This window comes from Neolamprologus brichardi, chromosome 6 (genome assembly GCF_056152115.1).
Source record: "Neolamprologus brichardi isolate AB-2024 chromosome 6, ASM5615211v1, whole genome shotgun sequence".
Taxonomy (NCBI): Eukaryota; Metazoa; Chordata; class Actinopteri; order Cichliformes; family Cichlidae; genus Neolamprologus; species Neolamprologus brichardi.
The window spans coordinates 19,031,734-19,320,091 of record NC_142109.1 but is presented as its reverse complement, the minus strand read 5'-3'; the positions used below and the strand labels follow the sequence as shown (position 1 = coordinate 19,320,091).

At 39.6% G+C, this 288,358-nt stretch overlaps 10 protein-coding genes, 1 long non-coding RNA gene and 1 pseudogene across 24 annotated transcripts; 7 read left to right on the top strand and 5 right to left on the bottom strand.

Moving 5' to 3' along the window:
- Positions 1-16,877: 16,877 nt before the first annotated feature.
- On the top strand, positions 16,878-57,150 carry pcdh7a (protocadherin 7a). The gene is made up of 6 exons (XM_006787293.3): positions 16,878-17,245; positions 17,404-19,355; positions 21,544-22,720; positions 27,752-28,531; positions 51,419-51,620; positions 53,162-57,150. The coding sequence occupies exons 2-6, from the start codon at positions 17,932-17,934 to the stop codon at positions 53,698-53,700; spliced, it is 4,122 nt and encodes a 1,373-aa protein (XP_006787356.1). The 5' UTR covers positions 16,878-17,245; positions 17,404-17,931; the 3' UTR covers positions 53,701-57,150.
- Positions 57,151-68,897: 11,747 nt separating this feature from the next.
- On the bottom strand, positions 68,898-79,228 carry crmp1 (collapsin response mediator protein 1). Of its 3 annotated transcripts, none has more exons than XM_006787290.3 (14): positions 78,629-79,228; positions 76,811-76,899; positions 76,392-76,576; positions 76,086-76,250; positions 75,576-75,637; positions 75,390-75,470; positions 74,526-74,594; positions 74,316-74,436; positions 74,085-74,241; positions 72,460-72,601; positions 72,198-72,368; positions 70,970-71,149; positions 70,313-70,478; positions 68,898-70,199 (listed from the first exon to the last, which is right to left on the bottom strand). In XM_006787290.3, exons 1-14 carry the CDS (start codon positions 78,977-78,979, stop codon positions 70,108-70,110), a joined length of 2,031 nt encoding a protein of 676 aa, XP_006787353.2. In that variant the 5' UTR covers positions 78,980-79,228; the 3' UTR covers positions 68,898-70,107. The 3 variants fall into 3 exon arrangements, with proteins under 3 accessions (XP_006787353.2, XP_006787354.1, XP_087697920.1); XM_006787291.3 differs by lacking the exon at positions 78,629-79,228 and adding an exon at positions 77,789-78,156; XM_087841794.1 differs by lacking the exon at positions 78,629-79,228 and adding an exon at positions 77,817-77,839 and having other exon boundaries at positions 76,811-76,897.
- Positions 79,229-80,176: 948 nt separating this feature from the next.
- wfs1a (Wolfram syndrome 1a (wolframin)) lies at positions 80,177-93,855 on the top strand. 2 transcript variants are annotated; one of them, XM_035906211.2, is made up of 13 exons: positions 80,178-80,646; positions 81,065-81,184; positions 81,491-81,625; positions 83,250-83,329; positions 84,930-85,074; positions 85,150-85,323; positions 85,592-85,672; positions 85,756-85,895; positions 86,025-86,162; positions 86,258-86,503; positions 87,173-87,451; positions 90,343-90,506; positions 90,686-93,855. In XM_035906211.2, the coding sequence occupies exons 2-13, from the start codon at positions 81,070-81,072 to the stop codon at positions 91,869-91,871; spliced, it is 2,883 nt and encodes a 960-aa protein (XP_035762104.1). In that variant the 5' UTR covers positions 80,178-80,646; positions 81,065-81,069; the 3' UTR covers positions 91,872-93,855. The 2 variants fall into 2 exon arrangements, with proteins under 2 accessions (XP_035762103.1, XP_035762104.1); XM_035906210.2 differs by having other exon boundaries at positions 80,177-80,646; positions 81,065-81,625.
- A 130-nt stretch (positions 93,856-93,985) lies between these two features.
- ppp2r2ca (protein phosphatase 2, regulatory subunit B, gamma a) lies at positions 93,986-104,114 on the bottom strand. Of its 2 annotated transcripts, none has more exons than XM_035906359.2 (10): positions 103,863-104,114; positions 103,023-103,393; positions 102,533-102,630; positions 102,227-102,410; positions 99,303-99,415; positions 98,868-99,045; positions 97,581-97,745; positions 97,320-97,489; positions 96,821-96,912; positions 93,986-96,541 (listed from the first exon to the last, which is right to left on the bottom strand). In XM_035906359.2, exons 2-10 carry the CDS (start codon positions 103,084-103,086, stop codon positions 96,244-96,246), a joined length of 1,362 nt encoding a protein of 453 aa, XP_035762252.1. In that variant the 5' UTR covers positions 103,087-103,393; positions 103,863-104,114; the 3' UTR covers positions 93,986-96,243. The 2 variants fall into 2 exon arrangements, with proteins under 2 accessions (XP_035762252.1, XP_035762253.1); XM_035906360.2 differs by having other exon boundaries at positions 103,023-103,267.
- LOC148102525 (uncharacterized) lies at positions 100,068-104,984 on the top strand. The gene is made up of 3 exons (XR_015719130.1): positions 100,068-100,317; positions 102,315-102,460; positions 102,552-104,984. It is a non-coding gene; the product is annotated as an uncharacterized LOC148102525 (long non-coding RNA).
- Positions 104,985-105,435: 451 nt separating this feature from the next.
- pde5aa (phosphodiesterase 5A, cGMP-specific, a) lies at positions 105,436-114,894 on the top strand. Its single transcript, XM_006787289.3, has 20 exons — positions 105,436-105,785; positions 106,058-106,724; positions 107,431-107,514; positions 107,660-107,740; positions 107,860-107,949; positions 108,055-108,207; positions 108,352-108,419; positions 108,520-108,668; positions 109,194-109,369; positions 109,487-109,537; positions 110,027-110,173; positions 110,946-111,074; positions 112,001-112,095; positions 112,263-112,350; positions 112,554-112,654; positions 112,757-112,834; positions 112,934-112,997; positions 113,100-113,174; positions 113,852-113,935; positions 114,115-114,894. Exons 1-20 carry the CDS (start codon positions 105,508-105,510, stop codon positions 114,283-114,285), a joined length of 2,829 nt encoding a protein of 942 aa, XP_006787352.3. The 5' UTR covers positions 105,436-105,507; the 3' UTR covers positions 114,286-114,894.
- A 499-nt stretch (positions 114,895-115,393) lies between these two features.
- On the top strand, positions 115,394-122,932 carry hpf1 (histone PARylation factor 1). The gene is made up of 8 exons (XM_006787287.3): positions 115,394-115,506; positions 116,372-116,555; positions 117,493-117,679; positions 117,891-117,989; positions 119,632-119,785; positions 120,140-120,227; positions 122,060-122,232; positions 122,602-122,932. The coding sequence occupies exons 1-8, from the start codon at positions 115,468-115,470 to the stop codon at positions 122,734-122,736; spliced, it is 1,059 nt and encodes a 352-aa protein (XP_006787350.2). The 5' UTR covers positions 115,394-115,467; the 3' UTR covers positions 122,737-122,932.
- A 4,958-nt stretch (positions 122,933-127,890) lies between these two features.
- ank2a (ankyrin 2a, neuronal) lies at positions 127,891-210,153 on the top strand. Of its 2 annotated transcripts, XM_087841787.1 has the most exons (48): positions 127,891-128,300; positions 147,956-148,057; positions 152,850-152,948; positions 154,422-154,520; positions 154,617-154,715; positions 154,852-155,037; positions 156,306-156,404; positions 156,632-156,730; positions 156,866-156,964; positions 157,087-157,284; positions 157,835-157,933; positions 158,062-158,160; positions 159,532-159,630; positions 159,843-160,040; positions 160,131-160,229; positions 160,454-160,552; positions 160,660-160,857; positions 161,100-161,198; positions 161,533-161,631; positions 161,791-161,889; positions 161,989-162,087; positions 162,207-162,279; positions 162,674-162,800; positions 162,964-163,039; positions 163,177-163,280; positions 164,441-164,476; positions 164,952-165,176; positions 165,344-165,442; positions 165,933-166,087; positions 166,309-166,520; positions 166,618-166,816; positions 167,222-167,318; positions 167,403-167,631; positions 167,916-168,041; positions 168,154-168,276; positions 168,378-168,410; positions 168,509-168,530; positions 170,097-179,603; positions 180,298-180,375; positions 180,590-180,721; positions 180,890-181,030; positions 181,135-181,345; positions 181,628-181,703; positions 205,912-205,995; positions 206,081-206,245; positions 206,412-206,585; positions 206,800-206,891; positions 208,182-210,153. In XM_087841787.1, exons 1-48 carry the CDS (start codon positions 128,169-128,171, stop codon positions 208,384-208,386), a joined length of 15,300 nt encoding a protein of 5,099 aa, XP_087697913.1. In that variant the 5' UTR covers positions 127,891-128,168; the 3' UTR covers positions 208,387-210,153. The 2 variants fall into 2 exon arrangements, with proteins under 2 accessions (XP_087697913.1, XP_087697912.1); XM_087841786.1 differs by lacking the exons at positions 127,891-128,300; positions 147,956-148,057; positions 152,850-152,948; ... (37 more) ...; positions 206,800-206,891; positions 208,182-210,153 and having other exon boundaries at positions 169,755-179,603; positions 181,628-198,747.
- A 1,925-nt stretch (positions 210,154-212,078) lies between these two features.
- camk2d2 (calcium/calmodulin-dependent protein kinase (CaM kinase) II delta 2) lies at positions 212,079-258,262 on the bottom strand. Of its 8 annotated transcripts, none has more exons than XM_087841790.1 (21): positions 257,829-258,261; positions 254,759-254,853; positions 237,903-237,962; positions 232,416-232,470; positions 231,363-231,428; positions 229,139-229,211; positions 227,421-227,523; positions 226,743-226,826; positions 226,425-226,519; positions 225,933-226,055; positions 225,706-225,789; positions 225,391-225,433; positions 223,142-223,182; positions 221,684-221,743; positions 220,205-220,249; positions 219,879-219,927; positions 219,308-219,406; positions 218,497-218,572; positions 217,956-218,050; positions 215,918-216,143; positions 212,079-213,684 (listed from the first exon to the last, which is right to left on the bottom strand). In XM_087841790.1, the coding sequence occupies exons 1-21, from the start codon at positions 257,888-257,890 to the stop codon at positions 213,681-213,683; spliced, it is 1,638 nt and encodes a 545-aa protein (XP_087697916.1). In that variant the 5' UTR covers positions 257,891-258,261; the 3' UTR covers positions 212,079-213,680. The 8 variants fall into 8 exon arrangements, with proteins under 8 accessions (XP_087697916.1, XP_006787344.1, XP_006787345.1 ...); XM_006787281.3 differs by lacking the exon at positions 219,308-219,406 and adding an exon at positions 218,952-218,972; XM_087841789.1 differs by lacking the exon at positions 212,079-213,684 and adding an exon at positions 218,952-218,972 and having other exon boundaries at positions 215,914-216,143; positions 257,829-258,262.
- LOC148102524 (interleukin-8-like) lies at positions 258,014-273,396 on the top strand. The gene is made up of 5 exons (XM_087842413.1): positions 258,014-258,020; positions 258,115-258,177; positions 271,538-271,655; positions 271,742-271,828; positions 272,382-273,396. Exons 1-5 carry the CDS (start codon positions 258,014-258,016, stop codon positions 272,392-272,394), a joined length of 288 nt encoding a protein of 95 aa, XP_087698539.1. The 3' UTR covers positions 272,395-273,396.
- On the bottom strand, positions 264,064-265,287 carry cxcl8a (chemokine (C-X-C motif) ligand 8a). 2 transcript variants are annotated; one of them, XM_006787280.3, is made up of 4 exons: positions 265,059-265,287; positions 264,795-264,912; positions 264,579-264,665; positions 264,064-264,439 (listed from the first exon to the last, which is right to left on the bottom strand). In XM_006787280.3, the coding sequence occupies exons 1-4, from the start codon at positions 265,123-265,125 to the stop codon at positions 264,430-264,432; spliced, it is 282 nt and encodes a 93-aa protein (XP_006787343.1). In that variant the 5' UTR covers positions 265,126-265,287; the 3' UTR covers positions 264,064-264,429. The 2 variants fall into 2 exon arrangements, with proteins under 2 accessions (XP_006787343.1, XP_087697918.1); XM_087841792.1 differs by lacking the exon at positions 264,064-264,439 and having other exon boundaries at positions 264,478-264,665.
- Positions 273,397-285,978: 12,582 nt separating the features above from the next.
- On the bottom strand, positions 285,979-287,664 carry LOC148102523 (uncharacterized; annotated as a pseudogene).
- Between the last annotated feature and the right edge of the window lie 694 nt (positions 287,665-288,358).

Genomic DNA, 288,358 nt, shown 5'->3' with positions numbered 1-288,358 from the left:
GATTATAAGAGTGCAAAGAATGCTGCCTATAGACAAAGATCCTTATAGAGCACTCAGAGCACTTTTTACACTGAAGGCCAAGCTCTTTATCTGTTACTGAGACACTGGGGAATACATTCAGGAAAATTTGGGATTCAGTATATTGTCTAAGTGGACATTAACATGCAGACTGGAATAGCCAGGGATCAAACAATTCACCCTCTGATTAGTGGTTGACCCGCTTTTGAGGCAGGCCTGTTTTTGAATGCATCTTGTGCGCATTTACTTGATCTCTGTGCTATACGTAGCAGAGACAGATGAGTAAGAAAGAGGAAAAACCTCTTTAAAATATAAGAATTCAGAAGCTATTGATTATCATTTGTAGATTAACATGTCCAGAGGGTCCAAAGAATGAGCCTTGATAAGGCTGCACTCCACACGCTGTGATAAACAAGCCCACACAACTGAAAATAATTTTAACACGTTTTAATGAATAATTTGTTCATTTGTTTATAATATTAGTAGTTGAATAAAAAGCAGGAATAGATACAATCAAAAAATATTAAAGGTTTGTTGGATTTTTTGTAACACTGATTTTTCAGTCTTTTTCTGAAAAATGTTTTCTCTATATTTTATTTGACTAGGTCGCAATCTTTATGACACACACAGCCATGCATTCATGCAGACATACACACATGAATACAAAAACATTAAAACACAGGTAGAAATCCATGTGTACACCCCACCCATCACACACACACACACACACACACACACACACAAAATCACAAGTGTCCACAAGAAATAGCATGCACTTGCCACCAATAGCTATCAAACCTAATCTAACACACACACACGCCCACCCACATACAGAGTTAATGCTCTGCCACCCACACTTAGGTTGTTGTGGCCAGGAGATTCTGTCATAACTCAAAGGCTGACCTTTCATAAGCCACTGCTCCAGACAGATGAATAGCCCTATAGCACTGTGTCTATGTGTTGTTGCTTGTATTTGTGTACTGTGTATGTTTGATAAATGTGCCCCTGTGTGTGTGTGTGTGTGTGTGTGTGTTTGAGAAAGAGAGAGAGAGAGAGAAAAGGGGCAGACCTATAATGAGTGTATGGCTCTGTCACAGGGCAGGAAAGGTGAGGAAGGAAGAAAATGAGCACCGTGCTGGAGAAGTGGGTCTACAGAAACTGTTTACCTCAAACTGCATGATAGAAAGGGACAGCTTAAAAGAAAGACAAATAGAGTAGAGGGCTAAGGAATTTAATATGAGACAGAGAGAGGCAGCTTATGAGGGGCAAAGCTGTGGTAAATTGGAAGAAGAGAGATGGACAGAGGTCAGTAGGGTGAGAGAAAGCCAGATGATAGCCAGGAGAGAGGAGAGACTGGACCAGGGAATGGGGCTAAATGAGTGATTATGAATTATCTAGTGTGTGTAAATACATGTATTTCAATCTGTGTGAGTGCTGATGCAAATCCATGCATGTAAGTGTGTGTGTGTGTGTGTGTGTGTGTGTGTGTGTGTGTGTGTGTGTGTGTGTGTGTCTTGGCAGCAGTGAAGGGGCAGATGCTGCCTGCGCTCCAGGCCCACTGCTTTACGGCCTTCTGCGGAAATGTCGCCGTGCCAACCTTAGCTCTCATCCACAGCCAATCACACGCCTGGGCCCACGGTGAAGCAGTTAATGCATACACCCAGACACACACATATACATACAGTGCAACAGCATAAACACACACACACATCCACGGGAGAGCATGCATGGAAATTCGATAATGAGAGACGAGCGTAATAAATGGAAAATGTGTGTGTCAGTGGTAATTCTGTTCATTACGGTGCAGAGTGTGTGTCCCTATAACCAGCAGGAGGTTTTTGGTGCACACAAACAAGCCCTCTCTCTCTCTTAAACACACACACACACACACACACACACACACACACACACACACCCACACACACACACACACACACACACACACAAACTTGAAGGGCTGCCTAAAGAGACATTTGAGAATACTTTATGGCAAGCAAAATAAATTCATTCCCACCTCTGAACTTTTCTGAGTTGTAGCAGTATTGTGCATATAACACTGATCATCAGAAAAATAAATAACCAACACCAAATAAATAAATAATTGTCCCCTTTCTTTTGCTGAAGAGGTCACACCATATCCTCCAACACCACCATCATCCTTGTTCAGTATGAGGTTTCTGCTTGGCTGCTGCAACTGCTTCTTAAAAACAGTTCAAGGCCTTTTTCATTCATTCATCATCGTTTCTCAACTACTTCCAACTTGTTTTCACAAACTCAAGTAAAAACCGCCATTCAAAAAAAAAGAAGAAAATCAAGGAAGTATTTTAGAAAAAAAAATAGCTGAAAGGTGAAAATAACCAGAGCCAGGCAAGATAATGCAAGATAAAATAAAATAAAATAAAACAAATTGGGGTTGTAGTAGCTCAGAGGGAGGGATGAAAAGGATGTTAAGATAGGCAACAAGATGCTGCAGGAGAAAAAAAATAGAAATGCAATGGAGAAGAAAAGACTCAGAGAGCAACAGAGGTATGTAGAATGAAAGAGAAACAACTCTGAAGAAGGCGATAAAGAGAGTGAAACAGAAGGAGAGGTTGAAGGTTGAGAGGTAGACAGACAGATCACAACCAGGCTGAGACTGGCCGACAGCTGTGAGAGCAGAATTTGATACTGCAGTACAAACACACAAACACGCACGTATGCAGGCGTAGACACACACACACATGTGTACGTACACGCACGTGCACCACCACGGGCTCAAAGGGGCACATACACATGCTCTCACTATCCAAAAGAGCCACATTACACATGAAATATTAATGGTGCAAAGCAATCGGCAAAAATGGAGATGGGTAGACAGAAGGAAGACGCAAGGGGAAGACAGTGGGGGGGAAAAAGAAAGAGAGATGGATGAAAGCAATATGTCTTTATTGCCAGTGCTGGTGTGACATTTGGACTATCAGCAAAAGGATATACATGGAATCATCACTTTTAGCATGAGCATGTTCAACTTGTACAAACTACTTATTTCCTTCACTGGCGTTTTATTTATTCCATCGAGATACAAAGGAAGGTCATCCAGAGTGCTAAAATGCCCTAATGCAGATTGAAAGTGGCACAATAAATATTTTAAAAAATGCATATATATATATGTGTGTGTGTGTGAGTGCGCATGTGTTTATCTGTACTTAATGCTGTGTTAGAAATGCAAAGCTTAATTCAGCTTCTCGAGCATGGGTGACTTGTGTGAGTCTCAATAAATCATTAATGAATAATTTTCACAGGTGAAAGAGTGTGTGCAAAACAAAACAAAAAATAAAGCTGAAAACAAATTTTGGTGAGAGCATACTTGCTAACGTCTTCACGAAACACTATATGTGTCGAAGATGTGTGTATCACTGCGTGTATCTGACTGTGCTGTGCATATCTGAGTGTTAATTTCTTATGATAAAGCACAATAGTCAGATGTGTTTGTTCTCTTAAGCACCTCTCTGCCCCTTAAAAGTTTCGGGTAATAACACCATCCATCACCGGCTTGTGTGAACATGCGTGCATGTGATGTGCGAGCGTGCGCGCAGGTTCGACAGAAAGGTCAAAAACAGGAGGAGTTTTCAGAGACAACAGGAGGTATCGCTTCACGGCAGGAGTTTAATCAGAGGGGGGAGAAAAATGAAAATATGCCAGCATGTCCACGCACATATGCAGACACTGAGCTACACACACGCACACACACAAACAGACACAAACGCCCAGGACATGAACATCAGCCGAGTACATGCATTAGCGCGCAGCAGTAGCTCCTCACTAATGAAGAGGGGAAACATTGTGGAACGGCGTGTCTAGGCAGGTGTGGGGAGAAATAAACAAATAATGAGATCAACACTGCCCAGATTACAGCACATTCATTACATTACTTAATCTGTTCCCTTCAACCACCGACACTTCTCTTTACCTCCTTATCAGACGAGCTTGCTTTTTTCTTTTTCTAACACGTGACTCCCCGTCATGTTCCATCTTTAATTTCATACAGTGTAAATCTGATGTTATTGTGCCTCTGAATGCAGTGTCACACGTTATTCCATTCGTTTTCCTGCCTGGGAAAAAAAAAGCGCAAAAAAGGAGTCACTCACACTGGTTTATAGAATCTGACACCAAAGCCTACTTACTCAACAGCTACACTGAATTTCACTTACTGGTTGACAACCGTGCAGTTACTTTTTTTTTTTTTTTTTTTACAAGTACTTGTCAGAATGAAATCAAATCAAAAGCATTTTCAACCATCTCAAGGGCAAGTGTATGAACCGCTGCCATAAAAGAGAGCATGATTTTTCTCCATGATCTGCATTCTTAGACAACTCTGTTACTCCGTCGGCTTCTTCTTCTTCTTCGTGGAAACATTGTCCATGATTCATGTAGGCCGCTTGACAATCACACTCAGTTTAAGCTCTCATGCGTGGCTGCACCCATGACAAACACTTTGGTGTACACAATGTCAAAATATAAGAGGGTAAACTGCAAGGATGTTTCAGTACATTCCTCATGCCTTAAAGGATTGTGGTGTTTTCTTCCTTTTTGTTGTTGTTGTTTTTTGGGGGTTTTTTTGCTGCAAATGACATCTGCTATAAAAGACCTTGTGCCTTATGATTGTTCACTGATACATATCGACTTCTTTTATTTGCCTCACTTTACCGGTCACTCTGCAGCCATGCTCAATGGTCTGACTCAACAACATTCATGTGAGATTTTGCAAATCACACCATGACATCCACAGAGGAGAAAAACCTGTTATGACAAATAAAGGTGAAGTGTGGAGAGTAAAAATTTGTTCTGGTTCTGTCTTTTATTTGCCTACGCTCTGTAACTTTTTGACAGCTGGTGCTGTAGCAGTAAATTTCCAGTGGGGTAAGCCTATGCTGTCTGTGCCAGCATGCTTGTTATTCTGACGATGGAGGGAAAGGAGGAAAAGCTTCCTGATCTTCATTAAGAATGACTCAGCTGCTTTTTTGGCTTGTCAGCATTTCCAAAGCTGATGACGTTCCAGGGGTGCTGCCGGGAGAGCTATTCAACACAGGAATTGAGAGTTTAAGACTAAGGCTGCCACGGCTTGAATTAAATTATAATTGTCAAATTTGTGAGATAGTATACATGATGTGTGTGTGTGTGTGTGTGTGCATGTCATGTGGCGTTAAGAAAGTCAAGGCAAAGTTAGAAAGTTAATACTCATCACAAGCTCTTTATATTACTGTAACCTGATTAAAAAAGAAGAGTTGAGACGTGTGTAATCTCCTACAGCTTATTAAAATGTCAGTTTAATTATTCCTCGCACTGTAAGTCAAAAAGAGAAGCTACTGATTTTAATTTGCTTATTCATTTTTTTTTTAAAGTTGAACACATTTTGAAACAGCAAACTCAAAGTGTACGCTTATGAGGCAATGTACGGGTGGAAATCAATTTAAAATGTGTTTTTTTAATTTAAAAAAAAACAGAAAACTTTTGTGTGCTGATTGATTTTATTGTGCTTTAAACTTTATCTAAAATTTTAACTTTATTTGATTTATTTATAATTGTTAATGGAAATTCTTTGTAGCTTTTCTTACTTTCAAAACCACATCCAAGTTGTAAAACTGATAATGTGCACAAGACACTCGCATAGCCTACTTTTTATGGGAATGCTGAGGAATGTTTTTCCCTCTGCATTATGTATGCCTCTTTTTGCTTTCCACTGCAACATAGCGAATTGCAATGCATTAACAATGCAAATGACCACTGAAGCAGATCAGCGAGGATTTGTTTTATACTTATTTTTTCAATGAGACACAAGGGTGTGAATGCTTGTAGTAGCAATTTATCTGCACTTATACCTTTCTTCTACACCTGACAGGTGGGGAGTAAAAAGCAGTAAGTGTGCATTAATATGCGCATGCATTTGTACATGTGGATGTTTGCATGTTCAGCTTAAGTTAACAAAGTGAAAGAAAGTGATAGCAAATAAGAATGCGAGCATGTGTGCAATTATGAGTGTCGTATCCCTCTTTAAAAGTACGTTTTCTTTTTGTGCATGACTCTGTGTGTGTAGGTGGGGGTGTGCGCGTATGAGCGCGTGCAGAGGTGAGAACGGCTTAGACTTTTCAGTTTAAGGTCACGTCTCAGATTTATTCTCTGCAATGTGACAGTCTGTGTCACAGGTTGAGTAAGCGGCATCAGAATGCCAATACACCTAAGCTGCAGTGAGTTAGAATCATAATATAGTTCTATAGCAATGAATATGCCTGATGTTTTTTTGTTTTGTTGGGGTTTATTTGGTATGTTTCTCAGAAGCCACGAGCCTCAAAGTAAAATTGTGAAGAAGGATATTTCTAAAGGATTACTTTCTGAAGAATTAAGGATTGAAAAGCAGAAAATTATTTCTCAGCAAACACAGAGACAACGAGAAATTATTCAGCCCTTTGAAAACAAATAAATATGATAAAGTTGTGTAGAACTGCAAATGAAAGCTGAGTAAAGTTGTTATTGTTTCTTAAATATTAAGATTTTTATCCTAATATTTTCCGACATTCTTTGCTGCCTGTAATGGATCCAGTTTTTTTATTCTAACGGCATGCCTTTTTATATGCAAATAAATTAATGCAGAAGTTGCCACAATAATAGACAGGTTTACTGGAAGGAAGAGACATTTTTCTCACTTGACATTTGCATTATTTTTTTAAAATCACTGTTTAAACATTTTGTGGATGTTTATAGTCGATAGCAGAGGGCTAATACAAAATCAAGGACTGCAAATGTGAATAAGAAGACCAAGTCCAACAGAAGTCCCCAGTTAAAAACAAACTAGACATACAGAACTTTTTGTTTGGCACCTCTGATTTTTTTTTAAATTAAAGTGAAATAAATATGTTCACATAATCAACATGTTTGACTCCTCCTATAAACAAGGTCTCAAACCGTGACTCTGCAGTCCCATCAGCTCTGCAGAGCTTCATAGCAGATTTCAGGTCACTGTTTGCGACTTGCCTGTTCCAGTTTTCTCTAATAGCTTTATTTAAGCTGCAGCAAACAGCTGTCTACAACAGAAAAGCACTGAAAGCCCTCTATACACTGCCTACACAGCATCAAACATCATGCAGACTGCTGGTACCAGTTAGCTGACAGATATGAGTGTTGGAGGCAAACTTAAAGGAGAGTGAATATTGAACTTACATGCACCCAAGGATATGTCTTCAAAAGTATGAAATGACTGCAGAGTGATAGACAGTTCAATAAGTGTTTATTGACAAGCACTTGGAGTATCTTGCAGAATGCATTGGGGAAATCTGAAGTAACCCCATTTTTCGATATGTGGAGAAGCACAAAGCTCTAACCAGTAAAATAATGGCTGCTAAGCTTCTAGTTGGGCATATACAGTCCATTATGATGTGTTTACACAAATAGTTTTAATGCATCTATCATGTTTTCTGAAACTAGTTTATCTACACAAAAACAAAGCAAACAATGGTTTGGGTCTGCTGATTGGTTTTGTGACAGTATCTAATCACTACATGCTCCATTTTAAGTGCTTCTATGTGCAAATAGTGCAAAAACTAAATATCATAGACTCTGCTAAAGTACTGGATACACAAAAGCAATTATAAGCTAATTCCTAACCCATCACTAATCTTCATTTGTAAATATAGGATGTGTAAATAAGCTGCGGTTTGCTAACAGAGGTTATTGTATGATCTGAAAGCAGTCTAATGTTTCAAGATCTTACTGCTCTGGAATGCACTACAGTGGTTAAAGCCTTATTTTTTGCAGCCACAACCGAGGGTTTCTATTGTTAACAAGAAACCGTCTTTCATAAAGATTAAAACAGCAGCTTCACAGAAAAATTCTTCAATTAACAGTACACCTAACTGCAATTAAACTTTCACCTTTAATTAAGGTACAAACACAACATCCTTGTTTTTTTCAAAGAGCAGTGTCAGACATCAATCATTTAAATGATAAAAATAATTACCTCGCCTCTCCTGCTTAGCAGTGGTATAAAGATACACACTGTTCGGTCAAAACAGACTGCACTGCCGAGTGTAAATGTCAGCGATGCTCATAACATCTCAGGCATTATAAATAAATGTTGCTGAAAAGCTGCAATGCCTTTAATAAAGAACTTCCCGACGGGTCTGATCTTGGCCCTATTCATTTATTACAGAGCATCTTCGATATCAATTACAAGCTGAGGCTTATAAAAGGCTTCCTAAATGCTGAGTGAATATATATCTGAAACACTAGTTTAACAGCTGTACCCTTCTAGATCTGACAGGCATATTTTTTACAAGCTTCTTAACCAGATTACTAGAGGTCCGTGTATTTAATTAATAATATGAAAAGGTTCAATTGTTGACATGCTTGTATCTACATTTATTTGTACATGAGTGTCATGGTCCTGTATGTATTTGGACTTTTTGATTCTCACTTATTTAATATTGTAACGTTTAGTTTATTTTCAGGGTTTGTGTAGTAGTTGTATATTCTGGTCTTAGTTTTGTCATCTAGTCTTTAGGTCTTTGTTTCCATGCCTCCCCTGTTTTCCATCTTCCATGTTTAGTCACCCTTGTCTTCATGTTTGCTTTTCACTTGTCCTGGTGTTTTATGTTCCCTTCTGTCTCCCTGGTCTGTTGTTTTCCCCTTGCCGGGTTATTTCCAGTCCTAGTGTCAAGTTCACATGTCTTAGTATGGGTCTCGGTGTTAGTTTCTGTTTTACGTTGATAGTTCCTGTCTTGTGTGTATTATGTTCAGGTTTGCTTCATCTGTCTCATCAATCTGATTAGTGTCAGCTGTGTTCCCACCTGTGTCCTGTTCCCTTCTTATCCTCTCTGTGTATATATTGGTCGTGTCCAAATTCATGGGCTGCATCCTTCTGAGGACCCGGCCTTCGCAGTCTACGTGAGCAGGGTCCTCAGAAGGTCGGGTAGGCCGGAAGTAAACGGCCGGGGAAGTTGGACGGTCTAGCCTTCTGATTAGCGTCTCCGCTGTCTCGGTGGAGTTTAATAAACTTGGCCGTCTGCTCCTTGCTATCTAAAATATAACAGGACACTGGCTGTTTGATGTTTAGTCAGCTGTATAAAAACCAAGGAGGAACCCACCCGGGGGATTAATAAAGTTTTATATTTCTAATCTAATAACTTTAATCTCAGCCAAACCGATTTACTCACGAACAAACAAAACACTGAAAAAAGCCCAACAATAACATTTTTAGGTTGTCTAAGTGACTTATATATTACGTTTAACCCGAGTAGCGAAAGTCCGCGATGCTCTGAAAATGATGTGCCGGGAGTTGTTCCGTTCTCGGCGGCTTCAGTGACCCTCAAGCTCCCGGCTTGTTATTGAGCTGGTGGGTAGCAGACGTCTCCGAAAACGTCGAAGCACTTTTGCAAATATGCGATATCTTGATAAACCGAGCTGATATTTGATGTTTACACACCCACATTCTCGCCTGAAAATAAATTAAAAGTTTATTTTGTGACCCATAAAGATCAGTATGAGTAATTTTAAAACTTGGTAGCGACCGCCATTGTTGGAAACAGGAGTTTGGCTGGGCCGCACTATGAATTCTGGGATATGGTAGGCCACCAAGGACACACCCGACCCATCCTTCAAATTCGGGGAAAAGGAGGACGAATTTGTCAGCTGCATTCGGAGGAGTCTACAAATTTGGACAGCCTTCGGCGCGTCGCTGTGACATAATCGGTCTACAAATGCGGCCTCAGGAGGCTGCAGCCCATGAATTTGGACACGATCATTGTCTGCGTTCCTGTCTGTACTCTGTCGTGTTTTGCTTCATTGTAGGTAGTGGTTCTGTCTGTCTGTTTTCCTTCCTGTCAGTGAGTCAGTTTATTTTATGTTTTGTGACTCTTTAGTTGGCCCTTTTCCTCGTGTTTTTTGTTGCCTTTTCCAGCATTAAAGCTATGAATTTTAGTTCAGTTCTATGTTTTTGGGTCTGCCTGCCACACACCTACGCGTGCAGTTATGATACATGAGTGTTGCAGAGTGATGCTTCCTTTGTTGAATAGGTACTGCAGAACAAAACCACTGACATGTAAGCTTGATTTTGACCTGCCATTGGGTTACTTGTAGAATTAGTGTAACCTTCCACCAGTTCCATTTTGTCATTTTGTGACAATCAGCAGGGCTTTGCTCTCTGAATGTTATGTACACTGATCTTTTCTAATCATAAAAAAAATAAATAACACTAAGCGGCTTAGCGAATTTTGCCATCCCGGGTGTCAGAACAGTCACTCACCGCAGAACAGTCACTCACCGACATGCAACTAGTTTTTCATTTACACACTGTAATTTCCACTGTCACATGCAGTCAAACGCTTGTAGAGTAGAGTCCACATGTCATTAAAAAGAGCAATATAGCAACCCAAGAGATGGACAGTACATATTTGAACAAAGAGCTGTTTTTTTTGTCTGCTCTGTAGTACCTGGATTCTACTTTAAATATTTGAAACTGTTAAATGTCTCAAATCCCAGTTGTATCATGAGTCTATCCCAGCTGCCAACTGGCAAGAGGCGAGGTACACTCTGTTCGCCAGTCTGTCACAGGGCTAAGACAGAGAGGCGGACAACCTACTGTAGTTGTGTGCATGCCTGTTGCCACTATTGTTACTACTATTTGCCATTTAAAGATTGCCCTCATGCACTCATTCAGTTTTAACTTTTGAAATCAACATTTCAGGAGTCACAGATTGTTTTGTTTCTTTTTCAGTAATTTCGGTATTTATTTTCAAATCTTTGTTCAAATACACAATTTATGTCATAACTTAAGCTATAACAAATGCAACAGACTGAATCCTTGTCAGCTTTATGTTTTAATATGTTTATCATTTTTGTATTTTATTTTTAGTAACCCGGGTTGGAAATTAGTCCTAACATTAGTGTTTTCTCAGAAGAAAAAGATGCTAGAAGTGGAATTTAATGAACTTTGAAAGTCAAGGATAAATGTAGATGTTAAAATAAAGGAAAGATTGCATTGGTTAGAGTCACACTCTAAATCTAATCAGAAAATATTAGAACAATATGGAGGACTGACCTTTGATCTACCCATGGTGTAAGTACACGACTCGATCGTGTCACTTCTTCTTTGTGTCATCTCACTGTGATCCTGATTCTGGTAAATGGACTTATATAGCACTTTTCTATTCTACTTGAGCTTTCAAAGCGTTTTGTGCTACATGCCTCATTCGCTCATTCACACAAGCACATTTTCTACATCTAAGTGCTTTCCATCTAACATGCACATGCTGATGAATGCATCAGTAGCAGCTTCAATATCTTGCCCAAGGATACTTTGGTATGCAGGCTAGAAGAGCCAGGGATTGAACCACTAACTGTCCAATCAGTAGAGTACCTGATCTACCTCCAGAACCACAAATTATAAGGGACATACCTAAAAAGGTAGATTTTTATATATATTTTATTGAATATGTTTTTATATAATATGGCATTTGCTAGTAGACAAGAAAACCAGATCACTCACCTATTAGTAATGCCAACTTCTGACTGTCTTTTACAGGTGATTAAGGTTGGTTCCTTCAGAATCAGTTCCTTCTCTGAGAGTTCATAACAATTTCATTGAATTTGCTGACTCAGGTTTAGCACTGCATCTAGCAAGTCCAACTCTATGAAGAAGCTAATTTAGCACTGGCACCTTAGCTGGGAAGCCTTAAAACATTAAAATTAAAATTGTGGCAAATGCTTCTCACAGTCACAACTCCTAAACCTTTCTTTCCAATATTGTTTGAGTGCTTTTTATCATCCTAGTGGAGAAGACCAGCTACCCCAAACACACTGCCATGTCTCTCTCTGTTTTCCTATTCACACTCAGCCCAGAACTTAAAGCAAACTACATGCTGCATTTAATGTCTGCAATAAATTATATGCACTCGGTGTAAACAGCTGTTCAAAAACATCTATGACTACCAACTATAAAAATGGAAAATAAAGAAAGTACCCTGGGGATAATAAAAACAACCCAGGGGAATTTGAACTTTGGAGCCAAGTATGCCTGTGTACACAGCACTAGCAGGGGCATAGGAATAATAACAGAGATACAGCTGCATATAAGGAGAAGCCCAGAGATGCTGAGCTACCTAGAGGTCAGTACCATCAAAGCTGAATCAGAAGTGAAAATTCAATTGATTCATATATTAGAAATAATGTTGAATAAAACATGATATCGTAGTGCAGATAGTGGTCAAAATATATGATTCAGTACAAAAGCTGACATTATGCAGAAGCTAGCTCTTAAATGCTGATGTAAAAGAAAAAAAAACAATGCAGTATAGATCACTGGGATTCTATTCTTAAGTGGTTTTCAACCTTTCAATGAGAAAGAGTCACAAGTTTCTCACATAACACTGACTGAGACAGAGAGTAAAGGACGAACAGACAGCAGCAGGGGTTTTATTTCTAGGAGCTTTATTCGTTTATTAGAACATTAGTAGTTCCCAGCATGTAGTTATAGTTCACAGCTCTGGGAAGCAAGTACACAAACCAGCATAAAATTCAGATAGATGCTTGTCACTGAAATTATTTTACAAAGAGTTAAAATAGGACAAATATGCATTTGTTGGAATTATAACTGCAAGTTTTAGGAAAATTTGCAAAATGTGGAGTTAGATCATCCCCGTTAGATCATTTCACCTTGTAATTGCTGTTCCTCTTTGTCAGACTCCTTACCCTGGACTTATTCAATATTAAAATAGTTCTTTGACTGACACTCTCATAGTTAGAATGTGAATGATTGGGCCTCTTTGGAGGTCTGTTACTGCAGCTGTTTCAAGCTGCTTTGAAAAGACATCAAACCGTTGATTACCAGACCTTGCTAACAAAAGCTACTAATTGGCATTTCATCTAATATAGCCCACCAGTACCAATGTTTTCAAATGTGATTAAGTTATTCCAGAGTCCAGTTTAATAAAGCATATTCCTTGTATCTAGAGATTTGTAACTGTGATAACATATTAACAAACAGAAACATTTTATTCTAGGCATCATCCAATGCACACGTGGGCATGTGAACTGAACTGTAATATTCCTTGCATCCAGAGATTTGTAACTATGACAACATATTAACAAACAGAAAGCTTTTATTCTAGAAATAGTCTAATGCACACATGGGTGTGTGAACTGAGCTGTAATTTCATATTGAAGGACACCTGTGCTCTTTGTTCCTTTATTAAATGTCTTCTACACATTAAATATCAGGTGTATAAAAATTAAACATTATACATACACAACATAACAGCAAAGTATACTGTCCACACAAAGCCATGAGGGCTGATCCATGGTAGAAGTCAGAGAATGGTGACAGAGGCTAACGTCCCACATCAGTGCTGATGGTGCTTGGTTTATTGGCTCTTTCACCATGATAAAGAGGATGAAGGTCATGCAAGATTGAGTCAGTCCTTGTACTCATCCCACTCTCACTGACTACCTCTAGACAATATGGGCTCATCCTACAACACAGCTTGCTTTCTTGACTGGCTTATTGAGCTATTTAGCTTTACCAATCTTGATGCTCCCTCTCCAGCACATCATAAAAAAAGAGTGCACAAGCTCCTCAATGTCCTGTGTTATGGTATTGTACACAGTGAAGGACAGAGTCAGCCTCCTGCCTCCTCTGTATATCTGCTTTTCACATGCTGTGGAGAATTAGATATTGGCACTGTCAAATGTACAAACAGATATCAGTTTCACTGTATAAGAATATATATGTATGTAGGGGAATTAGATCGGTGTGGGGGAAGTGACAGTGATTTGAATTATTAAGCACCATGAATGACAAAAATATTATGTATGTTGAGAAATTCTGAAAACCGAGTTAACAAAGAAGAGGGTTTCTTCCCTGCTTGTTTCTAAGGTGAATGCTAAGATGTGGTGAGACACGATCTTAAGGGAAGCAATTAAAGTTGCGGTTGCAGTAATTAGAACTGATTATGACTTATTCTTTTTTCAACTGTTGATATTTTTCTTGATTTTCTGCATTCATCTTCTAACATTCTTCACCTGTAATGCTTTTTTTCATGTTTTTTTTTATTGAACAAATCATTCCATTTTGTTAAGGTTGCCAGAGCTGTTCACCTTAACATTATGCAAACTCATCTAACGCTTGCATTACATACAAACCCAAGAAGTTTGAAAAAGATTAAAAAGATTCTGATGTGTTTAACTGGAGAAGAGCAACAGAAAGTACACAAATCTAAGGAGTGATGGAATATTCTGCAGCTTCATTTGCGCTCCCCTACCAGGAAGCTGCCGATCCTTTAACGGGTGGAAGCAGGCATCGTGATTCAGGAGAGATTCGTGTGAAGCAGTTAATGGATCAAATCGCAAACGCTGAGCTGAAGTCCACCACCAGGAAGAATCAATAAATGTATTCTTGGGCTTGCAGCTTGTGTACTGTGTAGGAGGTGGACTGCAGGATGTCAAGTAGGTGGTCTGTGAAGATGATTCAGGTTTTAAAGGGCTTTATGACCACTGAGGTTAGCGTGATGAGTTTTGTAGTCACTCAGCCTTTTTTTGCTGCAGTTCTGGATGGGAACACTGGGGTATAAATATACGCTCAAACAACCCAATGTGTCACAGATAGTTGGCAACTGGTGTTGTCTTTGTGCTTCTACCAAAACATAAAAGAGACAGCAATCAATAAACAATTAACAAATCTCATTTATGATGCAGTTTGAGTAGAAAAAATGAGGAGACAGAGAGGGGAAAATACAAATGTCAAAGAAATGGCATATAATGGCTTTAGATATAACGCACCTTGAAAGTTTCTGATTGACTGAATATCTGTAGTTAAAGCTCCATGATGTCAATGTAACATCACATATACATAAATTTGAATGAAATTGATTATAAGGTCGCATTCTCTTAAAAGGGATGGTGCTGGAACAATTATCATTTGCCTGGATGACATCGAGCAAACATGATTCATGATACTTCACATGAATAACTTTTTATGATCAATGCTGTGGAATGGTTTTTCCCTTATTTCCCTTATTCCCTTATTTCTCTGTGTAGTTATTACAATATGATGTAAAGGCTGTTGACTGCTGCTGCGGTGGCACAAACAGCAGATTAAGCCTTTAGGCTAAAAAGCTTGTCAGCGCAGAGACAAAAAAGACATCCTGTGTTTAACTAGACCACACACACGCACACACACACACACACGCACACACCACGGGTCACTTTTCATTCAATATGCAAATTGAAAGTGCAGTTCATTTGCTGATGAAAGAGGATTCGTGCTCAATTATATCTTAATGGGTTGGATATAACAGCATGTTCGGGTCAGCATATTTTTATTAGATGATTTTTTTATTAGGTCAAATGAGACCAAAATTTCTTAAATCAGCTGAAGCAAAAATGAACTAACCTGACCGGAGGAGCCAAACAATACACACAAGCAGGCGCGCACGTGCACTTCATTTTCTAATTGCCGGTTTGTTTCTTTCTCTCGTTTCTTCACAGAAATGAATGTGCGCGCTCATGCCTGCGTGCACAAAACACGAGGCGAATTCCAGGATTCATTTCGAGGGAAACAAACGCGCACGTGGGGCAGACAATAGAGGGCGTGAGTGCGCTTGAAGCGGGCGAGTGTCGGTGCCTCTGAATGTTAAGCACATTGGCCCATAAGCGCTTTACACACCCACAGCTCCTGGTGCAGCTGGGAGGGGGGGCAGAAAGGGGAGTGGGGGTGGGAGAGAGGGTAGAAACGGCAACATGTCACCCGTCTATGCAGTTTGTCAGTCTTTGTTTACTCTCCGTCAGCAATAAACTGTTCACTAATGGCTGGTGCACAGGGCTCACTCCGTCAATAATGTTATGTGTTATGGGGGAACTCCCTGCTTTCAGGCCGGGAGACAAACGGTGCTAGTGGCTCTATAACAAACGGCCTGACTAGCTTGGAAATTAGAAATGCAAAGGTGATGTAGTAGAGCAGCAACGTGGAAATCCCGGTAGTGTTCAGTAAGCAGCGGACCGATGCTGCATTGCGCTTCTCACCGAGCAGGTCCCTCCGCTGAGAGACAACAACTCCACACCAGTGTGTGCACGTGTGTGAGTAGACTATGTAAGAGGCAGTGAAAGCCAAGAAACAACCGAAACACCTCTGAACGTTAAAAATAAATAAATAAATAAAATCAGAAAAAGTGGTAGATAGCATGCTTACCACTTTTGATTCATCCGTGGAATTTATTTCTGTATTTATTTACAATAGAGCATTGGTTGCAGTGGTGCTTTGTGGAAGGTATACTATAGGTTACAGTTTACGCATGCCGTGCAACTATACCCATCACAGGATTGTAAATATTACAACAATTTCCCATTACGTGAGAGCGCAAAGGCTGTGTCAATTTCTGCCTCTTTCAGAAAAGAATGAATGAAGCTCTCTACACTTGCCTCTGCAAAAGAGCTGCACCAGCAGAAATATGACTGAGCGCTGGGCTGACTTGTATTACAGCCAGATCACTCTCTTTTCTATCCGTCTCTCTTGTCCTTTGTATGAATACGTGAATAAAGATATTTCCCCACCAGGAGCTGTCAGCAGCCCAGACACCAAGCCATTTAATCTTCCTATATGACAGGAAGGGGGGTGAGGTCTGTCCCCAGTAACCGACATACACACACAGCGACCCAACACCGCCTCTGCTGCCTCTCCCGTTACAGCTCAGCGATCGAGTTACGCGAATGGGGAAAAATGTTGCAGTAGCGAAGAGAGAGAGACACACACACAGAGAGAGAGGCAGAGAGAGAGAGAGAGAGAGAGAGAGAGAGAGAGAGAGAGAGAGAGAGAGACTGCAGCATTGCTGGAGACCGGAGGCAGCAGCAGCAGTCCCGAGCAGTGCAGGTGAGAGGGAAAAAAAAACCAGAGGAGGAGGCGCGTGTGGAGGAGTGAGAGAGAATGCGGGACTCTTGGAAAAAGACGCATCTACACTCGGTCCATCACCGAGACATCCATCCCGAACATGGGCTGCACAGGATTATGCTAAATTGATGCTGCACTCGGGATACCCCTCTTTTAGTCCACAAAGAGTGGCTCTGGTTTTTCTATTTTATGAGAAAATACATGATCAGAAAGTCGGCTTGCAAAACACTCCTCTCTCCAGATAACTTGCGTGAAGGAATCCGACTGCTTGGCACGTTGCTCCACTGCGGGAAAAAGAGGAAAACGCAGCTGGATCTGAAGGTAAGAAAAGATCCAGTCTAGCAGGATCCCAGAGACTTGTTTCAAACAGATTTTCATTCTTTTTCTGAGATTCGAGTAAATTTTGACCATCCGGAGAGCTGAGAGGCTGTTTTCTCTTTCTCCCTCTCTCTCTCTCTCTCTTTCTTTCTTTCCTCTAGTGGTGCTGCATTGCAGTTTCTAACTGTGAAAAACGCGAGAAAAGCCTCTGTCCCAAATGTGACTGGAATAAAAAGAAGTTACAAATAGCATTATGAACTGATAAGCGCCCTTGTCCGGATAGCTCTCTGGTTTACGGAGGGAAGAGAAAGAAGTCAGGAAGTGGATTAATCCAATTCTGATAAATTAGTTTTATTTTTCGCAGCAGGATGGATTTTTTTATATCTCTGAGGCTTAAACAGCCCAGCAAGATAAGAGCACTGCTGCTATAGAAGTTTGAAAATAAAAATCACTGGGTATAGGAGGAGAACAGAAGAAAGGAGCCTTTGCCACTGAAGTGAACTACAGTCAGAAAGCTTTTCTCCGGACCTCAGGCAGCAGTCCACAGAGAGTGGTAGAGAAAGGGTAAGAAAGGATAAACCAAACACCCACGCCGTGAGGTACACCAGAACATAAATAAAGAAGAGACGAGCCGCAGCTACCAGGCAGACAGAGCGGGAAGGAGAGAAACGAGAGAAAGAGAAAGAGCCATGCAGAGGCTTGGTGCAGTGCACTCCTCCGCGGCGCAGGTTCTCAGCCTCGTGGTCTTAGTGCTGCAGCTGCTGACTCAGCTACCGGGTGCCGACTCAGCTCTCCGGTACCGGGTGGCGGAGGAGGGTCCACCTGACGTCAAGATTGGCAACGTAGCCGCAGACCTTGGCCTCACAGCAGGTACAGGCAGTGGGGATGTCACCTTCGCCCTGGAGAGCGGCTCAGAGTACTTCAAGATTGACAATGTGACAGGTGAGCTGACAACCGGCCCACGGCGCATCGACAGAGAGAAACTCCCCCAGTGCCAGATGATATTTGATGAAAATGAGTGTTTCTTGGACTTTGAAGTGTCAGTGATCGGGCCACTGCAGAGCTGGGTAGACCTGTTTGAAGGCCGTGTTGTCATCACAGACATCAATGACAATACACCTTCCTTCCCCTCACCTGTGCTGCAGCTTTCAGTTGAAGAGAATCGGCCCATTGGAACCCTTTACCTGCTTCCCACTGCCACAGACAGAGATTTTGGGCGAAATGGCATTGACCGTTATGAGCTCATTCAGGACGGTGGGGCTGGGTCAACTTCATCAAGACGCACAGCAGGAGGAAACCCCATTACTAGAGTAGATGGGCTTGGGGACCGGAGGGGTAGAAGTGGAGATAATGGGGGAGGAGCTAGAAGCAGTGTGTTTGAACTGCAAGTGGCAGATATACCAGATGGTGAAAAACAGCCACAGCTCATTGTGAAAGGCACCTTAGACCGTGAGCAAAAAGATTCATATGAGCTTGTCCTGAGGGTTCGAGATGGAGGGAACCCACCACGTTCCTCCCAAGCTCTGCTTCGTGTTTCTATCTCTGACGTGAATGACAACAGCCCACAATTTGAGAGGTCTACATATGAAGCAGAAATGGCAGAAAATGCCCCTCCAGGTACACCTGTCCTCCAGGTTAGAGCGTCAGACCGTGATATTGGAGTCAATGGGCAAGTGGAGTATGTCTTTGGAGCTGCAACTGAGTCTGTCAGGCGACTCCTAAGGCTGGATGAAGCAACTGGATGGCTGAGTGTTCTCCACAGGATTGATAGAGAAGAAGTGGCACAACTGAGGTTCACAGTAATGGCCAGGGACCGCGGCCAGCCTCCCCGCACTGATCGAACCACGGTAGTTTTGGCTGTTCGGGATGAAAATGACAACGTTCCTGTTGTAGAGATCCGAAAAATTGGCCGGATCCCTGTACGAGACGGAGCCTCTTTAGTGCCAGAGAATGTCTTGGTGGACACACCAGTAGCTCTGGTCCAGGTGTCAGACCGGGACCAGGGAGAGAATGGAGCTGTGACTTGCACAGTAGTAGGAGATGTCCCATTCACACTCAAGCCAGCTGGGGAAACAGTGCTCCCACCCTTACCTGCAGATGACGCCTTTGACAGGTAAGATGAAACAAAACATTTAACAGTGATAACTTACACAAAATCCTGAAAAGTTAAAAGTAAACGTGCCAGGATAAGTGTCTATCATTAAGCATTTGCTGAACAACACTGAATCAAAGACTAGATAATAAGTTACTTGGGCACACACTGTCAGATAATGAACCTCTATCCTAATAATAATTCCTTGCCAAAGCATGGTGGAAATTTTTTAAGGAGCACAACACAGTAAGTTATCTTAAGTAAGTAATGAGGCATTTCAAATAAAAGTTCAATATGATACACAACTTTACTTGAGTGGGGGACAAAACATTAGCAAATAGGTAGAATATTAGTAAAATAACATGTGTCTAATGTATCATTAAGCACCTGAATCAAAATGACAGAGTTGAAAAACAACAGCGAGGTCATTGTTTATTAAGAAAAGGGTCATATACATCAAACAATACAACTTTAAAATTCCATCAAAAACAGGTAATTTATAGTTAATTATTAACACTTATGTACAGTGATTAATTCAGTTATCAAAGAACCACAGATGTGTGAAAAATCAGAGGGAAACTTGAACCCTTGATCCTTATACAGAGAGATTCTGTGGGCTCTGCCATGCTATGGAGGTCAAGTTCCTGGAACAGTTTGTTCCCTTAGAGGCAAGGGTCTCTAAAAATCAATACAAAGGTGTCCTGAGTGCTCACCTTTATTGCTTGATGAAATATTTCTGTACTGATGGCCTTAATCCATAGGGCACAAGGGGTCACTAAATGGTTTATGAGTATAAAAATGATATGAATCATATGGTCTTTGTAGTAACCCCATCTCAACCCAGCAGAACACCTATGGGAGATTTTGAACCATATACAAAGCATTAAAACCTCAAATGCGGTAATATATATATTTTTAATAACAATATTTAATCCTCCCCAATAGCGTTTCACACACTTGTAGAATCAGTGATGAATGGTGAATAAAAGTTGTTCTAGAAGGAGCCTATTAGCTTAGTAAGATGATTTTCTTCTTCTTTTGTAATTTGTCAACCCCCATTTTCCATAAACTGTACACTAATGTGAAGCTTCTTCTTGGCTCACTCACTGGTATCTCCTCACCATACATACCATACAAACCTTGAACTGTGTGAACTGTTATCATGATTCAGAAATATACAGCATATGAAAATGTATATACACCTGCTTATTCTAACACTGATAACAACACATCCAGCAAACCATTTCCATCTAGATCTCTGTTTTTCACAGAGAATTCAAGTGTTTTTCCATGCCAATTTCACTTGAGCTTAGTTCAAGTAGTGTCACTCATTCACTAACGTTACAAAGTAGGGAAGCTATCTTACAATCTGTAAACCTAAGGCATAAATATTCATTATAGTCAAGGGCTTTGCACTTTTAAATAATATTATTCCAGCAGTGATGACTACAGATGTCAGTGCACTTCAGTCAGTTATAAGAATGTTCCCTTAAGGCATTGAATGGCAGGAGTGAGAAAAAAAGACAAAGCCTCTTAGGATATTATTGTTAGTACCAGACACCTGTACAATGAGGTTAGTGGTTTTATTGAATGTAAGGCTATTCTCGAGTAAAGAAATTTGTCAAAGTGGTAACAATAAGAGGTCTTCACCACATCGATACATGGTTTTAATTAAAATGTCACAATCACAGTTTCTCCAGTGTTAGTGTCCCTTCACAGATTATTGCAGTCACCCTGGAAGATGTTTTTAAATCCAATGATTATTAAAGTAGCAAATATTAGAGCTGATTGAAAGAAAAGTGAAATTATTCGACAGATGTTAATTTTCAGGCAACAAAAAGAACAAGGTATTCTCTAGTCCCATCTTTTTAATTGAGTGCTTGTCTTTTTTTTCGTTTCTAATCACTGTGATCTACGTATCTCTATGCTTTTTTTCCTGTTGGAGAGACAACACAAGACTTTTGAAGATGTCACCTTGGGCTTTCTAAAATCAAAAGAAGTGACATTTTGTATGATATGATAATAGAACATTTCCCATAAAAATACCAAGACAATAGCCACTTAACTTTCTGCAACACCTGGTGTCTCAGTGCCAGTGCAGTTTAATAAGAAACATCATTATTTGTCTCCACCGGAGATCAGACTTATATCATTTCCCTGTAAAATGTCTATTGCATTCATGTTTCTTTTTTTTTTTCTTTTTTTACAGGAACAAGAAAAAGTACTTCTTACACACTTCTGCCTTGCTGGACTACGAGGCCACAAAAGAGTACAGTGTAACAATTGTGGCAGTAGATTCTGGCAGCCCCAGTCTCTCTAGTAACAGCTCATTGATGGTGCGAGTTGTAGATATCAATGACCATGCTCCAACCTTTGCCCAGAGTGTTGTGGAGGTCCACTTTGCAGAGAACAATTCGCCTGGCGAAAGGGTAGTCACTGTTGTAGCTACAGATGCAGACAGTGGCAAGAATGCTGAAATTGCCTACTCACTCGACCCTGCTGCTAATGGACCATTTTACATAGATGCAGACAATGGAGACATTCGTGCCACTGGGGTTTTGGACCGTGAGCAGCGAGAGCGATATGAACTACGGGTTTTTGCAAAGGACAAAGGCACCCCGTCTTTACAAGGCTCTGCCAGCGTTGTTGTTCAGGTGACCGATCGCAATGACAACGCTCCAAAGTTTGTTCAGGAAATCTTCACATTTTATGTAAAGGAGAATCTGCTAGCCAACAGTCCAGTTGGCATGGTCACTGTGACTGATGCTGACGAAGGTCAGAATGCAGAACTAAGTCTTTTTGTAGAGATGGATGGAGTTGATGAGAAGATGACAGGAGAAAAATCAGAGGGAGAAGATGGTAAAAAAGAGAAGGAAGAGTTGTTCTCCATTGAGAACAACACTGGGACCATCTTCTCTTCTGCATCATTTGACCGTGAAAAGCTTTCCACCTACACTTTCCGTGTCCGGGCAGTGGATGGAGGTGAGCCTCGCAAAACTGCTACTGCCACCGTCTCGCTCTTTGTGACGGACGAAAATGACAACGCCCCCGCAATTACTTCTCCAGCCAACGAGTCCTACACCCTCCTACCGCCTGCTAGCAGTGCCCGCACCATTGTCAAAACTGTAACAGCCATAGACTCAGACACAGGCCCAAATGCTGATCTTCACTACTCTCTAGTAGGAGGAAATCCCTTCCGACTGTTTGAGATTGGCCACACCAATGGAGTGATCACCCTGGCAGAGCCTCTGGAGCGGCGCCACAGAGGTCTACATCGTTTGGTGGTCCGAGTGAATGACAGTGGCATCCCCTCTCTCTGTGCCACTGCGCTGGTTCATGTCTTCATTAATGAGAGCTTGGCTAATGCTTCACTAGTGGATGCACAGGTAACTTCATGTATTAATACAGTCTTATGCTAACTGATTTCTCCCACAGAGTACATTAAGTTAAATAACTCAAAGTAAAAGATTTAATGAAACCTACTGTGCCTTTTTGGTAAATGTGAACCACAATTCCACACTGTTGGTAATGATAACAAATATTGACAACGATGGTATTGCCCCGGGGCCTACTTAAATGGCCACAATGTCTACACATTACAGTGCAGGAGCTGTGGCTGCAGAATGAATAAATGCAGAGATTCTGCAGCCTGCATGGTGTAATTTTCAGACAGTTTTTTGGGGGGAAATGTGCCTACATTTGCCCCAGATAAAGAAGCCCATTTCTCATTTGAAGGCTTCTGGCAATGCCAGCTTCTTTGTAGTTTGGAGCCTACTGGAGTGTGTTCTTTGTCCAGCATGCATTGTTATAATGTGTGTGTGGTTAAAATAACTGTTATTACTGAAGTGGTTCTCCTTTTATGGTACATTGAACTCAAAGCTGAAAGCATTAGGTGTGTGCGTGCATGCGTGTGTGTGTGTGTGTGTGTGTGTGTGTGTGTGTGTGTGTGTGTGTGTGATAGAGAGAGGGAGAGTGAGAGAGAGACAGGAGAGGAAAAGAGTGTGTTTGAGAGAGAGAGAGAGCATTAGAGGTAAGTATGGTAGAAAGCCAGCGAGAGAGAGATCGCCTTGTCCCAGTTTTGGCCCTCTGATACAGAATAGGTTGAAGTATGTTCGTACATTTGAATAGAAGTTATTCCAGAGCCGTGTCTCTTAACTATAGACTTGAATATTAATGCAGTATAGAGTTTGCATTGTGTTTTGAAGCACACCGTGAAGAGAAGAGACACGGGCAGAGATTAGATAAAGTAAACCACTTCAAATTGTAAAGGAGTAATGTTTACTGGGAGAATAAAGAGAATCTTTAATATATAATGCATCTGCTATTACTGAATAAATCTGTGTGGCTTTCTGAAACAGAAGTCTTCAGAGCAAGATCAGAGTTGGCTTGAAAGAGCCACACGGAGGTGCAGAGGTAATTGACTAGACTCAAAGACATTACCGAGATACCAAAAATAACTACAACAGTATGAGTTCAAATTTAGCTTATGCTATGCTGGTGGAAATCTTTCTTTCTCCTCTGCCTCCGTATTAATCAAATGAACTTCCCATTACGCTTTAAAAATCTTCAATTAAGTTATAAATGCTGGCAGGTAATAATTACTGAAACTTTATCTCTGGTGTGGAAATTGGTACTGGCGCTTAATTAATTAAATTGGTTCAGTGGCTTTGTGGTTAGAGTGTTTGTGCTGAACTTGTGGTTTCAACTCCCACTTGAAACTTGGGCAGGAACTGATTCTTAGATTTTCTCTGAGGAAAAGGTCTTCAGCTGTCCACTCTTTGCCTGTATCATGATTTATATAAATATTATATAAATAGTAGTGAGGTAGTGAGGCGAACAGTAAGAGTAGTAAGAGGCACACATATAACAAGCAAAAAAATGTTTTGGTCAATATGGACAACATAAAATGTTCCACTGAACTCTGCCTAACCTATGCAAAATGTTAGCTGAATCTGTAAGAGCACACTTTATAATGCAGATGCACCTCTTGCAGACTCTACCTCGATCTATGCTTGTTGTAGTGTATTGCTTCCCTGGGTGGGAAGATGATTAAAAATGAGTCAGTTGGAGAATATATATGATTGCCAGCTGAGAAATGTAAACTTTAACTAATTTCTCATTTTCTGTTATGTTAGTATAGCTATTTTAGACAGTTGCATAGCAACTACAGTAAAACTGTGCTAAACATGCCCTCTGAGTAATCTAAATCCTTGTATTGAACCACACTTAAAGCTAAATGTTGTGTTTTAGCAAGGGAAAAACATCCTGTATTACCTCAGCTTGAAAGTTTTGACTCACCTCATGTGGAGACAATTTGGCATCCAGATATCTTTTCGAACAAACTCAAACAAATGAGTGCAGACAGAGGGTGAATGACTTTATCACAAGGGAGTAAATAGAACACCTTATGCATTTAACACTTAAAAATAAAAATATATTTAAAAAAACCCCAAGAAATCAAAGAGATGAGAATTTAAAAAGATCACGAGGTAAGTGATGAAACAATACCAGGGCAGGAAAAATTATCTGCAGTATGCCTAAATGACCATGCCACTGAATCAAACAATAAGGTGTAATATATCCAAGCTGATATAAAAGCTGTCTGTGATTACAATATGCATAGTTTAGTGTGACTGTAAGGAGGAACTTGAAGGAGTAATTGAGTAGAAGTCATTGAAGAGAGAATACCTCCATCTCATAATGAAGTCAAACTGAGTGGTGGATGGATGCCAGATGCAATTAGGGAACGAAAACGGCTGCTGCTGCTGCAGTAGCACCGCGGCAGAAAATTACCCCAGTCTTTTCTATCCAACATTACTGGGAGAGCCACATGTTGGATAATTATCTGGAATATCATTCTGCAGAGTTTGAGGTAGAAGAAGAAAGAATTTAGTTGTGAGATTTTAGACATTGCTGTCATTTGGGACCCCTTAAGGTACATCAAAAGTGTGATCTACTATGAAGTTCACTTTCACATTTTAACCAATTGTATTTTATCTCAGTTCATATATATATATATATATATATATATATATATATATATATATATATATATATATATGTGTGTGTGTATGCATATATTTTTCTTAATCTTAAAGATTTAAGATTTTTAAAAGTGTTGCTATTCTGTGGTGTGAATTTATTGAGCCCCCGGCCGGGAATGAGTACTTTTCAAGTTTTGGCCAGTTGTGTGGACTCCTTGTCTGGATGTATCAGTATCTGCAGTGACATGCTGATAACCGAATCCTTGGAGACTAGAACAGATAGATGCTAATGTTAGGTCCAGCTAGAATAAAGCTCATGCAGCAGAATGGAAGATTCCTCTGGGATTTTGGGATGTGTCACAAGGTTGAATTCAAATGTAGGGGTAGAGTTGGCAGCTTATACCGCTCAACACTTCTCAACGCATCTAATGTTGTTGTGCAGGTATGCTGTACCCATACCTGCATACAGCATGCATATCTACACTTGGATGACAATACATGGGCTGTCTCATCTTCTCACATGCACACTCACACACACACACACACAGAGGAGATGACTCACAAGCATACACCTTGCACCATTTCGTGTTTTTTGCCGTCACATGTGCCTGTGTGCTCACTCAAACACACACAGACTTAGCGGCTGCAACATCACATAGTGGTATCTGTACATATGACACACCATCGCAATGTTCTCTTTGTTCTGCACACACAATACAGCAGACAGTGCAGGGGATGTGCTATGCCAGAGACGCCCAGTAGAATGAGAATGGAAAGGAATACTGCAGGCAAAAGAACAGTGGGGCTGATGGGAGAGCGGAGCCTGGCAGAGAGGCCCTCTGCAGTGGAAGCAGAATAATGGAATAGAACCAACACAACTCAGTGAAAAACAATGAAACTTAACCCTGATAGATGGGGATAAAACAACGAACTACAACACTGCCAGGCTTATTCTCAGCTCATGGATAACAAAAAGAATGCCTCTGTATAAGTAAGCCTCATATGCCTTTTGTAGTATAATGAGCAAGTTACACAGTGCAGCTGTATGAGCAGAATTTTCTGCAGTATTACTAACACTGCAGGTTATACCATTTTTTTTATTGAGCCATCTGAAGCCATGAGGGCTCATATTTAACTTCTCTTTCTCCCATTCATCCTTGCATACTTTATTATCTAACATTCTTAAGCAGCAGGCGGCAGGAATTACATGAGTCAGTAGTTTTTTGTCTAGATGGGTCAAAGAAATTGTCGTATGAGCTCTGTGACAAGGTGTCGGGATTGCTGAATGAGTTGTCTCGCTAACAGCTTACACTCTCTGCGGGCATGTGTAGGTGCATGAATAGATATCACTGTGCTCATATCTGTCTAAACTTGTAGTGCATCTAAATAATGATTCTGCCTACAAAGCTGGTTTGTATTGATTAGTCGTATTTAAATTCATGAGTCTACCCCATATTATCAGCAGGGCTGTGCAGACCAGAACACCACAGCCTCATTGTCTCCTGTCGAGCAAGGCTCCATATCCACTAATGGCTGTGTTTGTGTTTCAGCATAACCCACTTTCTTATAATGATCCTTTTATTAGTGTACAAGCTCAGAGCATGTCTGAGCTTCAATCCTGTATATGTGTTCATAAAGGAAGATAATTGTTAGATCTATCTTAAGCCCAGAGACAAAATATGTGCAATATGCTGTATATTGAAATGGATTAGCGTGGATTTACCTTGTAACAAAACCATTATGCTAAACAGAACAAACTTGAGACCTTAACATGTGGGGAAAAAATGGCTCTAAAGACAATTCCACAGAGCTCACATATTTACAGTAGCCTCCTTATTTGTCTAACTGTCCAATTCGCAGTGCAAAAATTGTGATACCAAATCCTTAACAAATCCATGCCTACGCTTTCATTTACAATAGGGACATTGTTCATTGATGAGACAGTAGATGAGTTTGCATTCAGAGGGTGTATTCATAATGTGTCTCTTGGATTTATTTTCACATTTACTGACTGTTTCTCCTACTTTTCCCATTCCTAACTGCCCGTGAGCTCAATGTCTAAAGTTTCATTTTATTCTTTTAATCAGCTTTAAACAGTATAATCCCAGATTTTTTTCTCTACTACTGCAGAAGATGCGAGATCACAAGTGAAGAATTGCAGGCACAATTTGAAATGCTGCAACTGGGAAGCAAGAGCAATTATATATTTAGTGACACCCTATGTGTCTGGGAATAATGGAGAGCTCACACACTAAAACACAGTGTAATTAAGATGACGATGCTGTTTGATGTTTCTCTGTGGCTCACCCCCACTGTGTCATCTTTTTACAGTTGCTGCTCTGAACTTTTTATTGATGGTTTGACTCTGCATTCCTTTTCCTTCTTTACTCTGCATTTGCATCTTATCTTTCCCCCTATTTCCTTTCTCCCCAGGTGGCCCGAAGCCTGATGGCTCCGCTGTCACTAGACATTGCAGGGGACCCAGACAGCGAGCGTGCGTTAGGCAAGCAGCGCCTCAGTGTAGCAATTGGTGTCCTGGCAGGAGCCGCAGCAGTCATCTTGGTTATTCTTCTGGTAGTCACAGCTCGGCAGTGTGGTGCTCAGGGTAAGAATGGCTATGAGGCCGGCAAGAAGGAGCCAGAGGAAGATTTCTTTGGTCCCACGGGGGCGCAGCCACAGGTTGGCCGTGGTGGGGGATCAGATCGTGGACGCAAGCCTCGGAGGGACAAGCGCAGTGGAAGCAGTGGGAATGGACCTGGAGGAGGAAAGTCAGACAGGGCCCTCTACAGTGGTATAGTCACAGTCAACGGACTGCGTCGCCATGCCAATGATGATGATGAAGAGGATCTGAGCAGTGCTAGTGAGCGCCTGGCAGCTCGTTACTGTGCTGTGGATGGTGACCCTGGAAGCCCGCGGATGGGCGGTGGTAGGAGGCATCAGTCAAGCCCAGATCTGGCCCGGCACTACAAATCCAGCTCGCCCCTCCCCGCAGTGAATCTTCAGCCTCACTCACCTCCAGCAGAGGGAAAGAAGCACCAGGCAGTCCAGGAGCTTCCTCCCTCTAACACCTTTGTAGGCAGTGGTGGGTGTGTGGGAAGTGCTGGTTCCAGCAGCAGCAGTAGTGGAGGCAGTGGCAATGCAGATGCCATGTCCCTGGGATCTGACCAGTGCTCAGAGTACGGCTGCCAGACTGGAAACAAGTACAGCAAACAGGTAGGCGCTCTGGATGTTGAATATTCTTTTGACTGGTCCCTCGTTATAACTCTGTCTTAAAAAACTCTCTTTGTCTCTTTGTCCGCTGTGTGGCTCCTGATCTCCTCCTTTTCATCCCAGGCTTCATGTCTTCTTATTCACACATCTGCTGACATACTGTACTGCAAACCCTGTCGCTGATGTCTAAACACCATTTTATCTCCACAAAATAGCTGTCAGTGTGTGTGTGTGTGTATGCTTATGCACTTTTTTGTGTCTGTGTCAGCATACTAAGCCTATGAGCAGTGTGGCGGTAGCCTGCTGTCAGACGCGTGCGCTCCATGTCAAACATCGGCCCTCTGTTTAGCAAGATCTACTACAGGGCACATACATCAAGCTCACACTGTAGCCAAAGAGTACGTGAATGTGCATGATTGTGTGTATATGTGCGCGCGCACACGTGTGTGTATGTGACACCGTGTGTATGAACCCCTGAGGAGATCAGTCGGAGTGAAAACAGAGAGGGGTGTGGGTGAATAGTTGCTTCCAGCAGGGTAATTGGTCATTTTGTGTTTCTGTTTCCCTTGTCAAGCTGTTATCTTTCTTCCATTTAGCATATATGTTTATCCCATAAACAATATCAGTCATATAGTTAATGGATGCAATGGCTTTGGTTTTCAATCCAGGCGCTGCAGTTAAAAGCTTAATTCCTGCTGATAAATAAATGCACCATAGAGATGGTCACTCACCCCTCCACCTACACATGTATACACATTCACAAATACACAGACACAGTTACTATCTATCATCACAGGCACACTGACACAGCAGGGTCTCCGGACTCCGTAGGGAGTGCGCCCACGAGTGATATTTGAATGACAGCTAACCCTTCTTAAAGAGGCGGGCTTCTCATTTCCTTGACAGACAAGTCTACATTTATCCTCCACGTGGTGAGAAAAGTGCTGATGTGGTCATTAAAAGGGAAGGAGAGCAGCTTCTTAGGCTAATCAGTTCATACATGGGCTCTCTGATCCCGCTCAGTGCGCGCACGCACACACACACAGGAACACTCACACATATGCATACGCACACAAACTGCAGAGGTTAATCCATTACGGATTCAATCCTCTTAATCTGCCATTCCCAGGGAAAGAAAATGCTTACTGGGAGAGTTTGGTGTTCATGCTTATGTGCACTCAAAACATGCCAGAGCACAGAGAGACTCACCCAGACACACAAACTGACAGAGTAATGAATTATTGATCGGATGTGGTAATTAACTCCCATGCTGCAGTGAGGTTTGCCCCCTCCCCACCCAAGCCGACCCCCAAAATTTGCAACACCCATTGGTTTCATACACAGTGTGTGTGTGTGTGTGCTGGCTAAGATTTTGGGAGCTCATGCGTGACTTGGTTTCGCTTACATGTCAAAATTTGTTAACTCAAACAGTTTAGCGACATGAGCAGGTTTTTGTTTGTGGGTGCCTGTCACTTTGCTTGCGGTACTGCTTATTCCATGAAGGCATATGCATTTTATACATGAGTGCAAGTGAGAGATAGACTCCGGGAGTAATAGGTGGTGTGCATGTGCCAGATGTAGGATTTGCGATGCCAACAGAAATTGGAATAGAATTAGATCAGGAGTGGGTGAGAATTACAGAAGGTTAGGAGGGGGAAGAAGATGGAGTAAACGAGATGGGGCAGAACTTGTGCATTTTAAAGCTACTTTACTGGGTCAGTGAAAATATTAAAAGCTGTTCATTTGAAGTCAGCACATCATCAGACCAACTCGGATGCTCATGAATAAAGTGCAAGATTGCATCAAAGAGGAAACAAGATCACAAGACAGCTCAGTTAATAGTGTTGGTTGTTTTTATGTAAATTGTCCACTGAGGAGTAGGGAGAGAGAGAGTAGGAAAGATATCTGTATATGAATGGAAATGGTGAGGGACAAAATGGTGAAAAAAACAGAAATGTGGTCTAAATGACTAGATATTTAACTAAATTCCACAAAAAGTGTGTGTGTCTGTGTGTGTTTGTGTTGGGGGTCGGGGGTGTGTGTCTCTAACAGTAATAGAAAAATTATAGAGGTTAAATACCAAACTTCTTCTTCTTGCTCACCACAGTTGATCAACTGCCTTCATCTCACCCTGTCTCTAACATCCTCCTCTGTCACGCCGACCCCCTTAATTTCCTTGTCCACTATATCCATGAATCTTGTCTTTTTCCTCTTTTCCTTCTGCTCAGGAGCTCCATTTTCAACATCCTTTCCCCAACATACCTACTATCCCTCCTCTGCACATGTTGAGAGCATCTCAGCCTCAGACTTTGTCTGTAAATTGATCAACCCGTGCTATCCCCCTGATATACTCATTTCTAACCTTGTCCATCCTGGTCACACCTTAACGTCTTCAACTCTGCCACCTCCAGCTTGGCCTCCTGTCGTTTCGTCAGTCTCCAAACCATATATCATAGCAGCTCTCACTAACAACTTCCCTTTTCACTCTTGCTACTATCTTTCAGTCACAAATCATCCCTGACACTTATCTCCACCCACTCCACCCTGCCTGCGCTCTCCCCTTCACCTCTCTTACGTGCTGTCCAGTGCTTTGGAGGTTGGTTGAGCCCGGGTATTTATATTTGTTTACCCTCGTCACCTCTGCTCCTTGCAACTTCACTTTTACACCTGCAGTGGACAAATTGTAAGAAAGATGATAGGAGTATGTTTCTCCAAGAAAAGAGAGGCATGGAAAGCGGGGAGTAAAGATAGAAGACAAGAGAGCGAGAGAAAGAGAGAGGTCTGGTTTGGGTGGCAGCCAGAGACTGAGAGTGGACTGCTGAGATGTGGGTCATCAGGATACCCGTTGGCATCAGGACACATTAATGATCACAGCAGCCACATGGCACTGCAGTCAATATGGGCAAAGTGGCCTTGTTCCACCCTTTAACTCCACCACACACACACACAAAATGCACAATTCATCACAACAAGGTTCCTCCTGTCTGTTGTCCTCAGTCACCCACAATTAAAGCTTATCAAACTTAACAGTTATGTTCCAGTTCCATCTTTGGTTTTCACCCTTTTTTCAGAGAGTAACTTAATCTGAAAGAGAGCTTTGAACTTTTCACTTGTTCACTTTTCTTCCCTTTTAACTCTCACTCCCTCTTCCTTTCCGTCAGTCTCCAACTTTCTTTGCCATATGCCAGCCTATAAATCTAAACACCCCGTCGCTGGTACCCTTGCATCTTCCATGCGCCACACTGACCTCCGAGAATAAATCGACTCAGCATTTTCACTAGTGCGACTTCTTTTACTGTAGTGTGCACTTTCTCTCTTGCTGAACCCAGCGGGTGTGCGGGGGCGGTGAGCGCTCGGTGCCACAAAGGCTGAATCGAACCAGTCACACATCATCTTAAACCCATGCACACACATTCAGTCCAAGTCCAATCAATGTCCTGTTAACAAGGCCAAGACTGCAGTGGAAACAGGTGGGTCGACGGTGCAGTTTTTTGCGCACTGCACATTTCTGCAACACTTGGTGAAGGTCACTGCTGGACTCTCACAACACGGGGCACTTGTTTTGGCACAGCAAGGGCAGGCACTGGAGGTGAGTTTGTGGTGAACAGGACTCATCCGGCCAGTCTTGTCCATCTAATTGGACTGTATGGACGGGTGTGGGTGGAGAGATTAGGTCTACTGGATTATAAAATTGAAAAGCAGCTTTTCATTTCAGCAAAATCCCTCCAGGATTAAATATGACGAGCCTCTGTCACAGACTCAGATTCATGCATGCCACATGAATGCATCCGCACATACGCCCCCTGTGATAACATGCGGCGTGCATTTGGGTCATAGAGGGGAAGGTACTGTCATCCAGAAACAAACAGAAACACACACACACACACACACACTGTCCCCTCCCTGTCGCTTTGTTACACACACGAATGCGCACACTGTAACCATCCCGTGACCCTTGTCATGATGATACCAGCACACTGAGGTATTTATTGAAGTCACGACGAGTTCAGGCCACTCAGCCAGCCATATGCTCAAGGGGCGAGTAGATGGGAGATGAGGAGGTGGAGGTAAGTGGGAGGTGAGAAGGACAAGGTAACCAAAGTGGGGATCACCCATTGAGCCAGACTGAAACTGATCTGCTGACCTGGCAGCAAAGCACGAGGGGAGGGGAGGTGCTGGGGTTAGACGCAGTGGACTTGAGAGAGGAAACATGAGCCAGACTGGATGAAATGAGACAGAGTGAGAGAGGTTTAAATGATGGAAGGAGACTAAGAACGGGTTGACCATCGCAGTCTCCCCTCTTAGGTGCTTGGCTGTAGATTTAGAACACTTGCTTACCCTGTAAACATTGATTTTCCGCTTGATCGAGATTGTACGAACATAAATAGTCTGCGTCTGAAAGTGCACTGAAGGTCCATTATTAAAACTCACAAACAAACTGACATTTGTAAACATCGAGAAACACGAATTTCCCTTTTATTGACAGTTTTGTCGACCTGCCATTCAGCAGTACTTTGTGGGCTCTTGGCATGAAGAGCCACAGTTGAATGGAAGTGCAAAAGCATTCATCGCACCTTCGATTTAAGATTTAGAAGCATCAGCTGAAATTGAAAGAATAATAGTTTGTTAGTTAAATCATTTCATTCAACATTTATATTTTAAATATAGGCAGCGATCAGATTTATAAATGACTCATAAATGTTTTTGTCATGTTTTTTAAGGTCACTGGACAAAATAATCCTTTACTTTTTTATTCATGTTTTTATTTATTTATTTCCATGTTTACAGTGTAGTACTATACATAGTATAGACATATCTACAATCACAGGTTTTGAGCTATCCATCTGTTTGAACTCCTCTGTTGTTAGAACAGCTACATTGATATAAATTTAACTGAAAGAAACTAAGCTCATTTTTAACTGAATCTGACCAAACAAATCTTCAGCTGTATTGCACACACTTCCACAGATATAACTTTGTAAAACAGGGGAAAAGCCTTAGCTTGAGGACCAGATTTGGTTTCAAATTCCTGAAAAATGGTAAATGTGAAAGCACTGCAGGCCGCATCTGCACAAGAACTGTTTTGGTCTCATTTCGAAGCTGCCATTTCACACCTGTTTTTCTGCTATTTTCTCCGGGACTATGTAGAGTGTATTGGGCCGTGACTGCTGCCGAAAGTTTTCAGATTGCACAGCGGCGCTCCAACTGAACACAAAATGATTGAGAACTGCAGCTGCTACTGCTGCTGTGCTGGCATGCTGCTTTCACAATGTAGCCAGCGTAGACAAGGTGCAGTCCAAATGTCCTCAGTGGGATGAAGATGAGGTTTTTAAAGTGATGTTTTGGTCACCCATACTCTTTAAAACGCTTTGACTCAAGATAAGAATGTGAACGTGAAAAGTAAAGGGCAAAAGGCGATGCTAAAGGTTGAGATTATTTTTAGGATTCATTGAATTAAAGCCACAAAGACAGCATGTGCATTTCCATGTGTGGCAGCCTAAGTGCAGCCAGAGAAAGACAAAGGAAGGAGAGAATCAGAGGGAGGGAGGTTGCAGGAGGCAAAAGGAGACAAATTGTCTGTTTCCTTACACATCAAGGTCAACCAGAGCTGGAATGTGATTAGAAGTCCCCTGTCTGTCTCAGCTGTTTACCACACAAGATAATACAGACAGGCTGTTCAGCTGATAATGTTACCGTGTTAACAACTCCTCCCTTCAGCTTTTGTTTCAACTTCTCTGTGGAAATGGCAAGAATGTGGGAATGTCTTTCCAGCAGATACATGCACTCACGCAGGCAAGCTGAAGCAGGGATACATGTGGCAGGCACTGTCAAAATTATGATTTTAACACACACAGACGTGCCCACCGAAACACTTTTGTGTGTACATAATAGCACATAATTACACACCCTCCCAGATCCTTATGCATACACACTTTTTCACTGCAAGCAAATGAAGTCTGATAAGAATATGATGACACACAAGTGGATAGGAAAGTTTTCCATCTCTTACATCAGTTTCTTCTTCCATTCCCTCTGGATCGGAATCACATTCACAAGCCCGGGCACACTCTGCCTCCTAGAATCACACACATCCGCAGAGGCTCACAAACACTCTCTCTTAACTCCCTGACACAGACACACATTTGAGCACACACAAAGACCTACATAGCAAGCCCCTCACTGCGATGCTTCCTTTTATTTGCTTCTTGAAGACTCTGCTCCGTATTGTACAGCTCGGCATTCAGCTCATCTGCCTTCCAGCATTACCTTAATGGCTGTCTGTGGGTTGAGCAATTTTACCCAATATTGCTAAACAAAAGCACTCTTTTTCACACTAGACAGGGATTCGAGACAGCTTAGTAGCCCTATGACTGGTTTTATCCACCTACACAAAAGAATCTTCAGTGCATTAAGTGGTATTGAGTTGAGCTGAATTAAATTGGCTTGAATGGATTTTGAATTGAACTGAACTGGACTGCGCACAGCGCAGCTAAATTGAATAATTCAGATTGTGTGGAATCAAGTCGGATTGGATAAACTCAAACTGAATCAATCTAGGGTGAGTCAACTTGATTAAAATTGGTTTAGCTTTGCCAGTCGATGTTCCAGGTGACAGCTCGGTGGACCGAACGATTTTATTATGTAGAATGGACTGACACAATATCAGCGTGCTTTTGTTAAAAAATGCTGAAACTGCGTTTTGAACTCATGACATCTATAGAGGAAACAACTTACGAATCATCAAACACCTATCCAATGACAGGTCTGCAAACACACATAAAGAAAAAGCGCTTTTATTCTTAAATCACAATCAGGCTTAAAGCAAAGGAGGTGAATGCTCAGAGTTAAAGTATTGGAATATAAAGATATATGTCTAATTATGAGTCTTAAAAAAAGATGTCTACATACAGTACATACTCTCAAAAGTGATGGTAACAGATCTAAGCTTCAATGTACAAACTTACAAAACCAAGGTGGCAAAAATCTACTCACTGGAATGTGCTTATAAACACTTATTATTTTATTGTACAGAGCAGGCGCCTGCGATATTTGCTTTAGAACTCAGCGCTGTGTAAGTCGTCCAATAAAAAAAGTGTTTCTTTCCAATCTTCCATCCCCAATGTCTGACTTTACCCCCCGCCCTCTCCACACACACACACACACACACACACACACACACACACACACACACACGCACACACACACACACACACACACACTCATGCACAATTACATCTTCCTCCGTCTGTCTTTCTCTTGATTGATCTCTTTGTTCTCCCTAAGTGGTTTCATCTCTTTTCATCACTCTCCATCTGGATCCATCTTTTTTAAAACGTGTTTTTAATGGTTCCAAACTTTCTTTTTTTATAACACTTAATAGTTTCTTTAAATTTTACAAATGACTCTTAACAACCCTCTCCATTTCCTGCTCCCTCTTTTTCGTCTGTTTTTAGACCGTAGTTAAAATCAGCTTTAATCTTTGCTTTTCATTTTTTGGGGGGGGTTGGATCAAATTAAGCATGCTACCAAGGAACAAGCCTAAGGTGTGAATATCTGCACTGTGCAATATGGTTTATGCATTTTTGCCACTGGCGAATCAGAGCACATTTCTCGCCGGATATCAGCTTATTAGATCTTGCGTGAGTGCAAAAGACTGGCCCTGGTAGCGCTGTAGTCCAAAGCCAATGTTTTTGCTCCAGGCTACATGTAGCCATCTGTTTAGAATTGTTGGTGGAAGATAGATAAATCGGAAGATCGAGATGAAGACTGTAGAAGAGGAGGAGAGTAAATGAAAGAGTAGAAAAGAAATTCCTGGTTAGTACCACTAACTTCGGGGGGGGGGGGGGGGGGGGGGGAGTAGTGGTGGCGGTGTGGGGTGGTTGTAGGAGATTTGGGTAGGTGGATGAAGAGAAATAAGGTGAGTGGGAGAACAGGCAATGCTTCAGTGAGTGGTGGAGGGAGATGTGAAGCTACAAAATGAAAATGCATTCTTAGGTATTGCCTAGGGGTGGAAAGCTGATGGGGGGAGTACAGGGAAGGAGGAGATAGACTGAAAAAGATAGAAATGAGGTATATGGGTCTAGGGTTAGAAGTAGAAGAAGAGAGGAGGGAAGGAGGTTCACTTTGAGAGGAAAGCCAGCTCAGACTCTCCAGGCTATTTTGGTGTGAGTGTGTGTGTGTGCGTGTGTGTCAGGGAGAGAGGGAGAGACAGGGAGAGGGAAAGAGATGAGAGCTTTCTACCTGCCCTAATGAAAAAGTTACATAAATCTGAGTGGGCATGCCTCTGCCTGCAGCATTTCTCCATATTATACCACTGACCCAAACCTCTCCCAGTGCATGTGTGAGCGTATACGCTATGTGTGCGTGTTCGATCCTTGTAGAGTCCCACTTGCCTGTTCATGTCAGAAATAAACCAGAAGAGAGACACCTACGTAAATGTGCAGACACACTTACACTTACACACAGACAAAAAGATCTAGCTGACCCAAGCCCTAAGAAATAGCCAGTGTCTTCAAACAGAGATGTTAAATCAGGTCGACCTGTTTGACAGACACACATTTTCACACAGGCTGTGTAATCACACACTCTTGTTCCCTTGGACTTTGGAAAGGAAGAACTACCTCCATACGCATAAACTAACATGATTTATGTTCACATACAGACACTTAGAGCCAAAACGCAGTGAACGTGATGAATCAAACTACACTTAAAGTCAAAGACTTTCTCCTGATATAGCACAGTAATAGCAAGGCATTACCATAAAGCTCGTTCTTAATGGGTCAACAGTGCACAGGTACAAATCAGACATAGATTATTTAAGAGGTTCTCCTCTTGTTTCACAAATACAGCACTAATATGAAGATGGCAACTAACAGCACTTGAGGAAAAAGGGGGTAAAAGCAAAAAAAACCCTCACTTTTATTGAACATTACTCACATCCGCATATGCACACAGAAGCTTTAAACAAGCGCACTAAGAAACTGAAATCAAAGTAATGCAAATACGTCTTCCAATTAGGCCCCAAACAGGTTTCCATGGGATGAAATGGCAACCTCTAATTGGCTGGATAAAAGAATGCTCACATCCGAGCCGACAACTTGAGACAGCTTGGAAAATATACACATCCCTACCTGCATCCATACAAAGACGCACACAGGTGTACACTTTGTAAGCGCGGATCACAGACAATTTATTCATGGTTAGGGGAGTCACACACGGTATCACCGGTAAGATGAGAAGCAAGGGTAGAGTGTGTTGACACAGATATGGTGTATTGTCAGGTGCAGGCACACACACATGCTTGGGTCAGTCTCTTTTTAAAAGCGTGAATAAAGCTTTGGTCGTGGTGTCGTGTTAACATAAAAGCTTTCACGGCTGTTAAAAAGACCAGGCTTTGATTAGAATTTGATGTGTGACAGTGTTTTCTAATGCCGGCCTTTGCTGACAGCGGCCCTTTTAAATCCTGCAGAGCCTTTGCAGGGAGTCTTCTGTCAAAAATATGTTGAATCAACGATTTCACCTTAACATGCTCTGAAGGGGTTTTTTTTTGTTATTCTTTTTCTTTTCCCCCTTTTTTTTCTCTGAATTCTCTAAAAGACAGATGTTAAGCGTGCTCACCATGTTTGCAGTAGATCTTTAGTAGATCTCAACCAAAAGGCAACCGCAGCAGCAGTAACGGTGTAGTTGTGGATGATCAAACATTGAATTTAAAATTGTTAACTAACTGAATATCAAAAAAAAATGTTTTTTTTTATCTGATTAATAAGTCGCTCCTGCAAGAAAGTGTCTCTGTGTGACTTTTACAAAGTGGTGTTACTCTTACATGGCATGATCATTATGAATGGTTAAATAATTCATTTCTTATTCCCGTATGGGGATTTGTGTAGAATGTGAGATCTGGACTGTGAGGAATCCAAATTGCGCATATCGTGTCTGAACCCATGTAGAGATCAGTGAATGTATTTGCATCTACAAAGTGCTCCACTTAAACTCAAAATTTTCAATATATATAGTGCTTAAGTCACTGAAATATTGTGTACATTAGAGGTCTCGTTGCTGTCTTGTGAAAATTAGTTTTCAGATAAAGTAAGGGGATTAAATCCCCCTAATGGGCTGAAAAATACATTTCTTCCTTGAATAAGCTTTAAAGAGTAATTGGATTGTTGTCTCGTGGCTTAAAAGAAAGCTTGAAAGATCAATGCTTTCTAAAAACACATAGCTTCCTCTGCAGATGGACACCATGCAAGAGCTGTAGACTGCAACAGTTTCAGTATTTAAAAATTTATGTAGCTTTTAGGCATGAAAACAGGTTGAATTTCAGAATCTTCTATGCCAGCATACTGAATATGTAGTCTGGACTCTTGGTTGGTTACAAATGGCAATTTCTGTCAGCCTATTGGGCTAATGAGACTAAATTATTAATGAGTTGTGAAAATAATCCACAGTTAAGCCCTGAAGCCTGAAAACAGAAGCACTGAATCAGAACATAAAGAAAATGTGACAGATGTTATATAGATGGTTATATTTTAATATACCATACACAAATCCTCATACACCCAAAATGAACCCTAATGAGGTTCCTTACTGACACCTTAAAAGTGCAATCTATACCTGTAGTTTTATGCTGCAGACAAACAGCATCTAAACTATTTTTACTGCATTAGCTGCAGAATAATTTGCACTTTTCAACATTTTTTAATGCCAAGAGTCGCATAATAATCAGGCAGACTTCTGAGTAAAAGGCTCTGCTGAATATGACTTCACGGGAGCCATTTCTTAACCCTAATGCCGAACTATAATTTTCAAAGGGGATTGCAAAAGCCAATGTACATATACACGCTTGAAGTGTGGTGTGAGGTTATCGATAGGGACGCTTTGGAGTCTCCCCTGCTTTCTAATTAACTCTCCTTCTTCCTTCTCTGTCCGCTCAATGGCCCAACTTTGCACTTGGTCTCTGGTGTATCGAACACACACACGCGCGGACGTGCACCCGCAGACTCACACACGTTATCACACACTCGCATGCAAGAAGTCTGTTTGCATACCAAAAGCATACTTCATAGCTGAAAGAAAATGAAAGCCGTATTAATTATACAGTCTGCGTTTGTACACGCACGCACACACACACACAAAGAAAAAAAGAGGAGAGAGTGAGGGAGCAGTTATTTTGTTTCTCCTATGCGTCAAAGGAGACAGAGTGCGAGAATGATTGAGTCTCTCTGCGTCAGGGAGAGAGGGAATGAGAAATAGTGCAGAGGGAGAGAAAGAGTTCACTGTCTTCTCTCTTTAATGTGCGTGTGTGTACGTGTGTGTGTGCCTGTACATCTTCGTGCGTGTCGTCTACCCAGTATAACGCCCCCTCTGTGTCCCCGAGCCACTCTCTGTCACTCACACACACTGAGACTATTGTCAAGACATTGGGCGAGGCACCCCAAGACATTTCTGTGGCACTGTGTCTGTCACGGGGGTGATAGGGCTGTAAAGGGGTTTGCACATGCACATACACCCACACAGTTGTGTTTAAATCATTTTAGAGGACATTAAATTGACTTAATTTTTTTATCTGAAGGCTTCTCCTGAAACTAACCATAGCTGCTATTTGCTTAACTGCATCCCTTCCCTAAACTTAAACTAAACCTCCTCACAAACCATGTCTTCACCTCCGAATTGTGCCCTAGTTATTATTGGGACTTGTTTATGGTTCCCAAATGGGAAGTTGGTCCCCACAATATGATGGTGTAAATACATTTATGTCGCCACAAAGTATAAACACACAATCTATAAGATCCACAACTAGTGTACAAATATGCCATTTTATATGTAGGCAGGTGAATTAATGTGGCAGTCGCCTGGAGTGCAGAGCACGCATGTGTGAGTGTGTGTTTGCACTTGTGCGTGCCAGAGTTATAGCATACGCATATGTGGGTTGTGATTATGTGTGGCAAGGCCTATGTGGTGTACGTGCTTGTTTGTATCTGACAGCACATTAGGCAAAGCTATCTTTAACCTTGTAAAATGAGTGACACTGATTCTAAACTGACAGGATGGATTTCAGTTTGCCATGGCGCTCCATCGTGTCAGCCTCTGTCAGCTCAGCCCGTCCGCCCATTTCACAAAAGACAGGAGCGTCACAAAGGAGACAAAGTATATGTGAGGGGGAGGTAGAGAAACAACGAGAAACAAGAAGAAATTGAGAGGTTTATGGAGAAAGCTGGGAAAGATATGACAAATGAAATAGTTTGGAAAGTCGGGGAGGAAGAGTGGTCTTGTTTGACAGAGAAAGAATGCCGCACCAAAAGAGCTGAAAGTGTAAACGAGGCAAAAGAGTGTGAAGGAGAAAAAAAAATGGGAGTGTGAATCGAGGTAGAGGTGGTGGAGGGAGCAGGGGAAAAGAGACCTTGCTCTTGTAGTCGGACGTCTCTGAGGTCCTTTATTGACTCTATCTATTGTTCACAGCAGCACTCCTAATCACTCTCAACAGGGAGGTTGTGTTTGTGTGTGCCCGCGCGTGGATGTGTGATCTTGTTTGCGTGATCTTGTTTGCCAGCCTTCTACAGAAAGTACGTATCTTTAGCCTCATCCTCACTTTTACTCTTTCATACACTGGCCCCCACAGAGAAGCTATTGTTCACTCTTCATCTGGTCAACCTTAATGGACAATAGCAGTGGGTGGGAAAAGCCTGTTCCTAACACGCATACTATTAGTCTAATGGTACAAATTCTCACACACACACACACACGAAGACAGAATGGGCAGTAAATACCATCTAAATAGCAGGCATACATATGTATGGTCTCTCTTACTCACGCAGGCACACAGAAGGCCAGTTGTACGCGGCCATCCTGTTTGCATCTTTCTTAACAATGACTGCTGTCATGGATATTATAAGAGATGACTGTTTTAAGGACTAGCACTGGAAAGTGATGAACACCACCAGCACACACACACCAACAAAGGAGCTAATCTGAATCATGGGCATTTGTCCGGTAAGCCTCGTTTCACATCTCACACTATGAGCCTTTGTTTCTGTTTTGTTTTTTTCCCTATAGACAGCCACGGCTGCACAAAAGGATAAACATTTCAAAGGGCCGATGCTGTGAATAGAGTCAATGATTTTCAATGTGTATCTGCAGGGTGGAGAGCCCAGATGGAGACAGGGAGAAGGGAGAAAGCACAATGCCAGAGTGGACAGATTGATGGTAATAAAGCTGTGGTGGATGGCGAAGCAGTCGATCCACATGCAGCGAAACAGTCTCTCTGCCTGTCTGCCTCTGCACAAACAGTCATCCACAAAATACCTGCAAACATCCACCCACTTTAAATAACTAGTTAGGGCTAAAATGGTGCACAACTGACTCACGGTTTTATTTCTAAATGGAGCCAATAAGAGAAAGTGATTGAAGTTCACAAAGCTTCAACAAATCACAAACGTGCCTCGCACAAAGCAAAAACTGTTAAGCGGGACAGGCGTGTCAGAAGTCAGCGAGGCTCGTAGTTCCAGTGTTTGCCACCGGAGGGCTTGCAGCAGACTGCAGCATTCTGAAGAGGAGTGTGGAGAGAGGGAGCGAATGGGTCCGCATAGTGCCGATCAGATGACCTCGCTGCTGCAGTTAATGTTCTCTGGCGCTCAGACACAAGGCTAAGGCTCTCCCTCATACCGCGGGGCTGTTGTACAACAAGCTGTTGTGGTGGTAGGGGTGGTGTTCTTTGAGGAGTGCGAGTGTGGTTGTGTGTAAGTGTGTATGCAGGAGGGGAAAAGATTAGGGGAGTGGAACAAGAGAAGGTGCTCCTGTGAGGGGAAAGAGGGAGCGTGACACCAAGAAGGTAACATGTTTCTAAAGCACTGCTCAATTTCTGTAATCCGGTCTTTCTTTCTTCTATACCCTTCTCCCCATATTTCTCCTTTTTCTTTGCCTCCTTTCTCTTTGTCCCGCTCTCTTGCCCTCTGCATCTCCACCCCCCCACGCACTTTAATTTACCCCCTCATTTCTACTGCCGCACTTGCCCCCCTTTTTCTCTACCTCATACCCCCTTTCCCTCCCTCTTCTCCCTTTCTCTCTCTCTCTCTCTCTCCCTCTCTTCTTTTTCTCTCTGCAGTGCAGCACAGTGATTATCATTCCTCTCACAGAGTCAGGCCTGATAGTCAGATACTGCTGAGCACCCTTCTACATCACCTGCTTCTAGAGGGAGCAATGGAGAGCGAGAGACTGAGACAGAGGAAAGAAGAGAAAGGAAGAGGGGAGGGAAAGAGGGAGAGAAGATCGGTGAACTGCAGAATGAGGGGAATGAAAGAAGAAAGAGGAAATGAAAAGGGGAGAAAGTGGGGGGTGAGGGAACAAAGGGTGAAGGAGAGCAGAGAAACATGGGAAGGGAGGGAAAAAGCAGAAGCATGGATAAGGGAGGATTGCTGTTACTGCAGAGGTGGTCCCACTGCAACATACATGCTGCATAGTTATAGATGTGTTGTCAGTGTGTGTTAAAGTGCACACCTGCAAGTGTGAGTGTGAGCAAGCGTGGCTGAAGTGCGCATTTCCGGCATCAGCGTGGAAGCTATGAATGTCTGTGCGAGTGCGTGAGTGTGCGCTGTGATAATAAGGCGCCTTGACTCATCAACATCACTGGGCCAGACAGCTGAAGAAATGCCACTCATATTGCTTCATCCCTCCCTGAGCTGAGTTTCAACCTGCTCCAAACCATTTTGTGCATTCTGCAAATGCCACAACAGTCCGCGTCTCTCCCTCTGAACAACATTCTTCATCTCTTCTTCACTTCTACTTCAGACAGTCTGTGGTCATGCCGAGTCTTTTCCTTTTATTATTTTATATTTACCTCACTACAAATGCTGATTAACAGACATTTTTTTTCCTCATCCCACCTTTGATCAGTTGTTCCATCCATCATCTGTCACTCCCCTCCACGTAGTCTTTTGACACTTGTCTGTACCTGTCTGCTTGACCCAGCGGTGACACTGCGTAAGCAGGATGTCTGCTCTTTTCAACATAGCCTTAAGAAACTGCATTATGGCACTGGAAACGTCACTCCATTACACCACTAAGGGCTTGAACAAAGTTGCAGATCATTTCTATATTTAAATAACCAGTTTAAATATATCATCGTCAAATAAATTGTTAACCCGTCTGTCCTGTTTGCGCAGTAACTGAAAGATGCTTTCTGTCAGTGTGCTTCACTGTTTCCCCTCCTCACTGGCTTTGATGCATAACTTAACAGTTGACAGCAAAAGATTTCAGAAGGTTTTCTCATAAACTCTTGGAGATTTTATTAGGATCACACGAATTTTACCAATTAACTCATTTTCCAGCTAAACTTTAGTTTCATTTATTTTATTGGACTCTTTGACATGATGAGAAAAGACAGAAGAAAAGAAATAGCAAACAGTGTTGGAGTAGAACTGAACTTTGTTTGTGCAATTAGATTAAAAAAAAACAACAAAGATATTCATGTGTTGTTGTTTTTTTCACCAACAAATTTCACACCTAAGGTGCTTGTAAAAAGAAAAAAATCCCTTACAGTTATGAAACAAGACATCTAGAGCCAGAGAATCTAAATGGCAATTAAAATGGTAGAAAACAATAGTAAAGAAAGGCAAGGAAAAGCAAGCTTTGAAGTTAAATGCAAGTCATGCAACATGTCATCCGTAGAGCCACGTTGTGTGAATCCACAGTGAAGAAGTGTCTCTGCATAAACGCCTTTTTCATGGCAGTTTAATCATGCAAAGTGTAAGGATGCCAGCTTTAAAGCAGTCAATGCAAGCTCATTATTTTTCAATAATATTTGCATTGTAATCCGGTTGCTGTTATTGAGTTCACTTATTCATTCCAGTATTCACTCTACTCTTAAAGTATGACCACATGGCTGTCTGCATTAGCACAACATGATTTCTAAACGGCAGCAAAACAAAAGAGCAGAAACAAAGGTCATTTTGACTGATCAGCATTCCGGATATGAAGTCTGGACTATACCCATGTGGTGTCAACAGGAGCATATTAGTTTTCAGTGTGTGCTCTGGTAGTATAGTGCAATATCACCTTACGTATTCCACACAGTTATAGCTGTAATAAGCATTAGGCTGACATTTTATCAGGTCTGGTATTTTTTTAGATAGTAAATAAACTTCTAGATTATAAGAATCGGGATAAAGTGATATTATCTGTTAATAAAAAATAGCTATGTTGAATGATCTGCACTTTTAAGGCATTTTTAATCCTTTATCGTGCAACACTAGTGACAGTAGAGCTGGCGTATGAAGCTCACCGCCCATCATGAGCAACTTAGGGTTGACCGTCCTGCCCAAGGTGGAGGGGCCAGGGACTGAATGGCCAACCCTGTAATTTTTTTTTTTTTTTGACAGCTTTGTGGAGAACCAAAGAATAGATCGCTATTTACTTTAGTCATTTGTATATTAAAGGCTTTTTAGAGCAATGTACTCGTTTAATCACTAATCTTTTTTTTAACTGATTATTAAGTCATTACTCATATTATGCTTAAATGCCAGGGTTATTCTAATCATTCAAGAGGTCATCCTGTCCACTAGAGCTGCTAAGCTTCCATAAATCTGGTCTTTAATTAAGACTTTCAGTATCCCACATCGGTCACACAATCCAATTTCTGGCCTAAAAATATCTTATTTTAAAAATATTGATGTACGCCATCAAACGTAACGTGTTCTCAGGATTAAATCACGATTCAAGGATCGCTGCCAGGGAAATTACACAGCGGCACCCCTCAGTCAACGTAAGGAAAATTTCAGGTGTCTGGAGGGAGCGATTACAAACAGGATGTTTGTTGTCTGCTTGATTGACGTTGGACTCAGTGAATAAACCGACTTTGGCCTGTTTCAAAAGAACTATATTAACAACATGGGAAAAACACTTTTTCTTTCAACATCCAGTTTTTTTTTATTTTTAGCAAACAGCAATAAATGCAAACATGCAGCAATATGTTGGGCAAAGACAGATGAAAGTATAATCCATCACAACACTTTTGATGCCGGGCAGTAGGACCGGCTAACGTCATTATGAATTATAAAGATAAAAATTAATCATCATCAACACTAGCATTTCCAGCTCACAGTCGATAAATTTAATATTTGTTCTGCCACAGCCTGTTACATTTTACACTTCTTTTCATAGTTTTGTTTTCTTGAATAAAAGAAAGAAGCCACAAAGAAAAAAACCAATTATTATGGTCATTAAGTATGTTTAGCCGAAACCTAATTACACTGACTTTTATCAATTGTCAGTTCAGAAGTTAAAAGCTATCATCAACTCTTTTAATGGTTAATGATTTTATATTATGTTTCAGCATTTAAAAAGTCATATCAGTCAATCTGTCAAATGAATTATTTTACATTTTTTGGTCTGTATTTACTGACTGTGTCTCACTCTGCCTCCATGCAACATGATTTGAATAAATCTGTGCTCATGATGGGAATTTGTCCCCCTGTCTATGCACTGTTACAACCCAGTACACTTAGTTTCTAAAGATTAGCCGCAGTGGCTCTTCACCTGTACAAAGATGATGTCAAACAAACAAAAAAAACAACGAGCAGAGAGCAAAAGGGAACTGTGGCTCCAGTCCTACAACCATATTTGTAGTTTTGGTTTATGCATAAGCCGCATCCTGTCAGTTCATTATGCAGACCAGAGTGTACTAGGGCATAAACAAACACAAACACGGTCTCACATCCAAATGCTCTCTCTCTCTCACACAGACACACACACACACACACACACAGACAAGAATCAGATGTGCAGATACACACATGTGTTGAATATGCAGACACATGTAACAAGAAGAGAGGGAGACTGTTAATTAACTAGAGCTCGTTAATTCTCTTTGAACCGACAGCAAGGAGGTTTACACACTAATTACCTTGATGACTAAGCCAACCTGTGCACGCGCACACACACATTCTACAAACACAGACGCACACGCAGGTGCGACTACTCTCACGGGCTGACATAACACATCTTGCAGGTTTTGAAAGTCTCACACTCGTACACGGCTATCAAACACAAACATAAATGTGAGAAGTCTCACTCATATGCATATACACACACTCACACACACAATCTGCAACACGGTTTTTGCCCTGAAATGAAAGCTATATTAGGAACTCTTTTTTTTTTTCTCTTCAGAGCTGCAAGATACAGATGGTTAAGTTTATTCTTAGTTCAGACCCATCATGCTTCCTTTTGATTCACTCTTTCGATCTGCCAGAAATAACTTCAGACCAACTTCCAGGATGGTCATATGTTTGTACAATATAGTTGCATTACATCCACACACACATATGAAAACATAATTGATCAAACGCGGACACGCACACTCGCTCACTTTGCTGTGCAGATGAGCGAAGCTCCCATGTCAGTATTGGACTGTAATGGCCCGTGTCAGATTAGGGGGAAGGGTTTTTTTTATGTCCTCCGTCAGACTCAATTAATACTCCATCAGGCATGAATTCATAGGCCACACTGGACCTTAGCCAGTTCATCCATGCGTGTGTTTTGAAACTAATAAATGTGTTTTCACATTCAGTTGATATTTGAGTATAGCACTATGTTACTTATTATAATAATGAGACTTTTTTGAAGTTCCTCCTCCAAATTAGAGAAAGTGCACATGCACACACAAAAGTGCTTTTGTCAGTCAGGTTGGAAAACATCAAGGAGGTTTTTCAGTGCGAAGGTAGAAGCTGGCAAAGAGGCAAGGAGAGAGTAGGAGACGCATCGCAGGTATAAGCAAAGAAGGCGGAGATGTGAAAAGCTTTTTAAGAAATCCATATTCACAAAAAAAAGATGTTCAAATGGTTACTGGGTAGCAGAGGGTGAGTGAGAGCGAAAAGGAAAAAGTGAGACAACAATGTGAAGTAGCAAGAGGAGCTGAGGCAGAATGTGTAGAGTGTGGAGTCATAGAATGTAATGACTAGAAGATGCCAAAATATGGGATTTGGCAAAAGAAAAGAAGCGAGGTTTGTCAATGAGGCTAAGGCAGAGGATGTGAGAAGACGCTGGAAAAGGGGGTTTGGGGAGTGCAGAGAAGTTATGGGTCAATAAAGCCCGCTGTGGGAAAGCAGAGAGGGACTCATAACGAGGTCAAGGACACATCATCGATCGCCACATCATAACGCTGACTGGCAAGGAGAAGAAAGGATTGAGGAGGAGATGGAGGAAGTGAACAGGAGTCACGGAGGACAGAGGGAGAGCTATGCTACAGCTGTGGAGAGGGGGTGACTGTAGAATTGGCCGAAGCGAAGAAGGGGGAGAAGCAGGAGAAGCGGGAGAGAAGTAGAAAATAAAAAATAACAAGGATGAAGGAATGAAAGGGGGCAAGTCTGGCCAGAAACAAGGTTAGAGGGAAATTGAATTAGACGGAATCATGGCTGAACAGATCAGATCTGTAATAAAACACACACAGAGGAGCAACCCGCACCAGTTTTGCAATAAGCTGCTGCTCACTCTTTGTGAATCAAGGCGTGCTCTGTGTTGCAAGCTGGATTTCTACACTTACACAGTAATCCTACCCCCTCTCATGTAGCTGACATGTTACATTTAAGCCACAGAGCTAAGAATCTCATATTCAGAAGTACAGCTCTAAGAAAAAGTTTGTTAAGCCTTTGGAAAGACCACGATCTCTACATCGATTGCCCATAAAATGTTATCTGATCTTCATGTGACAATTATAGACAACCGCAGTCTGACTAGACTAGCAACACGCAAACAGCTGTGCTTTCCACGTCTTTATTGAGCACACTAAGTAATTGTTCAATAACCACATGAAGAGGACATGAAGAGTTTGTGTGCTGAATCAGATCTTTCGACACAGCAGCCTCAGCTTTATACTTTATACTTACTGCTCAATTAGCAAAGGTTGTTCACACGCTAACTTTTTTAGCATAGTAGCTAATATAAAACATATTGACAGTGTTATTGTTACTTGTCATCTCAATATACCTCTGTTTTCTGACAGCTTTGCCCTCCTGAAACAAAATACCTAGTTGCACAAAAGTATGATTATTACCTCTTTTCTTAAGTTGTGGATTTCCTCACTCAGGTAGATGTAATGGCACATCCTTGTTGTTATTGAACACAATCAAAATAGAAGTGATTTTTATTTTATTCTGGACATTTTTCCAGATTGAAAAGGGCGAAATGTCAACTGTGCAATTATACTGGTTGAAATATCTTCTATTGTGTAAGATAGAGAGCGTTTTTCTCAGCTGGGCAAGAAAAGAAATTAACGGATTCAGGAAAGAGCTTCTGAACAGCGGACTGTGTTTTTAAAGTTGCCCAGTCTTTTATTAGGGGGCAAGTTTGTTTTGTCAAAGCCATACATGAGAATATCTTTCTTTCTTTTTCCTGTTTTATATCCCTTGAACACAGGAAGGATTGCATGCCCCTCTTGTGGCCTTGTGATCAGAAATTATTATAATTTTTCATCATTATTTATAAATCTGTGATCATGAAAACACATCCTGCCGTAATGTTGAGTTAATATTATTTTATGATCAGAAGTAGAAAAGTTTTGACAGCCTGTTAAGTGAACAGAGGATTTCTTTTTGTCAACACCTGTGATGTCAGAAAACACACTTATTATTACAAGTTCCCACATTTTCTTGGCAGCCAAACTATTTCTTACTCATGTTCTCGCTGACTCTTTACACCCAGCTTCTACTCATTTATCCACTGTTCCCTCTCTGAGCTGTTGCCCCCTGTTTGAATAAGTGGAAAAGAGGTTGAGCTGCAGCTAAGTGAACGGTCTAAAAATACATTGCTCCGTCTGTAGAGAGTTAAAATGAAGCCACCGAGGTTCCAAGAACTACTGGTTTTCCATTAGATTCCAATGTCTCGGCTCTTTCCTCACCCTTGCACGTGCCTCCCATCTCTGTTGCCTGAGTCACTTTTTCTCATCCCCATTTTATCTCAACGATGTTAAGAAGTGGCAGAAGAAACACGTGCTCCATTAATTTCCCGTTTCTCCTTAATTAATTTTGCTGTGTTCCCCTCTCATCTTGTCTTGTGCGTTCATTAGGTGAACTCACTCAAATGTTTCTTTCTGCGCGCGCTTGTGTGTGTGTGTTTGAAAGAAAAGGAAGATTTGGTACAGTCCGGACTTTTATTGCAGCCCCCCATCAGTTTTTCTCCCCGATTATCCTGAGGTGACTTTTTGAGCTGACGTTTTGTCCACCCTAATCTGCTTCCGTCCTCTGCTCAGTCACTTCCTCCCCATACGCTGCATGTTTCAAAGCAGATTTAGGTTGAAAGGGATGTAATTTTGTGACCAGATAAATGAGCATGAAAGGGGTTTGTGGGGGAAGGGGGGTTATATGGAAATGGGCTTCCTGGTCCCTTCAGGCCAGACAGCGTCGTTTAACTTTCACTGATAGCCTCTCAGCGTGAACTTATAACAATTTTTATCCTCTCTGTCTCGCCCCAAAGTGAAAACCTAACTAGACTGGGGTGATTTGAGCGTTAAAACTGGAGCAGGTGCGACGCTTAGTTAGCATGAATGATGTAATTCACTCCTGAAACCACTTACAATGTAAAACTAGATTATTTGTTATTGATGGGAGATGGTTCAGTGGTTTGTGTCGCAAGGATGCGTGCAGCCTTTTTTTGAAAGTTGCAGTTCTTATTTATTTTTTGCTATTCAGATATTAATTTCTACATTATGATGAGTTGGCTTACTTCTAAACTAAGATAAAATGAAGGATAACGCTTGTCAGATCTTTTGATATCTCATATCTCTGGAACTGGATGTAAATTGTTTAAAGTTGTTCTCAAATGTGTAGTTTTACATTCTTTTTTTTTTTTTTATTAACCCTTTAATGCCTAGTGTATTATATTAAAATGCATTTTTTTGACTTCTACATCATCTGTGTCAACCCTCCCCACTCCCCCGAAAAACCGAAATAAATCTCACAATACATTTTAAGCAATAAATAACAAAAATAGAGGTAGAAAATGCCAGGTGTAGCAAATGTGACATAAATTAAAACTCAGGCTTTAAGGGGTTAAATAAATGCAGTGGATTTTAGTGAGTAAGCTAGTGTGAATTCCACATACACAGCAGGATGATCTAGTAGAGACTGGCTTGAACTGAATACGCTGCCTGTCATTCATTTTGAAGGAACATGTCACCCTTTGCGCCAGAGGAGCTGTATGAGTCTTTGGATACACAGACAAGCCTTTTTAACTGGAAAGCACATGCACCACCGAGGCCTTTTTTGCAGTTTCAAAAGAGTTAACCACGCTCAGACTGAAATTTAATGGCCTCTTCCTTTGTGCATGTTCCACCATTCCAGCACATTTCCGAAAAATCTGACCTGCTAGTATTTGTATCTGAGAGACAGACAGAAAAACAGAAGGTCTTCACCCCGGCTTTTGCTTTAGTCAAAAGCATAAAATCTGTGCATGTCCGTTTTTTCTTGCTGTCAATGAGAAAGATGTAAAATGTCACCAGACTCATCATTTAACATCCTTCTCTTATTTCAATACAGTGCTGAATGTTGTTTGTGAGCTTGAACTTTATATTACCCAGCTGCTACTACTAGGCACCATTCCAGATTGAAAAGAAACTCTCTCTGGCCCGTCCAGAGGTTTGTAAACATCAACCATGTCCAGAAGCCTTAATCTAAACTGGGATTAAAGGCCAACTGAAAACTTTGAGGGAGTGCAATGATTGCTTGATAACTATTACCCTGCATTGTAGCAGCTAAGCCCATAATCAAGGCGAACATCCTCCGATAATCCCAATATGTCTTTGCAGACCCCTGCCCAACAGCCTAATCCTCAGATTTAGAACCTCAGATTAGGAATACTGGATGATTAATCTCATATTGTGCGTGTGTGTCTGTCTGTTTTCTGCAGGGGACCCTTCGCCGGGTGACCTTCTCGGTAGTGAGCCAACCACAGGATGGTGGTTGCTATGACAGTGGCCTGGAAGACTCGGAGACTCCGAGTAGCAAGAGTTCATCAGGGCCTCGGTTGGGAGCCCTGCCGCTTCCAGAGGAAGGCTACGAGCGAACCACACCTGAGGGCAGCGTAGGGGAGGAGGAGCATGTGGAGAATGGTACACACATGGCGCATTAGAGCTCAAAAAGGCCGAGAGATGCATTTACTTGTATATGTTTTACTTTGCTTGGACATGTTAATAGACATGTCCAAGCATGTCTCTATGTCTCTCATTTTCTCTTTCCCTATTTCTCTCTCGCACCCCTTCACCTCCTCTTTCTATGCCATAAAAACACACAATAACACTTTCATTAAAACCTCGGCTTGCTGTCAAGGCCTCGGGAATCTTTTCAGTCTTTCACATGATGGAAATCTGTTTTATACAAAAAAGCATTTGTTCTGTGTGTGTCTGTGTGTCTCTGTGTGTGCATGCACTTGTCCCACATATACAGAGTGTTCCTGAGTAATATGTGAAGGTTTTTTTAATAAAAGCTAATGTGTGTTAGTATGTTATGCCAGAGAACTATCCCTGGCCTTGTCCAAGCATCCGCTTCACCAATGAAATTGTGTTTTCACCTTTTTGTGCAAAGTCTTTGTCAAGGATGGCAAGCGACAAAAAAAGTTATTCTTTTGATCTTTTCACTCGTCTTTCCTCTGTATATGGTCATGCCAGGGCCGCAGCAACATCGGCAACAAGCCAGGGTCACTGTGACCTTGGTGAATAACTAGTTCTGTGGCTTTCAGCAAGTTTCCAGTTCAATGCTGCTTCTTGCCAGTGTGCGAAATCTTGAGGATTTTGTTGAGTTTAATAAGTTTTTGTCACGGTCAGATGGAGAGACGAATTGAACAGAGAATTCATTGTGTTGGCTTTAATTATACTGCACAAGTATGTTCTTGTTTGGTTTCACATGAAGTTACTGCTGCGGCTCTACATATTCAGTAAAACTTTGCTGGCAGATTACAGAAGAGATATCTAATTTCTTGCGGTAAATTCAAGTGAAGCTAAAGTTAGAAGCTTTAACAGGAAATGAACACATTACAAGACATGACAAGACAAACGACTGGTTTTGCATACATAAGGCTACAATACATCAGCATTAAATCTCTGGTAGCCTCGCTAACCTTTGGAAAAAGGCACTGGAGGAATGTTACAAATGCACATCCAATCAATTCCGTCCACATAAAAAAATTTAGTCTTGCCATTCAAATTCCTGATGATGAATTTCCTTTTCTTTTCAGTATTTTTTTCTTTTTCTGTTTTTTTTTTTTTTGCTTTGACCTCATCTTTTACCTTTAATGTAATGCTGAACCGCACCTGATTTTTTTATGCATTCTTTGGATGTCAGCAGTTTTTCTTTTTGCTCCAGCAGCATTTTTCCTTTAATTCAACCCCCTCCTTTGCAACCTTTGTCTAAAACCATCTTTTTTAAGCTATTTTCTGTCTTCCTGTCGCATTGTTCAACTCTCCTTTCTCTCTGGTACTTTTTATTTCCTTGTCTCCTCATCATTTGGTGGTCTAGTGTGTGGCACCGTGAGTCAGTTCATTGTGACATTCCCCTTTCACTCTCTTTTTGCCAGTGTTTTCATTGTGATATATTACTTGTTAAATTAAGGCAGAGATGTCATTTAACTTCTTTTGTTTCTTTTTTCTGTATCCAGATGCTAGACAGCTGCCAGATGTAGCTTTGACAGGGAAGTGTACCAGGGAGTGTGATGAGTTTGGCCATTCTGACACTTGTTGGATGCCTGTCCGCTCTTCGGCACGGCCGCGTCAGCGCCATGGCAGCGACCCACCACGACTCTCGACCTTTGCCCCCGGAGATGACAACAATAATCTTCGCGGTAACGACCATGAGAGTGACAGTGAGAGTGCGGGAAGCGCGGGGAGCTCCGAACCCGGAGTGGTCGTCAGTGGAGAAGGTCAGAGATTACCTCTAGCCAATGGGGATCCGCTTGGCACCCTGGGTAGGGGAAACCACAACAGGAATATGGGTGATCACAACCGTAACCTTCTTAACCGCAAGATGACTTCTGCATCCTACGACACATTTAGCAGTGCTGGTTTTGGGAGACGCCAACAAGAGGAGGGAGGGGGAGAAGGCCAAAACCCACCTGAGGTCATACCACTGACGCGGACAGGAGGGGACTACAAGACCACATCCTGCCTGACCTTGTCACGCCGTGAGGTCTACCTGTGACATCCTTGCAGCCCTTACCACTACTCCCTTTTCCATAACAAGAGGGAGGATTAAAACTTCCATGGCAAGTCATCAGCGTGAAAGGACTTGGAACCTGGGAAGATGTGAAACTGTCAGAAAAGATGTTTTCCAAAAATACTTTTTGATTCTGACTAATATTTATAGGCCCTTAAATGTAGAAAAAAATTGGATCAACTCCTAGGAGAACCCTGAACAGAAAGAACACTTTCTAAAGCATTTTTCTAAATACTGGTGAAAGTTACCTGCAGGCAAAGCTCCTCTTATGACAATGTGGAGGAGGACAATCTTCTCTTCTTTTTACCTGAATCTGATGCATGCCTGACCCTATCCCACAGAGGGAACTGTATGAAGAAGAAAGAGGCGGAGACGGTGTAAATTCTGATGCTATAAATTCCTGAGTGCGTATAAAAACTGAGTCTACAGCAGACCAGATTTGGACTCAACTGGTGAGCCATCTGCTGAAAAACCACAGAGGTTTCATCCAGTCAAAATAGATTAAAAAAGAAGTGACGGGTCTTTGATTGAGTTATTTGAATCTAATTCAAACCAATCAATTTTTCTAATGTCTAATCAACTGTATCATAACACAAGAGGGGGATATTAACCAATCAAACTGCTCATCTCTTGAGGATTTTCTGTCATAAATAGAGCGTAAAGTACCACCCGAGTGTGATCGGCGTAATGTTACACACTAGAAAAAAACGTCAGTTGTTTAAAACACATACGATTCAGAACAAACAGCAACAATGTGAAAACAGACTTTTCTTACAATCAAATGTAATTTTTCAGAATACAGTGTCCTCATAGTATGTCAGTAGTGCCACAGTATTCGGGCGTGTGTGAGAATACATGTTTATTATTTTACCTTTACACCCAGTCTGTATGTATATAGTGTATGTCAGTATTTGATAAAACAGCAGCGTTATCTCTCCGCTGCTGTCTTTCGCTGAGTAGACTGGGGTGCTTAGTTCATTGCACATCTACGGTATCCTAACGGTGTTCATGTATGATAAGTGTTCTCTCACGCACACGCGGACACATATGCACTCATACGCATGCAAGCGCTCATACACTGAGCATAGCATGTAAACACAAACATACAGTGCATTTACAGAATGTGGACGTGCATAAGGCCACCGTTTATGACACGAGTCAGTGGCTGTGTAACATAAAGTATGTAATAACCTGCATTAACTTTCATACAGAAAAAATTAAGAACAGGCCAACACGACACACACATACACACAGCATATTTAAACACAAGTCATATAAACGCAATGCGTAGTTCATGTGCACTATGTATGTATGTGCTTTTTTATCATAATTTTTTAACATTATCATTGAACTAGCTGTAGCATTTTGCCTGCTCCCCTCCATCCAGTATTTAAACATGAAATGTATTTAATGATTATTCATCTCTGACTGATGTGTGAGACTACATTAAAGGGAATTTCAGTGACATCTACTGTAAGTGACGATAGACAATGTGAAAACCGGAGCTATTCTGCTGTACGTAGGACTCATAGAAAAGACCAAACTTCTATAGCTTCTGTAAGAAAAAAAGGAAAGAAAAAAACTGCATGAAAGAAAGATTATGCTAACTTTTTTTTCCTCTCTTTTTTAAACCACATGCTTTTTTGAATACCACGCCTATTTGGATACATCTGTACTAAATGTGTGTGCTCGCGGAGAAATGGAGATAATGATTGCAGCAAGGGAGTTAGCTTCAGTGGATGAGATCGTTTCTTCTTTATCGTGGAGAGAGTTTGAAGTAACCTTGGGCCCTTTCGCTCACTTTGGCACAAAGGATGCCAGAGGCTATATATATATAAATTAAAAAAAGAACATAGTGAATTGGGAACGTAAGACTTGTGCTGCGACCCGTTTCACTGCGCAGTGCTGACCTGAACACGCCCATACTGCTGTGCTGAACTGCACAGATAACAGACTCCTTCACATTTTGTCCTTCCCATCAGCTACTGCACGACTTCGACACACTCTGCTGCATTGGGCTAAAGAGTGGGTGTGGATTGAGGCCAACACATCTTAATTCCCATCATCAGTGTGTGGCTCAGTGGTGTGATAGGGATAATAGGGTTAGGTCGTCCCTGTGGTCTTAATGAGTTTCTTTTCTCCTCTCTTCTCCTCCCTTGATCTGTTCTGATCTCATTAATGTCTGGATAGAGGAATGTAACACTGCTGGAAAATTGCCAGTGTGTCTCTTAATTTTTCTGGTTGTTTTCGGAACATAAGAGTGAACTGAGACATTTAAAAAAAAATGTGTAGTAAGGTTCAGCTTACTCACAGAGTTGCGGCTTGACTGTCACCTCACTGAAAGGTAACTGGACTGGAAATGAAGCAGGAATCATTGTGACACCTCCTTAGATTTTACAAGGATAAGAACAGCTCCGTGCGTGTGGATACACTTTGTATACCTGTATATATCTTTAACTTTCCAACTCTGTAAAAAACACTCTTTAGCTTCAGGTCCACTGATGTATTTACTCCCAACGCCTTCATTACTCCCATATACCCCAATATGGCTGTTTACTGAGCTCTGTTTTTGATGGACTGTGCTGAGGATGTAACAAAATTCAAAGCCTAACATTTGGGATTTTTCGCTTCTTGGAGACTTCATGGGGATTGAAAACAATCATAATATCCTGCATGGTATGTTCTGAGAGACAAAAGGACACGTGCTCATTCTCTGGGAGAATGAGTTGAGATAAATGGTTTTCAGACCCTTAAAGGGCATCAAGAACCCGTGGAGAAACCAGTTTGTGAGTTTTGCAAAGAGACTCTTGAGACAGCCCTGCCTTTTAAAAGTGGCAAATATTTCTTCAAACTGCTGTTTTATGGCAGTTCCATGATGGCACCTTTCAAACACTTAAGAGTGGATTTAAGGGAACTTTATGTAAATGAATCTGTGTGGGTGTGTCCCTTTTTTTTATACTGCACGTTTAAACATGAAGATGTTTCAGTCTACTGCGAAAATGAAGAGGGGAGAGAGACAGAGAAAGGCATCCTGTCTGAGATCTGCCACCTACTAATCAAGACACTTTTGAGAAGAGACACTTCAGTGGACGCCATGTACCTGTCATCCCCCTTGTGCTGTTACCCTAGCCATGTACAAATAAAGTACACTGTAGAACAGACAACTGGAAACCATAACAAACGATGGCATGCTTAAGGTTCAAATCTGCACTTGATAAAAAAAGGAAAAAAAATGTTATTTTTGTTTTCCTCTTCTTTGTTTTCTTTACCTTAAGGAATTGGCTCTGTTTCTTTGCCAATTCCCCCCTGTAATTACATAATGAACTAATTGCATTTGCTATGATGTGGAAGAAGAAGAAGAGCTCTTGACGAATGGTTTGGTATGAAGATTAATCATGTAAAAGTTTGACTTTGACATTAAAAACTTCAGACATACCCATTGGCTGTTAGCACTTTCACTCTGTTCTCAGATTATTTCGCACAGTAACAATGAGAGCAACAGCAGGTGTGACACTTGTAATGACACCAAGCAAAATAACTTGCAATATTTATTTTTTTTTATCAAGAACTGAGGCAAATGTTGGCAAATTTATTCATACCTACATTTATGACTGCAGATTTTTGTTTTTTATTCATAGCAGTGAACTGATTACTGGTTGGTAATGGCCATCAATAAAGTCATTACTTACAGTGAATGGAAGCCTTACTTGAAAGTGGTACAAAACTGGAGACAAGGCAATCTTTATTCAAGGTCAGCTTGGTCCAAATTCTCAGTTTCATAACAGCAAGTTGCAGTTAAACACTTCAGAACAATTTTCTAAGCAGGCTGAAATGTGGAGGTCATTCTCTCATTTACATCTTCCAAAGTCAAGAACGCCCAGTGAAGTTTAGCTTTCGTCTGCCTTCCTGTTGAACCAACAGCACCACTGTCACAAAATTATATGTCATTTTTGCAGCTGGCTGATATCTGAAAATTAGATTATCACAAAAAAATAGGTTTATCACTAAAAGGTGGAACAATCTTATCAACTTTGAAATATTCTGCACTGGACCCTGTTACTAGAAAAGTTTAAAATGTAGAAGCAATTTGGATTTGGACTTTATCTGAAAATGCTTCACAGGTGTTAACTGCCACAAAGATTAGCGTGAAGGACTTTAAAATGTCAAAACGAAAAAAGAAAGGAAAAGAAAAATGAGAAATCTGTGTTTGGTTTGAGTATGCAACGCTGACACCAGATGGTCATGCGTGGTACGTCAGTTTCCTGGTAGAGCTTTTTCTCTGTGTGTCATAACCCCTTTAAACATGCAGAAGTGAAGTACAGTAATATTTTTAAACAATTAAAGGCATTAACTTTACATTAAAAAACATGTCATTTTAATTCAAATGACTCTTTTCACTGAACCAAAGATATTTGCTAAAGATTTAGATGTAATAAAATATCAAAATCTGATGTCCCTGAATCTTGGAAATGATCCTTTAAGAAAAGAAGGTTCTTCAAATTTATGTGATACACAATATATTTTACATGATAGCTGTGATAACTATTTAAACATTATTTTATTGTTCTTGAAAGGAATTGATAATTTCAGAAAACAAGCACATTTTAATATTTGAGTACCCATTATCAGGAGCATCGCAGTCGAATCCTGCACTATACTCTGTTTTCCATTGTCACAGAACAGCATGTTTTCTCCTGAACTTTGAGCTGGTTACAGCACTCAGAATTTAATGCGTTCCTGTTTCACAATTAGATTTTCAAACAATTCCAACTAATTATTCACGTCACAGGTTAAATTACTTTTGCTGTTTGAGAAACAGGCTGACAAAATTCAATTCAAATGCATCTTCTTTTTTTTTTCCTCGGGTGATGGCTTATAATAATCTCACATTTGATTTAAGGTTCAGTGAAAAAAAATGTCAGTTGATGGACTCTAAAGTCATATAATTGTGTGTCCTTATTATCATCAATTAGAATAATCGCTTGTATTACTATGCAAGTGTGTCACTCATTCAATAAAAGGCTGTTTTCACCTGGAAAAACATTATGAAGTGCTGACCACAGTTTTAAGTTTTCAGGAATAGCCACCTAGATGTATTTGCATTCCTCAGAGGACAAATTCTTATGTAGCTGGCAATAAAGTAATAAAAGCACACATTGATTAAATCATTTAAAAATATTAAAAACCTTCTTTGAAACATCAGAACCATCATATCAATCAACTTTTACTCATGTAATAAGCACTAGCCATAAAAGGTTTTGTAAATGATAATTGGATAAGAAATTGTCTGTCATCCAGAAAAAGTTAAACTCTTCATTAAATTCAAGGGATACATCTGATGGATGTTCATTTTATTGATTTTATAAAGATAGAAGAAAGTGTTGCAATTGCGCCCGGTGAAGTAAATCCCGGCATGTTAACCTCCTCGCACACTGCCCAGTAGTATATCAAGTGGTCTTTGGAGTTGTCAGGTGTTTTCAAGAGCTTAAGCTCACTCGTCTTCTGAGTGACAGAAAGCTAGAGTGAATTGCCTTTGAATTGGCTTTACATGCACAGAGAACCTTGGGCTCATTGCTTCAAAGTGAAAAGACATATTCGTGTAATATGTTGAAATTCGCCTATCTTATTCGTTTGTGCTTTCCGATGAGAGGGGTTTTTTTTTTCAGATCCTATCAGAAGGTGTAAGAGCAGAAGATGTAAAGTATAGTAGAGTTCTGCAACTCATCCACACACAAACACACACACACACAGACACACACACACACAACATTCAGGATTGGTAGAAGTGAAGATAAAGCATTAAGGATGCGATAAATTCTGTCAGTGCAATGTTCCTATGTTAAGGGGAGCCTTGCAGCAGAGCTGTAAACATTATTTCTCGCCAATATGCCAGACAGATGATGTGAGATTTGATCCTCCCCGTCTTCCTCGATAGGCTGTCATTTATGTCTTTTCATCTTTTCATGGTCACACCAGCCTCAGCTCATCAAAGCTGTGCCATCAGCATTCTTGGTAGGAATAAGGAAGCAGGAAATAACACATATACAGCACATTTCTATATAAAAGCGCATCTTTTAGCATGATGGCATCTGCCTATACCTGCACGATAAAAGTTACTTTTCAGATGAAAAGTGGGTTATTCAAATGTTCCTAAATGTTTATGAAGCAGGATAAATATGCCAATTATATATTTCTATGAAATATGTAATATGTTTGACAGTCCTCTGCTGTGCTTAGCTTTGTACTTGCTGTAATGTATGAAGACTGCATGGTATGTTTTAAGGCTAATTTACACAGTATCAATGTCAGTTTGGTTTCTGCTGTCAAAGTAAATCCAAACAAGTGAGAATAGTCATTACTGTAAAATGCATTAACGGCTTCTTCATGTTTTAGATGAAGGAGTTTCCATGCCGATGGAAGGCTGGAAGAACGGTCTTGAACAAAAAATAAAAATATATGCAGAAAATGAAGCGATCACATTGCAGAGCCATGCCATACCAAATGTGTGACGTCACGATGGTCACTATACCAGGACTTGTTATGATGAATAGGTTTCAGCAGGGAAGAAAAATACGCAATGCAGTATTTGTGGCAAAGCGGAACAGGTGGAACAGTCCTTCATAAAGATAAAAGAGAAACAGCTAAAACAGCATTTAAATTCATTGGTATATGTTGTTAAGGTTTAGCAGTTACACATCCTGAATGAACTATTTATATTCTGTCCATTCTTTTTAAAGGACTTTTAAATTAAGGATTCATTTATACACACGTTTAAAAGTGAATTTGGGTTTTCCTCACTGCATACTGATGAAATCTAACAGAACCTTTCACAGCCTCTGCTCTGCTTTTATGTAACAATCATGTGATTTTCAGAGAACTCCCTTTGACACTCACAAAGTAATGTTATTTCCATACTTGCAGGACCGCACTGCTTAGATTGGTGTAATGGTCTCAAGGCGAGACCACTTTTCAGTGTTTTTAATTTACCCCATGGGTCTCCTCAAATGTGTTTACTTTGTTTGTGCCATTTCCTCACAGATAAGTCTGAGCTCATAATCCGTAGGAAGTAATAAAAAACCCTCTGTGTGTGTGTGCGTGGTTCTGTGTGTGTGTGTGTGTGTGAGTGTGTGTGGCTGATGACCTGCAGGTGGTGACATGTGATTTTCTGTTTCAAGTGATTGCAGGGATGTGATTGCATCTCCTGATTGACCATTTCTTTGGGTTTCCAAATGTTTCTTCAGCCCTTTGTTGTTTTTGTCTTTATCCTCACAAAAGAAAGTTTGGGCGGGGGGGGGGGGGTCACTTGTGTAGCTAATTCAGAATCAAAGTTGTGACAGCAGCCCAGTGTCAAAATTTTACTACATGTGGTTAAGTTTGCATGTTAGTAAATAACATCCCCACTCTCTGGTCTCTTGCACCGTGAGATAGGCTCCAGAGCCACCCTGTGAAAGCCTAAGTGGGATAAGCAGTGCCAAAGCAGTGACAGATAGATACGCCTTATACGTTATACACTTTGTTTCTATTTCCAGTAATTCGCTTTGGCTGTTTTCATTTGGGGGATAAAAAAGTACTGTAAAAACTGCTGCCCTAAAGCTTTATTTAAAAAGTACATCCATATAGCAAATGCAGTCTCGTCTGTTACTCAAGTAAAGAGGACAGCAAACATTGTTGCTCAAGTTTAAATCAATCTACATCCATTTCAGATTCTGAATGTCTTGAGAGTCTGGACCATTTTCCCCAAAGTTCAGCATGGACAGCATCTAGTTTAAAGAAACTTTTGTCTTTCTCGGGCAGATGTGATTTACTGCTGTTAAAAGCATTTGATGATGACACATTTAACATGGGGATGTGTAATCATGTCAAGTGGTAATGCCATTAATAATCAAACTGCATCCCTCTACTTCCTCCTCAGAAGGCAATCATCATTTTTGTGGTCTTGATAATTTTGTTGTTGAAATTAGGACTATAGTTATGATCCATACTATCTCCGCAAAAATGTCTGTTTTAGAGCTACGAATAATGGACCATTCATTACCACGTATTTTCTTTTGTTTTTGGATGTCACTCAAAATATCGTCATGTTCTAAAGAGAACTAGCAGACTTTTTTGTTTATTGCACGGATGCTGGATGCAGCTCAAATATGCACTGCAGGGGCCTATGGGACTATCAGTAGTAGGACGAAAGCACAGCTGGCTCAGTAATTTGCCTGGATGCAGTCAATCCTCTGTTATGCCCAAGAAGCGGTCTGTACTCTTTCAAGGGATGGGAAGTCGTTGCATTGTTATGGCACCTGTTCAGACTTGTGTAAACTCTACGTACACACAGCCACTGTTTTACATTTCTGTGATTTCATCGCCTGCAGCAGAAAATCGGAAGACATGCATAATTTCAGCCTCAGAAGCTCAATATTACATCCCTTTGGTTTACTCCCAGAGCAGATGGCAGCGGCAGCATGCAGGTCTCTGTTGGTCTCTGTGAAGGTGATGTTGTCTGGATTCAGTTCATCTGTACTAGAAGCCAGGAAATGTTCTTTTCAAATATATATATATAGTCTGCATGTTGTAAATTAAAAATCTCCAAGCAAATAAAGTTTTAGTGCGAAGATCAAATAAATGTCAAACTATGTGTTATTACTAGTCTACTTTATAGCTTTTACAAAATACCCCTATCTGTTACATACGACATAAAATTAAAATCTTTGACATTTCAGATTGCATATGATGAACATCTTTCTGACCTTTACATTTTTTTTATGATCATAGAAAGGGTAAGTGGCTCCTCTGTTTCTAAAGCAAGCCCCAGCACTGCTCTCCCTGCAGCATTTAAAAACTGTTTATTAATTTTCATAATTATCATTTTCACACCTGGTCTCCCTAAAACCCAACATGGGGTTTTAGGACTTTAGGAATACAGCGCAAATAAACTCTGGGACACTATAACGTATGTAACTGATGCACAGAGAGTGCAAAAGAAACCCCAATAAAGCAAACTCACTAAACAGCGCTTCCTTTGAGAAAACACTTGAGAGCAAGTGATATCAGTCTCCAGATGAAACGTGGAAATTAAGTGAAGTAGAAGTAGCTGTTATTGTTGAGGACCGCAATAAAGGGAAATGAGCCTCCAAGGAAACACAGATGGGTGTAGATATTGTGCAGATGTAGCATAATTAATCGTATGTAGTGTTTGGATGTACATGGCTTTTTGTCACGCTAGTTAATATGTTTTGCGTAGCATTTATTGCTTACTTTAAGATATCATGTGACATCTGTGAAAGTTCGCTGACTAATGCTGTGGGAAACTAACATGAGACAGTCTGCGGTCCATGCTGTTCCATGTTAGCAGGAGCAGGAGAAAACTATATAATGGCTGCTTACTGTGTAGTTCACTACACTCATGCATCGGGATAAGCGATGTTTAAAACAGACTCACAGTGGATCACTGCCAGTCAATGCAAAGTTGTTCTGAGTGATAACCTTTATCCTGACATATCTATCTCAGTGTTAGTGCTCTTTTCCAGGATCACACTGCTCCAATCCATGGTCCCCAAGGTGTAAAAAATATATTGTCAGTGATATGCTATCTCCTTCACAGTCACCAGTCACTCTCCGCTCAAACCCGTTAGAGATTTTGGACCGCCTTGTTAGACAGCACTCTCCATCGCTATCATCAAAACACTAAATGAGGAAATATCTTCTGGTAAAACGGTGCTCTATCCCTCCAATGGAGTTTCAGACATTTTTATTGCCAGGGGCCCTCACATAGACTGGGAAACTGTCTGGGTTGTACTGCACTTGTCTCCTGATGAAAGCTGTCTCCACCACCCTGAAATGGGTAAGCTGTTAAGAAAATGGGTGAATGGATGGATGGATGTTATTGCCAGGGCACGTTCAGGCTGTTCTGGCATTGCGTGGTCACCCAACAACAAACTAAGGGACTTTATGCAGGCTTTTCTTTTCAATTGTGGCCCATCTGTAGCCTCTCTTTCATGAGTATTTGTCACTGTTAAGAGCCTGCCAGCTATAATATAAAAGTTGTGAAGGAGCACACGCTGCCATCCAGATGAAGTCCTTTCCAGGGAAAGGCCTCGCTTATTGTGGTCTGGCAAAACAATGCTAAACCACATTCAGAATGATAACACCAGCATGCATGGCACAATATTAAAGGAGTCCAGATGAAAATCCACCCTGCCTGAAGTCCAGACATGTCACCCTTTGAAAACATTTGGCACATTATGAAATGAAAAACAACAAATGAGGCCCCCAATCTGTTGAGCAGCTGAAATCCTAAACAGGCATTTGAAAAGATCGCCCTTTCAAAGCTAATTGCTCTATGTTCCCCAATACTAAGTGGGCACTTTTAAAAGAAGAGGTAACAGGGGATGCAATACAATGATAAAAATGCCGCCTGTCACAACTTTTTGAAATGTGATGCTAGGGTGAAATTTTAAATATAGCATTTATATGCTCTTTAGCCATCCCTTCTTTCATTTGAAATGCAGTGTGTGCTTAAAAAGTTTTAGGAAAATATTCAAGTTGAAGGTAAAAGAGGAAGTGTGCAGACCTAAATAACATCTAACATATCTGAAGGTTATGTTCTTAAGAAACAGGGGGACAGTTCCTGAAAGACCTGACACAGGACCTGAGACATGCATCTGACCCGTATTCTATTCACCAAAAGCTCATCCGAAATTGTTCACTGGAAGTGATGGCTGTCAAGAAGCCGTTCTTAAGGAAGGGAAGAAGGAAGAAAAGAGTGAGGTATGCCAGCAGAACACTATCAGTCATGGATTGGTTTCCCCATAGCCCGGACCTCAGCATTATTGAAGCTATGTGGGTTCATCTTGACAGAGAACAGAACAAAAGGCAGCCAACATCCAAAGGAGAGCCTTGGATCTTCTTCAGGTAGCCTGGAGAACTATTCCTGAAGACTATATAAAAAAAAATTACAAGGCAGCTTGCCTAACAGAGTTTATTCTTTGTTGAAGAATAAAGGCAGTCATACCAAATATTGACTTTCAGGCTCATTAAAAATTTACAAGCTATGTTTTTGCCATATATGTACTATATGTCCATGTATTTATTTCAGTTCATCCTTGCACCTATTTCCCATTTACCCAGCAAAACATAAAGAAATGAGCGGCAGCTTGAGACTTTTAAACAGTACGAGATATTTGTTTTACAAAAAACAAACACTGATAGTTTGCATATTTGATATGTTACCTTTGTTCTACTTTTAATTAAATGTAAAGTTATTCAGAGTCAGAGTTCTGTTTTTTATTTTAAACAGTGCTCCATCTTGTTAGAAACAGGATTATTTAAATTGTAGTCTATATCCTACAGACAAGAGTGAATATAGCAAACATGTCCTTGTATTGCAAACATGAAAAAAGTGAACTGCAGTTTAGCCGGCTGTGTTGTGTTAGTAGGTACCTGCAATTTTAGGAGGCCATCTATGGTCGTTTTGCACCTATGTTATACTGTTTATTCATCATATGCACATTTTACTTAAAGGTATTAATAATAAATCATCTTTATTAAACAACAATTAATCAATGACTATATATGAAGGATGTTTACTTTGATTATACAACCATTATACAGGAGTAGCTAATCAATTGCAGGTATTGATTTGTAACTGTAAAATGGAGAAATATGATGAGAGGTCAAATGTGACACGATATTTGGATACAAACTATAACATGATATTCATAATTCCCATATACCAGTATTGTTTCCTAAATGTTGCCAATACAAAGGCAGTAGACTTTTAAGCACAGCTTTAAAGATAAAATACACTTTGTGAAAGTTTAACCTTATAAGAAAAGATCAGAGGTCCAAAGAAACAAGATATTTAGCGTTGTAGATCAGTCTCTATATCTTAAGTAACATAGTTTTTAGTAGATATTTAGCATTATTATCACTTTGTCCTTCAGATCAATTGAGTTTGAAGGAGAGGTTAGAGGCCAGATTTTACATGATATGTTGAATCTCTATGCCATATCTCTGTGAAGGTTCTCAGCCCCTCAGTCTCAATCACCTTTATACTATATGTTAGACCACACTTGTAAAAAATTATAGTTTCTATGTTATAAGGTTTTTTTATAAGCTGACCTCGGTGTATGTGAGGTAAATTTTAATGGCTTGTTGACCCCATGCTTGAGATATTATGTTTACAGACGCTACCAAAAAATGTAACCTCCTCGGTGGCAGAAACAAACCTTATTTCTACTTAATGCATTGTTAGTTACATAATTAATATAATCTTAAGAAAAAAATGATTTTCATTATTATTACTTTTTCAAACGTACTATTAATTTACATATTTTGTAAAAATTAAAATCAATAGCTTTCTTTGATTCAACTCGTAACTTTATTCCAAATACAATACACATTGCTATATAACAGCTTATTTAACAATATTTGGATTTTGATATAACTTAATGTAAAATTCAAAGTAAACATTATCTGTGTTGTATTTTTGTGATGAAACTGATATAAAATACTTGAAATAACACAAAAAACAGCCAGCCCAGAGACATAACCTCTCCACCATGTCCTCTGTCTGCCCTGGGGCCTTCTTTACATGTCCAAAACACCTCACCTTGAAGGCACAGACGAGGCATCCCAGTCAGTCACCCAAACTACCTCAATTGGTGCCTTTCTATGTGAAGGAGTAGCGGCATCCAAATGAATATCTCTAAGGCTGCACACAGACCCCCTTCATAGGAAACTCATCACAGATGCTTGCATCTGTGATCTTATTCTTTCAGTTACTACACGGAGCTCCTGACCATATGGGACGGTATGGTCACATTAGCCGTCAAATTGACTGATTTTCTCAGCTCTCTTTTCACCACAGCAGACTGGTGTAGCATCCACATCACTGCCAAGACTGCACCAGTCTGTCTGTCAATCTCCTGCTTCACTCTGCTTTCACCCGTGAACAAACACAGAGGTACTTAAACTCCTCCACTCGGGACAGCACCTCGTTCTGGGCACTCCACTCTTCCGTCAGATAAAGGTGACACCTTTGTCAAGTAGATTGTCCAGCCAAATATTGGACAGTCACATTGGCAGATGGAATTTTCTTCACTCCCAGGAGGGATTGTGGCTTGCAATATAGCAGCATCAGCTGTCCTTTTCGTGTGTGGCATAACCAGGGCATCTATCTGTCTCAAGTAGATCTGGCAATGTCTCCAACATTCTGATGACTTCCAGTCTGGGAAGTTCCCCATCAAGATGATGAATGCAGTAATAGCATCTAAGCTGACATATGACAGGTACCCCTGCCTCCCTTGATATTATGTGATACTTTAATTTAGGACAAACAATAACTGAATAAATGAGTTTGCTAAAACTGCAACGGCAGAATTGTGTTCTTTTTAAAACAGCTGTATTAAAAAAAACACTAATCAAAGCAGAAATAGAAAGCAATGATGTGGCATCATTAGAAACACATTAACTGACAAAATCATAAAATACCTGAAAGATTGAAAAAAGAGATATAACAAAAATATAACTCCTGGGGCTTCATAGAGCCCAGTTAGTGGGATGACAGTTAAGGATACACTTAAATTAACTCTGGGAAATGATGCCTTAGATGTGCATAAAAATACTGCTAAAATACCTCATTGGTACTGATCTACTCCATCATAAAGTGAAAGGACATCTTTTAGTAATACACTTTTACTCAGACTACTCTGAAGTAGCACAGCTTTCCAGCACAACCCAACATTCTGCCATCATAGACATGAAAGCCTTTTTCGTCAGACATGGAACCCCACTGTGTGCCTGCTGTCACTGTTGACTGTAAGCTGGATAGGCTGTAAAGCAGCAAGAGCCATGTGTACTGACAAAAAAAACATCCAGAACGCCCTCTGCTGACCTTTTCCATATTGCACACAGATACAGAAGAAATCCAATGTTAAAATACAGCTTCTCTAAATTTTGAAAACAGAATCCTAAATCAGACTTTTTTCTAGATTCTTTCTACTACATCCTGTTATACCAAAAGTTTTTGTAATGTGCCAAATTTCACAATATGCTAAAAAGGTTAGCACTGTTGGTTCACAGCAAGAAGGCCCTGAGTTTGACTCTGCCAACTGGCTGGGGTCTTTCTGTGTGGAGTTTGCATGTTCTCCCCGTGTCTGCGTGGGTTCTCTCCAGGTACTTCTTTGCACAGTCCAAACACATGCAGTTAGTGGGGTTGGGTTAATCGGTGGATCTAAATTTCCATGTGAATGTGAATGGTTGTTTGTCTCTCCATGTTAGTCCTGCATCAGATTGGTTTTCATTCAGTCTTGATCTATAAAAAATGTAGTGTTCTCATTCCTGTACTCATTTCTTTTCAGTTTAGCAACTTTTTCTACTGTGATTTATAAATTGTAATAATAAATTATATAATTATATTTATAAATCAGTTTTTCCACCTTTTGCATGTGTAAACCTTTTTGGGGAGGATTGTATCTAATGCTTTTAACAGCAACGTTACCTAAATCTTTCTGATTAACTACCAGCAGTTTATGTTGGCAGCGACTTTCCGGTATCCCATATGGAAAAGATATCTTATAAAGTTTGTATCTGTCTTGTGTGAAACTTGTATGAAAAGCATACAAGAGTAAAAACAGATATAAGATCCCTTGAAAAATTATATAATGAAACTTGTATTTTTTGGATACTTACTAAAACAATATATGAAAGTAATGAGAAAGTGGCCACTTTCATGAGTAAACCATGTAAGCCTTATATGATTTACTCATGAAAGTGGCCACTTTCATGAGTTAAGTCATAAAAGTTTTTACTATTTCTTTTCCATATGGGATAACAGTGACTCTGAAGATTATTAGATTATTTTTATATGCATAACATACAGTATTTAACTGAGCCTCTATAAAAGGAAATTTATCTCCAATCTTAAACAAAATACAATAAAGTGAAAGAATTATAATTGTGCTTTAGTTTGTAACCATATGATTACAACCTATAAAAACTGTCTGTTCTAAAGTTTCCTTTCAAACTGTATTACAATAAATAAGGCCTTTGATTTAACCTGAGAAAATGCATTCAGTAATTCTAAATTTAGAAAAGACAGAGACAGATCGTGAAAAATTATATTCAATCATCAGAATTTTGATTACGATCAGAATAACAAATGATATTACTAATAACTCACAGGTGTTTGTTTTACCATCATTTTTGACAACAGTCCAGTCTTTATTAAGTGGTTCCATTGGTGACACCAGACAAGAGTAACAAAAACACAGAAACACTAAATGTACGATAATGAGGAAAATGCCCAGAAATAAATAACTGAAACAATAAAAGATTAAAAAAAAAAAACATTTTCAGAAAAGTTTTAAAAAGCTGTGGTGACAGCTGAAGTTCTTTTTCTGCAGTGAGTTCAGCATGTCATTACAACAAAGTTCTTATTCTGGTGGGAGTGATTGGCAGCAAACTAAGCACGCACACTGAGAAGTCTACATTATGTAGGTACATCAATCTAGAACTTAATTTAGTTCACTTGTTTCTGTTTTCACTTTGACTGCTTATCTACTTTCACACAGAGTGTAAGAGAGTACTGACACATTTGCATATAGTATCTGGTGGTGGAGAAAAAAAATGCATTCCTTTCAAAATTTACAGTAATTTAAATTGCATGAATATGTTTTTAACTAGGTAACAACTGCCTCTACCCACAGTGGATGTCGTTAGGGTTTTCAAAGCATACATATACCAATATAAGAATATGCTTGTGCTGTTGAATACAAATGTGCTTTGAGTTCATTTTTAAGTGTTCCTCCATTGCAACAATAAACCACAAGTAGTGTAACATCTAAAGACGCGTCCATGCAGTGTAACTGATCCGCTTGAGCCACAATGAAACAAATATTGCCAAGATATTAGAACCAGATGCAGAAAGAAATCTGACAATTCTTGAGCTGTCCACCATGTGGGTGGAAAGGAGCACCATGTCAGACCCACACGGTAAGATGTGGGAGGTGAGGAAGAATAAGAAGGAAGTCATGCTCACAGGAAATAAGTTTATGACATAACACTGGGGCGACGGGTTGGTTGGAGGGGGTCCAACACCGAATCTGTGTGTGTATGTGTGTGTGTGTGTGTGTGTGCGTGCCTGGAACGTGACTTTTTATTGTTTTGAATTATTTATCTGATTGTAACTCACACACCTTTTTTGGATTAGAAGTAGAAATGTGCTTTTTTTGTTCTGAGTGACCATGACAAACCGATATAACAGAAACGGTCACGTTATGCCAAAACAATGCAAAGGTATTCATTCATATCGTTGCGCTTACACTCAGTCGTACACATACACTCGCACACACTCAGTAGGTGAAGCGTCGCACCAGCCGTGCTTCATATGTATTCAAGTATTCAGCCAAGGCTGGTGATGTTGGAGCGACCACCCGGGGGTGCTACAATGCGGTGGCCAGAGCGACGTGGGATATTGTCATCAATCTGTGCACCTAAAATGAGGACAAAATTAATATATTAGATGGCTCTAATTGTAAAAGAAATCAATTTTGCATAACTGTGTATTTAGAGTACATTCTGTTTGAAAATATACTATTTTTCTTACCTGAAAGGCTGAAGTTGGACTGGTGAAGATTACGTATTGGTGGTGGCTGGTGAGAGGTGGGAGAGGTTTTGGCTGACGGAGAAGGAGTAATGTATTTGGGAGTCGGAGCAACATCATATACAGGGCCATCATATATCCCCCGAGTTACACCCTGCTTAAGCTTTACCTGGGCAGAAAACAGACAGAGACACAAACAAGCCAACCTATTATTCATTCTTTAGAAGCGAATGGCCTGCAGCACATTAGTCTCCATAATACGGGACTAATTGGCTCATTTGTATTTTGCCTGAATCACCTACTGGTGAAAAAAGAGAGAATAATGATCATGTTTCTAATCAATTCAGCTCCTGTTTTGTTTTGTTTTGTTTTTTCTTTTTCATTATCATAACATAATAATCTGTACAAAAGGTAAAAATAAACAGCCCAAATTCCTCGAACCAAGGTTAGGTTGTGCAGTTATTTAATTTACAGAGTCTTCTTCAAATCTTTATTTGCCTCATTTTGGGGGCATATTTAGATTTTTACCTTTTTATGAGGACTTGCAGCAAGATAAGGAAAAGAAATCCTCAAACATCTACCCAATTAATCTTTCAATGAAATTTTTCAATGTGAGATTTATATTTTTTAAGTATTTTTAAAATCTTCTAAATACTGTACCTCATTCCTGAACTTTACACGCTGGTAAGCATAATCTGGGAAGGGTTTGCGTGGAATAAATCGACCAGTGCCCTGCTGAGCATGCAGCTTTCCTTCTTCATACACCACCTGGCCTTGACTCAGCACCAGCACTGGACCTCCGCGACATTCCAGACCCTCGAAGATGTTGTATTCTGCAGCCTGTGCAGAGAGAAAATATGAGACAAGTACAGAAAACAGAGGATTATTTGATTTTTCCAAATACTGTACAGTGTTTAGCCTCTCTATGCAGTCAGGGCAAGCTTGCATTTTATCATAGGGTTTAATAGATGCAGCAAAATGCAGCATATGAGAAGATGGGGGATAAATAAGTGGGGGGCAAGGGGATACGGGGGGCGACTGTATAAATTCAGGGGGATGGGCGGAGATATAACAAAATGGGTGAGGGGTGAAGGGGGATTATAACTTAAATCTGGCTTCAGTCTGGATTAGGGTCTTTGGGAGTGGCAGAACAGACCAATAAATTAACTACATTGTATTGTGTTACATTTTTGAAGGCAATTTTGTTTTACCATTTGCCTATAGCTCATTTTGTTTTGCAGATAGATTTAGTCTTATCCTTCACACAGACACAGCTGTCTGTGTGATAGCTCCTGCTGTTGAAAAAGGTGAAAAGGCTTCATCTGTGATGCTTAAAGGATTAAAACAACAATGTCCTGATAATCCACGGTCCATAGCGTGAACTCGGGAGCATGGTTATTGTTCCGTGTCATTTTCAGTAGACTCGGTGTCGGTTTCACAATACGAAATTTCACTTGCCATCTCTGATTTTGAGAGAGAAATGTACAAAATGCACATTTGACCGCACATTTGCTCAGACCCGAACACAATAAGAATGAACAGCTATTCATGTGTAAATCTGCCTTTACGAAATATTATTTTAATTAATTTAGGAAAAATATTTTCAAACATTGAGGCTTACTATTTTGGTTCTAGCACACATATATGATATATACTGAGTAAAATAAAGCTAGACTTGACTGCATATTATTATTCAGGTTTCTGTTCCCCTCCTGTGATCTTCCATGTGGTTCTTATCCTATTTTACACTCTGCAGTCTCCCATGAAACCTTCTGTTGTTCAGCCTCTGTCTAGCCTTCCCCCCCTTATATTATTAGTTCTTCTCCCTCTCTCCGATTTACCCACCCTCTCTTTTCCCTCATCATCTTTCTTTTCTTTTTGTCCTCACCGACTGCTGGAGTTTGGCAGTGATGGTTTTGACGCTGTCAGGGTCCCAGATGACAATGTCTGCATCAGAGCCCACAGCTATCCGACCCTTACGTGGGTACAGATTGAAGATTTTAGCAGCGTTGGTGGATGTGACTGCCACAAACTGGTTTTCATCCATCTTCCCCATGGCCTAAGGGAAAAAGAAGTGGATGTTTAGAGTGCTACACAAAAACCTCACACCTACACAAAAGAAACAACAAAAACATGCCCTCATTGCTCACCACTGCCTTTTCCCAGACAAAGCCCATTCTCTCCTCAACGCCGTTGATTCCTTCGGGGATCAAGGTGAAGTCATCTTTACCAATAGCTTTCTGGGAGGTGCTGTAAGCGCAGTGAGAACTGCCCACCACCTGAAGGTCCCCACTGTATCAAGGCAACAAAATGAAGTGAAATCATCAGCAAACACTTAAGGATGCAGTCATTGACCTGTCTAATGTTAAAAGGTTCCCTGACAAATTGCTAAAAGTTTTAAACCCCTCAGAAAACTCAGTCTGTAGAAATAGCAACAAATCAATAAAATAAAAAATTTATGTTAAAAAAAAGACAGAATGAAGTAGACACATACAGAGAAGTTATTTTTTAACCACTAGCCACCAGGTGTCCTCACTGAGCACGTAAGGTAAAGTATGTCAAGTCATGCAGTGGCCTATTGCAGAAAAACAGCCAACTGAACTACAGAGAATGGTGCAACACAGCTGCAGTATCAGTCCTTTAAACATTAACTAGATTAATGCTCAGTCTGGTCTGCATCATTAAAGAAAGCCAAAAAGACCTATGCTCGCTTTAGCTCTGAATAAATAAGGCTGAATCTGGCTGATAAAGACTTGTGATTGTCACGGTTCAGTTATAAGACCTTTAATTTATTTGTTAATTACAGTGATTACTCCGTGTTAGTGAGCTGTGGGATCGTCACCTTAATGCCAAGAAAGTGCTTATTATGTAAATAATGGGCTTCACTGAAATCTGGGGGGGGGGGAAAAAAGCTGTTCTTGTGTTCATGTCTCCGAAAACGAACCTAAGAATACACCCCGTTGTTTCAGGAGTGGCTCAAAGAAAACAGCAGTATCACACCACCGGCTTGACAGCATGGACCCGCCTTGAGAAGTAGGAGCTTCAGACGAAGGGTGGAGAAACAGAGGAAGATAGAGGAGGAGGAGAAGGAGGAGGGAGGCACTCGGTAGCCAAGGCAACAGATAATAGAGGTTTCAGTGCTATTTGTGGAATCGGGGACATTTTAAAATGTGCAAGTTCTCCGCATTGTGTGTGTGTGATATGTGTGACGGGTGCGAGTACTGTGTCTGAGGTAATACCTGAGGTGAGTTTGGCCTTGACTTGCACTTATGCATAGGTACAAGTTAACCAACCATTATTGTGTGCCTGACTGAATATACAGTAAAGTGGCTTCCAAATGATTATGTAGTCCTTAGTCTGTAATTAAGTCTCTCTTCTCTTCTGCCTCTCCTCACACCTTCACCTTCTCTCCATCTGTTTTCCTGTTTCACTGAAGTTTGATCTAAAATTCTGCATAACACTAACAGCTGTTTGTGGCATGAATACCAAAGAGTGTGTAGGGGTAAAACGTAAGAGTCTCCTTTTGTGTCTTCGATCCTATTTGCATTTCACATTGAGCAGAGGTCATACTGTAGCTAAATTAAGCTTTTGTCTGCCTTTACATAAATACTAAAAGTTTTTGCCTGTTTTAGGGTTTATGAAACACTCTTGACACTGCACATTTTCTCAGACTTCATACAAACTACTTGTTGTAAAACTCTGGAGTCTTCTATAAATTAAACTACTACAGTTTTTAGCAATATCAATTCACTGTTTTAAAAAAAGTGAGACGTACCAGGCCAGCAGGGTGTGAAGATGGTCCGGGGTTGTCTGGTCAGGACTTAAAGGTGGAGAGGTCACGTAGGCAGCAGCCTTGGCCCAGTTTTTGCTCCAGTAATGCGAACCATCAGTGGCCAGGCTAGCTGTAATTGGCTCTCCGAAAACCACCGAACCTGAGCAGAATAGTAGAACGGTTAATTTCATCCTTAATAAAGACAGAAAAGGACATTATATGATTAAGAACTACCTTTCCTCCGGGCCTGGGTGATAGTGTCAGCTGCACTCTTGCTCATCACCTTTGTGATGTAAACAGGACAGTTCACACGATTGCCAAGAGTGATGGCACGGAACACCGCCTCAGCCTCCAACTGCACAGGAAGGGAATAAACTAGAGCCAAGAACCTATACAGTGGCAGGTGAATTGATTAACAGTGAAGCTATTGGGGAAAAAAATCACCTCTTCGGGACGACTCAGAGGATGGCCTTCGGGGCCAGTAATTCCCATTCCAAGTATTTTTTTCTGTTCCTGCAAAAAAAAAATTATAAGAATAACAAAAGAATGTCAGAATTATCCTCACATGCAATGCAATCACTGACAGCTGTACATACAGTAACTGTACAGCCATGTTTGAATGCCTCTGATGAGATTTCAGGAATTACAAATAACAAATCTTTTGGCCTGTCAAGCTAAAATAAATATGCAGTGTAATCTTCGAAAGCCAGCGCACAGCTGGAAGATTAAGCACATTTCAGTTTCTCTGAAAACCTGGATAACAACCAGATCCCCACCCTGCTCCCTTTTTAGTGTTTGTTTGTTCTCTATGGGGTTGATATGAATTTTCATCACCTATCTCCCTATTTCTCTTACAGTTAGTTTAACAAGCGTGTCATGATCATTCATCAGCACTGCAATTATCTTCCATTACCCTGATTTATCTTCACATACATCAACGTTTTTGCCATAATTGTCTCATTAATCTAGGCCATCATTTCCATGACCACAACTAATACTTGCCATCACTTCTGCTAGCTATATCAGCACCTTCACCCTCACCAACTTAATCACCATTACATCATCATCATCATCATCCTCATTAGAATAATAATGGTCAACTTTAATGGTGGCCTAAGATAAACCTGTCATTCTCAACTGCAGCTGCAGCTGCAGGCGTATTAATCCTTGCTTTCTCTTTCTGCGAGATGCAGCATTATGTAACAAGAATATCTCTAAGCTGTGGTGCATGCTGGAGAGAGCAAAAAAAAGGCAGCAGCACTTACCTACATAATAAGATATCCTTTTTCAGCAGGCAGTAGCACTTACCTGAGCAATAAGATCACCATTTTCAGCGTGAACTAACACCACAGCACCCAGCTGCTTCAGAAATGAGAATGCCTCATACAGCTAAAAGACAAGAACACCAATTTTCCGATTTCTACTGTTAAAAACATAAGCCAGAGGATTCATACAGTATTAATGATTCGTGGTATTTATGAGTATAAAACATACCTCTGAATCGGTCATCTGGTACACATCCTTATAAGCCATGTATACTTGAAAGGAGTTGATACCTGGCAACAGAAGAAACAATGAACGGCTCCATAATGAGAAAGTAAATACTCAGGAGCGTGGATAATAAAGACAAACTGTAAGTGAATAGGAATGGAAAGCAGTGCATGTTTGTGTCTAGCCAAATAATATGACTCCTAGAAGGAAGCTGGACACACAAGCAGCTGGTTTATCTCGTATGGTGACTTTTAAAGCTGCCCCAGAAGAAAATGCTCATTTTTCTACTCAAACAGATTACAAGTGAAATTTGCACATGGCCACAATGACAGCAGCGAGAACAATGGCTCTCTACAGTGTCTTGACTCTAAGAGGATTCAGCACTTTAGCCAAATTGTTTCTAAATCTGTCCCTATTGTTCCTGTGAAATGTGCCCAAACTAGGGATTGAAACAAGAACTGCAAGAAAGGCCACATCTCTAAAATATCATACAATAATTAAAAATGGACGTACCTTTGTCCTGCACCAGAAGCTCCAACTCATCTTTAACATTTTCATTCCACTGGGGGATGTCTACGTGCAGAGAGTAATCACAGCAGGCTTTCTTGTCTGCGGCCTCCTGCCAGCGCTCAAACGCCTCCAGCAAACTGTCACCAGGCTGAGGGGCTACGTGGTCAACTGAAAATTAGGAAGGGCACAAGGCATAGAAAAAAGAAAGAGCATAATCAGTATTTTGAAACACTTAAAGACAAATGTAGATATGGTATGTGCTATACTGTAGCTGACACTTGCTGACTAAGTCTAAGCATTCACACTCACTGATCATGGTGGTGCCCCCAGCAAGTGCAGCCTTGGTGCCCTGAAAGAAGTCATCAACAGGCTGTGTGCCCAGATAAGACTTCATCAGGCAGGTGTTAACATCTATTCCACCTGGTATCACCATGCGGCCATTGGCCTCGATCACCTTGACTCCCCCAGGAACAACCAGGTTCTCCCCCACCTGCCTACCCAGGATAAGATGTGCAAAAACAGATGAATAGATGAAAGGGAAAAGGAAGCCAAATTATGGAGGTGTGAAGATTGTGGAAAAGATTTGTCATGGCAAAATACACATGGGAATGCAAAAGGGTTGAGAAGATGGAAAAGAACACAAAAAGAAAGGAAGAGCAAAGAAATGTAGAAAACAGCCTCTGCAGTGCTTAAAACAACACGCTCATGCAATGTCCCCAAATACGCACTTGATGAGCCCGTCTTCAATGTAGACATCTGCATAGAAAGACTGGTCATCATTAACAACTCGCCCTCCTTTGATCAGCAGCCTTTCACTCTGCAGGGGAAAAGCACAGAAAGGGGAGAGAGGTTGAACTTAGTCCTGACATTTTGATATATTGCACAGTCAGTTATGTAATCCATGGCTTTATAGCAATATAACATGATGTGGTGTAGTGTGCACAGAAATGCATGGCCACACAAGAGCTGTACCTGAATGGGGCGCCAAAAAAAAGTATCTTTCTGTTATTTCAATTATGTGTGCAATCAAATACTGAACATTCACAAGCAGGGTGTTGAAACCAGCACGTTTTTTGTGAGACCACCGTGTCCACACCCTCTACTACTACGGATGGTGCCTGGCAACAGCATTAGGAAGATGTTACGTCTCCATGGTAACCAGTGATCAAGCAGGGTTTAGCATGACGACAGCTGACGGCTTGCCGAAAAATCAACGTCTTTGACCAATGAGGAGGCAAAAGGGGGGAAGAATATGCAGACATTATTTGTGTCTTAACCTTCAAATTCAATGTGTAACTCTAGGCTTAAGATCCATTAGACACTGGATAATTCTCAAATAACAGACTGTGTGAAATGTGTAAAATCCACGCTTGAACACAGACTGAAAAGGATGCACGTCGTTTGTTAAAATCTAGCTTCACATTTCGTTGCTTTTAAGCAAGCAGTTGTCACTTGCTCGACTCCAGTTTCGATCGCACACGTCAACCGAGTTAATCTCTCTGACAGGCAGCGAGATTATACAACATTATCCAATCAGGAGCGAGAAAACGCGCTCAAACACAACGCACTGTCACCTTTCTTTGGCGTGCAGTTTCTCGTAGGGGCAGCATGAGGAAGCCTTAAGTGAGGTAACTTTCAGTAGGAATTTAATCCGTATTCATGCATACATGACTGCTGGTCGCTGCTGAGCAGGCCGGCTCGCTTACCGTCAGATGGGGGATGCTGTTCTTGGACCCAGACATGCTCTTTCCGTCGCTCTGCCCCCTGGCAGTTAACTCAGAAGCGAATTATACCGACTCCGGCGCCCCTGCGCGGCTTCCTGCTCCCCTTTGTCTCCACTGATGTGATGTGGGTTTTGTTTCCGTGTGTGACAGAAAGCGAGCGATGAATCCGCCGCCGTACGGCTGCGTCAGGCTGCGTGGCGCGCGCACAGTGGAAGAAAGCTGACGTTCCTGTGGGCGCGCGCGTGAGGAAAAAGTCACAGCCACCGTATTGCCTGACGACGTTCAGGGCACGGGGGGGAAAAGACAGCTATAGGCCGTATGTGAAGACACGAGCACCCTCACACCCACTACACACACACACATCTTACTTCAAAGCATAAACAATGCAGCGTGGAGGTTGGGTGGGGGTGCATGTTGTCTGTCGCTGTCCGATTCAGCACCACGGCAAGCAAAAAATATGTGTTGCTGCCTTGTTGCGCGCGTTTTGCGCCTTTTATAGAGAATTTAAGCTTAACGCAATCCATAATAGCCAAACTGCAATGCGCCATAAAAAGTTCATAATTTATGCAAACTGAAGCCTTTGTCAGGAAAATAACTCCTGGTTCCTGGTGTCCCAAAACGAAACCAGCATATCTTTTTTTGGTGGTTTATGAGTAAAAAATTATTTTTATCCTCTGCGTAGGCCAAAGGTTCCCCACCGGTTAAAGTCTAGTGGCACTTAGTGGTGCACTTCAATAATAAATTATAGTTAGGGAACGACGGAGCCATTGCACTATCAACATCTGTCAACAAAAAGCCACAGATTGAAGCTGTCAGTCCTACCTTGCCATTAGGACTTTCCGTCCCCGATGAAAATCTGACCTCAGCACCACTGCGTGCTTCGTCTCTCTCTCCGGGCGAGCCGTTCAGCGACGACTCCTGGGCCTCGCTGGGCGTCTTGCTAATGGGGTCACCGGTGTCTAAGAGTCGTTCCCGGCTCCCGCTTCTCGGGGTGCGGCTACCTTTTCTCCCCACCGCGTAGTTTTCGAAGTCTATGGTCTTGCTCTCAAACGCCCCCTCCACGGAGCTGAACATACCATAGGTCTTCCTCTGGTTCGGCCCGGTGGTGATCGGCCCTGCTAGGTAGACCGGTAGCTCATCCTCCCGGTTCCACTGTCTTCTGCAGTCAGACATATTGGCTACAGTGGGAGACGCACGCTTCCCCCCCAAGTCTGAAAGGATGGAGACGGCTTTGCTTGTTTTACGTCTAACCGGGTCACAGTCCCGCCTCTCCAGGCAAGCGCACTCATTCGATGATGTGAACTGGAAAAGCAGCTCTCTTCGGGCAACCTAGAATCCTTCCTCTTCATATACACATGATGCAGTGCTCCCGTTTTGACAGAACTGGTGGCGTGTCAGTGTGAACTAGTTTTAAAGTGAAGCATTCGTGCTGAAAGAATAAGTAAGCACATCTACAACTTACCCCGATAAATTTAGATTCCGTGTTTTGGCCTCTTTGTGGAGGACCTCTTTGTCTCTCTCCAGTGTACCCCTTTCTCGTGTTTTAATGTGGGGGGTTGTGTCTGAGCAGGACACATCATTATCATCGGATTAAATCAGCATCATCTTTCCATCCACATCTGGGGGGATCATCCACAAGGTCCATGTGCCTTAGGGGCTTAACTGCGGTTGTCACACAAAGACCTGCTTTACATCAAAGACCCTGCGAGCTAAACGAGAGCTACCCTTTATAGTTCCTTCATCTTCAATTATGGAGGCCTGCCCTTCCCAGGGCGCTCCATATGTAGCCTACTCTCTATGAAACGGGATGAGGGTGGGCGGCGGTTGTCCCTCAGCACTTGGACAGGTGGACCGCTACAAACATTAAACACAGCAATAACACGTGCACACGCATTATTATTATTATTATTATTATTATTATTATTATTATTATTATTATTATTATTATTATTATGTATTTGTCCTCTTTAGTATACTGATACTAAAAAGGACAAGTGTTTCTCTACTACATGCCTCATAATGATCAACTACACAGATGTAAAATCCCGTCTCTCCTTAATGAAATAATGAAAGGATCATAAGTCCTCATCTAATAGAACATCGGGTATTAATAACAATACGACATTTACTTGTACTCAATACAGCCTGTACATACTTATAGTTATAGAATATTCATAACATACTTCATACCGTGTACATTATAACATACCATAATAGACCCATTTCTGTAATATACTTACATATCTATATTATTGCTAATATATATTGTATTTATTAGTCATTTTAATGATTTCTATTTTACTTTCACAGCATCTCAGGGTGCAGGATCGCTGTCCTCTGCCATATGGAAAAGACACAATCGATTAAGTGTAGGCCCGTAGCGTTTGATCTGGGACCCCGTAATCTACTTACATGTGTCTACTGCTCTAGCTATAGCTAAAATAACTGCACGTCCAGGCTTGAACTTTAAAGCAAGACAACCTCAAGTTTGTTTGTTTTTTCTTTTTAAAATTGGAAGTGCATTGGGGAAATATTTAAAGAATCGCCATAAAACAGCGGTCTGTCACAGGTTTAAAAAGCTAAAAACCAATCAGGTAAGCTGTTCCTTTGACGGTCATTTGCAGTCCTTGCAGTGTGAGAGCCTGTTTTAAGAGGGCGGGCCACAAAGTTGTGGCGTCGTTTATAGCCCAGAGTTTGACAGCAGCGAGCAAGTGTGCGTCTCTGGTTACTCGGGGCTGTTTGGTGAGGATTAATCTGCAACATGGAATACACACTCAACATTCAAATCCAGGAGAGTGATTGCCTTGAATCCTGAAGAAATCTGCTCATTTAGTAAACAGGTAATGATTATTGTTTTACTGTATGTCATCATAGCGCAGTTTTAATGTTGAAGATTTGCTCTAGTTACTGACGTTCCGAGTTCTCCTGTTGCCTATTACTTCGTGTCAGTGCCTGCTTGCTGCTCTGATGCTTTAATGCAGAGTAATTAGAGTACTTTCCCAAAGCACCGCTCATTTACCTCGCGTTTTCTCAAATTTTTATGCTATTGTATATTTTTTTTAATTAGCCTTTTTCTTGCTTTGCACTTTTAGCCTGCTTTATGTAAGAATTTGTTAAGTTCAAAACTTCAATGAGAAGGTCTGTTATTATGGAGGTAAAATGTCTGTAGGTGAATCCTCCAAATTCTGTAACAGGGAGTTCAGAAAGTTCACTACCCAGCTAAAATATACATTTTCTCTCACCCTGTTTTTATTTTAGGAGAGATGGAGAAGGATTTGTCATCAACACCAACTAGTGTCAACGTCCAGGGGTCGAGCCCTGTCCTGGATATACCCTCTTGTCCCTCCCAAATGCAAATTCCTCTTTCACCCATCTCCAGTAACCTCTCTGCTTCTCCCACTCAGCATGAAAAATCACTAACCTCTCTGAAACCTAGAAAATTACCCAGTTCTTCGCCAACATCTACACATACTACTGCTAAACAGATGGATCCCCCCCTTTCCTTAGACAAGTCAAAGCCCTTATCGCCTGCTGTGTCTCCTAGCTCTACATGTAAAACCGTTTCTACTAATCCCTCCCTTAGTGCTCTAATCAGAACACCCCTACCAGCTTCTCTCGCCCTTGCTGACCCTCAAACTTCCACAATTTCACCCACTTCCAACCTCACATCTGCCTCCTCAACAGCTACTTCCACCACGGCTTCCACATCTTCTTCCATGGCCTCCGCAAAACGCACTTTTGCTTCCATGGCCAAACGGGTAATCATACAGGAAAGACTTAGAAAAGCTGAGGAAGAGGATGCCATTGATGAAGAGGATGGTAAGAATAGTTTCATTCAGACTGAGGGATTAAATGACAGATTTTGAAGGTTCAGTGCTGCTGAGAGGATGTCATAGACCCGTTGCTGTGTTAAGGTGATAAGCCTTCTGCATGCTTTGGAATGTCTTTTCATGTAACCCTGTCCCAAGGAAAACACAACTCTTGTCCAGAATCCAGAATGCAGATCCACTTTGGCTTCCTTTGTTTACTCATTTGAATCCCGTGCTGTAAAACATTTTGGGATGCTTTTTTCCCCCAGTAAATTAAACACAATAATCTAAATAATGCAAAAAGCTTTTACTTAAATGTCTCAGCAACTTGTTATGGCTTGCATTTAAATCTGTAGGGCATTACACAGGGACATTATGACTTTGGTAGTCTAAAACTCCAATATGAGGTTCAAATCTATGAAACAATATTAGTTGTGTTGCCGTGGAATTTTGTGCACAAAGTCATGTCCCCTCATTGATAAAATAATACACCTTTTTCATTGTACATCATGATATTTGGATACACTGAACTCATTGTCATGTTCAAGATACCACCAGTTTGAGTTTCCTGACATGGTGTTTTATCCTGCTGGAAGCAGCCATTAGAAGATGGCTACACTGGTTATAAGGGGAAGTACATTGTTAGCAACAATACTCAGGTAGCCTGTGGTGTTTAAACTATGCTAAGTTGGTACTAAGGAGTCTAAAGTGTGTCAAGAAAATATCCTCCCTAAACCTAGGCACAATAAAAAAAATGCATTGTACTTTCATGTTGCATATATCAAAATCTGACCCCACTATCCAAATGTCGTAGCAGAAGTCAAGACTCCTCAGACCAGGCAATGTTTTTCCAATTTTTGTGTTGTCTGGTTTTGGTAAGTATGTGGGAATTATAGCCTCAGTTTCCTGTTCTTAGCTGACAGAAGTGGCACCTATTGTGGTCTTCTGCTGTGGTAATCCATCTGCTTCGGGGTTTAATGTGTTTTCAGAGATACTCTCCCTTGCATACCTTGTTTGTGAAAGTAAATATTGAGTCTCCTAACTGTCTCCTGTCTCCTAACTGTCAGCTTAAAGCAGTATGGCCATTCTTCTCAGACCTCTGGTAACAACAAAGCATTTTTGCCAAAAGAACTGCTGCTCACTGGATATTTACTCTTTTTCAGACCATTCATAGGAAACCCTAGAGATGACTGTGTGGGAAAGTCCCAGTAGATCAGACTATATAATCAGATTTTTATGTATAATAATAAAACTGTTAATAATGTACATTTTCCATAAGCATTTTAGAAAACCGACACTCTTGCCTCATTGACATTTTGTGGTATTTCAATATATTCCATAGCTGTTGGAATTGAAAACAAGATCCTGGTTTCACCAGTTGGAGATCTGCTATGCGTGATAAGCTGTGACATTTGAAATGCAGTAAGGGCTAAAGTTGAAGAGTGTCAAGCCCTTTTCTTAATGGACACCGGGGGACAGTTATGAAACTTTTACAGCTGACAAGTGCTGTGAAGTAAAAAACTGGGCACGGTGTTGCTGGAAGCTTTGAGGTTTTGTCAAAAAGTTATTGGCAGTTAATTAAAATTGATATACCTGATTTTTTTTATTAAGGCATATTGTGTCCTCTCCTGCAGATGAAGAACCAGAGGAAGACATGTCTGTGGAGCAGCTTGAGGTGAAGGCCATAGGCGGTGATGCCAGAGCTCAGGCCCGTGTAAGTGAAAGCACATGCACAGACATGCACAGACAGGCTCTGGCATTGTTGTTTTTAGTCCTGCAAGCTGACTCAGTCTGGTTTTCAGCATGTGCCTATTTTGGGCCACTTGGAAGATGATCCCACAATTTCAGTGTGACACACTAATATACTGTCATACTTACAAATCATTAAGAAGTGTAAAAGTTAAAGCATACTGTAGCATGTACTGCTGCTGTATGAATAACAATGCAAAATTCACACTCTGTTTAGTCTATGTTGTCTGCCAGCACAAACAAATTCAAGGGTGGGCTAGAAGTGACATTCCCAAGTGTCTTGTCAACATTTGGTTCAACATTCTCTTGCCAGATGTCATGTATTTGCACATACCCACTGTCTAAATAAGGAGAGGGTGTGCATATCTAAGAGAACACATGCAAGCCTGAGACCATATCCGTACAGCAGCTGGATGCTGAGAAGCATTGATAGGCTTTCCATTTGTGCATTATGGTATCCCAATAGGCAAGATACACATTATAATATTTACAGTACTCTCCAATTCTCCAATTCAAAGCTTTATTTTATTTTAAAAACATTTTGTCACTCTAGCAATTAAAATAAGTTTTATGATGGTATTTTCTTTGTTTGTCTGATAGACACAGGAATACACAACTGCAGAACCATTAAAAACGAAGACACATCTGAGTCCACACAAATAGGGACATTTAATAATAACTGAGTGAGTGGGAAGTTTATGAAATGACAGTTAATATTAGAAAGCCGTCACTTGATATGCCACAGGGGCCACTGCTGCCCCTGTTAGTTAGACATGACGAATGCCCCGACGGCTACAGAAACAGAAAATAATAAATTCTGAAGTCATGTGTTCTTGGTGCATTATATGAACTTTACTATGAACTGTTTTGATTGGAGCTTACAAACAAGTGTAAATCCAATAATCCTTGAGGATTGTTCAAAATAACAAGAGAGCTACTGGAAATACAAGTTCCTGTGTTAATTACATTTTTGTGCCACTGCAGATTAATTTTGATGACAGTGAATGTCATAGCTGGAGGTGTTGCTTTTTTTCATCTGTCTCTCCCATTTTTTTCATAATGCTAATATTTTAGGAATACCCTCAGTGAATTTCTTAAGCTTTAAGCACAAACGTTCACTTGATCTCAAAAATGAAATTATTATTATTTGGTTGCTAAAATTCAGAGGTCAGTGTGACCTCACGTAACACATTTTTGGCCATAACATTAAGAATGCATATACCAATTATGACCAAAACACTTCACATACATTTTTAATGGAATAAAATTAATAAATTAATATGCGATTCTGTTTCTGTCCAAAATACAAACGAAGATCAGCTATGATCTCACTATGGCATAATATGATAACACTTTTTTAAGCATTGTTCACTGCTTGTCTTTATTCTATCTTAGGAGCTAGGAAAAAGATTGTAGTAGACATACAGTTTTGGACATACACGATTTTTTGTAGTTTTGCCTTTAACACCACAGTATAACAAGCTTGCTTAAATACATATCCATGCATGCAGTACATTAAGTAAGCTGAAATAATCTGGCCCTTTTACCACTCCTCTGTCTTTCAGCTGGGTCAGCACTACTTGGGTCTTGCTAAAGAGAAGGATACTGAAACAAATAATCTGTTGGCTGTTAACTGGCTTGTTAAAGCAGCAAAACAGGGAAGAAGGGGTGCAGCAAAAGCCCTGCAGCGCTGCTGGATCCAGAAAAAAGGTTCATTTAACACAAGTATCACATGTGTTAAAGTCTTTATGTTTCTGTTCTATAACTTAAGCTCACTTCCACTAGGAATCACTCCAGAGAATGAGCCCGATGTCCGCAGGTTGTCGACAGAGAGTAAGTTTGAGCTGGCAGTACGCAAAGCAGCCATGATGATGTACTGGAAGCTAAACCCAGACAGGAAGAAGAAGGTGACTGTATCTGAGATGCTGGAAAATGTCAACCAGGTGAATGCAGTTCCAGGTAGGAGAGACAAACTCAGCCACAAATATTTTGATAAATTCATCATTAAAAATATTAACTATTTTTGAATGGTGAAAATAATGCTGCATGATGTACTAGTGGCTATACCTAGAAGGCTTTAGTATGCTGTTATGCAATAGCTGTCACTACTGCTGGAAATATGAGATGCCCCTGTGTGATTTTAATATTTGCAGCTGTTACAATGAATAGTTTCATATTACCAGCTTTCATCCAGCTCAATGGTGGTGTGGTCGTTTCTCACCAACAGGTGGCACTGCAAGCAGCAAGGTTCCTGTCCCAACTTCAAATCAAGCCCAGAAAGTGTTGGGGAGCATGGTCAGCAATGACTGTAGGTATCCAGAGAGGGTGGAGGAGCGGACCAGAAAGTATATTGCATCTCCAGGTGTAATTATATCTCTCTTTATCTCTTAGCCAGTCAGATGGTGGACCTGGATGAGTTTGTTGAGATGACTAAGAACTATGCACAGGGTATTGCCCCGGCTACTCCCAAGAACGGCAGCCAAGTCTCAGCCACAACTGAAAGCCCTGCACCTCATGACAGTCGTACAGGGGTAAAAAGAAAAAAAAAAGAAAAAATAGGTTTACACTTTACATAAGCAGAAATAAACTGTTACTTGAACATAGCTATTTGATACAGCATGGCTGTGAATGTGTTTGTGTTTGCAACTGTGTTTTTAAAGCACAAGGCTGAGTCAGTCTCATCAGGATGCAAGAAGTCAAACAAGAGTGCCTGGAGTTTTGGCCGAAGTGGGATGATGCTGCACACCAGTGAGACCGGAGCCTTTAGAAGGGCCATGGACATGAAGTCACAATTAATAGTACCTGTTCTCTCATTATTATTTCACATTTTAATATTCTTTTAAATGTGTTGATATTCTCTGTTCATCTTCATATCCATCTCTCTTCTCCTCAGATGCTGCAGTACCCACTGCATGCAGTTGTTGAGATAAAGGAGCATCTTGTTGATTGGGCATCACGGGCCGGTGTCCAGTGGCTGAGCACAGTCATTCCGACGCAACACGTCAATGCTCTCATTTTCTTCTTCATCATCAGCAACTTGACGGTGGATCTGTTTGCTTTTGTTATCCCTCTGCTTGTCTTCTACCTCTCCTTCATCGCCATGATCATTTGCACGCTGCGTATTTTCCAGAGGACAAAGGTGATTTCCTTTCAGTTTCATTTAGTAATTTTCACACAGTTAGCAGGACTGTCAGAACCTTGAAAGTTTACATGAAAGTTTATGAAACAAAGTAACTTCTACTGTAAATGTGCATTTATTTTTGCATTTCTCCTTAATCAATGAAACTATATAGTGCTCAACCAATTTATTACACCACAACCTAATGTAAGGTTTATGCTAAATCTGCCCTACATTAACAGTACTGGTAATTACCAAATTACCAGTAAAAATATGCAAAAATATAATTATTGTTTCAAATTTACTGTGTTGCTAAAAGTTGCTTTTTATGCTAAATGCTTTTTATTCTGCAAAACTTAGTATTTCTGACCCCAGAGATACAAAAAAGGGACACAATTTCAGATTTAAAATTTGCAGCACATTAAAAAACTTCAACCAACCTCAATCCACTTTGAATGCCTATAAATCAGAAAATATTTATAGCATGAATGTAAACTTTGCGGACTAAATTTTTGTACAAAAAAATCAGCTAATGCTAAATGGGACAGGTGAGAATATATATTTTTTTGTTGTTGTTGTTGTTTTTTCTTTAATTTGTTTGATATTGAATTTCAGTCTAAATACACTGCATTTAAATTTCTTTGGAGTGCTTTGCTTCCTTTCACTTGTAAACTTTCCCCCTTTTTCTAGACCTGGGAGAACTTTAGTGCCCTGACATCTCTGCTGACACGGTTTGAACCTGGCCTTGATGTGGAGCAAGCAGAGACAAACTTTGGCTGGAACAACCTTGAACCGTACCTCTATTTTATCTTCTCCGTCTTCTTTGTAATTTTCTCCTTCCCTGTAGCAGACAAGAATTGGATCCCCTGCTCTGAGCTCTCGACTGTGGCCATCTTCTTTACTGCTGTCAGCTACCACAGCCTCAGCCCAAATGCCACAGCATATGCACGCCGGGCAATGGTTATAGAGGTCAATTGACTGAGTGATTGAATGATCAGAATTACTGTCTTGCCTGTTGCTAAGTACAATTTACACTAATAATATTGCAGCTTAATTAATCATTTCATTCTTAATGAAATGATTTGGAATTTCTAGGAAACCACTTGTTTGCCTTCTGTCATAAAAACGTGTAGCAGCAACATGACATTGGTAACAGAGAAAAAATATTTTTGTAATTTTGGAGTTTGGGAGTTGAAGTTTTATTTTGCCTTGTACAACCAGAGTTTGACATAATTTTCTATTAATGCCTTTTTTAGGCATAAGTTGCATAATATTGCTGGCCTTATTAGCCTGATAGTGACCACATGTTTTCATTCACTCGTTGTTATGTACGCTGTGTGGCAGGCAGAGGTAGGACCCAAAAGCAGGACTCAGACACAAAGGGATCAACTGAAAGAGGCAGCTTTATTGCTGAGACTATTTAACCACAAGGGTACTAACAACCAAAAACTCAGAAACTAGGAACTAGGAACTATAAATGGGTAACAAACAACTAGGAGATTAAAACTAGGAATTAACAAGTGAAACACGGCACACATGGCAAACAGGGACAACACGACAATGTGCAGAGGAAGGGAGAGGACTTAAATACACACATGATAATGAGAGGATGGGACACAACGGGAACTAATACAGACAAACAGGACAAGAGAAGCAAAACTTAACAAACTGTACACACTACGAGAGACTGTCAGAATAAAACAGGAAGTACAATAACCACACAGACAAAGACTAAGAAACAAGTGTTTGACACTGGGACCAGAGGAGAAACAGACATGGGAACAGTGGCTGGTGACTTCACTGACAAGGTCCAGAAGCTTACCCTGGATCCAGATGAAACCATGGTGTCCTTTGATGTAGTCTCTCTCTTCACGTGCATACCCACCACGGAGGCAGTGGAGACTGTCAGAAAACGACTACAAGAAGACAACTCCTTGGAGGACAGGACCAACTTCACACCCGATCAGATTTGCACACTGTTAGACCTCTGCCTCACCACTACATATTTCAAATACAACGAAGGCTATTACAGACAAAAACATGGCTGTGCCATGGGCTCCCCCGTGTCACCTATTGTAGCCAACCTTTACATGGAGGAAGTGGAAAGGAAGGCTCTTGGCTCTTTCAAAGGAAGAGTACCCAGCCACTGGTACAGATATGTAGACGACACCTGGGTCAAAATCAAGACACAAGAAGTGGAATCCTTCACTGCGCACATCAACGCTGTGGATAAAAACATCAAGTTCACCAGGGAAGACACGAAGGATGACTGTTTGCCTTTCCTGGACTGCGCTGTGCACATTGAAGAGAATGGCAACCTCAACATCGAAGTTTACCGGAAGCCCACATACACGGACCAGTACCTCCTGTTTGACTCCCATCACCCTCTGGAACACAAACTTGGAGTAATTAGGACCCTACACCACCGGGCAGAACATGTTCCCTCTAAGCCTGAAGGGAAAAAGAAGGAACACACACATGTAAAGGAAGCACTCAAAACGTGCGGCTATCCTAAATGGGCGTTCTTAAAGTCAGCAAAGAGGCACAGAAAAGAAGATCAGACACCAGCGAGGGAGGATAAGAAGGACAGACGCAACAACATTGTCATCCCCTATGTAGCCGGTGTATCAGAGAAACTCAGGAGGGTTTTCTCCAAGCATGACATCCCGGTGTACTTCAGACCCAGCAACACACTCAGACAAAAACTGGTTCACCCGAAAGACAAAACGCCAAAACACAGACTTAACAATGTGGTGTATGCCGTACAGTGCAGCGAGGAATGCCCAGACCTCTACATTGGAGAGACCAAACAGCCACTTCACAAGCGCATGGCACAACACAGAAGAGCGACCTCCACAGGACAAGATTCAGCTGTCCATCTGCATCTTAAGGATAAAGGACACTCTTTCGAGGATGCCAATGTTCACATTTTGGACAGAGAGGACAGATGGTTTGAAAGAGGAGTGAAAGAAGCCATCTATGTCCACTGTGAGCGACCATCTTTGAACAGAGGCGGTGGTTTACGACACCAACTCTCTGCCATCTATAATCCAGTTTTGAGATCCCTTCCCAGACGCCTTAAGGCCCACTCACACCCTGGGCCATCTGACCTCAGGAATTCGCATGATAAGGTGGGGCCAGGTTTCACAATGAACTCACCCGAAACTCTGGCTGATTGGGACCCACACCCAGTTCCACACCTTGGCTCAGGCGATTAGAGGATCATCAGGGGGTCCTTTTGTCCCTCTGTGGGGGGACACTCCCACTAGGGTTATATCTGGGACTCTCCACCATTTGACCTTAGAACTGAAGAAGCCTCTCGGATGAGAGGTGAAACGTCTTCAAGTAACTTAAAGAAGTCCAGACGCTTTTCTTTGCAAGCTCCTTTGACTACGATGACCTGGATGACTGAGAACCTTCACAGACAGACATGGGAACAAAACTGACTGAGGAGACAGAAAGGAAACACTAAACACGGAGATTAGAGTAAAACAAACATGAAGACAAGTCTGATAAAACAGTCTGTGGAACATAGGAGAGGCATGGAAACAGAACCTGAAGACTAGATGGCAAAACTAAGGCCAGAAACTACAAGTATTACACAAAACAGAAAAACAACTAAAAGAACCAGACCTACGGATATAAACTAAACCATAGAATGGGTTAAAGGGTTTTTATGTGTACTTAACCTCAGTTTTATGAATGGAAAACATGCAATGCTGTTGTGCAAGGTTTTAACAAATGTCGACATAAATCTCTTTCCTATTTATAATCTTAATGTTTTTATGACAGTGAAATAAAACAGCCTTCTCCAAGTTAATCAAAACCTCTGTTGTGTCCTTGCATGTGGTTTAATCCAGATGGCATCATCTCTCTGTTGCCTGACGCAGTTCTTGCCACAGAACATGACGGTGCTTCATTTACTGGGACGCACCTTCACCACTCTGCCACTGGGGGAGTCTGTGGTGCTGAAGCTCAGTCTCCCCTGCTTGCTTTATGTTTACCTGTTCTATCTGTTCTTCAGGTAAGAAAGATTTGGACAAACTGAAATATTGATTACTTATATTAGTAAAATTCTCAAACTGGTCTTACTCCTGTCTGCCATGTTGTTTTATTCTATGTTAAAATGACAGATTTACTCTTCAGACACTTAAAGTAATCTTAGAACTTTTTACCCCCTCCTTTTTCTTTCTCCTTCTTTAGCATGGCGAGGATGCGTGGTTTCCGGGGAACTTACTGCTTCCTGGTTCCGTATCTTGTGTGCTTCATGTGGTGCGAGTTCTCAGTGGTCCTCCTCCAGAATTCCACTGTTGTGGGTCTAATCCGCACTTGTGTGGCTTACTTTCTCTTCCTGTTTGCGTTGCCTGTTCTGGCATTTGGTCTCGCCACCATGCTCTTCATCCAAGTGTTTAAGTGGTTCCTTGAGCTAGAACTGACAAAGATGATCGTGACCCTGGTAATATGTGCAATCCCTGTCACCTTGCGGCTGTGGACGCGGTTCAGCACGTCCATTCTGGATGTCTTTCGCTCACTGACTCATCGGGGTCCAGTCAAACTCATTTTACTCTGCATCTCCATGGTCCTTCTATTCTTCTCTGTCTATGTGTACCATGCAGAAGGTGAGAAGGTGTACAACTCCACCCTTACTTGGAGTCAGTATGGCCAGGTTTGTGGGCCTCCTGCTTGGGAAACCAAAGGCATAGCCCAGACACAAATCTTCTGTAGCCACCTAAATGGACACAGAGTCACCTGGACTGGGCGCTTCAAGCAAGTCCGTGTGGCTGAAACAGAGAATGGGGCACAGTCTGTGATCAACATGTTGCCGGTGTTTGTTGGAGATTGGCTGCGCTGCTTGTACGGTGAGACCTATCCCAAATGTGAGCCAAAGAATGCCACAGTTGCAAATCTGACAGCTGCAGATTTGACAGCCAGTTCTGCATCAGTGCCTGTTTCACTGCCAATCCTCCTTCTATCGCAAGATGAGGAAGAACTGTGTCAGCTCAAGGCTCTGGCTAAACATACCTGCCATGTCAAGCGTTTCGACAGCTACCGCTTTGAAGTGACAGTGGGAATGATCCAGGATGAACGTGGAGAGAGAGAGGACCCAGCCAGAGATATAGTCCTAATGGCGAGTCATGAGTTCAGACAGGTGCTTCTAAATCTGAGCCCTGGTAATAAGGTGGAGTTTAGCACCAAACTGGAGGGACGTCTAGGAGCCAGAGCTCCAGCCTTTGAGTTGAAAGCTATCCACTGTCTTGACTGTCCTTCTTCAGTGCTCACTGGAGGCAGGCAGGTGAAAATAGAGAGAAACTGGAGATGTACCACAATGAAAGCCCTGAAGTTTGCATTTGATTTTTTCTTTTCCCCATTTTTGTCAGCAAAAATTTAAAACTAGTAATTAAATGTAGAAATAAAATAACCTATTTGAGTCTCTCCAGAACATCATTTGTTTCTTATGATGTTAGGCTAGAAGCACTGATGTAATTAAAATAGTATTTTTTTAAATTGGATTGATCTATAAAGTTTGTGTTCCTGTGCATTAGTTTATGCAGAGCTTACTTTTACTTCATCTACAGCAGTTTAAGAATCGTCAGACGCCAACTTTGGCAAGACTCGTGATCTGTTCTATTTTCAAATCCCTGTTATGTCTAGCTAGAGTTAAACTTATACACACACAACCTAATATATAATAATATGTCATAATATAGTTATAAAGAACTGGAAAATTGGCTGTAATTTGATGGTATCCAGCTGTATGCAAGAAGGCTAATGCTGGGTGATGTTCTCCTTTGAATACCTAGAAAACTGCACATTTGTTGAAAACAAAATAGCGACTGAGTGGATTTTATATCTGCCTTTGTATTTAGAAATTTATCTAGAAATATAGCGTATGGTTAAGATATTTGCATTTGTATTCTGTTTATATTTGTGCGTTTAAGCCAATTTTCAAATGCATATTTAAATATTTTTATGGAAATATATGACACAAATTTAGTGATAATATATATGCATTTTTGGCTTCCTCTGTTAGGCAATATTTTATGATGTTGTCTTTAAACTTCCTGGTCTTAACTTTATTTTTAGCGTCAGATTTTCCTGTCTCTCAAGCTATGATGCACATGCAGTCATTTTGAAAAGCCCGCATAAAACTTTCATCCAGGGGGGGTTGCAGTAAACTTGCAGATTTTTGTATTACACATATCAAAATGCATCAAATGTGGTGCTGTGGATTATACACAGATATCTACGCTTTGGTCCGATCTGTCTCTCATCAAGACATTGTTCCAGAAGTCTTGTGGTTTGCCCAGATGCAGATCTGCAAACTTAAACTGTGCTGACATCTTGTTTTTAGAGGAAGAGCCTTTCTCCTGGAACCCCTTCTACTCAAGTTGTACTTTTTATAAATTTACTATCATGAACTTTAACATATTCAGGCCTATAGAGGCTAAGATATGGTGCTCGTTGTTCTTGTAGGTGATCTGAGAGTTACACAGTGTGACTTTGGAGTGAATTTGCTGGGGCATCCCCTCATTGGAAGATTGTGGCATTTTGTTAACACACATGAGAATGCTCCAGCCCAGAAAACTGCCGAAACCTCTGCTTTTATAGAAGTGCTCACTTGCTGATGATCAATAACCAGACGCAAATAAGGTTGAACTTTGTGCAGTTCTGTGAAAACTTTCGTTATCACATTAACACACACTAGACCTCCTTTTATGGTATTTCTCAAATGTATGTCAATGACAAATTTAAGACACACCATGTTCATTCCATAACAATTAAGAATTACCAGGAATGTTTAAAATGAGTTGTTTCACTGAGTTGAACACAATATTGGTTCAAGTTAAGAGACCATTTTGTTTACAGAATCCGAACCTTTAAAGAAAAACATTTTTTATCTCTAAATTTGCCAGTTTGGAATTTGACTGAAAAAAGAGGTACTAAAAAAATATTGTACACATAATTAAAATAAGCCCTGTGAAAGATTGGCGATGTGCCCAGAGTGTATCGCCACCTCTCAACCCTAAGCTCCATAAGCTCCAGCAGCCCTGAATTGGATAAGTGGAAGAAAATGGATGGACGGATAGTTAAAATACCAGTAATGAATGATTTATTTATTTTTGAAAATTGGATTGTAAGAAAGCATGAATGAAATGGGGGTTTTCCTAGATATCTGGTTTACACAGTACAGTAATGCAGTGGTGGTGTATGAAAAGCTTTACACATAAACACTATCAATCTGTAACCTCAATGCTCGTGTGAATTACAATTGCTGATGTTGAGCCTCGACACTGTAAATGTGAGTGCCTTTTTTTTCCCACTGATGCAGTTAAATGGGGCGTCTATTAAAATGCTTGAATTGGGGGAAAAAATCTCTTGTGAAAGGTTTTATTCAGATTAATAGATATATATATATATATATATATGTATATATATATATATATATATATGTATATATATCTATATATAGATATATATATTGGTGATGAGACAAAAAGCAGAATCTATTAAATGAGGACAGACATTAAAAAGAAAATCCAACACATTTATGTTAGATTTTATGTTATTTTATTAATGCACATTCCTTTCATTCACCTCATTTGAGTTATGTTTTCATACTGTTAGATTTGTCCTTTTTTTTAAAGCATGATAGATATACACGCTAGTAGCATTGAGTAATGGCGACATGCTGCTGTGCTCCCGAACACAAATCGTCTCACTGGTTGTATGTGTTGAGGGTTATGATGCGATTACAACCGACTTGTTCTAAACTACATTTCGCCACTGCAGGGATGAACCTCGGAGCTTACATAATGCTTCACAAGGCCCTTCACTATGTAAAACCGTTTTCTTGTGGGTTGTCGTCATCATGGATTTTGCTGTGTCGTACATGTTAAATCAATAAGTGAAAAACTGTATCTGCACATGATAACACTGGTAGTGAAGACAAAAATATATATGCCCATAAGAAAACCATCTTAGCTACAGGCAGATAACACAGATGTGTGTGAACAGCAACTTGGAAAACCAAACGGGCATGAGGGAGAGAGGAGGAAGCAGGTGTGACAGCAATTATTTCTTTACACTGTTGATTCTTCAGATTTTGAAAATGTGCGAAGGGACTTGATAATCTTTACCTTTGCACTGGTTATGTTACTCCACCCACTACAGTACACATTTAAACCACTTACAATAATCCCATCAGGGCCAAGGTCACTTGAAAATAAAGTACTTCACTGTAAACAAACAAGTCTCACGCGATCCAACACAGACATCACCTTACTGTACTGCTGTACATCCCAGGCTTTCAGAGTCGCACCCCAGAGTAGCATGTGGCGCTGTGAGGTATACGGTGTAATGACATTAAGATCTTGTGATAGTATGAATTCACATGACATTACTGCTGTGATGAGCTATTGCACTGATGATAACCTCTAACATCCAAGCACACTGGACACAAACTAGGTCAACTTTGATTTAAATTGGGAGTCTCAACGATAAACGATGTGCTTAGAATTCAAGTTTGTCCAAACTGCAAGTTTCCCCCATCAATACACACACTGCCTCCTTCAACTGCTATGTTTTCTCATGTAAGCATGTGGATTTGTTTCTTTCCTCTTTTTCTTTTTCTTTTTCTTTTCTTTTTTACATGAGATTACCATGATACAGCAATCAAAACACAATAAGGGCTTAATATACACAACCAAACAGTTAGTGTGTTTTTGTGCACAATTTTACCCCGTCCTCTCTACAGCCAGCGACAACTACCTATATACTGCTACGAGAAAATATCTGATAAAGTGTGATTCCACAAACCTTATTATAAATGAGATCTCACACCGATTTACAGTGTCCTTGACAAAATGCTTTTTTTTCTTAGCTCTCTGGAACTGAAAATTGGTACCGCCTTTAAAAAAAACACAGACTATTTACAGCAAACAGTAAAAAGAGTGTGTACATTTTTTTTGTTACCTGTAGAAGAAGAGCTCATGTATTAAAGCAGGAATGCTGCTGCACTGTGTTTTGTTAGTGTTATTATTGCAACGTGAACAGGGAAAAGATTACGGGACGGTTATTCGTGCGTTCCCCCAGAGCACTGCTCTGAAGGAGAGACTGAATTGCTGTTGTCAGATGACAAAGAAGAAAAAACTTTTAGGAGACTGTTGTGAACTATACAATAACACCATTCCTGATACCTCACTATAGTGAAAACAATTAGATTTGGATTAAATGCCTGGTAAAGTTTTCCAGCCATTCTATCGGTATATTCTGTAGCATTTAGAAATTACCTCTCAAATGCTAGCTAGCACATATCTTCCATTTTTATGTGAAAGGTAACCAGAACAATAATGGGAAGTGCAACACGGTGTGAGGAACGGCACTGAGTCACTGCAGATTGAGAGGTGTCCCTGCACCTCATTGACTGCCCCAACAGTGGGGCAGTTAGACAAACATCTTCAAAAAGTGGAAGTAGAGTGCAGCCAAAAATAAATCAATCAATCAAATGTCCCGATGGGTACTAGATCAGTTCAGTTCGGTGATTAGATTAAACACCTTTAAATAAAATGAACTGAATAAAGAGTCTTGCTATTTTATGATTATTCCAATTATGTACAGACTCTGCATCAAAGCATGTCATCAAACATGCCACTCTCCATGCCCTCGATAGAACATCCAAATATATTCCAGTCACTCTTTGCATTTCTGTGACACTTGGATAAAAAGCACTGTGTCTGCTTCTGTTCATATTTCCATTCTTGTCACTGTGCCTGTGTTTCTGGGTTGACACGATCCTGGAAGATGTACAGATTGTTGGTGGCTGCTATGGCAATTATATTTTCAGATGGGTGCCAAGCCATGTGCAGGATTTTCTTGGTGAAGTCCAAGCTATCGACGCCCACATCGCCCCTGCGACGTTTACCGCCAGTGTACACACGGCGGGTTCGCAGTACAGCCCGGGGCTTGCTGCTCTCTCGCCAGGCCTCCAGGGTTACGCCTCGGCCTGTCTCCCTGTCGAACATCCGGAAGAAGCTGTTGTACGCCCCTGTCATAATCACGCTGGACCATGGAGGAAAGGAAAGGAGAAAGAAAGTAAAGAGCGGGAAGAGACAAGCGGTGTTCATGGTAGAATGAGGGGGAGGAAAAAGCAAACTGAATACATGAGGATTGATTTGATGTCTGTAAAGCTTGTCTCTGGGATTGATTTAAACGTCGGATAAAGCAGGAGGCCGGGCATTTAAGAAATCACTGTAAGCAGTAACACACTGACACAGCAGTCTGTTTTTGCTTCCAAATCTACTTAAGCTGTACTTTGTCTGTCCCCCCACCGCCTCTTACCTGTCTGAGCTGTTCCAAACACACTCAAACTTGTCAAAGATGCAGTCGTTTTCGTAGAGGGAACACAGCTTACTCCTCAGGTATTCATGGACCTGGGGATGATGCAAAGAGTCAGCTTAAGTTTTGGGGAAGGTAGCATTATCCTGCTCAGGACGCTCACATTTTGGCATTTTAATCTTCTTTCTTGTACTTTGTTCTCATGTATAATACACCGGCAGTAAAAATGAGAAAAGGCTTCCAGATTTTCTTTGGGATCAAGTTGATGCTGCTGAATTATGCTGATCAACTGAATGAATTGTGTATAAATGTAAAAATATATGTATATATTTGAATTTGAAAAGCATAACAAACACCCAAAATTTTCACATTTGATTCAGACAGATTTTATGTCAGACAAATAATAAATAACTACTAGTTAGTTAATAACTAACTAGTAGTTTCACAACTAAAATGATCATATTTTAACAATTTCCAAATAGGTGCGGGTAAAATCCTCTACCTGAAAGGTCTCCACTGGGCCTTTATCCATATTGATATCCCACACCTTAGCGGTGAGGTAGTCTCTGGTCAGCAGGTAACGTCCGCTATGGCTGAACTTAACATCCGACACAGAGGAAATAATCTCTGAGAAGAAGGAGCGGTTCCCTGGATCCTCAGGCTCCTCAAAAACTAATCAGACAGAAATATAATTGCATTGCTTTCGTGAGAGCAAGATTCCTCATGCACAGCTTGCAGTAAACTCTTTAAAATGTTTCCTCACGTTTGGTATGTTTGTCGCAGAGAGCCGAGGCTCTCATGTCACAGAGGCGCAGCGTTCCCTTGCTGCTGCTGTACACGAACAAGTGGCAGTGGTGAGGGTGGAACTCTGCCGCCGTTATCACCTCCGTCAGATCCTCCATGTTTGCTGGTTTGATGTCTACAATATCTGAGAAGCAGAGCCATCAAGGAACAAACAGTGCAGACATTAAGCACCACATAAATCTGGCGAGCTGGGTTTGTACCACAGCCACACCAATTCCATGACTATGTTTACATTTTGTCACACTGAGGCAGCAGACATGCAAACAAATCACTTATATTCATTCATGCAGTCTTTTTATTTTCAGATGATCTACACGTTCACAACCTAAATTCATAAAGACATCCCGGAAAAAAACCCAAAACTGCACCCCATCCTATCCCCAATATGCATGCACACGCTGTTCCTCTCTGTTCTATTTGTGGTAGTCCTGTGTGGCTCAGAAGAAAGTGTACTGCTGTGTGAATTATTTAAACTCATCTGCCATAGATGCCTCTATGATTTTCTAGGTCAGCTTCCATTTGAATGGGGAAATCACAACATGCAGCCAGTCCCACATGCTACCACCTGCACTGACTACACAGCATTATAATGGAAACACAAATCCAATCAGAGTCACGTTGTTTACATTAAGTATAAATCAGAAGATGAATTTGGATGATTGGTTATGATTACTGTACATGACCTGGAATTGGCTCCATGATATTTTAGGCATAAATTTAGATAACAGTGGATGAAATACAAACACAGATTAGAAGCATATGGGATGCGTTCCCAACACTGCTCAATTTCTTTTTTTTTAGTAAGCAAACTACATACATAATGATCAATACTGATAACTAAAATCATGCACACTAAGATACTAGCATGAATTATTTTACGGTGTACCTTAACACAATTAAAATGGGATTTTATCCTTTACGGACACTTCACCATAAAATCAAATACAAAAAAAGCTTACTGACGCATACTGCACTTTTTCTTTTTTTTCCCTTTTGGTGTAGACAGGAATCTTTACCTGTTTAGGTATATTGTTCTCATTGCTGTTTTACAACTACCATGAGGATACAGTTATACTTTAACAATGAACAGTGATCTAATTCATACTGCTGAATTCTCTGTAAAATTCAAGGAGTTTCCACCACACAAAAGTCTGAGAGGAGCTATAGAATTATTTAAAGCAAATGGTCATGGTTGGTTAAACTGAAAATAGTGTGTTATAATACAAAAAAAAGACAGTAAGGATACTGAAACTGCGGTCTGTGATGCCCAGGTGCCACATGTTGATGCGGAGGTCATCAGCAGACAGGTAGGTTTCCCCATCGCTGTTGACTGAGATGGAGTTGACATGGTAGGTATGTCCATTAGCGAATACTCTTCTGGGACGGACCTCCACCATTAGATCTGTAGGTTTCAGCACTGGCACCTTAGATGGTGAGAGATAAAAGATTTAGGGCTGAGGGGAGGAGGTGATAAGAACAGGAGGAGTAAAATCATAGGACAAAAAGAAAGACAACAACGAGAAAGGACATAATTGGAGGACAGTAGAGCCATGGATCATTTAAGGACAGGAGCAAAAAGACAGACACTTGTTTTGATGATTAAATGTTAGCCTGATAAATACTTGTATCAGGCATACCCAACAAAATGAAAGTGTGCAGTTGTATGTGTGTGTCCGAGTACCTGTAGAGAGGTGATGGTAGAGATGTCCTTGAGCCGTCCCTCCTCATCTTTCAGGTTGTATCCTTCTGGTCTCTTGTCTCTCTCGCTTACCTTCCACAGTTTAATAGTCTTATCTGTGACAGGCATCGGGATTTGCGTGCCAGAAAATGATGATTACATTCGTCTGTGAAGGTTCTCAGTCATCCAGGTCATCGTAGTCAAAGGAGCTTGCAAAGAAAAGCGTCTGGACTTCTTTAAGTTGCTAGAACTTAAAGAAGTCCAGACGCTTTTCTTTGCAAGCTCCTTTGACGATGATTACATTCATTGAAAATTGCAAAGCACAACTTAAGAAAAATCACATTTGCAGCTAATTTAAAACATAATACTTAATTCATGCACCAAATTTAGATTTTTTTTTTCTGTGACATTATTGCACCCGAAAGTGAGACTCCAAAGACTATCTTGATGTTATTTAATTCTACGTAGGTAATAAAAGATGTCGCAAGTCTGCCATCATTTTGGAAATTGGAGGTGGTTTGAAACCAAAAGTGTGTAAGCCATACCTGTGCCATATCAAGCAAAGACAACTGCTATTTATAACAAATCTCTCTCTCTCTCTCTCTCTCTCTCTCTCTCTCTCTCTATATATATATATATCTATATATATATATATATATATATATATATATATATATATATATATATATATTAGGGGTGCAACGATACTCGTATCGATATTGAACCGTTCGATACAGTGCTTTCGGTACGGTACGCATATGTATCGAATAATACAACATTTTTAATTTATTTTATCAACTTTCCTTCTGACGGTGCTGTCTGTGTTGAGCGCTCAGTGGATCTGCGCTCGACAGTGCAGCCTAGGCGGAGTAGTCGAACACAGATTCACTGAGCGCAGGGCAAGCTAGCGAGACAGAAGTTAAGCTTGTTGCAACATGGCAAATTGAACCTCCCCCACCCTCATTCAGATCTGGCGTCTGGAACTATTTTGGTCTTCATGTGATGTATGACCCTGAAGGTAAGCGTGTCATGGACTAAAGTAAAACAGTATGTCAGATGTGCCACGCAATGCTCAATTACATGAGTGGGAACTAGTGTGTTAGCGCAGTTAGCTCGTTAACGTGTTGACACTGTCCAGCCCCACACACGGGGCAATCCGCGGTAGCTCGTTAACGGAGATTTGCCGTGTTGTGGCCTTAACCTCATTTCAGATTAAGGCTGACAGCACTAGTGGGAACACAACGAATATGACTGCACATTTACCCGATAGCATCCTAGTGCAAAGACAAGTGGAAGCAGACAAAAACAACAAGCACGCATACAAACTTTACCCGAGTCATTTAGACAGCCGTTAGCACATGATTCTCCTTATGGGGACCTGATATGTTTAATATGCTGCTGAGAATATAGCCCAGAAGAAGCGTATAGTATAGCTTTTATTTTGGAAAGAGCCATTTCTCTGTAATAAACTCTCTTTTCCAAAGATGAGTGATTCCTCAATCAGATACAGGGCTCGCAAAATCGCTAGCCCGACGTCCCGGGGCTAGCGATTTTTCCAGTCGGGCTGCCCTGCTCTGCTCGTCGGCCTATCGTAGGAAGGAAAAATGTATGTCAATGCTTTTGCATTCTTTCGGAAATGTAGCTGGGTAATTATGTCATTGGCATCGGTGAGCCACTGTCAATATGTGACATATTGAAATCGCGTTTGAATTTGCGCTTGTTTTTTGCTTTCACTTTGCAATTGCGTGAACTGTGTATAGAGAGCGACAGCACTGATTGGTGAGTGATGATAATTTGCGCACCAATTCCTCTGACATCGTCTTATCAATCGTTAGCTTACTATGCAAACATGACAAGTGAAATCTCCCGCAGCAAGCTTAAACATGTCAGAGGTTGATCGCGCAGAGAATCGCTGAGCGTTATGTGAGTGCGTGTGTAAAAGCAGCAGGATATATATTTTAGTTCTGCTGAGCCAAATAAGACAGGTCAGGGTGAAGAAGTGACAGCCAAAGAAAAGCTTACCACAAAACGGAAAAGTTATGACAAATCAGACTATAAGGCAAAAAGAACGTGCAGCTTTATGGTTTCATGGACAAAAGAATTTCTGTGGCTGCAATATGACGAGCTAAATAACCAGGGCTACACATTAGTGGTCCGCAGGTGCGCATTCGCTGTCAAAATAAAAAACGCGCACAAGATAAGAAGTTGCAACGCATGTTTGCATACGTAAGATTTTCAGGAGGAGGACATTTGTTTAGAACTCTTAAAGATGTCGAAGAAGCTCCTTTAAGCAATTACTGTGATGTTCCTCCACCTCCAAAGAAATGTCAGAAGGAGTCCGAACCACAAAAGAAGCGCGTATTCTCGGAAAAGTGGTTGCAGGAGGTGAGCTGGCTTCAAACAAATGATGAACGCACAGAGAGGTGGTGCAGAATGTGCCGTGAAAATTTAATAAATGACAAATTAATAAAAAGGCATGAACATTTTGTGTATCGAAAAAATATCGAACCGTGACACCAAAGTATCGAACCGAACCGAACCGTGAATTTTGTGTATTGTTGCACCCCTAATAAATATATATATATATATATATATATATATATATATATATATATATACTTATATATACATATATATATACATATACATATATATATATATATATATATATATATATATATACTTATATATACATATATATATACATATATATATATATATATATATATATATATATATATATATATATATATATATATATATATATACACACATATACATATATATAGATATAGATAGATAGATATAGATATATAGATATATAGATATAAAACCTATATGCATGTATACTTCCTGTACTTCATTTTACCACAACCAACAATCAATATGATGTTCTGATAGAGACTGAGAAGTCACTGATTTCTCACCATTGGTGGAGAGGAGGAAATGTGCTGCGTTCTGCTGTGGCAGCCATCTGATCTTATTAATTTTTTCTTCTATCTCCACACTCTTCAGGTAGTCAAAGTCAGGCTCGTGGCTCTGAAACGTGCTGTAGACATTGTACTCCCCAGAGTCCCCTGTCTCGCCCACCTCCTCTGATTCACCTTTCGGCTGCCCAGGGCAGACAGTGAGGAAAACACGGCTTTCAGCATGCATTTACAGTATGTGTACGAAGATATTTTTTTTTAAAAAGCATGTGTACAGAAAGTGGTGGTTTTGCATTGTAAACTAACCTCAGTCTCTCTCTGAAAGATGACCACCCGGCCACCTTTGTCCCCCGTGGCCAGAAGGTCCCCTGTCTGGTTAAACTCCACTGTAGAGATGACATCAGCTGTAAGGAAGATAGGAACATTGGAGGCAATTAAACAAAAGTATAGAAAGAAGAAAAGAAAACCGCAGCAATGATAGAGTAGCGAGAACATTAGGCAGGCATGGCAAAAAAAGCACAGATGATTAAGTGACCATAACAATGTAGAAAAGGCTGGCAATGAAAGAAAAAATAAAATCACATATTATTTCAGTTACTCTAAACCATAAATCAACCATTTATGTCTATGATGCCTAAGGAAAATTTAAATTATGAAAGTGTCTGTTGCTGAGTCAGGCAGTGTCATCATACATTCCTTCTACTGTGCAATGCAGGAAGCTGAAATTAATCTGTTCAATTATACCAGTATGTTATCTGACACCACAGAGATGGCAGCGACACATCGTCTGCTCTACCTTCAGTGACGTAGTCTCGCAGGAAGGTGTGGTTGATTTTGGGGCTCTCAGCGTCCTCGCCCATCTGAAGCTGAGGGAGGGTGACCCGCCAGTGCGCCCGTCCTGAGGGGAAGGGTCCAATCCGTAATGTCTCTCCCCACCCAGTCTCCGCCCATGCTGGTAGGGCCTAACGGAGCGGCCTGGAAAAAGGCATCCTGGGAAACCAGCCGGCAGGAAGAAGAAAAGGCACGTCGAAGAGATTGAGACTGGAATGCAAGGGGTGGGGGAAGGAGGAAGAGGATTTTAAGAAAGAGGAATGGGAGTGAGAGGAAATTAAGATGCAGGAGGACAGAAGAGAGAAAGGTGGATGGAGAGGCTGGTGATGAAGACAGCTTTGGAAAGGAAAGACGAAGGCTGTCATTAGGTAGGCTGACAATATGTGCGCACAGCATGGCAAATGATGTGACCTTAGTTAGACATTCAATGCATTCATTAGCAAAGACACGTGTGTAGACGAACAAGGCCTAGTGGGTGCTGAATCAAATCACAGTGCTGTAGAATGAAGGAAAAGCAACAAACAACTAGAGCAGAGAAAAGCAAAAGATGAATCCTTGTGTTTAAGCTCAGAAATAAGTACATAATGAACATAGCATGAGAATGAAAATATCAGCTGCTACATTCAGCCCTACCACTGGTAATAATGTTCCCAGGGTGTGGTAGTCCTCTTTGACTACTTGCCAGATTCCTGCTCTCACATGCACGCACACTTCTCAAAAAGATAGTCCTTGACAGCGATCAGAGGAGAATGCGATGTCTTGCCTGTGCTGCAATAAGGAGGGAGACAGGCCTCAGCACACCTACCAGTCCGCCTGCTGCTGTCGCTGCTGCTGCTATTCCTGCTGCTGTTGTGTTAATGGACCTCTGCTGCAGTGTACTCAAACAGGCCTGCGTGTCTTTCCAAGTGGGAGGAGAAGGGACAGAGAAGAGAGAGCAGGGGTAGTAGTGAGAGGAGGAGAGGCAAAGGAGGAGAAAAAAGAGAAAGAGAGAGGGATAACGAGGAGGATGGAGGTCCGTTGCCTGCTGATGCTGTGGATCTGTGCAGCATCCAATGTGTCATGGCAGCCTCCTACTGGAGCAGCCAATCACAGTATAGCTGTCACTGGAGGATCCACCCACTGCAGGTGATGAGAAGTACCCAAGACCAGCAGAGGGAGTCCTTAAATACTGAGTGGCACATACCAGCATGCAGTTTTCTGTCCAAAGTAAAAATAATATTGAAGACTGCATAGCAATTTAAACAGATGAAAGAAAAATTCTTTACAAGAAACTTTTAAAAAAAAACCCTCACACACCAATTGATGGTATGTCGCTACAATTTCAGTTATTTGTCTCCAGAAAATAAAACATGATAAGAGAAGGATAAACAAGATATCAGTCAAAGAATGTTTGAAAAGCCCTTTCGTATTACAGCACTATGTGATATTCCCTAAAAACTAAATAAACATTGTTCTGGTCACCTTGCTTTTATGATCTTCAGCTTTTTTTTTTTTTCAAGGAGTACAATTTATGTTATGTTGTACTTATGTTGCATGTATAAATGTGTTTAACAGAATCTGGCTAAATGAAATGTACTTGACTGGTATACAGTTGGTATTCAGTTTACACCAAGCCTATTTTGCTCCATCATTAATTATTTAAGTAAAAGAAACATTTGATTTTATATATTTCAGTTACATTTTACTCAAATTTATTTCTTGTTTAAGAGGACAAAGTACTATTTTGTAACATATTAGCACAGTGTGAAATACTCTACTAATGTCCAGTTAATGTTATATATCTGTAATGATATCTGACTGTGTTTGTGTTGTTTTTGGTTGTTTATTTTAATACTAAAGGTCTAAATTGCGAAGCTCAAATATTTACTGATCATGTGATCACCTATCATGCTCTTTTTAATATAAAGCTTAAAGGTTAATTTATACTTTATCCACATCACGTAAGTGAATAACACATAATATGCTGTGTACTTATGATGATTAAACCATATTTTGTCCTTTTTACTTGGTTTTATTGCTCGTTCTGTATTTCAAGCCAAATAATTAGGATTAACCTATTATTTACTATTTAAATGAGGACATGTTGGTGCTTTTTTGTTATTGTACAAATAAATATCACAATAGGTTGGTTTTCCTAGTTCTAAGATATTTACTTTTTTGGACACTTGGACACGGGTGTTAAATTTAAATGATGAGTTCACAACATGTACGAGCCGGGGGTTAGAGCAAATCCATTTAATTAAGTTCCTTTAGTGGATATCGGCTAAATAAAGGTCAAGGGATTACCTTGACGCAATCGTTTTCACGGGCTCTTTATGCTCTGCTCTCAGGCAAGTCGTTAGTCTGTCTTACTTTCTGCCTCCTCGCGTTCGAGGTGTTTCTCTTAGATAGCTCACTGGGCGTAAAAACTGAGTTTACCCGATCTTTTCTCGATTTACCTGAGCGAAGGGATGCCCTGCCTTCACTCTGAAGCGCTAGAGTCCATGGAGCCTGGCAGCGTGACTCCTGGGGCATCTTCGGACGCTGGCGCGGAGTCGATCCGCAGGGAAATCGTGAGCGATTCGCCGATGGTGCAAGACACGGGTTGGTTCTTCTCCCCACTGTGGAGTCCAAGGTCCAGGTTGCGTAGCAGGAAGTTTGGAGATGGTGCGACAAGCTACCAAGAGGAAGCATGGTTGGATGACCACTCCGACTTCACAAGGGCTTACTTTTTACGCAGAACCTCGCCGTAAGAGTTTACATTTTATACCTCTACAGTTTTAGCTGAAACTCAAAATACTCAAATCCCTCAAAATTATAACGTGCGATTAAAACGTTTTTAACAAACTTTTGTTGAATAAAACGCTTGTAAAGGTGAACACTTTAATAGTAATGAAAATATAAGCTGGATTGGATAAAATTATGTTTCCACATATACGTTTAATACTTATTATACTAATTTTAAGTACTTTATTTTAGTTTTGCTTTTAAATAAATCATGTAATCTGTGTATGATTTCAGGGTCAGTTGTCCACAGACAGAGATGTCCCCACTTCTGTCAAGGTTTCAAAGGAGGAGCTCTGATCATTCCGAGGCGCTCATGAAGGCACCTTATCGGAGAAATTCTTCCCCATTGAGAAGCTCAGACCTGAACGTTTTAACTTTGACAGACAGACGCCTCGCTTCAAATCTCAGTGTCCCTGAATGGATGGACCACTTTGGTCCAGATGTTAAAGAAAGCCATTCACCATGCTCTCTCTGCTTACCTCGTTGTTCCCGTTTTCAGTTTTGTCCCTGTCAACCACGAGCTCCCGTTTGCCCCTGCTCATCTAGCTTATCCCACCATCCACAGTTTTTTCCACCCACATCATGTGGCCATGGTGACGGCTGCCCTTGGATGATGGGGCTCCTAGGAGAAGGCCTAAGCTGTATGGGTTCTTTAGCAGAGCTCTGCCAGGGGGCTGTGATCCATGTTGGGGAGCTACTGGGAGCAGAGGGTGGTTCGCTCTCTCTTGTACGGAAACACTGTGGTGGAAGGAGTAGCTTGGAAGACGTGATAGCCCTAACATCACTGGGGCACTTGAATGAGGGAAACCCATACAGCCAAGCTCATCTAGAACTGGTAAAAGGGATCATGGGATGCGTAATGGCTACAGCTTCACCAATAAATCTAAGAGATGCATCTGAGGTAAATCTTGATGTCATGATTGTACATGTAGGCTTAACTCCCATGTTCCAGGGCACAGGCGAGGGATTTAAAATCAGAAATGAGGACTGCGTGTTTAATGAGTCACCCATTTCCTGAAAGCCGGTTTTGAGATGATGACATGGCTATTTGAAGAAGCCTGATAGGGAATCCCTGGTGACGCAGTTTCTTTTAATCCTTTTAGTGACTGCTTCCAGTGATAAACCTTGGATTACTGTCCTTTCCTTGCACATGCCCACACATACACCCCCACAAAAGTAGATTCATGCCAAAGCTGTCTAAAAGGCTTACAGGTGGTGGTCACAGGAGCTCTTCTTGCCCTCACAAGTAAGGTGATTAGGAATGTGTGCCTGGCAGAGTTGAACACCAGGTAAACCCAGTCAGCGTGGGTGTGCATGGGTTGTCCCTAATAACTTGGTAGATGCCAAGCATCCTGAGAAGTGTGGGTATTTTTGGTCAGATGTGGCTAAAGCTGATGAACAGCGCTGACCCAATAGCTTAACAACAAAGGTTTATGAAGAGAATAAAGTTAGTTTAGGTATTAAAGTCTGTTGCTAATCAGTTGCCACAAATATCTAACATACATAAGACTGTTGGATAGGATATGTTTAAAACATGTTGCTGTTAAGTAATTAATATTAAGTGATCCTCTTACATGCACTTATGTTTTCCTTATTTGTCCCAACAGGACCCCAGATTTAACTTAGCCAATGATCAAACATCAAAGATCAGGACGGTTCTGAGTGTTCCTATCAGCAACCACAGGGGAGAGGTATGTGTGCCGTTGCAAATACCTTTAACTAATGTAAATGCACACTCAGAGTCCTGTGGATTTTTCAGTGGCATATTGTCCATTGTCATAACAGAATTTTAAATATAGATTGCATGAAAATAAAACATTTTCTTTTTTTGAACAGGTTTTAGGTGTCCTGCTAATAATCAACAAAAGAAATAGTTGCGATGGATCACGTTCTGTTTTTACAAACGTTGATGAAAAGGTGAGGGATTGGACATTAGTATGGAGATTTTTTTTCTATTATACATTATTTATAATGTCAGATATTTGCCTTATCTTAATGCTTACCACCGATAAATACGCGTTTGATTTTGTTTTAAGGTGTTGTCAAATCACATGGATGTGTTGGGGACTGTCCTGGATAATGTCCAGCTGTATGAAGGTGCGAGACAAGAGGCTAAACGCAGTAAGGTAAAGCCAGAGAACAGTTTAAAATCATTTTATGCCTTGTAACATGTATATCTAAGTAATATCTTCATGCATATGTGTGTGTGTGTGTGTGTGTGTGTGGTCCAGGCTTTGATAGAGATGGCACAAGTACTATCAAAGGAGCACTATTCCCTTGAAGTTATGCTGAGTAAGATGGCTGCCACCATCATGCCCTTTACACACGCTCAATACTGCACCATCTTTATCCCCAGTGAGCAAACTTCAGACACTGAAGCAAAGGTACACTATCTTGACATCCTGCTCAATTTCCTTGTTTTCCATTACTTTGTCTGTTCAGAATATAGTACAATATTTTTAGCCATGCACAAGGTTTTCATTTTTTTTGTTTTGTTTTTGGTTTTCATTTTTGTCTTTTGATTACAGACTTTATTCTCAAGAGTTATACATTTGGAATGTGAGGAGCTCGGATCAACCTGCCAGATCTACAGAAGGTATTGTCCGGAGACTTTGCAAGTCCTTGCTGTTGATTTACTTTTAAAACAAATATGGGATATTTGGGGGGTTTTGTAATTTGAAAGTATAATTTTTCAGGGAGCATGACCTCAGGAATATAGATCCATCATATGCCTTTCGAACCCTGACTTCTATGGAAACACTTAATATGTCGAAGAGTTCTGATGAACTGAAAAGGAGTCTCATCTGCTGCCCAGTTAGAAATGAGAGATCTGAAAATGTTATCGGTAAGTTCCTTTCTTGAATGGCAGTAAACATTGTAAACAGGATAGCATTTGAAAATAAATCTTTCACACATCTGTTACAAGACAAGCACAAATGAAGCACAGTATACAAAGCTCTCTTATTAAAATATAAAATAAAATAGTATGAAATAATATAAAATAATAGGTTTCACAGATGATTTGCAGTAACCTTTCACAGCTAGAAATCCTTACTTACTGTTTAGACCTTTTCAGTCTTTATACTACTTACTGTGATCTGCTCTGAGAAGACCAGATCTGGAAGTTGTTCCATTACAAATTAGATCTTATAAAATTGTTTCAGTTTTTAATCCAGTTATCTTTTCTAGCCACTTGAATATTTAGATGCTGAGATTATTATTGTGATTTTTTTCCCAGTGATTCCAAAAACAAGCTGCCCATCTCAGCTATACCACAGAAAGCAACTAGACTATGCGTTAAAAACAAAAACCTAATTTGAAGAACTTTGTGCTCAAGCTACACAACCATCTGTCTTTTAATGTCATTTAGCTGTGTGCCAGCTGATGAACAAACAAAGCAGAGACTCAGATGAAATGGAAGCCTTTAACCGATATGACGAGCGCCTTCTGGAAGACCTGGCAGTGTATTGTGGCCTGGCTCTACAGTATACCCAGGCTGTCCAGATCACTGAGGAGCGGAGGGCCAGTATAGAGGTCACACAGGAGGTGAGAACACTATCTCACCCAATTAGTAAGTTAGAGAAGAGTCAGAAAAATAATTCATACATTAACAAATATTAAAGTTTTGTTTCTGTGTTTTCTTTGTTTATTGTAATTGTGTAGGTCCTTGCCTACCACATCACTGCAGCAGAGCAGGAAATCCAGGCATTGCAGGTGAGTCTTTCTTTGGAAGAAATCAGCCTTTCTCTTTTTATCCAGTTTATCCCTGTTACAGCGTGGCATCGTGCATGTAAATAGTGATTTAAAGTAAATAGCGCACACATTTGTTCCCTTTTCTTTCATATACCTTGTTCTTTCTGTTAAATGCCCTCCTTCTCCACTTTTCCTATGTTTTTTAATCACATTGGCAGTAGTCATGGAATCAACCCTTGCTTTGTTCCAAGAGGCCAGATTTAGAGGCTTTAATGCTATTGTAGAACTAATGCCCTAACAACTTAAAGCTCTTGATTAGCTGCTATCACTGAATGTGAGTGTAAAGGTTAAGGTAACCTCCTCACCCATGTTAAAGCTAGATGGGTTTTCTGTGTTTACACACTTAGGTAAACTGAGGAAAAGAGCTCAAGTTCTATTTTGTTTGTGTGTGTTTGTGCTTGAACGTCCTGAAGAGTACATTTCAATTTCTTTTATTGGTTGTGTTTTTAGGAGGCCACCATTCCTTCTGCTGAATTGCTGAATATTCTAGACTTCCATTTCTCTGGTTTCTGCGTGCCAGAAGACGCGACAACACAATCCACGATTCGCATGTTCCTGGATCTCAATTTGGTGCAGGATTTTAACATAGACTACAAGGTAGCTCAGGTTCTATTAATATCAGTAGCATTATTTTCTTTATCATATAAATGAGGAAACAGGGCAGTTAAGTTGTTTAAGTTAATTTTTGTTTGTTTGTGTTAGAACGAAATGACATTAATAGGCTTGTTTCATAAGTATTCATAAAGTCAAAAATCCTTTTTCATACACATCATGCTTCTTTTACATCTTTTTTTCAACCAGGATACAGGATAGTGCTTGTATCAGTGTTAGTGTGAAGCCAGTTTGGCCTTTGTGCCTTTTGAACAAGCACAAAATTCAAAGTTTAATAACTAAGCATTTCACAGTGTTCCATTTTAAAAGTTGGGGTAAAGAGATTTTGGTAAGAAGAAAAGCTTCTCTGTCAAAATCTTCAAGCTGCATCTGCAATCTGTGAATTTCTTGGTAAAATCCTGTTGTGTAGCTACTGATGTTAAGGACTGTGAAACCCTGTGGTTCTGTGGTGGTTCAAGCTTGTTTCACTGGCATTGGTCTTTTTTTTCATTTCATTAACTCCACCTTATCTAAGGCATCAAAACAGGAATCACGTTAGTGGGAAAAGGACCTGTGAGAGAGGAGAATATGAGTTCATAATGGATATTTTAGTGTTATCTTATTAGCTCTTACATTTGACAATATGTAGTTCAATATGTCTCTTTGAGTTACAGGAATTTCACTATTGACAAACTAGAAAAGCACAATAGAATCCCCTAATACCTTAACTATTCTCAATTTCTATTATTTATCAATTTTACATATCTCATCCTTCCAGAGTCTTTGCCAGTGGGTTTTGACTGTGAAACGTGGCTACAGGAACAACGTGCCCTACCACAACTGGCACCATGCAGTGAGCACTGCTCAAAGCATGTTTGCAATGCTCATGGCAACAGACCAACTCCAGGTTAGTGTTACTTTGTGGTAAAAGCAGAGTGGGTCTGTAGTTGCTATTATTATAATTTTGTTTACAATCCATTCTATGTGTCCATGTGACAGTCACACTGTGACATTTGCATAATGCCGCCGGAGTTTCGTCTGTCCTCAGAAGTTTTGGGAGGAGTCAGTTGAGGACTGCCAGGGTTGTCCTTCCATACTCAGCACTCTTAACTGTTTGGAAGAGGATTAATTTTAGTTCTTGCCAAAACCTCTTAACTGCTGTCTGTAACAATCAGACACATGCCTACGCCTCAACTCAAGTGACTTCTGCCATTCACTCACCAGTGTTTTAAGCTTTTTGGATTCCACGAATATGGCCACCCTCGGGGTCTCTGTACCAGGACCAGGCTGTATCTGTTATGCATATTTGTATCTGTTATAGTTTGGAGCTTAATTATGTGTGATATTCAATGAAGACACTGACTGGTATTAGTAACACTAAAATGGAAGTATCATTTGTTGTACTTCATTTCTTTTACATCAAACATTGAATAGTAGAATTACAGTTACACATTTTTTATTCAGTATTTGTTTAGATAGAAAATGACATTACTATCTAACATTTTACTGTCTTATCACTTAATTCTTTTAGATTAGAGATTATTTAAATACAATTAAAATACAAAAAAAACATGATTTAGAGATTTAATTGGGGTTGGTCCTTTATCATCTTATCTGTTAGAAACTTTTATTATCGACTTTTGACAGCACATGAGCCACCTATTGATACAAACTTTCTTTTATTTTGTGTAGCACATGAAATGTGCAATATATACATGTGCAGATGATTATTTTCTCAATAATTATTTTTTTCCTATAAAGCGTTCAATTATAAAATGCAGAAAAATAATTTTCTTCATTATTACAACCTGTTTCTTTCTGTTCATATGTTAGACCATTTTTTCTCGTCTGGAGATCTTAGCGTTGATGATAGCCACTCTGAATCATGATGTCGATCACAGAGGAGTTAATAATTCCTTCATAGAAAGGTAAATGTTACTTCTTCATCTCTCACATTTACTCCATTACTTATTTTTACTCTAAATTATCTAGACCATAATTATGTGTATTTATTTTGATTTGTACTATCTATAACGCTTATTAGTCACTGCCTACTTATATTCAGTCCTTATTCTTTCTTTCTTTTTTCTCTCAGGACTCATCAGCCTTTAGCTCAGTTATATGGACACTCCTCTCTTGAGAACCACCACTACAACCTGTGTGTCTTCATCCTAAACAACACTGTAAGATGCAAGAAATCTTTTTTTTTTAACTTATAAGTTATGTTTGCATGCACACAACAGGACGTTCAAATGAAGCTCATATACTATATCAATTATTCTGCAATCATTCCACTTGTGAAATAATTAGATTATTTTGATCTCTGTGTGTGAACTTGTAGTCTTCAATTTACTTTACTTTCTTTTTCTCTCTCATCATCTTCCAGGGGAGTCAGATTCTTAGCGGTCTGTCTGCTGAAGATCACAAAGCTCTATTACACTTAATCAAAAGGGCAATCCTTGCCACAGACCTGACCGTCTACATGGAGTATGTCTGAAACATTAAAAATGTCATAGAAGACGTAGATTACACAAGTCAGTCTTATTTTAACCTATGTTTCTTCTGGCTGTTTTTAATTTTTTTTTTCAGAAGAAGAAAGGAGTTCTTTTCTCTTGCTAACAAAAGCGGAGTGAGCTGGAAAAGTGAGAAACAAAGAGACTTGCTCAGGTGAGAATCCCATAAATTAGAATCAGAGGCATATTATATTGTTGTGCTCGGTAAACCAAGAGAATGCGCTGTGTTGTAAGCTATTACTTTACCCCACAGGTCAATGCTGATGACAGCCAGTGACCTCTCTGCTATCACAAAGCCTTGGCCTGAACAAAAAAGAGTAGGTCTCACAAAGTAGCTCTGAATGAAAAATAAAACACTTCATGCTTCATCTCTCAATCCTTTTTCACTGCAACCTTAACCTCACTCTTCCGCCTAACAGATTGCCAGTCTGGTTGCCATGGAGTTCTTTGCACAGGGGGACAAAGAGAGGGAAGAGTTCAAAATCAAACCCATTGTAAGTGGAGCTTGCAGGATTTGTAGTGTGCCAAGGATTCTGAAAATGTTGAGTGGAACTCACATCCGGATAAAAAAGTGTGCGCACATAAAAAGGAATTTAAATCAATATTATTTTTTCATGATTTGAATCTAACAAGAATCCAATCATTTGTGAATATCTTGTTTTAGTCTCATGATAAATGTTTTTAAGTTTAAAAGCCCTTCAGGCATGTTGTTGTCCTATTTCTTGTTGCGCTACAATTGCATCTACCTCGTCGTATAACAGTATCACGGTGCCAAAGACTGTTCTTTGAAAAAATACATAACCACAAACACTGGTATGTCTTGGAATATCTTCATATTTTGTCACTGTGGTTTAAAAAAAATCTTATTTTATTTACACAGATTCAAAAGGGGGTTTTCATAAAATGTTACTGTTACTCTGTCTACACTATAACAAAAATAACAATATCTTTGAATTCATTAAGCTTTATAAAGCATGTTGTGTATTTCTGATACATTTTTCCCCATTCAGAGTGAAGTAAATTTAATGTAGCTTGCAGTGTTTGGGGTTGAACTAATCTTCATATATAAATGTTCATATTCAAGTACTGCATACTTTTACAATTCTATCTGATCTTCTGTAAGTGCTTTAAGTGCTATTTTAACAGCCACTTTATGCTTACTTTTCACTAGGACATAATGAACAGAGAAAACAGCACTCGACTGCCGTATATGCAAGTTGAATACATTGATGAGGTCTGCTATCCACTCTACAAGGTGTGTTATTACTATTGGTATTGTGTAAGCAATGTGTAGATAACTGTATATTCTACTTGCATGCATGTATCCTTATATTTCATTACAGAATTCACCTTGTTGCCATCTTGTTCCCTTAAGATCAGTTGTAATTTCCACTGTTCTATCAACAATCCCATCTCTGTCTTTGCCTTCCTCAGACTGTATCGAGACTGTTTGACTCCTGCTCTCCTTTGCTAAATGGGTGTAAGAAGAACAGAGAAAACTGGCTGCAACTTGCTGATGAACAAGAAAAAGAAAACAATGAAAACATTAGTACAGATCCATCACTGCATGAAGACTTTAAGGGAGAGACACAGACAGACCAATGAACAGCAGACTGGAGAGAAGATAACACGTGGCTTCAGAGGCTAAAAGGAGGCTTGCTCATATGTTCTATCTTCATTCTTCTAAGTGAAGACTGATCTATTGCTCACACATCAGAACTTTGATGAGCAAACTGGTTAATATGTTATGCAGTGGCCCTCACGGTTATGATTATTCCTGCACTTGTAATGCAAATAACTTATTGTGCCACGTATATAATAGCAAATGAAATGCATTTATTGTATGTAAAGATGTACTAAATAGCTTCTCAAAGTACTTTACATTAAAAGCTACATTCACATTTATGTTCTCTCTATATGGAGTGTTAAGTTAGGGGATGGACTGCTCTGCCTTCGCATTGATCCTACATTAATCTGTTTATTTAGCAGTGAAGGTGTGAAAGTCTGAGAAATAACTTTGATTATTTGCACACCATATCTGTATTTGTATTTTTATCTGTGCTACACAGAGTTTCGTAAGACCTGTATCCGGATTTTCAAATGCATAAGTATTTTTAAATGTACTGCTTCCTTTCCACATACCATCAAATTAGTACAGTGATCTATAGCATAATCAACTTTGTGAACTTGTATTCAACTATTTATTTTATTAGATTACTGACATCTACATTTTTTTTTTTGATCTGATTTGACTTTCTTTCCATAATGGCTCTTTGGAGCACTTTGACCCTGTGCTAATTCTATTAATTGTTCCCCTTTATTGGCTCTGACTTACAAGGTTATCTTGAAATTTAGCAGAACTGATAACAACTAATGTTATTTCCACCATCTGAAACTGAGCAATAAAGATATTGTTCACCACACATATACAGCATGCATTTTAAATAATTATCCAGCCTAAAATGTTCAAAGTATTGTTACAAACCTTCTATATAATTTCCATAACCTTGTTAATAGTAAGTAGTTATTTAGCTGAACTGTAGAGGCAAAAGGGGCAGATGAGTGTATAGTAAGCCAATTTATTATTATTATTATTATTATTATTATTATTATTATTATTATTATTATTATTATTATTATTAGCGTTACCTGGATTATTTAGGGGAATGGACGTTTGCATTCCAGGCCTGTGGGTGGCACTGGTGCTCTTAAACAGGGCGCTGTTGCTGCCGACGGCTCGACGCTGACTGGCAGAAGAAGACTTCAACGGAGAAAAAGAGGAATAAAATGACAGGGCGCGCAAAAAGAAAACACAAAGCCGTTCAGGTAAATACGCTTTGTTTTGACCTGCTGTGTTTGGTGCAGGAATGTGCGTTTAAAACAGCAGCCTTACCAAACGAGACGCCGTGCTCTGTGTGCAGCAGAGCAGCTGCCGTTAAAGTCGGTGTGAAGAAGTGTTTAGCAGCCTGACCGAGCAGCAGTGGATAACACGACAACATGGCAGCAGCTCTGCAGGCTGGTCCCACAAAGCAGCTTGTTCAGCGATGCTAACAGCACATACCTGAATGGGGTCTTTGGCTTTGATTAAATGGAAAGCAATGTATCATAACTGGACCTTTATGCTAGCTAGGAAATATCCGTGCGTCGTTCCCATTCACTGATTGTGTAGTGTGGCATCAGCAAGCGCACTGTGGGCGTCTTCATTGATTGATTCATTGATTGGTGCCTTTATCCATTAAACACCAATAAATGGCCTCATAAAATCGTTTTGCTAAGGTTGCGAGCAACTATTGAAAAAGATTTCGGTCCCTACTCCTACTGTACACGCCACTGCAGGGTACAGAGTCCAAGGCAGTGGACACAGCTGTACTTATTGTACACTAGTTGCTGATGCGAGGTCGATGCATTAATTCTCACGCAGTAAATATTGACCTACTTCTGTGGAGACCATGATGCTCAATGATTATTATAGAAGTGTTTTGAATAACCTTTATTGATAATTTTTTTTTTTTTTTTTGGAGGGTGGGCTTCTTTTTATAATAATATAGTGGTGGGTTCAATGTATCCACAATATGTTTTACTGTCAACCTGCTGTATCAAAATGAGATACTTGGAGCTTGATATAATACATAAATAGGCAACTTACTATGCAGTATTGCTGAGGAGTTCCCCCTGCTTTTCATGTCTTTAGGAAAAAGGCACAAATAATGGAGAGGTGAAGAAAGCTCGAAGTGAAGAATCCAATGACGTGCCGCCATCAGGAGTGAAATCGGAGCAACGTGATGAGCTGATGCAGTTGTACAATTTTCAAATGCCAGAAGATCTGTACCACTTCTGGGAATTCTGCAGCGAGCTTTGCGCTGACAACCCCTGTGGTATGATGATGTGGTACTAGACTTCATAGGGTGGAACCGCTGAATTTAATGCTGCTTAGTATTTCAGTCTAATAGAACATTAAAGACGAGGTAATTCAAAGCAAAAAAAATTCCACCTTACAGTCGGTGGTTAAGGACTTCAAAATGAACAGATCTCCTATTAAATATACTTAAATGTGAAATTCAGAAACTGCTTTTTAGCTATTAGATGCTCAATTGTTGTAATGAACTTAGGAGCTGTAATACAGGTGTGAAACAGATGACACAGTAGAAGACAGAAGCATCACATCTGTAATACTGTAGTACTGTACGGTGCTTTAAAGGCCAGTGTAACAGCTAGCTAAAAGATTTAGTTCACAAACACAAAATTAGCAGCATTTGGTTAACACTTGGGTGTTAACTGTAAACCCACATTTGGCATGTGGGGCTCAAAACCTGACTTCATGCTAGTTTAATTTGTAATGAGACAATATGTTCCAGTTCTGTTTCTATTTCTGCAGATGTTCTTGAAGGTGCTGCGGTGAGTGGTAGTGTACACGCTGCAGTAGAGTACAGCAGCTGACAGTCAATGATCATTTCATCTGTAAAATGTCAAATATACTGAACACCTGAACAATTTTATCTTTGATTTTTTTTTATGTTATTTTTGAATTCAGCCCTAAAACAGTGGATGATTTGTTTCCACTGAGTGTTGTTTTGTTCTCAGATTTAAGTTTATTTCATTCATCAAGATTTTTTCGTTTTTGTTTTTTTGAGCAGTGCAGATGATTCATTTTATCATTAAGTGAAAAATCTCCATCTCAGATACTTATGTGGTGTATAAGATATGTGCTACAAAACAGTGTGTCTATAGTAAAATATTTCATCAATAATTTGCACTTAAGTAATGCTTCTGTGTAGGCTCGTTTCTGTATCAATATATTGTCACTCTCTGTAGGTGCTCTGAAAGACTCGCTGGGATTGCAGCTAGTTGGACCATTTGATATTTTGGCAGGAGCTCACAAAAACTCCAAGAATTCCCAGCCGAACTTCCACCTTCACTGGCGATATTTTTATGACCCACCAGAGTTTCAGACCATACTCGCAGGGAGTGAGGACAGCCAGCATCACATTGGTTACTACAGGTATAGAACATAACATCTGAAGTGTGTGACTATCGGCTTTTATTAGAATCTTGTAGCTTCCACTAAAGGCTGCTTCCAACATTTGCTCTACCGAGAAGACACAGAGCATCGTGTGAAATAATATGAAAATAGTGATAACAATATGTACATGAGCACAAGTGGTTCTGATTTTGTTATTGTTTTGTTTTACTGAATTTCATTGTTCCGCCAGAGATACTCCAGACTCCCTCCCTTCGTTTGTTGGGGAAAATGAAGCCAAGAAGGGCTGTACTATAACACAGATGGGGGACAACGTGTTTGCTGCAGTCCAGTGAGTGTTAACCACCACAAACTCACCATATATCACTTTATATAATCCAACTTCTAGCTTAAGAAACAAATTCTTGGCACAAGAACAAAGTCCTTGTGCATTAGTGACCACTGATGGTGCTGATTTTATTTCCCACATCACATTTCACAATAAACGGTTTTGTTTTTTAAATGTAGTGTTTAGGTATGTACTATTTAACAGGTTCTAAAAGTGATCTAAAGGGGGACAAATGCTGAAAAAGCAACAAGGTCACAGCCTCCAAAGCACGAGAAATAAAAACTGTTTTTTATGTTCAGGAAAATCAGGAAGAGCTTAGTATCAGCTATACTGGAAGGTAGATCTGGGCGATATGGATTAAAAAAAAAAATCACACATTTTTTTTCTTCCTTTACTGAACAGTTTCAGTTTCTGGTGAACTGGTGGCATGGATACAGATTTAATGCTAAACAAGAAGACTCTTTTTAGGAAAACCTGTTGCATGGACTTTCCACTATTCCATCATGCTCGTTTGAATGGTATTATTGTGAAATACTTGATGAAGGTGGTATGTCATGTTACCAGACTTTGTCGGGACCTGTTTGTGCTATACCTTGCACACTGGCTTTATCTGTGCTTGATCTGATAGAGAAAACCATTCCCAGACTACTGACAGAGTTTCTTATTTACTGCTCACAAGGAGCAGTAAGTTAGTTGCCTGACATGTTTTTCACAAGTCCTTGCAAGTAATGTTTACATTATTTTTTTCGTCTTCTGAGGGAATGGGCAACATGTTGACTATGATTGACTGCTGTGGCGTTAAGCCAACCCTACAATACTGTCTGATAGGCTATATGTATTGTCTGTCTGATCCTACATTTATTATCATGGTCTAATTTTTTTTTCTTCTTGAAATAATATTGTAATCGTTTTATCATCCAGCACTATTAGAAAGTTGCAAGAATCATCAGTGCGTTGCATCCTGTTGTGTTTGGGGCTTTGTAGCTGTAGATCAGTCAGGGAACCTTTGCTGAACTCTTACATTACTAAAAGTGTATTTATGTGGATGTTGTTATTTTGATGCATATCACCCACCTAAACCTTCAGACCACAAATAAACTTTCATGGGAACAATAGTAGAATAATGCACCACATTTAACTGCAAAAACTGTTCAGGAATGTTTTGAGGAGTATGAAAAAAGCTTCAAGGTTTTAAGTTGACTTACTGAGTTTCTGTGACTGTCTGATTGAGCATCTGAATGTGTTGGAAAAAAAACTCAAGTGCATGGAGACTTAAAGGAAGTCGTGCTAATCTGTTGATGCTTGATACCACAAAACGCCTTCTGAGGTCTTGTGTTGAGTCCACCCCACAACAGCTCTGACCCACTGAGGTGTGGTCTCAGCACAAGGGGAAATTGTAGAGTATTAGGGTGGTGGCTTTAATGTTGTGGTTTATTTGCGTTTGTTGGCCACTTAAAACTCCATCAATAACTTGATGCTTACGGAAATAAACAGTCAAATTGGGTGATCCTTAACTTTTCATAATATGCCCTTTTGTCTCTTTCCTCCTTTTACTTCATGTGTGAGAGTGGAGGTACATTACTGCATGAAATTTTCTGTCATCACTTCTTTTTGTCTTGTAATTTGCTGTTCTTACTTCCATCAGCCTGTATCTGCTGAGGAAGAGGAAAGAGAGGGGCAGTAAGAAAACTGGGGATGAGGCGTTGGAAACCTTGGAGGCAAAGCTGAGAGACAAAGCACAGACTCTGGGCTTTTCTCTGGAGCAGAAGACCAAAGACATGAAGCAGAGAGACAAGAAGGTAAAATGCACACGCCAACAAAAAAAATTACCAAGACCTCGCTTGTAATACCCATTAAATCAGGGATGTCAAACTCATTTTGCATTTAGGGTCGCATATAGCCCACTTTGATCTTAAGTGGACCGGATGAGTGAAACTCCACTTTCTTCTTTAAAGACATTGATGTACACATTTAATCCCCGAGACATCTTAATAAAATATCAAGTCCAATTTCATTTACAGAAAAAGTTCTGGTAGCTCTGACTGTTCCACATATACAAGACAGTGATGCTGCTTGAAAAGCATTAAATATATAGATATGAAAAAAAAATGTTTTCTTAAAGTTGATGCTTGAAAACTTTTTACACACTATAGGTCGTAACAAAGACATTCCACGGCGCGGGCATTGTTGTACCTGTAGACAAGAATGATGTTGGATACAGGGAACTTCCAGAAACAGATGGTGAGTTTACAAATTTAAAGTTGTTTTAACACCAGTTTTTTCCATTTATCTTTTGTTTATTCATTGGTGAGGTAAACAAATTTTGATAAAGGAATTTAGCTTCTGTGAAATAAGCTGGTTACATAGATTGCAAAAATGTCTTTATGCATTCTCAATCATCCAGGTAAGTAAATCTCCAAAAGTTGATTCTGTTCATCTGGATGTAGCGTTTTCAGTGGGAGAAACTCATCCAAGTGACTTCTTTAGTCTCAGCTGACTGCAAGTTTCCCCAATCTTATAACCAGTATTTTTGCATAATGACTGAAACCAGCCCACTGAAGGAAAAATGGGCTGGGAGGTCCTGACCATTGATCAACAACCACTGATCAAAGATCACTGATCAATGGCCATGAGTACCATTCACAGAGAGTTGGGGAATGGCTGCAATCACAGCATTGTAAGATGGCGAAAGATGTATCCTTAAGCCCCCTCCTCTATTCAGAGATGGTCTTTCCCTTTTCACGTAAATGGCCTCCTTGACTCCACACTCAAACCAGCGTTCTTCCCTGTCCAGGATGTGTACATCCTCATCATTGAAAGAGTCTCCACCCTGTAGGTGTGAATACTGCAGAGTCCTGGCCTGATGAGGTAGCTCTTCTGTGTTGTGCCATCCGCTTCGCCAGAGATTGCCAGGATTTATACATCGGGGAAACCAAACAATCCTCCTGGCACTTAACAGCGTACACTATGTCACTCTGTTTGTGTCGGGGGACCCGATCCTTGCGGTGGACCGATTTTTGGCGCAGCGTGTTTTGGGGTTTAAAAGCCACAGAGACACGATGTTTAGAAAAAATGCGTCTCAACTGCTCCGATACTCCTGACACATATGGGATCACTACAGGTTTTTGCTTAGTCAGCGGTTGTCCTTCTCTCCTGGATCGGCTGGAGCTTTCTTTAGGCGCCTTTCCAGCTTTGACAAAAGTCCAGCTGGGATAACCACATTTACTCAGGACCTTCTTGATGTGCTGTTCTTCTGCTTCCCTGGCCGCTGTGCCTGTGGGGATGGTGTTGGCTCTATGTTGTGGTGTCCTGATGACAACCAGTTTATGCTCCAGTGGATGATGAGAGTCAAACCTTAAATACTGATCTGCATGCGTAGGTTTACGGTACACATCAGCTTTTAGATGTTCCCCATTACTGATGGAAATCTCACAGTCTAAGAAGGCTAACCTGCCACTTTTCATATCCTCCCTGGTGAATTTGATTTGTCGGTCCACCAAGTTAATGTGATCCGTGAGTTGTGGTACGTCCTGAGATTTGATTTTCATCCAGGTGTCATCCACATACCTGAACCAATGACTTGGTGGTTTTCCAGGGTAGGATAACAAAGCCCTCTTTTCCACTTCTTCCGTGTACAAATTGGCCACGATGAGTGAAACTGGGGAGCCCATGGCACACCCATGTTCCTGCCTGTAGAGCTGACCCTTGTATGTGAAATAGGTGGAATGAAAACACAGTTCCAACAGCAAACACACTTGGTAAGTGCTGAGAGTGGTCCTGTTGCTGAGGTTGGGGTCATCCTGTAATCTCTTACGAACTACCTCCAACACTTCCGTGACTGGGATGCAAGTGAAGAGACAATGCTATTGACCGGAACTCATACAATTATAAGATTGGGGAAACCTCCAGTCAGCTGAGACTGAAGAAGTCACTTGGATGAGTGACAAAACGTTTCTCCCACTGAAAACGCTACCTCCAGATGAACAGAATCAACTTTTGGAGATTGCAGAGATTTATTTATTTTCTTTTTATCTCCACTCCATAACAAATTTGTTTCTTCCCTTGTGTCCAAGCTGGTCTCAAGAAAATTTGTAAAGCCATTGTCGAAGCACGGACTGATGAAGAACGCGTCAAAGCTTTTGGACCAATCCAGGAAATGATAACATTTGTTCAGTTTGCTAATGATGAGTGCGATTATGGCATGGGTTATGAACTGGGAATAGACCTCTTCTGTTATGGATCTCATGTGAGTATACTAAGTCACTGCTTCTTCAGCAATCATCTTTCTTGGATTTGATGTGATTTCTGAGATGACTTATGAAATAAAAATAACTTTTCTTTTCGACTTATTTCTTATTTAAAATTGGATAGTTTTAATTCTTTGACATATTTAAAACAAAACAAATCAAAAACAGGGGACATCAAACTTTTAGTGGCTATACTAGAACTATTAGTAGTTTAATGTTGCACATACATTTAAGTTAAATAGAATAAATGTAAGTTGGGAACTAATGCTTTGGCCCATACAAAGAACTGAATTTTCAAAACTTTTTAAGGACTGGATTTTGGGGATATAAATCATTTCTCTTTGATTTTCTCTATCTCTCTCCTACAGTACTTCCACAAGGTTATCAAGCAACTTTTGCCCATGGCTTACAACTTACTGAAAAGGAACTTGTTCGGGGAAATTTTGGAGACCCATCTGTCAAGTCGTATCCATGACAACATAGACCAACTCTCTCCACATTAAAACAAAACAAAAAATATTCAGAAGTACATTTCTATTCTGGCTCTTTATAAGCTTTCCCACCATGTGTTCTTGTCTTCTGTTGTTTGTCATTGCTGATATTTTTGGTGGATTTGTGCTGCTGTCACTAACTGGAAACAGTTCAGTGATGTCTTGTTTGTAAAAGGTAGCTGTTCAATAAAGCTTTTTTTTAAATATATATTTCTACTTTTTTAATTTGTATTTTTTAACCTGTTTGATTTTTGTGTGCAGCCTACTCTGAGCCAAAGTCCACCTCACTTTACAGTTGAATTGTGCAGTCATCATAATTTTTGCCTTGGGTTTAGATCATCAAGGTGGACTGCGTGTTGATCAGACTGCAGGCAATCTGATGAAACAATGCGTTTCGGGTGGTGTAATACCATAGAGTGGAAATAGAGGGCAGTGTTGTGTATGGGAGTTCATAAATGAGCCGCACGGTAAGATTCTGGGAACGACTTCCCATCATTCATATCATGAGTCATCATTTTCCATACTGTACGTAGGATGTATTTGGTAACTGACATTTCTGTTGATGAATGTTTTGGTGTATAGAAAGGGATTGATCCTTTCCTGTCTTTTTATTAGTCTTTCAGGATATGAAGAGAAAAACTAACAATAAGAAAGTTTCCAGTTTTAGCATACTAGAAACGTCAGAAAACCCCCTAAAACCAGGCCTGAGCCACCTTATTCATTTCCCATTTCTGATTAGATGCAGTTCATAAAATGGCTGGTATTTGGATATATTTTATTTAAGCCTCTATTATATCAAGACCCTTTCTACAAACAAAGGTTTTACAGCAGAGTAATATGCAACAAGAAGCCCAGTGGTTGCATTGGAATGGAATGGAATTGGCATCCACAGTAACACAGCCTTTATTAAAAATTTGGATGACTGCACAGACTGCTCTGTTGCTGTTTTGTTTCAAGACATTTTCAAAACATTTATTTCACTAGTCAATAATTGGGCAAGCTTACACTGAGTATGTTACATCTTCAAAATCTAAAGTGCATTACAAAGGTTATGGTGGCTGTGTCATTGTTGTCTTCCTGCTTTGATATTTTTTCTTGTCATGAAGCTTCATTGGTACACTAGACTTATAAAAACTGTCTTTTTGGAATGAGCATTCATTAATTTGGATTTAAGGACCTACAGTCAGACTGTAAACAGACATATTTACAGTTTGTAAATATTTTGACACCAGCATGATTTTGCAATTTGCCATCCTGACACTAAAACAATCCTGATAGTTATAATAATTTTAGTTTGCTTTTTGTTCTCTAAACAGTGTGTGTTTCCAGGGGGAGCTTAGTTCATTTTTTTTTTTTTGTTTAACCCCCTCAAAAATCTGTACTTCAACCACATATTGACTGTTTGATTTAAAGTGCTCAATGCTGGTTCACAGAGGCTGCAAACAAACAAACAAACTCATGTTCCATATAATGGTCCAAATGGGTTTAAATGTGAAAGGTCTGAAAGGAATGTGATGTGACTGACCTTGTGTTCCTTGTTGCCTGTATGTTTCCTCCTCCAGAAGCCTGACTGACTAGCTGGCTGGCCGCCTGGCCATTTGGTTTTGCTTTTGTTTTCACCTGCACACACTTATATGCTGTCTTTGCACTCACACACACACTGTATACACACTGATGTCCTGATAACTACCCATACAAATCTCTGGTTTCACTACTTTATTTCATTAAACCACTCCACTGCCTCCTAAGATTAGGTGTGGTCTCCCTGTTTTTGTTATTCTTTTAAAGCGGGTTGCATCGAATGGGAGCTTGTCTGCACAAAAATTGGGGTCCAGTAAGTTTTCAAATGCTTGTTTGTACTGCTTTGTTAGGCTGCAGCTGGTATTCTTGGGGTCACATCTTGTGTATACTTATTTTGGTTAGTTATTTCTTTTGAATTGCCTTTAGAGAAGGATTGAACAAAATATTGCTGCTTATTGTCATTTTACATGTATAATGAAATTGTGGGTGCTTCACACCAACTGTGGTGCAATAAAATATAAATAGTAGACAGGAATAAATAGAAAACAGGATAAATATATACAAAAATAGGCACACATTAGAGAACAAGTTGCAAAGTGCTTGGAACTAATGCAAAGTAAAGACTTGATCTGAATACAGTCCATGTGGCCTGAGTGTTGGGGGGGGGGGGGGGGGGGGGGGGTTACTCAGAGCATGGCTCAGATTATTGAGGTGGGCCTGTTTTAAGAATGTTCAACTTCAGGTTATTTCCTCAGCACCAGTTCTCTACCTCTGCCCCGTATACTGTCTGATCTATATCAGAGATGAGCCAAACCACAGTGGTGTCATTGGCATGCTTGATGATGATGTTTGCTTGGGTGGGTTGGTTTACACTCGTATCTGTAGAGAGTGTATAGTAAGGGGACTGAGAACGCAGCCCTGTGGGGAGCCCTGGTGCTCAGTGACAGTGAGGGGGAGAGGTGGGGCCAAGTCGGACTGGCTGATGCCAGTTGGTGAGAAAGTGTTTGATCCAGGAGCAGGTGGCAGGGGGGATCTGAAAATAGTCCAGTTTGGTGGTGAGGATTTCTGGGATTATGGTTTTGAAGCTTTAGTCCACGAAGAGCATCCTATGGTGGCTCTTCCTGTTCTCCAGATGGCTCAGGCTCTTAGACAGCCTCAATTAAGTCTTTGAGGCTGTCTATACCAGTCTTCTGGGGATGGGTATGATAGTGGAGGCCTTCAGACAGTTGGGAACAGTTGCATGAGTCAGGGAGAGGTTGAATAGCCTGATGAGGATCCCTGACAGTTCGTCCAACCAACTTTAACCACAGCCTCTGGGATGCTGTCGGGGCCAGCAGGTCGCCTGGGGTTCACTGCTCCCACTTAGCAGTTATTTATTTGTAAAAAATGTTTGGAATCATGTATGATTTTTGTTACACTTCTCACGTGTACACCACTTTGTATTGGTCTTTCACGTGGAATTCCAATAAAATTGATTCATGTTTGTGGCTGTAATGTGACAAAATGTGGGAAACTTCAAGGGGGCCGAATACTTTTGCAAGCCACTGCAATTCCAGTAGATGTCAGTGCTACTTTTAATCCGGTGGATCATAGGATTCTTATCCCTCGGCTGGAACAGTATGCCGGTATTAAAGGGACTGCATTGCAGTGGTTTAAATCTTACCTATCTCTGTTAGTTTCAGAGACACATGATCCCCAAAGACCTCGCTCTTTTGTGAGGTCCCTCAGGGATCTATTCTTGGCCCGGTTCTCTTCTCAATTTACATGCTTTTACAAAATATGGTATCTCCTTTCACTGTTATGCAGATGATTCACAGATCTACCTCCCAGACACTGTTTGATTGTCTGGAAGATGTTATGGCATGGATGGCTTTAAATTTTCTCAATCTAAATGAACAGAAAACTGAGATCGTCTTCGACCCTAGTGACCATTATGACCTTGGCCCCTTAGAAAATTATAAAAAACTGGTTGCGAGGAATTTAGGTGTGATTTCTGATAGTAATTTAACATTTGATAAACAGATAAATAATGTGATCAAGACCAGCTTCTTTCACCTCCGCGTACTTGCAAAGGTGAAGCCATTTCTCTGCTTCAGATACTTTGAGAAAGCATTCCATGCCTTTATTTCATCTCGCCTTGACTTCTGCAACAGCCTCTACTCTGGTGTTACTTCGTCATCTATTGGCCAACCACAGCTGGTTCAAAATGCTGTGGCAAGGCTTCTGACTGGAAAGCGGAAGTGAGAGCACATATCCCCTATATACTTACCTCGCTACACTGGCTGCCAGTAAGTTTTCGAATTATTTTTTAAGATCTTGACACTTGTTTTTAAAACATTGTATGGAGTAGCTCCTATATATCTTTCTGATCTTTTAAATTGGTACACTCCAGCGAGATCTTTGAGGTCTTCGGACCAAATGCTTCTAGCTGTCCCTAGGTCTAGATTACAACACAGAGGAGATCGGGCTTTTGCTGTGACTGCTCCGAAACTGTGGAATAAACTGCCTTTACATATCAGGACCTCTCCAACACTAGATACTTTTAAAACTTGTTTAAAGACCCATTTTTACTCTTTTGGCTTTTTATTATTATTATTATTCTGTATGAGTCGGGGGGAGGGGGGGGGGGGGTTGTGTCAGGCACAGACACAATAATACTGCAGTATGACGGCCACCCTTGTTATCCTTGTTGCCTGTATCATATCCCCCAGGTAATTAGTGGGTGGAGCTGACCTGACATCTGACCTGAGCAGATGGAGCCCAGGGTATTTCTCACATGCATTCCCTTCACTCAGAAATTGCATGTGTGTTGGCAACCATTCATAGTTTATTTACTTTATTTAACTAAACCATTTGTTGCATTCTTTAGAGCTGATTTGTAACAAAGGGTTAAGTCACATCTAAAATGTGTTCTTATCTAGTAATTGTTTCACACATGTTTTAAAGAAAAAGAATTACCTCTGTCTTTTTTGTAAACTCATAGATTTGGCCTAGGGCATATTATTCTATGCCCTACTGGCTCTGAAGACTGCATCTCAAACAATGACATTTTGCTAACATTTCTTACATCTCTTCCCGTACTTGGCCCTCCTCTGCCCAAGATGCTGTCTGTTTTTTAAAATGTCTCCAAGACATTGTTATTGATTTTTGCCCTGTCAGCCTATATTAAATTTGTCATCTAGTGAAGAAGGCCAGGCCATGGCGGGGGCGTAAGAACACGAAGAAGGAGATTAGATTAGTTAAGCCCAACCCAAAGTGTCTAATTTCACATGAGTGTGTAAGTAATCTCACAGTTTTTATTCAACCATGGGACTACATGCTCCATACTGGGAACTTTGATCTTTGAAGCAAACTGCTGCACAGGGCGTCGGTGTATTCAAGTGCCACTGGGAGTTGTCTCATTGTAAATGTTTTGTTTTGAATTAGTGCTTTACTATGCAGTAAATATGGTATATGGTGACAATGTATGCTTTAAGTGATGCGATGTGTTAAAAAAAAAATGTCTGCGCACAGTGCGCAACTTTAAAAGGTGCTCTGAGGCTACTTCTGGTCGCATTCAGGGTGGTCATCACTGCCAAGGTCTACTGTCGAGGTTTCCGGTTGTCCACGAAGGCAACACTGGTCCTGCGGAGGTTCGGGGAAGCGCATCTGAAGCGCGTTCACGTGTCCATACACACAAACACGCGCGCAGGCCATAGCAGCACACCGGGAGCATCCCTGAGAGGAGGGAGCGCTCGTTTTGGTTTACCATCTGGAAGAATCGCTGTATTAGCTTCTGTCGAGCTTGATCAAAGACTTTCCCTGACGACGCATAATGAGCTCTGCCGGGCGCCGTGGATGCTGAGGCGTGCAAAGAAATCCACAGTGGATCGGGTAAAGGACCCCCGTGTCTCCTCCAGCAGAAGCAGCAAGCCCGAGACGGAATGTCAAGTAGCCCCGAAGAAAGTCACTCCAGGGGCGGCGGCTCCAACCGTGACTTAAAGACGGCCTCTTCGAGCAGCACGTCCCTCGAGGATGGAAATCCACCACCGCTGCACCAAAACCGTATACGCCAGGTGGGTGTCTGTCCGCAGCCTGCTCTCTGCACTAGCTGGCCCAGTCAGCCGTGTAACGAGCAGTCCAAAGCGCTGATGCTGATGCTGCTGATGATGCTGTGCGCCTAGGCAGAGCGGTCATAGGCGTTGCCGTGCTTTATCACATCGGCGCTGCCGAGAAGACAGATTTTCCTATATTGCTGCATAAACTGTGTTTAAATTAGCTGTTAATAATAGAAAAGCTCCTCAACCATCTGTTTTGATAAGCGACGTAGAGGGACGTGCTTCAGCATTGTGTGATAATACCCAAACAGGCCAACTGTGCCAGTTGTTATGGCCGTCAAAATAAACACCACCAGGTCTGCTCTGGCTGAGGGGCTTCAGTGAAGAATGTTTACATGTTATCATTTACCACTGAAAGTTTACTGTCTGGATCGGCCATATCATGACACACTGCAAGTTGTTTATAGTTCTGAATATTTGCTTGATTATTTTGAACTTCAGATGTAATTTTTTTTTCAAATATTTGTAAGTCCATAGACTTTTGTCTGCGACTCTCAAGCTCTTAAAATGACACGCATACACTGTATGTGATATCTGCAACAACATCACATAGAGCGCTGTGCAAAAGTCTCCACTCATTTCTTTGCATTTCACTAAAAAGATGGGAAATACAGTAAGCTCAGTGATTTATTGAAACATGCAAACAGACATGGAAATACAGTACATAGGGCAAAAGCAGAGGTAGTGAGCTTGAATGTCAATATTTGGCATGGGCACCTTTATTCTTCCATAACTCTCTTAGGCAGCTTTCTGATCATTTCTAAGTAGTCATCAGGAATAGTTTTCCAGGCTTCATGAAGGACATTCAAATCTTCGTTTTTAGACGTTGGCTGCCTTTTGCTCTGTTCTCTGTCAAGATCTGCACTATTTCAATAATTGAGGTCTGGGCCCTGGGGAGGCCAATCCAGGATTGATTCTCTTCCATTGTGTGTTATTCTATCCAGGTGTACTTTTACTGTATGTCAGTGTGTTTGGGATCCTTGTCATGCTGGAAAATGAAGTCATTTCCAATCAGATGCTATGCAGATGGTATTGCATGGTGGATTTTATGTGTGTCAAACTGTTTGGTCATTGGTATTTTTTGTAGATTCAGGTAAAGAAATAGAACATGTTATAGTTAGGCGCTTTGCTTATGTTTGAGTGCTTTATAGTTCAGTGTTTTTGTTAAATGGCTTAATACTAAAAAAAAAAAAAAAAAACTTTTCTTTTTAAACATTAAACATTTGTCTGAAAATGGTCAGGTATAAGGACTGGACTGAATGGAAAAAGAAGCCAATATCCAAGAAAAACATTGAAAAACCTCCAGGAAGCCTGCAGAACTATTGCCCAGGACCACTTTAAAAATTACATGAAAGTCTGGCTCCTTGAAAACAAAATACTAAGAAATGAGGGGATGGCTCAAGACTTACAGACTAACAGTACTGTTTATTTATCACTAAGTTCTAGATTTACTTTTATGAGTACACGTGCTAGTAATATATAGAGTCCCTTTATCTATATCCAAAAGTCAATTTTCATAAATTTTCAGTATGAACAAGAAAATGGATGTAAAGCATTACCATCTAGGCCTGATCATGCAATGTGTGTTTGGCTGCTCGGTGGAAGTGAGTCAGGAGATGGCAGAGGGTTGTTTCCTGTCTCAGTGCATTCTCTGAGGCTAATGTGATTTCAGTAATGGACTGTGGTGCTACATATACACTTGCACACACAGACACACACTTAGACCCTTCTTTTGGGGTGGGGCCTTTGAGCTCAGATACTTGGATGTACTCTGGAGGTTTTGTTTTTTTATAATTAAATGGCACTGAAATATCAAACGCCGCACTGCTCATCAGTGTGCTTGCTTGTTCGTGGTCAACTAATCACATCTTCTACAGGTTTACTATAGTTAGTTTAAAAAAATGCAATTTGCGTACTTCTGTTGATGTGCTCCACAATGAAAGCAGAAAATAGATTTCTTAATTTTCAGATAACAAACTGGATTCACATTTAGGCCTCTAAACAGGCTGTGACACTCAAAGCTTGTTTAGAGGCTAAACTGGTACAATAAGCCACACCTTACAGCTTGAGGCTGCATGACACTGACCTATTGATTTCCAATATATAGTGCTTAACAAATGTATTAGACCATCACCCACTTTACATTTTACATCACAGTTGCACTAAATCATAGAACTGGTAATGACTAAAACTAATTTCACATACATGTAATCATTAATACACCAGTATGTGCAAGCCCTTTAACTCATATATTTTTAATGCTAAAATATGAATTTTCACAATTTACAGTTTTAGGTGGTCTAATAAATTTGATTAGCACTGTGTATGTACAATCATGTGAAAAACAAGTTTTCACAGGTCTACAAAAAATAAATGAATCAAGGTGTTGCAATGGGCCAAAGTACAAACCTCCACCTGACGGAAATGATGTGGTGAGAGAGTGCTGTATAAAGAAGATCTTGCAAGCCTCAGCAAAGTAAAGAAGAGTAGAGTTCTTTCACAGCAAGATACTGCTAAAAAATTACTTTAACTTTTTGCTCCTTAAGGTGGTTCCGCAAGCTAGTGAATCATAACAGGACTCCATGGAGTCCTGTTAAAACTGTTTTTCACATGACTGTATATTACTTCTTTTTTACAGAGAAAAATGTAGGAAAAGATGCTTGAGGCATTGATGAGTAACAAATTGTTCAGTAGAGTGCACTGGGTGCATAATGCATCACAGCTGAGCAAACAGTGGTGCAAAATCAAAATACTTTATATAGCCAGTATGCCCAAAACACAAAAAGATATTACAAATCTTTGAAAACTTGTGTTGGAAGTTGATTCAGGTTTCTGTGTATTGTTATGAATGACTCTGATATTCACTTTCTTCCCCCCTGCTTTGGTACCATCCAACGCCTGAGTCTTGTTCTTGCTTTATGTTGGACTCTCTTCACCATCAAGCTTCTACTTTCTTTGTCTGCCATTTTGTTAGGGCACACTGGTTTTATCAAAGCCTTTTTATATCTGCTGTTGCTGGAAATGACTTTAATGAGCACAGGGAAAATTAAGTATCCTAAATGTGCATGGCCCAGCAAGGAGAGGTACAGATCGAGTTCTTATGTGAAGGCAAATCATGTGATACGTGTGATAATTTTACTCACCGTGAGTATAAAAAATAGCACATTGTGGCCTCTTGGGATACATCACTTTAACTTGCAAGAAAGACTATGGCACATCAAAGGGATACTGTCCAATTAATAGGCTTTTGGCACAAAGAGTACACTTGTCTTGTCTTGTTGTCTTGCAAGTGTGAAAAAGCATCTAGCTGAGTGGATACTCTTGATTTTATCTGTTAAATACATCAGAAAATGTCTTTCTAAAAATGATACCTTGGTTTATGGAGGACTTTAAGGTGTCAGAAGAAACAGGTTTGACTGCAGGAACAATTCTTGTGTTTTTTAAAACTGAACTTTCAAAGATTTTAATCCTGCAAACAAACTTTGTTTCATCTCCAGTGTACTTTCCAAACCACAGATAGACAATATGCGTAAAACTTTAAAAAAGCAAGTTGACATGAATAAATGTAATATATTACAGCACTTTAATGTTTAATATTATGAATAATCTAAATCTTATCGTTGAGCTGGAGTTCACTAAAACAATAAAAGAGCTCTGACACAAAAGGAGAACATGACTAAGGGAGACTGGGATGTGAAGATCTTATTTTCAGGTCTAAAAATACTCCTGTCTCTCTCGTGATTGTCCTGGAGAGAAATCGTTTTTTCCCAGCCAAATGGCTTTGTGTCCATGTCTCTGCGCTCACTGCAATGGACCAATGTCACTGTTCATTTGCACGCTACTCTGAGCTGTTGTTAAATGATTGCTTTCTGCAGTGTACTCCCTTCTCTATCTGAAAGATATGTGGAGTGCGTCAAAATATGTAAACTACTTTCCTGGGCTCCAATAGTAGATTCTTAGGAACAGAGATTGATTCTACTAGATTTTATGTTCATTGCAGTCTAAGACAAGTCAAGGAGCTATTTGAACCTTTTTGCTTTGGTGGAAAAATGCTGCTCCCCTTGTAGATACAGATATAAAACCCAGAAAAGCGTAATGCCTTCATTTTATATCCAAAGATGATGGGTTTAGGCAGCTTGACCTGTTTCTTATTCAGGACTTGACATGAAGGTCCTATTTCAAGTGTCAAGCCCTGTCGCTGCATGCTCCTCTCCTTTTACACCTTTTCTTGTGCTGCATTCCCTCTCCACTTTCTTTTCTGGTTGCCAGTTGTCTTTTCTCCTCGAGAGCCTCGCTTTCTCTTTAAAGGGGTTTGACTCCTTAGGTTGGTTTTCTCCTTGTCTTTTTGGCTGCCTTCCCTACCCATCTCTCATTTCCCAGCAAAATACCCCCCCCCCCTTTCCCCCCCCCCCCCACACACACACACTGATTTTGCCCTGCACTCCTCCCCACTAGTTCCTAGACTCATGTCCTGATGTGCAAGGAGGTCAGATTACACTGCAGCCTTTGACATTTTCATCTTTCTCTTTTCCGCCTCTCTGTCTGTTGCTTTTATGCCTTTCTGTTTTTGCCTGCCTGTCTATCTGTCTCTCTTTTTCCACTGGGAGTCTCATGATGGGACTCTGCAGGAAGGGAGTCCTAATGGAGCCAAGATCTTCATTACATTACTTCAGAACAGCTACATCAACGTACACGCGCATATAACCACAGTTATCTTCTTCTGCACAATGCCAAGTGGAAACGTTTGGGGTCAAATACTCTATATCCATTCAAATTGCTAAACGCACATGTAGGTAAAGCATTATACTAAATATTAGTATTTACCAGAGGCTTAACAGCACATTCCTGATTATAAATTCATGACATCACCTATCAAAAACCTGTAAATGACTGCAGGTCAACAACTCCAGTACCCGATGGTTGTCAAATGCCATTAACAATTTATAACGTGGGCTTAATGCTTCCAGATAATTTCTGTGTAGATATGATTCAGCAGGATACAGCTGTCAATTACACTTTCTCACTATTCATATACTATACCATCAGCAAAATGGCAAATTACTGCATCATTTTTCGGATTAACCAGTTCGTCACTCAGTCTGTCAAATGTTAATTTTGAGATTTTGAGAATTAGTAAAGTGTTTTGCTTTTTAACAAAAAATGTAAAGCTTCTTTTTTTTTTGTAATTTGTTGATATAATACAAGGAAAATGATTTATGTTTTTGTAGTTTGGAGCTTTTGGACCAACACAACGAGCTAATAGAATACAGAATGCTTATTGTAATTTTCACTACTATATTCTGAATGATTTATTTTTGCCAACTGGTTAATTGTTAATTGAAACATTTTACTAGTACCAATTATTTTTAAATACTGACACCTAGCTTTAGTCAATTATTGTCAAAGAGCGAGTATTTAGAAAGATGTTCTCCAAATACAGATGAGCCACATTGCTGGTGAGCTCTGATGCAATGTACAAGCAATACACATGAGTGTTGTGTTTCAGTACTAGGTAATGGTGATACTGTGTTGAGAAATCCATTGGTATTCCTGTCCAAGATCCAAAATCCAAAGAGCACATGAGCATGTCTATACTGGGGTACAAACAACACCCTGACTCAACCTCACAGCTAGCTTGGGTGCCCTAGTTACGTCTGACACCATCTTTTCCTGGCATGTCTTTTCCTTATAGATGTTTCAAGGAGAGAGATAGCATCACTTGATGTGTAATACCTCACCATCATTTTTACAAAATGTTGCAGACTGAAACAGATGAAATTATAAGGAGAAAACTTGAGAGACTATCAGCCCGAGTATAAGAAAAGCTAACAACACTATGTAAATATTGTATCCCTTGAAATGTGTCCTCTGCTTCATAGAGGACAGGTGTTTTTGGACCAAGGCAGTGAGAAGCATTTAGAAGTTAATTATTTATAATGACCTTATAAGGCTGATTCCCGTTAGAGAGAAATAGAAGGCGGGGGCAGGAGCAGGGTGTGGTTAGTGATCAATGGACTTCTCAGAAGCTCAGACATATCTATGTAAATGTGCACTCTCCCCAGCTGTCAGCTCCTTCCTAATGCTCCTCCTCTCCACTTCTCTTGCATCAAATTTAAGTTGGGTAAGCAAAGGTTTTCTCACAGGAAACACATCAAAGCTTTTGACTGTGTTGCTGTGTTGCTCACCGAACTGAATGTTCACACACATAAACATGTACGTGCACATACGCACAGCAGCATGTTGCTTTTTTTTCACAAACCGAGGAAGATGACACAACCTGTGACCCACCTTCTAACTCATGCAGCAGTTACATTAGAGTTAAATCTGATACTTGTGCTTTTATTATGTGTCACTTTGGTCTAACATTTTTCTTTCTGAACTGGTATGGTTATAGATCTAAAAAGCGGCTGAAAAAAGTGGCGATACAATAAAGTGAATTCTTCCCCCATTTGTTTTGTTTTCTCCGTCACCATCTCACAGTTTTGTTTTGTTTTTTATGTCTGTCTTACTAATTGTCTGCATTGTTCTTTTTCTCTGTGTGACGGCATCACGGCATCACTCAGCATTCCTGCATGACTGTGCGCTGCAGCGAATTTTAGGTCACACGCTTCATTATTCATAACACATTCAGATTGGAGGTGAAATCAGTTTCTGCCTCAATACCCTTTGTCATCTGACACAGCACTCTGTCATCATTTTGTTATTCTAGCATATGAAGAAATCAGTGAAGTTTAAAAAATAGGTGCAGAAAATTTACAATACAGATAATTTTCCAATTTTATATTAGCTGTAGGGGTGAATGTGAGGATGAATGCATGCCTTTCTCTATGTGTAAGCCTGCAATTGATAGGCAATCTGTAAAGGGTGTGCCCTTCCCCTTGACCTGTAACAGCTAGGATAGGCTTCAACCCCAACCCACCCCTGAGACCGTGAATTGGATAAGCAGTTAAGAAAATAAGTGGATGCTTGGATGTTTGTGTCCAATTTTGAGTCAGTTTTGACTCATATCAAGACATGATAATGATATTTCTCACAATACAGAAAGATGTGTTATTGATGATTGCAGGCAGCCGCATTTATAATAATAATAATAATGGATTGCATTTATATAGCGCTTTTTGGGACCCCTCAAAGCGCTTTACAATACCACTATTCATTCACTCTCACATTCACACACTGGTGGAGGCAAGCTACAGTTGTAGCCACAGCTGCCCTGGGGCAGACTGACAGGGGCATTTAAATTAGTGAAGGTCATTTTTCATCCTTCTTTTTCAGTGAGCTGCTGTCATTGATGACACACGTAATTTGAAGTGTGAACCTACTGAAACAAGGTGCCAGCTGCAGAAGCATTATACTGCATTAGAGATCATACAGCATAATATCCAGTGACACAGCAGATGTTAAATGTAAGTTCAAATGTTAGCCTATGTAATGTTACCGGAGAAATTTTAAATAGCAGGTAAAATAACAGCTTAGCACTTTGATTTCAAAAATAACTAAACTAACCCAACCTTGTAATTTATCAGGAGCTGCACAATATTGTCACATAATAAAAAAGAAAAATATTTTCTCATTGGAAGGTTTTTAGCCAGCCTTGCTTTTTTATTCTATAACTGCATCAGGAATTTTCATTCACTGTTTGTGCGTCCTGTCATATGGTGTGCCACTAGTCAGTACTCCATCAACTCTCGGTGAGGCTATTTGACTATATTTGGGTTGCACATCACCAGCTGCTAGTATCTCCTCATTGTTCTTGACTGTGATTCTGCCTTAAGTGGCAAAACATGTTTGTCATTTCCATGTTTAGCACCTTTAGCAAAAGGTGGAACCTTTAGTTCCACCTTTTATGAACAAATGTTTTGCATATTTTTCAGAGTTTGTTGGTGGTTATCCCAGTAGCTTTTTTTTTTTTTTTTTTTAGAAAATCGCTATTAAAAGCCGACACATACTCTTACTGTCAGAGATGTCCGGGCTTGTTTTGTTGTGTGTTCTAGGGAATCTAAAGTAACGCTTGTACTAGGCGTTGCTATAGCAATGACATGTCATGCTATGACACTTGTGGCTGTAACGCAGGAGTGGGTTGATGGTTTAATTCCTGGCTGCTTCAGGTTGCATGCCGAATATCCTTGAGCAGGATACTAACCCCGAGGTGCTCTCATTGGAGAATAAATGTGTGTAGAAAAGCGGTATATAAGAACAAGACCATTTATACTTTTATGTCATGTAAAAAAATTACACAGGTTATCCCCAACATTATCCCAGCTGATATGATGTTGCATTGTTACTTTGTGCAATACAGTGCTGAAACCAGGTGTCTTGTTAGGTGATGTCATTTGTTAGGTAAATGTGCGAACCACTAGGCTGTGGAGCCACACATAGCTAGGGACTCTATGGCTTGAACTTATACTTCAGTATTTAGTATACAAAACTACAGGCTTTTGTTGTGATAACCGGTATATTGTACTACTTAACATTGATAACATCCTATAATAGGATGGGAGTCTTTTTCAAGTATTTATTTTCCATTTGCCTCAAGGCCTCTTTTTAATTAAAATGAAAAGCAAGATGACATTATGTGTTCCCAAGGGACTTGGGTAGAACTTCAAAGAGGGGAAAAGGGGAAAACTATAAATTCAGGTACTGGCCATTTGCAAGGTACTGTAGCGGCTATCTTACCAACCCTCATCTATCACAGGGAGGCAGCGAATGTTGGTTGTAGCTGGAGGCATTGCATTGTACTGATGGCTTTTAGATATAACACTTCATAAACCTTGGCATCAGTTACGGGAAGTGAATAATGAATTTATTGACGTGAGCAGTTGCTTACACTGCATTACTGGCCATCTAGCTTTTCTTACAGTGTTCATAGTTTATTTGGGAAAAGAAAGAAGTTGAAGGTTGTGGCATTGTGTAACAAAAAATAAAAGCTTAAGCAATCAGTTAATGTAGCACTGCTGTTTGCCTTTAGTGTTGCTGCCTGTCTGTGAGGGTGTGTGTATTGGGGGCTTTAGTGCGGTTGCACAACACTAACAAACAAATGGAGCAAGTCATGTTACGTGTAAATCAGCTGAGTGACTAATGAGATTTTTCCATTTGTGTGCATTTGATTTTGTGCTTCATTTACAACAGGGTGTGGTCCTTTTGACTTCCTCTTTCTTCATTTGACTTCCTCTTTCTTCATTTGACTTTCTCTTTATATAATAATGTATCAAGGTTATGTCATGTCTACAATGTGCCCTTCTATTCAATCTCATCTCATTTCAGCCCCTCCCACCAAGCATCCGAGTTTTATTTCTTAGTGTGTGTTTGGGTGTGGCCTGATCTGGAGTCTTAACTGCCTGCTTTGTTCGCTCGCTATTAAATTTGACTCTGTATGATTTGGTTTTGGAAAAAACAGGGGCGGAGATGGAGAGCAAGCATGTGTGCTGTGTATTTTATGGTGCTGACCTTTTTTAAGCACTAAAAGAGGCTTTCAAAAAGACTTGGCATTTACGCACTGTCTCTGAGGCAGTCCATTACTGCTTCAGCCATGTATTTTATTCATTCTGTTACACAAACATAAACAGGCTAACAATTTAGCTATTAGACATAAAAAAAATAGAAATATCAACCTTGGAACCGTGGAAAGTCAGCATATCAAAGCAAAAAAAAATAATCAACTTCTCTTAAATGCAAAATCATATTTTGATCATTAAAAAAAAAAAACTCCCCTCAAAACATTTTCCCCCAAACTGTATGTTTTACAGGATCCTCTCTCACAAGTAAAAATAAAGTGCTCTGCTATGGAAAGAAGTATTTATAACTAAATTGTAGTTGCTGTGCAGATTTATGTTCTATGAAACAAAATAACTATTAGTGACTTTGTTCATACCAAGGTTGCTTGTTTATGACTGGCTCTGAACTCTATAGCTTTAGCCACTTTGCCTTTGTTAGCTTCTTTAAAATCCACGTTTCCATGTTTCGCTAGGTGGAGGTGATTTAAATGTCTCTTTAGATTTTTTTTTGTTCTGAACATTTGTGGTGGTCCCCCTGTGATTTTGGCAAACCTCGTGTCTTCACTCACAATAAGAAGCCTTAAAGCTAACCACATAGTATCATGTGGTTTGCATGCAACAATTTGCCTACATCACTGTGTGTGTGTTGTACACGCATGAAACAGACCGGCTTGTAATTTGAAATAAGTGAGACTGACTGACTGGTCATCGGCCTCAGTCGATGCTGTAAATTGGCTATTTTTGGTCTTTGGACAGTTAAGAAGTGAAACTCTGGTATACATAATCTTTTAAAGCATGGCACAGCCTTAACTTAAATTTAGTTTTTTCTCCAATCTTTCTGATGGAATGATGTCATCTGATAATGAAGGATTTTTTACTAAATTAAATATATTGGAAAATACAATATAGTGATTATTGACATCATGAGTCTTTATATTAGTCCCGGGCCTGAAAATGGTCAAGTTATTCAAAGCTAACAAAGGTTCAAAGGGGTTGGCAACAAAAAGAATCTGGTAGCCATCCCCGATCGCTGTTACAAATTTCAGGGAGGAGATGAAAATTGTGGTTATGAAATATTTAAACGCATTAAGAAGTCTATATGAGGTTTTTCAAACAGAAAGATCATATCTCCATTAAATCTCAGATGCATTATATGCTGTTAGACACTCTTCTCTGGGAGAACTCTACTAGTCAGCACTGTAGCTCCATTAGCAGGTAGAATAATCGTTATCAACTTGAAGGCCACGTCTTCCATCAAGGATAATGGCCTATCTCACAATTTTAAAGAAAGTGATCAAAAATATAATGGCTTATTCCTTTGCTCTTGCTCCTAATGTTTGCTCGTGTTTCATAACATGAGCCCCCCCACGATACGGATAAGCAGAAGAGATCGGATGGATGGACAGATCGAAGTCCATGGAAAGCAACTATCTTTTTAAAGCCCTGTTGCCTTTTAAAACTGTCAAATTCATTATTAAATAAAAAATCAGCTTGAAAATTAAACACAAAAGTTGAAAAATAAACAGGAACAAATTGAAACATAGATGTAAAGTGTGAATTTGGTTGTTTATAACCCCCTTTTCATATAAAAATGAGTGTGTGTTCATGTGACAAAGGAGTTGTACAATTCTGTGAACGCACACACATTTGCAGTTTGAAACATGCGTATGTGCTCTCTGTCTATCAAAGAATGCTAATGGGCCAAATAAAAGCCTTTGGATCTATAAAAAGGAAAGCAGACCATTAACCCCTCCCCATGTACCAGGTCCACTGGACCAACAGAAACGAGAGCTCACGTCATCCTTCTTTCAGATCGCCCATCAGTGTAACTTGAATCTCAAATGGATAACCGCCACCACACAAGCACACACACTTCCTCATATACACGTGCATTTGCAGACAAGCAATGATAGCATTATAACTTATTACTGAGGACACTGTTTCTGGATCAGCTAACATGATGATCAATAATTATAGATTTTTGTCTGTTTAATGTGAAATTCAAGAACTCGGGTAATGCCAAGGTTTTTACTTGTAAAACAGAGTTGGCTTTAGTGTACTTAGGGAAGGGAAGGTGTACCCAATGAAGGTACACCTCCAAAAGACTGTACATCTTCTGCAATCCAAACAGAACTTGTTAGTAATTTTACAATAGCTCACTGTAACAAAATGCTACTAGTTGTAAATAACCCCCGTCCAGTAAGTATTTCAGTATGTGATACATTTCAAGTAATGAGGCATATATATTTAAAATTACAATAGCAAACCAAAAAGTAAAATTGTATTGTGCAGCAGTTCCATTCCATTTGAGACTCCACAATTTCTCATTTCCTGTTAGGATGTCCTGTGACTGGACAGTAGCAACTATATTGCTATGTAAAAGTTAATGTAGATAATGGAGAAATCATCTCTCGTGAAATAAAAAGATTTTGGTTGAATCCATTTCCTGAAAACTTTATGTACTATGTTTATTTGTAACAGACGGGCAAAGGTAATTGCAAACTTATGAAAAATACAATAAAAATAAACATTTTGCATCTGTTTCATTCTCTTGTTAAGGAAGACCAGCCCACCTTTTTTTAAGATACAATGATTGAGGAAAATCTCATCTGAGGCTTTGAGAGTATGTTTTTACTGAGCGTAAAATCAAACTATAAATTCATAATCAGGCACTCAGAATATAGTATCCAGCCACAGTCTAAAGTATCTGTAACCATAAACTGTTTTAATTTTATGACCATAAATGGTTTGAATAGGTGACCTAGTGAATAGCACGTGCTTGTAATTTCAGTTAAAAACAAGTTTATGCTTGAAAAGAAACCAGAAAAAAATGTACATTACAATTTCAGTTTATTACAATTATTACAACTGTATTATTTTTATTCAAGTGAATCAATTAACAAGGAGCCTTAAATGTCTGTTCAAGGTTCCTTGTTCCAAAAACCTAGATCAGAGTTGTATTATTTTGTTTTGAATATTAGTATAATGGATTAATGATGCAAAAATGTCGAGTGTTCTTTTTACTTGCGTTTACTACAAGTTGTTTTTTCTTCCAATATAAACACTGTTGTTAGGTCAGATTGGGTTCAATCTAAGATCCATATGCTGTTTCCTTCAAAAAAAATAGATTCTCTTATTCCCTTCGTCACCAGCAGAGAGCAGCAAAGGAAACAGAAATGTGCAGTCTCTCTAAAGGCAGCATTGTCATGGAACTAAATGAAGCAGTCAGGTTCAGTGCACCAGTGTTTAAAAAAAAGGAAAACAACATTATTGCAGTTGTGGAGTGATTCAGCAAACCTGTCCCATTCATGATTACTAGAAGAAATAAGTGCTGCTGATGCTGCTGTAGCTGACTGAGTCAGTGAAACCGATCAGGCAGAATGTGTGAACAGAAATAGAGGTGTGAGATTGTGTCCCTGTCACTTGTGCTGAAATTTCAAACTCCTAACATTAGCGGCATTGACAGAGAGAGACCTTGACACCCGTCTGCTTGGAGTGGGCACGCGCACTCACATGCAGGAGCTGTCAACTTCAATTCTATCAGCCACCACTATGGAGGGTGCAATGCAGTTAAGATTCAGACTGACCCACTTTCTCCCGTTTAGGGGGAAGCCTGTAACTTGGTGGTTGGAAGCCGCTGTTCTCTGCTCACTGGTCCCCCTCTGGACTGAGTGGTGTGTCCCATTTGCTCTGCCGGCTCACAGTAGGACAGCCTGTACCCAAGTTCACCCTTTTCATGGTCTCGTCTCATTTTTATTTGAACACTTTTTACGTCATTCTTTTCCATTTTTATTTGGAAAAGTCTGTAGTATGTAATAAAAGAAACTAAACGCATACATCATTTAAACTGCGACAAAATACGAAGTCCTTACAGACTTTATAGATTTATGAACTTGTAAATTGGGGGTTAACCATACCATGACTAGAATATTTACCGTATTTTGACGATTGTAATCCATCTCATGGTCCTTTCTGACCTATTAAATCTTCACTACACATTTACCTCATTCGCTAAGGATGGAGAGCATTTTCACAGCAGCAGAGAAAGTAGCTGTGTCTGCAGCAGTCAGCTGGCTGTTAGCACACAGCCTCCTTAAACCCCTTACACAATGAAAAATTTCCTGTGACTCTGGCTCACATGCACATTAACACTCATGCAAGGACACGCTCGTACACACTCAGAGCCTTTTGTAGCCACATCTGTTCACATGGAGGGTTTTCATGTACATCTGGGATGGGTAATTCCCTGTTTGTGTGTTGAAATATGTGATGAGGATGAGAGTGTGAGTGGTTCTTATGTTCATTTTTCATCAGCCCTTTTCAGTCATCATCCCTCTTGTTCGTGTTTGATAGGACCATACGAGGGGAGGGATACATTTTTTTAGCACCTGTACGTGTGTGTATGCCTGTGTTTTTGTATGAGGACTGAAATCTAGCTGCTGTACAAGGTGGAAGAAAAGAAAACTGAAGAAAGGAAAAAGAGGAATATGCAACAGTTTTTTAAAAATATTTTATTTTTCACTGAATTCGGGTTAACGCTTCTTTAAAGTCTTTTTTTCCATCATTTTGGAGTAATTCGTCAATATTTTTCTGGTTTTTCTTTTAGTATTGGCATAATGCTGATGCAAAACAAGGCCTAATAACTTTTTATAATTTATATAGTATGGCATTTTTTTGACAAATATAAAAAGTGAAGGTGTTTAGTTTGCTTTAGGCAGGATTTATAAACTTTAGCACCAAGGAAAACACACAGAAAAGTAGAAGGGTGAAGTCATGGCCCACGCTGCAGCCCATCTTAAGAAAGCTCGCGAGCTTGAGCAACACCCAGACTACAGAGCTTTGCAGAAAGCCAGGGAGAAGAGGAGACGGCAGCGGGAAAGAGCTGAACGAAAGCGTCAGGTAAAATCTGTCACACGTGGTGTGTATCATGACAATTTCATTACCACATTCTGTGGTGGCCTTATCGTACGCTTTGGTGTTACTGTAGGACAACATGAAAAGGGGCTGTGGGATTTGCACAGATGTGGAGGTGGTTGAAATCACACTAGGTAACGGATAAAGTACAATGTCAAAGAAATAGTACTGTACCACTGTCTACCATAAATAGTATATTTTTTAAAAAGATTTTCACCGTTTTTGTTTTAACCTTCATGGCAATACAAGCCCCTAGCAATACTAGTGCACATATGTTCATAAGTGACCTCGTGTACACAAAGCAGCTGTTAATGAGACATTCATGATAATAAGTAGAGTTTTGATTTTCATCCAGTGTAAGCATATACTTGTGTTGTCCTTCATTACATGACTGACTCCAGGCTAATCTGTGCAAATCCTGTATGGATACAGAGATTACAGCTGGATCTCAATCAATCCAATCTCTGCATGTGGAGTTTGGCAAACAGCTGAATCAGGCAGGAAGACGAGTAAAAACTCAAAAAGTGGAGACTGAAGAATACACACACACACACACACACACACCTGATTATATCAGTAATGCTTTTATGAATGTGTGATGCCTTGTAATATTTTAATATGAGTAACATTATTAAAGAATTATTAATTATTTTTACCAAATAGCATAGTGAAAAGAAAAGTAAAGAAAGTAAAGAAAAGTGCTTTTTGGTCATGTGAACTATTTCAAAATTAAGTAGTAAATGTGACTGGGATACAAAATGCGAATGATCTACACAAAACGAGTTCTGTGTAGTGAAAAATTCTATGTAAGGTTGAAATTAGATTGCTTGTACTAACCGGATCTGACTTGGTCAATTTTTCAGTGGTTTCGGTCAGCCTCCCATATGTCCCGTTATGCATAAGCAACACATGTACAGCAGCACAGCCAAATAGTTGCATACACACTCACAGCCACACACTAACATGTCATTAGTGTTGTAAAGACTCACTTCTTGAGGCATTCTCAATCATCCAGGTAAGTAAATCTCCAAAAGTTGATTCTGTTCATCTGGACGTAGCCAAGGCAAGGCAACAAGGCAACCTTATAAACAGTACTGTTTATAAGGTTGGGGATAAACAGTACCGTCTTTTGGAGGTAAAGACTCACTGTTCACTACCATGAAAAACCTTTGTAACAGCAAACCTAATCAAACACTTAAATCACCACCATGAACATTTATAAGAAAGTAACCAAGGCAAAGGGACTAAAGCTAAAGCTGTCGAGAGCTCAGAGCCAGTCCAAGCCAGCAGCCTCGGTATTTTTTTTTTTTGTTGTTATATAAATCTGTTGCTTTTGTTTGGTAAGGAAAAATATATCAGACATTTCAGTTAATTATTTATGCTTCAGCTAATTTTGCTTTGAAGAAAAGTTATAGTTCTTAGAAAGAAGAGAATCAGAATCATCGATAATCTGTATTACCATGTCAGCATGGAATTGGCCAAAGAAATCTCAATTAGTGCATTTCTTATTTAAATCTTTTTTTATTGTTGTGTTCATTTTTTAATTTTGTCTCAGAATCCTGACCCTTGGTGTTCCTGAAAGCACCGTAGGCCATGTGGTCTACATTCTGAGTGAAACCCTGCTGTTATGCACCCTACCATGAACACACACACACACCCATCAGTAGGTTGTGTCTGGGTGGAACTGAAGGTCTAGAATGGTAAAAATAGCTAAGACAGGAGAGATAGTAAGGGTTAAATGTTTATGGCTGCAGTTGTTATCTTACTGCGAGAGAGGAGAGGCAGCGGAAGAGTAGGCAGGACTGGGCCTTGACCACAGTACATCGTACATTAAGTCAGAGCTAGAGGCTGATGCTCAGTAGCTTGCACTGTGATAAAAGGGAACAACAAGGAAATGTAGTAGAATTAATTAGAAAAGGAAGCAAGATTTGGTAATTTATTAAATATGTTTGAACCAAAGATATGTACAAATTTATTGGACTGTAGGATTAAAGGATGCCAGTAATCAGGAGTGTAGGACTGAGAGATGCAAAGTGAGAAACTGCAAGAATTTGACAAAGTGGCCAAAGAGAGTAAAGAAAGGCGACAATATTCAGGTAAAGCTGGGAATTCTTTTCCTGTCTGAATGGTAACCATGGGAAATGCAGCAACATGTAAGATATGTGGATCAGATAAAGCTTCAAAGACCGTTGGGATTGACTATGCCTCAAATCAACATACTGATTACTACAAGGCTGCTGACACTGGATCTAACGTTGATGATTTACTGGTAAGAGATGGAAAAAGCAGACTTACGTTGTTATAATTTCTTTTTCTGCTAATGTCCTTTTTTGTCAGAAACAAACATGTTTGTTTGTCCTGCATTCAGCAAATGAAAATAAAATAAACAATAAAAGCGAAGGTGAATCAAATAGACCAATACGGCAAGGCTGGGATGGTCCATTTGGTAAAGTAAATCCGTTGGGCATCTTTCTTTGCCTTTAGACAACAATTCTGATGGCAAAAGAACCAAACGGGACAGGCAAAAAAAAGAGAAGAAACAAACATGTTAATGTCTGATGGTTTGTTTGGGATTGTGCGACATTGCACGTGAAGGGTAATCCACATAGGGGGTGTGGTATGATTGTTGACATGCATTGCGAAGTTTGATGACCTTACAAGTTAACGCCCAGTGGTGATTGACTGACACTTTAACACTTTAACCTCGCTAAAAAGAGGTTAGAAACTTGTTGACACTCTCAAGATAATGAAGACGGTACTAATGTTCACATACTGTGATATTCAGCAGTAGGTATATTTTGATTATTCAAATATCAGATGTCATGCAATGAAAAATTCTATTTTGGGCCAAAATCATTACAGAGGTAATGACAGGCCATCGTCAGAAAGTCATCACTTCCTTTGACTTTGTTTTGTTTTTTGTTTTCTGTTTAAATTGGTTGTTAAATTTCTGTTCATTAAGCTGCAGTGATTATGATTGTCTGCAGTAAACAAATGTTAGATGTTTTATTAATATAAGATTTTTTTATAACACTATTTGGTAAGATTTATATTTAATCCAACTCAGTAAAGAGTGCTATTCCTCTTACATTTTTTTAAAGGGCAAGAGGAAAACACAATTTAAATTTAAAACTTAAATTTGCTGTGTACATGCACATAAAGGCAGTCTGTCATTAACTGTTGATCAGGCAGTAACGAACAATTCTAACAAAAAATGAACAAATTTTGAATAAAATGGAAACAAGTCTTACACCAGGAGAACAAGAAATGCTGGAAGGCTTGAGATCAAACAGTAACACAAAATCTAAAAAGTAGGAGCTGGAACACCGGTGATATAAATACACCGAGGAGACTGGCTGATTGGGAACAAGTGGGGCAGTTTAAAGCAGGTGATATTTATCAGTGCAGGACAGACAAAAATGGAGGAAAAAATAGTAAAGACACAAGTAAAACTAAAAAAAGACAGCAGGAATGGCTAAATAAAACAGAAATAAACTTAAGCCTGAACAAAAAAAAACATGACATCAAAATACAAATTTAGTATGACAACCTGATGTAGGGATCAAGGTTAGAATCTCCATGAAATGAATGTAAGTCAACATAATGTCCTCTGACGATGTGGAAACGTGACTCTGTGTATGTGTGCGTGTGCACGCGTGCGCAGCTGCTTTGTGATGGTTACATTTAGAGTAGCCTAGTAGGCCACTGATACTGTACAAGCAGCTATGTAGCCATATAAAAACACATGATTGACCCTTTATTTTATGTTTTAACATTAAAAGAGCTTCAAGGAACAAGCTTATTTAAGTAGAGCATTGGGCATCGTTGGAATTAAAAGAGGTAGATGACTTATAGGTCTGCTTGTAAAACCCATCATGACTGTGTGTGTGTGTGTGTGTGTGTGTGTGTGCGCGCGCGCGTGCACACTGATAAAAATACTGTTTTGTCTGATAAATGGAATGTGGCTAGGGATGGGTATCGTTTAGGTTTTATCCGATACCGGTGCCAAACCGGTACTTTTGAAACGGTGCCGGTGCTTAAACGGTGCTCAAACCGGTGCTTAAAGAATGGAAAACACAAAATTGGTCCAAAAACCTCATGTTCAGCTGTTTTTTTTGTAAAAAGATAGCAATGTTAGCCTTTTCTGCAGCTATAGGGCATATATGGTATCATTCTTGGCTGGAAGCAGTGCTTAAACAATGGAAAAAACACAAACTTTGTCCAAAAACCTCTCATGTTTAACTGTTTTCCACTTTTTCTTTGGTCATTTTAGCCTTTTTGGCCAGGGTGAAGGGAGTATCTGCCATCAAACAAGAAGACAGCCGCATGTAGCTATGATGATGTTTGCTAGTTCACCTTACATGCATTAATGTAATAACGTGGTTAGCCTACTCAACGTAAATTACACACGAATAACATTAAGCTACTCACGCAGAGAAGAACAGCTGCTGCTGCCATCATCATCCTCATCATTTCTGCTACACTGGCAGGGCTAGGGGCCAGGACTGTACTCCTCCAGTTTTTGGGGGATGTTGCTAACTCCGGGTCCGATAACAGGCACCACACCCGCAGTAGATGTGCACGGTGTGAGGTCTCACAGCAAGCTATCAAATACGGCGCATTTCTCGGCTAACGCTATGTGTCGCCAGGTGTTTCATCTGATTCGAGGTGTTACCTCCTTTGCACAGTATCACAGTATCAGCTTAAAGCACTTGTTGCAGGCTGCTGAGTTTGCATCTTTTGCTGTGAAGTACAGCCAGACTTTTGACCGCTTCGCCTTGGGCATTTTTAATCTGTAGCTCTGCTCTAAAAGAACGTACGTACCTGGGCCTGCCTACTATCCTCGGAAACTAAAATGATTGGCTGGAATCCATAGTGTATCATTCCATACCAGTTGGTGGCGGTAATGCACCTTTCAGTAGTTTGCCAACCGCCAATACAAATGTAAGGAAGAAGAAAGTGTACGACAGCTCAAGAAAAAAAAGCACCGAAATTAAGCACCGAAATGTGCGCTGCACATGTGTGCGGTGCCATCATGGCACCGGATACCGGTACCCATCCCTAAATGTGGCCTTTAATGTTGTTACTGTAATATTGCATACATGTGGCACTTTTATCAGAATGACACAGTAACAAAAGAAATTATAAACATTTGCTTATTTACCTGTTATTAATATTACCCTAATTTCTGTTTTATCTCTGTAGTCGGACAGTAACACCAGTTTCCTCCGGGCTGCCAGAGCTGGAAACATTGACAAAGTCCTTGAATTCCTGAAGAACGGGGTTGACATCAACACATGTAACCAGGTAAGAAAACTTAAACAACATCGGATTTTGTTTGAATTCTTGTATGCAGTTACATTAATTTGAAGAGGGGTGATAAACATAAAAACTGTGACAAATTTTCAGGTTTTATGGAGTTCTATTTTTCAAAACTCCATCTTTGTGTTTTTAATTTTAAATAATACTTTTTAAGTTTTTCATTTTTTTGTTAATCTAAATATTTATTACAACTTTCCAGAACTGATATAGCAGTTGTGTGAAATAATATCTAAAATCTGCTGTTTAGTGCTTCAATGCAAGCTACTGTCAAACCTGCTCAAGCTAACCTTCGCCCTGCCGTGTCATGATGGCATCACACAGCGAGTACCTTAACCTGCCATATCCCTTTGCATACTCACAGCTACCCTCATAGCTACAATTACTCCCTTTCCCCCCACCACACCCATTCTTCCCCCCAATCTCAGCAGCTTTTGAAAAGGTCTATGTCTCCCTGACAGCTGTTCTCGTCACCTCCCCATACTCGCCCTGTCCCACATTCCACCGAAGGGGAAGGATTGGAGAGGTTAAAATATTTCCCCCTACTCCTCTCTCCTGTCTACGTCAATGTGATTTACAGCAGTCACAAGACAGCCTAAAGGAGTGAGGCTACGTGAGCGTATGTGTTGTGTGTGTGTGTGCATGCATATCATTATTTTTTACTGTGTCATTGCTTGACTGTTATAGCTGGTTTGCAGCTATAAAAAGCCAACCCGTAGCTCTGCTGTTTGTTATCATGGGCACCATGGGTTCTGTTTTGTGCCCCGAGAGGGAAGCCTGAATATAGAAAGCTGTGCACACTCTAATCTTCACATACACATACACACAGACATGTACGTAGGCACACACACACCTCCTGTCCTGCAACAGGAGAGCCTTGCCCTAATAGGATTTCTCGGTGGTCAGATGATCAAATTTGAGACCTTGTCAAGTGACCAAAAAATGTAAGGGACATTTTTATACATATCCCAGTTATTCCCTCATTATTGTGTGTGTAGAGGCCAGTATACTGTGCAGTGAATGTAATTTTGGACCTAAGCATATTAAATATCTCCCAGCACATATGAACATAAGCTATAGACTGTATTTTATTCCAGTGATGTGTAAGTCAACCAAATTAAAGTTATAACATGCACATAAATGCATTACTTTTTTTTCTCTTAGTGTTTTCAATAGCCAAATTTAAAATAATATAAAATAATGTGTGCATCTTCCCATGTGTGTATTTGTCTCTAATTCTGATTGCACGTGCTTAAATACATAATCATACATTCACCGATTCACAGATCATTTCTACGCTTTTTCCATCTACAGATATATGCTGTGGTGACAGGCAGGGAAGTCTGTTGTGTCTTTACCTTTTTACTCACAAATTTTAAGAGGAAAGACATTGACAGTATGGTTAAGTTAAAGCACACATCACTAGTCTTAATTTCTGCTGAATGTGTATGGCAGCTGATGAGTGATGTCTCTACAATGATTTTGTTAAGTCAAAGCACAACAGGCAGTGACATGACCGTACTGGAAGTGATGGAATGAGCCCAGGATTAATGCTTTTGATTACTGCAGTAAGATAAAAAAAAAAAAAAAAAAATCACAATAATTCTGTGCATAAATGCAAATTTTCTCCAAAGACTTGAACGAATCACGGAAAAGCATCATTATCACAAAGCCATTATCTGAAATAATGTCAAATAATGAGTCATTAGAGTTAGTAGTCTATTGACAAGAGACAGATAATGTGACATTGCAGTTGAATAACCCAATTTCCTTTTGCTTGTTTTAATGTGTTTCCGATTACTGTTCACAATGTAATCAAATACAGAAACTGTATCTTAGCATTTTATCATGTTTAATGTTATTCATGGTTTCTTTAAAAAGTCTATCCATCCACAAAACACCAAAAGAATCTGCAAATGTCACACACTAAGTCATGCACATATTTTGAGTATCGCCCTTGGTGCTATATTCATTAATAACTGAAGAGTAAAAACCTAGAAAGCACGAAGAGAGTGGCAAGGGCCAGAAACTGGCGCCAAGGGCAGAAGGCTGCCCAAGTTAGTAGAAGAGAGAGTGAGAGGTATATTCCTAGCTTGCCAAAGCCACTGTCATACTATGATTCTCCATTGCACAGATTGTATGAATGAGATGTATAAATAAAGATGTAATGTTTTTTACAGATGATGTTTGTTCTTCCAGTTTTTAAGCATGGTGTGTTTGAGTTTTAGGATTTCAAAAGAGAATGAGTCACTACAGCTTATTCTACATTTTAATACAATATGCCTATGTGCTTGTATTTGCGTGTTAAGAGTGTGTATAAGAACTGTTTCGCTCTTCACAATTAAAGGCCAGATTTCCCTTCTAATCTACTTAAAATTTTAATCCTTGGTGAGTAATATTACTCTTTACTTTAATCCGCATGCATTTACATTATTTACTCCAAAATCTATCCCACTGTGACATTTATGACATTTACATTATTTCCTCCAACATCTTTCCCCTGTGACATTTGAGACAATAAAACGGCACCAAGTAAGCATGGTTGTTTATACCATGTGTGCTTATAACAAAGGTCAGCGGTCAAAGCAGCTTGAATGACAATCTGCGCTGGATGAAGCTCAACATTTTGTCTCCTGCTAGGGGAAGCAACAAAGTGCCAGGGATCACGATGTCCATTAGCTAAATGAAGCTTTTAGGAACAACTGAGCTCAGAGGGAAAGGAGATTTAGATCAGTTTGTGTGACTGTGTGTGTGTGTTGTAGGGTTTTCTTGTCTCTCCTGAAATACATAATGGCTGAAATGTGGCTGAAAGTATCATTATTTTTGCAGTGTCAGTGAGTCTATCATTTCAGAACTGAAGTATAACTGAGGCTGGACTTTCTGCTTCTCAAATGTCAGCAAAGAGCATCTGATATAGCCTAGACTATTTTTTTTCTCTTTTCATTCGTTGCCAGTTCAGTGGAAAAAGTCACAGATGGACTAACTGCATACTGATTTAAAATATACTGAAGTGATGATGATATTAGACGCTTTGGCCATGCGACCGGACAAACAGGATATGCAGTGTGATTATGTGGAAGTGATAATGACAATTAAAATCAATCATGATTAAAATCAGCAAAAACATATTAAAATTTAAAGTCTTTACTTATCAAAAGTGAGTGCTTGCTATGATGAGTCAGTTGCAGACCTTGCAGACCTGCGTGATGATGATTTAAGTGTTTGATTAGACTTGATTAGACCGTGAGGAGCTTTCACACTTTAAGCGACTGTGCTGTGAGAGCATGTGTGACTATTTTAGCGTGATGCAGTGTGATCAACTCATAATCGGACATACATGAAACTGATTGAGAATGTGTCATAGACTGTCGATCGGTGGATCTCTGCAGATTTGATTAGGACACATAACAGACACTGGACTAGTGCCATTTGTGCCGCTTTACTCGTAGCTCATTAGAAACCGTTTGCACAAACTGAAGGCATTTATGCCTTCTTAGGTTTTATGGATGTACCATAGTGATACGAACTATGTGTCATTTTTCACTCTTTTTTAAGTCATGTTATAAATCACTCAGCCAGACAGTCACTGATATACTTTGGCCTTGAGGAATGCCCCCCCCCCCCCTTTTTTTTTAAAGGCTGACATTTTCAGTTGCTTCTAAATATGATTATCTATGTTTGGATGTGTGTTTGGGTTCCCTCTATGACTGTGCAGAAATATGACACCCCCCTTGGCTGTTTGGCATTTAGCAACTCGCGAGAAAGAAAGAGAGGGCGTGTTTCTATTTGTGTGTGAATGTATATGCATGATGTACATGTGCTATGGAGGGGAAAAGGCAATGACAGAGGGGTTAGCAACAGCTCCTCTTTTATATCAGTGCCCAAAAAGCCTCCAGAGCTTAGAGGCACATTTCCTGGATGTCATTCATCTGAATTAGCCTGCAGGAAGAGGACAGAGCACATAAACCTAGAAAGCTGGTTCTAAACCAGTATAGAGGAAGCAGGAGGTGGAGGACTGGTTGGAGTTCCATCACCAAAGACAAAAGAAAACAGAGCAAAGGATTCATGAAGGCACAGAATACCCAAAGGAACGGGCATTTTGAAAGATAAAAAAAGAGCAACATTTCAAAGATCCAAAGCACAGGATGGAAGAAAAGGAGGACGAGGTGAATGGTTTTTGTTTTGTTTAGGGTTTGTTTCTGTGTGTAAATGTCAGCGTCAGAAGAGGTGCTGTGAGTTTTCAGGTGGGGATAAATCAGTTGTGTTGTAAGTGTTGGAGTGCAACATTTGAGGTCTGCTCTCCTCTTGTGCTGCTATAGTTCCTGTTGATAAGCCTGAGGTGAGGCCTTTGTTATGAGCGAATTGAACTGTGAAAAATCAGCCAGTTTTTTAACCCAAATAGTTTTTCTTCTGTTTCCATTCTTAAATGTCAATCTCTCCAGCTGTGAATGAAATGAATGCTATAAATCATGTACAGTATAATGCAATGTCAAGTTGGATTATACCCTCATAAGTGACTATAAACTTAATCAAGATTTTTTATTGTTGCCAATATTACAAAAATTCACACTTGTACTGTAGTTTTCCTTTTTTGCAGGAGTATACATGATTGCATTAGATTGTTATTGAGCCAATTTCCAGTAAATATCGCTTTATGTCCTGTAATATTGGTATGCCTTATCTTTGATACAGGGGTGTTGTAATATGATTCCCTGAGCACCATGCAGTTTCATTTCTTCTTCATGGGTTTTCTTGAAATCTTCTCTTGTTTTCTGTTTAGAATGGTCTCAATGCGTTACACCTGGCGGCTAAGGAGGGGCACAAGGAATTGGTGGAGGAACTGCTACAGAGAGGAGCATCTGTTGACTCTTCCACCAAGGTACACACATGATTTAGCTTTATGGGGAGTTTAATTAATATAATTCAGTTAATATAATTGTTGCTTTAATCGCTCACTATATATCTAATGGCTTTTTCTTTGGCTCGCATTGGCAAAGATAAATTTTTAAAGATAAAGCTACATTTTTAAAAGAGAAAAAAGATAAGAAAAGTATTTTAACCAAAGGAGAAAGAAGGCGATGAAATTAAATAAGTTGTAAAATACCATAAAAATCATTCCTTCTTTAGTGAATTAAGGAGCCATTGGGGTGGATATGAGGGTGATTTAAGATGATTATGAGAGTTTGATTGTTTGTTTCCTCAGACATTCAGTTTTATAAAGTATTAATAATTGTACCATATATAAACTTAGCACAACGAGTCAGGAAACTTTCGATTGGCTGATTACTTGTTTGTTGTAACAATGTTTCTTGGCAGTAAATGTTGGAAGCCCTGTTTAATTTTTTTCCATTAAATGGTGCCACATTGGTAAGGAAAATGCATTTGTGGGTTGAGCAGCAGAGTTGAGTGTGTGGGTTGCGCCCATGGAAAACCTCTCTGCTAATCCCAAACAGCTTCTTCTACTAATGACTTATGCTTTGTGTCATTTATTGGATTGGCTAATTGAAACTTATTGACAATCAAACAATTTCCTATAGCATATACCAGCTTTGTCCTACACTGCTGTTGAATGGCAACCTACAGTAATGTGTGAGGTGCAATGGAGGCAGTGCAAGGCTGTTGTGGCTGTGCAAGGTTCTTCCAGATGTTACAGGGGCCTCTGTTGTTAAATTATTATTATTATTATTATATGGCCAATATGTTTTGTATACTCAACTCTGCTGCTCAACCCTTTCCAACAGTATAAGAGTTATTGCCAGGAAGCATTGTTACAGCAAAGAAATAACCAAAAACACTTCCTTACTTTTTGTGCTAAGTTTAGATATTGTACCATTCAGTCGGAAGGAGTAGGAGAAGGCGAGAGTGAATGTGTAGTGCGCTTTTTGGCAAGCTGCTTGTTATGTGAGTCTGTGACTGCCTCATGACTCAGGCTCAACAGCTAGCAGCAGTGAACAGCTGACACAGAATCTATCACTCTGCTGTTTGTGTCCTTCGAGTGACTTGAATACGTTTCTTAGAATTAAACCCAACTTTTACATCCTAAACATTAAAGCAGAAATGAAATGTTTGCATAATTTGATTTTAGCCCTGTAACACCAAGTGTATCATATTTGATATATGAGTTTTGTGAGTTTTTGAGACTCACAAAAAGTCGCAGGGGAAAAAATGACAAAAATAAATACAAATTAAAACTCATGTATATTTTTTTATATGTGTCAAACATTTCAATAAACATTCATTTTCAAAAATCTGAATTTTCTGAAATTTTCAGGGTTCATACTTTATATAATTAATGAGGGAGGTAAGAGACAGATATTTGGTTGGTGATCTTAACCGTGTTTTCTCTTTTCAGAAAGGAAACACTGCCCTCCATATTGCCTCTTTGGCTGGACAAAAAGAAGTAGTCAAATTGTTGGTGTCAAGAGGAGCAGATGTCAATTCTCAGTCACAGGTGAGAATTAACAAGAACTTTTACAAAATGCATCAGCATGCAACAAAAGCAACAAGTATATGATGTGGTTTTGTTTTTGCCTGTATATCTCTTCAGAATGGCTTCACGCCACTCTACATGGCGGCTCAGGAGAATCACTTGGAGGTCGTGCGATACCTCTTGGAAAATGAAGGAAATCAAAGCATTGCAACAGAAGTATGTTTTTCTTTCATATTGTTATATATACAATTATTGAAGGTAAAAACAATATGTAATATCTTGCCTATTTTCTTTCATTTTCTCTATGAAGCGTGTAACCATTTAACTTTTTTTTTCCCCTTTGCTCCTCCAGGATGGCTTTACTCCACTTGCTATTGCTCTTCAGCAAGGGCACAACTCAGTTGTCTCCTTGTTGTTGGAGCATGACACTAAGGGTAAGGTACGCCTTCCAGCCCTGCACATTGCTGCCCGCAAAGACGACACAAAGTCTGCTGCACTGCTGCTTCAGAATGACCACAACGCTGATGTCCAGTCTAAGGTGAGGGAGGGCAACAGGGACAAGTTACATTTTATTGTTTGTGGGTTCCTTAGGGAACAATAATAAAACGGACAGACCAGGCCTCTCTGAAAATGCTGTATTGTACAGGTCCTTATTTTTTATTTTCAAACTGTGCAACCTTATAAACATGCTCAGTGTTTTAAATAAAAAAAAAAAATACTGAGTGTTTCCCCTAACAGCCCTTCACCCTATTCCCCTTTTCTCTCTCTATGCATCTTAACCAGATGATGGTCAATAGAACCACAGAGGTATACAGACTTATCACCTCCTCCTTTGATTCTGAATTTTGTCACTTCCAACCATTTTTTTCAGCTCTTTTGTTTTGATCTTGTCCGTACTTATTGAGGACTTTTGTGACATAGGGATACCCTGCATGCCGGAGTTTGCTGTACTAGTCACTGCATGGCTGACAGTAAAACACAATGTGTTGTATTGATAATCCCCAGAGAATGTCAGTTAATTACTGATCATTTATTTTATAGATTTTTGTTGTTATTTTTAATTGATAAGTCATTGAAATGTATTATGTTTACGAATTTTATACTGAACTGATAACCTGAAAGTAAAATCAGCTTTTTCTTTTACTCCTATCTTTCTACACATAACTCCGCGCATGTGTGTTCTTGTGCATGTTGATTTACTTCTCTGAAACACTTTGATCTCTGATCTTTAAGTAAACTTTGTTTCTTAATTAAATTGCACCATGTCTATCAGAATGGGAAGGTAAGGAGTAAACCGACCTGCAATTGTGTACTATGAAAATTTATATATATAGCTAATATATAAATGTTCATTTGTCCACCCAAGTAGAAACACATACTTGTGAGCGTCCATAGTGTTGCTTGGTGCTTATGAGTTATGTTTTGTCCTTTATTTCAATATATTTATGTATCCAAAAAACCAAGTTGATTCACCCTTAGTTATTTTTAGTAAGCATGGCTGAACTTGAGCAGTTTTGCATGTATTATCTATTGAATGTGCTATTTTGGGATTTGCTCATTTTTATGCTCCTTCTTACACAATGTTTTTCTTTCAGCACGCTCTTTCATCATATTACTACTTCAGCAGAGTCTGCTTCAGTAGAGTCTATTCCTGTATCTAACAATGAAAAGTCTTTCTTTCTTACTTTCTTACTTTCTTTTGTTCACTTTGATTTTACTTTTTTCCTTTTCGTGATGAGCTGTTCTGCACTCTCTAACCTCTTTTCCTTTCACTCTGTCCCTCTCTATTCTCTCCTTTCCTATCAGAGTGGTTTCACCCCTCTGCACATTGCGGCTCACTATGGTAACGTGAATGTCTCCACCCTGTTGCTGAACAGAGGAGCTGCTGTTGACTTCACAGCCAGGGTACAGCCAAATTCCTACTGTGTGGCTGTTTTTGACTTTGATCATTACAGCAGGGCATGTTATTTACCATCGTAGTGTTCACTTCTAATAAGCCTTTATTAATACATTTACCTCTAGCCCATTAAATGTTACATTTCTTCCTGTATGTTTGTAGCTAAACTACTTTGCTAAGACTTTTACATGCTGTAGTTTTTGATGTACCTTTGTTTCTGTATCTGCCTTGTCAGAATGGAATAACACCTCTGCATGTTGCCTCCAAGAGGGGCAACACCAACATGGTGGCCCTGTTATTGGACCGAGGTTCTCAGATAGATGCTAAAACAAGAGTAAGACTCAGCTTTTATTAAAACCATAGTGACCAATAAATAAGTGGAATCAACAACTTTCCAGGTCCTCTTTCTCAAAATCTTTAAACTGGATTAATGTGTGCGTTTGCTTGTGCATATGTCATTGTTCCAAAGGATGGTTTGACGCCCCTGCACTGTGCAGCCAGGAGTGGACATGATCCTGCAGTTGAGCTTTTGCTGGAAAGAGGAGCCCCCATCCTAGCTAGAACCAAGGTTAGCATATTTGCACTAGTATATCATTTATCATTTATACAATATGAGTACTATTGTTCCTTTTTATATGCCTTTGGTTTTCATCTCTGCTACTATTCTTTAAATTGTTTGCCTCCATATAGAATGGACTGTCTCCACTGCACATGTCAGCCCAGGGAGACCACATAGAGTGTGTAAAACTACTGCTGCAACACAAGGCGCCTGTTGATGATGTCACACTCGACTACCTTACCGCGCTGCACGTCGCAGCTCACTGTGGCCACTACAGAGTAACTAAGCTCCTCCTGGACAAGAAGGCCAATCCCAATGCGAGAGCACTGGTAAGAGTATAAAGAAACAATAAGAGAAGCACCAAAACTGGTATTAACAGAAATTATCATGATATTTACTGATGCACATATTAAGATAAAAAGAGTGACACTATGGATCGTGAATATCTTGCGATTTACTAGTATGCGTATTTATATATTTATATTTCCATATTCTTTCATATAAAATGTTCCTGAGGAATTTCAAACTGCCAACTTGGATTGTGAAGTCAGCATTGATGGTCTGAATTGGAAATCTGACTTGAGGGGCAGATACAGTTAAAAGATTCTGACTGTGAACACGTATTCTGACTTTTCACCTTCAAATTAAACGCCTCTTTGGTTTGGAAATGGTCAGAATACAGTTAGTTTTAATGATATATAGGAGTCCTAACAGTAGTAAGCATAGGGTTAATCAGATTATCAGGGGTCAGTTGACCCAAAAAGTTTAATAACTCCTGAAATATAAAATAAGGTTATAAAATATAAATACTCCAATGCTACCTTTTTACTATAGAGACATGCATATTCCTGCTAATTTTTCTCTTATTGTCTCTGCCAGAATGGTTTTACTCCTCTCCACATTGCTTGTAAGAAAAACAGAGTGAAGGTGATGGAGCTGCTTGTCAAATACGGTGCCTCCATACAGGCAATTACTGAGGTGAGATTGTTTTGGTGTGTCAGGATTTCATGGATTAGCACAGTATACTTTGTTGCTAACATTGTTCTAAATTTGCATTTAATGCTTCTCCTTGTTGTTACTGCATGTCTCTGTTTTCATTATTGCAGTCTGGTCTGACTCCCATCCACGTAGCTGCTTTCATGGGTCACCTCAACATCGTTTTACTTCTACTGCAGAATGGAGCTTCTCCTGATGTTCGTAACATCGTAAGTAGTAATTTCTTTTATCAGGTCAGCGATCAGCAGTCGGAAATACACATCACAAAGTAAACACACATTTCATTTGTTTCAGTGCAAACACGAGAAAAAATGTACCCGTTTCTGGTGTACTTTTTGTGTTTAGCACCAGGGTTTTAATAGTTTTGCAATTTTCATTAGTTTTTATTTTTATTTAGTTTTGACTTCAGCTTTTCAATTTTATATTAGTTTTAATTAGTTTTTACCAATTGTTTGCTAGTTTAGTTTATTTTTTTTTATTTTTTTTAAATCCTTAGTTTCAGTTTAGTTTTGATTAGTTTCAGTTATAGTTTTAGTTGTGTTTGCAATAATTAAGTGTAACAAAATCCCAGTTTCATCATATCAGTCATGCTCTTCTGCTCATCCTTGGGTATGTTGCTATTCCAGCTACCATACCCTGCACCCTGGACAGGTCGCCTGTCTGTCACAGGACTAACACGCAGAGACAGACAACTCACATTTCCACCTATGGGTTCTTTAAATAAATAAATAAATACATAAATAAATAAATAAATAAATAAAGGCAGATGAACAACCATTGATACCAGGCAACTATAAAATTTATATCTTGGCCCCAATGAGACTATTAACTCTTGCAGCATCGGGTGTTCGTAATTTTGGTTCAAGTGAATTGATAAACTTTTTGAAGGTAATTGACTCACACAGTTGTGTAGATATCCCAGTCCTGTTGTCTCGGGATGCATCATGCTGCCTTGCCTGGGGTTAGCTTCTGTTTTCTGGAGATGAGGGTTTAGTGTGCTCCCTTACTTTCTCAAGGTAAGCTAGGTTAGCCTTCTTGTGTGAGCTTTTCAAGTGCACTTTAAGGTTTGTGGGATTTTTTTCCCTTTAGAAATGTCCCTCATAATTTGTCTCTTTCCAGTACAAGACACTTGCTTTATCCAAAACACAGTCATATTCAAAGTAATCCCAAATTGGACTCTGGCGCTTTCTCCCGACTTTTCCTGACATTATTCTGCGCGTGGACGGAGCAGCAACACAGACGACTCGACTAACGTACTGCCACCTGCTGGCATAATGAGACACAGCAAGAAAAAAATCTGTAAACTAAACTTCATTTTCACCCTTGACTATTGTATGACACGCACACATCAATGAAAACTAAACACATTTTTGCTATAAATTCAGTTAATTTTAGTTAGTTTTGTGAACACTCATTACAGTTTTAGTTAGTTTTCCTTTTTTTGTTTTTATTTTTATTTCTGTTAACGAAAATGTTTTTTCACTTCTAGTTTTCGTTATTTCGTTAGTTTTCATTAACGATAATAACCTTGTTTAGCACAGTGTCCTAAAGCTTATAAATCTTCTGCCTTTGCTTATCAGCGCGGTGAGACAGCTCTCCATATGGCAGCACGAGCAGGACAGATGGAAGTGGTTCGCTGTTTGCTGAGAAATGGAGCGTTGGTGGATGCCATGGCCAGGGTGAGTCAGCTGTAAACATTAATCACTCTTTCCTTCTGTTTACAGTAAATTTCTATATTTCAAGCACTGGTTTGAATGCCTGATGTCACCTGTCCCAGCTCTGGCTACAACATCACTGTTCATTCTAATTTTACTGCTTTTAAATGACTGCATCATATCCTTTTATCCTTTTCTTCTATAACATGTACAACCTCTTTTTCCCTCAACTACAGGAGGACCAGACTCCCCTGCACATTGCATCCCGTCTGGGAAAAACAGACATTGTCCAGCTACTATTACAGCACATGGCCTACCCGGATGCTGCCACCACAAATGGCTACACTCCTCTCCACATTTCAGCCAGAGAGGGGCAGGTGGAGACAGCTGCTGTGCTCCTGGAGGCTGGAGCTTCACACTCAATGGCCACCAAGGTGAACAGAGGATGAATGCATGTAGACAGATAAATAACATGTGATAAGTTAAATCAGTGGAATTTTAATTAATCCCTTTTACATCTACAGAAAGGATTCACTCCATTACATGTAGCAGCAAAATATGGAAGCCTCGACGTAGCAAAACTTCTCCTTCAGCGCAGAGCTCTTACAGATGATGCTGGCAAGGTGAGCTGAAGTTGTAGAAGCAGGTTCTGAAACAAAACCCAGCACTGAGGGTAATTGTCTTAATTTCAGAGAGAGACACATTACACTTAATCTTTGAACATCTGATTGTTTTCTCTGAAACACAAATTATGGAATAAAACTGACTTGAAACAAAAAAAACCCGCACAAATAAAATCACAAAGGCTTGCAAAAAGGTTCATTAAATCAAATGCTTCTTTTCACAGAATGGCTTAACTCCACTACATGTGGCAGCTCATTATGACAACCAAGAGGTGGCGCTGCTGCTCCTGGATAAAGGTGCATCGCCTCATGCTACTGCAAAGGTTAGGCTGAGTTTTAAAGAAAAAAAAGGTCCATGAGAAGCTCACACTTGTTTGCATGTAGTGTATTTCTATCACAGTGTATATCTTCTTTCTTTCCTCTGTTTTAGAATGGCTACACTCCTCTCCACATTGCAGCCAAAAAGAACCAGACAAACATTGCTTTAGCGCTACTACAGTATGGAGCAGAGACCAATGCTTTAACGAAACAGGGAGTCAGCCCTCTGCATCTGGCAGCTCAGGAAGGACATGCAGAGATGGCCAGCCTCCTGCTGGGAAAAGGAGCCCATGTGAACACAGCGACAAAGGTCACACAGAAGCACAATCTTTATGACATTTTTATTCATTAAAATAATTTGAAGTGGGAACAAGAAACACATGCACTCTACATGCAGCTGTATAAAACTCTTTAGTTCTTAAGCTGAGTGCTCTATAAAAACAGTTTTGTCTAATTTGTTCCATGAAGCAATTTATTACTATGTTAAGAAAAGTAATAAAATAAAAAAGTGTGTTGAAGGATGGTAATGTGACATTGCTTTGTGTTTTACAGAATGGACTAACTCCTCTGCATCTTGCTGCCCAAGAGGACAAAGTCACTGTAACAGAAGTACTAGCCAAACATGATGCCAACTTGGACCAGCAAACCAAAGTACAGACATGCATGTGCATGACAAATTTAACAAGTATACACAAAAGAAAATTGTTACTAGTAATGAAAACCAAACAGTATGCTAATCTACAAGAATTTTCTTGTGTGAATGACAGTATGTCTTCTTACTTTCTGTTTATTCGCTTTATGTTTACATGTTAATATTTAAGTGTATCATATGGACGTGCATGTAAATACCTGCCATCCAGAGGCTTTTTAAAAACATAACAAAGTCTTCATATACGTCATATATTCAGGAAGCATTAAGATTGAGTTTAGTGCTTGTTTACTGAAGATCAGTTTTCATCTCTCACCCTCTCCCCCCTCGCTACAGCTTGGATATACCCCTCTGATTGTCGCCTGTCATTATGGAAATGCCAAGATGGTTAACTTCCTGTTACAACAAGGAGCCAGCGTCAACTCCAAAACCAAGGTTATATTTAAATCTTAAATTTGAAGCATGCAAGCTCTATTTAACTTAAACTGCAGACACAACGTGAAATAAAACTCAAATATAGCATCACTTTTGTTTTAGTTTCTACTGTGACTTAACAAAATTTTGTTGTCTTCTTTTTAAACTTTTGTCCTGCAGAATGGTTACACACCACTTCATCAAGCGGCACAACAAGGGAATACACACATAATTAATGTTTTATTACAACATGGGGCCAAGCCCAATACTACTACAGTGGTAAGACACAATAGAGCCCAAGCATTTACTTTTAACATGTGAAATATGTTGTGAAAAAAGTTCTGCTGGTACGCTATCGTATATCCTTCTCTCTGTTAGAATGGAAATACCGCTCTGTCAATTGCGAAACGTTTGGGTTACATTTCTGTGGTAGACACACTGAAAGTCGTCACTGAGGAGGTCATCACAACCACAACTGTAAGCTCATGATTGCTTTAGCCTCTGGAAATGGAGCCAGGATTTTTTTTTAATTTAAACTATAATCTTTCTCTGTTTTGGTTGTCTATTTTCCATGACTCTGAATGGTGTTACATTAGATGGTTACAGAGAAACACAAACTGAATGTTCCAGAGACCATGACTGAGATTCTCGATGTGTCTGATGAAGAGGGTAAGTTACTTAAATGTAGAAAACAAGAATTTAGTGTGCTGCTCATCAATATCAAGCTCATTTTTTATAGAAAAAAACCACTCCAGTCATGAGACACAATAAGTCATGACTGAGCTTCATTAAAAATTATACCTCATTGTTCAAAAGTTGTAAAAAACTGTATTGTAGGTGATGTAGTTGAAGAAGAGCCATTATCTGAGATTTCTGTGGAGCTCATCTTTTCGATCCCCATATTACTTGCATAGTCAATGCAACATATATATATATATATATATATATATATATATATATATATATATATATACATATATATATACACATGAGAGAGAGAGTGTTATTAATTTTTTCATTGTTCATAACAAGGTTTGGCATTTTTGTTGTATCTGTTTTCCAGGTGAGGACACAATGACAGGTGATGGGGGAGAGTATCTAAGAGCAGAGGACCTCCGTGAGCTGGGAGATGACTCTCTGCCAGGACATTATCTAGATGGCTTCAATTACATGAGCCACAACTTGGACAGGTCAGAAACAGCACACACATATTGTATTTGACAAACATCTAAATTTGCTCACAGCAAACCTTCCTGATCTGCTGTTAGCCAAGTTCATCATCATAAGGAATACCTAAGTAATGCAGATATATACAGAAAAGGTCTCAGAAGATTCACCTTGATTTTTCATCAGGCCCCAACACACTCCCATTCACCAAAGTTTCCATCAAAGAGAAGTTCTCATTGAAGATCTGCTTACAAGTCACCAGGTAAGCGTAGTATCCGTAATTGATGTTGTATTGATGTTGACATGGTGAGAAAGTACCCTTCAATCTAACCTTCAATAAAGTATCTTTAGACACTCGAGGTGAGTCCAACCAGCCTGCTGATGCTTGTTGTTCTTTAGGTGTCAACACTGTCTAGAGAGCATGAAAAGGACTCATTCCGTCTGAGCTGGGGTGCTGAACATCTTGATAATGTTGTGCTGTCCTCCAGTCTGCTACATTCTGGGTATAAACACACACAAACACACACAGAGAAAAACTCACACTCCTTTCTTTCAGAGAAAATCCGAATGTTGGGACCTAACCCAGTTGCAAACTTAACATACACATTCCCATTATGTCTGGAAATACTGAGGGTTTTTTTAAACCCACAATTTATAAAATCCACAAGATGTCATAAACTTTTTGTGGACTTGCATTAAATCAGCTTAGGGTGCACACTTTATCCAAATTTCTTTAGAAAATTATCCACAATCAAAAGCAGAATTGTCTTTATTGTCACTACACTCAGGTATAGTTTAATTTTACATGGCATCTCTTATAGAAATAAATACATTAAGCCCATCTTTGGAAATTCTACCAACCTGTTTATGGTAGCAGTGCCCTCTAAAGGCACAGTGACTTCAAAGTAAAATCAATTTTTTTTTACACTTGTAGCATTTTAATTTCAGAGTGAGCTTGGACATTAGAATTCAGACTAAAGGCTTCATCTTTATACACAAAGGTGTACATCTTGGATAAACAGGCTATGTGGGCATTTCTAACTGGATCTTCTCATTTGCATTTTGCTTTGTGTACAGTATGTGCAGCAGCATGTCAAAGGATCAGCTGACATTGATTTTTTTTAATGATTTACTTATACTCAAAGCATTATTCTGCCATTGTTGTGTATTTTCTGGTTCTAATTTAGTTTACTTGCTGATAAAGTCACCAAAGTTTAAGACACAAAATGGCATCTCGGTGCTTTGCAAGCCTTCATTTCAGTAAATCTTTCTCCTGTTTGCAGCTGTCCTTCAGCTTATATACCTCCTGCAACAAATTACTGACTGTTCTGCTGCTTGTGCTGGCTAATGCACTACTTCAAGGGTTGTCATTATATTTTGAAATAGATATTCCATCTTTTACATGCCCTTATTTTTTCTGGTGTACTTTTGGTGTATTTTTCATACTTTCTCATGTGTCTTTTCTACTCCTTTTATTTTTGCTGCTGTGTAATTATCTGTCTGGTCAGGTTTTCTCACTTTTACTCATTCTTTTTTCTCTCTTTCTCTTTTGTTTATTTTGTTGTTGCTTCGATGTGCATTCTCTTATCTTCTCTGTGTTTGTGACTCTGTGTGTGTGTGTGTGTGTGTGTGTGTGTGTGTTGTTTTTGTATTCTGCTTCTAGCCGTTCCTCACCATGCCTAGACCATGACAACAGCAGGTGAAGTCTTTATTTTGTCTATTTTCTTATCTCCTTTGTGCCTTTACTTCTTTTTCTTTGTCACTTTTGAATGATTTTCTCATTTCCATCCTGTTTCTCTGCTTTATTTCATAATGAATGCCCTTACATTACCTGAAATAACCTGACATAACCAGATTTTTTTAGTGCAGCTCTAGCTAGCTTTGCCCTGTTTTTAATGCAATTTAATTCTATCAGTTCATAATGCAACCTGTGTCCTGACCAGAATCTTGCAAGTTAAAAAATTAAAGCAGAATAACACCAAAAAGTGTTTCTCCAGGATAAAGTGATATTTATTGAGACCTATTTGTTATTAATGTCTCTTCTCAGGTTACAAAAATAGCCTTTTCTTTTACCTTTACTTGATTCAGTTGCCTTGTCAGCATGGAGATTTTGCATCTTTATTTGTTTGAATGTCTAGAAATCAATTCATCCATTTCTGGTGCCTTTTCTTTAGCTTCCTGGTCAGCTTTATGGTAGATGCCAGAGGTGGAGCTATGCGTGGTTGCCGTCACAATGGTTTGCGAATTATTGTCCCACCAAGAAAGTGCTCTGCCCCGACACGGGTGACTTGCAGGCTGGTGAAGAGGCATCGTCTGGCCTCTATGCCACCTATGGTAGAGGGTGAAGGGCTGGCTGGTCGCATTATAGAAGTGGGACCCACTGGAGCCCAGTTCTTGGGGTAAATTTGGTTGAGTGTGCGTGTGTTTGTGTGTGTCTGCGTGCATCTACTAACAGTTTGTGTACTTGCTGGTGGCTTTGTACTATCTGGTATAAGTGTGTTTCAGTAGTTGTGTGGTGTGTTCATACTTTCTTCTTCACTCCCCCTCTGTGCTGCGTATGGATCAGTAAGCTCCACCTACCTACAGCTCCACCCCCTCTGAATGAGGGTGAGAGCTTGGTCAGTCGCATCCTTCAGCTGGGTCCTCCAGGAACCAAGTTCCTCGGGTAGGACCATGTGAGGGTGATACCCAACCACCCTCAAATCCTGGTTACACGCCCACCCGTGTTTTTCCCTTGTCCTAAAATTAGAATTTTTTTTTTTAGTTTTTCATGATATATATATATTAATTATTATAATTTCTTTTTGTGGTGCTTCTTTTCTTTCTTTGAAGAGAAGCACAGCTTTACCACCTGACCTGTTATCTTAACCTGTTGAGTTTTCTTCATGCTTCCCACAAGCACCTATCTCCCCAATCATGTTTCTAGTTGGATTCTGGTCCTGATGTGAAATAGATGTTTATTTGTTTTTATGTTCATACTTTGTGTTTTAAAATTAATTTTAACTGAGTTTTTATTGTTTTCTTTCTTCGTAAACTCATTCACATGTCACCCTAAACACTATGCTATCATTGATTTTTCTCTGGAGTTAGTGCTGAAAAGCATTAATTAGCATTAGTCCAATTTGTATTTGCTTTTACCTTGTCACACCTTTTAGGCCTGTGATTGTAGAGATCCCCCATTTTGCTGCTCTGCGGGGCACAGAGCGGGAGCTAGTGATCTTAAGGAGTGAAACAGGAGAGAGCTGGAAGGAACACCACTGTGACTTTACTGAAGAGGAACTGAACCAGATACTTAATGGCATGGATGAAAGTAAGGGATCTGAAGTGGCCTGTGATGTATAACCGTGATCGATAGGTTGATATCTCAAAGCATTTTATGTAAAACAATACATGAATACCATAAAACGAGCAACACTAGAACAGAAGAGAGTTGTCTCATAGATTTTAAAATGCTAGTATAATAATGTGAAGCACAGGACGTAAATAATAAAGGGAAAAAACAAAGCACTGACTTTATGCTTTCTTTCACAGAACTTGATTCCCCTGAGGAACTTGAAAAGAAAAGAATATGTCGCATCATCACCAGAGACTTCCCACAGTATTTTGCTGTTGTGTCAAGGATAAAGCAGGACAGTCATTTGATTGGTCCAGAGGGCGGGGTCCTCAGTAGTACTCTCGTGCCCCAGGTCCAGGCTGTATTCCCTGAAGGAGCCCTTACTAAGAAGATTAGAGTTGGGCTTCAGGTGTGTACATTCCTTGACTGGTATACCAACAGAATATCCAAATTATGGCTATGAAGAAAAAAAATATGAATACATATTACTACATATCTTGCCCCAGGCTCAGCCTATTGATGTTGACATGGTGAGAAAGATTCTTGGTAATAAAGCAACGTTCAGCCCAATTGTCACATTGGAGCCAAGGAGAAGAAAGTTCCACAAACCCATCACAATGACAATCCCAATTCCCAAGACCTCCAATAGTGACACCACATTCAGTGGGGAGACCCCGACTTTACGTTTGCTTTGTAGTATTACAGGTAAGTATCTATAAATAAAACCCTTTGTTTTAGAAAGAAAAAATCTTGGATGGCTTTCAGGCACACCTCATTGGATGACATATTGAAATGCTCCCGTGAACATCCTAATTTATTGTTCATGTTGTATTTGTTGCTTGTGCAATTGCTGTTTTTTTTCCATAATTTTACTAAGATTACTATGTTTAAAATCTTAATATAAAGCTCTTTAGTCAATCTTTGATGTTTTTCTTTGTGTGCTATTAAAAGAAATGAAGTGATTTAATGGACGTAATTTATCAGAACTTCGTGGTGGTGGATGTATCTTGTCTTAAGTCCATTAAAAAGACAAATGTTGTCTGAAGATTAAAAAATATTGAGTGAACTGTTTTCAGAGGTTGGGTAACAAATCATCGGTTTACCTTTTAGGTGGTACCACTCCTGCACAATGGGAGGACATCACCGGCTCCACGCCTCTCACTTTTGTTAATCAATGTGTTTCCTTCACCACGAATGTGTCAGCAAGGTAAATCCTTTATTTGAAAGTTATAAACATTTATGCTTAAATTTTACCTGGTGATACTTACCTAAAAGTGTCATTCATTTGTAGATTCTGGCTGATAGACTGCAGACAGATCCAGGAGTCTGTTGGTTTTGGCACTCAGGTCTACAGAGAAATCATCTGTGTCCCATACATGGCTAAGTTTGTCATTTTTGCTAAGACACTTGACCCCATTGAGGCTCGCCTACGGTGTTTTTGCATGACAGATGACAAGATGGACAAAACCTTGGAACAGCAAGAGAACTTCACTGAAGTCGCCCGCAGCCGAGATGTTGAGGTGCAGTGTAATACTGGGGAATAAATAAGGCAAATCAAATTGTGTGCACAGGTTTATCTAAAGAGGGTTAGACAGTAATTGAGAAAAGTAGGTCGATGTCAATTAATGATGCACTTGGTTAAGTGGGTATTTAAAGATTTTAAATTAGACGCAGGTTATTACTGACTGATTTTTATTAATATTGGTTCTTGTTCATTTCTGGAAAGAAATTGAATAATATTGTCCAAGAATTTTTGTTTCTTTTGAGCCATGGAAACATTTAGATTTGTCATATCCTGATACAGGTACTAGAGGGGAAACCTATATTTGCTGACTGCTTTGGAAACCTGGTGCCTCTTACCAAGAGTGGGCAGCACCATGTGTTCAGTTTCTATGCCTTCAAAGAGAACAGACTGGCCCTCTTTATTAAAGTATGACTTTAAATCTATTAAAATATATAAAATGTCTACTTTTTTACTCAGAAATTCACAAATCTAAATATATGCAAGTCAGAGACGTATGTTTTTTTCCAAATATGAGCAGATTCGAGACACAGCACAGGAGCCATGTGGTCGATTGTCTTTTACCAAGGAACCACGCACGTACCGTAGTCTTAATCTCAATGCAATCTGCAACCTAAACATCACCCTTCCACCATACTCAAAGGTCAGCTTTTAAATATTTTATCATTTATGCTAGGTGATTTTAATTTTAACTTTGAAACTGCCGCATTGCTGATTTCTCCTCATTTTTATTCTTTTATTTAGGAGTCTGATTCAGACCAAGATGGAGATGATGAGGTAAATAAAGTTTGTTTGATTTCAGTCTATAGCAAAAAACCTAGATGGTATAATTAGGTTGCAGCTTACTGTGATTTGACTTCTTTTTTTTTTTTCAGAGTGAGAAGAGTGACAAGAAATGTAAGTTGTTATTTTAGTATTTGTGCTCTATTAGAAGTTAGTTTTCTTATATATATTGTCACAATAGACCAAGTATCTAAAATGCATGATAGAAATTCATGCATTGAGACATTTTAAAAACTATTTTCAATAGTAATGGGCCTGTATATTATATGATAGTTATGCATTTATGCATCACAAGATTAACTTGAGATTGCTGGTCATAAATATTTTGAAGTATTAAGTTAAAAATTTGCCTGTTATATATACTAACTACTAATTACTACTACTAACATTGTATGCAGTTACATGTTTGTAACTGGAGGATATGCTATGGCTGCTATACTTTATGTTCTCCTCACTCCTCACTCCAAACTCCACTGACTTTCCTTTCATTTCAATTTTCCGCTATATTTGTTTTTATTAATTTCATACAAAGGTCAAAATAGTATTTTATATATATATCTTCTCAAAATTGTTTGATTCTCTAGATATTTGTACTTGACGTTAATCTTAACTTACAGATAATTATGTTTTATGATAATAACATTTATTATGTAACAAGTATTTTTTGACATAATATTTTCTCACGTTAAACCTCAGCAGTTGTACCAATCGCATGTAAAAATTGTTATTCACAGAAAAACAAACAATATCATGTTGTTTGTGCTTGATTACTAGCCAATTTATTATTATATAATTCATGTTCTATGATTTTCTTTAGCCACTGCTTTCTCCTTTGTTGTTTTATTTCTTTAAATTAATTATTTTTTTTACTAAGTTACTTTCATTCACTCATTCACACAAATTTTAAATTTGGTTTACACTGTTTTACCTCACTATTTTTATTTTCTATATATGCTATCATGTCACAAAACTATAGGATTCTAGCAGTAACAACTTGTAAGCTATAATATTTAATAATAGTGAACACATCAAATAGAGTGTAAATGCTAAATATAACAGTATTTTATACTAACTAACAATTCTATATATTGTGTTGCTTACAGTTAGTAAGTATTGAAAAGAGACAAAAACAGTCAAGTAACAGTGATTCTATTACTTTGCTTACCTCATATTTTCACTCAAATACCTTATAATTTTTTTTAATTCAAAGTTTATTATTTAAAAAAATGTTTATTTGTTGGCAAACATGACTATAATAGCAACAATCTTGAGAAGTTTTGTTTGTCTATTTTCAGTCCTTCTTGTACCTTTGTTCCATATGTAGGTTTATCTGTTTCATCTTGTTTTTGGTATATCTTGCAATTCATTTTTAATGCATAGTCAAACAATTTAGATTATTATGGTACTTATTTACATTCTATTCATTTTGTTACACCTCTTGGCTTTGCTTATGCTGTTGCTGCTCTACCTCTCTTCAAGTGTCTGGGGACTACTTTGTCTTCTTTGGTCTTCTTTTTGAGACTTCCTTATTCTCTGCCTTGTCATCTTCTAACTCTGTGAACTGAAGATGGATTTTTGATGGCATTATCTTGGTGACAATTTTCTGATGTCTCTCTCCCCCACTTCATTTGTCCCTTATGTTCTGTACCCTTTTTGGTTCTAAAATATTTTTCACTGAAGACGATGAATCTGAATCGACGGAGACATTCTCCTTAAGAACTAATCAACCTCTTGACCCTGCAACCCTTGCGAGCCCAGATCTCCTGTCAGACACACAAGATGTCAGAATGTCTGCTATCTTTACTCCAGATATCTATGAAGAAAGAGCTGAAACTAATAAATCGGAAGAAAGAGAATCTGTGGCCACTGTAGAACAGTTCAAAGACAGAGTAGAAAAGGCTGGTGAAATTAACAATCGGACGAATGTTAGTAAACTGAGAGGACAACAAATTGATGATATCAAAGATAAATTTTCACTCTATGGGACCAATGCCCTTGAAGAGCCAGTCATAAAGAACATTGACATTGAGAAACAAAGTTTAAGTAGATCTTACACAGATGTTAGAGACATCACATTGTTCTCCCCCCCTACCACACAGACAGAAAAATGCCTTGGCCAGAAATCTGCTAGGACATGTGGTTCTCAACAAGATCTTGTCCAAGATGGATTTGAACAGGTCATTGAAAAGCATGCAAACAAAAAACACCCACCAGATATCAAGAAACCTATTCGGAAAAAACTTAGAGACAGATCGCGTTCTGGATGTAGCAGTTCTGAGGGAGAGTTGGAAAGGATGAGCTCTGAGGAGTCTTTAGATGGTGATACTATTCTTAAAGAGAGTAGCCTTTTATCCACCCAAGTTGTCGAGCCACCAGCTTCTCCTTTGGTGGTTGAGACACCTATAGGATCAATAAAGGACAGGGTAAAAGCTTTACAGAACAAAGTTGAAGAGGAAGAAGTGCAAAAAAATACTCAAGTCTTTACATACGATGGAAAATCTTCTATTACCACAAAGAAAATGGAGGAAGCTATGCCAGAACTTCCCAGAGTTCCTAAGTCACCTAGATCTCAGACAGAAAGATTAGAGGAAACTATGTCAGTGAAGGACCTGATGAAAGCTTTCCAAACTGGGGAGGACCCGTCAAAGAGTAAATCTGGGCTTTTTGAACACCAATCCTTGCAGTCTTCTTGTATTTCCACATTGATTTCTGAATCACCAGGTTCGGAAACAGTGCATGATATAGAACAAAGACCTACACAGGAGCCAAAATCACAAATCCAAACTCAAAGGCCCACGAATTTCCATCAACAGAGTAGTGTCAAGAAAGGTGATCAAACAGACATCAAGGATGAACCAGCAAACTTAATCAGCTGTCAAGAATCACAGTTCACTTCAGACAGTGTTTATATTGAAAAGATGGTTACATTTAGTGATACTGTTCAACGAGATGATGAAAGTGTTAGCCCATTGCGAGAAGTATCAAACTTGTCAGAGAAGGAGGGATTCTCTGTGAAACATCTGATAAAAACATTCCAGACTGGGCAAGAAGATCAAAAAAGTAAAGCGGGACCTCATTCAACACTGATATTAGATTCTAATGATTCTGAAGAGAGAGAGACAACTGAACAAAGTCCTACACAGGAGCCAGAACCACAAAGCCAATCTCAGAGACCCACGGTTTTCCATTCAAAGAGTGACGCTGATGTACACAGCATCATAAAGACAGACACAGATGATCAATCACAAAGTTTAATCAAAACAGAACCACAGTTAATTTCAGACATTTCCCTGTTGAGAAAGACAGTTACGTTTGCTGACACAGTTCAGTATGATGCTGTTAGCCCACAGCAAGATGTGCCAGAGTTTTCAGAAAAGCAAAATATGTCTGTTAAGGAGCTGATGAAAACATTCCAGTCTGTAAAAGACCCCTCAAAAACTAAAGTGGAACTTTTTGAACACAAACCTGTGGCTTCCTCTATTTCAACATTAATATCCCATTCAGGAGATTCTGCAGAGATACAGAGTTCTGAACAAAGTCCTACAAAACAGATAAATACTCAAATCCAAAGTCAGACCCTCACAAATGCACATCAACAGAGTGATGCCAAGCAATATGACCAAGCAGAATTGGTTGCTCAACCAGTAACCTTAATCAAAAAGGAATCACAGATAATTTCAGATATTCCTTATGGAAAGTCACTAATATTTGTAGATACACTTCAGGGTGATCAATTATGTCTTAATAAGGGGCCAAAGATGTTACATAAAGATGCCATGTCTGTGAAGGAGCTGAGGAAAACATTTGAGTCTCAGAAAGACCCTTTGAAGAGTAAAGTTGGAGCACTAGAGTCAGAGTCAGGCATTAAGTGGAGTGAACACAGTCCCAGAAATGAGCCAAAATTGCAAACCCAAATGCAGAATATCACAACTTTCCGACCGCAGAGAGATGTGAAGGATTTAGACGCCCAAACTGGCCCTCTACAGAATCCTGAGAGTTCACAACAAATGTTAGATATTTCTTGTTTTGGAGAAACAGTAAAAAATGCTTATGGAATTCAGTTAGATGACAGAAGGGTTAGCTCTTGGAGTGATGATTCAGAGTTATCAAGAAGGATAATGCAACTCGAAGAACCGGCTATTAGAAAGAGTATATCTGATGATTCACAGATTAGCCCTGATCGCAGACCTTCTGAGGACTTTAGTGCTGACATAAAAGCTGAGCTGGAGGAATGTCCAAAGTACCAGCAGTTCAAGCAAACAGCTTCAGATGTCAGACATCAACTTGAGACACCTGAAGAGGAGAGCTTTGCTCAGGATTCTGATACTTATTTTGAGGAAGACATAAGTCCCAAGTATCTTGAGAGTCACAAACATAAAGGCATTGATAAATCCTCAGAGACTAGTGTTATTACAACATATCACTCCAGCACTGGTGAGAGAGACAGTTCTGAAGGACTCATGTCAGGACTGAGCAATGAAATCCATTCGTACTCTACTAAAGAAGATGGAATGTACATTATACCATCAGAGGAAGATCAAATCCAAGTAGAGATAAAAACATCTAGTCAGGCTGATGTAATTAGAGAGAAAGAACTCATGCCAACTTCAGTAACTGAGACTTCACTCCAGGAGGTTTGCATTGACAAAAAGGTACATCAGCAATCATATGAGCAATCCGCAAAACCAAAGAAGATGGCAGGGATGCTATCCCTGCTGAACAGTGACCTGGATCAGTACCTCAAGGACAAGCCAGCGAAAAGTGAGCATGCAGAGGAGGTTGTTGTTCAGGAAAACTTTGAACAAGTTATTCACACCAAAATACATCAGTCTTCTAGTGCTGATATGAAGGATGATATTAATGATGAAGAGACACAGATTGATGTGGCTGAAGTAAAAGAACTAACACCATGTTCTATATCAGAGACTCCATTTCAAGAAACTTGCATTCAGAAAAGCTTAAGCCTACAACAGTCTTCAACCGAAAAGCAATCTACATCTGAGAAAAATATGTCTGGCCTGTTGTCACTTCTCAATAATGATTTAAATCAACATCTTCAGGAAAGGCCAATGGCAGTACAATCTGAACCAGAAGAAGATCTAGTCCATGAAAGTTATGAAGAAACTGTATTGTCAAGTAATGATTTACAGGACAAACTAGGTGGTGAGGAAAATGAAGTCCTGCAGACTAATGTAATTACAGAGAAAGGACTCACACCAACTCCTGTGAGCGAGACTCAATTTCAAGAAAATTGCCCTGAGAGAAACTTAAAACAACAACAATCTGCAAGTGAGAAGAATATGTCAGGCCTGATATCACTTCTTAGCAGTGACCTAGTTCAACATCTCAAAGAAAAGCCAGTGACAATACAATCCCAACCACAAGAAGAGCTAGTCCAAGAGAGGTTCCAACAAGTCATATTGACACGTGATAATTCGGAGGGCAAAATAAAGGGAGAGCCAAATGAAGAGCTTCAGACAGATGTAATTGGAGACAGAGAAATACCAAGTTCAATGTTAGAAACTCCATTCCAAGAAGTTTGCATAGAGACAAAGGCACACCACCAGCCATCTACATCTGAGAAAAATATGTCTGGCATGTTGTCACTTCTTAGCAGTGACTTAGATCAACATCTTCAGGAAAAGTCTGTGGTAGTGCAATCTGAACCAGAAGAGGATGTAGTCCATGAGAGATGTGAACAAACTACTGTGAAAACTAATGATTTACAGGTCAAAATAGCAGAAGAGGCAAATGAAGAGCTTCAGACAGATGTAATTGGAGACAGAGAATCAGTGTTGGAAACTCCATTCCAAGAAGTTTGCATAGAGACAAAGGCACACCACCAGCCATCTACATCTGAGAAAAATATGTCTGGCATGTTGTCACTTCTTAGCAGTGACTTAGAGCAACATCTTGAGGAAAAGTCTGTGGTAGTACAATCTGAACCAGAAGAGGATGTAGTCCATGAGAGATGTGAACAAACTATAGTGAAAAGCAATGATTTACAGGTCAAAATAGGGGAAGAAACAAATGAAGAGCTGCTGACTGATGTAATTAGAAAGGAAAAATTCACAGCAACTTTGGTAAGTGACACTCCATTCCAGGAGGTTTGCACAGAGAGAAAGGCACACCACCAGCAATCTACGTCTGAGAAAAATATGTCTGGCATGTTGTCACTTCTGAGTCATGACTTAGATCAACACCTGAAGGAAAAGCCAATGGCAATGCGGTCTGAACCAGGAGAAGATTTAGTCTGTGAGAGATGGGAACAAATTATAATAAAAAGTAACGATTTACAGGTCAAAATAGGGGAAGAGCCAACTGAAGACCCACAGACTGATGAAATTAGAAAGAAAGAGCTCGAGCCAACTTCAGTAACTGAGACTCCATTCCAGGAGGTTTGCATTGACAAAAAGGCACATCAACAATCATATGAGCAATCCGCAAAACCAAAAGAGATGGCAGGGATGCTATCCCTGCTGAACAGTGACCTGGATCAGTACCTCAAGGACAAGCCAGTGAAAAGTGAGCATGCAGAGGAGGTTGTTGTTCAGGAAAACTTTGAACAAGTTATTCACACCAAAATACATCAGTCTTCTAGTGCTGATATGGAGGATGAGATGAATGCACAGACAGATGAACAGACAAAGATTAATGTGGCTGAAGTAAAAGAACTAACACCATGTTCTATATCAGAGACTCCATTTCAACAAACTTGCATTGAGAGAAACTTAAAACAACAACAGTTTAAAACTGAGAAGAATATGTCAGGTATGGTATCACTTCTTAGCAGTGACCTAGTTCAACATCTCAATGAAAAGTCAGTGACAATACAATCCCAGCCACAGGAAGAGCTAGTCAATGAGAGGTTCCAACAAGTCATATTGACAAGTGATATTTCAATAGACATGATAAGGGGCGAACTAAGTGAAGACCTTCAGACAGATCTAAGTGGAGGCAGAGAACTAACACCAAGTTCCATGGTGGAAACTTCATTCCAAGAAATTTACATAGAGAGAAAGGCACAGCACCAGCCATCTGCATCTGAGAAAAATATGTCTGGCATGCTATCACTTCTTAGTCATGACTTAGATCAACATCTTCAGGAAAAGTCTGTGGCAATGCAATCTGAACCAGAAGAACATCTAGTCCACGAGAGATGTGAACAAATTATATTGTCAAGTAATGATTTACAGGACAAAATAGACGGTGAGGCAAATGAAAACCTGCACACTGATGTAATTAGAGAGAAAGAACTCGTGCCAACTTTGGCAAGTGAGACTCCATTCCAGGAAGTTTGCCTTGAAAAAAAGGTACAATATCAAGAGTCATACGATCCATCTACAAAACCAAAGGAGATGTCGGGCATGCTATCCCTGCTGAACAGTGACTTGGATCAGTACCTCAAGGACAAGCCAGTGAAAAGTGAGCATGCAGAGGAGGTTGTTGTTCAGGAGAAATTTCAGCAAGTTATTCAAACCAAAATACATCAGTCTTCTAGTGCTGATATGGAGGATGAGATGAGTGCACAGATGTATGACCAGACACAGATTGATGTGGCTGAAGTAAAAGAACTAACACCATGTTCTATATCTGAGACTCAATTTCAAAAAACATGCATTGAGAGAAATTTAGAACAACCAAAGTCTATTACTGAGAAGAATATGTCAGGTATGGTATCACTTCTTAGCAGTGACCTAGTTCAACATCTCAACGAAAAGTCAGTGACAATACAATCCCAGCCACAGGAAGAGCTAGTCCATGAGAGGTTTCAACAAGTCATATTGACACGTGATAATTTGGAGAGCAAAATAGAGGGAGAGTCAAAGGAAGAGCTTCAGACAGATGTAATTGGAAACAGAGAATCAGCTTTGGAAACTTCATTCCAAGACGTTTGCATAGAGACAAAGGCACACCACCAGCCATCTACATCTGAGAAAAATATGTCTGGCATGTTGTCACTTCTTAGCAGTGACTTAGATCAACATCTTCAGGAAAAGTCTGTGGTAGTGCAATCTGAACCAGAAGAGGATGTAGTCCATGAGAGATGTGAACAAACTACTGTGAAAACGAATGATTTACAGGTCAAAATAGCAGAAGAGGCAAACGAAGAGCTTCAGACAGATGTAATTGGAGACAGAGAATCAGTGTTGGAAACTCGATTCCAAGAAGTTTGCATAGAGAGAAAGGCGCACAACCAGCAATCTACATCTGAAAAAAATATGTCTGGCATGTTGTCACTTCTTAGCAGTGACTTAGATCAACATCTTAAGGAAAAGGATGTGGTAGTGCAATCTGAACCAGAAGAGGATGTAGTCCATGAGAGATGTGAACAAACTACCATAAAAAGTAATGATTTACAGGTCAAAATATCAGAAGAGGAAATCGAAGAGCTGCAGACTGATGTAATGGTAGGCAGAGAAATACCAAGTTCAGTGGTAGAAACTCCATTCCAAGAAATTTGCGTAGAGAGAAAGGGGCACCACCAGCCATCTACAACTGGGAAAAATATGTCTGGCATGCTATCAGTTCTTAGTCATGACTTAGATCAACATCTTCAGGAAAAGTCAGCAGTAGTGCAATCTGAACCAGAAGAGGAACTAGTCCATGAGAGCTACAAGCAAGTTATAGCAATAAAGGATTTCAAACAAGAAACTCATGCCTTATCTCCTGAACATAAAATGATGTCACCAGGAGATACAATTTTTGACAGAATGGATATCACTAAAAAACAACCTTTGGAAAGTGGTTGGCACACATGTTCTAAAGAAGATGAAAGCCTGAAGAGTTTTTCATCTGGGGAAATTAAAACGGAGTGGATGGTGGATGGGAAGTCATATGCACATGACTATAAAAGTGACCATGAAGATGTTAGTGTTGCTGTCTCTGATTCTGTTCTTTTTCAAGTACCAAGTAGTTTTAACACACTACAGCGACCGGCTGATTTAGAAAATCTAAACACTGTTGTATTTGATGACCCAGCTAATGAGTCATGTCATCAAGATTCACTAGAAGCTAGCCCTCTTGTGGAGGATAAATCGTCACAGAAATCCCCTGATTCAATTGAACCAAGCCCTACCAAAGAATCTCCTTGTCCAGACTCTCTTGAGGGAAGTCCTACTCAGTCAAACAATGCAGACGTTAAGATCCCAGCAAAGACTGCTGTATATGAAGATTATGCTTCCCAGCTCAGAGCATGTTTTGCTTATGACGAAAATATTTCCTCAGATGAATGTGAGCATGTTGAGCATGATAACAATCTTGAGACAACTGAAATACACAGTGAAAATAAAGAAGACAAATATTCTGAATCCACAAAGAGAGTAGCTCATGGTGAGAGTCTTCACATGTTTGTAAGGCAAGGCTGTTTTGATAAAGAAGAAAGGGCGGTTGATGGCACCAATAAACAGTTAACACCAGAAGAGGAGATGTTTAAAATGGCTGCAAAGATCAAAACATTTGAGGAGATGGAACAGGAGTCTAAACTGCGGATAGAAAAATCTTTTGATGCTATTGTACTATCAGAAACAAATGGTCATGAAAATGGTGAGGTTGATCTTAAATCTGGCCCAGTTTCACAGTCTGTCCCACAAGATACAATAGAGAAAATAACAGAGAAATGTGTGACAGAAAGCATTCACAGACAAAAGGAGGCACTGAATATTACTTTTAATAAGAAGGAAGAAACTCAGTCAGATCCTAAAAGTACTCACTCAGTTGACAGTTCACTGTGTTTAACTGCAACTCCAGATGAACCTGATCAAGAATGTGAGTACTCTGTGCCACACAAAGATAAAGACACTATTGGAGGTGCAGTCACTGACATTCCTTTTTCTGGCTCAGATGAACATCATTTAAATGATGACAAAAAAGTTGGATCACCATTTACAATCGGTTCAGCTTCAGTCAGCCAACCTCAGACTACGGTGTGTACTAAAGAAGGAGAATTTGTTGTAGAGTGTGAGGGTCTTTGCATTTCAGAGGACAGAAAAACACCAGATAAAACACCAGGTGATGAAAAAAACCCTGATCCATTTCAGTTTCAAGAGGGAAAGCTATTTGAAATGACCAGAGGTGGAGCTATTGACATGACAAGAAGCCTTGATGAAGAAAGGGAAGCATATGCATTTTTTCATATTGGGAAACATCCAGTTGATGAAGTTGTCCCAGAAGAGACTGAACACTCTCAATCAAAGTCTTTAACTTTACAGATGAATGATTATGTCTCAGATGTAACCCATCAAGAAACCCCAAATTCATATTTGACTCAGGGTACCAGTGACAAAGCATCTAGTGCCAATTCTGAAACTGTCATCGTAGCTACAAGTGGAAAAGTTACTAAAGTTGAATGTGCCAGCTCTAGCTCTGCTTTAGACAATAAAAGCCTTGAAAGTCTCGGTCTAAGCTATCTAGACTCTACCATAGCCGATCTTCAATCAGACATATCCACAGTCGCTCATTCATTCTACTCAGACCAGAGCCATGATTTCTCAGATGATGATGATGATGATGATGATGATGATGATGACGTTGAGGAGGAAGAAGACCAGTGCTCAGTCATAGAGATGGCCTTTTCATCTGGTCAGCCTAGCATGCCAGCATATAATCAGGACTCACCCACACCTTTGACAAAACCAGCCACGGCAGTTAAGGGAGATGGTCATTATAAAAAAGCCAAGAAAGACACACAGATATCTCAAGTTCATGGAGAAGAAAAAAGTTCCACCTTAGCCCGTAGGACTAGATCTGAGGCTAGTGACATAAATAAATCCTCTGTAAAAGACAGCAGGAGTTATTCTGATAGTAGTCAGCCCACTAATACAACTGACCTTTCCCCTTCCAAACTTACTGTAATGACGCAAGAAAAAGCTTTACCTCATATGATCTCGACATGCTCTTCTCCAAGGAAAGACAGCCAACTGTCCAAGACTATAGAAACATCTGTTAGGCCTTCTTTGGATACCGATGATATAAGTAGCGCTAGTCACAAGAGCCCAGATTCTGTTATCTTCACATATGACATTCCTGCTTCGCATAGTTCAGGTTCTGATGGCAGTAGAGTAGAGCCAACAGAGCATTTGTCTTGTGAGACAGAGGATGTATTTGAATCCAGGCCTGCCTGGAATGAAACAGTGGAAACTCAGATGCAGAGAGTCATCGATGACCAAACTTCAGAATGTACGGCAGGTATGGCCAGACTCAAAGTGGGTTTTTACATTCTTATCTCTTCCTCTCAGCTGCAAGAGCCTTTTACCTCCTCCTAAGAACAATATCAACATTACTCATTTTGCATTGCTTTCATATGTTGTGACTTGTCTGGTCCCACCTTGCACAGTTTAGTGTATTTTGTATGTGAGTATGTGTGCCCCTATGTGTATATTTTTGTGTTGTGCATGTAAGTTACTTTCCCATCTGTGTTTGTGAATATGCAGTCTCAAGATTGAATGGCCATGTTGGCTAAAGAAATAGTCTAAGTAGTTTTAATGAAGACTTATTCATTATAGATGAATGAATGATTATTATATGAGAGTATTGTCTGTACTAATAATCCAGCTTTACTATTATCAAAATAAGGAAAAGTAGATCTATAACATTACTTACACTAATGACTGAAAAGCATGATGTGCTGACCGTGACTAGTCATTTGTAAGAAAACATTAATTCGTATCAAATTTCAGCCTTTATGTTATCATCTACGTCATTATTACAGATCTACATTTATTTTACAGCCTATAGCATAGAATCCTCGTGAAATATTATTTTACACGTACATATTCACATAATATATACCTGCAATATGTAAAATAAAATTTTACTCAGTATATTTTCACTTCAGGAGTTGTTAACATTTAATGTTTGGCTATGTTGGCATTTTTTTTAGTCGATTGGCAGGTGGATGCTGACAGGAAAGAGGAGACATTAGCTATCATTTCAGATCTTCTTGGCTTCAGCTGGACTGGTAAGCTGTCAAATTATGCAATTAATTTTAAGTTTTATATTTTAAATTTTACATATGCAATGTACTTTAGGAAGAGGCTGTATTTTAGGTAGAGGCTGTATTTACTGCACTTTTGTGTTATTTTAACTTTAACTCAACTATTCATCATCAGGAACAGATGATATTATACATAATTCAACTCTTTTGTTATTTGATTTGTTCTCCACCTCTCAAGAACTTGCAAGAGAACTGGAATTCAGTGAAGATGATATTCAGCTAGTGAGAACAGAGAATCCTAATTCCCTCCAAGAGCAGAGCCATGCTTTACTGCAGCGCTGGGTTGAACGTGAGGGCAAACACGCCACAGGTCCATACCATTTTGTCCTGCCAGATATGCCTTTATGAAATTATTTGTGCATTTGGTAAACCCATATTCAAATCGCTGATTGAATACAAATGTTATATTTTCAGTTTTTAAGTAATAGAAATGAATGTCTTCTAGTCATCTATTAATAAATTATTGATTCTTCCACAGAGGACTGTCTGATTAAGAGGCTGACTAAGATCAACCGCATGGACATTGTTCATCTTATTGAAACCCAGATGAACAAGTCAGTTCAAGAGCAAACATCTAGAACTTATGCAGAGATAGAGAAGACACTGGATCACAGTGAAGGTAGTTGTACTTCTTAGCACATTAAAAACCCTACCTTACACCAAGCTCCCTGTGTGTTTACGTTCATTCATATATATATATATACATATATGTATTGTTTTTAGTGTCAGTAGCCTTATCTTCAGTCCAAGAGGATGCAGATAGCCCCAGAGTTGTGAGAAAAGTGGAGTCAGATCGCAGACCACCCCCAGCTGTTTCAGAAGAGGACCTCTCAGTCGCGTCCCTACTGGATATTCCTTCGTGGGCAGAGCCTGTTGGACAGATCCATTCAGAGAGCATCCATGGTGACCTATTGGAGGAGCTTGAAATCCCGCAGTGAGTTATTCATTTGAAAATATTCCTGACTCTGCAAAATGCACTGGCAGTGCAACACAATGTCAGATCAAACTACTCCTTTTCTCAAGCCTAATGTTTCCCACCAAGTTGTCCTCAGGAAACAGAACAGTGTCCTATCCTGCTTCAGGCTGTTCTTTGTGTCATATAGTGGGTGCAGTTCTTTGGGTGTGTTTTCCTTTTAGCTTGTCAGATTAGGACTCTGAGACGCACATTTATCATCAAAGTTAGATTTTGTGACATATCTTTCTTTTTGTTCTGCAGTGAGTTGAATCCTAACTTGTGGACCTCTGAGGATGTAATTACACGTGAATCAAGTCAAGACAACTTAGATGAGCAAGTAAGTATGCAGCCCACTTCAAAAGAAGCTGCATTTGGGAGCCAAGCAACTCAAGTTTATGACCCCAAAGTGAAAGACCAGGAAGCTCATTTCATCAGCTCTTTCCAAGGTGGAGCTCAAGTCAAAGATGGTCAAAGCTTAGAGCACTGTGGGTGTGAAGACAAGCAAGGTCAATCGTGTGAAATTCACTCATCTCACTCATCTTTTTCTGTCAGAGACTTTACTCTGAGGCTGTCAGAGTCAGACAAAATTGAAACTGATGTCAGTAAGCTTTGTAATGAATTACATTGTGCACCCTTGTTTTGCAGTAGAGATCCAGCCAGTTCTAGTGAGATCACAGCCCAGTTCAAGAGAGTACTCTATAGTCATGACAAGACCACACAGGTTTCAGGTGTGGACATGGACACCAAACCCTTCAAGTTAAGCAAAGAAGAAATAACAAAGTGCAATATATATAGTGAAGTCATTCTGGAAAACTTGCCCTTCATTGATGATAATGCTGATATGCAGGCAACTGAACTCAATATTGCAACAGCTAAGTCCAGCAACGTGAATCCATTTAAAAATGACATACAGACAATGATGCCATGCAGTCAGACAACCTGTCGCCCTCATTGTATGGCTTGTGACTCAACTGAGATGATCTGTAATTGTTATTCTACTACTCCAAACAGTAACAATGTTGTAGCAGAAGCAAACAGGTCCTGCATTACTGAGCCAGAGAATTTGTCTTTCCACTATTTCCAGCCTGTCACTTATCTCACACTACAAACACCTGAGTGTGGTATCACATTACCTTCCACTTTTATAGACTGCAGCCGATTGACCCCTGATTCTTTAGCATCTGAAGAGCAGTGTGGCTCCCTTTCTCCCGCTAATGAAAGTAATCACTTCCTTCCAGATGCATGGATGTTAAATGAATCTGTACCTAGATGGTCATCCCCCGAATCTGTCATGTCAGTTAGTGATTATAGAGCAATGTCACCTGACTCTCCTCAGGGTGGGGAAAGAGTATTACCTCCAGACCTTTCAAGTATATTTGATGAGACTTATGAACTCTCTGTTATGTCTGAGAGATGTAGTTCTCCAGAAGTTACAAACAACTTCACTGAAAATGAATATAACACCTGTGAGTCATGTAGTTACGACCACAAACCGCTTTTTGGGTCAAAGGCTTTTGTTCCTGTAATTTCCCACTCTAGACCAGTATCAAATGACTATCTAATCTCTAAATATAGTCCAAGACATGAGGGTGAACATTTAAAGAAAGAATCCAGAACATTCTCACCTGTGATAGTAGAAAATGAATATGATCATTCAGTTCACAAAGGAATATCTTCACCTGACTTGTGTGCAGCTATTCATGACAATTTATCTACAGATAGGGATTGCCGACCATCTTCCCCACAATCACAAACTTCTCAGTGCAGTTTTTCATTTCTTGAACTATTGCTGTCACAGCCAATTCGCACACAGCTAATGAATCAACACTGTCATTATTATTTACAATATTCAGGAGAAAATCCATCCTCACCATCCCTGATGTCAACTTCTTACCATAAATTCAGTGTAAAGGAAGCAGGTCAAAGTAGCCCTTTGATGGAGGATTATGTAGATTGTGATTGCCCTCCGTCTGTCCCCCAGCAATCTGCCACATCAGTTTATCTTCCACCACATTTTTCTGCTTCACAGCACCAGCATAAAGCATGTGATGTCAAGCAATATGCTATAAAGAATTGCTCATCTCATCTTAATAAATGGCGAGATGATAAAACCACAGATGCATCAGATTCATTGATATGTCACATGAAAGGACGAGAAATACCAGCTACTCTTACATGTGTAGAAGTCAAAATCATTGACACTGAAGACTTGGGCTGTTCAGCTAAAGAAGAAGAGTCATTTCAATTTAGGCCACTAGTTTCTGGAGTCCAAAAGTTAAGAGAGGAAAGGAGTCAATCTTACCTTGATTACTGGTTTTCAAAGCTGGAAGCAGAATCTTTAGAAAATAATTCATTACCAGGGAAGTCAGTTGAAGATTTAACAACAAAGCCAAAATTGGCTCCAGAATACAATGAAAGGAAAGAGACTATAAATTTGACTTCGGTGAAAGAATTATCATTAGGAAACTCTTTCTCACCTACCAAAGACAAACACCAAAAACTTGAAACTTGTGACAACTTGCAAAAAATATCTATAGCCCAACCACTTGTGTTTGACTTAGTGGAGAGACCAAAATACATTTTGGACTTTCCAACGATAACTCAATTCTCTAACACAAAAAAACCCTTAAAGGAAACTGTAAACAAAGAATGTCAGTATGCATTATTCACAACTGAGAAGGAAGCACTAAGGCCATGTTTGAAAATTTCAAATACATCACTAGGAAAAAAGAGGGATTATGTATTTCCTGTAGGTACAAGATTTTTGGGGACCGTATGCCCTCTAATTGAAAAGGAGTTAACCCTTATCAGTGACTTCAGAACAGTACCTACACAAGTTTTTGAGGATAACAAAAAAATTTCAAAAGATTTCTACTCTTCAGATATTAATCTTACACGCTCAACTTTTAATGTAAAATCATGCCCAAGATTGTGGCCAAAATCTCCTGAATCATTGGAGTCTGATGATGAATTTAATCCTCTCTCTCCTGACTCACCTGTTACTCAGTTCAGATGTCCCCATAATGAAGAATTGCTAGGGCCTGCTTCAAGAACTTTGACCTATGCACAGGTTGTGCGAGGCTTTACACATGACAACAAATGTGACACTTTATTTGACTTCCAAAGTAGTGACTTGAGAACTATGCCTTCTGCATCTTTGCCATCAGAAGCATCTGATACAGAACATGCCCTTTATCTTCTAGACGAGTGGGTGGCGGAATTAAGGCCCCAGTCTCCTGAATCGCTGGAGTCTGAAGGTGAATTTAGGCCGCTCTCTCCGGACTCACCTGTTCCTCAGTTCAGATGTCCCCATAATGAATGTAATGCGGAATTGTTAGGGCAAAGGTCAGTTACACCAGAATCAGCATTTTCAGACTGGGAAGATTCTGATTTGTGTCTGGAAATTATGTTTGATGAGACCAGACCAGTGTCCTCTCAGTCACATTCATCTGATTTTAGTCTGGATTTGTTATCAGATAATAGAGCGTTGTCTCCAGAGTTTGTGTCTCCTGGTTTGGACTTGTCACTCTTGAACAGTTGGCTTGCAGACTTTAGAGCATCCTCCCCAGAATCTGTGGTGTCAGTTCATCAATGTCCTCATTCTTCTTCCACGATGTTAAGTCCAACAATCAGTCAACATTGTAAGTACTACTTGCAATATTCTGAAAATAGGCCCACGTCACCTCTTTCAACAATGTCCGATAATGATGATTTAGAATCTTGTCTTGCACGAATGTTTGAAGACAACAGACCAGATTCACCAGATTCCTACTCTTCAAATGTTGAAGTTAAACAATCAGCTCTTACTGTAAAATCATCCCCTTTGCTGCCTGCTTCGAGAACTTTGACCTATGCACAGGTTGTGCGAGGCTTTACACATGACAACAAATGTGACACTTTATTTGACTTCCAAAGTAGTGACTTGAGAACTATGCCTTCTGCATCTTCGCCATCAGAAGCATCTGACACAGAACATACCCTTTATCTTCTAGACGAGTGGGTGGCGGAATTAAGGCCACACTCTCCTGAATCGCTGGAGTCTGAAGGTGAATTTAGGCCGCTCTCTCCGGACTCACCTGTTCCTCAGTTCAGATGTCCCCATAATGAATGTAATGCGGAATTGTTAGGGCAAAGGTCGGTTACACCAGAATCAGCATTTTCAGACTGGGAAGATTCTGATTTGTGTCTGGAAATTATGTTTGATGAGATCAGACCAGTGTCCTCTCAGTCACATTCATCTGATTTTAGTCTGGATTTGTTATCAGATAATAGAGCGTTGTCTCCAGAGTTTGTGTCTCCAGGTTTGGACTTTTCACTCTTGAACAGTTGGCTGGCAGACTTTAGAGCATCCTCCCCAGAATCTGTGGTGTCAGTTCATCAATGTCCTCATTCTTCTTCCACGATGTTAAGTCCAACAATCAGTCAACATTGTAAGTACTACTTGCAATATTCTGAAAATAGGCCCACGTCACCTCTTTCAACAATGTCCGATAATGATGATTTAGAATCTTGTCTTGCACAAATGTTTGAAGACAACAGACCAGATTCACCAGATTCCTACTCTTCAAATGTTGAAGTTAAACACTCAGCTCTTACTGTAAAATCATCCCCTTTGCTGCCTGCTTCGAGAACTTTGACCTATGCACAGGTTGTGCGAGGCTTTACACATGACAACAAATGTGACACTTTATTTGACTTCCAAAGTAGTGACTTGCGAACTATGCCTTCTGCATCTTCGCCATCAGAAGCATCTGACACAGAACATACCCTTTATCTTCTAGACGAGTGGGTGGCGGAATTAAGGCCACACTCTCCTGAATCGCTGGAGTCTGAAGGTGAATTTAGGCCGCTCTCTCCGGACTCACCTGTTCCTCAGTTCAGATGTCCCCATAATGAATGTAATGCGGAATTGTTAGGGCAAAGGTCGGTTACACCAGAATCAGCATTTTCAGACTGGGAAGATTCTGATTTGTGTCTGGAAATTATGTTTGATGAGATCAGACCAGTGTCCTCTCAGTCACATTCATCTGATTTTAGTCTGGATTTGTTATCAGATAATAGAGCGTTGTCTCCAGAGTTTGTGTCTCCAGGTTTGGACTTTTCACTCTTGAACAGTTGGCTGGCAGACTTTAGAGCATCCTACCCAGAATCTGTGGTGTCAGTTCATCAATGTCCTCATTCTTCTTCCACGATGTTAAGTCCAACAATCAGTCAACATTGTAAGTACTACTTGCAATATTCTGAAAATAGGCCCACGTCACCTCTTTCAACAATGTCCGATAATGATGATTTAGAATCTTGTCTTGCACAAATGTTTGAAGACAACAGACCAGATTCACCAGATTCCTACTCTTCAAATGTTGAAGTTAAACAATCAGCTCTTACTGTAAAATCATCCCCTTTGCTGCCTGCTTCGAGAACTTTGACCTATGCACAGGTTGTGCGAGGCTTTACACATGACAACAACTGTGACACTTTATTTGACTTCCAAAGTAGTGACTTGAGAACTATGCCTTCTGCATCTTCGCCATCAGAAGCATCTGACACAGAACATACCCTTTATCTTCTAGACGAGTGGGTGGCGGAATTAAGGCCACACTCTCCTGAATCGCTGGAGTCTGAAGGTGAATTTAGGCCGCTCTCTCCAGACTCACCTGTTCCTCAGTTCAGATGTCCCCATAATGAATGTAATGCGGAATTGTTAGGGCAAAGGTCGGTTACACCAGAATCAGCATTTTCAGACTGGGAAGATTCTGATTTGTGTCTGGAAATTATGTTTGATGAGATCAGACCAGTGTCCTCTCAGTCACATTCATCTGATTTTAGTCTGGATTTGTTATCAGATAATAGAGCGTTGTCTCCAGAGTTTGTGTCTCCAGGTTTGGACTTTTCACTCTTGAACAGTTGGCTGGCAGACTTTAGAGCATCCTCCCCAGAATCTGTGGTGTCAGTTCATCAATGTCCTCATTCTTCTTCCACGATGTTAAGTCCAACAATCAGTCAACATTGTAAGTACTACTTGCAATATTCTGAAAATAGGCCCACGTCACCTCTTTCAACAATGTCCGATAATGATGATTTAGAATCTTGTCTTGCACAAATGTTTGAAGACAACAGACCAGATTCACCAGATTCCTACTCTTCAAATGTTGAAGTTAAACAATCAGCTCTTACTGTAAAATCATCCCCTTTGCTGCCTGCTTCGAGAACTTTGACCTATGCACAGGTTGTGCGAGGCTTTACACATGACAACAAATGTGACACTTTATTTGACTTCCAAAGTAGTGACTTGAGAACTATGCCTCCTGCATCTTCGCCATCAAGAGCATCTGACACAGAACATACCCTTTATCTTCTAGACGAGTGGGTGGCGGAATTAAGGCCACACTCTCCTGAATCGCTGGAGTCTGAAGGTGAATTTAGGCCGCTCTCTCCGGACTCACCTGTTCCTCAGTTCAGATGTCCCCATAATGAATGTAATGCGGAATTGTTAGGGCAAAGGTCGGTTACACCAGAATCAGCATTTTCAGACTGGGAAGATTCTGATTTGTGTCTGGAAATTATGTTTGATGAGATCAGACCAGTGTCCTCTCAGTCACATTCATCTGATTTTAGTCTGGATTTGTTATCAGATAATAGAGCGTTGTCTCCAGAGTTTGTGTCTCCAGGTTTGGACTTTTCACTCTTGAACAGTTGGCTGGCAGACTTAAGAGCATCCTCCCCAGAATCTGTGGTGTTAGTTCATCAATGTCCTCATTCTTCTTCCATGATGTTAAGTCCAACAATCAGTCAACATTGTAAGTACTACTTGCAATATTCTGAAAATAGGCCCACATCACCTCTTTCAACAATGTCCGATAATGATGATTTAGAATCTTGTTTTACACAAATGTTTCAAGACAAAAGAGCAGATTCACCAGATTCCTACTCTTCAAATGTTGAAGTTAAACACTCAGATCTTGCTGTAAAATCATCGCCTTTGCTGCCTTTTTCAAGACCTTTGACGTATGCACAGGTTGTGCAAGGCTTTACACATGACAACAAATGTGACACTTTTTTTGACTTCCAAAGTGGTGACTTGCGAACTATGCCTTCTGCATCTTCGCCATCAGAAGCATCTGATTCAGAACATACCCTTTATCTTCTAGACGAGTGGGTGGCAGAATTAAGGCCACACTCTCCTGAATCGCTGGAGTCTGAAGGTGAATTTAGGCCGCTCTCTCCGGACTCACCTGTTCCTCAGTTCAGATGTCCCCATAATGAATGTAATGCGGAATTGTTAGGGCAAAGGTCGGTTACACCAGAATCAGCATTTTCAGACTGGGAAGATTCTGATTTGTGTCTGGAAATTATGTTTGATGAGATCAGACCAGTGTCCTGTCAATCACATTCATCTGATTTTAGTCTGGATTTGTTATCAGATAATAGAGCGTTGTCTCCAGAGTTTGTGTCTCCAGGTTTGGACTTTTCACTCTTGAACAGTTGGCTGGCAGACTTAAGAGCATCCTCCCCAGAATCTGTGGTGTTAGTTCATCAATGTCCTCATTCTTCTTCCATGATGTTAAGTCCAACAATCAGTCAACATTGTAAGTACTACTTGCAATATTCTGAAAATAGGCCCACGTCACCTCTTTCAACAATGTCCGATAATGATGATTTAGAATCTTGTTTTACACAAATGTTTCAAGACAAAAGAGCAGATTCACCAGATTCCTACTCTTCAAATGTTGAAGTTAAACACTCAGATCTTGCTGTAAAATCATCGCCTTTGCTGCCTTTTTCAAGACCTTTGACGTATGCACAGGTTGTGCAAGGCTTTACACATGACAACAAATGTGACACTTTTTTTGACTTCCAAAGTGGTGAATTGCGAACTATGCCTTCTGCATCTTCGCCATCAGAAGCATCTGATTCAGAACATACCCTTTATCTTCTAGACGAGTGGGTGGCGGAATTAAGGCCACACTCTCCTGAATCGCTGGAGTCTGAAGGTGAATTTAGGCCGCTCTCTCCGGACTCACCTGTTCCTCAGTTCAGATTTCCCCATAATGAATGTAATGCGGAATTGTTAGGGCAAAGGTCGGTTACACCAGAATCAGCATTTTCAGACTGGGAAGATTCTGATTTGTGTCTGGAAATTATGTTTGATGAGATCAGACCAGTGTCCTCTCAGTCACATTCATCTGATTTTAGTCTGGATTTGTTATCAGATAATAGAGCGTTGTCTCCAGAGTTTGTGTCTCCAGGTTTGGACTTTTCACTCTTGAACAGTTGGCTGGCAGACTTTAGAGCATCCTCCCCAGAATCTGTGGTGTTAATTCATCAATGTCCTCATTCTTCTTCCACGATGTTAAGTCCAACAATCAGTCAACATTGTAAGTACTACTTGCAATATTCTGAAAATAGGCCCACGTCACCTCTTTCAACAATGTCCGATAATGATGATTTAGAATCTTGTCTTGCACAAATGTTTGAAGACAACAGACCAGATTCACCAGATTCCTACTCTTCAAATGTTGAAGTTAAACAATCAGCTCTTACTGTAAAATCATCCCCTTTGCTGCCTGCTTCGAGAACTTTGACCTATGCACAGGTTGTGCGAGGCTTTACACATGACAATAAATGTGACACTTTATTTGACTTCCAAAGTAGTGACTTGAGAACTATGCCTTCTGCATCTTCGCCATCAGAAGCATCTGACACAGAACATACCCTTTATCTTCTAGACGAGTGGGTGGCGGAATTAAGGCCATACTCTCCTGAATCGCTGGAGTCTGAAGGTGAATTTAGGCCGCTCTCTCCGGACTCACCTGTTCCTCAGTTCAGATGTCCCCATAATGAATGTAATGCGGAATTGTTAGGGCAAAGGTCGGTTACACCAGAATCAGCATTTTCAGACTGGGAAGATTCTGATTTGTGTCTGGAAATTATGTTTGATGAGATCAGACCAGTGTCCTCTCAGTCACATTCATCTGATTTTAGTCTGGATTTGTTATCAGATAATAGAGCGTTGTCTCCAGAGTTTGTGTCTCCAGGTTTGGACTTTTCACTCTTGAACAGTTGGCTGGCAGACTTTAGAGCATCCTCCCCAGAATCTGTGGTGTCAGTTCATCAATGTCCTCATTCTTCTTCCACGATGTTAAGTCCAACAATCAGTCAACATTGTAAGTACTACTTGCAATATTCTGAAAATAGGCCCACGTCACCTCTTTCAACAATGTCCGATAATGATGATTTAGAATCTTGTTTTACACAAATGTTTCAAGACAAAAGAGCAGATTCACCAGATTCCTACTCTTCAAATGTTGAAGTTAAACAATCAGCTCTTACTGTAAAATCATCCCCTTTGCTGCCTGCTTCGAGAACTTTGACCTATGCACAGGTTGTGCGAGGCTTTACACATGACAACAAATGTGACACTTTATTTGACTTCCAAAGTAGTGACTTGAGAACTATGCCTCCTGCATCTTCGCCATCAAGAGCATCTGACACAGAACATACCCTTTATCTTCTAGACGAGTGGGTGGCGGAATTAAGGCCACACTCTCCTGAATCGCTGGAGTCTGAAGGTGAATTTAGGCCGCTCTCTCCGGACTCACCTGTTCCTCAGTTCAGATGTCCCCATAATGAATGTAATGCGGAATTGTTAGGGCAAAGGTCGGTTACACCAGAATCAGCATTTTCAGACTGGGAAGATTCTGATTTGTGTCTGGAAATTATGTTTGATGAGATCAGACCAGTGTCCTCTCAGTCACATTCATCTGATTTTAGTCTGGATTTGTTATCAGATAATAGAGCGTTGTCTCCAGAGTTTGTGTCTCCAGGTTTGGACTTTTCACTCTTGAACAGTTGGCTGGCAGACTTAAGAGCATCCTCCCCAGAATCTGTGGTGTTAGTTCATCAATGTCCTCATTCTTCTTCCATGATGTTAAGTCCAACAATCAGTCAACATTGTAAGTACTACTTGCAATATTCTGAAAATAGGCCCACATCACCTCTTTCAACAATGTCCGATAATGATGATTTAGAATCTTGTTTTACACAAATGTTTCAAGACAAAAGAGCAGATTCACCAGATTCCTACTCTTCAAATGTTGAAGTTAAACACTCAGATCTTGCTGTAAAATCATCGCCTTTGCTGCCTTTTTCAAGACCTTTGACGTATGCACAGGTTGTGCAAGGCTTTACACATGACAACAAATGTGACACTTTTTTTGACTTCCAAAGTGGTGACTTGCGAACTATGCCTTCTGCATCTTCGCCATCAGAAGCATCTGATTCAGAACATACCCTTTATCTTCTAGACGAGTGGGTGGCAGAATTAAGGCCACACTCTCCTGAATCGCTGGAGTCTGAAGGTGAATTTAGGCCGCTCTCTCCGGACTCACCTGTTCCTCAGTTCAGATGTCCCCATAATGAATGTAATGCGGAATTGTTAGGGCAAAGGTCGGTTACACCAGAATCAGCATTTTCAGACTGGGAAGATTCTGATTTGTGTCTGGAAATTATGTTTGATGAGACCAGACCAGTGTCCTGTCAATCACATTCATCTGATTTTAGTCTGGATTTGTTATCAGATAATAGAGCGTTTTCTCCAGAGTTTGTGTCTCCAGGTTTGGACTTTTCACTCTTGAACAGTTGGCTGGCAGACTTAAGAGCATCCTCCCCAGAATCTGTGGTGTTAGTTCATCAATGTCCTCATTCTTCTTCCATGATGTTAAGTCCAACAATCAGTCAACATTGTAAGTACTACTTGCAATATTCTGAAAATAGGCCCACGTCACCTCTTTCAACAATGTCCGATAATGATGATTTAGAATCTTGTCTTGCACAAATGTTTGAAGACAACAGACCAGATTCACCAGATTCCTACTCTTCAAATGTTGAAGTTAAACACTCAGATCTTACTGTAAAATCATCCCCTTTGCTGCCTGCTTCGAGAACTTTGACTTATGCACAGGTTGTGCGAGGCTTTACACATGACAACAAATGTGACACTTTATTTGACTTCCAAAGTAGTGACTTGCGAACTATGCCTTCTGCATCTTCGCCATCAGAAACATCTGATTCAGAACATACCCTTTATCTTCTAGATGAGTGGGTGGCGGAATTAAGGCCACACTCTCCTGAATCGCTGGAGTCTGAAGGTGAATTTAGGCCGCTCTCTCCGGACTCACCTGTTCCTCAGTTCAGATGTCCCCATAATGAATGTAATGCGGAATTGTTAGGGCAAAGGTCGGTTACACCAGAATCAGCATTTTCAGACTGGGAAGATTCTGATTTGTGTCTGGAAATTATGTTTGATGAGACCAGACCAGTGTCCTCTCAATCACATTCTTCTGATTTTAGTCTGGATTTGTTATCAGATAATAGAGCATTGTCTCCAGAGTTTGTGTCTCCAGGTTTGGACTTTTCACTCTTGAACAGTTGGCTGGCAGACTTTAGAGCATCCTCCCCAGAATCTGTGGTGTCAGTTCATCAATGTCCTCATTCTTCTTCCACGATGTTAAGTCCAACAATCAGTCAACATTGTAAGTACTACTTGCAATATTCTGAAAAAAGGCCCACGTCACCTCTTTCAACAATATCTGATAATGATGATTTAGAATCTTGTCTTGCACAAATGTTTGAAGACAACAGACCAGATTCACCAGATTCCTACTCTTCAAATGTTGAAGTTAAACACTCAGCTCTTACTGTAAAATCATCCCCTTTGCTGCCTTCTTCGAGAACTTTAACCTATGCACAGGTTGTGTGAGGCTTTACACATGACAACAAATGTGACACTTTATTTGACTTCCAAAGTAGTGACTTGAGAAGTATCCTTTCTGCATCTTCGCCATCAGAAACATCTGACACAGAACATACCCTTTATCTTCTAGACGAGTGGGTGGCGGAATTAAGGCCACACTCTCCTGAATCGCTGGAGTCTGAAGGTGAATTTAGGCCGCTCTCTCCGGACTCACCTGTTCCTCAGTTCAGATGTCCCCATAATGAATGTAATGCGGAATTGTTAGGGCAAAGGTCGGTTACACCAGAATCAGCATTTTCAGACTGGGAAGATTCTGATTTGTGTCTGGAAATTATGTTTGATGAGATCAGACCAGTGTCCTCTCAGTCACATTCATCTGATTTTAGTCTGGATTTGTTATCAGATAATAGAGCGTTGTCTCCAGAGTTTGTGTCTCCAGGTTTGGACTTTTCACTCTTGAACAGTTGGCTGGCAGACTTTAGAGCATCCTCCCCAGAATCTGTGGTGTCAGTTCATCAATGTCCTCATTCTTCTTCCACGATGTTAAGTCCAACAATCAGTCAACATTGTAAGTACTACTTGCAATATTCTGAAAAAAGGCCCACGTCACCTCTTTCAACAATATCTGATAATGATGATTTAGAATCTTGTCTTGCACAAATGTTTGAAGACAACAGACCAGATTCACCAGATTCCTACTCTTCAAATGTTGAAGTTAAACAATCAGCTCTTACTGTAAAATCATCCCCTTTGCTGCCTTCTTCGAGAACTTTTACCTATGCACAGGTTGTGCGAGGCTTTACACATGACAACAAATGTGACACTTTATTTGACTTCCAAAGTAGTGACTTGAGAAGTATCCCTTCTGCATCTTCGCCATCAGAAACATCTGACACAGAACATACCCTTTATCTTCTAGACGAGTGGGTGGCGGAATTAAGGCCACACTCTCCTGAATCGCTGGAGTCTGAAGGTGAATTTAGGCCGCTCTCTCCGGACTCACCTGTTCCTCAGTTCAGATGTCCCCATAATGAATGTAATGCGGAATTGTTAGGGCAAAGGTCGGTTACACCAGAATCAGCATTTTCAGACTGGGAAGATTCTGATTTGTGTCTGGAAATTATGTTTGATGAGATCAGACCAGTGTCCTCTCAGTCACATTCATCTGATTTTAGTCTGGATTTGTTATCAGATAATAGAGCGTTGTCTCCAGAGTTTGTGTCTCCAGGTTTGGACTTTTCACTCTTGAACAGTTGGCTGGCAGACTTTAGAGCATCCTCCCCAGAATCTGTGGTGTCAGTTCATCAATGTCCTCATTCTTCTTCCACGATGTTAAGTCCAACAATCAGTCAACATTGTAAGTACTACTTGCAATATTCTGAAAATAGGCCCACGTCACCTCTTTCAACAATGTCCGATAATGATGATTTAGAATCTTGTCTTGCACAAATGTTTGAAGACAACAGACCAGATTCACCAGATTCCTACTCTTCAAATGTTGAAGTTAAACAATCAGCTCTTACTGTAAAATCATCCCCTTTGCTGCCTGCTTCGAGAACTTTGACCTATGCACAGGTTGTGCGAGGCTTTACACATGACAACAAATGTGACACTTTATTTGACTTCCAAAGTAGTGACTTGAGATCTATGCCTTCTGCGGCTTGGCCATCAGAAGCATCTGATACAGAACATACCCTTTATCTTCTAGACGATTGGATGGCGGAATTAAGGCCACACTCTCCTGAATCGCTGGAGTCTGAAGGTGAATTTAGGCCGCTCTCTCCGGACTCACCTGTTCCTCAGTTCAGATGTCCCCATAATGAATGTAATGCGGAATTGTTAGGGCAAAGGTCGGTTACACCAGAATCAGCATTTTCAGACTGGGAAGATTCTGATTTGTGTCTGGAAATTATGTTTGATGAGATCAGACCAGTGTCCTCTCAGTCACATTCATCTGATTTTAGTCTGGATTTGTTATCAGATAATAGAGCATTGTCTCCAGAGTTTGTGTCTCCAGGTTTGGACTTTTCACTCTTGAACAGTTGGCTGGCAGACTTTAGAGCATCCTCCCCAGAATCTGTGGTGTCAGTTCATCAATGTCCTCATTCTTCTTCCACGATGTTAAGTCCAACAATCAGTCAACATTGTAAGTACTACTTGCAATATTCTGAAAATAGGCCCACGTCACCTCTTTCAACAATGTCCGATAATGATGATTTAGAATCTTGTCTTGCACAAATGTTTGAAGACAACAGACCAGATTCACCAGATTCCTACTCTTCAAATGTTGAAGTTAAACAATCAGCTCTTACTGTAAAATCATCCCCTTTGCTGCCTGCTTCGAGAACTTTGACCTATGCACAGGTTGTGCGAGGCTTTACACATGACAACAAATGTGACACTTTATTTGACTTCCAAAGTAGTGACTTGAGATCTATGCCTTCTGCGGCTTGGCCATCAGAAGCATCTGATACAGAACATACCCTTTATCTTCTAGACGATTGGATGGCGGAATTAAGGCCACACTCTCCTGAATCGCTGGAGTCTGAAGGTGAATTTAGGCCGCTCTCTCCGGACTCACCTGTTCCTCAGTTCAGATGTCCCCATAATGAATGTAATGCGGAATTGTTAGGGCAAAGGTCGGTTACACCAGAATCAGCATTTTCAGACTGGGAAGATTCTGATTTGTGTCTGGAAATTATGTTTGATGAGATTAGACCAGTGTCCTCTCAGTCACATTCATCTGATTTTAGTCTGGATTTGTTATCAGATAATAGAGCATTGTCTCCAGAGTTTGTGTCTCCAGGTTTGGACTTTTCACTCTTGAACAGTTGGCTGGCAGACTTTAGAGCATCCTCCCCAGAATCTGTGGTGTTAATTCATCAATGTCCTCATTCTTCTTCCACGATGTCAAGTCCAACAATCAGTCAACATTGTAAGTACTACTTGCAATATTCTGAAAATAGGCCCACGTCACCTCTTTCAACAATGTCCGATAATGATGATTTAGAATCTTGTCTTGCACAAATGTTTGAAGACAACAGACCAGATTCATCAGATTCCTACTCTTCAAATGTTGAAGTTAAACAATCAGCTCTTACTGTAAAATCATCCCCTTTGCTGCCTGCTTCGAGAACTTTGACCTATGCACAGGTTGTGCGAGGCTTTACACATGACAACAAATGTGACACTTTATTTGACTTCCAAAGTAGTGACTTGAGATCTATGCCTTCTGCGGCTTGGCCATCAGAAGCATCTGATACAGAACATACCCTTTATCTTCTAGACCATTGGGTGGCGGAATTAAGGCCACACTCTCCTGAATCGCTGGAGTCTGAAGGTGAATTTAGGCCGCTCTCTCCGGACTCACCTGTTCCTCAGTTCAGATGTCCCCATAATGAATGTAATGCGGAATTGTTAGGGCAAAGGTCGGTTACACCAGAATCAGCATTTTCAGACTGGGAAGATTCTGATTTGTGTCTGGAAATTATGTTTGATGAGATCAGACCAGTGTCCTCTCAGTTACATGTATATGATTTTGGTTCCGATTCTTTATCAAATAAAAGCCCTTCGTCCCCAGAAAATGAACGCGACACAACTTCGTCCCGAAAATCAAGTCATGCTTTCAGAGAAAAATCAACTTCAGTCAAGGCTTTTTCATCAAATTTTGAACCTCTATCTTCTCAAAACCTATTAGTTAATAAAAACCATACCCAGGTACACACTTCATCTTTGCATTCCTTGCCATCACAGTCATATGAAATGAGATATGTTAGTGATTCTAGCATACAAAACAAAGTTTGTTTTCCCAAACTAATGTCACATCTTTCTGATCCAATGTATAAAGGAAAATGTCCTTGTTGTGATATTATATTTTCCTAAACCATCCACCTATTTAGTCAAGTCAGTTGAACATCACAAAAAACTTTACTGACACAATAGTAACTAAAATGGTTCAGTTTTTTTTCTCTAGTTCTTCACCAGTCACCAGTCATCTTTTTTTGCATAACAACTATTGTGTTAGGATCTTCAAGCATCTCTATTGCAATGCTGAAGACACCCATAATCTTGACTTATGAAGTTAATTTATGATAAACTGTGTGATTCCCCTACCCATATATTCTATTTATCCTTTATTCCTTTATTCCTTAGTCCTTATGCTCTTTTCCTCAATGCAAGTAAGGCCAACTAGTTACTGATAGGGCTGCTAAGTACTACTAGGATCATGGGATTAACTCAAAATGTTCCTTATGTGTTTTCAACTGTTGCCTTTTTTAGTGAATGGGGTTGTATTTCGAGCCCTAATTTTGAGGGGGGTTTGTTTTTTTTTTTGACCAAGCCTTTCATGTTCCCTAATGTGTAATGTTTAATGATTATCCACGCCAGTTAGGGCTGGTCAATATGGCCTAAAATCATATCATGGTATAATTTAAAGCATGTGCGGTAACGATATATATCGCGATATATTCTTTTCTTCTGTATAACATACTTTATAAGGCAGGGGTCGACAACCCTGGGCACGCGTGCCAAGGGTTAGCTGATGGCACGACCTTATCTGGACTGGCCATCAGTCATACCGGGTGATTTTTCGTTTTTATGGGCCGATTATTTATTTATTTATTTTTGTAACGGTATAAACAATGAAAGGTGGTGGATTGGCCAGATGCTGGTCGATATGTAAAACTAACTCAGTTGTTTGGTGGTGGCTATGGCGGAGCTTCCACAGAGGCCAGCGGATGGATGAGGGAAAGGCGGGGGCAGGAGGAGGAGAGACCCGAGGCGGCCGCTGGTCCGAGTGTCAGGTGAACTGAACTTCAGGTAATAAGTTATGACCTGCAGTCTTTCTGGGTCAGAGAAAAACCAAGTTTAGGTGTAGTTTATTTTCGTTGTGCTGACTTTTTACAGTCAGTTACAATAACACGTACTGTGTACTAGCTAGCATTGGTGGAGTTTCTATACAGTTGGGCGGGTGCTATGATGTTACTGATAGTGAACTTTATTTTATTCATAAGGTTAGTTAGTAGAGTTGCCAACCGTCCCGTAAAAAATGGAATCATCCCATATTCAGAGAAAATATTACGCGTTTCGTGTTGAGCTGAAAAGGAACACAGTTTGTCCCGTACTTCAGCTAGAATGGAAAAAGACACAAAGCTGGAGTTTTTCTGCATCTTTACGCTGCACAGCTGTTTCTGCTTCTCTCATTCTCTCCCCTCCCTCTCCTGTTGCTACTTCAATCATGAAACTGATCAATGGTCAGCTGATCGGCTTTTCTCTCTTGCTTGTTTATCGCCCACTTTGCACCAGAAACAGGAAACCAGCGGATGTCGCGCTAAACAACAGCAACATGTTTTAGCTTGATCAGTTGTTAGAATTTATTTAATATTAATTTCTAGTATCAGCTGATGTTTGCTGGAGCCACAGCTGTAAAAGCTGCTGGTCATTATAACGGTTTGGATATGTGGTGAGAGGGAAACATGAAGATGAAACCGGGAGATTTCCTTACTGAATCATCAGAGCTGAACAGGTGATGGAGAAACAGGTTTACCCTTTAGGTGACATGAATGAGTTGAAGGGAAGTTATGAACTGTTTCTGAGAGACTAATAACACCAGGATCCTTTTCTAAGTAGCTGACAGTGTGCAGGGGTGGATCTAGCAAAGTTTTGCCAGGGGGCCAGGCAGGGCATTAACAGGGAAAGGGGCCACAAAGAAATGTGTTTCTTTCTTATTCTCATTTAAAAATGTCTAGCTTTTATTAAATAATTATCTGAATCTTATAACCAAAGTTTTTATCTGACGTAAAATGTATAGAAATCATACATATACCAACAAGACAGTGTACATCACCGTCACCACAGCGTTTGTTTTCATTCAAAGCCTTTATAGCTTTAATACCTTTAATACCGCATTAACTGGCTGAGTTAATGCGACATTGAAATGCAGCTGATTGAACTGAAAACCTCAACTTTGTGGGGGGTCAAAGTTTGCAGAACTATGAACGCAGCTGGAATCCGTAACTGTGCGTGTTCATGGAGCTTGCATTTTCACCTGCTGGACATCACTACCTGACAAGTTTAACTGTCTTCAGAACATTGCAGAGGCATTATTGACAGTATTTGGCTCTACATATCTGTGTGAGCAGATTTTCTCTCACATGAGTGTCCTCAGGTAGCGGTCTGCATGCTGGACACTCGTAGACCTGTGTCTCTGAGTGGGAGACCAGAGATCACATTAACATGTGTATCCCTGTATTAACAAACATGTCATAGTGGCTCAGTTTATTTTTCTTATCATTGTTGTGAGGAGACCATAAAGAGCATTTGCATTTTCTGTTGTACAGTTCATTTGCTGTTATGGAGTTCTTGTTATGGATAAAAAGTGTCTTTTTTTGTTTCAAAACAGCTGATAACTATTCGCTGATAGCTGCAAACATCTGCGAACAAATATAATTCTATAAAGTTGTTCTATATAGTGTGTAACTGTTAATATAGAGTTATTCAATTTATTGCTATTGCAATCATATGGCACATTGACTTCTGAGGAAATTTTAGATGGTACTCATCATCAGAAAGGTTGCCTACCCCCACTATAAGGCATACTTAAAATACTTTAATTTTCTCAAAAATCGACAGTGTGCCTTATGTCTCAATTCTGGTTGTGCTTACTGACCTTGAACCAATTTTATGTGGTACACGGCACGTAGAAATCTGTCAAAAAATGTTTTAGTATGACTTTGGTAAGCTATGAAGGCGCACAGCTTGATGGATTGCCGGAGCATTACGGCTGCCGTAGTCAGGAGCCTCGCGGAGTAATCTGGGTCCAAAACTCCGTCTGCTTCAGGTCCCAAAGTCAAACGAACACTGCGGCATCACAGAGTTAAAAACTGTCTAAAATCTTTCATCCTTAATAAAATAATCAGCGTTGCTGTTTTACCAGGTGTAACAATTAAGTTTAACATCCAGGCATCCATGAAAACAGAATTTATTAAATTTCAGTCAGGAGAACAACTGAGGTAATCCATCCACAATACGAGTTTAGTCATTAATATACTGCAACAACATGGGAATAGAACAGCTGCGAGAGAATTCAGCATCATTGAATCAATGGTACGGAAGTGGAGGAAGCGCAGTTTTTAGCTTTCCCCATATTCCAAAAGTGCTTAGTCTCTTTGCTATTACTGTCGCCCGGCATAATTTGCAGATGATGTTGTTTGCAGCCGCTGCAATGCTTTCGACCAAAACAGGCTCAGCTTGATGACGCCGTCAACATGCGCTATCACGGTAGAGCGGTATAGTGAAAATCTCTACAGTTGGCCAAATTTATATAGTTTCTACCGTATACCGTTTCTACCGCCCACCCCTAACGCTAGTCAAGTTTTATTAAGCTCAAGTCTGCTGATTTTGTCACAGGCTTAAGGCTGTAATGCTGGAAATGCCACATTTTGGAGTAAGGTCTAGTCGAGGTCTGGTCTTGTATAGTGTAACCTGCATGTAACATCCTATGTGCATGCATCAGTGGACCATAGGTGTTTTTCTGGGTATCTACCAAATATCAGGTAGTTTCAATATTGTGGCTGACCTTTGGGTACTGTCCATACTCAGCATGCAGTGTGACCAGTTGTTTATCTGTTTTATTCTGTCCAAGCAAAGCTTTTGCATTAGTTGGTAGAGTTACACCAGCAGAAATGCCTATCTGATGCTGTAGGGGCACATTCAAATGGAGGCGTGACAACATAAATTATAAATTAAAGGGCCCCAATCTGGTCAAAACAGTTTTGTTCAGCAGTGCTGAGGTATTTGACTCTGATTTTAATTTTAAGACATTATAATATTTGGTGCAACAAATAATTTAGAAAGGAAATGAAATGCTATATCTGTCACTATGTTCCCTGGACAAATAAAAAGTTATCAAATGAATTGTCATCACATGGTGCAGATGGGCCACCAGAGGGAGTTTACAGGTTTTGTGCTTTGTCACAGATCATCTGTCTTCCACCAACTCAATTCTTTCTTTCAGACAATAGACATTATAGGCATAACGTTGTATATTCACAGCCCAGATAATAAAATTACCTATCTATCTAATCTGGAGAGACACTGTAATTATTTATGTTTTGCTATTTTTCTTTTATGTGATATGACCATATTATCGATTGTATACACTAGTTTGTATTGTATACAATGTGTATTGTACACTCTATACAGTAGAGTATAATATTCAATCCTACGGGTCCCCCATAAATGTACTGTACAAAAAAAGGTGTACACAGTCAGTTGTTGATGATTTGTTGCCTGCAATCACTAAAATTATTTAAAATTCAGATTAGAGTGAAACTCCCCAACAATCAGACAAATCCCTATGCTCAAGCAGTAGAAAATGGACTGCTTCTTATATAGCACTTTTCTACTCTGACAAGGCACTCGGAGCACTACAACTTGCCTCATTCACCCACTCATACAAGCACCATTTTTTTTCTTTTTCTATGCAATTGCTTTCTGTCTAAAATTCACACTCCAGTGGATGCATCGAAGAGCAACTTGGGGTTACTATCTTGCCCAAGTATATCTGGCATGCAGGCTAGTTCAGACAGAGGATCTGTTGCTGTTGGTTTTGGCAAGTAAGAAGAAAAAATAGAAGAGCATTCAAATAGATTACAAAATTCTGATTTCACTCTACATTAGTTACAGTCACAGATACATATTTTGAAATAAAGACTACACAAAATGAAACATCTGAAAACGAACCTATAACTCTTTACTAAGATATAAATAACCTTTTTTCAGTTTGTTTTTTAATAAAGCCTAAATGCCAAAAAGTCTATATTGGATCACAATAAACCACACATCGCAGCCAGTTTTCATCATTTTCATTTGAGTCACAAGCCATCTGTAGAAAACAGTGGTTTTCATCATGGTACCTGGCTGGAGGAGGCTTTCCATGAACAACCTCAAGGAAAAAAAAATCCCTGAAGTGAATACAACTTGTGTATGAACAAAAATGGACACAACAATATCACATGTCCAAGACTGATCTTCCCAAGTACATGAAAAGCCCATGAAAAGAAAATCCGCAATCAAGTTCAAGAGAAAAATTTCCATGGCATTGGTAAGGCAGCAAAGGCTGTTGCATATCAGTGAATGCAGTGTTGATTTTTATAAGTAGTAGCTTCCACCAATAACAAGCAATGGCTCTCTGACCATGGCATGTTTGCATTAGAACAGATGGAATGCCCTTTCTCTGAAGCAAAACTAATAGAGATTACCCATAGAAATTTATTTTTTATTTACTGTAGTTGCAGCAAATTTTTTGCAATATTTAGCTGTTCAGTTAAAAAACACAGAATTCTAAATTTGCCACAGCTGATATTTTTCTTCCTCTATGAAAGTACATCCTCCGTCAAAGAATTTTTACGTTTAAAACCCACACATTTTGCTTTCTCAAATGTATTGGCAGGGGCACAACACCTTGGGTTGGTTGCGTTGATTCAAATTTTCACCTGATGTGTTTTTGTAACTTTTCCTTATAATGCTTGTGTCATTTGGGCAGGTTTTTTGAATCAGTGGAATTATTATTACAGTAATGCGGCTCAGCAAAATGCACTAGCAATTTTTATAAACTGCTGGATGGCTGACTTTATATGACATGGAAGTGACTTTATACTATACTTATGCATGTTCATCTTCACAGTAAATCAAATCTTTTGTTATTCATTTTTGCAAGTCTATCATAGTTGTAATATAATGTCTTGTCAATTATGTACTGCTATGAAGAATATTTCAAAAATATCGATGGGCATCTTAATAGGTCATGCCATGCTTTTTAAACCTCATGCTGCTTGTTAAATACATGTATTAACATATTTCTTAATATGTTAATTCTGTTTTATATGCATGTGCGCTACAAGTGAACTTAATTATTTAAAATATTGCTCACTGTTCTTGTATTTAAAACACCAGCTTGTCCTTGAAAAATCTTGAAAAATGCATGCGTCATTGGAGTCTTCCTTAAATCAACAACAAAACCAACCATGATATTTATTTTTAATACCCACTTCATTGTACCATTTCTTTCAGGTGTCACCTGCATCTTCCAAGACAAATATTTCACAAGATTCACAACAAAAAAATCTTGATTTAGGACAGAGGCAGGTCTTTCCAGCAGAATCCCCATCCTTACCATGTGATTCAAATACAGTTTTCACTAAAAAACTAGAATTACCAATTCCAGCTAACTTTGACTTGAGTAAAGCACAATTTGACACCACAGTGACCAATCAAATTAGTGCACCAAAGGAAAAAGACAAAATGTCATCTCCCACAAGTGAAGATTATTGCTTAGTTAAACCAAGCTTCATGACTCTAGAATCAGTCTCTCAAACAGCTCAAGATAGCCCAGATGCTGCAACTGTCATGTCCTCAGAATCCACACCAACACCACCAGGGTCTGGGTCCCCTCAGCTTGACCAGCTTCTGTCAGATCTGGAGGAGATGAAACTTAAGTTTAGACCAGAGGCACTTAAACCACATTCATCTGAATCCACCAACAAGATCCCTGCAGTTAACCAAATGTATGAGTTCCAAGATATTTTCCTTCAGGATCACGGCCCTGCAGAATATAGTGATGCTGCACAGCTTGCAGTAGATAACCCAGATATACCCATTACAGAGCATCCACATTTCCAGACATCCATGCAGCTTGAACATGAAATGGTCTCAGTCATTCCCGATGTAACAAAACTTGTCACAAGTGTACCATCAAGCTCTGGTCTTCATAAAGACAGTTCTGAGTCCTCTAATGAATCCCTTTCAAGCCCAGAATCTTCCCAAAGACTTTGTGAAGAAATGGAACAACCAAGCTTTCATGTGGATGCATTCCAGTTAAGCACACATGGTCTAAATAATACTCAGAAAATTCCTTCAGTTGCTACAAAGAGCAAGTCTGACATACCTGAGAAAGATATTTGTTGGGAAGATGCTACAACTGACATTCTTCAGAGTCAAGAAGCACATGAATTAGCTATGCCATCTAATGACTTTAAAGGTGTGACAGAGGAATCACAGACTATCGCAGATAGACTATCGCAGTTATGGGCAGCAAACTCTGTTGACAGTATACATAATGAAGATTTGTCTTCACAGTCTCTTTCTGATTTGACTCCCGAGACAGTGATATCTGCAAGAAATTTCAGCTTTGAAGAACTGGTGCCCAATTCCTCATCAAGGAACTTAAAAATATCTTCAGATGAGGACAGGACCAGTGAACACCACTCAGAAGGATCTCTCACTTCAGTAGACGATGAATGTTTTGACTCTCAGTCTTCTTCAGTCAAACCCCAAACTGATTCTTCTTCAGCCTCTGATGAAGAGTACAACTTGCCACCTGGCTATGCAGAGGCCTCCTCTATTTCATCTACCTATACTCAGATACCTCCAGGATACAGTCCTATAGTGCATAGTGGTGCAGACAGTCCAACCAATGAATATTCTGACCCAGAGCCTTACTTTGACTGCAAACAGGGTTCATCCGATTTCTCAGAGCCTGATCCCGATGAATCTGAGACAAGAGCTAGGTCAAGTGGAGGTCAAGCCCAGGATCACTCTAGAGTGCAGGAAAAGTTGGATCAAAAAGTACTAATGTCTTCTGGAAGTGAAGACTATGAAGACGCTTCTTTTGTCCATGAGCCTCTTTATCGTGTAGATGTAAAGAGAGAAGAAATGCAAGAAACATCAGATGAAGAATTCACCTTGTGTGAGACTTCACAACCACCACCTGTCTGTGAAACTGCAGCATATCATGATACTGATAAATCTCTGACAAGGGTAAGATGAGAGTTGGTAAAAAACCTGCAAGTGTTTTCCCCAGAGCTGAGCTTGGCCAAATGACTATATTTGCTTCAGAGAGGAATGACTGCTGGTAACCCTGTAGCCACATGAATGGGAGCTAAAACTCCTTCTAACCCTTAATTTGTTTTGATTTCACATTTGACTAATCCTTACTTAGCATGTCACTTTGCTGCCTGTAACTAGTAGGATCACTCACAGTGATAACATGAGTTACTTTTTTTTCATCAGTAGGCACATTTATTGTCATCTAGGTAAGAGCATGGTGTATTTTCTTTTTTTTGTTTAATTATAGACTGCCATGTTGTACTTTCAGTGTAATGTACAAAACGACATGCAATCATCTGAAAGTGCAACATATCACTCTGCTTCTTGCTTGCTTTCCTGCAAACCTAGCATTCATGCCGTCATTCATTATTAAATGTCAATGGATTTGTGTTGCTTGGTCAGGAGATCAACGCTGAGCTTGGATCAATGTCAGAAAGTTCAGATGATGAATTTTTGACTGCCAGAATAGTACAAAGAAGAGTTGTCATTCAGGTATCTGATTTAGCATGACTGATGATGTTTTAAACCAGTGTGGCAACTAAATGAAAGCTAAAAAGTTTAGCTACAAATGTTTATTTTCTAACAACCTTAAGTCTTAACAGAAAGGATGAAAATGGGTTCAAATTAGATAACAGACCCCTTGATTAACATGTATGAGCCTAACCTGAGAGTTTTGTGCTCCTGTGAGCACTTTTTTTTCTTGGTTTATTTAACAAAATACATCTGAAAATGCAAGTTTGTTTCCTGTGTCCCAAAGTCTCTGTTTTCTCACTGAATTACTGCTTAAAAGTTGTGTGCATTGTTTTACTCGAACATACAGTTGCACTAATTTGTCAGTTAAAGAAGTGAATATTTTACTGACCCAAATTAGCCTGTCTGATTATTAGTTGTCTTGTTTTCCTCATAGGCTGATGAAATGCCAGACCTCCCTGCCCAGTCGGTGTCAGAAGAAAGGTACAAGGATGAAAATGGACACATAGTTGTCAAAAAGGTGGAGAAAAAATGCACTATATGCATTATATGCAGCTTCGAAAGTTAATCCTATATATAGTCGTTAAATGCATTATCTTGCTCAGGTTACCCGTAAAATTATACGTAAGTGTGTTTCCGCGGATGGTGCGGAGCATGAAGAGACGACCTTAGAAGGAGCTCCTCAGGGGTTTGTCCCTGCAGCGGAGGGAGATGGCTACTCTAAGGTTGTGAAGCGGACAGTCGTGAAAAGTGAGGGAGACCACACAGAGGTATGTGCGTTGGAGATGTCCTTCTTCATAGTGTTTTGTTCTGTTTTGTTTTGGGGTTGTTTGTTTGTTGTTTTTTTTTTTTTTTTTACCAAAAAATGGAAGGTGTAACATCTATACTGATATTAATATATAAAGTACAGCTAAATAAACTTTCTTTCTGACCTAGGTGACTTTTACCGAACGTGAGCATTCGTCATCATCAAGGCAGGAGACGGCTGATGGCCGCAAGATCAGTCACACGGAAAGGACAACCGTGTTGGAGGGTAAAAGGACAGTGACACACCATGGTGATCAGTCTTTGACCTCTGATCTGCCTACAGCCCAGGACGACTTCAAGAAGGTTTTTAAACACTTTGTCACCGTTATTCCCCAACCACATAACCACATATTAACATAATACTTAAACATCAACATTCATCATGTCATAGTTGTATGTTTAAAAAAAATTTAAAAAATAGCACATTGTGAAGATGTTTCGAGTTTCAAATGTATGTTTTTTATTATTTAATCACTTTGAATTAAGAGACTGTGTTCTCTGCTTTTCATGCCACCAGGCATTCGGTTATTTGAGTGGTTTTAGCGGAACAGAGCTCCCTCTGGTGGTAGAAAGAGAGACTATCAAAGAGGATGGAACAGTGGTCAGGAGGTGTGCCTACTGGAGTGCACGTGTGTGTGTGTATGTGTGTGTGTGTGTGAAGCTTACTATTATTGACTAATGTTTGCGCATGTTCATTTGTGCTGGCAAACAATTTTTTTGTATTCTTAATCAATTATAAAAGTCAAACGTGTAAATAAACCAGTGAGATTTGAGTTTATAATTTCTTAACTCTTGTGAACAAGTGTAAGAAAATGTTGTCCCGTGCACTACATTGAAATTATTATTCATGCACTATTTAGTTGTTTTTAGTAAATCATAGTTTTAGTGATTACTTTGTGTTGCTGCTTTTGAGTAGTATAGAAGTTGAATAGCCTTAAATATTCCAAGTAATTAACAAGCAAAAGACACAAAAACGAAAAGGAAAAAGATACATTTTGACACAAATGAGTTTTGAGTAGAATTCCGTAGGTTTCCTAATGGTGGTATTTTACAAACAAGTTTAATTCAGGAAAAACTGGCTCAAAAGAAATTCCTTGGTTTGAGGAACCTGAATTCAGGTTCCACGCAGGGGACGACACGTTTTCAGCCTTAACAGTATGAGTTTTGCAACACAATCTTAAGCTTTCTCCACTAAGAAAATAGCTATGAGGTTGTTCACAAAAAATTGATTCCTTTCATCTAGTCATAGTGATTTCAGGTCCAGATGAACAGAATCAAGTTGTGGGGATTTCCTTACCTGGACGATTGAGCATGCATCAAGTTGATGTGCATGTGTGCAGCGAGTATTAATAGAGATGAGAAAGAGAGATCAATTTCTCCCATAACTGCTTCTCAGGCTCACTGTCCACAACTGAATTTAAAGTCCTTCTCTTTACAAACAAAATCCTGAGTAATCAGGCTTCATCATACCGTCATCAGACAGTTTTATATTATCCCAACAGAGCACTTCTGCTTTCAGGCGGCAGGTTTATTTGTGGTTTCTAGAGTTTCTAAAAAAGCTTTCACATTTTGTCCCCCATGTGGGTGATATAGAGTCACTTGATTATTGGGGTTTTCTCCAGAATACTATAGGGTCTTTACTTTACAGTATCAAGTGTCCTGAGGTGATCGTTGTTGGGATTTGGCACTTTATAAGTAAACCTGAATTCAATTCAACTGTGTAAATCCAAAAATGTAATGTTGGATATACACGGTCTAATCTGTGTGGGGTTTTTTTTCTCCTATAACATATTTGTAACTATAGCTCTTCCTTTACTTTATTTTCCACAGGTGAATTTTTTCAAAGATATTTATCTCTCTTTATCTATTTCCCCTCCCTGCCTCTTGCTACCTGTCCAGGGCCCATCTGCGTAAAGGTTGCACTCTCACACGAACAGTGGTTGAGGGAGCTGGGCAGCGCAAACAGGTCATTCAAGAGAAAGTGGACCACCCCAGAAAAGAATCGAAAACCCGTGATCTCCAACAGCATCTCCACCAGCTCTTTCACCGCTACTACGAAGAAGAAAAGAACAATGACGATGAGGAAGGAAGAGTAAATGATTGAGTAACACTCTGCCCAACTCCCTCGTTGTGCCCATGCTAAAATCCCTGCTAGTCCTATGCATTAGTCACATGCAATCCTAGTGTGCACAAACACCTCAAAGCTACCACAGTCTTCCCCTTTAGGACCTGGAAGATGATCTTTAGTTCTTGATTTGGAGTTTTTTCCCTGTGTGGTTTTAAAGTGCTTCTGAGTTTCTTTATTGTCTTTTTTTTTATTTTTTTTGCCTTTTGTGACCAAAGAAAGCCTTTTGTTGATCTCCTGATTGTTTTACTTTCTGATTCAAGTTGTCTGATAGGTTTGTCTTATCCTGTGGTAGAGCAACAAAACACTCAAAGAAAACAGAGCGACACTATCCCCATCAAATAACTCACAAACCTCCAGAAGTACATTTTACTTAAAAACACTGGTACTGCTCTTGGAGTAGGTGCTTGGACTGAAAGACGATATTTCACATTGCACTGCCTCTCACAACTTTCACAGATAATCCTTTATGAAAAAAACAACAACTTCTCACTCACTGTACTAGCCTCTGCTTTTTTGATTCAGATGGTCAAGATGTCACAAACAGAAAATCAGACTGTACTGACACTGAATTTAACTGCTGCTGTTGTGTTTCGTGTTGACTATGTGTACTCTGTCTTTGGGAATTATATATTCTATTTAATCTCAACATTACTGACATCTGTAGCCTAGGAATGAATAATCACTCATGTGAACTTAACAGGCATGACTAATCAACATCTGTCAGTTTGATCCTAGCTTTGACTGCTTTGTCGTTGTGTGGATTGCCCTTCTGCCTTTCTTTACCTTGTGTGTGTGTGTGTCTTTCATTCTTTATTATTATGTTTCAACTAAACATTGTTGACCTCCACTTTTAAAGTATGGATGTGATGAGTGCATGTGTGACTGTACATGCTTTAGGTTTGATTTTGTCTGTGCATTTGATGAGTTAAATACCACACTGAATGCTGGTCAAAAGTTTCTGTAGGTGATTTTAACTTGTTTGCTGATGTTTGTTTGTATTTTCATTTTCGTGTAGAGAAGTTATTTAATTTAATAATTCAGCCCCTCAGGATTTGGCACTGGGAAATGGAATAATCCCAGTTTTCTAATATTACATTTGTGGTAAGATGATGATACACTCAATGTTTTATTTATGTAAAGATTTGTTAGTTTATCTTTTGAATCCGATTGTTGAAGTAGATAAAGGCGGTTTTGTGTTATGTGTGTGAGTGAATGATTTGGTGTGTGTAGTTAAAGAGTGTGTAGCAGTTTCTGTCAGCAAAGAAAAGAAATGTTTATTTTACACAATTAGCATTTGCACTCCTGAATGTCAGAAGAGGAAACCTCCATGCTTTCTGTGCACTGCAACACAAGGTACAGAATATATCAGCCACAGGGATAGTCTCATTGTGGAGGGATTGCTGTAACAAAGCAGGTTGAGAGCTTAAATATATGATTATCCGCAGCTCGGAGCATCGCTACTGTTTGTATTTACAACATGCAATGTATTTACTCTCACTCTCACTGTTTATTTTGTGATTTAGAGAAAAAAATGCAAATTAGTGGAGATTCACTGTGACAGATATGCTTTTAATTTGAAGACTCAGCATCCCTTCTCCGTGATGATGACCCGTTATATACATATACAATGCATATATAAATAAATATCTATAAAGGCATGTATTACTGTATCAAAAGTCAAAAATGCAGAAAAGAAAATGGCTGCAGTGTATCTATAGCTGAGAATAAAAATCTACAAATGTGCAGTGTTGTATCTGATTACATCTTTTAACTGTAAAATGGGCCATTTTGACATGCCAAAACAGTAGCTTGGGTGTATTGTTGATGGTTGTGTCTCAGGGGAGGTCTTGCATAACCAAGTTCAGAGCTTACTGGAACTGAGAATTATTAATTCCATCTGTGCTTTTCTAGAAACTACTTTACTCTGCTTCTTTATTTGCAAGAGGTTGCCTTGTCTGCATATTTGACCATGAATATCATGCTGGATTTTCTTCCTGACTTAACTCCAAAAGGATTTATGTCTCAGAACTGAACTGGGGAGCTTTTGTTTGTTGGGAAAATGTCTAATACATTACACTTTTTCTACTGTGACAAATGAAAATTTATCTTAAAAATTGTCTTTTTTAATTCCTGCTACATCCACTCCCATCAGTTTTATAATAAAGATTTACATAAAACATGTAATTTAATAAATGCTGCTGTGAAAGTTAGGCACATGTACTTAGTAGACTTTGTACTGCCTCCTGCTGGGCATCAGGGGTAACCCAGAAGAAACAGATTTTCATTTAAACTCAAGATAAATGGGTTGTATGAATGTTACCTTACACTACACATTTTCAAAGACACAGTTCCAGTCTTTAAAAAGTATTACAAATGATCCATAAATCTGCACCCATGTTTACTAAGACTCAAATCAGCTACTTGGGAAGAAATTGTTTATAAACAGGACAGCTATCATCACAGTGGGTTAAGAAATTGATTTGCCTAATTGACACATGTTCAGGTCTGTGTGAAATGCACTCTTCTGGAGATGTGATCTAAAGATCCTTTCCTTGGTTTAGAACCCTGCAGTTGTCCTTGTGCAGTAGCCCCACAAAGCTAGTGAATTCAAGAACTTGTTGATGGTAAGAGGGTTGAAAGGTTAACAAATCTTCATCCAAGGAGGTCATTTAAGGTTGAACTGCTTATTTAATACACTTTACCTCCATACTACCAAGGTAAGTAGAATCCAACTTTATTGATCATAAACACATGTTTCACCTGGTAGCTTAAATATTTAAATACTTTCTCACTCATTTTCAGTCCAGTCCTCACACCTGACCATTTTCAGGGGAATATTTTTTAATCAATCATTCATGCACAAAAAGGCATCTAACTACAAGGATCAACCAGTGTTGTATCTACACAAAACAGGCAAATTAGCAAAGAACATATTTTTAACTGTATCTTTAGACAGTTTGTTACTAGCAAAAGCACATAATTCTTTTCCATTTCTTTAGTTGAATACAAAAAATAGCCAAAGATAACACTTTGAGGAGTAAATGGTAATTTTGCAACAACAAGGTGATTCCCAAAGCGCCATCAACTCAATACTTGGCATATTTCGACATCGTGTACAATGTATCCTTAAAAAGTTTGAGGAATCAGGACAAAAGAAGAAGTCATAACAGTGATTGTCTACAGTCATACTATAAAACACAGCTGAGGCTCTGTCATGGTTTGGGGCTGTATTTTAGTCAGTGTTGTTGGAGATCTTGTCAAAATTGATGGAATTGTGAACAATCATATTTTGGTCCACCATGCAATACCATCTGGAAATACCATCTGATTAATAACAGCATCATTTTCAGCCAGAAAATCATCCCAAACACACTGCTAATGCAGTAAAAGCATACCTGCGTAGAAAAAAGATACGTATGCACACTATCAGTCATGGATTGACCTCCCCAGAGCCCACATTGTACATGTTGTATTTCAGAGTATGTTTAAACATGAAAATGTAATATAAGTCTTTAAATATCCAAATAATCAGGCACAACAATATAGCCTGGTCTGGGCTTAGCATTTCTGAAGCACAACCATCTAATCACACAGTGACCAAACCACAGGACACAAATGCATGAGAAATCAATACCAAAATAACACAAAATAAAATTAAAACACATCAATTATCACATATTTTAGCTGATTTATTTATTTGTTAAACATGTTAAGCCATCCATTGCCATGCTGGCAACAGTTACACACCAGATAAGGAGTGGTGCATTGCATTGACATCATACGTTTTGTCGAAAGAAATGTTTATCATATTTTCCCTTTTGAAAAAGAAGAGACAAATCAGTCGAAAAGAGCAAACAGTAGGGATGACAAGGACACTGCCATTGTCCTGCAGTGGTAAGACCACTGGCTAGCAGAAGCACTGATCGCCAAGGAAGACATCCCAACATTTATTACAGTCCATTGCACTTTCTCTCCTTCAATTTTCTGATACCATCCTCTTGCCTCGGTGCAACTTTTTCATTACAGTGCTTCCAGACCTATTAGTCCAACCACCAGTTTGTATCACTTGACCTGACAGAAGGCAAACCTTCTAGTGCTTTTGTGCCATCTTCATCATCTGCACCACCTTTATGCAATTGGCAAAATAACACACTGGTATGACAAGAATAAAATGACAAAAGAAACCCTACATACAGTTATACAATACGAGTACAAACATTATGAAAAATGAGCTTGTTTTCATCTTATTTTTTGTACAAAATGTAAGTGGTGCTTCGGCAACCTGGAGTTTATTCTCCTCCTCTTAGATATGAGATTCCGATATTTGGATGGTAACAATAACAATGTTATTGTTTTTACAACAGTTCCATGATGCTGGAGGACATTAGAAACATTTGGACAGGACTGATGCACAACATTAACAAATACAAACAAACAAGTCAGTGACTGACAAATCAAACAGAAGATATAATAGTTTCATATGATCTTACGCACGATAACACCCCCCTCCCCCCACCATGCACTACACAATAGTCTTGGATTTTCATATATTACATATATGCTACATTCTCTTATTTCTTATTTCACTTATATAAAGGCAAACATATCTCAACGCAAGTGTAAGCTGCTCTGTTTTTCTTTACATTTAAATTAGTACTATAGATTGAAATCTGACAATTTAAACAGTATGACTTAGCTCATAGCAAACATAAATGTAGCTCATAAAACTGGATTTTACGTAAACTCTTAGTCCTCTGATAGCAAGAATAGCAATTTCAGTATTTGTTTTTGTTGTGTTTTGTGTTTTTAAACCAACAATCACAATGTATATACATCACCAGAACTAAAGCAAGCTCAATTTTTAACATTCTGATCTTCCAAATGTTTTTGAATTGCACACACATAAATACACATAAAAATACATAACTATTTTTTGGGAGAGGTTACAGTTGTAGATCTTTAAACATCTCTATTTTATATTTAAAATGCATACCAAAACATCTTAAAAAAACAAACAAAAAAGATTTTTTTCTCAATATGCTTGTTTCATAATGTCCAAATACGGTGTGCAGCCACCCAGTGGTGGTTTCAAATGATGTCCATTAATAAAATGCCATAACAGTAAAATGTAGTAATACTTGTTTCCTGTGGTATGTCATATCCTTATGGAGGGGTCAAAGAGCAGTCATGAACTCCACTAGATTTGCTGATGGGGGTTCTTTTTTCTTTTTCTTTTTTTTTTTTTTATGTGACCACATGTTGATGTTCCATTAACTGAAAAGACAGAGAGCAACCATGTGAATTTCTGCTGACAAGACAGCATAAAAAGGATCTTTTGAGAAAACATGTTAAGGCATGTAATGGCATGTAATGAAAAGCACACATCAGTGAAAGTGAAAAGTACTGGCATGGTACTGGCATGCAAACAGCTCTGAGGTACTGTTTACTGGTAATATCCCAGAAATGCCAACAAGACACTTGCACAGGTGTGTTCAAATATAATGCCAATATTTATACTCAACCTTTGCAAAGCAAACAGTTTATACATGATATTATGATCATGCCATGCCAAGTGAATATTTCCCAGGCTCTCAATTCAAAACAAATCAGCAGGAGTTCTTTCACTTTTAAAGAAAGTCTGCACAGAATGCTTAAGGTGATATTTTATGTTATACAACTACAGTTTCAGTTTTCATTATACAGCTCCGATCAAAAGTTTAAGAACACTTGAAAATGGCAAAAAATCATATTTTGCATGGTTGGATCTTAACAAGGTTCAAAGTAGAGCTTCAACATGCAACAAGAAGAAATGGTAGTGAGACAAAACGTTTTTTTGAGCATGCAATTAATTAAAAACAATGGTTAAACTGAAACAGGCTTTATGGATTTATGGATTTATAAACTATTCTAATCTTCCCAGATAGAAAGAAAGAAAAGAATCATCAGAAATCATTCAGAAACCTTTTAGCTACTGGTGCTGGTAGCACTGGTTTACATAATCTAGCTACAATACCGTCCAAACATATAGAACCACCATGCATTTATAATATTTTGCTTCCATGGAGCCAGATTTTCTTTCTTTCCAAATTGGTCTTTAGCAATAATTCTCCTGGCTTTCTGAAGTTCTTTCAGTTTTTTTCTTTGCACAGTTATTCAACCTGGCCACTTTCAGAAGATGATTTGTTGTTGTTGTTGCTGTGGTTTATTTTGATTTGTGTTTATTTATTAGGCCACAAAAAGGAGACTATGAATTGTTCATTTATAAAAAGGTACCTTGCTGACAGAATTAACTAAACAGTGTTTGTCTACATATAACAGAGAAATTAACAAAGAACTAACTTTTGTATCTTTAGGCACTTTGTTACTGAGAGCCTTGTAGAAAAACATATTTGTTACTTTAGTTGAATCTGCAAAAAATGCCAAAGAAGAGCTTTGAATGTCCTTCAAGAAGCCTGAAGAACTGTTCCTGAAGACCACTTAAAGATATTAGAAGAAAGCTAGCTAAGACAGTTCAGACTGTGTTGGAGAATAAAGGTGGTCACACCAAAATATTGGCTTTGAAGCTTTGATAGAGTGATAGAGTAGGAAGCCCAGGACATAGAGGGGGGTTGTGGTTAAATTAATATTACATCATACTGTAATACAGAAATTCCCTGCTTTCTCAATAGTGAAGTCATAACTGGTACTTATTTTTATCTTAGTAGGAGTAAGGAAACTTCGGGGAAATTCAAGAGCGACGACGCCAAGCCTGGTATAATTATTTTTGCTCTAACAATAAAAGGATGTCGCTGAATCACAAAAGAACGCACACTTCATCGAACAGCTAATCCTGGTTACCTCGCTTTTTTCACCAAGCAGAAGCACGAATGTTTCTCTAGAGGTAAGCATTTAACATCTAGAAATATAAAGAATGCTTCTTGCTTAAAGCACTACGACAGCTTAGTTTTCATATTCTACTTAATAATTCCATTCTTGCCATTTCTGTTGTAATACTATATATGCAATAGTGCATATGTAAAACAGTCTTCAAGGTTTTCTGACTGCCCCTTTTCTGTTTCTTTGTCTCATCCACTACATTGGACAATGGCAAGTTTTATACAAATGTACTACAGCTTGATCAAAACATGAATTGAAGTTGAATATGTTGAGCTCGAATTCCACACAATGGTAGTATGTATATGAAGAATCATTTTTCTAAGCATAATTCCACGATCGTTGTTGGTTACATTCTGTAATATCATTTCCCGCAACTTCATCTGAATAATGTTTGATAATTAAAAAATAAATTCAATGTCAAACAGATGTTTAAGTGTTTAAACAGATAATTATAATTACTGACTGACATAAGCTTTGCGGCTGGTTAAGCACAGAGTGTGCCCTCTATTGATTAGGTGCAACAGCCAACAGTGATCATACCCCGGAACCCACAGCTGCATTACATTAGCCAGGTGGTACATCTATTTTCCTAAAACACATTTTCAGCTTTGCAGTTCTTACTGTCTCTTACTGGGGGATGCTAGGCGAGCCAGAGCGATGAAAGTGAATGTTCTGCCACTTTCCATCACGGCGGTGCCAAACTCGGGTCTCCTCGGACTGCATGGTGCGAGGCATGCCACTGCTATCCATGTATTGGGTCAGCCGAATATAGGCAATACATGCTGCATTTTCCCCAATAAGGTGCACATGTGGGTTCAATAGGATGGTGTGAACTGGCTTATTCCCTTTGGACAATGCTGCAAATGAAACAGAGAAAGATGCCACACAATATGTGAATGTTATGGGTAGTATTTCCCCACTTTCCACACAGAGTTGGCTAACAATTGCTCCTTTTTATGTTAATATCATACAGCAGATACAGTCGCATCAAAAACAAAATGCTGATTCTTCTTTGGAGTATTAACTGATATGAAATCAGAGCAAGTGAAGTCTCCATATGTTGATGCTGGATAGTGGACAAGCATGGGGTTGCCAAGTGATTGAGGTTTCTGGGGCATATCTGGTTTATCTGAACTATTTTTACCCAGACTGAGGACATTCTGCCATTTATAGCAGTCATTATTCATGAGTGATTTTTTTTTTTGCTCCAAGGTTAGTCAATGCCCTTGTAGTTTAGCAGCAAATATGAACTACAAACTGAACTAAATATTGATATAGGACAAACAATCCAGTCCAACTCCAGTAATGTTCCTATAATATTGTCTTTCAACAACAATCCGAATAACTCCTTGGTTGTGAACTGGACTTTGTTATTTTAGGTATCTTAATCATATTATCCCTTTTTTGTGCATCATGTCCTCCAAATAAAAGTTTCCATAGCTCTGTGCACACATTTATCATTTTGACAAGCTTAAGTCAACTATTTACAAATTTATGAACTGGTGTTGACATGCACAGATGTACTTGATAGTGTGAATGTTGAAAAGAAGATTAATATGTCATGCATTTGTTTTCCTCAAGGTCTTTTTTTTATTTGGCTTGTTTCTGTTTTATCAGCTCCCTAAAGATGGATTTCTATTGACAGCTCTGATTAGTAGTTGCAGTTATTTAGAATAGAAATATCCTTTATTGTCCCTCATTGGTGAAATTTAGCTGTTCCAGCAGCAAAGTAACCACCAGATGGAGAATGCAGATTCAAAACAATTAGTTAGCAGTCTTAATGTTTGACTTTGTATTAAAACAAACTACAAAATGACTTTTTTTTTCCTCCAGTGGAGTATATTGATTGTGTTTGGTCTCTTCAACCATATGTTTTCATCAGAATATTTAATGTAAACATGCAAGTTCTCCCCTGCTGAAAAATCAACAGTTCTCCAGACTGTGACTGAGATAAACAACTTGTGCATTAGTTCATTCATCTTGTCATACCAATGTAAGCAAACATGTTTATACTAACTCTCTGTGTTTAACCTCCTAAGACCCGAACTCTTTCACGGCATGCATTTTTAATTTCTCTTTGCTATTTGGGCTGATTGGGACCTAATGAATGTAAAAACAAAGAATTACCAGATTTTTTTTTTTTTTTACCTGACTTTTGTTTCTGAGAAAAATGAGATCAAGATATGACGACATTCGTTTTAAATTTTGATAGAACAGTGGCAGTATAATGGCCTCGTATGTGGATATCAGGCCCTGGTAGAGCAAAATTTTGTCTAGACAACCCAAAATGTGATGTCCACATATGTGGACACCAGGTCCTAGGAGGTTAAAGACTCCAGTACTGTTACTTAAACAGAATCCTTAATTACTCCTAGTGTCAAATGCTGATTTGAGGTCAGCCAGCTGTTTCTAACTCTTACACTAAAAGCTGGTAGATTTTAGTTGCAGATATCTTTTGCATAAGCAAAAGTTCTCTTCAAGTTCTCTTTCTAATTCTGCAAATTCTCTTTCTAATTCCATTTTAATTTGTCAAATGTTACCCAGGTTGTTAGTAGTTTATCGATTTTCTTTTGAAATGCAGAAATTTGAGGCAATTCTCGATATGAGTCCTCAAGATACTGCTAAAGCAGCTTTTTTTCTAAAGTTAGAATTAATTGTCTTGAACCTACCATTCTCAAAATAAAAGCGATGAAAGTCATGTCCTTCAACGAGGTTGCCCAGGGCCTCAGGCTCAAAGGAAGTCAAACCAGGATCACAAATTTTCCTGTTCCACCAGAAACATAATGTAGCATCAGCAAAGAAGACAAGCAAATAATTCAAATAATGATATATATATATATATATATATATATATATATATATATATATATATATATATATATATATATATATATTTTTTTTTTTTTTTTTTTTTTTTTTTTTTTTTTTTTTTTTTTTTTTGAGGGTGCCTTTCAAAACCCAAGGTCACCTTATAAAAGAACAAAATTAATAAAAGAAGCAATAGTCATAAAATACATACAATGAGTTAAAATTGCAAAGCAGAACTTGACAACAGATAAAATCAGCACTAAAGCGAATAAGCCAGTTTGAACAGATGTGTTTTGAGCTGTGACTTAAATGCGGGAAGAGAGTCTGTGTTTGTTTATTAGGCCACATTATATACACAATATAGTTATGTTACTGGGAAAACGTGAACAGAAGGGAACTTACGCGTAGGCCTCAAAGTCTCCATTGTTGATAGATTCAATTAACTGCTCAGTAACTTTGATGATTTCTTGTTTTCGAGCTAAAACACAAGATCACAGAAAATCATCAGCTAAACTGGCATAATAAATGTGTTGTTACTATATTTCAGGCAAATGTTCAGAGTGCAGCTACAAATCAGCTTCAGATGAGTTCTACTCTACGGATTTGCAGGATTTTAAGGTTATTAGAAATGGAAGGCGCTCAAGAAAGGATTTCACAACATTTTTGATCATTCATGTCTGAGTCAAAAAAAAAAAGCTGGAAGAAAGCCTCCCATGACTAATAGTGATATCAGGCAGGAAAAATGCAGGATGACAATATATTTCACCCAACAAAGCTCAAATGAATCAAGACAAACCAATGTCAGATGCAAGTATTTGCTGTAAAAGCGATTTAAACTAAGTAATATTGACAGTTACCTTTATTGTTATTGGTGCAGGCTGGGGGATATTGAAAAAATTACTCAATTTGTGAAACAACAGACATGTTAAATAATTATTTTTTTTTTTAAAAACTGTAAGAAGTCCTTCACCTTCAGACGAAAGGAGCAAATAGGGTCATAAACAGAGGTTTCATTTTATTGAAGAAGGGATAGTCACTGAGGAGTAACTTTCTTAAATCACAGACTACTGCAAACACCCAGTGGTCTAAGAAAAGGATATGATCTGAACATCACGAGCATGGCATTTGAGACACTTTACATATAAGGAACACTACCTCACAGGGATGACTGGGTAAGCAAAATAGGGCATCTTTCCCATTGTGGAGGACTTACTCTGAATTGAGGAGGTGGGAGTCTGTCTTGAGTCAGACATCTGTGAGGAACGGCTCTTAGAACTCAAGATACCACTCACTAAGCTGCCCAGACGAAGGGCTGAGATGGGATGCATGGATGATTGAATGATTGGGTGTCCAGTGTGTATAAAGGGCGGAAGACGTAACAAAGATAATCATGTATGGTGAGAGACATAGCGAAAAAAAAAAAGATTTTCTCAACAAAAACACATAAAAGGAGAGTAAAAAAAATGCAGAGTGGAAACATTTAATAATAAAAACATAAAATTGTGGGCACAAAAGCAGCATGTGTTCCCATTTTTGTATTAACCTAAGAGTACATGGATGCAGTTGGAGGAGAAGACAACGAAAGAACAGTGCAATTTCCATTTTGCAAGAGTTAAAAGCCAAATGGGAGCAGGAGTAGTTAACCTGCTGTTAACTGCGTAACAAAGCAGGATGTAGAAAAACACAGATGGGAGCGACCAGTCTGACTGGAAATCATGAGGACTGACTAACATTACCAGTGTAGCAGAGATCTGCAAGTCTGTAAACCATACAGTTTTTACTACCTTTCACATCTTCATCTTCAATGGTGGTGTTGGCACTCTCAATTGACTCCTGACAAAAAATGACAAAAAGATTATGGACACATAATACATGCTCCTTTAATGATATCGTGCAACATGCATTTGTAATACAATTAAGTCTTAAATAGAGAGTTTTAAAAGCTAAATGGTCTCACAAACTCTGATTTATGAGCAAATTTGCTTTATTCTTGTTGGTAAATTGGAAAACATTCCTGTTAGCTCTTACTAAGAAAGTCTATAGTACAGGAGCAAACAGACTTAGTATTAAATGTAGCCATCAGTGAAAGTGAACTTTGTTTATGTTATACCTTGTTTCCATCCACAGGGTTGTGTATCACAGTTGTCTGTGGTTCCTAAGAAAAATATATAATAGGCACTTGTGGGAGCAAATACTTCAATAATGCAAGAAAAGTTATGATTGGGCAGATACCTCTGAAGAAAGTATATTTTGTGTATTTTCTAAAACTGACGGTCAAGAAGATGGTCGACCACTTACATCAATTACTCATTATAATTTTTAACTTTGTCTATCTGTAAATCTATTCATCACAATGTATCTGAAACCAAATTCAAATGTGTGCGTCAATTTCTTGTTTATTGTATTCTTCATTCTTTCCACTCTTTCTGTATTGTGTGGTCTTTTTTGCATCTGATTTTCTCTCAGCAGCCCTAGCCAGTGCCCTCACTTGGTAATCAGATGTCTGGGTTTTTGTAGAATTGATCCTGGTGACCAGCTCAGTCTTTCTAATCACTCACCCAGATTACATAAGATTATGACATCAGCAGCCTTGTGTGAGTGTGTATGTGTGTTTGTGTGTTGGGGGCGTGTGTGTGTGATAATGGAGTGAGAAAGAGAGGAAAGACAGATGTCATGTGCATGTGTTCATGCGTAATCAACTTGACAGCAAATGGGAGGACAGAAAGTCTTTGACATCATGCATAGTGGCAGTCATGTGGCCTGACGTAGACAGTTATTCAGCAGACACCATGCCCAAGCCAATGAGTAATGCCCAAAGAACAACTATCCTCACAATCCTTACAGTCATGCACAGACCAACTATGCCAGTAACAAATCCTACAAAATGCACATGTGGATTACTGTCAGCAATTTTACTTTTAATTGCAAATCTAACAGATGTACAGTACAATGACATGAAAGGAAATCATGCATGGTACAAATGAAAAGAGCAAGAAAAGAAGAAGAGTTTCTTAAGAAATACAAGAACACAAGAAGTGGGGGGGCTGAGGTAGAGGTTACCCTAACCACAGAACCTCATGTTCATTAGAGCCTAATCCAAACATGTGTGTGTGTGTGTGTGCGTGTGTGTATATAAAGACTTAACTTGCTTTAACCCAACATTAACGGTGCATAAATTCAGCAAATCCAAACTGGCCAAGCATTATATATCCCATGCATGCACTGCTAATTCAGATGAATGAATTCATAAATACATCAATCTGAATTATAAATATCTTTCATAGATAGCTTTATGAAAAAATCTGGAGCTGGGACATGCTGCACAGTTACAAAGGTCTATATGCACTATTTCATTCAGGGATAGTCTGTTATTGGTGCTAGACATGTATTTCACCCCATGTTACTACAATATCCTTACATGTCTTTTTTAAAAGTTGAAATCTTCGTATCAAAGGTTGAGATCAAAAAGAATATGATCTTACAATGTGGAAAGGGTGAACCTGAACCTCCTCCACAGTGGGATGTGAGGCAGGTACATATAGATGTTTTGTGAAAGAAGCTGTGAGTGTAGATGAGACTGTGTGTATACCAGTGCAGGGGCAGGGCCAGTGTCTTTAGGACTGGTCACTGTGTTGGCTTTGTTGTTGACCTGCAGGGGGGCAGTGTAGAGGGGAGGGACATGACACATACACACTTCTCAGACACACACACTCTCTCACACCGGCTACAGACCAAAGTGATCATCCCAACTCTTCTGTTTGAAAGATCTAATTTCAGTTCCTATTATATGTTACCATGCAAAACTAAATTATGGAGATGATAAAAAAAAAAGGATTTAACATAATGACATGTGAGACATCAGAGTCAGCTGGAAAAAAAACAAACAAACTCTAATGTGTCCTAAAGGTCACACTCTGATGAAGCCAACAGAGTGTGACCCAGAGCAAATGCCTGCCTATGCCTTGAAATCCTATTCGTGAAAATCAAAAACAGGACTGGAGCCAGGGGGCAACCCTAGAGCCCAACAAAAGCTGAGAACATGCTTGACTTTATGTGAAGAATGCGGGGACAGCACTTCCTTTGTTGATACAAATACCAGATGGCCTGGTTGTAAACCTTTTCAAAGTTTCCAAAATGTACATATACATTCCAAAATGTATATGTACATTTTGGAAAAAAAACCATGTACACAAGATGGTCAAACTCCCATGATCCTTCTTGAAAGCTTTGCAAAGGTGAAGAATGGAATCAGCAATCAGCCGGAGCCTCCTTTTCAGCACCCTGTTATAGACTTTGTGTGATACCCCAATAACTAGAGAACAATTTCCGGTCCCTCATTTTGAAAATGGAAACCACCCCCGCTGTCTTACACTCCATCTCCAATCTTTAACAAGGCTCATTCAGACTCTGTGTCTCCAGACTCTCTGGGAAGCAAGAGGAATCCTTCCAGATTTAAAGACCCTACACGCAGGGGCTTTCAACCAGATGTTCCCAGTTCACCCTCACTAGTCGTTTGGGTTTTCCAGGTCTGTCTGAGAACCTTCCTCACCATCTGATCTGTCTCACCCCTAGGTGGTGATCAGTTGACAGCTGTGCTCCTTTTTGTGCTTTTTGTCCTTAGATCACATGATACAACAAGGGAGCCTGTTATTGACCTTTGGCCTAATGTGCTCTGATACCAAGCACACTGATAAACCGCGTATGCTAGAGCATCATGTTACTCTAAAGTAACACTATAAATGACTATGGAAAACATGAGATTTGGTAAATTCAATAAATACAAAAACTAAAAAGATCAATAATTTAAAAAGAGGATGATGAGACCAGAAACATAAGCTACGAACAAGCTAAGAAAACTAGGAAAGCTAAGAAAAAGATACCCATTTCCCACATCTTTGAGTGACTGTCCCTGAATGATGATGTTGTTAAGTGCAAAATGCATAATAACAGTAGTAATAATAATCAATATGGCTTCTCAGACACTAAACATTCCAACAAAAATAATGCAAGAAACAAAGCATTTTCTTCATTGTGCAAAGCAGCTCACCTTAACACCATCTGGCTTCTTGTTGAGCAAAGTCTTAGCTGCTGTAGAAGGAAAGACAGAGACAACATTTCAGTATGAGGTTCAAGAGAGTCCTGTGCCAGAGGCTACACAAACATGCAGCAAGCATATCAATTTGTGCTTATCTCCAAACTCCAGGTGCAAGATCCAACTGCAAGATCCATAATGCAATCCAACTGAAGCTCCAAATAACCTAACTTCTGCAAGGCTGTTATCCTACTACATACTTACTCACATGTCAGGGCTGAAGTGTGGGTGGTTAATTGGGTGTATTTATAGCAGGTGATGAAAAGGTTAATCTAACCAACTATCTCCAACAGGCTCACACACAACATTCCTAAGTCGACATTTGCCCACATACCCATGCACTTATATATTTGCACCTACATATATGCTCCCACCGCTATTCCTTAACTTTATTTTCCGATGTTACATAGAAACTTAACACTAAACTGCATTACAATAATCCATGCTGCATCTTTCTCTAAATTTCTCTGAGACTGTAAATTAGCACTTATGCAAGGATGAGATTCTGTAGTACACTTTAAAATGCCAAATGTTATACTTTCATGCATACGCGATTGGCTATTCCACACTATTTCCAAAAATGTAGGGGCACAGTATAAAAAGAAAATATAACCAGATTTAAATTATCAGCAAATCATTTAGACTATACATGTAGCTGAAAATAGTACAAAGGCAATTTGACAATTTGGGAACTGAGGAGTGAGAAGTTATGTAGCTTTGAAGGTGAAATGTTTTCCTATTTGTTGCTTAATGTATGAGTTCAGCTTCTCATCAGTTTCTGGCTTCTTGCGTTGAATTCTTATTTGATTATGTGCCAGAGGTTTTCAGTGGATAACATGTCAGGAGTGCAGGCAGCTCAGCTAAGCAAGTGGAATGTGTTGTAATAGATGCTGTCTTTCTGAAATAAGCAAGAACTTTCCTGAAAACAATGTGATCTGGATGCGTTTCTCTAAAACACAACATTTTTCACCTTTAACATTTTATACATCTTTACACTACTGTCAGTTGTATATATATAAAATGTTATTTGCATTTTACACAGTGTCCCAACATTTTTGGAAACATGACTCTAAATGAAAAATGAGACCTAAATGCCAATGCTTATTGGTTGGGCTCAACCTCATACATTTCACTGTCATTCCAAAAATCCTTACCTCGAATGGTTACCACAATTCAAACAAAAAAGGAAAGAAAATTGAAAAAGGAAGAAACTGATAAATAAAAAGAGACACAAATGAACAAATGCATTTCACTGTAGAATGAAAAGCAAAAGTAGTCTAATTAGAGCATGAAGAATATGAGATAGGTCAAAAGAAATGTATATTTTAAAAAAAAGTTTGGCGTCAAAATAGAGAGAGAATGGTAGAAAAACAGCTTGAAAAATATAAATGACTCGTGTTTAGCAACAGCATTTTTATGCCTAGTTTCTTTTTTAAAGTCTTCTAAAATTCAATTTTATTTCATTTTAAAACTTAGAGTTTCTCCATATTTTATCTTTTTTATGGTGTAAGCAGCAGAAGATTCACTTTTCAGAGAGTACTTAACCAAATTATTATCAGTTATCAAGGTTTAATAGTTCAGGTTAGTTTAAGTGGGCTTGAAATAGTTATCCATAGTCAGTGTATTACCTACAACATTCATAGTTTATTCCCCTAGTACTTCCGATACCATCACCAATATCCTGCTGTAGACAAGGCTGGTTACAACCATTTATACTCTATGTATCTACCTCTTGATTCGTTGGTCTACCACTGTCTTCACTGGTTAATATATACTAATGTGTGAATTTGGTGTTTTAATGCCTTAGATTGAATCTAACCCTTTAAACCCTTAAAGTTTTAAAGTTGAGGCAGGTTCTGCTCATTACTGTTTTTAATCAAACTTTACTAGCTTATTTAAAAAAGCAGTATAATAGCTTTATATCAGTAATTTGTTTGTTTTTTTAAATCTCATCCATAATAGTTTTAATTTAGCTTCCATGCCAGTACTCATGTCAGCATCCTCTACTGCAGGTATTACACTGATGGATAAGTTCATAAATTCCCACTTTTTTAAAGATCTCTTTAACAGCTGTAACACCTTTTTAGCTTCCAGTTTTGTTTTTTCCTTCTTCTTTTTTTGTTTTTTAGGACAAATGCTTGTAATTTTTAACATAATATGTTTGGGCAAATCAGGTTTTGGACACCATGCTGAGAAAGACATACCTGAGAAGTTTCTTGTGACTAGCAAAGTGGTCAATATTGCTCCCTGCATTGACAGAAAAGAAGGAAAGAAGGAGGAAATGATGATGGGCGAAAGGAAAGAAGAGAAAGAAAGAAAGAAAGAAAGAAAGATTGATTAAAAGGTTGTAGCAAGAAAGAGCAGCATAGCAAAAGGACAACTCGAAGGCTTTACAGAACAAGCAATATTTTAAGTTATAGTGAGAAGTCTTGAGCAAGGAAAACAGAAAAGGAGAGGAAAAATGGCTGGATGGCTTGTTCTATATAAACAGAAACATGAAGGACTGCCAGAAGTCTCACCTTGAGTTTCCTCCTGGCATTGAATTTCTTCAGGCATTCCACAGTCTCCTGCCTGTGCATCATGGAAGCGACAGTGGACCGTTGCTGCAGGGAGAAGATGAGAGGATTTGAAGGAATGGAAACAATGGGTGAGAAGAATGTATGGCTGCGATTTTTTAATTTCTGTGTGCATCTGTGTGTGTGTTTGTGCAAATATTCCAACATCTGTGAGTGTGTTTGCCACATACGCAGATCCAGGGGTGTTTTAGGGCCTCTGCAGCAGTGATGCGTTTACTGGGGTTGATGGTTAGCATCTTGTTAATTAGATCTTTGGCCTCAGGAGTTACAGTGTCCCACTCTGGTGATGGGAACTGTAAAAAAAAAGAAAAAAGTGTGTCATATATACAGCATATATACAAATACAAAACTACAGAGCTCTGAGGATTCTGTTTTTGTAGCACGCCAGGAAGAGAGGAGATAACATCAGAATTATTATCCAATTTTCAATTTCAGGTTTCAGATGTTATATTAGTGGAGAGAAAAATCTTTAAAGGCCTATACCAACTCAAAAATCACAATGTCCCGAGCTCCCAATGATGCTACAGGAAAACTGAGCAGATGGCCAGATGATGAAATGATCCTATGTGCAAAATTAACTAAAATAAAATGTCACTTTTTGTTTTGTCTGACTTTATTTACCATTTTGTTTTTTCAGTTTTGGATGATGTATATATGCTTACATCATAGGCCCCAGCCTTGATTTGTTGATAGAGGCGATGTTGATCCTCATCCCAGAAGGGAGGGTAGCCAACCAGCAGGATGTACAAAATAACACCTAGAACAAAGTGACATGCGCACAAACCCATGCATTTTAGAACTTTATACTCGGATACTATTTGTTTATTTTAAAAAACAACATGAAGTTTCTTTATTTAGCACTCCACAAAACACTCAGAACAACTTAAAGTTTCAGTCCTTGTAAAAAAAAACAAACACATGTCTTTGGACCCAGTATTAGATCCAAGCAGCTGCAGTGAGACAATCTGAATGTTATTTACCACAGGCCCACATGTCCACTGGTTTCCCATATGGGTCTTTCCTCAGAACTTCTGGAGATAAGTAGCCTGGGGTGCCTGCAAAACCTGGAGGAGTAATATGAAAGGAGGATATTTGGAAAGGCAGGTTGGTGCAGGCCGTAAAATGACTGTGAGACAATGAGTGTTGTCTTGTGCTGATTTTTGAAATTTCACTTTTTCTTATTTTGAATAAGAGACTCTGCTAAGAGACATCTGTTGTAACATTTTTATTGACAAGGAGCCAAGGCTTTGGCTGCCATGTACCCTCTGTGGATTTAGGGTGGTTCCTGTGAAACTCTTTATTCCTGCCAAATATTTTGTTGACAGTGTTCTTTGGAAAACTGAATAACTCCAATATGTCACATGAAATATATTATCACGTTGTGCTTGGCCAGGATGCTGTCCAGTTCATGAACAAAAAGAAGCCTACGAAAGGTTTCTACAGGACATTTAAACTGATTGGTGTATGCGCCCCTACTTGTCAAGATTAAAGAGATTGTCAACAGATTAACACTAAATCCCCCTTTATTAGTATTGCCCCAAAACTTCCCTAACATTGTCAAACATCTATATGACTGACTTAATATTTTTTGTTATTACTGATTGCTTGCTTGACCAATCAGCTATTTCAAGTTGGAAAATGGATGGATGAATACTCACCAAACCATGCCTGCTGGTCCCCCTGTACCTCGATAGCCAGCCCAAAGTCAGCCAACTTGACCGCCGCCCCCTTCAGCTTACTGGCCAATAGAAGGTTCTCAGGCTGGGGGGGGCGGAGTCAAACAGGTTAGAGGTGAGAGGTCACACGCTCTGGGAACAAGCTGCCCACAGACACAGATCTAAGATCAGATTAGCCATAGCAATCCCAATCAAAGCCATTAGAGGTCAGTGACACTAAGCTGCTCTTAAATCAGTGTCTGAGGCAACTCCCTTTCTGCCACATCAATGACAGAGAACAAAAATGTGCACGGGACCAGATCTCTACGTGACCACGGACATGTTTCACACTGGAGCTGTGGACTTGCTCCCCCAGCCTCATGGATTCAAAGGGAGTAGAAGTGATGTGTAAATTAAAAAAACACTCTACTATTAGAATCCATGAGCAGGAACAAAGTGCACACTGCAGGGAGAAAGATACAGGGGGCAGCTGTGGTGGAACAGGAGACGTGGGTGTAAAAACAAGTGACTTTCAGCCACATATGTATAATGACACACACTGCACACTAAGACAATTTAGCACCATCATAAATTTATGAAAGCCAACAGCATGCACATATACACACACATTTAAACGCATACGCACTAACAAAGGCGCAGGTGCAGAAAGGTCTTTGCTAACCTAAGGCCAGTTAGACAGTGTGCTCTAATGAATAATGCATTTCCTAACATTTAGAGACTCAAAACACAGGCAGCCCCAGTCACTTTATGGCAGACGTATGACTCAACAGGACATAGACAGTAACTGACAACTAGACACAGCTACATAACGATTAACATAACGATTAATAAATCGTCCTAATTTTGAAGCATGTAAAAACCTGAAATTGCTTCAGCAAAGGAAATCCTAGTCACAGAATGGAAATCTCAAACTTGGTTATTCTTTCTGGGGTGTTTTTGCAGTCACAAGCTCACAATCCATTTAGTCACATTGAAAACAGCTTTTTTTTTTTTAGCATTCTCCCACCTCTTTGCTTAACATCAAAATGCTAATGGGACGTTGTGAGAATACGGGCTACCACTGGAATAGTCATGACCTTAAAAAATTTTTTCACATCTCAACATAATTTTTACATAACTATGCGAATGGGGATCATTTCTGAGTGTCTGTCTTGTGATTGCCTCTATTTTTAACCAGCACTGAATTACATTACACAGTCATACATCTCACAAAATTACTGCCATGATAACTTCAACATACTTTCAATCTGTCTTCAACATATTAGAGGTATTAGAAGAGGTTCCTCATTCTCTACACGAGCAGGCAGGGGTACTAGCCAAGCATACTAACTCAACAACATAGAAGAAGACAAGCAGGCAAGAAGAAGTGTTGGAATCTGGTAGGCTCGAATCAAATATTTGCAGACCAGATTGGCAACATATTTCAGAGTTAAGGTCAAGGTCATATCAGCTTAAATATTGCCTTTTATTACTTTTATTGCCTTCAAAAGAAAGAATGAACAATGTAATAATTAAGAAGGTTTATAATGGAGAATTTAATGAAAATTACCTATTTATTTCATAAAACAAATCATAAAAGAAGCAAAACAAAAATATGTAAAGGACAAAATGGAATTTTCTCTCTGTTGCTACCAAGTCAGGACTTTTTTGTCTTTCTGTTTGGTCAACAAGGTTGCAGCAATGTCTGTGGTCATACAAACCTTCAGGTCCCTGTGAACGATTCCATTAACGTGGCAGTGATGGACACTCTCCAGGATCTGCTGTATGCAGTGGCTGTGGGTGGGAAAGTGGAGGAATGAGATGGATCAAATTAAAAGGAGAGAGAGGGAAAAAAAATCAAGAAAAAATATATTTTAAAAGAGGATACTAGGGAAAATAACCGAGAAGAGAAGAATAACCTAATTCATAACACTGTTCTCGTCATCAAACTTTTTATGCTTCTCTTGTTAATATGTGATTTTAAGCCTCATTATGGGAACTTATTTCTGCAAAAAGTTAAAGTTAAAGACATGCATAACATAAAGACATAGATATACACACGCACCCCTTTCTTTCTCCCTCGGGATGCAGCTTTTCAGCATAAAGCTGGCAGTGTTAGGTACAGTGGGGCAAAAAAGTATTTAGTCAGCCACCGATTGTGCAAGTTCCCCCACTTAAAATGATGACAGAGGTCAGTAATTTGCACCAGTGGTACACTTCAACTGTGAGAGACAGAATGTGAAAAAAAAATCCATGAATTCACATGGTAGGATTTGTAAAGAATTTATTCGTAAATCAGGGTGGAAAATAAGTATTTGGTCAATAACAAAAATACAACTCAATACTTTGTAACATAACCTTTGTTGGCAATAACAGAGGTCAAACGTTTACTATAGGTCTTTACCAGGTTTGCACACACAGTAGCTGGTATTTTGGCCCATTCCTCCATGCAGATCTTCTCAAGAGCAGTGATGTTTTGGGGCTGTCGCCGAGCAACACGGACTTTCAACTCCCGCCACAGATTTTCTATGGGGTTGAGGTCTGGAGACTGGCTAGGCCACTCCAGGACTTTCAAATGCTTCTTACGGAGCCACTCCTTTGTTGCCCGGGCGGTGTGTTTTGGATCATTGTCATGTTGGAAGACCCAGCCTCGTTTCATCTTCAAAGTTCTCACTGATGGAAGGAGGTTTTGGCTCAAAATCTCACGATACTTGGCCCCATTCATTCTGTCCTTAACACGGATCAGTCGTCCTGTCCCCTTGGCAGGAAAACAGCCGCATAGCATGATGTTTCCACCCCCATGCTTCACAGTAGGTATGGTGTTCTTGGGATGCAACTCAGTATTCTTCTTCCTCCAAACACGACGAGTTGAGTTTATACCAAAAAGTTCTACTTTGGTTTCATCTGACCACATGACATTCTCCCAATCCTCTGCTGTATCATCCATGTGCTCTCTGGCAAACTTCAGACGGGCCTGGACATGCACTGGCTTCAGCAGCAGAACACGTCTGGCACTGCGGGATTTGATTCCCTGCCGTTGTAGTGTGTTACTGATGGTGACCTTTGTTACTTTGGTCCCAGCTCTCTGCAGGTCATTCACCAGGTCCCCCCGTGTGGTTCTGGGATCTTTGCTCACCGTTCTCATGATCATTTTGACCCCACGGGATGAGATCTTGCGTGGAGCCCCAGATCGAGGGAGATTATCAGTGGTCTTGTATGTCTTCCATTTTCTGATGATTGCTCCCACAGTTGATTTTTTCACACCAAGCTGCTTGCCTATTGTAGATTCACTCTTCCCAGTCTGGTGCAGGTCTACAATTCTTTTCCTGGTGTCCTTCGAAAGCTCTTTGGTCTTGGCCATGGCGGAGTTTGGAGTCTGACTGGTTGAGGCTGTGGACAGGTGTCTTTTATACAGATGATGAGGTCAAACAGGTGCCATTCATACAGGTAACGAGTGGGGGACAGAAAAGCTTCTTACAGAAGACGTTACAGGTCTGTGAGAGCCAGGGATTTTCCTTGTTTGAGGTGACCAAATACTTATTTTCCACCCTGATTTACGAATAAATTCTTTACAATTCCTACCATGTGAATTCATGGATTTTTTTTTCACATTCTGTCTCTCACAGTTGAAGTGTACCTCTGGTGCAAATTACTGACCTCTGTCATCATTTTAAGTGGGGGAACTTGCACAATCGGTGGCTGACTAAATACTTTTTTGCCCCACTGTAGGTTATGTATGATTAATATTGCAGGCTTTTTGTCATTAATCATCTTTATAAATAACTCTGAGATCCCTGACACAAGGTAACTATATCACACCTCTGAGACAACCATATGTGAGACACACAAACACACATATAGGCACACACAGTTGTTCTCTCGGGTAACAGACAGAGATGCATAATGGCTGCTTTGCTCAGCAGCGTGTGTGTGTGTGTGTGTTACCTGGCATCAGCCTCACTGTAGTACTCCCGGGCTACTATATCTTCAAACAACTCTCCTCCTGTCACCCTGGGAAGAGAGAATGAGATCATTATTTAGTGTATTCATGATTCTGGCTGTCATGAAAACTGAAACAGACTTGTCATTTTTTCTATGGACTCAATTACAAAAATCACTGGCAACTTCAACTATTACACCTCGGTAGTATCGACTCTGTACCCCTTTTTGCCATCAGTGCTGCCTTAATTCTGTCAGCTGTACAATCATCATGTGAATATCCCATTCCACCACATACCAGTGGTGTTTTACTGGACCTGGTGACAGTGAACGCCCTTCATTGTCAAGTTCAAGAAACGAGTTTGAGATTATATTACATTTTTTAACAGGGTGTGTTATCCTGTTGGAAGCAGCCATCAGAGGATGGACACATTGTGGTCATAAATGGATAAATTGTTTAGCAAAGATACTTAGCTGGGTTTCGCATTTATATCGGTTGATACTCGGGGGCCTTGCTGATGCTGCTCAAGGGATAGCTTCTCTTTTTCGGACCATTCTTTGTAAACCCAATAGATGGTTTTGTGGCAAGATCTCAGCAGTTTCTGAAATTCTAAGATCAATAACTGTGCCATGTTGAAAGCCACTTGAATCATCTTTCAGACCTTTGCATTAACAAGCAGCTGAACAATCCGAGAAGCTTCTTCAGTTCTGAAGAAGCTTCTCAGATGAGAGGTGAAACGTCTTCAAGCAACTTAAAGAAGTCCAGACGCTTTTCTTTGAAAGCTCCTTTGACTACGATGACCTGGATGACTGAGAACCTTCACAGACAGCTGAACAATGCTATACTGGAATGTGGAATGTTCCAAACGAAAATAAGAAAAAAAATGTTTGCAAGTAACTCACCAAATTACAGTAACTGACTATTAGCATTCTAAAAATAGTCAGTTACTGTAATAGTTCAACATAATAATTCATTAATAAGAGATAGTATATAAAAATTGGTATGGTGAAGAGAATTGACAAAATGTGTGAATGAGTATGTGTGTGTGTGTTACTCACAGATCAAACACCAGATAGTGGAAACCCTCTTCTGATATGCTGTCATGGAGTCTTACTGTGGAGGAGCGCAAATTTAAAAAAAAGGAGAGAAAAGTGTGACAGAGAAAAGAAAAATCAGCCAACAGAAACAGACCAGCAGTGTCCAGCGGTGTCAACAAAGTTACAATATAACACTTAAAACGTCTCAAAACATGTTACTAATAATAGATGACTTCTAAGTTTTCATAGTAAAGCTGTCAATAGTGATGGCTGTCGTTTGATGAAATCTCGCTTTCCCATAATAAAACCTAAATTATTTTGGAAGTAGCTATATGTCTATGAAATTCTTTACAATACTAAAAATAAATTCAGTAAAATTATCATTCACATCACGGCAATTATGACACTCAGTTACGTCAATTGAAGGTTACTAGAATTAATATTGAATCATGTGTAACTTTGCCAAAACAATGTCAGACTCTGTAGTTGGACCACATGTTCTCCTTAAATTGCTGGCAGGAAACCTGTTCTTGGTAGGAGAGATGGCATCCATCCCACTTTGGATGGAGCAGCTCTCATTTCTAGAAATCTGGCCAAATTTATTAAACCCCCCAAGACGTGACTATCCAGAGTTGGGACCAGGAAGCAGAGTTGCACTGTTACACGCCTCTCTGCAGCTTCTCTCCTCCCATTTCCCCCGAAAATACCATCTCCGTAGAGAGTGTGTCAACTCCCAAACAGAAAAAAACAAACTAAAAACGAGCAAAAAATGACTTAAACACAAAAAAATGACAAAGAAAGAACAATACAGTATCCACATTTGCACCAAAGAGTTAAACAGTGAAATGTGGATTAATAAATATTAGGTCTCTCCCTTCCAAGTCTCTGTTGATCATTTATTAACTTGAGTTAACAATTGATTAACAAATTGATTTATTCTGCCTTACAAAACCTGGCTACAGCAGGATGTTTATCTTAGCCTAAATCAATCAACACCCTGAGTCAAAATAACTATCAGAATCCTTGAAGCACAGACCGAGGAGGTGGTGTGGCAGCAATTTTCCACACCAGCCTATTAATCAGCCAGAGACCAAGACAGACTCATCTGTGTGCTTGTCCTGCTAGACCTCAGTGCTGCGTTCGATACTGTTGACCATAATATCCTATTAGATCGATTAGAGCATGCTGTAGATACTACAGGTACTGCGCTGCAGTGGTTTGTATCATATCTATCTAACAGACTCCAATTTGTTCATGTAAATGGAGAGTCCTCTTCACACACTAAGGTTAATTATGGAGTTCCACAGGGTTTGGTGCTAGGACCAATTCTGTTTACATTATGCATGCTTCTCTTAGGCAGTATCATCACAAGGCATAGTATACATACAACTTTATCTATCAATGAAGTCAGATAACACACACCAATTATTTTAAACTGCAGGAATGTCTTAAAGACATACATACCTGGATGTCCTCAAATTTTTGCTTTTAAATTCAGATAAAACTGAGGTTATTTTACTCGGCCCTGAAAATCTTAGAAATATGGTATGTAACCAGATACTTACTCTTAATGGCATTATCTTGGCCTCCAGTAACACTGTGAGGAACTCTGGAGTCATTTTTGACCAGGATATGTCCTTCAATGCACATATTAAACAAATATGTAGGACTGCTTTCTTCCATTTGTGCAATATCTCTAAAATTAGAAATATCCTGTCTCAGAGTGATGCTGAAAAACTAGTTCATACATTTATTACCTCTAGGCTGGACTACTGTAATTCATTAGTATCAGGATGTCCTAAAAACTTCCTGAAAAGCCTTCAGCTAATCCAAAATGCTACAGCAAGAGTACTGACAGGGACTAAAAATAGAGAGCATATTTCTCCTATATTGGCTTCCCTTCATTGGCTCCCTGTTAAATCCAGAATTGAATTCACAATCCTGCTCCTCACATACTAGGTCTTAAATAGTCAGTCCCCATCCATTCATCCATCCATCTTCATCCACTTTATCTGAGGCAGGGTCGCGGGGGCAGCAGCCTAAGCAGAGAGGCCCAGACCTCCCTCTCCCCAGCCACCTCCTCCAGCTTATCCGGGGGAACACCAAGGCGTTCCCAGGCCAGCCGAGAGATATAATCTCTCCAGCGTGTCCTGGGTCTGCCCTGGGGCCTCCTCCCGGTGGGACATGCCCAGAACACCTCACCCAGGAGGCGCCCAGGAGGCATCCTTGTCAGATGCCCGAACCACCTCAGCTGGCTCCTTTTGATGTGGAGCAGCAGCGGCTCTACTCTGAGCCCCTCCCGGATGGCCGAACTTCTCACCCTATCTCTAAGGGAGAGGCCAGCCACCCTTCGGAGGAAGCTCATTTCTGCCGCTTGTATCCGCGATCTTGTTCTTTCGGTCACTACCCACAGCTCGTGGCCATAGGTGAGGGTAGAGACGTAGATCGACCGGTAAATTGAGAGCTTCGCTTTTACACTCAGCTCCCTTTTCACCACGACGGACCGGTGCAGCGTCCGCATCACTGCAGCCGCAGTCAGTCCCCATCTTATCTTAATGACCTTGTAGTACCATATCACCCCATTAGAGCAGCTCACTCTCGCACTGCAGGTTTACTTGTTGTTCCTAGAGTATTTAAAAGTAGAATGGGAGGGAGAGCCTTCAGTTTTCAAGCCCCTCTTCTATGGAACCAACTTCCAGTTTGGATTCGAAAGACAGACACTATCTCTACTTTTGAGATTAGGCTTAAAACTTTCCTTTTTGCTAAAGCATATAGTTAGGGCTGGACCAGGTGACCCTGAATCCTCCCTTGGTTATGCTGCAATAGGCGTAGGCTGCTGGTGGTTTCCCATGATGCACTGAGTATTTCTTCTTCAGTCACCTTTCTCACTCACTATGGCCTCAGTAGACCTCTCTGCATAGAATCATACTTTTATCCTGTCTTCCTTCACTCTCCTCAACCAGTCCTGGCAGACGACCACCCCTTCTCTGAGCCTGGTTCTGCCGGAGGTTTCTTCCTGTTAAAAGGGAGTTTTTCCTTCCCATTGTCACCAAAGTGCTTGCTCATAGAGAGTTATATGATTGCTGGGTTTTTCTCTGTATGTATTATTGTAGGGTCTACCTTACAATATAAAGCGCCTTGAGGGAACTGTTGTTGTGATTTGGTGCTGTATAAATGAAACAGACACAGTATATGGATAGCATATCATCACTGTTTTAACATCTGCATTTATGAGAAAACAGAATAGCTGGCTTGCTTTCACTTTTAGCCTTTGCTAAACTGTTACTGTTAGAAAGTAAAGCATTACTACACTGTGTTTCAATATTATGAAATTAGAAGAGTTTGACTTATATTATACAGTGGGGCAAAAAAGTATTTAGTCAGCCACCGATTGTGCAAGTTCCCCCACTTAAAATGATGACAGAGGTCAGTAATTTGCACCAGAGGTACACTTCAACTGTGAGAGACAGAATGTGAAAAAAAAAATCCATGAATTCACATGGTAGGATTTGTAAAGAATTTATTCGTAAATCAGGGTGGAAAATAAGTATTTGGTCACCTCAAACAAGGAAAATCTCTGGCTCTCACAGACCTGTAACGTCTTCTGTAAGAAGCTTTTCTGTCCCCCACTCGTTACCTGTATGAATGGCACCTGTTTGACCTCATCATCTGTATAAAAGACACCTGTCCACAGCCTCAACCAGTCAGACTCCAAACTCCGCCATGGCCAAGACCAAAGAGCTTTCGAAGGACACCAGGAAAAGAATTGTAGACCTGCACCAGACTGGGAAGAGTGAATCTACAATAGGCAAGCAGCTTGGTGTGAAAAAATCAACTGTGGGAGCAATCATCAGAAAATGGAAGACATACAAGACCACTGATAATCTCCCTCGATCTGGGGCTCCACGCAAGATCTCATCCCGTGGGGTCAAAATGATCATGAGAACGGTGAGCAAAGATCCCAGAACCACACGGGGGGACCTGGTGAATGACCTGCAGAGAGCTGGGACCAAAGTAACAAAGGTCACCATCAGTAACACACTACAACGGCAGGGAATCAAATCCCGCAGTGCCAGACGTGTTCCGCTGCTGAAGCCATTGCATGTCCAGGCCCGTCTGAAGTTTGCCAGAGAGCACATGGATGATACAGCAGAGGATTGGGAGAATGTCATGTGGTCAGATGAAACCAAAGTAGAACTTTTTGGTATAAACTCAGCTCGTCGTGTTTGGAGGAAGAAGAATACTGAGTTGCATCCCAAGAACACCATACCTACTGTGAAGCATGGGGGTGGAAACATCATGCTATGGGGCTGTTTTTCTGCCAAGGGGACAGGACGACTGATCCGTGTTAAGGACAGAATGAATGGGGCCAAGTATCGTGAGATTTTGAGCCAAAACCTCCTTTCATCAGTGAGAACTTTGAAGATGAAACGAGGCTGGGTCTTCCAACATGACAATGATCCAAAACACACTGCCCGGGCAACAAAGGAGTGGCTCCGTAAGAAGCATTTGAAAGTCCTGGAGTGGCCTAGCCAGTCTCCAGACCTCAACCCCATAAAAAATCTGTGGCGGGAGTTGAAAGTCCGTGTTGCTCGGCGACAGCCCCAAAACATCACTGCTCTTGAGAAGATCTGCATGGAGGAATGGGCCAAAATACCAGCTACTGTGTGTGCAAACCTGGTAAAGACCTATAGTAAACGTTTGACCTCTGTTATTGCCAACAAAGGTTATGTTACAAAGTATTGAGTTGTATTTTTGTTATTGACCAAATACTTATTTTCCACCCTGATTTACGAATAAATTCTTTACAAATCCTACCATGTGAATTCATGGATTTTTTTTTTCACATTCTGTCTCTCACAGTTGAAGTGTACCTCTGGTGCAAATTACTGACCTCTGTCATCATTTTAAGTGGGGGAACTTGCACAATCGGTGGCTGACTAAATACTTTTTTGCCCCACTGTATATTATTGTCTTGATTTCAAAGCCACAGGATCAAAGACCTAATGCCATTGTTGCTCTCAAACTTTCAAATAGCAAATACATCTCAGAAAACTACAAAGAAATTATTAGAGAAATATGAAACAACAGCAGTGAAGGGAAGAAAGAGCATGTGTCTATAAATGTGAAAACAAATGAGGAGAGACCACTTCTTTCAGAGGTTTAATGAGAGGGGTGTAAAGGTTTAGAGAGCAGGTGTACGGCTAGTGTATCTTTTTGATGACTCAGCTGCAAGAGCACACAGGTGCAGCATAATCATTACAAACCGTACTAGAACACACACACACTTGGTTTCGTGGTCTCTCCTCCTTTCTCTCTCGTAACTGTGTCTAGAACATGAATATCCCTAGCAGAAATCAGTAGAGACCTGAAAAGACCTGTTTTAATTTGCACAAGGGTGTGTGTGTGTGTGGGTGTGTGTGTGTGTGTGTGTGTGTGTGTGTGTGTGTGTGTGTGTGTGTGTGTGTGTGTGTGTGTGTGTATTCCGAGATTTAGGACACAGCTCACCGATGTTGGGGTGCTTCAATAAACGACAAATCCTCGCCTCTCTCTCCAGCTTTTGATGATCTAAAAGAAAAATAGAGGAGACACAAACACAGAGATGGGTTATTTTAATGCTCCTCATGATTCCCTCCTGTGATTGGCTTTATAAATAATAGAACGTGAAGTTGGATGCAACTTAGTTTTGACTCAGTGGAGGACACATTGCAGTATTTGGTTGTCAGCGTCAGTGTGTGTGTGTCTGTCTGTCTGTGTGTGTGTGCGCTGGCGTGGTGTCAGCCAGCTCTTTTCCTTATCAGAACTGAAATGCTTGACAAAAATAATGTGACCTGATATGTGCTCGGTAATATGCCGCAAACAGGCAGGCGGCAGTGAACAACAAACACAGTGAACGGCCACAGAGGATTCATATTGACCTCTCGCGTCGGGCTCAGCATAAGCTCCTGCAATGTACTTTTAGGTCCCCTTTGGTGCCCTGAGGGAAATCTGAAATCTGTATTCCCAAAATATACACTGTGCTGCAGTTTTGCAGATGTATCATACAATAGATTTATACAGTAATCCTTTTGAATGTTTAAAAGAAAATCTCATACCGTTTTTTCTTTATGTTTTTAATTAAAATCTGTGTTAAACAATTAATCTGGATATGTTAAAATTATTTATTTTCTACCCCCTTTTTTCAGACAAAGGGTATTTTGAAATAATATATAATCGGTAATACAAAAACAGCTATGTAATTCTGTATTACACCAATGGTGAGATTTAATCAGAACCTTTATGATATTTGTAGATTTCTACATTACTGTAATGAAGTGCTTTGGGTTACAATAAACTGTGACTTTTTTTTACCACATCCACAGTAATATTATGCATACCATAAAACGATTTCACTCATATTCCGAAACCTTAAAGAAGTATATGCTTTACGGCATTGATTATAATGTTCCACCTAAATACAACATCAGCTTTTGGTGAGCTTGTTTTAATAGTGGACCCTTAACTGATGCTGGGAGAACATGTACATGCTTCTTTACATGAAATCCACCAATTTTTATGAGGGGGAAAAAAGACGTTTTTTGGGAAGCAAAGAATAGAACAACAGCAGGTATTAGATACTGCAATCTAACTGTACTGCAACAAAAATCCCAGACAGGAAATATGGCAACCCAGACAGCATAACATATCTCAGACTGATTTTATCTGACTTAGCAAACATGAAGTGACACTCAAATCTCTGTCAGAAGAAACCCAATGTCCAGTGACTCTGATTCAGAATAAGTGAGTCATTGCAATGAGTAAGACAATCCGGTGCTGAGGCGACCCATTTCAGCTTTGCCTCAGGACAGGAGGGAGAGAGAGAGAGAGAGCAGGAGGTTCTACATTTTTCCAAAATAAAATAGGACGCCTATTTTTCACTCTCATCTGCCTCCTTCTTCTTCTCTTCTTGGTGCTATGGAAACTGTGGGCTCAGTGCAGCACAGAAGCAAGACCAGCAAAGAACACTAGGCTGCTTGTTCTCATTATAGGTCCAGGTATCTGTTTGTTTTGTGTCAGTGTAACGCACCTATAGGAAAACAATAGGCAAGCACAACAACAAAGCTAGTGCGCTTTAAATGAGACTGGCGTTGGCGTGCACTCAAATATGCAGCAAAATGCCAGTATAAAAAAAACATATTATGACAGAAAAGTACTTATCTCCAAAGAAAGGTGACAAAGATGTTTGTCAGCCCTAGTGACAAAGTTTAATCCAGAATAAAATTGACCTTATATAGCATGAGCAGACAAAACTACAAAAAAAATAATATTTAAAGGCAAAAGAAGAAGAGATAAAATGATGAAACTACAAAAAGGTCTACAATGAATTGATCTGATTACTGTTGCGAAAAAGCTTTCTCATCCATCAGCCCAAGCATTAACTACCAAGAACAGCCACAATTAACTTCATTAACTTAAAAAATGCTGTTTCTTTTCTTTCAACAGTCATATTGGCTCCAAAGCCAAATTTTCAGAAGTTTTTACACAGCAAACTGTGTAAAAACTTCTGAAAGGACTTGCATGCCTTCCTGCATGCAGAATTTCTTGCAGCTCTTCTGTGTGGCTCCAAGTCTGCCATAATGCTCCTGAGAACATGCCAATTTCAATTTTGCTGAAGCATACTGCCGGCTGTAGAGACAAGCACAACAGCACAGAAGCCCACAAACAGCGCCAGAAACAAGAGCAGCCTAGCCATTACTGCATGATTAGCAGGATTCTCTGAGCAAGGTCACTAATCTCTCCATCTCTGTCTTAGCCTTATTATGTTGCTGAATGGCACATCCTTTTGTGTCAGTATAACACAAAACACATTCTGTCTTCCCTTTGCCAATATTGAGAAAATCATTACTCACAAATATCTAATTTTCACATTTGCATTTTCTGCTACATAAAGTAATTGTTTTTTGTTTAGTTTTTTTATAATACACCTGTGTTTACAGTACATCACTTAAGTCTACTAGCATCATAGCGTATTTTACACTGGTACAACAGCCAATTTGCTGTTCTTAAGGAATTTAACGGACTACTTTTCATTGTACTTTGCTTTATCAACATTGTTAAAGTCCAGTAAAATAAAACAATACCCATAGTTTTAAGTATGTTTGCAGGACTTTTGTTAAAATAATAGTATGCACAATGCATTAATGCCATTATGTAACCATTATATTACAATTAAGACACAATCTAGTGTTATTCTTTGTACACTAAGCAATAAAGTTATCTGGCCTAATTATACCATACCTAGCAATACTGAGGACATGGTTTAGGAAAGACTGCAGCACGTTTTCAGACCTCAACACAAATACTGTAAGTTTTTTTTCCCAAGATGAAAAAAAAATCAAACTCTGAAAACGATTTGAACCATTCTTCCATAATGCTCCATAATGGGTGGTCATATTTGGCTGTGCCAGGGTGGTTGTATTTTTTTTTTATTTTATTTGCAGTATTCATCGACTGTACTTTGTTATATGACAGCCTCGCTGTCATTTCCACCTCCACTTTTCTTTCTGTCTCTCTCCTCTCTCTCCCTCCTCCACAGGTAGTCCACCTCCTAGCCGGCTGGACATCTGTTGTCTAGCAACTCACGCACCAATCAGAGCGTCAGGCCTCTCCTCTCCTCTGCAGTGGAACCAGCCTTGAATGCAAATAGCAGATATTGAGAGTTCACGCACAACTTTAAAACTCTGCAGAAATACAGTTAGAGCTACGTATGCTTATTTCCTAACTTAAACACGTCTAGTCTTGTAGATGAGGATGGAACGTCAGAAATTGAGCTTTACAGATTCTGTAATGCAACAGTTGAGTCTCAAGATGCGTATGTACACAGAAAAAGTGCAGATAGTCTAAGGATTGATGAGTAGTGAACATTTGTCTGCAAAGGATGCGTTCATTTAGATAATATATTTTTTTGATAATATTAAAATTGTAGCTTTTTATTAGAGCCCTCAGCAGCTACAAGATTAGAGAAAAATGCAACAACACATGCAAAAGAGCTTAAACATAATAAAGTTCTGTTCGTTCTGAAAAAGTGATACATGAATTTGTGACCTCCAGATTAGATTATTGTAACTCGCTGTACTCTGGACTCCAACTTGCTCACCTCCAAAGATTACAGCTCGTTCAGAATGCTGTGGCTCGTCTCCTAACCGGAACTAGAAAGTTTGGCTCTACTACTCCAGTGCTCTCTGACTTCCATTGGCTGCCTATTAAATTTCGTGTTTATTTTAAAGTTCTGCTGCTTACTTTCAAATGCCTAAACAACCTTACCCCTGACTATCTCACCGACCTCCTCAGTCTCTATACTCCCAACTGTTCTTTACGATCTTCCGGTCAGTTCTGGCCCAGCCCAGGCACCGTCTGAAGACTAGGGGTGATCGTGCTTTTGCCTCTATAGCACCAAACCTCTGGAATAGTCTTCCTGCTACCATTCGTGCCTCTGACTCCATTCAATCCTTTAAAGCACGCTTGAAAACGTACCTATTCAACCTGGCTTTTTCCGGTTCACTAATTCTCACCGCTCATTAATTGCTGTATCGCTACTCATGTCTCTGAATTATCATGATCTCTCCCTATCTCTACTTACTAATGCTTTTTGTTTGTTTTCTCTACTTTCTCTATTTTACCTTGTTTTAATGACTTACTGTTCAGTGTAATCATTTACCGTTATTTTTACTGTGAAGCACTTTGGTGTACCCCCTGGTTTTAAACGTGCTATATAAATAAAATTGTATTGCATTGTATTGTAGTATGCTGTTGATTTTAGGAGAAAATCAAACCTTAATGTCGAACATCTGCAGTGTTTAGGGACTGCAGACAGTAACTGTAGAATGAGACAGTCCACAAGATTACTTGGTTTTCCTTTGAGAGCTTGTTTCTCATTTTTGCAAGCTTCATACAAGTTAACAGGATTGGAGCACAAAAGTGCACGAGTACAGGTGTGACTGCCTGCATTGGCATAACAGCGTGTTTTTATTTTTTAATGCATGAGTAAATCGCATTTTACCCATTCACTCTTCAGACTGTAGCTGCAAAAAAAGCTGACTCTCAAAATGTCTCAAACAATCAGTTATGACTGGCTGAAAAGCCTCACAATACTCAACTCTGCTTGCGCAAGCTTGACTCCTGCTGTCACAGACACTAGTGAGAGTAATTTTGCTTATGTGGTTAAAACTGTAGCAACTGTGCCAACAAATGTGAACGTCCGGTCAGCTGTTTTCATTCAACCCAGTCTGGACCTTTTTTGGCTTGATCTGGGCTGACCGTCTCAAAGTGTCCAAGTATGAGTGCTTCTCTGTCTGGCACAATAAAGACCACAATGATTGATAAGTTCATTTAAAGTATACAAAAACAAACCTTTTCTTTTTTGTTCTCTTTTACTTTTATTATTTTAACTGTCATAATTTGTCTTTAATTAGCTGTGGTGTGAGAAAAAAATACAGCTACTCTGTTTGTAATGGCTGAAAAGTAGCCGTGTTCCTCTTCAATACCAAATGCACTTCTTTGTCTCATAAAACAATCCAACAAATTTGTTATATTTTTCCATGACACAGTGCAATAGCCACAAAAAGATTGAAATATCTATTTAAGGTATTTACAACAGAAACAGTATCTTAAAAGTTTGTGGCGAGTATGTATTGCTATAGGTATAGATTTAACCTCCCCAAATGTAGAGTGATGCAAGGAGACTAGTGTGCGGTCTTTCAGTCGGCTCCTTTTCAGTCTACAGAAAAATACTGACTTGTTGTATTAGTCACTTCATAAATCTTAATGTCTTAAATAATCGATTTTCTATCATTAGCATTCCAAGTATGCTGCTCAGATTAGGCCTCCTACACTTTGCACCATTTTAGAACAGATCACAAGTTACTTCTTTCAAAAGTCCATCCATTCATTCGCTTCTCCTTTTCAGGGTCGCGGGGGGCGCTGGAGCCTATCCCAGCTGTCATAGGGCGAGAGGCGGGGTACACCCTGGACAGCTCGCCAGTCTGTCGCAGGGCCAACACACAGAGACAGACAACCATTCGCGCTCACATTCACACCTGTGGGCAATTTGGAATTATCAATTAACCTATCCCCACAAACTGCATGTCTTTGGACTGTGGGAGGAAGTCGGAGTACCTGGAGGGAACCCACGCAAAGACGGGGAGAACATGCAAACTCCACACAGAAAGACCCCGGCCTGATGCTGTGCGCCAACAGTGCAAACCACGGTGCCACCGTGCTGCCAAGTGAATGTATAAATATGCTAATTTGTTACTAGGGAATGTACAGAAACATAGCTCTTCAACCTGGAGAAAGTGGGGACTGGCTGATAACCAGTGTCTGCTGTGTTGTGCATTTGCTCATTTTCTGTAATCTCCAGGTTTCTATTAGTAAAGGGTATGACTGTAAACCAAAGAGTTATGTGTTCTTTCATTCTGAGTTGTTCTTTCTGTTCCATTACCTGTACACTTCAGTTGCTTGAGTTGTGTTTTATTATTCCTTACGTTAAATGGACACAATTGCAAGTTGGAGAGAACCAACCGTTAGCAGTAGGTTGCAGTAGGTTGCTGGGGTAAATACGATCGACAGGTTAGCAAGTATCATTTGATGAATTGTTTCCAAAGTGACTAGTAAAAATCCCACTGAACCTACAGTAAAGGCACAAAAACATTTGCAACAGCAAGCCCATCTTCAGTTCACCCAACTGAAGATGGAGGACATTTTAAATAAACTAACAAAGGAAAAAGGGCTAACGTTAAAGTTATCTAAAACTCAGAGCCAGTAGTCTCGGTGTGAGCAAAGAATCAAATCAGTTCTGAGGAAAATAAATGAATAAATGAGTAAGAAAGAAAAAAGTCTAGATGTCAGGTTATCTGGTGAAGACAAAGACTTTTGCTCTTGCCAAATCTATTTATTATACTTTTGGTTAAAAAAAAAAGAGCTGGTATTTTGTCCAATGTAAATCAGTGTATCACATGACAAGTTCCAGCTGCAGACCCCAGTGAACCTCCACCTCTACCCCACTTTGTTTCTTTCCACTGCTGCTTCTTTCTTTTTCTTTTTCAGTCTGGGTCTGAAGTGTCACATCTGCAACCGCACTGCAGCAGTATAGTGCTCTCTCTGTGAGTGTCTTTATAGTTTTATATCCTGCAAGTCCAACACAAGCAAATTTTGGGACAACATAACATGTCCAAACATTTTTATTAAAAATAAATAAATAAATGAATGAATACATTTTAAAAAGAACAAGGTAAAGAGGTCAGCTTTGAAACTAAAAAGCTAAATAGAGCCATCTTCACTGCAACAGAAGCAGACTGAGAATATGGCATGAATCTTTAAGTGAAATGATTCTGTGCTTAGTTTTATTATTATTGTTATTTTCTTTTAGTTTTTTTTACATCCTCGATGTTTTTGCATCCATGGTGACAACTACAATTTCAATTTCCAAATGATCTAAATGATGAACTATTAATTCTTGATATGTAACATTTTTGTTTTCTGTATAAAGTATGGGGTAATTTTACTTTCATTACATGTAGATTTGTAGTTAATGTTACTACTGACTTCAGTGTTAAGCGGTGACTTAATTAACAGGCTAGTATTGACAGTCTGACCTGTCATAGTATGTCATAGTAAAACCACAGCACTAGTAGCTACATGTAAAGAGTGTAGTCTCTATTACAAGGGAGGAAAAGAAAAGAAATTACTTATTTAACATTTGGCTCATACACAGTTTTGGCCTACAAAGAATATTTCCAGTATAGTGTGCCTGTGTAAGAGTGCAAGATGCAAATGAAAAAAGGCATCCATGACAATTGTTATGTTTTGTTTTTTTTTTTACATTTTATCCTTCAAAATAAATTCTTGTAGGCACTTTTATGTAAAAAACAAACAAACAAACAAAACTGATATGTGAAAACACATTTTCTGTTTAAATTAGGTGTCATGCATGTTTGGGAAGCTAAAAGGTCACTTGAGTGGTCTTTCATCAAATGTGACTCAGACTCCAGTTTTGCATGGTGACCCTCCAACTTTATCAGTAGCTGATAGGCCAAGTATAAAAAGCAGCACACTGGCTGACCCGTTCTTTCCAAAGTATAGATTGCCAGTCATCAGGGGAGATAATATCAAAGTATTTTTGGAAGTGGGTTGAACAGAAAATGGCTCCTAAGCTAAAAAAGAACCAATACTAGCTAACTCTAGCTTTGTACCAAAAAAAGAGTCATGAATAAGTAGTGATGCAGTTATCGATGATAATATGCCAGTTTCATGCTGCTCACTTTTATTTTATAATGGAAATAACACTCTTAAGACTAATTTCTTATATTTGCAATGATCATTATAAATATCTGGGGAATTCATACATATTTTTAGCCTTACTCGCTAAAAATATTGCTGTTACCAGTATAAAATATGCTAATTCTATATACCAGTCAACAATAACAAATTCTGATAACCAATTAAAAACTTAAGTAATCAATTAAGTAAAAATTCCAAATTTTGTTGGTCATAGCCCTTTGGATGTTTTGAGTGTTGGTCAGAAAAATGAGCAGCTGAAACCATCCTCTGGAAATGCCAATACATATTCAGTTAACCCTATTAAACAATCAATGGTTTAACCACCAATGACGACAAACGTTTTCTGAAGTCTTAACGCTGATACAGACACAAATGTTCAAACCACACACAAATGTACACACACAGACAGCGACACACCGCAACGGGGTCCTGGAATTGCTCTACTCCATTTAATTAAGAGTTTTAATTAAAAAGATGTAGTGGAGTGAATGTAACATCCTCTGCTGCCAGCGGCTAAGTAGTCCTCTTCCATACCGTTCCCAGGGATCTAATGAAACCATCCAGGATGCTGAGACACCGTCACCCTCTGTTAGTTTGCAATAGAGGAAGAATTATGAAACTGATAACTCCCTTGCTTTCTCTTCTGAAGAGAAACAAAAGGTGGCTGGTGTCAAGAGATAAAACTGCCCCAAGAGTCTTGTAACATACGGTAATGTCCGCATTTATCTTATACACTGTAATGCAGAGATATACCACACACATTAGACTGATGTGTAAAAGTGGTTTAATCTGAGCTGCATTTTCTGAAAACACCTCAACAAGGAGAGACTCTCAAAATACTAGTTATAATCACAGACAAAGACCCCATTTTATTGCAGCAATCAAGCCCTACTGTGCTGCACATTCTTTATTTTGATTACAGCTACAGTACTGCGGTAGGAATTGTGTCCTGCAGCTCAGGAGAACTGGCAGCACCAAGGTACCAAAACACAGTACAAAAGATTCAACTTGAGAATTAAATTTTTGCAACAAGAACAGGAGTAATATAACCTGACCTGTTATTTAAGAAACAGAAAAGCCCCATTGAAAAAAATAAATAAATTTTATAAAATACAAATTAAACAGAAAGGTTGCAGCTTTCCATTTGCAATGCATGCCATGTGATCAAGCTTTGTAAGAAATATATTAGTACATATAAATACATGAATGGGTGTGCAGGTACATATGTGCAATCTGTGTGAACCATGAAACAGCATAAAAAGATTAGTCAACACTTAAAATTCTTTAATACAACTACCAGACCTAATTTATTCTGCATTTCTCTGCAATGCCTCCAATACACCCACAGAGAACTTGACTGAACCATCCAGTTTTCCAGTTTTTATTAGCTAGGGAAAGCAATAGTTTTAATGTAGAAGAGAAGCAATTTAATGGAGCTACTTTTTTTCTGGGGAAAAAAACCACTGGTATCTCTTTTTTTCTAGTTTTAATTTTGGAAGAAAGTGCAACAAGTATCTTGTGGGAAAATTGCATTACAAAGTAAAGAACTCGAGTCACTTGGGGAAAACCAAGCCAGGCCATGCACTGCAGACTCTCCAGTTAGACATTGAACTTGCCCTTTCGATGTGGAGGAGCAATTCCTCTACTAGGAGACCTTCCACTGACTGAACTCCTCACTCTATCTCCAAGAGTGAGCCCAGAGATGTCAAAATCATCACAGCGAACTACAAATTGTGTCTGGGTGATAAGTATTTCCAGGCTGTGAAGTGCTCCACTTCAAATTGAAAAAGCACCTGCAAGTTAAGCATGGCTTAACACAACACTGCTGATGAGGCCTACTGAAGACAATAACAATGCAGGACCTATAGCTCAGACACAGTCATGGCTAGCATTTAGTGTGGCTAAAATTGCCACTTCAAAGGAAACTGCTGGTTAAGTGATGTAGTAGATGCTTTTGCTCAACTGTCTATGCAATGAGGCAGTGTCAATACACTCATGACAGATGTACAGTTTTCTATGCCAAAAGTAGAAAATGCATTTGCAACTTTGCAGCTGTGCTAATCCATCTATGAAGTGACATCATTTTGAACTACAATGCACACTTTTACATGTTTTATTATGAATTTTGTCTTCTAAGATTGTCACAGACATAAATATATTTAAACAATCTAATCAATATTCAGTTTGTCAATGTTGAAATCATTTGGTACATGGCCGATGACTAAATGGTCATAAATATGTTCAGTGTCACACAACAGCTCTTTGCAGGAAGTAGGACAGTAACAATATGAACCGTACACAGTTTACCTGCAGCAGGAGTTCAGACTAAATATTTTAAGACTCTGATAAAGTAAGAAAAAAAATTAACATATAAAAGCACAGAGAAAAGGAGGGAGGTAGGCGATGCATTCAAATTTAATCTAATCTGTAACTAAGAATACCCTTGCTTTGTTGCACACATTGTACTGAACATTTTTTTAACCTTAAGTCAAAATGTTGTGATTTTAAAAGAGTGAGAGCTGCATCACTTATTTTTTACTTTCACTGAATGCATACATTGAATTTAATGGACAAAGTTGGTTCACGTTTCACATCTGAAAATCTAGAGCAGACTCTGTGCTGATGACTGCCATCAGTCTAATGTCTATTCATAGTGGTAGGACACATTTGAATAATAAGGTCCATGATATGTGGCAGACGGCTCTGTAAGAAATTTGGCATAATGCATCAAATTAATTTGATAACTTGATGCATTATTATACAGGAATTTTTTTTTTCAAAACTAAGACTTAAAGTGGGATCTACAAACACACATTTGCTGTTCAGTGCTTTGTTAATTCGCCAAACAGCTAAACACTCACAAAAAACAGAAAAAGAGAATATTTTCAATACTGAGTGTATGTCAGGGTGTGAGAGCACAAACAATATATTTTTAGCCTTTGAGTACCCAGTGAGTCATGTGATCCCCTTCTTCTGATTGATCCCTCCTTCCTTTCCTTCTCTCCTGCGTGCATATCTGTGTATCTCAACCACAGTCCTCTCCCCTTTCTCTCTGTTTTTAGTCCTACAGACCTATTGATTAATTTCTTTTTTATTAATATGATTATGTTTGTCAAATGGCTCAGCTGTCTCTTTATTGTCGTCTCCTCACATATAATACAGACTTTCGTCAAACATGTGCCAGGTGAAAGAAGATAGAAGAAGATAAACCACCATCTCTAATTTGCTGGAAATGATTTCCAGATTCACAGCCCATCTCCTTATCACCATGCCATGCTCAAAACAATGCAATGAGCATACTGGGGTATCAATCAATACTTAAAATTTTTCTAAAATTTCTATATCAACAAAGCTGAAAGCACACAACCCCTGATTAGCTTGAGTGCCAAATTCTGTATTTTTTAAAGATACCAACCAATTGCATTGGTATTAATGAGTACCAATTCTCACTAAATCAATTGGTTTCAAATTTTAAAACATCTGAGTTAGAGGAAGAAAGACAGCGAGACAGTGTGATGTCACTCCTACAACATTTTCCAGTACAATGATGGTAGTGGCAGCAAGGAGACAAAAGTAATCTCATGGGTGGTTACACTTTTCAAATGCAATGCAGACAACACACTCTGCAACATAGCATTTTTGTACTTGCTACAGTAACACTTCTTTTAAAATCACCATGCTGTGCACATTTAATGAACACGTTTTGTGAGGAAAAAATAGTATGTAATCACAACCAATAATAGTATAACATTACTATTTAGTACAGTCGTTCACAAACAGTGTCACATGACAGACGTTGTCAGTGACCAAGGCAGTGTGCAAATGGTTGTAGATACATAACAAAATATATCAACTGGGAAGTATGGACTTATTTTGTAATATATAATTTATTGTTTTAAAACAAGAATATGATAATTGAGTATCATAACATTTAATGTTTGCAATTTAACTATTAGCAGTTAATTGATAGCACCATTAGCTGTCTGTTAAGTTATGATTAAGGCAGCGGCTAATTGCTATGACTAATAATAAATTAATAACATTAACATGGAGAAATGGGCATCAAAGATTATCAATCCCGCCAGTATGTAGCCTTAATACACTCTCCTGGTAATTTAACAGGGTCACATTCTCTTTTGTCTAAAAACTGTTTCTCTGAAAGTACCAGAACGAAGGTGAGAAAAGTCTGCACCAAGTAGAAACAAAGGCAATCTACCTTTCCAACTGTGTTTGATCAGCAATGACAATAGTTTTGGGGGTTTTTGCACTACCTAAAAGAATCTTAAAATTTGTTTGTTTGTATTATGCTAATCTATATATTTTTTAACCGACTTTTATTTTAAATTTTTTTGTCATTTTTCCTCTGTGATATCAAAACTGGCATTGAATATTAAGTATTTACTTGGATATCAGTATCGACAACCCAAGAGCTCATCTTTTAAAAAATAAAAGTACAAACCAACACAACTAGGCAAGCTTTTAGCTATGAGAAATACAGAAACACACACTTAAATACAGACTGACCATCTTCTCTATCTCACTCTGATTTTCTGTCTCTCTCCCTCTGCTTCCTTTCCTTTTCTTCCATTCTGTTTCTCCACTCATATTCACTAACTCATCTGCTGCTCTAAATCAAATGCTGCATAATCAGGACTGCAGATTTTAGAAATGTGGCTGGTTCAATAGGCCCACCACATGTGTGCCTACTTAACTAGAAGCAGCAAACACACACGCAGTGCCTTGATCTGCCTGCATTCCAGACACCAATCCTATCCTAAACCCCTTTCAATTATATATAATCACACACACACGCATGCACTTGCATGCACAAACACAGAGAACAGAAGAGAGGAGTAGGGGGAAGGTCATGATCCTGGCAGAGAGAAGGGAATCAGAGTTGCAATTCCAGGGCTTATCGCCGAAAGAGGGTAAGTCCATATTTGACACGCCAGCATGCAGAGTATGTAAACCTCTATATGAACACACATAAGAAAGAGGAAGGGCGAGTACGTATGCACTTCGAGACCCACATGCACAAGTGGTGAGATAATTCTTTGCAGTATTTTTGGAAAATCTGTCCACGCAAGTGTCAAGACACTGATCCATCTCCCAAGGTGTCTATTACAAACACTACACTCAGCAATGTGCAAAAGACTGTTAGGATATGGAGGAGAAGATAGAGATATGCTGCAATAGATAAATTGATTGACAGATAGAGCACATACTAACCTTCTTAGTTACTATTCAGTCAGTACTCACACGTTTAAATATTACATTTTGGGTAAGAATTCGATGAGCATTTTAATTTAAGACTTTAAGAACTGAGAAATAACTGAGTATAACACTAAACATTTAATGTGCATTTTAAGGAAATGCCGCAATCTGCCTGTAAACAGCACCAGTAAATGCATAATGAAAAATGTAGCAACAACAATCCAGGAGACTGTCTATCTAATATTGAGCATATTCTATCTGAGTGAGCACCTATGCCAAGTGGCTAGTTTTGGCATGTTTCAAATGGCAATATGTAGATCAACTTTTTTATTATGATATTTCAAGAAAATCCAGTTGGTTGAGTCATTTGCTTACAGTTGAGTTGCACATCACCAGGTGCTAGTGTTTTTTTTCTTTTTCTTTTTTTTTTTTGGTTGGTCGGTTTTTAGATAGTATATCATCATCAGAGGGCATCTTGCTCTCAGACATGCCCGGGGTTGTCTCATTCTTGTGCGCACTAGGGAATGCAAATGCATGGGGTTGCTATAGCAGTGATATTACAATATGACAGTCTTACATCATGTATAAGATACAAACTGGTATGGTTTTAAGTCAATGAATGTGAAGAGAAGTGATTGTCTGTAGTGTTTGCATGTCATCTGGAAATGATACAATTCTTGGATTTCCTTTGAAATTACTTTCTAATAACAGTAGGCACCAATTTTAAATGTTATATATTGACAGCATGATATGGCAGCAAAACTGTCATTCAAAATTTGTGTCGATACTGTTTTGTGTTGCCTGTCTGCTACCTGCCTTTATGTAAACCAACAACATCCTGCACCTTTCCATACACCTTCCTGGTCGAAGAAGTGTAAAATATAACTTCTGTAGTCATCATCAAAGTATTTACTATTAGCTAACGATGACAAGTGGTTTGACTTGTGGACAAATGTTATAGAACTATTCCTTTAGTAAAAGGTAGTAGCAAACACTAAACACCTCACGAGACATAAAACACAATTATTGTCATACAATCAATAAACAACCAAAAGAAAAAGCACATATTCCCCAGAAATTGTTCCCCATCGCATTTTATGGAACAATATTATTTTTGCAGATGGTTAAGTCTCAGCTCATTTTAAATACTTCATGCTCTATTTAATCTAATGTAATGATTCATAGTATATAAAATCACATTTTTGTAATGTGGTTGTGAATAAGGACCACAAATCTTCAAATAAACGTGTAAACGACCACGGCAGACCCAGTGGCATTTTGATGCTTTTTATTAAAGCTTTGACGGTTGCTGTCCACCATACTCAGAGCTGCAGCTCTCCCGCTGCCCGCTCAACATTACCACAACAACAACCCAACCACAGGACCCAGTACAATATTTAATTCGGCGGGGCGTGATTGCGGATGCCGTGCAGGTGCGTCCGCCTCTTCTGCACGGCACCGCAGGCCACGCCCTGCCACAAAACGTTTTTTTAATGAGCTCAGGAACACAGGCTTCAGTAAGTATATCAAATATATATTTATTTTTTAAATGACAGCTATCTGCACTGTCTGACATGGTAAACCATCAATATCTACTGAGGGATTCAAAATATTAATTAAAAATGCAAAACAGCTGGTTAAAGTTTATTCTGTCAACCCTGTGAGTTCACATACATGTTATTCTGAAAGAGCTGCTGGGTTCTTAATTTGTTAAACTTGTTTTTATTAAACCAGAGATGGCAACAGCTGACGTCCTCTGTCCATTATCAAGGCTTTCTGCAAAAGAAGTTATGAAAAACTTTTTTCACACTACACTATAACTCCTTACACCTTGCATGTTTGCAAAGGTGGTTATGTAAGGAAAACTTGTACTTGTTCTGATTCTGTAGGCGCAAGCAACTAGAAAAAGCTGCTGGGCCCTCAACTGACAATCTCAGGCTATTGTTAACAGAACGAGACCATGTCTTCAAAACACTGGCCCTGAACAGATTTTAGTAGCATTGTAGTGAAGTGGGGTTAATCCTGCTTCCAGAGACAATAGCAAACTGTGGCCACAAGATGGCAGTAATAGAGAGGACGGATGCAAATGGGCATGAAGGAAGCTGTTTGAGATGCCATCTGAGATGGCAGGATTGTTTTGCTTTAGTATGTTTTAGATTATCTATGTCAAGGTCAAAGTGAAGTTTATTTGTATTGCACATTTAAAACAACCAGAGTTGACTGAAGTGCTTCACAGGCAGCAAAAAGAACTCAAAATAAATAAATAAACATGTCCTTTTTAAGATTTCATTAGACAACTGCTACTTCCCTTGCTTGCTTAGTAAGTGATATGGTGACACAGACAGAATGAAAGCTACCATGGTGTCACTGGTCCACTGGTTTCTTTAGTCCCGTTTTGAAATCTTGTGATGAGTGTTTTCACTGTCACCATCTTAGCTTAAGAAAACCAGATGTAACAAGCAGGAGCGGGACTTACTACACAAGTCATCAGCCAGTGACCATACTACAGATAATCCTGCATTTTGAAACACAGTATGACCCAGATTTACAAAAGTGTTTACAGAGGTTAAATCAGAAAACTGTTTACACAGGTTTATATGTGTTATGGGTAGACACCAAGATACATCTATCTTAAATTTGAGGCAGCCCCAATAAGAGTGCAGGATATCACTGATTGGCATATCACATGACAGTAAATACATTAGTGGGGCACCTAGGCAACCGTATCTGGAAAGTCTGAAAGTAACTAGCTGTCAGCTCCAAAGCGTGTCCAACAAGCAGTTTACTTCCAGTGTGGACGAAGCTTACGGCGCTTCCATTTTGGCTTAATTTTTCTAAGCCAGAAGCCATATCCATATTTTAAACATACTATGTGTAGTGACTGTAGTCTACTTTGTGTAGAATTTGAGTTGCTTTTATCCTTCAACAACCAATCAAAACTTAGTGCCTCTTCTGATTTACTTAGGGGTGGTCCTAAGCAACAGACCACACATTTGATTCATCATAGTCAAAATATACACAAATATAACATGTGCACTCCAGTCAGTTTAATTTCAAGTAAATTATTGCAAACTAAATTGTAGTTTAGAAAGAATGGTTCATATATACTGGAATCTGACATTTTCTGTAGTAGACAGCAGTCACTGATTATCACAAACAAGCACACGGCAACAAAATCTACTGGCTGAAGAAATGCAACTGTTAAAGCACAACACATCACTGGATAGTAATCACAGATAGACTCTTAATGGCTCCTGGGTCACATATGTGCCTGTGCATGCATACATTTGTGAGCGTGTGTTTATGAGCGTCCCAAGCCTGAGGCAACCAGGCCAGCAGCTACAATTACAGTGATGGATATGAAAGAACTGGGTCGGCTTCACAAGAGATCTGCCCCTGGGACAACAAGACCAGCCAGAGCCCTGAATCAATAAGGAACACACGCACACGGACGCACATACGTACACACAAGGTTGTATGGGACAAACATTTGCATAGAAACTAGAGGACAAATATGAAAGCCACAAAAAGGAGGGAGAACTGCACATCGCAAAAAGTGCAACAGAACAATTACAGCATGACACATCACTTGACACGTATTCAGTTGTTTTTTTCTACAAACATAGAAAACGTAACTATCCAAAATGCAGATGAGTCTCTTCCCTTCTGTGTGACTGTCTGTCAGTCACTCACTGAGTTTAATCAGACACACACAAACTTGTGTCCTAAAGCCTGTTTCAGAGTGAGCAATGCTCAGCTCATAGGTCAGTAACACTCAGGGAATGTTTCAGCTTGTGTTGTTGTATGTGCTTGAAAATGTTTGTGGTTCCTACCTCTGGCAGATAGCTTCTTAGTGTTGATGATTTTGGCAGCATACTCCTGACCAGATGAGATCTTTACGCACCTCCTGACCACAGAGAAGGCGCCCCTAAAATGGACATGCACACAAAAATACTTAGGGTTTTTATTCTCAACAGGTAAAAATAAAAGATATAATCCATACCAGTCAACATACAACAAAACAGGTTCAGAAAAATTGAGCTTAATTTTAAAAGACTAGCTTGAGTGAGCCTATGAATGTCAGCCAGATACCCTGAAAAAGGCCGCAAATATATCTGACTAAAATAATCTTGCTTTATTAAAAATCCAGCTGACGTTATAGTTATGTTAATTAAACAATAGTGAAATTTCAATGTAAACTAGTTAGTAGTACTAAGTCTAGGTGCAGCAGCTATGCAGTAACTCACTCTCACACACCACACCTGCAGTACACGTTCCTTAAACCGTCACACCCGCTTGAACCTGCAGACATGCCAACTAGCCTTCTTTTGTTTCAGTCACGTGCTGCTCTGGAGTTTCAGGCACATGTATGAAGATCAAAAAACTAGGTCAGCTATATTTGAAGAAGGAGAGGAGCAGAGTGCTGCATCTCTCATCTGTAAATGCAGCCAAGGAGTGGTCCACCTGCCTCAGATCTGCTCAGCACTGCAGCCATGCCTGCAGCTTTGCTACTCAAGCTTTTTCTCTGTCTATCTATGCTTTTTCTTAACAATAAAATGTTCTCCTTCGTACCAAACCTCCTGTCTAATTCCATATAACATCAGAGACATCAGTAAGAGTCAGTAAGAAGTAAGTAAGTATTGCCAAGAAAGATGATGCTGAGAATAGCCATTATCTCAAAAGAACTCTGGCCTTTCACTTAATTTAGTGCTAATTGTACATCATGTGATTTGACGAAATCAGTTTTACAAGAAAGAACTGACTCTTGTCTTTGGTGTGTTTAATGACTGGCTGTTGAGTATATAGTAATGTGTACCATAAACACGTTATCTAACATCCTCTCGAGAGCGCAGCCTGCCACTAAAGCTGACCTCTAATTTATAGGGATTTGTTGAAGGAAATGATCATAGCATGACATGTTACATAAGAATTTAAGTTGACTGTCCGGTATGGTTAAGTCGCGTGGCACTATTGCACGCATATGTCAAGTGCATCTATACAGTCCTGCGGGACAAAATGTACAGTAGCTGCACAGTGAAACTGCCTGCAGTTACTAAATTCAGAGAAAATAAAAGGCAATAGCAGAAATGCGGTTCTGGGTTAAACACTGAACACTTTCCCATGATATTTTGGGTTCTTCAAAATATATAGTTCCAGATATAAATGTAAAACACTGTTGGTCTCTGGTATGGACCATCTGATTGTGTAACTACGTAAAAATGCTTAACAAAGATGAAAATGGTCTTGGTGAAGAAATGCTCAGATAGGAGTTTCTATGTCACTGAAGTTCACAGAAGATAGTAAACTGATATAAGACTTCTACCATCAATGACAGGACAGTGCTTTTGATTTAAAATGTATTTTTGTTATTGAAGTGAAATTTTTATATGTATCATTCCAATCATAACGCACTTTTTTGCAAATGACGTCACCATTTTTTATATTCAATTTTTTTTCTTTACCTGAAAATCGATGTAAATCCAATTCATGGGTGTAAAATAACAGACTGTTATACTTCATATGCAGCTTAAAATTAACAGACATTAAAGCAAACTTAAACCCTTCCTGTGATGGCTTACACAGCAAAAGATGCTTGAACAGGAAGGGGATTGACATCCATAAACCAAAAAGCATATACCATTAAATTATATATATATATATATATTAATGCAGTCCAGTAGATAAACTGTGAAAACAGGCACGTGTGGTCCTTTAACAGCCAAATCTGAGTTGTTGTGGGGGGTTTTTGCCATATTCCCTTTACTAACTTGTCTAATGGAATGCTATCATTGTATTGTAAACAGACAGTAGAGAAATGTCTAATGCCTGTGTGGGTGAAACTGTGCTTAAAGTATCAGTGAGTTAAATGGTAATATGAAAGCGATATGGGTGCATTATTAATGCCAGATGGTGTAAGATGAATACTGCAGAGGATCATAAATGAAGGGAGCTGTGGCTTCGGTGGAGACTTGAAATCCAGGTTTCCTTTCGGTGATCAACTCTTCCAGTAAAAATACTCGGTGAGACCTACTGGGAGGACATTCTTATACAGTTTTTGCTGTCAGTAAAATTCAACGCTGGTTTCAGACATCTTGAACTGTGTACACTGACTACTGGGTGCTGACCAGACTGCAGGTCAGTCAGCTGCATGACCACAAACATACACACGCATATATTTTCATATAAACCAAGCGAGCCACCTTAAAAACATATACATATGTGTGCACAGGTATGCAGGTACGTGGATCTTTCTTTCACACCTCTCGCTCTTTCTCAATGGTGAGGAATTCCCTGCCTGGGTCTAAGAGTGATCACGGTTCGGTTGCTTGGCTGTGGAGTGTGTCATCTCCATCTCGCCTACATGGTCTGCTGTCGCATTACTGAGTGTGTATTTCTGTCACGAGGGAAGAGGAGGAGGAGGGCTTTGGAATGGGGGGTCGAGACAGAAAGGGAGGGGTGTTTTAGCAAATCTCAGGCTTTCACCCACAGTAATGCATCTTTCCCTGGTTTCGCTTTTCAAAGAAAAAAAAGGTCCTCGCCCTGCTGTGGAACCTCTAAGGTCGAGGCATCAAAGACTGCACAGGATAGAGGCAGATGACGACACGCTCCATACGCGTCTTCTTTCGTAAGCACAAAACGTAAGCAGGGCTTCAGATGTTGGATTAAAACAAATAGGATCCCATCGCATAGGCCTGCATGATATACATCAGAGTGTTTTACCCCTCTGCATCAAGCTTCATCGCCGCACTTATCAGCAGCGCGCACAAGCACACTCACAAAAACACACTCAGCCTGAAATCCGCGTCCCTAAACCAAGGCGGCCTATTACATAACAAGCTGACATTTCAAAAGGGATGATGCCAGATGATTGAAACAAAAAGGAAGAAGAACGCGTTTCCTTACTTCCCCAGCTCCTCGAACAGCTGATATTCGTCAGTGAATCTCGTGCAGATCGTTAACGCCATCCTGAAGGAGGTGCCAAGGACTGTGCGGAGACGCGGATAAGGTGCACTCACAAACTGTATATACCACACACAGTCAGCACCGCCCGGTTTTGTCCTGAACCTGCAAACCAAACGAAGGGACTCATGCAGAGCTAAAGCGCATCGACAAGAGCTTTAGTGGAATGATTTCTGCGGCAGAAACGCAGCCTGCTAGAGCGTACTCAATCTGGAGGCGTTATCGTCAGCCGGTCCTTTATTTTCTTCACATCCAGCGGCTTGTTACAGCTCGTGGACGCAGCATTTTGTGTGTATGTCGGTTATCTCCTGTGTGTCCTGTGCTGTAAGTGTTGTCTTTCTGCACGCATCGTACGCCGCACTACCGCACCTACCCCCGGCTGTGCGCTCAGTCCCGCCCCTTTGCCTGCATCCTCACGCAAGCCACTGGCAAACAAAAATAACAACATTAATAAATGTAACGTTGTAAATATTAACAGCATTTGGATGCACGAGTATTTTTGGCGTGTCTGCAAAACCTTTCTGAAATTAAAAAATCGCGCAAATGAAATGTAAGGTCATACATAAGCTAGAAACTGGATCATCCCTTCTTCTGTTTTATTTACATTCTTGATTTATTGATGATTAATTGTGAAGCATCAGTGGCAAAACAGTTGTGACAGTGCTGGCAGATTATAGGAAAGTGAAGCTGATGGTTGGTTGGCATTTTGTTTCTATTTACATCCCACACAAGCCCTGCATAGGCATACAGAGCTAGAGGGTTCTGCACAGTATCACAGCTGATCCTTGGACTGCACTCTTCGATTCAGATATTGTAAGTGGAATTTGCTGAAGTCACTGTCTTAGTATGGGGGGCAACAAGTAGCAAAAACAATGCTGATAGAGGCACATGTTGTGATTTAAGATAAGCAACAGCCTTCTAGTATTAAACAGACACAAACAAATCATACAACTAACCAGAAGGAAGCTTGCTGTGTTTACTCTGCACAGGTGCTATTTATAGGGCTGCTAACATGCTACTAGCTGCTAGCAGCCTTGACGGTACCTGGGGGAAAGATGGCAGAGCTAATGCAATATAATGATTTATTTAACCAGAGAGGAAACTAGGCAAACAAATCCAGAAATTCACTGAATTTAGATCTTTGCCGTGTTTATTGAGAGGCTAATAAACACACCAAAAGGTCTAAATTCAGTTAGATAAGGCAAAGAACCAAACAGGTGGAAGTTCCACCTTCAGTTTTTTGGGTACTCACATCTCCACCAACCTCATCTGGACCCAGAACACCAACGCCCTGGTAAAGAAAGCCCTGCAGCGTTTGCACTTCCTCTGTGCCTTGAGGAAGAATAACCTGGACCAGAAGCTGCTGCTACCCAAAAAAAATCATTGGCTGCACCTCCCAGAAGCTGCTGTCTCAGGAAAACCAGGGCCATCACAGGTGACCCTGTGCATCCCATGCAACAGCTGTTTGACCTGCTGCCCTCTGGATGGCGCCTAAGGTCAATCAGGTCCCAAACCTCAACACTGGCAAACAGCTTCTTCCCTTGGGCCACTCATAATGTCAGGAAACACTATCCCCCCACACCCCACCCCTGGCCACCCACTCACTAATCTGAGCCATGATCTGAGTAACCCTCATCACTCTGGTCACTCACACACAGACTCAGACCGAGTCCATTGCACTACTTTCAAGTACTTTGCAAACTATCCTCTAATGCCTTTCTGCTGTGTGGCTTTCTCTTGTTTTGTATATATTCCTCTTTTTTACATATTCTTGCTGTCTTGTTATTTATATGTTTTCTTTCCATGCACAGTTGGTGTAGAGCAGTCAAAATTTTGTTGTACATCAGTGAAAATGTTAGACCTTTATCTTTAGTAGTTTTAAGATAATCGCGTTCAAACATAGCCTGACATTTCAATGTTTGAAAAAGAGACCTGAAAGTGGGTTGTTATCTTTAAAAAATCATGAAAAGTATTTGATATATGAAACTAACATTTTACAGTACTCATTATGTATGTTCAAATTTTTATTCAACCATTCCTTCTCAATTATCCAACTCGTATTCACTACCTTTCCGAAGTATATGCTAACACAAAGTATGGAGGAGCCAAGGATTGTACTATCTCCTAAGAGATAGCCTATCCCAAAACTGAAACTGGAAAAACTAATATACGGATTGTTTTCAATGCTTCGAATGAAATTCTTTGCAGTCTCTTTTTGCCTGAAGCCTAGAACAGATGGATATCTCCAGATGTTTTGTTTCATTCCGTGAGATGCTCTGCTAGGCCTTTGCTGCAGCCACTTTTAGCTGCAGCTTCTTTGTTAGTCTCTCTGGCTTTGTATGTAATAACCAAAAGCATCCATTTTATTTGTATTCTGCCAGGTTTCAGGCTTTTTGGTGTCACTGAGGTGACCAGTACTTTCCTTCTTTAAAAGAATGTATTGATTTGGCCACCCCTTTTCCTTTTTTTTCAGCCTGTTATTGGCCCTTCACTTCCATCCACATCTGTTTTGCTCTTATTGAGAATTTTAGTGAAAAATACCACGTGTTAGTTCAACACTTGGAATAAACTTCAGTTCTTTTATCTGCTTAATCTACAAGGAAATAATGAGGAATTGGCTACATGGCTATGGGAAATATGCACTTTGTTTGATTAAAAATTGAATTAAAAATAAAATAAAATAAGAAATCAGGGCTGATTAGGAAGTGTTATGCATGGGGCGATCGTGGCTCAAGAGTTGGGAGTTTGCCTTGTAATCGGAAGGTTGCCAGTCTCGGTCGTTGTGTCCTTGGGCAAGACACTTCACCCGTTGCCTACTGGTGGTGGTCAGAGGGCCCGGTGGCGCCAGTGTCCGGCAGCATCGCCTCTGTCAGTGCGCCCCAGGGTGGCTGTGGCTACAATGTAGCCATCACCAGTGTGTGTGAATGGGTGGATGTGTAAAGGGCTTTGGGGTCCTTAGTGACTAATAAAGCGCTATACAAATACAGGCCATTTACCATGCAGGGCAGCAGAGATTAGAAACCAGGAGGGGCTAATGAAAAATGGGAACTTCTGGGTCAGTGAGATAATAACAACCGGAAGGAAAATCCAGGGACATGTGTTGAGTAGAAAGGCAAAGATAAAATATACGGACGCCCTGAGAGGCCAAACGGACTGCAACTTCAGAAAACACTTGCAAAAAGAAAAATGCTGCAAAAAGAAAAACGCTGCAAAAAGAAAAACGCTGCAAAAAGAAAAACGCTGCAAAAGCACACACAACACAACGGAAATAGGAAAAAAGACAACGGAAATGTTTCTGGGGAGACAATAACCGGACGGACCAGTTGCACGAACCAAAACATGTATGTATGGCTGTATCCCAATTCAGGGACTGTTTCCCAATTCAGGGTCTGCAGCCGAAAAGTACGCAGCCTTAACGGTCCTCAAGGGCCGCGTACTCAAAGACCGCTGAGGCCGGAAGTGCGAGGCTTGTAGGCTTGTGAGATGGGGCGTTGCGCTGCCCAGGTTGCCTAGCAATCATGATACTAACAGCTGGAAACGTTTCATACAGCTTTGTTTGACAGAAATGAAGGAGAACATATTTTGTACATTTGTTTCTACATGAGCTTTGTGTGATTTGATAAGTATCTGAGGCTGAGACCACAGGACTGTAAAACATGATTGTTTTTGTTGTTGTTGTTTTTTTTTTCATTTCTGTACTGAACAGTCATTTAAGATTAGCTAGTAAATAACAATTAGCTAATGTTGTTGATGAGACTAAAGTCATCTCACTTTGGTAATGTAAATATAATATGGCCAGTATTCTATTAATCATTATTACAGCAGTGAACATGAACTCTGTGCCAAACACTGAGCTTCAGTAAAGATTCAAGTTGTATTTATTTATATTTCCTATCACCTTAAATCTTCACTTAAAGACAAGTATCTGTGACAGTGTATCTATAGATGTATTATATATAAGAGACAAATATTGTTCTTTTAATATGTTGGCATTACTAAATTTGGCTCAATGCTTATATATGTGTGGAAGAAGCAAATGTACGAGCTGTGATAACTGTTTCTAATACAATGAAGAGTAGACTGATATATTAAATATTCCTTTATTGGGTGAGAAAATCAGACCATGTCATAACTGCTTTAAGTCATACAGAATAGATATCAGAGCCTTAAACAGGCTGACTTCTGTTAAATGGGTCAAACTGGGCACAAAGTACACAAACACATAACATCATTATAGAATATGATGTAACACTATAGATCAACTTACCTCAGAATATATAAAGCATATAAACAATTACAGCAATATGATGCAACAAACACAGCAGTACTACTAATCCAAAATACTCAAAGCTTCATAGAACTGAAACAAACATTTATTTTTAGCTCCATTCTGCTGCTGATACATACTTTAGGTTTCTGAACATTAAACTTGTTGCTGCCTTTCATAGTGTGTAACTTGAAGGCCCTGAGTACTTTCTCCCACACTGAAAACACTGGAATGATGACATTATTTGAACATTACCTAATAAGACTGATTCAGGACAGACAATTAGTTATTCTAAACTTTTCTAGCAGTCCTTCACAAACAGGGAACAGTCTGTCTATTCTCTCCATCTGTCAGCTGCTGCTGGCTCTTCCTCCTCCTCTTCCTCACACACTGCTGAGTTTGTCCTGGTGGATCATCAGGGGTGCAAAGCCTCACAGATGATGTGCAGCAGTGGGTCCCTCAGTCTGTCCTCACTCTGGACACTTGCAGTTGTCACACATGGAAATCAAATGTGTGATAAGCTGCAGGATTCAAACACAAGTGTAACTTATAAATACATGTTCATACTTTTATTACACAATCAGAGAGAAAGAAACAGAAAGAGAGTGCAGGACAGACAGACAGGTGACAGTCTCAGGTGTATACACTGCTACAAAACAGCACAAGAGGGGGAGGATTTTGTTTGTGTAATTACGAGTGCTAAACAAGAAGAGTTCCCAGATGGTAAAGTGGACACATGTGTGACTCCTGTGATTAAAGCATCTTTCTTTAGCTTAACGAGTGAACCGTCAGCTCGTTCAAACACACGTTAAAGTCCGTTTGGCTCAACACCACCGAACAGAGGCAGCAATATAACATAGCTATTTTAAAGTAAAGGCTTTAAAACAAAGTAAACGCTGAAAGTACAAACATCGCTAATGTCACATAACTTTGCCGGCATGTGGCCAACAGTAATGTTTTAATGTTCTTCATTATTAAACATTTGCACATAAATAAGTGACATAATATTCAGAACTTACTTTTGAAAGTTTACTCTTTGGCCGCTCTGCTTCCACTTCTTTGAAGTGTCACCCAGTCCCAGTGCACTTGTTAGCATGTTTTGGTTCGTGCAACTGGTCCGTCTGGTTATTGTCTCCCCAGAAACATTTCCGTTGTGTTGTGTGTGCTTTTGCAGCGTTTTTCTTTTTGCAGCATTTTTCTTTTTGCAGCGTTTTTCTTTTTGCAGCGTTTTTCTTTTTGCAGCATTTTTCTTTTTGCAAGTGTTTTTCTTTTTGCAGCATTTTTCTTTTTGCAGCATTTTTCTTTTTGCAAGTGTTTTTCTTTTTGCAGCATTTTTCTTTTTGCAGCATTTTTCTTTTTGCAAGTGTTTTCTGAAGTTGCAGTCCGTTTGGCCTCTCAGGGCCACCGTAATAAAAGCAAGAATGTGGTTTGGCAAACGTGAGCATGCCCTGAAAAGCAGATTATAACACATATTACTGTGAAGTCAATTAACTTTTTAGGTAATTTTGTCTTGTGACCCCAACAAAAAAAAATTGTATCGGTGGATCTCCTTGTCACATTTCAGATGACAGATGGCCTCATGACATTCTCATCAATAATAGATGTTCCCTCTAAAATTACAGTTTTAGGACCAAAGAGGAAAAACTAGTCATGGTCTGACAAAAAAGTCAATTACTTGATTATTATTTATTATGCCATAAGTGGGAATCACTGGACTACTGAATGTAGGTCCACTATAACTAGTTACAACAGTAAATAATTACTTAGACACAATTTGCATCAGTAATAACAATCTATTAAAATATGTAATGTATGTCATATATGTTACTATAGAATGGGTGTTTTTCCATACAGAATATTTACAATATCTGGCTGCTCCTATTGTTGATATTGTCAGTTTTGCAATATAAAATTTAAGAAAGGGCAAACAAGCTATTTCAATTTGACATTTTATTTCATAAATACAGGAAACAATTTAAGCACTTATAATCATAAATACATAAATACATACACACAGGGAAACAGGTAGCCCCCCTTTCTTCATGACAGGAGAATACATGGAGAATACATATACTGAAGTAAAAAAATAAGGTGTTTGATACAAACACTTCAATCAAAATTCTGTCATTTTTAACAGGTTTTCAGGCGAGTGGTACTGCTAGTTGCATATGATGACATTCATCTCGTGAAAGGAACACAGTGATTTCAGTGATTTTTGTTGGTTCAAAAACAGCTCGTTCATGAAGCACATCTCTTGTGTCGCTTCAGTTCTTCAGCTCACGGTCTGCTGCTTGGACAAGAAACAGTAAAGAATAATTAATTTGTGTGTCAAAAGTGGATTCCAACATTGTTTGATAATTTCTTAGTTTCTATTTCCTATTAAAAGTAAGACTGCTGTGTTGGCATACTTTTAGGTAAAATCTTACCTGGACATGATCTTGTTGATCACTTTCTTGACCCAGGGGGCCTCAGGATTAAGGCAAACCTCTTCACCTGTCTTTTTCAGTGTGGCACTGCAACACAAATCAGTGAAAAAAACACAAAAGTTTAGATAGAGAACTCGTGTTGAAGCCAACAAATCACAGTGACAAAATCAAGCAAAATTATCACTACTGAGATGGAAAGAAGACTTTGGCTCTTACATGATCTCCGTCTCCTCGCAGTGGGAGTTGGGAAGAATCAACTCCACCTTCTCGATGTGGCGGCCAATAGGTTTGCTTTCTGTCTGAATGCAACGGCAGTGCAGTTCTACTCCCATGCCTGTAAGAAGAAAGCAGTTGCACATGGTCATGAAGTGCATGCTGAAAACATTTAATGCAATGAAAAAGGATAGCATGAATAAAATTGCTTGTTAATGCTAAATTAAGCCATTAAATGACCAAAAAAAACCCAAAAAAACAACATACCTTCACAGGTGGCCAGCAGGGTCAAAAGCACCACAATGGAGCTGACAATGATTCTGTTGCTTATCATTTTGCCTTTTAGAAATTCTGTAAAAGCTAACAATGAAAAATAACAATGTTCTTCTGAAAGCTGATGAAGCCTGAAGCGCTAAACTGCAACAGCTGTTTGTTTTTTCTTCTAGTCTGTTTGTCTTTCTTTCAGCTCCCGGTCTCCTCTCTTCTCTCAGTTTAGCTGCTCTGCTGTTTGACTCTAGCACTGAAGAGGCTCAGCTTTTAAAGCCAACTGAAAATGACTCACTTCTTGCAGATTGCGCAAGAGTGGACTTTCAGACCTGGTGTGGGAATTCACACTGAGGGCTCTAATAGTCTGATTTATCAAGACAGCAAGATTTGTCACATATATCACCTTTGTGGAAAAACACTGTGACTAAAACTGTGATAATTGACTGATGCCACAGGAATGCTTCAGATTTTTTTTTTTTCATTAACCAACTACGTCTGCATTCCTGTATTGCACCAGCTCTTGCACGAAGCTTAAAGATTGACCAAGTGGTGACTGATTCACAGATGTAATATAATTTACACCTGAATGTAATTTTTGAATGACTGGTTGATGAATGTTAGCCTCAGTTTGTTGGCATGTCTCTCACATACTCAGTCATCATAAAAGTTACCAATTTGCATAGTTTTCATAGAACACAAAGTGAAAATGGGGAAAATGCAAAAGTGGCTAAATTCCTAAGTAAAATGTAGTCTCACAATCTCTCATCAAGTCTTATAAGAGCTACAGTATTTTTTATTCTTAAAGAATTTCATTTCTTTTCCATATGAGATGGTAATTGCCTCCTCAGTAATTAACTGCCAACTTAATTTCACTCAGTCCTTAAGAAGAAAAGCTAACTACCTGCTGTATTTCAACAGTGGGTATACTGTGAATATGCTGATCATGTACACATGCCATATATACATTATAGTAAAAAAAAATGCATATATGCTAAAAAGAGACAGAAAATCCTTTCCCAGAACTGATGACACTGAACCTTTGGCTTTTAGGCACCCTAGATTACATTGGTGTCATTTTGGAAGGCACGATCGTCAGTTTATTACTTATGCGATTGATATTTCCTGAAGCAACAGTGGGTGAGCTGCCAAAATTTGTTATTGGACTTGAGTCTGATGCAATCTCATCTAGCTCAAACATGTCTGCTGACATGACGTCGATTCAATCATTCTCACAAAGCAGAAGGAAGTCTGAGCAAGAGAAAAAGACTTTAACTGTTGCTTCACTTAACAAATTAATGCTGACTAAAGATTTTTTTTCTTTCAGAGGGCAAAAGTCTGTCATTTAAAGGCACAGATTATTATCCATTATAGTTGTAATGAATTTTTTTTTTCTGTTTTGTTTTGGTTTTTGTAACTTAAAATTGATTTTTGGAAAAATTGGATGCAATGACCAAAGGTCTATAAACCTATTAACTGTTGGTCCTTTTGTGGTCACACCCACCTTCGCTATATAGAAAGGGAAAGCAGTTATGGTTAAACACAGAGCATGTGATGATCCTCAACGGAAAGTTTTTAAGTTAACCACTATGATGCTGAATTAAAACTAACATATGTAGTGAGACATGTGAAGAAAAGATGATATGCGGCATGTGACCATGAGCAAATGTTAGAATGACAAATGACAGTTTACATCATCTGGCTCCATGAAATTCCCCTAAAGAAATATTTATACATATATGAGTGACCACACACTGTCTCTGGTTTTATGAATAAAGTTCAAACAAAGTTTGAGTTCTGTGCATTTATAGTATTTCATATTTCCTGCACACAACAAAGAAAAATAATATTTTTACTGTTATATGCAAGATTTCATTTTGCAAAGCAAAACCTATTTTAAGGAGCGTACTTTCATATCTTAGTGAGGACATCTCAATTGACATAATGCTTTCCCTAGCTGCTTACCCTAACCCTACCCATCAAAAACAAATGCCTAATCCTAACCCTCAGCCTAAACCTAACCATAACCTAATTGTAACTCTGATACTATAACCACATTCTGAGCCTCAAAAATGCCTTCAAACTAGTGGGGATGGGCATTTTGTCACCATAAGTAATTGTAGATCCACACAAGTATAGTGGCATGCCAATTTTCTGCCATCACAAAGATGTTTAAACATGTACACACACACACACAAAATACAGGAACTAGACTTTTAATTAAGAGGAAGTATAACAAAATTTTCCCTAACAGCATGTTTCACAAAACAAAACTTCCACAACCTCATGTTGGCCCATCTTGAACCTAAAGCTAGAAGTTGAAGCAAAGAAATTCCCCTAAATGGAATAAATGAAATCAGACCATTTTAGGTGGATAATGAAAATGATGAATTATTATTGTTAAAAGATGACTCACACTGTCAACTCACGATGGTCAGGTTTGAAATGACAAAACAAATATTGGATGAAACTGCAATGCCATTTAGTGTAGGTCTAAGAGGTGAGAATAAACTCTAACTTTTATGCAAGCATTCAAGTTTTTGCGTCCTTGTGAATCATCTCACTATCTACTTGAATTACAGTACTTGCTGCCATGCTGGTGCATGCTGGTAGCAGGCACATTCATTGAGATTTGACAACAACTGGGGTGGGATGAACTGTGCTTAAAAATGACATATATGGTCATGTTTCCTCAGAATGAATAGTAGGAACGTTTGTAAACCTTCAACTTTATGTAGCTCACTGATTTTCCCACCAATTGTGTGTTTTCATTTACAGATTACCACATTCTAAGTGAAGTATATAATAAAAAAAATAGATATTTTCAAACATTAAAACCACTCCAATCACCTCCACATACACTAAATGTATATTGCCAAAACTATTCACTCATCTGCCTTCACACACATATGAACTTGAGAGGCATCCCATTTTTAATTCCACAAGGTTTAATTTATTTGTGTTTATGAAAATTTTTGACCATCGTTCCACAAGTGCGTTTGTGAGGTCAGACAAGAAAGTTGGAGGAGTAGGCTTGGCTCCCACTCTTTAATTCCTCCAAAAGGTGTTCAGTCAGGTTGAGGTGAGGAGTCTGTGCAGGCAAGTCAACTTCTTTTACGCCAAACTCTCTCATCCATGTCTTTTTGGACCTTGCTTTTTGCACTAGGGCGCAGTCATGTTCGAACAGGAAGGAAACATCCTCAAACTGTTCCCACAAAGTCAGGAACATGAAATTGTCCAAAATGTCTTGGTATGGTGAAGCATTAAGAGTTCCTTTCACTGGAACTGAGTCCAGCTCTTCATTTCATTAAAGATGTCTGTGCAATGTTCTTGAGTTAATCTGAAGACCACATGAAGTTTGGAGGTCTGTACTATGCACCTAAGAATCCACTGACCCTGCTCTGTGACTTTAGTTGGTTTGGGGCATATCTCAGTGTGCTGTTAAAGTGTGCTGAGAGTGTCACTAAAAAATTAAGGAAATTTGTTAAGTAGAGGACAAAACATGCCAGGTCTAAAAAACTACACATATCTACTGCAGATAAACAGTAACTGAAAGCCATGCCCTAAATAAATGGGGAAAGAAATCATGAAAGAAAAAAAAAGACAAAGGGAATGAAAGATATATCTGTCCCTTCTATTCCCTGAGGTCTCATCAGAAATTGTTTCAGTGGGAGTGTGGCAGTTAAAAAGCCATTTTTAAGGAGGGGATCCGGGAAGAAAAGGCTAATTTGCTGTGCCAAAATAAACAAGAACTGGACTCAAACTCAGTGGCAACAGGTCTTGTGAAGTGAGTGTCAACAGCCACTGCTAAAACTTGGCGAAAGATTTGTCATGGTTTGGGAATCTTGTCAAAATTCATTTAATTACGAATGCAAAAAAGTAACATCAGATGAACCATCATTCACTATCATCTGGAACTCATCTGATTGCTATGTCAGTGATCATCGTCACTGTCAAAACATTATTGATGCACAAAAGGCACTGAATAGAAAACACACAATGGAACATAATCTGTCATGGGTTGAAGAGCCAGACTTCAACATGATTTAAGCAGTGTGGGATTACCTTGACAGAGAATTTTAAAGAAGGCAGCTAACATCCAAAGCTTTGAATGTCCTTCAAGAAGCCTGTAGAGTCATTTCATTTCAAAAGAAATAGCATGGAAGCTTGCCTAAGCAAGTTGAGGACGTTTGAAGAATAAAGGTTTACCTTACCTAAACCAAATATTGCCTTTCAAGTTCTTTAGAACTGTTTTTACTGTCAACACTGTATTTCCATTTATGCTGAAAATGTGCAATACAGTAAAAAGTTAAACTGTTATTTTATCAGTATAGTAGACATGTATATTAAATGCATAGATGCTGACATTGCACCTTTTCACTGTTAAAGCAATGTAGAAAGATGAAATATTTTGGAAAGAAGTCAAGACGACATGCAGGAAATCTATTTCCTGTTCATAGACTCAAAGATATATACACACAGTATATACAGTGTGTGTATATACACGCATCATGGACATGAATGTCATGGCAACAAGGATTTCTTTGAACTGTTCTTTTTCCAGCGTGGAGTGATTGTACAGTGTACATATTTAATTACTAAAAAAATTTTGATTGAACAAGTTTGAATTTATTTTTAGATTTTCTCCAGTCCACACAGAGTCAGAATTATTCAGGATCAAACATATACATACACTCAATTAAATATTTTAATAAGTGGCGCTGAAAGTGCAACAGTGTCTTTCGAATTGACAAGGACAATGCCTATTAACTTGTGATTAGTGATTATGATTAAATGCGACTTGTAGTTTCTGTTTGCCAGCATTAAAAATAGAAATAGAAAAATTTGTTTGACAGGACCTATTTGGTTGACCAACACAACATTGGGAAAGTAAAAAGAACTGAATAAAAATCGGAAAAGGATAAGTTGGGAAGGTTTCTTGGAGCCAACAACTGCAGATCTCTCCATCATTAGTTCAAACAGTAGTGCATAAGTGCAAGTTATTCTGATATGTCATCACTTTTTCAAGGTCTGGAAGAATACAAGAGATAATTAGTTAGCATGTTCAGAAACACCCCAGGAACCACCAAGGCTTAAAGCTGGTACAACAAACTAGATGAAGTAATAAAGGAGAAAGACTACCTACCATATATGGTGTCCAAAGCATTCCACCCTGAAAAAATAACAGTTCAAAGAAATCATTAAAAGCCCCAAATTACCATGAAGTTCATACCCATGTATCAACTATGAATGCACTAAATCATCTGACCACAACTGTAAAGACTGTAACCTGTACAGCGTCAGAAGGTAATTACTAAAGATTCAGAAGACTTAAAACCCTGAACTGGGAAAACAAGGACTGAATCATTTCCTTGCTGTTGGCCAATTGTTCATTGTTTGCTTTCTGCAAGCTGATGAGATGAAGTTTTACAATATAACTTGCCTCCATTGAGACTCAAATGTAAACATCCTCTGGATAGTCTGAAAAACAAATAAAGAATTGTGCAACCTCTCACCCATAAACAATGAATACTTTAATCTGGGATATCTGTTGGGGGATGGTCCCGAAGTACAATTTCACATGTGAAATCGCATCCCTCTGACTATAATGTCATGCCAGGGCAAGCCTGCTGGCTTGTCATAAGCGCCTTCTGTTTGAAAAGTTGGTATCTGCAAAGCCTTCACACATATATCTGGCTGAATATTAACAGGTTTGTGCTAGTTTTATTTATGTTTATAGAGGGAAACTGTTATGATCTATGTTTATTTATGCATATATGCAACACAAATTATATGAAGACAGGAAAGACAAATACAAGGTCTTTGGTTTGGCACAGATATCCATATTCCAGATAACTTGTTAGTACCATTTACTGGCAGGAAGCTATAAAAAGGCTTCAAGAGTTTTAAGAAAAAAAACCTTTTTCCATGGAAATCAATTTTCTTGCGATGTACTTATCTTAGGACAGAGTCCAGGTATTTCCTTGCCAAAAGCCTGCTGCTGCAGCATGTACAATAACAGCAATGATTCTTATTCTGTGCTCTCATTTCTTTTTTTCAGTTGTAGTTATTGAGAAAAAAAAGAGTTCATTGGAAAGAGGGAGCAAAGAGAGAAAGGGGGTCTGCAGAGCAGACTTCATCACAATCTTTCAAAGGAGAGGGCTGAGCTGATAGTCTACTCACTAATCATATTCTTCAGATATATATCGTATCTCTGAGATAGTTTAGTTTACAGTTGCAGAAGAAATGTCTACTATCGTTGTAGCACTCCTGGTTTTCCTGACTATCCATGGAGGTAAGTATAGCTGAACAACTGATGAAAATACAAAACATTTATCGCTCAGAAATGTGCGTTTGACACCTAATGGCAGCAACAGAATTTTCATTTTTGTCACGTGCATGTGAATTTTAACCTGCAATAGATGCTTGCCTTACCTTGTTTGTCTCCAGACACTAAAATCATTCTCTAACTTATCTAAAAGCCTCAGGTATCAGTCCTAGATGCCAATGCCTCTTTAAGGAGAAAAGACCAATTGGACGTTTCATAAGCACAGTGGAGATTTACCCTGCAAACTCCTACTGCAAAAGCGCTGAGATTATGTAAGTATTTCTATTGATTTGCCCTCATAAAACACTTGAACCATATGCATATGTCTGCTGTCTCGTATCTGTCTTTGATCCTGCAGTGCTACTCTCAAGAAGGAGGGGCAAAAGATTTGTCTGGACCCCAATGCTCCATGGGTCAAACAAGTGCTTAAAAGTAAAAAGATTACGTGAGTGTAACTTTACTGTATCTTGGTGACTGTTAGTAGATACCAGTGCATATAAAACCTTATTTAAACAAGAAGCATATTACTTTTTTCAGAATCCAGATAAGCAGGTAGAGCAAGATGTCTGCAATGACTGAGAAACATATTTTAACACAACCCCACCTTAATTTTTTACATTAGGGTAAACTGGAAACCTTGTGTGGCTATTGTGTTTGCATGCTTAGTCATGGATCAGGAAAAGGTTAGATTTCTTACAAAAGGAATTAAAAGCACCCACTTCCCCTTAACATATACAATTACAGGAAGATATTTACGATACCAGGAAGACAGTTAATCGTTAATGATTAACTTGCCACTAGGAGTGTTACTTCCAGTTTTTGCTTTTGTTAACAGGAAGTGACTCCTACATTTTTGTTGGTTCTAATGAAAGAATAAAATTGGTCATTTTATTGCATTCAAATTAATTTAAAAAAATTGATTTTTTTTTGGTCATTTTTTTCTGTGAGCCAAGTGAAAGAGTATTCCCCTTAAAACATGAACATTTTCTTTTCTGTAGGCAGACACCTTGAAGAATATACCTTCCCTGATTTGGCTACGATGGACAGAGGATAGACACATGGAAAATAGAAGCACAGACTGCAGTTATAGAACATAAACTGGGTTTTGTTGGAAGGTGTAGAAGCAGGATTGTTTATACCCATTTTCACTTTACAGCACTTAACTGTGTTCTCATATTATTGATGTGAACTATCTGTGTTTGTATTTCCTTAAAAATATATCCTTATATACATTACATGTTCATTTAATACATTGTGGGGATAAACCTTATTAACTAATGGTAAGGAGGGACTAGATAGTGGGCAATGAGGACAGAGCACAATAGCAAGTCATGAAATGGGTTTAAAACTTTATTAGAAGAGTTGGCATTTAATGGTTTGTATATCACATATGACTGTGTCACTTTTCCATGTGCTGTGCTACATACCATACATTTTGTCATGGACATTTTTGCTGCCTTTGAAATGTCAGGGAAAAAATGTGGAAAAATAAATCTATTCATCCATTTTCTTAACTGGTTATCCAATGCAGAGTCATGGTGGGGCTAGAATCCTGCCCAAAATGTCATAGGGTGAGAGGTTGACAGGTACAGTCTATTCAGGTATATCGTCCATTGCAGGGTAAAGCAAAAAGGAGAATTTCTTGGATTGTGTCATGTAGACTATGGCACACAGTGAGATTATATTTTCAATGGAAGGAGATTGCCACCTCTTGGACAACGATGCATACCATTAGGATTGTCTCATTTACTAAATACCTCTATAGCAGCTGAAAGCCATTATCTTCTTTCAAAATTAAACAGTTTTTACTGTGCCCTTTTCAAGAAAAAGCCTTAGCTGGTGTATAACCATAGTCATTTATGCTTCTTCTGAGCTGACTGCAGAACAACTAGTATTTTAGTTTTAAACACAGTAACAAAGTTAACAATAAATAAAAAAAAATGTACTATGTGCTTGTTTTGTATCATCACTGCTGCTTTGAATAAAGGCTTATGAATAAAGGAAATACAGTCACCTCTTTTTGGGACTGTGATTTCAAAAGCAACAGCAGATATTGGATCTTAGCCTGTGAAAGTTATGCTGACATACAGAATGTCACAATATTAACCACTTCCCAGTTACACAGCTGCTTTTTATTCCCCCTTTGACTTGCCCTAACTGTTCTCTGTGGTTCTGTAACTCCTGTTTTCCTACTTTTCCCACTGACTTACATGCAAATGTTAACACACTGGGATGTCATGTTGATTTACTGCAAAGTAAATAATGTTGCAATCTTGTTCTCAGTCTCCTAGGCTTTTCTCAGCCATTATGTTGAATTATGCTTAGAAAGTAAAAAAGAAAAGAAAAGAAAAGAAAAGAAAAAAAAGAAATGTAGATCAGTACTCATCAAAATGTGACTGTTCTTTTCATTATATTTTCAAATAACATATATACAGTATAACATCAAGAATCAACTGTAATCAAAGGTAAGCATTGCATTAATAGAATAGTTTCAGAAAAAAAAGTGATAGGAATTATGGGAGATTTCCATTTGCACAATATTACAAGTCTGGCCTTTAAAGGGTCCTGAACTGTAAACTCTTTAGATGAAGCTGTGCTGTTAGTGAAATGGTCTGAAAAAAAGAGCATTAAGTACAACTTGTTTCCCAGTTCATTTAGAAAAAGATTTTATAGATTTCTTCCTAGAAGGCTACAAAGCTGGCCTGAACCAAAAAAATATGTAAATTGCTTGCTGGTATTTGTGAAAAAGTGGTAGGCTTGAACTTATTTACCACTTGTCCCTTAAACATAATGATAATTTATCCCATGTTATTTTAATGTCGGCCATAATGCTTTAGTTTAGACATTGCTGGTGTAACTTTGTTCTACATACTATCCCGGGTTTGTTTGTGGTAGCATTATGTTACAGTTTACATCCATGCATATGCTTTTAAAGCAAATACTAGTGAACCATCAGGTGATTTGAATTTTCTTCTGCTGACAGGTAACTTTCTGGTAAATTATGTTTGCTTATCTTGCTTTGGTTAAATTTACCATTGATTGTTCCTTTGTTCTGGTCCTATATCCAAAACGTGTGTGGGTCATGATGTCATTAACTGCATCACTGGGTACAACCAAATGAAGGGTTTTTCCTTTTGTATAGTACTGTTTATTTACTTTAAACCATTTAGCTGCATAAATGAGTTTGTCAATTGGATAAATAATCTTATTCCTGTTTCTTTGTTTAGATTGTATTGTTTGGTCTAACCTATTTCTTAATGGTAGAGACTAATGATGTTCAGGTGTGTGTATTCTGTATAAATCAAGTGAGAGTTTGACAACCGGGGTTGTTTTGAGATGGTAGAGTGGAGATGCCAGGAGATAAAGAAATTTGACCAGTCTGCTGATGCTGTCTACTTATCACTTTCCTTAGTACTTGCTCTACAGTACTTGACTACTTTAGACTGATCAAGGATCGCTTTGTATTTTTGTTATGATTTGTCTTGCCAGACTCAAACGCAGGACTCAGGAATGAAGGTTCGGTGAATTTATTTATAGTGTTGGTGCAGATAGTGCTACATGCAAAGTTTTCTTAAAGTGCTATGTTTAAAAGTCCCATATGTACAAAATCCACTGGAAGGCAGGTTCTGTTAATCCAAGTCCCCGAGCCTCTGAGTCTCTCGAACAGAATCGCCTAACTTGGCCAAGCAGCACTCTCACAGAACTCCGCTGAGCTGTCCTACGCACAAGAAGAGACACATTAGAAATTTTCACCAAAAAAATTGGAAACAAAGATTTACAGACAGGCACAGTAAAGACTACCACAGTTACACAACACTCACTACCCGATCGGGTAGTGACAGCGTCCTCCTTTTCCCCGAATTTGAAGGATGGGTCGGGTGTGTCCTTCGTGGCCTACCATATCCCAGAATTCATAGCGCTACTAACTTTTAAAATTACTCTTACTAATCTTTCTGAGTCACAAAATAAACTTTTAACATATTTTCAGGCGAGAATGTGGGTGTGTAAACATCAAATATCTTCTCGGTTTATCAAGATATCGCATATTTGCAAAAGTGCTTCGACGTTTTTGGAGACGTCTGCTACCCACCAGCTCGATAGCTAGCCGGGAGCTTGAGGGTCACTGAAGTCGCCGAGAACGGCACAACTCCCGGCACATCATTTTCAGATCACCGCGGACTTTCGCTACTCAGGTTAAACGTAATATGTCACTTAGACAACCTAAAAATGTTATTGTTGGGCTTTTTTCAGTGTTTTGTTTGTTCGTGAGTAAATCGGTTTGGCTGAGATTAAAGTTATTAGATTAGATAAAATAAAACTGAAGCACCCCCAAAATGAATCAAAGCACCCCCAAAGATTTCTTACTTTTTTGACTTTTTTTTTTACAATATTTGCTGTTTGTGTGACACACTACTAAAAATATAAAAAGCATACAGTACTTGGTTGAGACGTAACATTTTAACAACAAAAGTATAGATAACCCCCCCTCCCAAAATGGTTTGTTCCAGCTCTCCCCTACTCTGGCTCTAGCGCCCTTTCTGCCAGAGCGATGGTGGTTGAGACGCAGCTGAGCGGAGGTGTAAGTGCCTGGCTTAAAACAGGACATGTTGGCTGCATTTAATCTTCAGCTACTCTTTCTATAGTTAGGGAGGAGTCAGACCATATTTCTTTTTAGCTGGAAAGGATTACACCAGGTAACCTGCAGTGTTGAAAACGTGTTTTCCGACAATGTTTGCTACCCTACAATCCGTCCTGTTCTGTAGTAAAATCAGCAACATTTCATTGTCCTGTTGCTCCCATTGAAATGTATACATCCTATTTAAAATCTAAAACTTAAAATTGTCCATAGCCTGCAGTTGTTACCACTGTCCTGTTAGAAATGGATACTAACTAGCTAACTTACTGAATGCCCATTAACCTTATAACTCCTGGTGTGTGTGTGTGTGTGTGTGTGTGTGTGTGTGTGTGTGTGTGTGTGTGTGTTTGTGTACAGAGAGACAGCCAGGTTCATAATGGATATAAGGAAGTTTTTTCAAAAAAAGGAGCCACATTCAGGTAAAAGTGTAAAATCAAATGATCTGTGAATCAGGAATAATGTTGGATCAGTGTTTCAATGTTTATATCTTTTATTAGATGTTCGTGTGGTTTGGTTATTTGTCTTTTGGTTGAAAGTACACTGAGAGAGGACTTTTTGTTAGCGATCTTAATAGAATTTTTTTCATATTAATGTAATTTTTCATCTAATTGAATCTATTTGTGTATGATTGTCAGTCCGAAGAGGGAGAGAGGAAAGAGGAGAACGTGAGGAGAAAGGGCAAGGTCAGGAAGAACCAGGTAAGAAAACAGACAGGGAACAGTGACAGGCACAACAGAAACTGTTAAACTGACAAAGAGAAAAAAACTGATTTTACTCACACAATCAGGAAGTTGTGTCCTCCCTATATTAAAGCTGCTATACAGAATCTGCAAAACAAACTGGGTTGAAACCTTTTTGACCCTCTTTAACAACATTCCAACATAACATTATAATTGATTGGGGAGATTAAAATTAATGATATATTTTTATGTAGTTCAGCCACAACTCTACTAAAACCTCAGCCAGTAATAGGTAGGCCAACCTTTGGACCGTCCAGTTGTCTGTGTGACTGCCACAGTACGTACATCACATTTGCTCACTATCAGAAAGAGCCAAACAGCCCTGGTGGAGTGAGGAGCTGTAAAGAGAAGCAGAGTGCTCTGTTTATATTCTAAAAATGTTTTAAGCTTGTTTCAAAGATTCTGTACAGCAGCTTTAAATGTTTTCCAAAAGCACACATACACTTATCAGTGTTTCTCAAACTTTTTACAGTGGGTACCACCTGAGAAAAAGTACCACTATGAAAGCATGAAACTCATAAATCTTACAACACAAAATTAGTATCTGCAGAAAAGATTTTTTCATGCATTGTATACATTCTACCACAGGCAAAGTTGCCTCCATTTTTATAGTTTTTATATTAATATTTTGTAATAATTTATTTGTAATAATTTATTCTGTTTTGGGAGTGTTTTTTATGTATCTGTATTATATTATACATACACATTAAAAGTGAATCTCTGTCCAAAAAATGCACTCAGTTTACTTTTTACTCACTATGAGCATCATTCATTATTCTCCCCCAGTAATTAAGGTTAGGATATGTATTTTTTTTTTTTTTATTATTCCAATCCATTCTTCTTTGGCAGCATTTAAATAACCTTTATCCGATTTGATGGTTTTGTTACAGACTTTTCAAAAAAGTGTTTTGCTTTTCTTTCACAAATGTGGGGATTAAATTTTGTTAAAATGTACAAAACAGTGATGTCATGTTTTGAGACGAGGACCCAGGCACCGAGAGACTTGATGAATTTAGGAATCTTATGATTTAATAAAGAAATTTGCAGACTTTTGCAGAAAATTATGATGACTGATAACGTCCAGTAAAGATGGAGGGAAAAAGTGATTTGCAGTTAAAGGAGGCTGACACTTTCAGCTCTTATATATTTATTGGAAGTTTTAGCAATAACATTTTTAGTGTTCATTAGAAGTTAGGAGTTCATGAAGAGTGTTCATTTACTTGGAATTAGCGGAGGAGGTTATATCAGTACAGAACTGAAACTGCTGGGTGACTCAAAGTCATCCACCAGTACATCATAACAAAAATATACTAAAACAAGGCAACATTTTACACTCCTGCTCTCTCTTCCTTTCTCTCTTTCTCTCTCTCTCTCTCTCTCTCTCTCTCACACACACACACACACACACACACACACACACGGGTACACTGTAAGTCCATCCATCCATTCACTTCCGCTTATCCTTTTCAGGGTCGCGGGGGGCGCTGGAGCCTATCCCAGCTGTCATAGGGCGAGAGGCAGGGTACACCCTGGACAGGTCGCCAGTCTGTCGCAGGGCCAACACACAGGGACAGGCAACCATTCGCACTCACATTCACTCACACATTCACACCTAGTGGCAATTTGGATTATCCAATTAACCTATCCCCACAAGCTGCATGTCTTTGGACGGTGGGAGGAAGCCGGAGTACCCGGAGGGAACCCACGCAAACACAGGGAGAACATGCAAACTGCACACAGAAAGACCCCAGCCTGATGGTGGAATTGAACTCAGGACCTTCTTGCTGTGCGGCAACAGTGCTAACCACCGTGCCCGGTACACTGTAAGTACAAAGTAATATTAAATAGCAATAATTAATATCAGCAGCATCATTCTGGCTTTTGATCTGCACTATGGACAACAGCCATAGTTAGAGGCCAGGCAACAGACAAAATAATTGAAGCATAAGCCATAAACTCACACCACTCTTCAATTAGGCTATCACAAGCCCCAAACAGATTCAGCATTGAAAAGGTAACCTAAAGACAACTGTAATGTCCACAAGCCTGGAACAAAGAAGAGAGAGAAGCCCTTTTAAACCTCAGGTCCTCACAGACTGACTGGATGGGGTCACCAAAGAAGCACATTCATTTATCTCCAAAAGTTGATTCTGTTCATCACAACGTAGCTTTTTAAGTGGGAGAAACATTTTGTCACTCATCCAAGTGACTTCTTCAGTCTCAGCTGACTGCAGGTTTCCCCAATCTTATAAACAGTACATTTGCATAATGACTGAAACCAGCCCACTGAAGGAACAATGGGTTCATTTATAAAATTCTTTATTCAATAATAATTTCTGACCATCTTCGCTATTTCACACAAAAATATTGCAGTATGAGTACATATTTTCTGTATATAAGTGGTAAAGTTTCAGTGCTTTAAACTTTTTTGCCCTAGTAGACCCATTGTCAACAAGTTCTGTTATGTAATGGACTGCTTTGATTCCTTCCAACATAAGTGAGGCTACTCATGTATACTCTTGACCTTATTCTATCATATACAGTGGCTTGCAAAAGTACTCGGCCCCCTTGAACTTTCCTACATTTTGTCACATTACAGCCACAAACATGAATCAATTTTATTGGAATTCCACATGAAAGACCAATACAAAGTGGTGTACACATGAGAAGTGGAACGAAAATCATACATGATTCCAAACATTTTTTACAAATAAATAACTGAAAAGTGGGGTGTGCGTAATTATTCAGCCCCCTTTAGTCTGAGTGCAGTCAGTTGCCCATAGACATTGCCTGATGAGTGCTAATGACAAAATAGAGTGCACCTGTGTGTAATCTAATGTCAGTACAAATACAGCTGCTCTGTGACGGCCTCAGAGGTTGTCTAAGAGAATATTGGGAGCAACAATACCATGAAGTCCAAAGAACACACCAGACAGGTCAGGGATAAAGTTATTGAGAAATTTAAAGCAGGCTTAGGCTACAAAAAGATTTCCCAAGCCTTGAACATCCCACAGAGCACTGTTTAAGCGATCATTCAGAAATGGAAGGAGTATGGTACAACTGTAAACCTACCAAGACAAGGCCGTCCACCTAAACTCACAGGCCGAACAAGGAGAGCACTGATCAGAAATGAAGCCAAGAGGTCCATGGTGACTCTGGACGAGCTGCAGAGATCTACAGCTCAGGTGGGGGAATCTGTCCATAGGACAACTATTAGTCATGCACTGCACAAAGTTGGCCTTATGGAAGAGTGGCAAGAAGAAAGCCATTGTTAACAGAAAACCATAAGAAGTCCCGTTTGCAGTTTGCCACAAGCCATGTGGGGGACACAGCAAACGTGGAAGAAGGTGCTCTGGTCAGATGAGACCAAAATGGAACTTTCTGGCCAAAATGCAAAACGCTATGTGTGGTGGAAAACTAACACTGCACATCACTCTGAACACACCATCCCCACTGTCAAATATGGTGGTGGCAGCATCATGCTCTGGGAGGGCTTCTCTTCAGCAGGGACAGGGAAGCTGGTCAGAGTTGATGGGAAGATGGATGGAGCCAAATACAGGGCAATCTTGGAAGAAAACCTCTTGGAGTCTGCAAAAGACTTGAGACTGGGGCGGAGGTTCACCTTCCAGCAGGACAATGACCCTCCGGGGCAACAATGGATTGGTTTAAAACAAAACACATCCATGTGTTAAAATGGCCCAGTCAAAGTCCAGATCTAAGTCCAATCGAGAATCTGTGGCAAGATCTGAAAACTGCTGTTCACAAACGCTGTCCATCTAATCTGACTGAGCTGGAGCTGTTTTGCAAAGAAGAATGGGCAAGGATTTCAGTCTCTAGATGTGCAAAGCTGGTAGAGACATACCCTAAAAGACTGGCAGCTGTAATTGCAGCAAAGGGTGGTTCTACAAAGTATTGACTCAGAGAGCTGAATATTTACACACACATTTATAAAAAAAATGTTTGGAATCATGTATGATTTTTGTTCCACTTCTCACGTGTACACCACTTTGTATTGGTCTTTCAAGTGGAATTCCAATAAAATTGATTCATGTTTGTGGCTGTAATGTGACAAAATGTGGAAAAGTTCAAGGGGGCCGAGTACTTTTGCAAGCCACTGTAGGTTCCCAGTTAATATTTATATTGAGGTTGCTGCCTTCTCCTGTTGTGAGCTTATTTTGCTCGCTATTTGCTCTGTGTAATATCCAAACGCATGGCCATAATTACCTCTCACTGCATTTGGAAAGATTTTGGCAAAATCCCATTGCAACCTCCATTAAATGTGCTGATGCATCAGTGCACATTCTCACAGATCTAAGATATTGTCAAACATTATCAATTCAGTCATCAAACCTCTTATATTTGCAGTCACTGAAGCATCTATTGGTTTTGTTTTATAGATAAAATTGAAAAGATAAGATTAACGGTCACAGCCTCTCTTCCTTGGGTGTTGTACTGACTCACCTTCAACCGGTTCTGTAGGGTTTCTTCGTCTGAGCAGAGGGACATTGTTCAAGAAAACCCCCTTTCGCCCCTGTGATGCTGGGTCTTCTCATATCATACGGGATAGTGTAGATACTAGTTTCAATCAAGTATCTAAAGAATCTGTGAAGAGGTTCAGCCTTTAAAAAAAATAAAAATAAAAACCCACACCAGCCTATCTCTAAATTACCACACATGTGAAAAATAACAGAAAAAGTTGTCATGTCACAACTGCTGCTTTCATGAACTCAAATGAGATACTATTACTGTCACATCCGCAGTGGCAGATGAGGGGAGGTTGGAAGTAGGACCCAAGATGCAAGCACTGACTTTGATGAGAGTGAGCTTTATTGTGATTGTGATAGAACAAGCGGCAAGTGCTGAACCTAAGATAAACTTAACTGGGAAAAACTAACACATGGAGACACAAGGAGAATCAGGAAACCAACATAGGCTGATGCAGAGAAATAACGCAGACGAACCGGCAACAGGCAGGAGAACACACAGGGCTTAAATACACACAGCAGTAATCAAGAGACGAGAGACAAGAGGGGAACACACCTGGGAGAAATCAGAGCTGACGAGAAAGGGGAAACGTAATTTGAACACACTCACATAAGACAGAGACCTTCAGAATAAAACAGGAAACTCACAGACACAGAGAACCAGACAAGACACTGAACTTAACAGATAGATTCACAAGCAGACAGTGTGACACCATGGACAGACAGAGGGAACACAGAGAAGTGGGAGCAGGCAGGCATAGATCAAAACCCTAACAAATGGCAAACCTTAACAAAAGATATAACAGAATAAACAAGAACATAGAATAATATAAAGAAACACAAAACACTGAGTCATCAGACTCAGGACCATGATAATTACTATTTTAGTCAGACCTCAGAGGCATTGATGCCCCTAAAACAGCTTTGTTGAATGTGACCAATGATCTGTCATTTAAAATAGTTTCAGGAAGTTATGAAGACCTGATTATGTTGGACCTCAGTGCTGCTTTTGATACTGTAGATGACAACACTGTTTTGCCTTGCCTTGAATACTGGGTTGGCTTTAAGAGTACACGTCTTCACTGGTTCAGTTCTTATTAGACTTTCTCTTTCTGCTCGTTGTTTTTTCTCATCCTTGTCCAAGTTTCTTGTTAGTCCCTTAGGAGTCCATCCTGGAACCTGTTTTCTTCTTTTTGCATCTGCTTCCACTTACTACTGATATTTGAAGATTTAAAGGATTTAAAGGTGGGGCCTTCACTGAACTTCCACTGAAATATTTTTTGTAATTCCCTGTGGTTTGTCTTGAAAATAATAACATTGGATGACTAATAACGTCTTCCAGTTAAACAGTGACAAAACTATTTTTGCACCCTCCAGATCTCTTTCTCTGGGTAAATTCACCTCATATTTAAAGTCTCATTTAAAGATCTGGGGGTTATTTTAGAGTCTGAGGTTTTCTTTGACGCACCGTTTTTTTGTTTCTGTTGTCAAAATAGCTACTACAAGTTAAGAACCACTGCCAACTCATTTCATTTTTAGATGTGCAAAAAGTCACTCATCTATTTATTACTATATGTCTGCATTACTGTAACTCCTAAAGTATCTTTTAACATACAATAATTTAATAAGGTAATTAAATCAAGATGGAAAATTAAGCAGGAAAACTGCTTACTGACTCCAACTTATCTTACAAAATATGGCACATACTACACACACACACACACACACACACACAGCCCCTAAACTTTGACAGAAAATAAGAAGCATGGGGTGACTTCATAGTGTGACCATGTCCACTTACATGGATGTAATTTTCTGCTAAATATAGATAAAACTGAGGTTATTGTACTCGGCCCTGAAAATCTTAGAAATATTGTATCTAACCAGATACTTACTCTGGATGGCATTACCTTGGCCTCCAGTAACACTATGAGGAACTTTGAAGTAATTTTTGACCAGGATATGTCCTTCAATGCACATATTCAATAAATATGTAGGACTGATTTCTTTCATTTGTGAAATATCTCAACAATTCGAAATATCCTGTCTCAGAGTGACGCTGAAAAACTAGTTTGTGTATTTATTTCTTCTAGGCTAAACTCCTGCTATTCATTATTATCAGGATGTCCTAAAACTACCTGAAAAGTCTTCAGTTGATCCAAAAAAAATTCCTATATTGACTTCATTTCATTGGCTCCCTGTTAAATCCAGAATTGAATTCAAAATCCTCACATACAAGGTCTGGAATGATCAGGCTCCATCTTATATTACTGACCTTATAGTACCATATCACCCCATTAGAGCAGCTCGCTTTTGAACTGCAGGCTTACTTGTTGTTCCCAGAGTATTTAAAAGTAGAATGGTTGGCAGAGCCTTCGTTTTCCAGCCCATTTTTTATGGAACCAGCTTCCATGGAACACGTGGATCTACATCAAAATGTGATATTTGCGACGAAGGGGGAAAATGCGCTGGATCTTGTTTACACAAACATTCCCCGTGCTGCAGAGTTTGCGTGCTTCATTAAGAAGCTGTATTGCCTGATCTTCAGTGTCAACACTTGCTAGTCAGAGGTCAATGAAGAAGTTGGTCTTGATGAACTTGATGGTTTCTTCATCAAAACTTCCTTCTCCTTCAACTGCAAGATGCTTGAGGCCGTAGTTGGCACAACCTGGAGAAGATGCTGCTCCAAATAGGTGTACCTTCATCCCGTAGACAGTGAATGGAGTTTCAAGGTCACTGTTCTCCCACACAAGAACCATAGGTAATCGTGGTCACAAGCATGCACATGGAATTGGTAGAACGATATCACACATGAAAGTTGCCTGGGCCTCTTCGGAAGCGACACAAGACTCCGAGCAAGGTGTTTGTTAGCTCTGGACCAGTCAGGAGGTGGTCATTTAGTGAAGTGCCTTGGAACTTGGCAGAGGCATCAAAGACGATACAAATCTTTCCAGGTTTTTGTGGATGATACACACCATGGTGTGGGATGTACTAAGCTAGTGTCTTGACAATGTGTTGCTCTGGGACCTTTTCAGCATCTCCATGGGCTAGGATCTCATCCATGAATTTCTTATAGTCCATGTAGTACTACTTGTTCCTCTTGAGCCTTTTTTCTAAACATTTGAGATGATGAATAGCACATGCCTTGTTGTTCAGCAGGTTAGGCCTTTCACTCTTGAATGGGAGTGGCATCTCAAAATGACCATCCTCCTTGTGCCCAATGCCAGTCTTATCTTTGTTAGAAATTTGAGATCTTCTTGAGAGACCTTTGTATCTTCTGCTGTTTCTCAACAAAGTCAGACTCCAACATCTTTAGGACCTCTGTGGAAGAGATCATTTCCTTTATTTGAGTTCTGTAGACATAGTGAACCTTGTTGGTGAGGTTTGAAGAGGGCTGAATGTCAGGCACCACTTCCTTCACAATGACTTGGTGACTTACTCCGAAGGCATCTCCATAATCGAGACATGGATTTCCATAACCCACAATACTCCATCCCAGATCAGTTCTTTGTGCAAACGGCTGATTTTCCTTTCCAGACACAACCTCACGAGAAACAAGTGCTTGGGGGCAGTTGTACCCAATCAGCAGACCAACATCACAGCTTTGAAGTGGAGCGATCTCACTTGCAATGCATTTGAGATGAGGCCATGCCTGAATGTGATCTCGGTTTGCGGGTATACAATCTCTGGCAAATGTTACTGGTAGGAGAATGGTCTTGAGTAGAATCCTCTGACTTGTAGACCTGAGAGCTTGCAACAAGACACAACTGTGTTTCTTGAAGACATGGTAGTGAGCTTTAGCTGAGTTGATTCACCTTTGATATGCAAAGCTTGTGCCATTTCTTCAAGAATAAAGGTTGTATCAAGGAGTGCGTACACAAGAATTTCATGCTCTGGCTCACCTTTGGTTGAAACCCATACTGGAATAATGGAAGATGTGTGAGTGTTGTCAACATTCTGTGTGACTCTGTTAGAAGTTGCTTCACTTGTTGTTGGTGTGACACTGTCGTCTTGTGAGACGTCTGAGTTCGTTTGTCTTGTCCCGTCACTGTTCTTGGTTTGATTTCTCCTTGTTCTCTCTTCCTTAGTACAATTGTCATGAAGACATGTTGGATGCCTTTTATTACATATGTCACAGGTTTCTCTGCTTTCACAATCCTTGGAGCAATGACCAGATTTCAGATAGCCAAAACATAACTTTTTGTCTTGAGCAAACTTTAGTCTCTACAATGCTCTCACTTTTGAACCTTCTACACTTAAGTAGGCTGTGACCCGACCTTTCACAGTACACACAACTAGCACTAACAGTTCTTTCATTAGAGTTAATTGCTAGCACCTTTGCTACATTGCTTCTGTTCCCCTTCTATTTCACTTGGCTTGAGAGCAAAGAGAGATGTTATAGGATTACAGGCACTTCAAACCCCTTCATATGCGACATGGCTGTCTTGCAGCAGCAAAGGAAGTCAGCAAATGCTCGAAGTTCCATACTGCCTTTAGAGCTTATCTTAGGCCATGCGCCAAGTTTGTATTTGAAGGCCTTGGCTACGAGGAAGGGATTGCCATACCTCTCTTTGAGAACTGCCCATGCTGCATAGTATGCAGCCTCTGTGCCAAGTGGGAAGTAGCCTTCTATTGCCTTACTTGCGATCCACTTACATATTTTCTCAGGTAATAAGTCTTTTCTTCAACTCGTATATTTTTCCTGTCGATCAGAGTCTGAAAGGAAATTTTCCAATCATTGTATCTGATAGGATTGCCACTGAATATTGTTGGCTCTGGTACCGGAAGACGACTTGCATTAAGAGACACTGCAAATGCTTTAACCAGATCTTCTGTGTTCACCTCTCGTTGCGGTGGCGACTAACACCGTTTGATATGCTGGTCATTGTTTTCAGACTTGACTTCATTTTTCTTGTCAGATCTGTGGTGAAGTAGGTTGTATATTTCTTCATCTGAACATTCACTTTATTCATACACCTGCTGTCGAGCCTTTGCTGCAATCAGCTTTTTTACAGTAACAAGTCGTTCTACTTCTCTGGGCTTAGCTTCTAGAGCCTTTTGTCTTTGTGCTATTTCTGCTTCTTGTCTTTCAGTTTTCTTCCTATGGATTTCTTGTTCAAGCAGAACTTGCAGAGCAGCCTCATTTGCTGCAACTTCAGCAGATGCATCTTGTCTTTTAGCTGAGAGCCTGCTGGAGTGTCTGGAGGAAACCCTTGAATGAGAAGAGAGGTTAGTGTGGTGTGACTTAACACTCATCCTGTCTGAGGCTAACTTAGGCATAGATTCAGTCTCCTTCCATTGTTCATCCCTATGACTTTCCACATCTGAGGCTACTGACTTAGGTAAAGACTCAGTATCCTTCCAATGTTCTTCATTTCTTTGAACCTCCACACTACTTGGAACCTAACGTTCTAAGTAGTGGAACCTTGGAACCTTGGAATCATGTTCTTGTAGCAGATCCTTTTAGCACTGACCATCTATAGCTCCTTTCGCATCCTTAATGACAACGTTGACACTGCAGGTCTTAATGCTCAATTCCGATTTTTTGATCAAATCCGATTTTTTTGTCTGCTTTTTCACACCACAAATAAAATGTGACAGCAAACGCGCTCTAGTGTGAACCCTCAAAGCGGCCTGAATGCGCAAAAGAAGACATCACACACAACGCGCTCTGTTTAGACCCAGACCAAACAGTACTGATTGACTAATGGCCCTTAATATAAAGACTTATTTCTGACTTTACGTTTCCCAATTTTGCTTTAAGTTATAAAGTTATTTTTTTTATTTACATATGGCCTAATAATGATCCTTATTGCTGTTTTAGAGAGGAGCAGTGCTTCAAAGGATAGTTGATTTCTGTCAGAATCTGCAGATTATACAGTACAAATAAAATGTTCACGTTTCTCCAACGTTGTCGTCCCAACAGTTTCACTGGATGGCCAAGAAGCATTCACAATGTCTTCTCGGGCACTTCTCCGGCGCTGATAATTGGCGTCTGTCTAGTGTCAGTGATGTAAAAGATGGATTTAATGCGACATGACCATTCAAACAGCAGTTGCTTTCTAAAACATCAGATATGTATCGGATTCAGTACCATATACGAACGTGACCCAGATTGGATTTGAAAATATTGGATTTGTGCTGTTCACACTGTCATACCATGATTGGATATGGGTCGCATAGGTTCAAAAAAGTTGGATTTGATGCGCTTTTGCCTGCAGTGTGAATGTAGCCTATGTGCTTATCGTACAGTTCTTTGCCCTTTTCCGTCAACGTACGGACTCGTTGGCTCTGTCGTGCTCTTTCTGATAGTAGAAACATCATCAGCTGTGCCTTCAACTGCTTGTAGTTGCTCATCTGCAGAAAGTTGTTCCACATCACCCTTTTTACTGATTTCTGGATTAGCCTCAAACTCTGCCATTGTTGGAGGGTTTTGTTTTGTTTTTAATTTGTATACTTAGCCTTAATGTAAATGTTAATGCAGCAGCTTAAATTTGATTTGGTAGTTGAGGAGCAAATGAATATTAATCTCAGCTTACTGTTACAACTTTAAAGCACAGTAATTACTGTTACTCTTTAAACATCACTTAACATGTATACTTAAGTCACCTTAGCTATAAGTCACCATTACATATCTTGTCCAAGCCAGTAATACTGTTTCTTACAGCAACTGCTGAAACCCACCATATGCACAATGCACAGGTTACTCATCACACATTAATTTAACACTGTATGAATACCAGTCACTTAAACAGTAGAAATGTAAACAGTGAGAAAAAAATGATTCCAGTCCTTTGCTCATTTATAACATAATGGACCCAAAATAAATAAATGTACAAAAAATATGTCATTCTGTAACAGTTGATTTAAATAGACCTCTAATGCATGATGCCATATCTGGCTTTTTGACATGTATCACTGAACAATCCCAACAGTCAGGAAGGAGTTTTCTTCAGTATCCAAAACTTGCTACAAACAGTGTAGGGTAACAAGTATTCAATACGGAACAAATTTCTCTCTTGCTCATAATTCGATAGGAACATTTCTATGATCACCAGAGTGGTTCTGGTTACCTGGCATGGAGATTGAAAACTGTGCAGCGCAACCCCAAAATT

Excerpts from the sequence above, each read along its gene's own strand:
- crmp1 (XM_006787290.3), bottom strand. The coding sequence starts at position 78,979 with ATGTCTGACTGCAGAAGACAGTGGAACCGGGAGGATGAGCTACCGGTC. Across the intron at positions 76,251-76,391 it reads TGGGGGCACCACCATGATCA|TTGACCACGTAGCCCCTCAG; the intron begins GTGAGTGTGAAT and ends CCTAATTTTCAG. Across the intron at positions 75,638-76,085 it reads GCTTCTGGTGCAGGACAAAG|GTATCAACTCCTTTCAAGTA; the intron begins GTACGTCCATTT and ends TTCTGTTGCCAG.
- pde5aa (XM_006787289.3), top strand. The coding sequence starts at position 105,508 with ATGCCCTGCCTTCACTCTGAAGCGCTAGAGTCCATGGAGCCTGGCAGC. Across the intron at positions 112,096-112,262 it reads AATAATTCCTTCATAGAAAG|GACTCATCAGCCTTTAGCTC; the intron begins GTAAATGTTACT and ends TTTTTCTCTCAG. Across the intron at positions 112,998-113,099 it reads CTTGGCCTGAACAAAAAAGA|ATTGCCAGTCTGGTTGCCAT; the intron begins GTAGGTCTCACA and ends TCCGCCTAACAG.
- ppp2r2ca (XM_035906359.2), bottom strand. The coding sequence starts at position 103,086 with ATGGGCGAGGACGCTGAGAGCCCCAAAATCAACCACACCTTCCTGCGA. Across the intron at positions 102,411-102,532 it reads TCTTTCAGAGAGAGACTGAG|CCGAAAGGTGAATCAGAGGA; the intron begins GTTAGTTTACAA and ends TGCCCTGGGCAG. Across the intron at positions 96,913-97,319 it reads GCCCAGTGGAGACCTTTCAG|GTCCATGAATACCTGAGGAG; the intron begins GTAGAGGATTTT and ends CATCATCCCCAG.
- cxcl8a (XM_006787280.3), bottom strand. The coding sequence starts at position 265,125 with ATGATAAGCAACAGAATCATTGTCAGCTCCATTGTGGTGCTTTTGACC. Across the intron at positions 264,913-265,058 it reads CCTGCTGGCCACCTGTGAAG|GCATGGGAGTAGAACTGCAC; the intron begins GTATGTTGTTTT and ends TTCTTCTTACAG. Across the intron at positions 264,666-264,794 it reads TGCGAGGAGACGGAGATCAT|TGCCACACTGAAAAAGACAG; the intron begins GTAAGAGCCAAA and ends TTTGTGTTGCAG.
- camk2d2 (XM_087841789.1), bottom strand. The coding sequence starts at position 257,890 with ATGGCGTTAACGATCTGCACGAGATTCACTGACGAATATCAGCTGTTC. Across the intron at positions 227,524-229,138 it reads TCGTTCACAGGGACCTGAAG|CCTGAGAACCTTCTATTGGC; the intron begins GTTTGTATGACC and ends CGCCCCCCCCAG. Across the intron at positions 226,827-227,420 it reads GGACCAGCAGGCATGGTTTG|GTTTTGCAGGCACCCCAGGC; the intron begins GTGAGTATTCAT and ends TTACTCCTCCAG.
- pcdh7a (XM_006787293.3), top strand. The coding sequence starts at position 17,932 with ATGCAGAGGCTTGGTGCAGTGCACTCCTCCGCGGCGCAGGTTCTCAGC. Across the intron at positions 22,721-27,751 it reads CTTCACTAGTGGATGCACAG|GTGGCCCGAAGCCTGATGGC; the intron begins GTAACTTCATGT and ends CTTTCTCCCCAG. Across the intron at positions 51,621-53,161 it reads GGAGGAGCATGTGGAGAATG|ATGCTAGACAGCTGCCAGAT; the intron begins GTACACACATGG and ends TTCTGTATCCAG.
- ank2a (XM_087841786.1), top strand. The coding sequence starts at position 170,054 with ATGTTCTGTACCCTTTTTGGTTCTAAAATATTTTTCACTGAAGACGAT. Across the intron at positions 179,604-180,297 it reads AACTTCAGAATGTACGGCAG|TCGATTGGCAGGTGGATGCT; the intron begins GTATGGCCAGAC and ends CATTTTTTTTAG. Across the intron at positions 181,031-181,134 it reads GACACTGGATCACAGTGAAG|TGTCAGTAGCCTTATCTTCA; the intron begins GTAGTTGTACTT and ends TATTGTTTTTAG.
- wfs1a (XM_035906210.2), top strand. The coding sequence starts at position 81,070 with ATGGAGAAGGATTTGTCATCAACACCAACTAGTGTCAACGTCCAGGGG. Across the intron at positions 83,330-84,929 it reads ATGCCAGAGCTCAGGCCCGT|CTGGGTCAGCACTACTTGGG; the intron begins GTAAGTGAAAGC and ends TCTGTCTTTCAG. Across the intron at positions 85,673-85,755 it reads GAGCATGGTCAGCAATGACT|CCAGTCAGATGGTGGACCTG; the intron begins GTAGGTATCCAG and ends TTTATCTCTTAG.
- hpf1 (XM_006787287.3), top strand. The coding sequence starts at position 115,468 with ATGACAGGGCGCGCAAAAAGAAAACACAAAGCCGTTCAG. Across the intron at positions 117,990-119,631 it reads AACGTGTTTGCTGCAGTCCA|CCTGTATCTGCTGAGGAAGA; the intron begins GTGAGTGTTAAC and ends TACTTCCATCAG. Across the intron at positions 120,228-122,059 it reads GGAACTTCCAGAAACAGATG|CTGGTCTCAAGAAAATTTGT; the intron begins GTGAGTTTACAA and ends CTTGTGTCCAAG.
- LOC148102524 (XM_087842413.1), top strand. Across the intron at positions 258,178-271,537 it reads GTGGACGCAGCATTTTGTGT|CCTCAGGTATCAGTCCTAGA; the intron begins GTATGTCGGTTA and ends CTTATCTAAAAG. Across the intron at positions 271,656-271,741 it reads TGCAAAAGCGCTGAGATTAT|TGCTACTCTCAAGAAGGAGG; the intron begins GTAAGTATTTCT and ends TTGATCCTGCAG.